Below are 250,615 nucleotides of genomic sequence, written 5' to 3' on the forward strand. Positions count from 1 at the left end.
TGTATGCCTGCATGCCAGAAGGGAGCACCAGATCTCATTATGGATGTGTTTGCTGGGAATTGAACTCAGGCCCTTTGGAAGAGCAGTCAAGTGCTCTTAACCGCTGAGCCATCTCTCCGGTCCTGGTTATGTCTTTCTTACTACTGTACTTGCAGGGTTATGTGCAATAGTTAATGTGTTGAGAGAATGAATGAATGAATTCATAGCTAAATTTAGAAGACCATACGACAGGGAGTCCAGGACTGCTTCCACCAGTGAGGGGTATACAGCCCCAAGCCCTGAGCTCCTCAAGGTTTCAGAACTCAGGTCACCGGTTCTTGCCCTCACCCCCAGCTCCAAAGACACACGGGTTTGGCAGAATTATTCTCACTTTATTTCTGGAGAAGTTTGATCAGATGTAATAACACTGATTCCAGGCGAGGACAGGGGGCATTACCCCTGAAGCAACCAGTATTCAGTGGCCCAAGGTGCCCCCCTCATTCCCAGACCTGGGCTCTCCCTCGGTTACAGTTAAATAGAGGAAGATCCCCAGGGAGCCCTGGGAGGAGGGGCTGCCTCCTGTACCCGCCTCCTCCATGTCGAGGTGTCTGAGCATAAGCTATTTACAGTATTCACATCCACTGGACCCCACCAAACCAAGGCAAACACTACTAGTGGTCCTTCCCCAGGGGGGAGGCCAGAGAGGCTATGAGTGTATGTGTGTATGGGGAAGATGGGTGTCTGAGTGTGTGAGCACACAAATGCACTGAGGGGCAGAGCCTGCTTCCCGCCAAAGACATATCAGTCTATAAGGTGCAGATTAAAAACAACAGAGAGGACCCACCCCCGGGGGGAGGGGGAGACCCAGGCCACTTCCGTCTTTGTTCTCTTTTCTCTTCCAGACACCCAAGAGCTGATACATAGGAACCTTCAAGCTGCACCCGGGTCCAAGGCCAGTGCTTAAAGGACTTCTGAAGGAAAGGAGATGGGAACAAGTCAGGGACGGGGACTTCCAGGTTGGGGGATGGGCTCTTGTGGGGGTCCAGCAGCAGGGTCCTTACAGTGCCTACCTGTGACCTGTGGGGGTTGCACCACTGCCTTCTTGAGGAAGGCTTCTGCCTCTGCAAACGGGAGGAGTCCCTCCGGTGTTCGACCCAGGGTCTTCTCTCCAGCGGTTCCCTTTGGGGAAAAGCCATTCTCCTGGTGTGCTGGGAGAGGCTGCAGGCCATTGACCAGGGACCCTGGCATCTCCTTGCTCGGCAGACTGTGGATGTAGGGGTTCAGGGTTAGCACCTCACCTCCCCGAGGAGCCTGGCTCCGAGTCCCTGGGGTTGGGAGCTGGTACCTCCATTGTGGCTCCTGAGGGACCAGCTCCTCTTTCTGCACAGAATCCTTCTGTAGTCCAGAGGGCCGAGTCTCTACAGCTTTCACAGGGTCTATCATGATGGTGAAGAAAAGGACATCAATTAGGGGCTGTTGAAGGGTGGGAGTGGAGCTCAGGGCAAAGGAAATGAGGAGAGCGAGCAGGGGCTTTACCTGGGCCGGAATTGTTGGCTGTGGTCTCCTTTCCATCCTGCTTCTGCTTCGAAAGGAAGAGCCGTCAGGCGCAGGGTTGTGTGAACCCATTCTACCACTCTACCGAACCCCTCCCCTCTCAGTCGGAAAAGCCTCCTCCGTCACTTTCTTCCTTGGCTCTGAAGCCTCTTTTGCAAGCTCCTTTCCCCAACTCCCACTCCGCAATCCGAGAATCCTGACCTTGGTTTCAGCAGCTTCTGACTTCCGAGTCCTCTTCATTATCTCCTCCAGCCGCTGTGGGGAGGTCCCAAGGTAGTTAGTTAGGCCCCACCCAGACTGAATCCTCAACTTCTCACCAGCTGGCCTATTCTAGAGCTGGTACCTCACAGCCCATACCAGAACTTCCTTGCTCTATCTTCTACAAATTCAAGCCCAGGCCCATTGGTTCGTTGCTAATATTTGCAGGAACTGGAGCCAGGCCCAAGCCCCGCCCCCAACAGGACCCAGCCCCCAGCCCTTACAGGGCCCACACACCTTTCTTCGCTCTTGTCTCTCTTGCTCCTCCTTCTGGAAGTGCTTTTCCCGTTCCAGACGTTGGCGCTCAGCTTCTTCCCGGGACCGAGCTTCAGCTTCCTCTTTCTGACAAAGACCTCCATAAGCTTTGGGCTCCCTACTGGCCAAATCCACTTAGAGACATCCAAGATCTGCCCACCCCCACCTCCCACCCGCCCAGGTACCTGCTTCTGCAGCCGCTCCTGCTCCTCCTGCTCAGCTTGTGCCTTCTCTCGAGCCTCCTGCTCCTCCCGCCTCCGAGCTTCAGCCTCGCGTTCAGCCCGGGCCTCAGCCTCCCGTGCCAGCTGCTCCTCCCGCATTCGCCTGGAGGACCCAGAAAACTCAAGCTTGGTGTGTGCCTCTTCTTCAGGGTCTACAGGGGACCCGCACAGTCCCTGCGATCACACTCACTTGTCCCTTTCAGCCTGCAGTTTCCGCTCCTGTTCTTCGCGTTCCCTCTGCTCCCGAGCCTGGCGCCGCTTCTCAGCCAGGAGCCTGGTGGCTTCTTCTCGGTCTGTGGTGCCGGCCATAGGTTTGCTAGGAGTTACGGGAGGAGCAGCGGTAGGAAGGGCAGTCGGGACAGCGGTGTCTGGAGTAAGATCCAAGACCAGGAATCAGCACAAGGCGGTACAGGCAACGCCATCACCCCTACACACCCATATGCTTTCTGGACCTCCTCAATGACCCACCCACTCATTCAGTCCAATTTCTCCCATCTCTGTGTCCGAGACTTGGCACTGTTATGAGCAGGAGATCCCTCTTCCTGTCCCTCAACACCAGTGTCTGTGGCGTCCCACTTCCCACAGAGAGGAAAAAATGGCACCTCTGCCCTGCCCACCCTCACTTCCTGTGCACCTGCAGGGATCTCTGTTGAGGGCTGCTCCTTCTGAAGCTGGGCTGGGGTGGGTGAGGGCGCTGGTGAGGATGCTGGTGAAGCCAGGACCACTGACTCCTTCTCCTCGATGGTTCTGCTCTTGCTGTGGTTCTTGTCCTCAGGCCCCGATGGGCTGGGGCTCTCTTTTGCCTCCTCCTTCCTCCGAACCCGCCCCTTAGGCGATGCAGTAGTGCCTCGCGGGGATGGTGGTTTTGGAGGAAGGGCATGGCTTGGTCCTGGGCTGGGGCAAGGGGAGGCAGGTCTGTGCCAGGTTGTAGAGGGAGAGGATGGCCGGGCCTTGGACTTAGGGCTAAGAGAGAAGAAAGGGGTTAAATCCAGAGGGCAGGGCGCCTGAAGAGGCACTCGCCTCCCCCCACATGTCACCTCTTTGGAGTATTCCCTTAAAAAGATTATTTCTTATTGTGTAGGTTGTGCACGTGTGAGCAGGTATGGGAAGCAGGAAGGCAGCTTAGTGAGGTGGTTCTTTCTTTCCAGCTTTCCATGGATTCCAGGGATTTAACTCGGCTCATAATGCTTACACAGCAAAGGCCTGTACTCATTGCGCCATCTTACCAGCCTCCAATATTACCTTCTGCAGGCTGGGTTGCATTCCCTCCCGTTCACTCACAAAGTGTTATCATTTCCTCTCAGTTTGCAATTATAAATTCATTTGGAGAGTTCTTGATTGACACCTGCCTCCCCAACAGCATGTACACTTAGTAGAGCAAAGCCAAGCCTGGTTTAGCCCAGTGTCCTCAGCACCCAGAACACCACAGGGTTACGCTGTTCACTGATTAAGTATATACTGAGTTGCTTATCAAGTGTTATAGGAGCTGGGGGTGGGGTGTCCATAATCAAAACATGAAAGAGAGAAAAGGGGGGATAGAGGACGAAGGACAGAAAGAAGGAAGGAGGAAAAGTGAAAACGCAGGGCAGGCAGACGGCCAGGGGTTCGCGGCCAGCCTAGGCCCAGCTTTAGTTCAAGAGCTTCCTGAACTGCCTAAGGAGACCCAGCCTCACAAAAACAACAAAGAACAAACAAGGGCTAGAGGTGCAATTTCAGTTGGCACAATACTTGCTGAGCATACACACAGCCCTGTAATGCCAGCACTTGCGAGGTAGAGACAGAAGGATCATAAATTCAAGGTCATCACTGGCTAAGAAGCTAATTAAAGGTCAGTCCAGGATACATGGCATTCTTGCTCAATGAACAACAAAAAGGGGCCAGTGAGATGGCTTGGCAGGTAAAGGTGCTTGCCACCAAGCCTGACCACCTGAGTTTAATCTCTGGACCCTGCATGGTTGAGAACGGATTTCTAAGAGCTGTCCTCTGACCTACACATGCACACACACACTGGGAAGGTATGGTGGCACAGGTCTGTTATAACCCCAGCTACTTTAGAAAAATCACAGGTTCAAGGCTGGGCAACTTAGTGAAATGCTATCTTAAATAAAAAGGGGCTGGGGATATAGCTCAGTGATGGAGTGCTTGCCTAGCATGTAGGAGGCGGGGGGGATTCTATTCCCAGTATTGAGCTCATATAGGTAAGAGTCTGGGAGCTCAAGAGTTGGAGCTTCTGTCTCAAAGAAAGGGGGGAGAGGAAGAAACGGGAACAAGAAAACAGAAAACCTGCGCTTTAGTAACTTCAAGTATTTGGAAATGATTGACAGAAGGAATGGCCAGGTGAGGCGCGGAGCCCCGCCCACCTGTGCTCAGCACCAGTAGAGAGCCTGGGTCTCACAGACGCTGGTAGCGACTGGCGCTTCTTGAGACTGCGCTCTCGGGCCAGGGCACTCTTTTCCTTCTCATTTTCCCGCTCCTTGTCCTTCTTCTCCTTTTTCTGCACCTGGAGGCGTGGGATAGGAACGCGGAGAAGGAGAGGTCAGAGTACCCGCACTCCAGCCCAGCTTAGCCTGTCCCCATCTAAGCTGAGATCATGCGGTTGGTCACTCACCGGCACGGCTTCCATCCGGCGGCGAGCCAATGAGGGGCTGCCGCCGGCACCAGGCTTGCGTCGCTCCGCGCGCTCCCCGGACGGGGTGCAGCGGTGCGCGCTCCGAGGGGCGCTACAAGGCGTTAGCGGGCTGGCAGAGGCTGAGCGTGGGCACACTGGCACGGCTGCAGAGGGATGAGTGCGGTCGGGGTGCGGCCCAGGCGCGAGGCTGGCCCCTGCCCGGCCCCTTGTGGGGCGTCTCCCAGGGCCGCTGCCCCTACCCTGGTCGCGGCCATTTCTGGGCAGCGTGACCGCGCTGCGACTCCGAGCCAGGAAGGAGAGGGTGGGCGTCATCAGACGATCCACAATGCTGCTCTCCCATGCGCTCAGCTGCAGGCTGCGATCTGGGGGGAAAATACCAGGTAGAGCAGGTCAAGGCGGGCGGAGGCAAAGGTGGAGACTAGGCACTGAACCCATAAGAGCCCAAGGATTCTCAAGAGGACTGTTACCCCCACCCCAAGTCACGCAGGGTCACACATTTCTTCCCTGGGATCTGGTTTTCCTTTTGCAGACACAGGCAACAACACACTGAGCAAGGGACTGGGAATATATCTCAGAGGTAGAGCGCTTGGCTGTCATGCAAGAGGCCCTAGGTTCAATTCCCCAAACCGGGGAGTGTGTGTGGGGGGATCCTAGGCCAACACCCTGCATCACTTTAGGAGTGCTGTAAGCAAAGGAAGGAGCCAAACAGGATCTAGGGAAGACCAATTGCCCTCTCCCAGGTCCCACAGTAGGGCCTGCCTCTCCTGTCCTCATCATGATGCTGGCCTGGGGGCGGGAGGGGCATGCTTCCTGGGTCTGGGGTAGTGAGAATCTGTGCTCCTCCAACCAGGCGTTAGGAGTATACCAAAGAGGCTGCTTGAGGGCCCGGCTGCCCTGGGCTACCCTGCTCTGTCCCTTCAGCTGCTGTGTTATTTTTAAGCTTCAGTCAGGTGGGGTTGGTGCAGCAGCTGATTTGGTTGCTAGGCAACAGAGCAACCAAATAAAAGCTAGAGAAACTTATAAATAACTTTAACCATGGTTCTTTCATATGTAAGCACCAGAGCATGGTGGGAACGCGGGAGCTGTGCCACCTTGGTTGGTCCCAACTTTGGACCCAGCCAAGGCCAAAGCAGGTGCTCTAGAGGCAGAGATGGCAGGGTTGCATGGCCCTCCAGGGTGGAGACAGAGTACCCCCACCCTAGTACCCAAGCTGGCCTGACACTTGGGGGCAAAGCCACCTGTCTAAGGCTGGCCCCAGCCAGCTGGCTGTGGTTAGAGATAAAGCTGATTGCCCATTACCACCCCAGCCCTTAGCCTAATTCTCTCTTGAGGCCCTGCCAGGCTTTCTACCCTCTAGGTCATTGTCCTTTGTCTCAGTTCTCCTCTCCTACAGGATACTACTATGTCCTGGGGTCCAGACCCAAATGCCAGCTCCCTGAAAGGGCCCAGAACCCTGGGTGGCATAGAGTAGGACGGGACCTGGAGTATGGGGGCTCCAGGGATGAGTATTCTTGCTGAGCTCTGGAGGGGGCTGGCTGGCTACAAGGGGCTCTGGAGGGGGAAGGCTGAGCCTCCTCTTACTTCTACTGGGGGAGTTCCAGAGCGTGGCAGAGGACTTTGAGAGCCGCTTGTTGATTATAGAGTCCACGTGTTTGGGCAGGTTTACTGCCGACACGGAGCACCTGCTCCCACCTGGAGGGGAAAAGACACGGCATTAGGGCCGGGCCGGACGGGAGCCAGGGGGGGCACTGAGGCCTTCCATGCAGGATGCTCTGAGGGCAGGGTGGGAGAGGAAGGAGTGGGCAGGCTAGGATGGGGGAGAGGAAGCTTGACTTGGCCCTGGGAGAGGGAGGGGACAAGGGAGGTGATCAGAAACAACCTTGATTGGAAATGGAGCAGAGGGAAGTAATGGTGGAAAACTAGAGCTATAGCCTTCCTGGCCAGACCAGAGGAAGCCATTGCCTAGGGCTGGGTGCTGCAACCCCTACCCACAACCACCCAACATTGGCACTTGCTGACACTGCCCAGCCAAGGCGCTATGGATACAACACCCACATACTGGGACAATGCAAAGACGTTCCTAAACAGAAGACCTACACAGTTCACAGTTGCACAGATCCACATATTTCTCTAGATTAAAAAAAGACAAAGGCATGCAAACATGGGCATACAGAGTGGTGGGTATTTTATGCATGCACAAAGGGATATTGACAAGCACAAACAGAGGAACACAAGTAAGATGCACACAGGCAAAAACATAATGAAGTAACCTAGCCATGACAGCTATGACAGCTTACCATGGGCCAGGCACTGTGCTGGGTACCACATACATGTTACCTCACTTGATCCTCCAAACATCTACCTACAACCTTGGAGGCAAGCAGTGCTGTTATCCCCATTTTACACATGAAGAAAGTGAGATTTAAGAAGTCAGGTCACACAAGTATCAGAGTTTGAACCCAAGTAGGAGCCCTCACTGAGGTACACAAAGCCTGAGACACAGCCTTACAGAGGGGGCTATACAACATATCTATGAGCACATACACCAGGCAAGATACATGCGATACGGAACCTTGTCACTGCATAAAGACATCCGAGCACAGTGGTACATACATGCCAGCAAGGAATCAGACCAAAATCCATAATGTGCCTATGTGAAGAAAACTCGGACAAAAAAAACTACCTTCCGAAACAGAGGGTGACAGCTTTCTTTAATCATCTAGGATTTGCAGAGCATTAAAATCCTCTTTCTACATATCATCAACTAACAATGATTGACAGGAGGAAAGCACATTAAGCAACTCCTAAGATGACAGAGGTTTGAGGAGCAAACCGAGTTGACAGAATTCATCTGATTGGATAGTGGAAGTCCTTAGGAAGGTATGATTGGGCTTACAGACCATTCCAGAAGATACATGAAGCAAAACACATCTGCTGCAGGGAATAGCGAGCATCTCGTGTGTAAAATGTTCCTTCCCTACCTCACCAGGCCTCAGCCCTGCCCAGCCGCCCACCAGACCTCCCAACCCTTCCAGCCCACTCACTGGTCTTACGTCCAGGGGAGCTATGCTGCAGGGCTCCTGCCCAGGACCAGCGCTGCTGTCGGATTTCAGCCCATGTCTTCTTCACTGACCGCTGGATGGCTGCTTCATAGCGCTCCTGGAATCCAGCAGGGGGAAAAGGAGCGGTCTGTGCTCAGAATCAGCCATTGTACCTGGGAGAAAGTCTTCCCCCATCCTAAGCTCTTCCTGACTCACTGCAGGAGACTAAAGTTACTGACTCTACTGTGATTCAAGCCCATGTGTGATAGACAGATCCTATCCACAGTTCTCAAGAGCTTTTCTTGGGCTTGACTCACTTCCTGGGATGGGTGGGACTCCCCTTGCCTGGAGTTCCTGGGCAGGGTCATGCTCTTTTTTTCAGCTGAGGCTACAAGATAGGACTAGGCTATCGTGTCCTTCATAGCCTCAACAATGCTCAAACCAGGCTCTATCCACATGATAGAAGTAGGGTTGTCCATAGACATCTGCATACATAGAACAGACCCCTGGGCCTGTCCCAAGCACATGTGGGAGCAAATGCATCTGCATGACCCATGGGACAGAGCCACAGAGGTGGGTGCAGATGGGACTGCCCAGGCATAGAGCACATGGGGACATGTATGGATGTGTGTATGCACTTCACTTCTACCCAGGCCTAAAGATCTGTGTGAACAGGGTTGGGATTGCCAAGAACATACCTTGTTTTTCTCAAGCTTCTGCCTCTGCCGCTCCTCCAGGGCAGCCCTGCGCTGCTCAGCTTTAAGCCGCTGCTCCTCCAGCCGTCGGCGGCGCTCCTGGAGCTGCTTCTCCCGAAGCGCCTTGGCCTTCTCCTCCTTCTCCAGCCACACTGCCTTCTTGGCCGCTGGGATAGAAAGGGGCATGGTTGAGCCTGAAGCAGCTCCCCGCAGTGGCTGGCTACCTCAGCCCTGAGCCACCCCTTTTCTGCCTGCCTCTGTGAGGCCTCTACTCTCAGGTGCCCCATTCATGTTTCAGGGCAGATCTAGGGAAACCCGTTTCCCGCACTGGCCTCACATCTCTCAGGCTGGAGGACCAGTGAGTTCACCAGCGTGGGGGCCTACTGGACAGATTTCAGCATATGATGGCATGTATAGAGCAGTGGTTCTCAACCTTCCTAACACCGCCACTCATTAATAATTAATAAAGTTCCTCATGTTGTGGTGACCCCAACCATCAAATTATCTTGTTAGCACTTCATTACTGTAGTTTTACTACCGTCATGAATCATACGGTTGAGAACTACTAGAGTAGCCCATGGATCTGAGGTTAGATACAGGGTCTGTCTGGGTCTGATCTCAGCTATTCAGCAGCTCTTAGGCAAGGGATGTCATCTCTTCTAACCTGATTCCTCCTCAAAATGTGCTCAGGATTAAGTGAGATCAGCACACGCACACACACAGTATTGTAGAAGAGTCTGTATTATTTATTCACAGGAGGCTGAGGAATGTCGATGAAGATAACACTACTCACTACTCACTCACCCAGGTACTTGGCCCGCTCTTCTCGTCGCTCTTTGGCAAGCTTGTGTCTCTCTCCTGCCTTCTTTACATCTGAGCAGAGGGAAGAACAGAGAGTCAAAATGTCTTCTGGGGCAACTGGCTTCAACTCCCCCTCTAGCCCCACCCCACCTTCCTGCCCTCATCCTCCACAGCAAGGAAGACTCCACGTGACCAACCCACGGCCCAACACTGAGGACATTATAAATACCTTGCTTGGTGGGAGGGCTATCTGAGGCTGGCCCTGCTGTTGGGGACGGCTGGCTACTCCTTCGAGAAGGCCTGGCATCCCGTGGGCCTGTGGCTGGCGGGGTAGGTCCCCTGCTCTTTGCTTCTGAGGATGGGAACTCTTCCTGTGGGGGAGCTGGCCGAGGCGAGATCTGCCCAGTGGGACTCTCTGGTTCCAGTGGCAGCTGCTTAGGACTAGTGGCATTCTTCATGGCAGGAGGGGTGTCTGGGGGAGTGTCAGGAACCAAGGCTGACATAGGCGTTGGTGGTGGTGGCGGGGAAGGGTCACCTTCTGGAGAAGGTCTTGGCTCTGCGGGGATCCTGGCTATCATAGCTGAAAGAGAGGAGAGAGGGTCAGACTGTTGATTTGCACAGACAGCAATCTGCCCAAGGGACGTATTCATTCATTCATGGGCATTCTATCCATGTGTCAGGCCTACTGTATTCCAGATATTAAGGACATAATGGTGAGACGATAGCCAGATTCCTGGCTCTAGGGAGCTCACCCTCCAGGAGGGCAGACAGACCAATGGCAGCAGAGAAGTACCACATACAGCATAGTGCGGCAGGCCCGGTTAACCTGCACACGAAGAAGTGCCAACTGAGCTGTGATCTGAAGGATGAGCAGGAGTCGGCAAAGCAAAGAAAGGGTCTGGCAGGGAAGAGCAGGTTACAAAGAGGCAGATGGAACATTAGGTATGTTGGAAGACTGAGGACAAATCTGTAGCATCAAACTGTGACCGTTGGTTTCTCTGTCTGCCTCCCTTGCCTCTCTTTCTGCCCTTTGAAAATAAACTGCATTAATTTTCTTGTGTGTATGCAGGTATGTGTATGTACGGGAGGTTACATGCTAGGAGACTGGTGATTTGCCCGCTGAGACACCTTGCTGCCCCTTCCATCATCTTTCTGCACTGCTTCTGGTCACACTGTCCAACTCAAAGACTGGTTAGTTCACAGAGTATGTCAGGGGTGGACACATGGGGCCAACCAAGAGAAAGGGCAAAAGCATGGTACTCATAGGACAGGTGCACTGCCGAAGTCATCAATGGGGTGAGCAGCCAGCTATAGATATGCCTGTTTGTAACCCTTAGATTTAATCTTTAAAGATATGAATATCAGAGGCTAGAGAGATGGCTCTGTAGCTAAGAGCTGGTTTCATTTCCCAGCACCCACATGGTGGCTCACAGCCAGCTGTAATGCTACTAGCCCCAGGGGATCTGACACCCTCTCTGACCTCTACCTCCATCAGGCGTGTATGTGGTGCACAAACAGACAAAATACCCATACATATAAAGATAAACAAATCTTTTTAAAAAGTATATATAAATAAGGTATGAATACCGCTAAACACAGTGGCACTGACAGCTAAGACAGGAGGACCACTGTGAGTTCAAGCCCAGTCTGACTGTGTAATGAGTTTGAGGTAAGCCTGTGCTAAACAGTGAGACTCAAATCTCCTCCTTCCCTCCCCGTCAGCATAAATATGCATCGGTGCATGTGGCACACACCTGTAAATCCAGCACTTGGAAGGCTGAGGGAGAAGGACTGCTGTGAGCTCAAGGTCAATCTAGCCACACAATGAATTCTAGGCCAGCTTGTCTCAAAAAAGAGAACTTGTTAAATACTCATGCGTATGCACTCGTGGTGTGCATGTCACAAAGGACGGGTTAAAACCAGATGGCAGGCTAACTGTCCTGTTCTAATTGTGTTATCTCAAGACAGAGAGGCATGCTACTCCAACTCCAAGCTTCTGTCCCCCTGCCCACCTCCTCTGTGTGAAATGGGTAAATGAACCTAGTTAAGTGCCTCTACTTCCCTTTCCCTGTAGGTCTTTGTCTTTCAGTTCTCCCAGAAAATGCTTTTCTTCACGTTGAGTGAGCCCTTATGCCATCTGCACGGGGCCCTCTGGCCACTTAGGGACTTAGGAGGACACAGCACTGACAGGTGGGAATAGACAGTATCATGGTGACATGGGGATGTCTGCCATGCCAAGTCCTCTCTCTGCTCTGGGAACTCTGGGACAAGGTGTGTGCAGGGAGGAGATACCCCAGGGAACTGTCTTTGGTTCTCTAAATACCCTCTTCTGGGAGGAAGGCCTCTAATGGTTTGGGCTCAAAGCCAGACAATGCAAGCATGGGTCCCAGTTTCCCTGCAGACTGAGTGACCTTGGATAGTTGCAGACTTGATCTGAGCCACAGCTGCTCTTCTAAAAGCATCGATACTACCTGCGTCACAGCCACTGACATTCACACACATAAGAATGAAGGCTGGGTCTCTATGTAGCCCTGGCTGTCCTGGAACTTGCTGTGTAGACCAGGCTGACCCCAAATTGACAAGACATCCACCCACCTCTACCGTCCAAGTACTAAAAGTAAAGGTGTGCACCACAACTGACATCTATCTTTTACTGAGTGTTCCCTATATATTATTTACATGCTCTAGTTCTAACCTCACTGTTTATGAAGGAGACGTTATAAAGACACTATATATAACTATATAACTATATATATATATATAAAGACATGTTCACAAAGACAAGAGAGTAAAGCACAGACAGACTAGGGTGAGTCCTTTTGTTTCCTTTGAGACAAGGTCTCATTAAGAGGTCTAGCCTGCCCTTGTGAGAGCTGGTGTCCTCTGCCTCCTCCTTTTGAGCGTTGGGATTCCAAGCATGTGCCACCACACCCAGTTGAGCTCATGTGGCTAGGAAATGATCCAACCTGGATTTGAACCCAGAGTCACCACCAGTCTAGGCTAATGGTTCTCAGCATGCCAATCATGATTCCCACAGGGGTCACATATCAGATATTTACACCACAATTCACGACAGTAGCAAAATTACAGTTATGAAGTAGCAAGGAAAATAATTTTATGCTCGCGAGTCACCACAACACGAGGAACTGTATTAAGGGGTCGCATCAGGAAGGCTGAGATCCCTTGCTCTAGGCCCTTCTCCACAGACCTCTGGCATCAGGTAAAATAGTATGGATGTTAGGTGATTGATTATACCACCCCAGGTTTCTACTCCGCCCTCATTCACTCCTGGCCAGCTTCCTAGGGTGCAGGTAAGAGCCCATGTTGCGGCCTTGTCTTCCTTGCCTCACAACCCTCAACCCTGACAGTCCCACACCAGGTGCTCTTCATAGCAACCAGAGCTGGGCCTAGTCACTTCCCAGCCAGGTGCAAATTCCTCAACTAACTTCACCAGCAATACTAGTGACAGTCCCCTTGCTATCAGTAGGGGACGGAGACTTCCCCCATTCCATAGATGAGGCAAGCAAAACTCCTTTCATGAGAGGATTTGTTCAGGGTCGTAAAAATAGTATTTGGTGGGACAGGATTTGAACCCAGGGATGCCTGAGGCCAAAATTTGGGTGTGTAAGTCTCAGCTTAAAGGCTGAGTGTGAGGTTTAAGTAAGTAGTCTGTCCTTCCTCAAGCGCCTGTGTGTGCTAACAGGTGTTGCAAGGGAATTTGCAAGGCGGGTGTTTGTCTACACCCAGGCAAATCACAGCCACCAGGTAAGATGGTGAGTGTCTAAGGAAGGCCTGACTATTGGGTCAAAGAGAAGCTGCCAGGAGTGAGGTGTACAGCAGTAGATGCAGTCAAGGTCTGGCTGTAGAGACGACAGGCTGACCCATGTGTGGGAACCCCAAACCTATTTGAACCTCTGAGTCCACACCATCTCTGGCCTCCTCAAGTAGCACCTGTCCGGAAGAAGCCACCCACTCCCCCTCTGCCAGACCTCCATCCTGGGACCTCCAGGATGTTAAGTTGGGGAGCTGGCTATCTGTCTCACTCTTACTTGACCTGCACACAGCCAGCCCTGTGGTGCTTTTCTAAGCCTTTGTCTCACTCAACTGGAGACGGCACACTCCGTTCGGGGCTGGCTTTCCTTCTGCTCTGCCGGCTGGGACTTGTGTCACTCTGCCAGCCCCTCCCTGACTTCCTAACCTTTCCATGCTGCTGTGTGCCCCAGGGCTGCCAGGAGTTCACCTCTTCTCCGGTCCCACACTCTGGTGATGTCATCCAGACTCACCATGTTAAAAACCGTCCCTGTGCTGACAGCACCAAATTTGTTTCTCCAGCCCAGACTTCTCCCTGCCTGAGGACCAGTTTCACTCCTGTAACTACCTACCTGACACCCCAGATGTCTCACGGATGTCACAGACTCAACCACTCCCACCTCAGGTTTTCCCAGCTTAGCTAGTAGCTTCTCAGACGATCTAATCTGAGCCAATCTTTGGGCTTTATTTTCATAATATACCCCAAATCCAATCACTCTTCACTACTTCAATTTCTTTTTGTTTGTTTTCAGGACAGGTTTCTCTGGGTAGCCCTGGCTGTCCTGGAACTAGCCCTGTAGACCAGGCTGGCCTCAAACTCACAGAGATCCACCTGCTTCTGCCTCCTGAGTGCTGGGTTCAAAGCTGTGCACCACCACGGCCCAGCAACTACCTCCATTTCCATCACCTTGGCCCAGCCCTGTTCCATCCCTTGCCCCTGTCCTTGCTCTTTCCTCAGCACAACAGCTGGAGCGATCAATTAGTAGTAGATCATGTCACATCACTCTTCCCCGAAATCCCCAGAACATCCCCCCATCTCATGAAGATGAGAACCCAACCAAAGTGGCCGCAACGGTGCACAGGCTCTCCAGGACCTCCCCTCCCTCTCCAGCCTGTTACTTCTGGGACTTCATCTCCCCTGTCCCCTTCTCCTGGAGTTCAGTCCCTCCAGCCACTGTCCCTTATGTCCCTCTGCCTTGGGCTGCAACTTTCCAAGTCCTCTGTAGGAATATCTTTGTCCCCAGCTTCAGCTAGCCTTTACTCCCTTACCCCTGCAGGTCTCATTTCTCAGCGAGGCCTGCCTTGATTTGAAAGGATGCCAGTGAGATGGCTCAGTGGGTAAACACACTTGCTGCACAAGCCTCATAGTCTGAGTTTCATCCCTGGATCCCACAGCATGCTGTGTCAGTGCACACCTGTGCACACTCCCTCTCCTCTCTATTTTCACCAGTCATTCTACATAAACATCAACCTCAGTTTTGGTTTTCAGGACTGGGGCTTGACCCCAGAGCCTCTGACAAGAACTCTATCACTGAGCTGTATCCTCAGCTTTTGCCACTTTTTATTTTGAGATAGAGCCTTGGTAACTTGCCCAACCTGACTTAGAACTCTCTAGATTCCAGACAGGCCTTGCAATCTTGATTGGCCTGCCCTGGCTGGCTGAGTATCTGGGGCTACAAACTGGTGACACCTTTTTTGAGATTTCTTTTTTGTTTACGTGTGTGTGTGTGTGTGTGTGTGTGTGTGTGTGTGTGTGTGTGTTACTGAGAACCAAACTCTAGTCCTCTAGAAGAGCAGAAAGGGCATTTTCCCCTGAGCCATCTCCCCTTTGTTTTCTCTATTTATATTTGTCTATTGTTTTGTGGCAAAAATCACTTTATGCTGAGGCTTGAAGTTGGAGAGGGGCAGAGACCAGTGGGATCTGATCTCCCTGGCAAAGCACAATCTTCTAGAACTGGTCACCACCAAAGCCTCTTTTTAGATATGGGGTCCAGATGTGTTGCCTAGGCTGTCGTCAACCTCTGGAGCTCCAGCCACCCTCCTGCCTTCACCTCCTGAAAACTGAGGTGACATGTACCCACCATCACATGTGATTTACAAACTCTACCTTACAATAACCCCACTACTACCCTATGCTGTCCAAGGGCCACAACTGTCTGTCTGTCTCTTTTTATCTTTAGCGCCAACAGAGATGGGGACATAAATGCCCCATAAATACTAGGGAAACGAGGAAGCCCCACCCTGGCAGAGAGCATCACCACTTCTTACCTGGAGGACTTCAGAGTCCTACTCTGCCACACCCATTCATTCCTACTCTGCTCTCCACTGAACACTGGAAACTTCGATGGTGTCCCACTGCTCCGAGGATAAAGGTGAGACTCTAGAGCTGAGTCTCCAGTTTGCCACAGTCTAAAGGCCCAATCGCTCTCCGCCACTCATCTTCAATCTCTACCTTCCCTGATCATTGCTTGTCCCTTGAACTCTAACTCTACCGACCTTCCTTTAAGTTGGGATAACTATCCAAGTTCCTTTTGCCACCAGGCCTTTGCATATGTTCTTTCCCTTCTTTTCTCTGTTAACGCTTCCTTCTCCTTTGGTTTACCCACCATCTCTTCAGAGAGGCATTCCCGGCATCTCTGATCAGCACAAAATCCTTTGTTACACACAGTTGTGGCTCTAGGAATTTCTCTTGGGAGCACTGTCACAGATTGTCAAGTTTCTTTGTGTGGCTCCTTCCTCTGAGACAGTGAGGAAGCCCTACAAGGGCTGGGTCACATCTGCTTTGCTCACCGCTGCATCAGCAGCAGCTACCAAATGCCACGTTCACGGAGACTGTCAGAAAGAGCTTTGAATGACAACAAAGTGCCACACCATGAAGCCACCCTAGCCTAAAGCAGGTACATATGAAGGAAAAAATTTTCCTCTCATAAAGAACAGATAGATCTGCTGGGTGTAGTGGCACATGCCTTTCATCTCAGCACAAGGGAGGAGCTCTGTGAGTTCAAGGCCAGCCTGGTCTACATAGTGAAGCCAGGATTACACAGCAAGTTCAGGACAGCCAAAACTATATAACAGAGAGATCCTGTCTAAAAAGAAAGAAAGGAAAGAAAGAAAGGGAGGAAGGGAAAGGAATAGAGAGAGAATGAAAAAGAAAGAACAGTGTGAAAATGTATTTTGAAGTGTTAAACACTTGAAAGGAAGAAAAGGATCTCCATCTCAACAGAGTCTGGTACTCAGGTAGACTTTAACAAAAATAATAATGAGTGTTTACTCCAGCGGCTGAACAAGAAAAACTTCTCAAGAGGCAAACAGGACACTTGCAACTACTTCCGTGACCTGGCAGGCTGCTGACCCCGAATACAAATATCCCCTCAGAATTGCGCCAACCCGGACAAAATGTCACCAGGATGGAATTATCTGGTACAACTTGTGTTAATTCAAATTAATTTCCTGGTTAATTATCTATTCAATATGATTGATTCTTCTCTGATTATTCACCTCAATCAAATATGATCCTTAGGTTCCTTTATTTTATCTTGCTTTTGGACTGTGCCAGACTGTGAGGTTTTAGCCACTGCCAATTTTCTTCTGCTATGTTGCTATCCACCAGAAGTATTTGCTAAGGACTGGATAAGCAGTTGATAATTTGTATTTATTTCTTGGCACAAAGAACGCTTGCAGGGCAGAGGTGCAGGAGCTAGTTAAGTGGTGGTGTCAGAAAGTCATGCCTTTCCAAGAGTCCTTAAAAGGCTGCATCTGGGGTCTGTGGAGACATGGGCTCAAGTCCCTCAGTGGACCTGCCACACGGGTGCTAGCTCCTGGCGGTCCTTTCATGTAGGTTTTCCTCTTCTGCCACCCTAACTCCTACTAGGTGTCTGCCATGTCCACCCTGTCAATGGGAAAATTCACTGAGAGAAGAAACTGAGTCTTAGTCCTTTCTGTAGCACATACAAGACATGCGCAGATCACACACATACAACACACACACACACACAGAACATGCCCAGATCTCTCTCACACACACACTCACACAGAACATGCCAGATCTCTCTCTCACACACACTCACACACACATACAACACACACACACACACACACAGAACATGCCCAGATCACTCACTCACACACCCCATACACACACACACACACACACACACAACATACCCAGATCTCTCTCTCTCACATGCACACACACACAACACACACCAACACACACACGCACACACACAAAACATGCCCGATCACACATACACTCACACACACACCCCATACACACACACATACACACACACACAGAACATGCCCAGATCTCTCTCTCTCTCTCTCACACACACACACACAGAACATGCCCAGATCTCTCTCTCTCTCTCTCTCTCTCTCTCTCTCTCTCACACACACACACATACAAACACACACACAGGACATGCCCAGATGACACACATACAAACATGCCCAGATCAGATACAATAGGAACCTGTGTCTGATCAGTGAACATCTTAACTGATGGATGGATAGATGGACAGATAGACATATGTGGAAAACTACCTACACAGTGTGTAGTCAAGCCAGGTATGAAGGCACACACCTGTAGTCCCAGTACTTGGCAGGTAAAGGCAGGAGGAGAATCAAGTGTGCAAGTCTAGCCTCAGCTACATGAAACCCTGTTTTAAAAAACAGAGTATACAATAAGACCTCCAAGGTGCTGCCAGACATAGATGTTTCTCTAAATTCTAAATGTCATAATCGTATCAAGATCCTGCTGTCCTCTGCCAACTCCTAAGCCATGTTCTCTTATGCCACTCAATTCTTATAACGATCCTACAGGGAAAGTACCATACATCCCCCTACCTCCTTCCTAGCTAAGACCACTGTTACTCATTAAATATTGTTCATGTCAGGGGCAGGGTTTGAACCCCAGTGGTACTTGATGACAAAATCTTATGTCATGCTGCTTCTGTCAGGTATCATGTCATCATTCCCTCAGGCTCCTGCCTGTTCCCTAAGAAGGAAGTGATTCGGTGGTTCCCCCCCCCAGGTTCCCCCACAAAAGTGAAGGGTGCAGGTGGGGCAGCCAGGTCCTGAGCTAAGAGCTCAGGAATGCAGGATAGGCAGGCTCCTGCCCAGGCTGGCCAACAGGAGGCAGGAAGTGAGGTCCCAGACCAATGAGTGGAAGGGAAGTCCATCTCCAAGGCAGAGCAAAGTTTGTCCAGGTGAGAGCTGAGGGGAGCAGCAGAGAAACCCAGGCATGATGCAGACTAAGGAGACAGGACAGATAAGTACCTCCTGTTCTTGCAATGCCTTATGAGGCGTCAACATTAGGACACACAGATAAAGGCAAGCGGACGGAGAGGCAGAGAGCAAAGACATGTGGAGGTAGACAGACATATACATCAGAAAGAGAGACAGACAGACAGAGAGAGAGTGAAAGAGAGGGAGCACAATGATGAGAGAAGACATTCTTGTGTCTCAGGAAAGACTTGAATACCTAATTCACATGCACAGAAACATACACTCTGAAACAGACACAGATGCACCCACATAGACATGCCCATAAGCAGCTGGGTACGCCCTCTGAACCACAGGCAAAGCCTCAGAAACACAGCAAATAGAGAGCCAATTCCCCCAGTGTATTTCTCTAGCCTTGTCCCTGTTGCTTCTGCCTTCCCCCTTCAGGGCATTGCTTTACCTGGGGCCAGAGGAAGTCTGATTAATAACAGTAGCAGTTAAAGCTTGTGGCTGGCCCAGCTAAGTATATAATAACCTCATTAGTTCATTCAATCTTTGTTATCGTCCTAAGAGGGGGATACTATTACCCCACTTTACAAATTGGGAAAACAGATTCTGAGACATCGAGACACTTGCTAAAGCCACACAGTTGGGGAAGGGTAAAGGTAGGGTTTGCACAGATTCTGCACAGATTCAAGTTAACTGTTTCCATCAACCCTCACTCTGCTATCATATGGGGCCGCCTCCTGGGTTTCTCCTCCTAGAGAGATCTGGAAGAATGGGGACATTCCTGAGGGACGCCTGGCTGAGTCTGGACAGGTGTTCCTTAATGTTTCCTGACAGCAGCATCAGGCCTGGCCTCGAGGAACATAGCAGTTATAAGCAGTGCACTGGGAACGGCCAGCCTCGCCTGAGGCAGAAGGCAGGGTCCTGAAGCTAGGCTGAAGCTTCCGTAGTCTCAGTAAGACAGAGGCTCTGAAGGAGCTCCCTGGCAGGACTGGTGGCCATTGTTTCCTGGCCTCCAATCAGGAGCACCCACTTCCTGTTATTTTAGGAAGGCAGGAAATGACCCCATCCCGCAGCTCAGGCTCTACCACGTCCCTCCCTCAGCCCCAGCCCAATGCCTGGAGAATGGGCCTTTAGCTAGACTATCATCACCACTTGAGCCTAATTTGCTCAGTTTCCAAGCTGATAGGATTCACAGGGAACCCAAGAGCTAGCTGGCTTTACCAGTGTCTGCAAGAAAAAATGACCAGGGGACCCCTAGACCATGATGTCTACTGAAGTAAAATTTGGAAAAGTGGTGGGCCAGACCTTGTCACTGGCTTGCTTGGTCAAAAATCTGTATAAAGATTTGGTGCCTAAACTTCACACCTGCCCTCTGCCAGTTCCTAGCTGTGTCACTTTAGGCAAGCAACCTCGCCTCTCTGGGTCTCATCTATATAAAATGGGCAACCAACTCATGGGCTTGTCATGAGGCGCAAACAAGAGAGTACACAGGATATACTGACTGACTGGCACAGAGAAGGTCATGGACAAATGGCAGGAGGAGGGGACAATAACAATACATGTGGAGAGGCAAGGAATCACTTCCTTCCCCAGGTCCACGAAATATCGAATTCCCCACCCTGAGCTCCTACTCCCTTTGGGGAATGGAGCAGCTGACGGGGTGGGAGAAACACTGGAGGCTGTGCCCCGGGGGTGCCAGGCAGAGCCACCACCAGCCAACAAAGCTGCATTATTTAAGCCTGCCTCTCGGACTCCCACTCTGGCCCAAAGGGGACCCAAGGACATGATTCCCAGCTGCTTATGGCCTCTGGTCAAGCTCGTTCACACTTGAGACCTGCCCCAGCTGCCCTCAAGTGCCACCACGCTTTCAGCTTCCAGCTCCTTACCTCACCTTTGTCCACTGATAGCCAGTGGCCATCCTTAGGGGAGAAGGGCTAAGCTGGCCCAGTGCCCTTACTCTTCATTTGCATATGCATGACTGCTCATTAGAGGCTCATTAAGGGCCTCATTACTGAACCCACCAGTCCAGGGAGGGGGACTGTTGGGAGGAGGTGTCAGCCATGCTGGCTGTTGCATGTGGTCCCTTGGGCCAGTCTCCCCAGTTTCTACTCGGCCCTTTCAGGTCCATCCACTCCAATGCTTCCTCCTGCTCTGTGGGGCCTTCCACAAACAAATCCCATGGTCTGCGACACTATGCCAGCAGGCAAACATCTGCTTCTCCCACTAAGTCAGTAGGTGCGGACTGGGATTGCTGTAGCCACCACCTCAGCACAAACCAGCACCCTGCTGTCACATGGTGGGGCCATAGGACAAGGTGTGAGGCCTGTCTCCTGTTTTCTCTCCTCCTGCTACTGCCCTACATCAGGTACAGCAGCCTTCTCTTCTCCAGATTCACTCCAGCTGCCTCACATCTGTCTACAAGTCCCTCCCCTGGTATTCTGCCCTATTCTCTCTCTCTGTCTCTGTCTCTGTCTCTCTCTCTCTCTTTCACACACACACACACACACACACCATTCTAATAGTGCTCCATCTCTGGGATTCTAATTCTGATAGAATTAGAAATGATAGTAATAAAAAGCAAACCTAATCCAGACATCGGTGGCCTTTAGTCCCAGCACTTAGGAGGCAGAGGCAGGGCGATCTCTGTGAGTTAAGAGGCCAGTCTGATCTACACAGCAAATTCTAGGGCAACCAAGGCTACACAGAGAATCCCTGTCTCAAAAAACCAACCAACCAACCTAGGCTGGTACCAGGGGCTGCAAGTGAATGCATTCATCTCATTTAAACAGCCTAATGTGTTCGAGGTATCGTTTCTAGCATTATTCTCATTTCATAGATGGGAACACTTGAGACTCTGGTTAAGAAATGCTCCCATCATTCAGTGTTGGTTAGGACACGGAGCTTCGACCGATTCTAGAGTCTACACTCTGAACTGCTTCCCAATTCCCGCCCTGCCCGCCCCCATAGCTCATGCCTCCCTGCTGGCACCAGTTCTAATGAGCCTAACCACAATAATGGTAATCACACTTTATTGAGGGTGTCTGGTGCCTGCGTGCCAGGTTCCTTTAGGTTCATCATCTCCAGCCCCTCACATGGACCACATGAGGCTCACAGCACAAACTCTGTTTCCCAGGGGTAGAATCTCTGTTGGAGCCAGGAAACAGCTGCCTGGGATTTCCATCCAGGGCTTTGGCTCTAAAGTGGGTGCCACCCTTGCCCCCTACCCCATGTTGTCTGCTGTTTGTTATTACTCAGCGTACAAGTACAGGAAAAGCGCCCGAAGACAGCAGGGTCACATCACCAATGCTCAGAAACTTAGACCATTGGCCCAAAGTCTCCGCAGCACACACTATGGGCACAGCAAGTCATTTACTAGGCCATTGCGCCAGTCACTGTCAGATTCTAAATGTATAGGGACAAGCCAGGACCCCGATCCAGCTTATGTGACTCCATCTAGACTCCTATGTATAGAAGAGTCTTCCCAACCCAGGCCTCTGCATGTGGCCCTCCCCTCTCACCTAGGCCCTCAGTATAGCCAAGCATCCCACTGCCTGCCCTCATACTCAGTCTAGGCCACCCATCCAAATGCCCTAATTATAAACGCACCACTGCTGAGGCGGTACCATGCCCTCATTCAGGCTTTTGTACACACCCCAGTGCCAAGGACTCTCAGGTGTGGAGTACCAGTAAGCAGATGGATAGACAGACTGGACCTCCCTAGGTGTCCCCTCTCAGGCTCCGTAGAGCCAGGACAAACCCATCCACCCTTGTTGCCAACACAGCCTTTAAACCTCCTGAAACCCACCACCCTTCTGTGTCCTCTCTTTCGTCGTCCCTTCCAAGCACCCACGCTGACAGGGGGAGGAGCCCACCCACAGCCAAGCAGCCCCACCTCATCTCAGGCGCTCTCCGCACCCACAGACACTCTTTCATCCTAGGCCCACACCCCAGGGGGACAGGGAGGTGGCAGGATTAGTCTGGGGACTCTCTGGAGGTGTGGGAGATGGGGCCACCTCCCCCCTCTGCGTCAGTGGGTCAGGACGAGATCCTCAGTAGTCATGCTTTGCCCTCCCCTTCCAGGAAGAAAGAGTCCTCCCCACAACACCAGGCCCAACCAGAATTCTGTCCCCACCCCCTCATCAGCTGCTCCCAGATCGAATGGGATTTGCAGAAGTCCAGGGCACTGGTGGTTGGTGGGGTGAGGGGTGGGAAGGAGAGCTTTGGTGGTCCAGCCCCTGTAAAGTGTCTGTGTGTGTGTGTGTGTGTGTGTGTGTGCGCGCACGCGCGCGCGTGCAGTGTGTAAATGTGTGTGTGTGGGGGGGGAGGCAGCATCCAAAAACCTCAGTCTGGGGAATGATGTGGCATGTCGGGAGTGCCATCCTTGAGCCTTCACCTCATTCTACAATGCGACTCCGGTCCCAAAGAAGTGAAGTGGTGCCGGCAGGGTCAGCAGATCTACCTCTGCCACTCCTGTCCCAAATCGGACTGGGTGGGCTCTGAAGCAGGCCTGGCGTCAGGGAAGGCGGCCCACTCCCCAGCTCCCGCCCGCGCCCCAAACAATACCGCCTCCCCCTCCCCCTCGCCTTTATCCGGCGGGTTACTTGGCAGCCACCGCTAAAGACCTCCCCCTCGTCTCCCTCCCCTCCTGGTCGGCCGGCAACAGCAACAGGCCCTTTGCGCGGCAGCTGGACGGATGGGGTGGGGGCGAGGTCTGTGCCAGGGCCCGGGCGTGGGGGTACAAGGGCCTAGCTTCGGTATGCAGGGTTCCAGGCCTGAGAGTCTGGGCCCCCCAACACACACATTCAGGCTAAGGTCACACGTGCCCACGGAGGATGGAGAGGGACAACAACTCCAGCTCAGTAAAAGAGGATCTTCAGAGTCTGGGGTGGAACTCGAAGGAGAGTGGGGGTGGGGAAGAGAGGATGGCACCGGGCTGCGGCAGAAGGGTCACCCCATCGATTCCCTGGCCGGGTCCCCGCGGATCCCGATGCCCCGTGCGTCCCGGCGCCGAGGTTGGGGGAGGAGGCAGCTGTCAGAAGATGCGTCCGTGGCCCCGAGCCGCGGCGGCCGCCGCAGCCTTTATTTTTAAACTTCTAAGTGGTCAGAGGGCGCGGCGGGGGAGGGGTCCCCGCCCAGCCGCCAACCTCATCCTTAGCCGCCCCGCGGCTGCTCGGCCTCCCTCGGGGCTCGCTCTTGAGTGGCTCCCGGCTTACCTGCGGGTGCGCCCGGCCCGGGCTCCGCACGCGGGCTGTTCTCCATGGCTGTGGCGTCACTGGAGGTTTTGGGGGGTCTCAGCGGCGGCGGCGGCGGCGGCCCGAGGCCAGGACGGGGGTCCCGCGGCGCATCCCGCCCGGCCCGCCCTGCGGGCAATGACTTAGGCGCGGCAGCGCTCGGTGTGGAAGAGGTAGAAGCCGGTGGCCAGCGAAGCTACGAGTTGCCGGCTACTCAGTGACGGTTCTCCGCAACCGCGATCCTGCTTCTTTGCCCCGCGCCGGCCCAGTCCTGGTCGCGGCCCAACCCTATTGTACAGCCCGGGCTGGGCCTGGCCTCTCGCACGTACCAAGTGCGCAGGGGACGGCCACCCCCGCCGTGATGGAGTAAGAAGCCACTGTGGGCACAACCCAAGGGTTTCTGACTCCTCCCTGCAAAGCAGCACGGGAAACCTCACTATGCTCCTTCTGTACCCGTAGCAGGGCAAACGCCGAGCTAGGGGATCGATGCCGGCTACGCGGTGTCCCCCTGCGGACGCGCTATGGTACGCGCCGCGCGCCTGAAGACTATGTAGGGAGCTCTCGGGTGACTCACCCGCTGCTGGGACTGGGGGAGTGGGGGACGGGTTTGGGATCCCCGGTTCCCACCCTGGATGCTGGAGGCTCCGGCATCAAGTCCAGATTCTCTCCCAAGCCTGCTTCAGACGTTGCAGGGTTGCAGAACAGTTTCAAGGAGACCCGTCAGAGGGCTATCCTTTATCTTTTTTTGGTGATGGCTGCGCGAAGGCCCCTTTCCTCTTGCACCCTAGGGTTGGTGTCTTCTCTGCTTCTCTGGGGGTAATTACAGCCCTGCAAGGATGCTTTACTCAGGTCTCTAATCTGCTGGGGCCCTCCCAGGTCCAAACTGGGTGGTCCTAGCCTTGAACCTCCTCTCCCGTCCCCTCATCAGAAGACCCCCTACTCCTCCTGCATCTCCCCAGAAGGCTCCCCCCATCCCATGGCATGTCGCCATAAAGGGTAGTAAACCTCTCTTCACCCTTCTCCCACAAAATATCCCTGCTCAACGCTCTGGAGTGGGCTCTCCTATCCCCTGGATCATGCCAGCTGAGGTGAGGGCCTAAAGCCAAGTCAGGCCTGGCCTGGGACAGAATGCAGAGAGCTTGCTGGGAAAGTGGATCGATAGTGGAGGTGCCTGCCTCTGCAGGGAGGACCAGTCTGGAGGGAGAAAGGAGGGGCAGCTGGACTCTGTCGACCCTGGCCCTGCTCTTTGTCCTGATCTGGAGGTCAGGTCTCTAGCTCTCTAGTTGTCCACAGATTAGGGCCACTCGACCCTCCTTCCTTATAGCAATTCCTCCATGAAGCAGTCATTCAGAGGGGACAGGGTGGCGGAATAAGATGGTAGAGGTTTTAGGCAACCTAAGAGCAGCCCCCTTTAGAACTGTGTAGTAGCTGGGTACTTGAACCTTGTGGGAGGTGGGCAGGACTGGAGACTGAGAGTTTGGTTAGAAAAGGATGGTGCTAAAAGGCTGGCAACTAGAGCTAATCTTGAATAAGTGACAACTTTCCTGAAACACTAAAGTGTCTGCCTAGCATGCACAAAGCCTTGGGTTTGACCTCCAGCATCACATAAAACAGGTATGATGGCACTGGCCTGTAATCTCAGCACTTGGAAGGTGGAGGCAGGAGGGTCAGATCTTCTTCTGGGAGATGGCTCAGTGGGTAAAGGCCCTTCTTCTTCTTTGGTATTTAAAGACAGGGTTTCTATATGTAGCTTTGGAGCCTGTCCTGGAACTAGCTCTTGTCAACCAGGCTGGTCTTGAACTCACAGAGATCCGCCTGCTCTCTGTGCTGGGATTAAAGGCAAGCACCACCATTGCCCAGCTTGGGTAAAGGCTCTTTCAGCCAAACCTGATTATCTGAGTTGGATCCCATGTGGTAGAAGAAGAGAACCCATTTCTGCAAGTTGTTCTCTGATTTCCACACTCATATGTGGAAATAAAAATATTATACACACACACACATATATGGAGAAAAAGAGAGACAGGATCTCATTCTGTAGCCCTGGCTACATACTGTAGACTAGACTGGCCTCAAACTCACATAAATCATCTACTTTCCTCTTTTTCCATTGTGCTGGAATTAAAGACACATACCACCGATTTTTTAAAGTGTGGAATATAATTTTTAAAAAGTCCCTCTAAAAAGTCTTATAATATCAAGCAGTAGTGATGCATGCCTTTAATCCCACCACTCCAGAAGCAGAGGTAGTTGGATCTCTGTGAGTTCCAGGACTGCCAGGGCTACAAAGAGAAACCCTGATTCAAAAAACAAAACAAAACAACAACAAAAGCCTTATAATAAGTAAAAATCCCTGGCTAGGGGGCAACTTGCGATGCATTAGACTTGCTTTACCAAAAATAAATAAATTTTAAAAACAGTGCCATGAGGTACTTTGGGAGTTATTGTAAAATTAAATAAAACAAAGCAAATGAAATATTTAACATAGAGCCTGGCATCTAGGAAGTGCTGAGTGAGTAAATATGATGGTAATAATGATGAGGGAATTCAAATGTAAAAGAGGATTAGGAAGGCCCTCCACATTTGCTGTTAGTCATCCCATCTGAGATATGAGATCACCATATGGATGATGGAATCCATGACTGTCCTTCGTGAGGTCAGAGGTCTAAAGGTCTGCATCATCCAGGACTGAACCCTGCAGAGTTTATACTGAATAATTAAGGAGCAGAACCCAGCAAGGGGCTGACCCCCTGGGATGGCTCTTCTACCTCTCAGCCTGGGTCCTGAGGTTATTACATGGATAAAGATGGGACCACGAGTAAGAGTCCTAGAGTGCAAGAGTTCCAAATAAAGGAGGGGGCACTAGACTTAGAAGGAAGGACCTAAATGCCACTGACTTGCAGTTATAGATCCTGGGGAGATGTTGAAGATCAAGAGGTTCTGAGCTGGAGAGATATGAGAACTGGGAATCTGCAGTTGTACCTAACTATCTAGGATTGACTTTGGGGAGTTCTCTGAACCGGGCAGCTCGGGGGTCTGGTGTTAGACTACATAGATGGTCCTCCACAAAAGGCAGCTTTCCACACACACACAGACACTCTAGAGGACATTTGTCAATATTTAATGACATTTTGGTTGTTACAGCTGAGGGTGCTACTGGCATCCGGTGAATGGAATATGGCTTAAAAATCCTGCAACACACGGTCTGTCCTCGAAACAAAAAATTAGCAGACATGGAATGTTCAGGGTACCAAAGCTGGAAGAACCCTTGCCTCTCAGATCATGACTCCTGTAACCCCTTCACAATATTTGGTACTTCAGACCAGCAGGGTATCTGGGAGCTAGACAATGGGAGGGACAGGTTTCCCAGCCAGCCATAGCTAGAGGGTTCTGGCACAGCTGATGGCCCATAAGGTGTTTCTCCTTTCTCCCTGTATCTGACCAGGATCCCAAGCCCAGCATTTGAGGATTAACAACGATTTGTTTAGTTATTTGTTAAGTAAAGACTTACTGGGCATAGTGGCAACTGCCTCTAATCCCAGCGTTCGTGAGGCAGAGGCAGGTGGATCTCTGTGAGTTCCAGGTCAGCCTGATCTACCAAGTGAGTTTGGGACAATCAATCAGGACTGTTAAATAGAGAAACCCTATCTCACAAACAACGACTGATATCTTTATATTTGGGGTAAGGTGTCTTGGGATTCCACATTTCTTCTCAAAGAAGGTATAAGCTGTAAGCGTGGGTTGTGTAACATCTGGGGCTTCAGCCCCAAGAGGATATCCTGCCCATTCAGCGAGGGGCAGGGACTTTGTCGTCTCTGCTGCCCAGGGCAGTCTCCTCCCTCTCCACGGAAATAGGCAAAAGTGAGTGAGTCATTAGTATCTTCACGAGGCTGGGCTGGGGCAAGTCTGATTGGAGATCAGGACAACGTCCCCTTGCAGATGGAGAGGCTGGAGCAAAAGCGCCCCCAACCTCCTAAATTTGACGGGGCAGAGCCCAGGATGAACCCACCAAGCACTGAAAAAAATAGCTGGGAGATTTGAGTCAGATAGAAATCTCAGGAGAGAGGCCTAGGACGTTGCCTCCACCCCCACAAAATAGGAAGTGGGAGGAGCCTTTTGGGGGGCCGCGGAAAGAACAGCAACCAGATTCTCATTCCCACTCCACCCCCCACCTCACAGTACAAAGAAGAGGAGGGGCTGTAACTGTATTTCCAAAAGAGCCTTAGCCTCCAGGGCCTACTGCTTGAGACTGGGACTAGGAAATGTCCTTCAGGGCAGTGGTGACCAGCCGCCTCTCTCCCTCCAGCTCTTGAGTAGGAGGAAGGGCAGAGGTTTGGAGGCTGGAGGAACTCATTCAGTACTACAGAGGTCAAGCTTTTGGGTGTCTTAGAGGAAGTCTTTGTTCAAAGTTTCTACTAGGAGCCTTCTCTTTTCTTTCCTATTTATTTATTTATTTATTTGTTTGTTTGTTTGTTTATTTATTTATTGAGACACGGTCTCTTGGAGCGCAGGCTGGGCTTGAACACATTGTGTAGCTGAGGATGACCTTGAGTTTCTTATGTTCTTGCTGCCTTTTCTAGGGAACAGGAGATGAGGGTGTGGAAGGGATATCTGGTTTCCTAAATGTCCTACTCCCTAGAGGCGATGGGAAGAGGTTGGAGTTCAAAAATAATGGAAACAGTCCTGAGAACTTGGGACCTGCTGTGGAAAGAGTTTGTTTTGTTTTGTTTGTTCTGGAGATGAAACCCAGGGCCTTGCCGGTACAAAGTATGCACTTGACTCCTGAGCCAGCCATACCCCCTCCCCAAGGAGTTTTTAGGTTTCACTCTGAGCAGGGATGAGACCCGATAGATCAATACACAGGCCCCACCCCCACCCTTAATTCAAAACTGATGACTCTGAGGAGATGAATCCCAAGAGTCTCAAAGAGAAAGCAGGGCCAAGTTCAGGAATCATAGGCAAAGTGATGAACAATCCGAAAGCAGAGACCGGCAGGGAGAGGCTCCGCCCCAGTCTGTCCAGAACCGCCCTGCCTGACAGCAGGCTGGGTGGGGTCAGGCGGTTGGCCCTGACTGTGACTCAGGTTTCTGTGGGCAGCCAAGGCAGCCTGCTGGGAGGAGCCCAGACCAACAGACAGGCTGGCCAACTGCAATCTTCACCTCAGCTGTCCTCTCTCCTGGGATTGTAGAAGGGTCTTGTCTAGTTGCGCTGGTCTCCCAAGGCTGCAGACCCCTGCTCTCCTCTGCCCCCTTCACAGACCCTCATGTCCCAGATCCTCACGTTTTAGCCCTGAGGTCATGACACATAATGGAGAGTCAGGGATCTCTGCCTCTAGGGAGGCCCCAGAATGTCTGTGCCACAGGGAGAAGGGTATAATAATGATGGGCCCTATACCCTCAGGGAGAGACTGGAAGAACCCTGGGCCCTCCAGCCTTCTCCCAGCCTGGCTAGCTCAGTATCTGGACAGGCCAGTGGTCATGGTGAAGGCTGGGTGGTGAAGAGCACCACAGTATACAGCTGCAGTGAAATCAGGCAAGCAGGCCTTAATTTCCAGCACAGTACCCTCAGGATTGACCATTGCGGAGAGATGCCTGGAGCCAAACCCAAAGGGCTGTGGTCAATGACTATAGCACTTTGCCTGATGGGGAGGAGGGTTTGGTCAGCTAGCACATTCCTCAGTGTTTGTTGGACTGTGTTTTGATTTGTTAGGCTGTGTTTTGATAGCATAGCTAGAAGGGAATCCCATTTACTCTGTGCCTAGTTTCTGTGCTCATATCTCATCAGATCTTTGTAGTAACTAGAATTACAAGCACCTAGCCTCAGATGGCAAGCCTGGGATTAGAACACGGCACTGACTGCCACCACAGCTGGCATCTTTGTTTTCTGGGTACCTGGCAGTGTTGTTGTTTTAGAGATGGGAGGGTGAGAAAGTGACGAGTGGCTTGGAATGTATTTTAAAGACTAGACCATTAGGCCACAGGTGGTAGGGTGCAGGGCTAGATGTTTGGGGTTTGGGAACAGGTGGCATTTTGAAGAGAAAGCTACTAACTAGCCTGACACAGAGTATGTTGTCATAAAAACTTGTTTTGTTTTTTGTTTGTTTGTTTTTTCTGGTTTTGTTTTTGTTTTTTTCCAGATAGGATTTCTCTGTGTAACAGCCTTGACTGTCCTGGAACTAACTCTGTAGACTAGGCTGGTCTCGAACTCACAGAGATAAATAATTATCCCAGAGCTTTTTGGTTATTGTTATTATAGAGGAGCAGGACTGGGGATCGAACCCCGAACCTCAAGCATGCTAGACAAGCACTCCCAACTTTTTGTAATGAACTTAGATCTCTGTGTGAGCCATTGCTAGTTTTCCAAGACGTTCTGGGAGCTTCTGAAGCTGAACTGCTCCAACAGAAGAAGCCAGTTCGAAACAGGGACTTTCTAAAACCAATCCGGGAGAGGAATTTGCAGAGCCTCTCAAAGCCAGTCGTGGGGGAGGGAAATAAGGACACTGTGGACAATACAGGACTATCCCAAAGTGCGGATGCCATCTAGCGGCCATAATGACGCAGCCAGGCCAGCGCTCAGGTACTGGAGAAGCTGCGTCGCTCGCCCAGCAATGGGCAGGACTTCCGGTAGGAATGTCGGGTACTGTAGTCTGATTGTGGTCGATCGAACCACAAGTCCCATGGTGCTTCGCGCCAGACTGCGCAGGCGTGGTGAGTCGGAGCCGGTCAGTCCCAGATACTGAGGGGCTGCGGCTGGGTTAAATTGGAGTCTGTAGGGGTCTGGGACCTGGGCTGCGACAAGAGGCAAGGCGGCGTTGCGCTGTGGGCACCATGTCGAGGCAGGCGAACCGTGGCACTGAGAGCAAGAAAATGGTAATTCTGAGCGCGTGACCCGGCAGCCCGGGCGGAATTGAAGCTTCCTGGGGAAGGGCCTGGTGCTGGCGCTCCAAGTGATTGTCAGAGGGTCCAGCTGTGAGCTGTGGGATGGGGATGTCCTATGATAGGGCAGGTTGGAGGACCCCTGAGTTTCCTCCCCCGCTTGCTACTCCGGGGTCTCGAGGTCAAGTGCAACTCTGTACTAGACCAACAACAGCGACGGTAATCAATAACAGTAACAACCACTTACTGATCTCTTACTGTGTGTTTGGCACTAGGGCATTATTTACATTACTTACAAGGAAACCCTACTAGGTGAGTAATGTCATGGCCTTTTACAGCCCGGGAAGGTTATGTGATACCCAATTTTACACCTAGGAAGAGTTAGGATTTGAACCCATGTCTCTCCACCTGCAAAGTGAATATTTGAGACTGAGTACACAGTCTCTCACTGTGCTCTGGGTGTTGTAAGACTAGCTTAGATGGTGGTCTTGTCAGAAGGGAACTTTCCATCTAACACAGTAAGGGGTGAGCCAGCCTGAGTGCTCAGTGGCCCCTCTAATTGTTGAGAGGATAAGGGAGGATTGCTGTGGTTCCTTCTGGGAGTAGGGGACATAATATAGTCCCCCAAGGCAGGCTGGGTCTGGAGAGTAAGGTAGAACTAGTTTTCTCCAAGATAGGAGGTTTCCCTGGCAGGTGTTTCCTTTCTTTATTGTCTTCTTTTTTTCCTCCTCCCCCCCTCCCCCTTCAAGACAGGCTTTCTCTGCGAAGCCTTGTCTGTCTTAGAACTAACTCTGTAGACCAGGCTGGCCTCAGATCTGCCTGTCTCTGCCTCCCGAGTGCAGGGATTAAAGGTGTGCACCACCGCCACTGGCTTCTTTAGTTTATTTTGCAGTGTTGCCCATGCCATGCCTTTGTTTTGGAATTTAAAACTGAGCACCTGGGGGTGGGTTTGTAGCTCAAGTTGATAGAGTGTCTGCCTCATATGTACAGGGCCCCAGGTTTCATTCCCAGCACCACATGAACCGGGCTCAGTCACAAATGTCAGTAATTCCAGCACTGGGATGGTAGAGGCAAAAGGCCAGGAATTCAGGGTCAGCATCTTCAGCCCATAATAAGACGGAGGCCATTCTGGGCTACTTGAAATCTTCTTTAACACAGACATACAGAGGGTCAGCGGAGGGAGGGTCACTGCGGTAGAGCATCAGGTTGTGGATGTAGCTCAGTGTCACCATGCATAGCAGGGTACTCTTAAGTTCAGTCTTCAAAAACCAGCCAGTCTAAGGTCGAGTGCTGCCACCAATCAGGGGACCTATGTTGGCATTCCACTGTAGATAGGATGATTAGGTTCCCCTCACACCTTCGCAGCTTGTACCAAGAACAGCCACCACAAATTGGATGGAAATTCTGCTATTACAGGCTAGTTCTTTAACCTTTTCTCTCTCAGACTGCTTTTGAGAAACCGATGATAGCAATGCATCATCTCTACACAAATATTAAACACACAAACACATACTCAGTGACTGAAGCTGGGTTTGATCCTAGCACTGCAAACACAAAATGCAAAAACTTACATCATACAAATACATTTGTTTACATTTCCCTGAGATTCATGGGTCTCTTAATATACTCTATGAATTACAAGTTAAGAATTGCTTTCAGGGGACTGAGGATGTAGCTATGCATCACACACACACACACACACACACACACACACACACCACACACACACACACACACACACACACACACACACAGAAACTCCTGGAAGAAGTAACAGTAGTTGAAGAGAATGTTGTGCTAGAAAACAATGTCATGTCGAAGAAAATGCATGTGTATTTTGGTATTTTCAGTGGGTCGTTAGTTTCCTTAGCTATGAAATGGGGACAGTGATACTCAAATTAGATGAGATAGTGTTAAATTTAAGGCATGGTGTTTCTTTGGTAGATAGGAGCAGAGGTTCCTTAGTCTTTGTATCTTGTTTCTAGTGTTTGTTTTCTCCTGGGATCAGTATTGATGTTGTTTCTGTTTTATTTGTTTGAACGAGGGCCTCTTTACATAGCCCTGGCTGACCATGAACTTGCTCTGTACACCAAGCTGGCCTAGAACCCACAGAAATCCCACCTGCCTCTCTCTAGGATTAAAGGTGTGCACCACCACTTGTGTGTGCACTTGAGACAAGGTTTTCCTATGTATCCCAGGCTTGCTTCCAGCTCCTATTTCTCCTGTCTCAATTTCCCCAGTGCTGAGGTCACAGGCATGTGCCTCCATACCTACTGTTCCTTTTTTTTTTTTTTTTTTTTTTTTTTCTTACATACTTACTTATTGGGGAATGTCTTAGTTAGGGGTTACTATTGCTGTGATGAAACACCATAACTAAAAGCACCTTGGGGAGGAAAGGGTTTATTTCATTCACTGTTCATTATCAAAAGCAGTGGGGGCAGAAACTCAAGCAGGGCAGGAACCTGGAGGCAGGAGCTGATGCAGAGGCCATGGAGGGGAGCTGCTTACCTGATTGCTCATCATGGCTTGCTCAGCCTGCTTGCTTGGAGAACCCAGGACCACCAGCCCAGGGATGGCTGGGCTCTCCCCTGTCAACCCTTAGTCAAGAAAATGTCCTACAGTCAGACCTTATGGAGACATTTTCTCAACTGAGTTTCATTCCTTTCTGATAACTCTAGATTATGCCAAGTTGATCTAGAATTAGCCAGTACAGGGCAGGGGTGTCACAGATTTGTGTGGAGGTCAGAAGACAGCTTGCAGCAGGTACCTCTGCCTACTGAGCCAAAGTACCTAGTACTGATGTGTTCCTCTTTTTACTGTTTGGGGACAGTACCCCTTCAGTAGCTGTCTTGAGCACATAATTACTATATTTCACTTAAACCTTCAGAGACCCAAGTAATCTGATGTCTACTTTTTTTAGTCGCTGCTAACAGAAACAGTCCATCTGGGCTGGATGGTGGTGGTGCACAACTTTAATCCCAACGCTCAGGAGGCATAGGTAGGTGGATCTTTGTGAGTTCGAGGCCTTCCTGGTCTACAGAGCAAGTTCCAGGGCAGCCAGAGCTGTCACACAGAGAAACCCTGTCTTGACAATACACAAGTGACATTGTCAGCTGGCTGTCTTAGTAGGGTTATTAGTCTTTATGTACAGTCAGATCTTCACACAAATGCCACCTTAGTGAGCCTTCTCTGATGTTTCTTTGTTTTAACCACATCATTTTATTTACCATGTATGTTTGCATACTATGTGTATGACTGGTGCCTGAGGAGGCATTGGATCCCCTAGGACTGGAGTTGTAGACAGTTGTGAACATCCAAGCCTCCATGTGGGAATTAAATCCAAGACCTCTGGAAGTTCTGGGTTTTTTTTGTGTGTGTGTGTGTGTTTTTTTTTTTTTTTTTTTTTTCTTTTTTTGGTGTTTCGAGACAGGGTTTCTCTCTGTAGCTTTGGCGCCTGTCCTGGAAGTAGCTCTTGTAGACCAGGCTGGCCTTGAACTCACAGAGATCCACCTGCCTCTGCCTTCCAAGTACTGGGATTAAAGGCATGCACCATCACTGCCCCGGCTTACTTTTTTTTTTTTAATTTAGTTTTTACATTCCAATCCCAGTTCCCCCTCCCTCCTCTTCTCCTGCTCCCCCCACTACCCCCCACCTCCCTTCTGCTCCTCTGAGAGAGTAAGACCTCCTTTAGGAAGTCTACTAAGTCTATCCCATCATTTAGTTGAGGCGGGACCAAAGCACCTCTCTACCTCCACACCCCTGTGTCTAGGCTGGGCAAGGTATCTCTCCACATAGAATGGCCTCCACTAAGTCAGTTTGTGTGTTAGAGTTAGACCTTGGACCCACTGCCAGTGGCCTCATATATTGTCCCAATCACACACCATTGTCACCTATATTAAGGGAGTCTAGTCCCATTTTATGCAGGTTCCCCGTTTGTCAGACCTGAGCTGATTTTGTGGATTTCCCATCATGGTCTTGACTCTTTTTCATATTATCGCTCTTCCCTCACTTTGATTGTGCTCCAGGAGCTCCAGCCAGTGCTCTTAACCGCTGATCCATCTCTCCAGCTCTGCACTATTTCTGTTTTAAATGTATGAAGACCTTTAAGTTATACATTCATATTCCTCCTTGTTCTAAATATGCTAGGTTCATAACTGAAGCTGGAGATAGACTTGCATACTAATAGATGTGGAGAGCCTGAGTCAGGAACCTCATTCCCAGATTCCAGGCACATCTGTGTTGTTTAGGACCCTGCCTTTTCTTGCTGGTGAACTGGGGAGCTGCATGTGTAAGGAGCGTCACAGCATTGTGATTTGCATATAATTTGGGTGGAGGCTCTTGGAGTTCATCCACGGGCTCATTAATAATGAAAGGAAAGCTCTCCTGATTGAATGCACTTGTGCCAACTCTCCGGACTGGTAACTGTTGGATTGCCTCCATCCATTCATACTCAGGCCATTCTAGTGCCAAACCCTTGACTTTACTAAAAAATCATTCCTCCTTAATAGCTTCCTTTCACTTGCCATATTTGGCAAATGGTCTCCTGGAGGTGCCCTCATCTGACTGTTTTAGTTGAGTTCAGAGAGCCTCCTGCTCCCAAAATTGATTTTCTTTGACTCTAGTGCATCTAAGATTTGTTTAATTGAGGGGGCTTATTAATATTGCAGTCATGGGATAGAGTGGATATGGTGAACACTGCTTGGGACACATCTGGGTTTTGTTGTCCCCCCCATTCCTTTTTCAGTACTTAGCTGTTTAACCTTGAGCTGATCATTCCTCATTCTGATCTCCATGTCTCTTCTGGATTGATGTCTCTTCTGCACTTTCTGCTTTACTGAGTTTTTATGAGATAATGAAAAGTAGCCTGTTCTGACCTGGTGGCTCATACTTGGGGTTCTTTCCTCGGAAGTCTTGAAGTCACAGAGTGACTTCCTCCATGCCTGACAAGCCTCTCTTCAGAAGGGAGTGGCAGGGTGGCAGTCTTGATCGACTGATTGATTTTGTTAGTGTTGTTGTTCAGCCTTATTTCCCAGGAATTCCACTGGACTAAATGTGCTGTTGCTCTTCTTCTCAGGGATGAGAAATGTACCTCAAGGGTGGAGTGCTTGCCTGGGGTGCCCAGTGCCCTCCCTGAGTTTGATCCTCAGCACCATGAATACAAACACATTTTTCATTTTAACTCCAATAGTGCCTTTTCTACTGTCAGCAGTCTTGGTGTTTTTATTCTGGGGTCTTACTATTTGCAGTTCTCTATGTGTGTGTGTATGAATGTGTGTGTGTGTGTGTGTGTGTGTGTGTGTGTTTGTATATGTGTGGTACTGGAAACCAAAACCCATGGGCACATACTGTATCACTGAGTCCAGTATGAACTGAAGGCCAAGCTAGGTAGAACTTAACATTGAAATCATATGTGACTTTGATTTTTCAAAATATTTTTTGCATTTATCTATTTATGTATGTACATGCACACACATGTGCCATGGTGCCTGTTGCAGGGGGTCAGAGGACAGTTTGTAGGGTTTGTCTCTCTTTGTAGCATGTGGAACTAAGATATCAAACTCAGGTCATCAGGCTCATTTGATGGGAGATGTCATTCTGTAAATATGTTTCTCATACTGGTTAATGAATAAAGCACTGTTGGCCAATAGCAAAACAAGATAGGCGGGACTAGGAGACTAGGAGGAGAGAGGAAGTAGTAAGGGGTCATCATGTAGAGATTGGAGAGAGCAGGACGCTGGCTCCATTCTCCAGTAAGATGAGACCACGTGGAAATACTTAGATTGATAGAAATGGGTTAATAATTAAGACAGAGCTAGCTGATAAGAAATTAGTACCTGGCCAACAGAATTATATCAAATACAGAGTCTCAGTGTATTAATTGGGGCTGGAGCCACAGTGGGGTCAGAATGGGGAAAAACCTTCTCGTAACACTTATTGGCAAAGGTGTTTACACTCTGGGCCATCTTGCTGATCCTATTTTCTGTTTTTCGTGTGTGTGTGTGTGTGTGTGTGTGTGTGTGTGTGTGTGTGTGTGTGTGTGTTGTTGTGGGTCAACTCAATGTTTACCAGACAAGTATTCTATGGACTGAACTAAGCTACCCAGTCCTAGCAGGATTCTTTCTTGCTTTCTTTTTAATTATGTGTATGTGTGTCTTACCTTGGTGGTTATGTGCACTTGAGTGTAGGTGCCCAAGAAGGCCAGAGGTGTTGGATTCCCTGGAGCTGGGAGTTATAGGTGGTTATGAACCTTCTGATGTGGATGCTTGGGACTAAACTCAAGTTCTCTGCAAAAGCAATTCATGCTCTTAACTACCAAATTATCTCTCCAGCAAGATTCTCTAAGAAACCTGCGATTTTTAACGTGGCAGGTCTGTCACAGTAGTGCCCCACTTCTGGAACCAGTTTGTGTCCTAGTCTGCTTTCTACTGATGGGATAAATATCATCCTGGGGAGGAAATGGTTTATTTAGCTTGTGTGATCCAATCGCAGTCCAGCGTTGAGGGAAGTCAGGGCAGATAGATAGAAACTGAAGCACAGACCAAGGAGGAATGCTGTTTACTGGCTTGCTCTTTTTATACAACCCACCACCACCTAGTTGGTGGTACCACTGACGGTAGGCGAATCCTACTGTCAATCATTAATCAAGGAGCCGGAGAAGTGGCTCAGTGGTTAAGAGGGTTCAATTCTTAGCTCCCATATGGTGGTTCATCCCTAACTTTAATTCCAGGAGTTAGTATTTGCCATCTTTTGACATCCATGGGCACCAGGCATGCACATGGAACCACTCACTTACATGCAGGCAGTCATCCATACCATAAATATTTTTTAAATGTTTAAAATAATTAATAATGAAACATCCCCACAGGCTTATCTACCGGCAATTGAATGCAGGCATTTTCTCAATTGAGGGTTCCTCTTCCCAGATAACAAAGGCGACAGAAGACTAACCAGCACAGTAATAGAAACCAGTGTGGGTCAGTATTGTGTCTCACATGTATAGAATGTGTATTCTTGGGCTGCTGAAATGGCTCAGGAAGTAAAGGTGCTTGCTGCCAAGTCTGACAGCTTGAGTTTGATCTCTGGAGCTCACATAATAGAAGGAAAGAACTTATTTTAAAGGTTGTCTTCTGACCTAGTACACATGAGCTAGTACATGTGTGCACATACGCACAATGTAATTAAAGTTTTAAATTTTTTGTTATTTCATTATTTATTTATTTATTTGAAGATAGGTATCTTTGCATGGCCCTGGCTACCCTAGAACTTGCTCTGTAGATCAGGCTGGCCTTAAAACTCACAGAGATCCACCTGTCTCTGCCTCCTGAGTGCTGGGATTAAAGGTATGCTCTACCACTGCCTGGCTTTATTATTTTATTGATTGATTGATTGGTTTAATTTTAAAGACAGGGTTTATCTGTGTGTGTGTGTGTGTGTCTGTGTGTCTGTGTGAGTATATTTGCATGTGCATGCAGATGCCTGTAGAGGCCAGAGGTTGTTGGAACCCCTGAAAATGGAGTTATAGGTAGTTGTGAGCTGCCAGATGTGGACTCCAGAAACCAATCCTGGGTGCTCTGGGAAAGCGATAAGACCCCTTAACTGATGACCTATCCCCCACTCCAGTATTGTATTCTTTTTAGATTTATGCAGTTTTTAGAAATATTTTAGCAATATGTCAAAAGGATCATTAATTTTTCCCTCATGTTGGTGACTTTGAGGAGAGGTTATCTTCAGGGTAATGGGCTCTCTAGGACTTCCTTCCCTGCCAGTCCAGTCTGTCCCTCAGTTGCCAGCTCTTCCCATGAGCAGCAGAGAACCCAAGCCTTGGGAGTACAGCTTAACCCCATTGTCAGAACCCTTTAAGGCAGTGGTTCTCAACCTTCCTAATGCTGTGACCCTTCAGTACATTAAAATTATTTTAATTGCTACTTCATTACTGTAATCTTGCTACTGTTATGAATGGAATGTAAATATCTGTTTTGTGGTTTTTTTTTGTTTGTTTTTTTATGGTTGAGAACAATTGCTCTAAGGTGTGAGGAAGCCATTGGCTACACCTGCCAATACATAGAGGCTGGTGTGAAAGTGTCTGCCTTGGCTCCATCTTTCATGGAACAGTGAGTGGCTGTTCCTCCCACTCCAGGTTCAGGTGACCCACACCATGGTAGACTGGGTTGGCAGAGATCACCTTCGATGTTAGAAGATGTGTCTTCTGTAGGTAATTTGTAGTGGGTGTGGTTATAGCCCTATCATGCTGGCCACTCCATACGGGTGATGTCCTCGGGACATAGGTATCCAGGTGGCCTATTCTTGGAATCCTGGTGGTTGTAGCCAGGCTGATCCTGGCCCTCATTAAACCTTGGTTTGTGCTGCTGGGTCCTGATGGCCTTCTGGATCTCTTTCAGAGTTCTGAGCTTTTCACCCTGACCTATGGAGCTCTCGTCACCCAGCTGTGCAAGGACTATGAGAATGATGAAGACGTGAATAAGCAGCTGGACAGAATGTGAGTGAGCGCCTTCCTTGCAAGAGGCAGCAGCAGGCTCCCAGCACACCAAGTGTGCGCTGTCCTGCCCTGGGAAGCCGGTGTTTGGGTACTGTTTCCACTGAGCTCACTCATGAGGGTGTTTGGGTGTTATTCCCATCCTCTCCCTTAGCTGACAACAGTCTCATGTTTAGATATAAGATATTTTGTCTCTATATAAAACATTTTGACCCCTTAATGGTCTGTTCTGTGATTTCCTTCCAAGGGGCTATAACATTGGAGTCCGACTAATTGAAGATTTTTTGGCACGCTCAAATGTTGGAAGATGTCATGATTTTCGGGAAACTGCGGATGTCATTGCTAAGGTCATTTACCTGAGCTACTTGGTCTCACTGAAGCTTGCCATTGGGAGGCACTATCTACCACTGTTGATGTCTCCCTTAATCTCCCAAAAGACTGATTAGACAGCTGTTTGGATTAAGGAAGCCTTCCTGGTGGTTTGGAAATAACAGATCATGAAAGAGGCGACAGTGGTTGGGTCTTTCTTGTGCATTCATCCCCGCTGTAGCTAAGTGTAGTGGTGTACGCCTGTGATCCCAGCACTTGGGAGGCAGACACAGCAGAGTCACAGCAAGTTTGTGGCCTATCTGGTCTGCATACTAAATTCTAAATCAGCCATGGCTACATTGCAAGATCCTACGTACAAATAAACAAAGCCAGCAGATCTGTCTGTCTCACTGAAATTAAAGCCCAAATTCCTCCATTTTGAAAGTATAGCACAGTCAGGTGTTGGTGGCGCACGCCTTTAATCCCCCAGCATTCAGGAGGCAGAGGCAGGTGGGATCTCTGAGTTCCAGGCCAGCCGGGTCTACAGATCGAGTTCCAGGACTGGCTCCATAACTACTGAGAAACCCTGTCTCAAAAAATGCAAACAAACAACAAGAAAATGAAAGTGTAGCAGAGTATTGAAGAAGTTTGAGAGTATACATTTTGGGCCAGATGTTACTCAGGCCTAACTCCTGATTTCAGTTGAAGGCCCTTCCAGTGAGACATGTGGGCAGATAGTGAGTTGGTGTGTCGTTGTGTGATGCCTGAAGGAGAGAGATGGAGTCCTGTGTGGGCACTTCCCTTTCCCCTAGTTCTGTCACTCTTCCCCAGAGTGTTGTTGTGTGTTTCCCTAACAGGTGGCATTCAAGATGTACTTAGGCATCACTCCAAGCATCACAAATTGGAGCCCAGCTGGTGACGAATTCTCCCTCATTTTGGAAAATAACCCGTTGGTGGACTTCGTGGAGCTTCCCGATAACCACTCATCCCTTATTTACTCCAACCTCCTGTGTGGGGTGTTGCGGGGGGCCTTGGAGATGGTGAGTGCAGCCCTCTCCCAGCTTGGTATTGTTTGGTTAATGCTGTCTGAATGGGAGAGAAAGGGCTTTGGCTTTCCCCAGCCCCTTGCTGTCCGAGGGGATGGTGCTGTTGATACGGGGGCCAAGGCAGACACCTTCTCCCTGATGCACCCAGATAGTGTTGCTCTCAGCTGTAGAGGGCAGCCCCTTCCCAGATGTGTTCCCTGGGCCACAGTGAAGTGGACTGAGGTCTTTTTCTTTTCCTTCTTCCTTCTTCTCTTCTTGCCTCAGTTGAGTCCTAATTAGCTTAGGACTCAATTTGCTCAATATGTAGATGAGGCTATCTTCAAATTTGCCTCCAGACCCTTCCTCTCAAGTGCTGGGATTTGCAGGTAAATGACACCACATCCAGTTTGAGGCCACTGTCTTCAGTGTTAGAATATTGGGGCTGGCAACCCTATCTCTGTGGAAATTAGTCCCTTTAAATAAATTGTTTGGAGCCAGCTGGTGGTGACACACACCTTTAATCTCAGCAATTGGAAGGCAGAGGCAGGAGGATTTCTATGAATTCAAGGACAGCCTGGTCAATAGAAGGAATTCCAGGACAGCCAAGGCTACACAGAACCTTGGAAGTTTTATACATTTATATGGTTTATATAGTGAATTTTAGTCCTTTACACACACACACACACACACACACACACACACACACACACACCAGTCCATGGGCATTTGTGATCTATCCTTACCGTCAGGGGTTTCCCAGATGCTGTGGTCAGACATGCACCCTTTCTGTTCCTCAGGTCCAAATGGCTGTGGAGGCCAAGTTTGTCCAGGACACTCTGAAGGGAGATGGTGTGACAGAGATCAGGATGAGGTTCCTCAGGAGGATTGAAGACAATCTCCCTGCTGGAGAAGAGTAAGCTGCTCTAGGACTTGGGGCAGCGGGAGCGGCACCTCGGGGGTGAGAAAGGTGGTCACTCCCTCTGCCCCTGGAACTCAGTGACTTTGAAACCGATTATATACTCTTCTAACCTTATCTCCATTCTTCATGCTAATAAAGAGCAGACGGGTACTCTGCTTGCCCTCCGAGTATGCACTTCAGAGGGGGATGCTCTGCTCCGTCTCCCCTCAGCGGGGCAGGAGGTACTTGCCCTGGTCGGACTAAAAGAGTTCAAACATTTTACATTCCTGTGAATTTTCCAAAGCAAAAGCCACTTTGACCCCATTAAGAGACAAGCCTGACACTCCTACTCCTGCACCTTCATGAAGCTATTGGCAAATGGCTGTGTGGTGTCTTGGGCTGTGGAGGGGAGGGAGAACGCTGGGGAGGGGTGGGTAAGAATTGTTGGCTGGAGTGACAGTCTTGCCAGGCCATGGAAGCCAGTCATGCCGGAAGCACTGGCTTCTGGGAAGCCACCCAGGTCTCATTCCTCCCTGCTGTTTGGAGGCAACATATCCTCTTTTTACAGAGGGTCCATCCTTTTTTCTTACAAATTCTTCAATAAAGACGCATTCTTGAGTGAAATCCCAGTCGTGTTGTGTTTTCCTTCTGCTCAGCATGTGAAGTTTGAGTAGAAATGAGCGTTTGAGCTCTGTGCCAGGTCCTGCTCGGAACACTCCACAGATGCTGGATCTGCTTTAGTGATATCTGGTTGGTGATTCGTTTTCGTGGAGGAGCCCAGGTCAGGCTGCCAGCGGTCACAAAGCAATCAAGGGGAGGGACACCAGGCTTTGAAGCAAGAACAACTAAAGCCCGTTCTTGACTTGTTTGAAGCCCAGTTAGCCCTTGGGGTTAGCACACATCAAATGGCTGTCAGGTGTGACTGTGGGTGTCCTTATCCCCTGAGCAATCTCGATGGCCCCAGACAGAATCTTTTCTTTTTGTTGTGTTTTTGTTTTTTGAGACAGAGCTTCTCTGTGTAACAGCCTTAGCTGTCCTGGAACTAGCTCTATAGACCAGGCTGGCCTCAAAACTCACGGGATCCTCCTGCTTCTCCTAAATGCTGGGGTTAAAGGTGTGTGCCACCACTCCCCAGCTAGTATTTTATTTTGCATTTATTTAATTAGTTTTTGTTTTGTTTTGTTTTTTTGAGGCAGGGTTTCTCTGTAGCTTTTGGAGCCTGTTCTGGAACTCACTCTGTAGACCAGACTGGCCTCAAACTCACAGAGATCCTCCTACCTCTGACTCCCGAATGATGGGATTAATGACATGTGCCACCACCTCCCAGCTGGATTTTATTTTAAGTTTTAAAATTGATTTATGTGGATTTCCTGGTAGCCAGTGGTCTATTGTGATTACTGTGATATGTATCTTACCCATGATTCTCCATCTGTGGGGAAGACACTGCAGAGGTCGGAAACACAGAGAATGTGAAAGACTACTACCAGAAATGGATGGAAGAGCAGGCCCAGAGCATGACTGACAGAACAATGGCTGCATTTCAACAAAGGAAGACACCTCCAGCTCCATTCTCTGCCCCTCCTCCTGCCAGGGTCATGAGCCCACCTCCCCCAGTCTCCCAGATCCTCCATGCCCTGGCATGATTGCCTGCACCCCACATGGAATACCCTCCCATGATACCACTGATGGGCCCCCTCCTCCTGGGATGATGCCCGTGGGACCTGCTCCTGGAATGAGGTCACCCATGGGTGGTCACATGCCCACGATGTCTGGGCCTCCAATGATGAGACCTGCTTGCCCTATGATGGTGCCCACTCAGCCTGGCTTGACTTGGCCAGACAGATAAGAGCAGAGAGGCTCTATATCAGTTTTGCATTTCTTGTTTTGTTTCATCAAGAGATCATGATGCTGAGGCTAAGTGTTTTCTAGCTACACAATAAGGAAGGCTTCCCCCTTTCTAACAGAATAATTTTGGAGGGGAGAGCTGGGATTTAAAAAAAAAAGTGCAGCTTTCACTTATATTGTGAAAAATGAAAATAAAATTGCCAGCTGTTTTAGTTTTTAAAAAGTTGATTTATGTGGACTCAGCTGTTAAAAGCACTGGCTGCTCTTCCATAGGACCCAGGTTCAATTCCCTGCACCCACATGGCAGCTCACAACTACCTGTAACTCAAGGAGATCTGACACCCTCACACCAATTCTCATAAATTATTTTTTAAAAATTGATTTGTGTGTATAGGTATTTTGTCTGCATGTGACCCCCACTGTGGGTTCTGGAGACTGAATTAGAGGCCTCTGGAAGAACCATTGAGTAATGGTCTTAACCACTAAGCCATCTCTCCAGACCCCAGGCAGCTTTTAAAGGGAGAAGGCAGAGGCTGTCTCAGGCCAGTTCTTTGGAACAGCTTAGGGCCTGAGCTTGGGGAAGGCCCTGGGAAACTGGACTTGAGGCTTTCCTCAGTCAACAGGCCTGAAGAGAGTCGGTTACAGGTGCATCATGCTGGAAACATGGCTGATTCCTGAGGACAGGATCAGGGTTCTGAGGCCTCAGCAAGAAGGTGGCTTGCACAAGACTTGCCTCACAGCTGGGTTGGGCCCCTGGGGAGTGATGTCATGTTTATTTCCCAGAGGGAGGGTCAGCCTCTAGGATCCCATCCTTGGGGCCTCTTTCAATCCTGCTCTTCCTGCAGATGCAGCCTGGGCACTTGGTTTGGTAACTGGAATGCTAGGATTCGGTGTACATAATGCTGGGTCCTGTCATACCAGACTTGAATGAATGAAAAGGATGAGGATCTGACTTGGGACTCACAGGAAAATCTCTGTGTGGTGTTCAAGGACCCTGTCAAAAGGTCAGCCACCCTGCCCTTTGACTTGAATGGGGGCTCTTTCTTCCTCTCCATGTGCCACATTCTGCTTCCCAGCAGTCATTTCGATAGGAGGTTTTAGGTATTTCCTTTCCCAGAAACAACTCAAACATCATGGGGGTTGCAAGCTGTTGGAAACAAGGCATCCTTAGTGGCTTTCCCACTTACAGCCCCACAGTTGAGTGGTGTGCACACTGGGGGTATGGAAAAGAGGGGCTGCCCCTTGCAGCTTAATGTCCTACCCCCCCCCATCCTCACCTTGCATTTACACCTGTAGTTAATGGAATGTAGTTTGCACACCCCTCTGCCATTTCTCACCCACCCTGGTGTACCATACACTTTCTTCCAGCAAGATGAGGCATGATAGAAGGACTCTTTCGGGAAATGCTGACTAGTCGGGAGGGGTTCTGGGGAGCCCAGCTTGAATCTGAATTCTGGGGCTAAAGGACAGCCTTTAGGTCAGGCTGGTTGGGCAGAGCTCTCGAGAATTACATTTTACAGCCTTTAGCCACCAGAGGTCTCCAGATCACTATCTTACTGTCTCAGGAAGCGACTGTTTGGACAGACTTTTTTTTTTTTTTTTTTTTTTTTTTTAATTTGTTAGAAGATGCACCTGGTGGAATAAATCTTAGAGGCTTCCCGGATCTTGGAGTATCCTCTCTAGTTAGCTCCAGGAGACCCAACAGCAAAGCTCACATGGCCACTAGGCTAATTGTCCGTCTGCTAAACTCAAGGCATTGGAAGATTCTATTGGCCAAGGCTGTCTGGTAGCACACACTCCAAAATCAGGCTGGCCTCCTGAATTGTACAAGCTAGCTCTGAGCCCTCCCTTAACCAGTTCCCCTTACTTCCCGAGGGGAGTCCATGGCCCCAGCCCCAGACCCCACCCCAGTGAAGTCTCCATTTTTAGGTTACCCCTCCTGGGAGGTTGGCTTCCCTTACATTTACGCCGGGCATCCAGGTCCAAGAAGTGACGGCAGCAGAGGCCTTAGGAGCTGAAATCGCATTAAGTGAAATTAAAAATAGTCTCCTAACAAGTAGTTCATTGTGGCTGGTGGGAGGCAGGGGTGTAGGGAAAGCGTTCTCAGCCCTCCCGAGCTTAAGTGCTACCATGTGCTGTTCCTTGGAAGCCGATGCTAGTGGGAGGGGCGGGTGGCGGCAGGCGGAGACACGCTGTAACTGCTGTTACTGCTCCTGAGCCTTTGATGTGGGGCCAGGCCTGACCCCAGGACAGCCGCTGGCCACTGCTAGGGGAGCGGTGGGGTGCAGCACATTCCTGGGGGCAATTTACACTCTGGCAGGAGTAGAGGAAAGTTTCTTCTGTGGGGAAAGGAGGGGGTACCGCAGTAAAGATTGGGGGGAAGTGTTGTAAAGAGCCTTGGAGGGAGCCAATGCACAGGGCACAGGGCAGCACCCTCTTGCTTGTACCTGGCTCCCTTACCTGGCTTGGGTGGGTGGAGACCTCCTCCTCCAGGAAGCTTCTGATGGTATTCACAGAGCCCTCCTACCACACAGGCTAGCCCAGGTTAGCTCAGGAGGTGCAGGGAACCAACTGTTTCTTTCTAATGGTTTTGGCCAGGACTGTCAGCTGAAGCAAGAGAGAACACTGTGTGAGCATGGACAAACGCGGTCTATAGCAATTGCTAATATTTGTGGCAGAGTGGTTGTATGGCAGTGCTGGGTAGGCAGGCTCCACCAAGCGAGCATTACAACAACTTAATCACTACTCCATGTTGCAAAATAAAAACGGAGGTATGCACGAATACATGGTAAACTCAGGATTTGAACACAAATTACCAGGACTTGGACATTTCACTGTCTACTACATGTCTCATACGTGTTTGTGTTTCCTTGTGCTTATCTGAGTGTGAGCCTTCAAAAGTTTTAATTTGCATTTTACTGTGGCAGAGTTTCATGTAGCTCAGAATGGCCTCAGGCCTCAAACTCACCCTGTTGCAGAGGGTGACCCTGTACTGCCATTCCTTCTGCCTCCATCTCCCAAGTGCTGGGATTACAGGCATGTGCCACCACACCCAGTTTGAATATTTTCATTTAATAAAAATCTAAGTTGGGCAGTGGTGGTGCATGCTGTTAATCCCCTCACTTGGGAGGCTGAAGCAGATGGATCTCTGAATTCAAGACCAGCCTGGTTTACAGAGTGAGTTCCAGGACAGCCAGGGCTACACAGAGAAACCCTGTCTCAAAAACAAAAATCAAACAAACAAGAATACTGGAAAGCAAATGTAGACTCTGGCCTGCAAAAACCTCAGTGTGTATAGACATGTGCCAGCAAGCCTGACAATCTGAGTTTGACCCCTGGAACTCACGTGCCAAAAGGAGAGAATCAATTCCTGAAAATTATTCCCTGACCTCCACACATGCATTGTGCACACAGGAGCGTGCACACACATGCACAGGTGTACACACAATAAAAAATGTACAAACCCAGAGGACTGGAGAGATGACTTAGTGATAAAGAGCACTGGCTATTCTTCCAGAGGACTTGGGTTCAATTCCCAGCACCCTCACAACTGTCTGTAACTCAATTTCTAAGGAGATAGGAGCCCTTGCCTGGCTTCCACAGGCACCAAATATGCACATAGTGCACAGATTTACATGTAAGCAAAACACACATACACATAAAAATTTTTTTTTAACAGAGTAGTAGTGGCACACACCTTTAATCCCAGAACTTGGGAGTCAGGGCTACACAGAGAAACCCTGTCTCAAAACAAACAAACAAAATCCAGGGGTTAGAAAGGTGGCTCGGTAGTTAAGAACACTTGTTGTTCTTCCAGAGGACCAGAGTTCACCCATCACCCATGTTGGGTGGCTTACAATAACCTCTAACTCCATCTCTAGTGGATCCAACTCCTTCTGGCCTCTGAGGGCACCTGCACACGTGTAGGATCTATTCACAGATAAACACACATACACATTAAAAAAATGAAAATAGGGGATGAAGAGATGGGTTAGTGGTTAAGAGCCCTGACTGTTTTTCCAGAGGACCTAAGTTCAGTTCCTAGCACCCACAGGGTGGCTCACAACCTTTTGTAACTCCAGTCCCAAAGGAGTCTGATGCCCTCTTTTGGTTTTCTTGGGTACTTCACTCCTCAACTGTACAGACATACGTGCAGACACACACCCATACACATAAAACTAAACAAACAAAAATTGAGCCATCTGGGAGTGGCACATGCCTTTAATCCCAGCACTCGGGAGGAAGAGGCAGGTGGACCTCTGTGAGTTCGAGGGCAGCCTGCTCTACAAAGTGAGTTCCAGGACAGCCAGGACTGTTACACCGAGAAACCCCAGCATGGAAAAAAAAAAAAAAAAAAACCCAACAAAACAAAAACAAACAAACAAAAAATCCCAAACACCTGGGCAGTTGGTGGTGAACACCTTTGATCCCAGCACTGGGGAGGCAAAGAGACAGGCGGGTCTCTGTAATTTTGAGGCCAGCCTGGTCTACAAAGTGAGTTCTAGGACAGCCAGGGGGGCTAGACAGATAAATCCTATCTCCATAACAAATACGAAAGACAAGCAGTGTAGGCTTGATGGCGATGGGAGTCTTAGCCTCTATGTGTAACCCTAGTATCTTGGATGGGGAGGCAGAGAATCAGGAATTCAAGGTCATCTTTGGCTACCTACTATGTTTGAGGCCAGCTTGGGTTACAGGAGACTTTGTCTCAAACAAACAAACAAACAAACAAACAATAATGCTGTGGAATAATCTTTTTGTACACTGTGAAGATGTGTCATTGCCAAGGTGTCTAATTTGTTTAATCAAGAACCAAATGGCCAATAACTAGGCAGGAGGTGTAGGTGGGACTTCCAGGCACAGAGAGGACTCTGGGAAGAAGAGAGGCCAGCCAGGGAGGGGAAACAGGAGATGCAAGATGAAAGAGAGGTAAAAGCCAGAGGGTAGAACATAGATTAATAAAAAAAAATATGGGTTAATTTAAGTTATAAGAGCAAGTGGGCCTGGACGTTGGTGGTGCATGCCTTTAACCCCAGCACTCGGGAGGCAGAGGTGGGCAGATCTGGTCTACAGAGTGAGTTCCAGGACAGCCAGGGCTACACAGAGAAGTCCTGTCTTGAAAAACAAACAAACAAAAATAAATCCAAAACAAACAAACAAACAAACAAACAAAAAAAGAGCCAGAGGGACAAGCCTAAGCCAGGGCTAAACTTTCATAATTAATAATAAGTCCTTGTATGATTATTTGGGAGCTGGATGGATGGATGGAGAAAGACTCTTATACAATAATAAGAATATAGACCTGTGGGGCTGGAGAGATGGCTTAGAGCTTAAGAGTACTTACTGCTGTTGCATAAGACCCAGGTTCAGGAGGGGGAGTCAGGGGGCATGGGAGGATGGGAGGGAGAGGGAACTGGGATCCATATATAAAACAAGGGAAAAAAAAAGACCCAGGTTCAGTATTCAGCATCCACGTGGTGGCTTACAACTTGCCTGTGACCCATTTCCAGGGGATGCAGTGCTTTTTTTTCTGACCTCCTTGGGTGCCTGCAGGAATGCGATTCATATACATGCACTCAGGCACACACAGAGAAAGAATACATAAATTAATATTTATTTTTAAAGAGTAGCACTATGGTAGGGGCTGGGGATATGTAGCTGGCCTAGACTCCATTCTATTTGCTAGAACTTCAGCCCACAAGAAGGCAGCTGAAAGCAAGGTAAGACAGGAGAGGCTGGAAGTGAGTGATAAGTGCCAGCATGATGGGGCAGCCCGGCACTCAGGAGGCAGAGGCAGGTGGATCTCTGTGAGTTCAAGGCCAGCCTGATCTACAGAGTGAGTTCCAGAGAAACCCTGTCCCAACAAACAAACAAAAAAAAAAAAAAAAAAAAAAAAAAAAAGGAAAGAAAGAAAGAAAAATGATAAGCAAGTTTCAGTTCTGCCACTTGTGGCCACTGGACAGCTGTTGTGAATGCTGAACCTCTGCGTGTTTAGGGAAAGTGGGAGTGAAAACACCTACCTTGCTGTTTGGAAGGTGAAACAAAAGAAAATACGGGGACTTTGGCATATACGGGGTATTCCCTAGTTGGCAGTTGCAAAGCACTATATGGATATATGAGTGTAGGAGGGTTGTGTGAGCATAGTCTTGTGAAGATGCCATATCTATGTTACTCATCACTGTATCCCCAAGCACCTAGCATAGCTCTTCAGTGCAGTGCATGCTTTGTAAGTTTTCCTTGACTGGGTGCTGTGTGTAAGGCTGTGGAAACTCGACTTTGCATGGAAAGTCCACATAAATCCAGATGCAATGGTGTAGGCAGGACAGTCTGGTGTAGATAGTAGCAAACAGCAGGAGGCCCTGTCTCAAACAAGGTGGACGGCAAGGACAGACACCAGAGGTTATCCTTGGTCTTGCATTTTCACACCATGGCATATGCACACCCAAGCCACACACACACACACACACACACACAGAGAGAGAGAGAGAGGAACACTGTTCAGAAATTGTTTGATTTAAGATGACTGGCAAGGCCCATGTGAGTATGGAGCCCTGGGGGAACCCCATAAAGTCATCTCTACCCTCCACCTGTCTGTAGACATCACCTGGCCCTTCCCCTAGGACAACTGCCAACTTATTGTGGGAGAGTAGAGGGCCTGCCCCAGAGAGCATGTTGAGAGGAAGGCTGACATGCACAGGTCAGAAGACAGCAGAAGAGAGACCCAGTGGCCAGTTCCCCGCCACACACACACCCAGGAAGACCCCTCCAGAGCCAGGCCCATGCTGAGAGCCTCTCTCTGCCTTCTGTCCCCTAGAACTCACCCCTCACCATCACCCATGCCACTGGGTGGTCTGAGCACATGTGGTCACATTTAGATGTTGATTGAAGCAAAATTGTTATAAGATTAGAATAGTTAAGGTAACTTTAATTTCCACTGCATTACTGGGATTTTTGAAGCTGGAGCTAAGAGATCCCCTGGGGTGGAAGCTGAGAGAATGGTAGAAGTTATAAGGGGGGTGTGTGTCGCCATTTTCCCCAGCTGTGAAGAAACAGGCCCCTGGCAACCAAAATGGCTGAAAGCAGCATGCTAGAGGGCAACTTCCTAGGAATCTCGGAACCAGGAGTCTGGTCCTGTAACAGATGTGGGAGTCTGGGGTGGACCCTGGTGGAACAGGAATTTACCAGCACCACACCCCCCTCCCTAGACTATTTGCATGCCCCGGGCCACACATCTGTGCAAACATCCCTCTCCTGAGTTTGCCAGACAGAAGGGTGGCAAAGGAGAAGGTCTCACCCAGGTCCTCCACAGGCTCCAACTGGAGTGTCTGGAGATTGGGGGTGGGTGTTACATTGGTAAAACAGAACACATTTAGAAGGACTGGGGAATCATGGTCATGGAAATGAGGATTCCTAACATGAATTGTTATTAAATGTTGGTGGCAATGATTCCAGACATGTATTGCAATTCAGTGCTTGCTTATTTTTGAGCATTAGTATGCACCAGACTTTTATTAAACCCTGTGTTATCCTCTCTCTCTCATTTGAACAGTACTCATTTCTCACAGTTCTGAAGGTTGGAAGTCTGAGATCTGCGTGCTAGAATGGTCAGGTTCTTGGTGGAGCCATCCATGCTTACACTTATAGACTGACTTCTTGTAGCCTCGGGTAATGGGCACAACTTACCTTCTCTTCTAAGATGCCCCTAGCACAGTGCTCAATGGGAGTCCCTTGGGGAGCCAGCTCACTCCCTTCTCATCTGCATGACCACAAAAGAGTCAGTTACCCTGTCTGAGCCTCAGTTTTCCCATCTGCCAAGTGAAGACGTTAGTACCACTGGCCTCATAGATTGTTGTTAAGGGTTAAACAAGTTAACACAGGCAAAGTGCTCACGGAGTGTCACATTCATGAGGGACTGTCCCCATAGGGTCCTCCTTTATGGAGGAGAAATTTGAGCTATGAGAAATGAGGTCAATCAGAGAGGAGGACTGGGCTACAAACTAAATCTGCTTGGCCCCTCATCCTGCTCCCTGAACCCGGAGACCCATGCAGCTCAGGTGCTGCCAGGGAGCAACATGGGAAGGTTATATGACTGGTCTGGTTTGGTTTAACCACCCATTCCATTTGATACCTCTGTTCAGGCCTAGAATAGTCTTTGACTCCTCCCTGGTCAGCCTACAGTTTTTTGTTGTTGTTTTGTTTTTGTGTTTTAGTTTTTTGAGACAGGGTTTCTCTGTAGCTTTGAAGGCTGTCCTTGAACTAGCTCTTGTAGATCAGGCTGGTCTTGAACTCACAGAGATCTGCCTGCCTCTGGGTCCCAAGGCTGGCTCAGCCTACAGTTTTTAAGGAAAAAAAAAAAACTTTAAAAATTATTTGTGTGGGGGCTGGAGGACACTGACTGCTCTCCCAGAGGACCTGAGTTCAATTCCCAGCAACCACAGGGTGGCTCACAACCATCTGTAACAAGATTTAGTACCCTCTTCTGACATGTAGGCTATACACAATAAATAAAAAAAATCTTAAAAAAAAAAAAAAGTATTTGTGTGGCTGGGCGGTGGTGGTGCATTCCTTTAATCCCAGTACTCAGGAGACAGAGGCAAGTGGATCTCAGAGAGTTCAAGGCCAACTTGATCTACAGGGTGAATTCTAGAACAGCCAAGACTGTTAAACAGAGAAACCCTGTCTCAAAAACAAACAAAAAAATTTATGTGTGTGTGTATATGTATATGTGTATATCTATGTATGTGTCTGTGTATATCTGTATGTCTATGTGTGTGTGTGTGTGTGTGTGTATGTGTGTATGTCTATGTGTATGTGTGTATGTCTGCATGTGCATGTATGCCTTTGTGTATGTATGCATGTATGTCTGCATGTGTGTGTATATTTCTCCCTGTGTGTATGTCTATATGTGTATGTGTGCTGTGACTGGATGTATATATCTTTGTGTGTATGTCTGAGTATGAGTGTCTATGTATATATTGTTAGGAACTAGTAGCAGCCAGCAGACCCCCCCCTATGATGGGCGGGACTCTTATGGCCGGGCCGTGTCATCCCTAAGTCAGCTTTACCTGGCGGCCAGAGGACTCAGTTACACATGCTTACCTGGCGTCCAGAGGACTCAGTTACACATGCACAAGTCCCCTTTAAAAGCAAGTGCCCCACACCCCTCTCTCTCTTCCTCTCTGCCTCTCTGCTTCTCTGTCTCTCTTTGCTTCTCTGTCTCTCTCTGCTTCTTTGCTCTCTCTTTGCTCTCTCTCTCTCCTGCTTTCGGTTGGCCACCAGCTACCCCTTCTTTCTCTCCCCTTCTCTCAATAAACTCCACGTGGGCGCTGAGTCTCGTGTTTGTGTTTCTTAGGCATTAGCTGCGCAGCAAAAGAACAACATATATGTCTGTGTGTATATGTGTGTGTGCATGTGTGTATGTATGTCTCTTTGTGTGTATATCTGTGTGTGTGTATGTGTGTGTGTCTATCTGCATGTGCGTCTCTCTCTCTGTGTATGTCTGTGTGTATATGTCTGTGACTATGTGTACATATCTCTGTGTATGTATGTCTGTGTGTGTCTGTCTGTGTGTGTGTGTCTGTCTCTGTGTAAGTCTGTGTGTATGTGTCTGTGACTATGTGTGTATATCTCTGTGTGTGCATGTCTGTGTGTGTGTGTTATGAGTATGTCTATGTATGTGTCTCTCTGTCTGTGTGTGTTATGAGTGTGTCTCTGTGTGTGGGGGGTCAGAGGTACTGGTTTTCTCCTTCCTTCCTTGTTTCTCCTTCCTCTCTTCTTTCTGTCATACACTGTACTCCACCTTTGCTGGCCCAGAAACTTCTAGGGGTCTCACCTGTCCTTACCTGCCCCCGCCTCACAGTGCTAGGATTACAGATGCATGCCACCACAATTGGCTTGTTTCCCCTTTAAACATCAAATAGTTAATTAGCAGATAAATACCCTGCACAAGGAAAGAAAATGCTTTCTGATCAGCGTTGGGAAGGAGCAGAGGCGGTGCCTGTGGCCTGGCTGTCTCCTGTGTGCGCTTCTAAATGGCAGCCGGGAGTGTGGCCCCCATTCTCACAGCTGCAGAACAAGGCATTGGGTCACAGGCGCCATGGCTCTTTCATTTTAAATGTGAAGCCCAAGAAATGCCACAGTTACCACTTTAATAAAACTCAACAAGCAGGTGGTACTCTCTCAGAGCTGTCTAAAAGTTCCCTCTTCCCACAGCAGCAGTGACTAAGGCACCTTTTGTCCCCACCCTCCATTGGTGGTGGGGAAGGGCAGGCTTGAGGCACAAATAGCCCACTAAAGACTTAATTTGGGATAACGCCAGCAGTCAGTTGACCTTGAGGACGTCTGTGAATTTGCTGGTTTTCTTCTCTGTGTTCTTTGCTGCCTGTGTCTGTAGTCTCAAGAGCTGTAGCTTCTTCTGATACTGGATCATGGCCTTTTTCTTCCCTTTCTCCACCAGAGTAGCTGTAACTGCCTGGTACTTCCACCCAACCCCCTGAGCCAGATGCCCCAGGTATGCAAACTTTCTGGTAGGTGTCAGCTGCACAACCTTGAGGACAACAGAGCCCACAAACCACTTTTTCTTGACATAAGGCAGAGGGATCCCATCCAACACCTTGAGGCGTACCAGGGCAGCCTGGCCTCGCTTGGTCTTGTGCAGCAGCGTGCCTCACACAGAAATGCGACTCAGGGCTCAGAAGTGGTAAGGGCCTCCAGAGGGATTGGTGCTCATCAGCTTTCAGAGAAAGGCCAGCTACTCTGACTTCTTTCTGTAGAAATTTCCAGGCATGTCCATGCCCTCCCACCACCTTCCGGCCCAGCTGTACCTGCTTGACCACAGTGGCATCCAGGTGGCTCTGTACCCCTGCCGTCTTGTGCAGCTTTGTGGGAAAGTTCTTTGGTTTTTCCCCCCCCGCCTTGAACATGGGTTCCAGGAATCAAACTTGGGCTGTCACACTTGCATGGGAAGACTTTTACTTACTGACAGCCCCAGCTTCTAATTTTTGTAGCTAAGGAGCAGGTTGCCAGAGGCAGAGCTGACCCACAGATGTCCAGACACCACCAGAGGGAGACAAAGGTGAGCCCTCTAGCTGTGAGCTGGGCAGTCTGGTAAGGAGTTTGGCCTAGCCCAGCCCAGGGTTGAGCTTGGGACAGTTCACAGGCTCTGGCTCACCCAGGACATTTATTTTTGGTCTTTTGGTTCTAATAAACAAAAGGCAAATAAATGGCTAGCAGGCAAGGAGACCATAGCCATGAGATCAGGGCAAGGCTGTCTCAGCCTCTGGGCAGCAGGCTGGGTCCTGGGCAGCAGGAGCCCAAAAGGGATAAGAGGCTCTTTAAGCTTAGTGAGCTCTAAGGATACAGGGCCTGGTCAAGGACAAGGCCCAAATGTGGCCTCTTCTGGGCTGGTTGCAGAGCGCTGGGCAAGGCAGGAGAAAGGGCCTACTAGGTGTGTGGCTCTATAAGTCAGGTCTGTGGGGCTTGGGAGAGGTGGAGGGAGTTAGTTTATCGGGAGACTCAGAGTTGACATCCAAGTCGCGTGAGTGTGTGTGTGTGTGTGTGATCTGGGTTTGTAGTTGAGTGAGGGTGTGTGCCTCTTGAAGCCCCATGGGGGCCTTCTCTCCAGCATTTTGTCCTTATCTGTCCATATTATTTATTTTCACAACTGCATGATCTACATGGATTAGTAAATGTGAATCTCACAGCAGTCCACTAGAGCTTTTGAACGAGGAAACTAAGGCAGGAGAAGTTCAGTGGTTGGTGGCACTTGGATTTGAGCCCAGACAAGCTAATGCCAGAGTGTGTGGTATTGTCAGGCCTTGCTGTTAGCTCCCATTCCCTATCTGAGAGCTCAGCCGCCACCTAAACCTCAGCTAGGGCTTGGTTTTCCACCAGTTTTCCATTCCTGCCAGTGTCTTCTTGCTGCTCCGTCACCAGGCCTCCTCCCCTTCCTCAAGCAAGGCTCCAGCTTGACTTCCCCTGGGCCGACTCAGGCCAGGAAGCGAGACCCAAAGACCTCCCTGGTAGCTCCCCAATTTGAAGGGTGGGATAGAGCGGGCCCAGGCTTGGGAGTGGGTGGGGGTGAGGGGCCCTGCTGAATAGTGGTGGGGCTGCTGTGTACCTTGGCAGGGGGACAGCGAAGTGGGAGGCCCTTGGAGGGCAGGCAGGAGGGGGGAGGGGCTCTCTGTTCCTTTTGTTGTCCTGTGGGTCCCTCAGCTCCTTCCAGCTTAGAAGAGACACGTGGACCCCCCACCCAAACCTCTCCCTGCCTCGCTTAAGTTCATCTAAAACCCTCCACTGTATTCTTGGCCTCTGTCTCTTCTCCTGGGGTGCCTCCTCAGGCTCTGCAGCCTGGCTACCACCCCTGTCCGGGACTCCAACCACCTGCCCATAGCTGAAAGGGAGAGGGCCTCTTCGGCCTTCTTTTAAACACTGGCTTTATAACGCTGTCCTCTGGCTCTTGGTTTCCAGAGTGGCCATATCTCTCGGGGCGTTGCTGACTCCCCTCTTCTGTCTGTCCTTAGACAGTGGGTGGATGCAGTTGGCCTGTGCTGTGTCCTGGTGGGGTTGCTTCCCTGATGCCCCCTGCTTCTCCACACCCCATGGCAACATGTGCCTAAAGTTGACTAGTGCAGAAGTTTCTGTTCCCTTTTGGATCCTCAAAATCCCACCCTCCTTTTCCTGGGCTCTAACCACCATTCCCAAGTCACTAAATGGAGACTCAGACTTTTTTTTTTTTTTTTTTTTTTTTTTTGAGACAGGGTTTCTGTTGCTGTGATGAAACACTATGACCAAGGCAACTTTGGGAGGAAAGAGTTTATGTCAACTTACACTTCCAAGTGACAGGTCATTGCTGAGGGAAAGCAAGGCAGGAACCTGGAGGCAGGAGCTGATGCAGAGGCCAAGGAGGGCGCTGCTTACTGGCTTGCTGCCCATGGCTTTCTCAGCCTGCTTTCTTATAGAACCCAGGACCTCCAGCCCAGGGATGGCCCCACCCACAATAGGCTGAGCCCTCCCCCATCAATCACTAACTAAGAAAACATCTTATAGTTGGATCTCATGGAGGCATTTTTCAATTGAGGTTCCCTCCTTTCAAATAACTCCAGCTCGTGTCAAGTTGACATAGACTTGCCAGCACACAGGGTCTCTCTATGTAGTCCTGGCTTTCCTAGAACTCACTGTATAGACCAGGCTGGCCTCGAACTCACAGCTGAGTGCTGGGATTAAAGGCATGTGACATGTGACTCCCCCCCCTTTTTGACACCTCCTCCAACATCTAAATCCTGTCTATCTCATTACCTCAGCTCCTCTCAGAGTTGACCCTCCCTCCAATTCCCCACTTAGCTCTTTGGGCCCTCCTAGGACTGCCCGAGGCCCTCTCTGTTATCTGCGCAGCAGCAAGCAGGCTTTTTCAAAGACCAAACCTGAATCTGATCCCTCCAGAGTTGTCCATGGTCCCCCATTTCCCTGAAGGTGACATCAAACCAATTTCAGCAAGGCCCCTGCATGCCTTCGAGACTACACCCGCTCAGCTCCCCAAGGCCAACTGGCTCATCACGACCTCCTCTAGTTTCCCCTAGTCTTCCTGGCTCAGCCTAGGTCACGGTGTTGGGAGAGTCTAGTGCGGATTCCTTAGGAATGATGCCCCACAGACCACGCCGCGCACGCCAGCCCTTTGCAGCGCGGGTGTTCCTCCCTTGACAGGCCGCCGTCTAGGGCAGGGGTCTGCGGAGCTCCGAGGCCGGCCGCGGGCCGGCTGCGCTGCGGGCGGGGCGTGCGCCCTTGGCTGTGGCTGTGGAAAGAGCAGGGCGGAGGCCCCGCCCCACCGCGCCCTCCCGCCGCCCGCCCACTCTGCCGGGGCGCGGGGCAGCCGGCAGAGCGACGCGAAGCTCCCGCGGCCAGGACCCCGACGACGCCCCAGCCCCCGAGTCTGCGCCATCCGGCCGGGTCGTCCTCGAGCGCCGGAGCCGAGCGTCTCCCGAGGCCGCCCTGCAGGTAAAGGCGGGCAGTGTTGTTGGGGATCGGGTTGGGGGGCTCCGAGGGCCAGATGCCCTCAGGTGTCCCGCCCGTCGGGGCGCGGTGCCGCAGGCCCCAGTGCCGGGGACAGGACCTGGAGGTGATTCGTGCTGGGGGTTAGGGGAAGCCCACCCGTTCTCCGGATGTAATGAAGATAGAGCCCCCTGTTTCTTCCTTCTCCAAAACTGGACAGTGACTCGGGGTGTGTCATTTCTCTTCACCTGTAAAATGGGAACAAAAAAAAAAAAAAAAAAAAAAAAAAAAACTGCCTTCGCGGTGAGGTAGAGGAGATGAGGAGGGGGACTCAGATTCCACCTTACCCTCTCTCCCCATCTTTCTGATTCTCCAGAGACCTCCAAGTTACTTGGGTTTTCTGTCTCTACCCCAAGTTCTTTCTATTTTGGGTAATCTGGCAGCCTCTACCCGACACCGGAGACTGAGGTTCTGAGGAATGTCCCTGCCAGAGGCTCTGCACCCCCACTCCCATTGAGACTTGTAGGGATTGAGGGGGCTGTGCCTGGCCAAGAGTGGCTGGGGTCCCAGGTCCTTGGAACAGCTTTCTGGTGTCAACACCACATGGGTCCCAGGAGGCTCCCAGATAGCGAACAGCTAGCTATTTAGACAGAAGGCTTCTGGAGTTGTACCCGGACAGACAGACCCCTCTGAACTTGCTTGGCGTGTGTGTGCACTTGTGTGTGTTAGTGTATTTCCTAGAGACACCTTGTACTGAAGAACAGGCTAGATTCCTCGCACAGAAATGCCTCTGAACTTGCAGGGTGCTGTGCCAGCTGTGGAACCTGCCTGACATAGCAAAGCAACTTCCCAGAAGTTGTGGGGGAATGTGGGGCAGGGGTGATGGAGGGTCCAGATGGGGGTCTCTCAGAAGAGACAGTGAAGAGAGCAGGTCCTCACTGTCCTGAGTGAAGGGACCCACAGCTCTTGTGGGGGCCACAGAGAGAGCTAGCAGTCTTGGTGGGAACAAAGATTCAGGGCTAGCCTCTCCTTGGACTGATGAACCCAGACAGAGACTTGGACACAAATCCCCTTACGAAGATAAGAAGCACATACCACTGTCACAATCAGCCACGCTCCCTCCCACTGAGACTCACATGCAGTCACACACTGGATAAAAGACACATTAGACACACACACACACACACACACACACACACACACACACACGACCACACTCTTACCACAAATGCTAAAACAATGACACGCATGTGCACGCACGGTCTCCAACAGACACACAACAAGCCCCATCTGGTCCAGCCAGACATACTTCCACAGGACAGGGCACACATAAGGGTTCACACTCTACATGCTCACTAGGGTCTCTCTGGTTTCATTTTGTCTACCCCAGTGAACATGAGTGTTTCCACTCTGGCCCAGAGGAAGGCAAAGAATGGGAAGGGAATGTGTTTCTTAGCAGGAGGGAGGGGGAAGATATCACACAGGACTGTCAGCCCAAGCCCCCAAACCCTACTGCTTCCCTGCTCTGGGCCCCAGCCAGACCAAAGGATGTGAGCCCAACCTCCCTGCCTTGCTGGCCCTCAGCTTACTCCAGAACCCCAGTGACAGGCATGGGGCTCTTCATAGGGAAGTAGGGCCTCAGATGAGCCATTTACAAAGTTGGGGGATTAACCTAGAAGCACAGTCATCTCAAATGTGGGGTGCAGCTATGGTTCCTGAGTGTCCATTGTGGCACACATTGAGGTACTATGCAAGCCAAAATGCGGGCTGTGAATATGGGGAGAGGGGTAGGAGTGCCAGGCTTTCAAAGAGAGTTTTGTCAGTTGGGCCACACATCAGGGAGTAGGGACCATACTATTTTTATTTTAACTTTTGTTTGGTTTTCGAGACAGGGTTTCTCTGTGTGGCCCTGGCCGTCCTGGAACTCTCTCTGTAGACTGGGCTGGCCTTGAATTCACAAAGATCCGCCCGTCTCTGCCTCCTGAGTGCTGGGGTCAAAGGCCTGCGGGACCATACTATTTTGCCATCAGGTTTCTAAGGTTATTATTCGGAGACCGGGTGTGAGCTGCTTAGTGGTGCAAGCTGGGAGTGACTGGATGTTCTGTGCCAAAGATGAAGGGGACATGTCCATCTTCCAGGCAGGGAGATCTTGGAGGAGGGCAGCCAGTGTGAGAAGAAAGGTGATGGTAGTGGAAGTAGGTGATGGCCGTGATGATGAGAGGAAGGGGTTCATGAAGATGTACTCATCTGATTATGGACTGGGAGCATTGTGACCTGTCCCCACAGCAGACAGGTGCGAAGAAGATATGAGTTTGGCTTCCATCTTATACACTATAAATGAGTGGAGACTGGAGCTGGGTCTGGCCATGAGTTGGGGGTCACTGAGTTTGTACAGAAGCCTGGGTATGTCTACAAGGCCAGAAAGTGCTCACATGTACACAGACATGAGCAGGGAAGCCATGGTCTCTGAAAGAGGAACCTTGACCTCTCTGTTCTCTGCTCATTTCCAGAATAGGAGGGTATAGACAGCACAGATGCAGTTTGAAGAGTTGACCCTGGGACTGTCTGTGTGCCTTAGTTTCTCTATTGACAAAACCCCTTCATGGGACCATTTTTTTTAACCGGTGGAAAGGTGAGGGAAGGGTGGTCCCAGGGTACTTTTGTCATAGAAGTAACTCCCAGAACTTTCTGACCAGTGTGCACCCCACCTCTCTAGTTGGATCTTGGAGCACATTATCATCCAGACACAAAACTTAGGAAATTTTGAATGGGACACCAACTATTCCCATGCAGATGGATGACCGTGCCTGTTCCTGGGGAGTAGAAAGGCCCATGAGGAGGATGGGGAGCTGATGAACACCTCATGGGGAGAGCCAGGCCAGCATTACTGGCCATCTCCAGGATGGGAAGGATGGATCATCTAAGATCACACAGCAGGCAGAAGTGAGAACAAAGGCCAGGACCTTGGGTTTAGGGTCTTCTCCACAAAGTCTGCCTTCTCTTAGAGGCCTGCAGGGCCTAGGGTGGAGGGAACCTCCTCATACTATCTGCTACTCTTTTCTTTCTTTCTTCCTTCCTTCCTTCCTTCCTTTTCTTTTTTTCCCTTCCTTTCTTTCTTTCTTTCTTTCTTTCTTTCTTTCTTTCTTTCTTTCTTTTTCTTTTTTTTTTTAAAGACTGGAGCCTGTCCTGGAACTAGCTCTATAGATCAGGCTGACCTTGAACTCACAGAGATTCGCCTGCCTCTGCCTCCGGAGTGCTGGGATTAAAGGTATGCACCACCACTACCACCCGGCTCTTTTTTTAAAAAATGTATTTATTGGCATTGGAGGATTGGCTCAGTGGTTAAGAGCACTGACTATTCTTCCAGAGGACCTAGGTTCAATTCCCAACACCTACATGGCAGCTCACAACTGTCTGTAATTCCAGTTCCTGACACCCATGGCAAAATACTAATGCACATAAAATAAAAATAATTTTAAAAGTATTTATTGTATGGGTGTTTTGTCCAAATATATGTCTGTGGACCATATGCATACAGTACCCTTGGAAGCCAGAGTGGATGTTGGATCACAGGAAACTTAAGCCACAGACAGTTGTGAACTACCATGTGTGTGCTGGGAACTGAACCCAGGTCCTCTGGAAGAGCGGCTAGTGCTTTTAACCCTTGAGCCATCTCTCCACCCTGTCATCTCAATTCCTCTTTCTGTTTCTTTGAGAGAGTTTAACAGTTAAGAGTCTGCTGGGAATTTATTGTTTGTTGGCTCTGCTGTTATATATTTCTAATCCTGTAGCAATACGGGGACAAGACGAGGACAGAAGGGAGTTCATCTAAAGAGTAGGGTAAGGGGTGGCTCTGCAAGGTCAGTCACCCGCTGGAATCCTACCCAGGTCTGTGATGTCATCTTCTCTAGTCCTTCACATTGACCCAAGGTTTTTCAATTTGGGAAGGAGTGGAGAAGTGACCCTCAGGCTCAGCATCTTTAGTGTGCTAGGCATCTCTCTAACACGTGATCCCCCCCACCCCCAGGAAGCAACAGGTGCCAGAAAGTCAAGCCCATAGGGAGGGTTTGGAAAGGAAGGGTATCTGAGAGTGCTTAGTGGCCCCTGGCAGGGACATCTGGCAGTGAGGGACACCAGTTCCTTCAAGCAAGGGCTCTGAGCTGGGGGTCCTGGCCTCTCCTGTCAGTCCTGACTGACTGCTGTGAGACCTCAGTGGCCATTCTTCTGAGATGGGCTAGTGATGCTGGCCTGGCTCTCCCTCAGAAACTGGGGTAGAAGCAATCTCTCCTCTGCCAGCTCTCAGGAACCCACCCACACTCTTCTCTCCTTTTTTGGGGGGGTCCCCCTATGTAGCTCGGGCTGGCAGGATCTTTCTGTGTAGCCTGGGCTGACCATAAACTCACCATCTTCTTACCCCAGCCTCTTGAGAGATAGAATTACAGGCGTGAGCCACCACGCCTGGCTGAGGCCAACTTTTTGGCACCCACTCCTTCCAGCATCCCAGTCCTTAAGACCAGGAAATTCTCCCTTCTGTCTAGCCTCCTTCTCTCCCACTGTGCTGGCTGCTACAGAGCTTCTCGTGGGCCCTGCAGGCCACACTCCTGACAGGCGACCACGGGCTTATTAGTTCGTGGCAAGCATTCTTCTCATAGTTCCTGGGGCACAGTAAATCTGCTGCTTAGCCAGGAATGCAGAGGTCCCTCCTGCAGTGGCAGCGCCGGCTGGGGAGGGGGTGGCTGTGCTGGGGGTTAGCCAAGCTGGAGAGGTGCTTCCAGGAGCACTATGCCTCAGCTGGAGGACGGAGATGGAAGCATCTTTGGACTTATCCAGCTTGGCGCCAAGCTCTGGGACCGTCTTGCACTGGCTTGCTGATGAACTTGGCAAGTGACCCTCTATGCCTCAGTTTCTCACCCGTAAAGTGGGGTTTAGAGTACTGCCCATGTCTGCTGGGAGACGTCATGGTGGTGATATTTTAAAAAGTTATAATGGACATATATTGAGTTCCTGTGTGATAATTTACTAAGCCCAGTATACAAAAGTAGGTTTTGTGGGAGTGTTTATTTGTTTGCTTTGGGTTTTCAAGACAGGGTTTCCCTGTGTAGCCCTGGCTGTTCTAGAACTCACTCTGTAGGCCAGGCTGACCTTGAACTCATAGAGATCTGCCTGCCTCTGCCTCCTGAGTGCTGAGATTAAAGGCATGCACTCAAAAATAGTATGCTTAATCCTCACACAAATTCTCGGAAGCAGAGACTGTTCACATATCACTGGTGAAGGAGTCAAGACACTGGCTAGTGAGTGAGGTTCTAAGGATACACTCAGGTGACTGTTGAGATGGCTCAGCAAGTAAATGTGCTGTGCTTGATGACCTGCATTGGATACACGAGACCCATATGGTTCAAGGAAAAAACTGACTCCTGAAAGTTGTCCTCTGACCTCCACACTGGCTCCATGGCACACACAGTCCATTCCCTTTACTAAATAAATAAATGAATATTAAAAAAATAAGGTGTACAGTATAGTCGGTGTGCTGACACAGGAGGATTATTGTGAGCTTGCAGCCAGCTTCTGTTTCAAAACAAACTAACAAATAATCAAAAAAAGCCAGCTTCCCAGTATTTGGTATGTGGAACAGGAAGATCAGGGGTTCAAGGTCATCCTTGGCTACAACTGAGTTGGAAGTCAGCTGGGGTAAGGAGACCCTGCCTCTAACAAAACACAAAACAAAACCACAGTTGTGCAGCTCCTGAGAGGTTCTTGAACCCATGAGTTTTACAAATTAGACCTTTGGGTCTGGGTCTGAGTGGTTAGGAACACTTGTTTCTCTTGCATGGGACCAGGGTTGGTAGCTCACAATCACCCATAACTCCAGTTCCTGGACCAAACTGCCTTTTCTGGCCTCTGTGGGCACATACACACACCTGCAGGCAGAACACACATGTAGAAATAAATAAGTCTAAACCAAGAACTTTTAAATTGAGATGGTAGTGAAGACCTGCCCACAGAGGAGCATAGAATGGACCCTCCTCTAATGAGAAATGAGCACCGCCTCTGTCAGGAGCTGAGTTTTCTTCCCTCAGGGCCTTTATCTGGAGAGCTGTAGTGAGAACCCAGCCCAACACCAAGCTAGCCTACTTGGGGACTCTGCAGCTCTCAGAAACCGCTAGGTGGGGATTCAGACTATCCCTCCCATATCTGGTGTGGGGTTTAGCTGTGCAAAGGGGAGATGTCACCAGGGGAGGGGTGGAAGAAGAGGATTAGGGCATTGAGAACAGAGCCCCATTGAAGGGGGCTCAGACAGGGCCCTGGTTCACCCGTCTACCCAGCTTCCTACTTTGTAGCATCTTGGGAGGAGGCTCCTGAGGCCCTCAGTAGAGGCTGCCCACTCTGTGCCCAGCATCATCTGTCTAGAGTAGTAGTACCTGGGTTGAGGTGACAGCAGGACTCCAATCTGTAGGAAGCCCAAGTGTAGGGGCTGTGGCCACCGAAGGACTGGCCAGATCTGCCTTCCCTGAGGTGGATCTTGGAGAATGGATGTGGCCCCTCTGGGCCTCCATGTTCCTCCCCAGTGAAACTTGACAGCAGTCCCAACCTTGCAGGGCTGAGGGAGGTGTTGGTAAAGTTATGTAGAGGGGAGGGGGCTAAGGGGGGGTTGGGATGGCTCAGTGGCTAAAGGTGCTTTCCCCCAAGCCAGGCAACCTGAGTTTGCTCTCAGGATCCATATGATGAGAGGAGAGATTCAACTCTTGAAAATCAGGTCTGATCATCAGGTGTGGTGGCACACACCTTTGATTCTAGTCCTCGGAGGTAGAGGATCTCAGAGTTTAAGGACAGCCTGGTCTACCGAGTAAGTTCTAGGACAGACAGGGCTATATGGAGAAACCTTGTCTTGAAAAACCGAGAGAGAGAGAGAGAGAGAGAGAGAGAGAGAGAGAGAGAGAGAGAGAGAGAGAGAATTATCTCTGACCTGCACATTCATGAGTTATGGCATGCATGACCCTCCCTCCATAATAAAAAATGTAATCAAAGTGTGTGTGTGTGTGTGTGTGTGTGTGTGTTTAAGTTATGCCTGGGACATGCCATTACTGTTCTCTGTAAAGTATAGTTAAGGTCTATTATTTATTTGTGGTGCTGGGGACTGAGCCCAGGACTGGATCATTCTAAGTGTTCTTGAGATTTAGAGCCTGTTATTGGGCAGGCATGGGTAGAGGAAAGGGAGCCAGCTTTGGGCTGGATGGACCAAAGTCTCTGATCCTGATACTCAGGGCCTTCCTCACTGAACCCAGGTAGCCCTCTCAGGTGAAGTCATCTATACAGACCGTGGCTTGGAGCCTGGGCCAGCAAGATGGCTTAGCAGGTACTAATGGTTGCTGTAGAAGCCTGGTGACTTGAGTTTGATCTCTAGAAGCCATGGTGGAAAGAGAGAACCAATTCCTCAGAGTTGTCCTTTGACCTCAAGCACATGAGAGCACATGTAAGCCTAGCACAGATTTAAAGGGAGTGGTGCTGGCTCAGTAGTAAAGAGCTTTGGCCTTGAACTCCATGTGTGGGCTGGTTATGTAGCTGAAGAGGACCCTGGATTTCTTACCTTCTATCTCCTGTGATTACAGGCATGCTCTACCACACTGAGTTTATTGGGTATTGGGGCTGAATGCAGGGCTTTGAGCATGCTAGGCAAACACTCTACCTACCAAACTGCATCCCTAGCGCTAGTTTGTATATGTGTACATACGCATGTACACATGTACATGTGTGTGCCATGCTGGGGAGTGAACCCAAGCCTTATGCTTGGCCAGTGAGCACTATCTTGCCTCTCTGGTTTTTTTGTTTGTTTGTTTGTTTGTTTTTTGTTTTAATCCCCTTTGTCCCTTGTGTATGTTGAGGGCTTTGCCACACACCACACCTTCAGTTCTGTTCTGACCTGGATGGCCTGTCCTCACCCCCAGCCAGTTTAGTTCATGTTAGTAGCCAAAACTCTGATCCAGCTTAGATCAACCCCAGTGGGGAGGGTGGATGGGTAGTTTATACTGAGTGATAGAGACTGCCCGCCCAGGGCTCAGCAGCCAGGCCAGGAGCTCAGAAAGTGGCCTCTGCTGGGGTTCTGATGTTTACTGAAGCCAGGGTGTTCAGGGCTCAGCAAGGTGGAGAGACGGCCAGGAGCCACAGGCTTTGGCATCAGGCTGTTTGTGCAGCCACAGAGAAGGCCAGGCTGTCAGAGTTTCCATGGGATCGGGCAGAGGCAAGCAAGCAGCTGGAGGAGAGAGTGACGGAACCTCAGCTCTTCCTGCCAGGTGGGCTGGCTGGGTGTCCCCTCTTTACCCGCCCAGGAGTCATGTCTGGGTCTGGACAGTAGCCCCAACTCCGTTATGTACCTAGACTAGGGATTTTGACAAATATTTCTAGACAAGGTCTCAGGTAGCCCAAGCTGGCCTTGAACTCATGATGTGGATGAGCATGACCTGAGTTCCTGATTCTACTGCTCCAGCTTGCAAGTGCTGGGCTGACAGGCATGCACCATGATATCAGATATGCACACTCATGGGGATTGGACCAAGTGCTTTGTGCATGCTAAGCAAGCATGCTACCAACTACATTACATCCTGAGCCTTGAACTAGGGCTTTTGACAGAACCTGGTACCATGTTTAGTTGAGGCACAGCTGGGAAGCTCTTTCATCCAGCGCTCTGGCCACACCCACCTCCCCACTCTACCACCTTCAGTGACTCCCTATTGATTTCTAGTGAGTCCAAGTGTGACTTTCAAATCTCATCTCCCGGTACCCCACTCCCACCCAGTTCTTTCTGGTCTCTGACTCAAAGACTTCTAGACCATCCCCGCATCTCCTAAACAACTTCCCACAGCCTGAAATTCTTTCACTCACCCCATCTGCTGCTCAGATTTCTATTTGTCCTTCAGAATCTAGCTTGAATGTCCTTTCCTCGGTGAAGCCTTAGGGGAGAGCGCTCTGAGATGGAGGGATGGTATTCTCTGCTTTGTGCTGTTCAGGGATCTTAGCCAACTGTATGTGTGTTGTGGGGGGGGGATTGTTCGTTTTTTTTTTTTTTTTTTTTTGATACAGTCTTCTATGTAGATCAGGCTGGCCTTGAACTCACAGAGATCCACATGAGTACTGAGATTAAGGACCACCAATCATGTGATGGCCTTTTGATTGGTGCTCTCAGCTCCCCCAGGGTAGGGGTGGAGACATCAGTATGAACTTCTATAGCTAGACCATTCCCCAACTTAGGGGTCAATCCCAGCCGATCCTAATGTAGAGATGGGACCTGGCCAGAACAACAGGGTACACAGAAAGGGCTTCCTTCGAGCCTCATAGCAGAGCTGTCACTAAGTGTGAATAGAGTGAAAGAGGAGAAGATGGGTGTGGCACTGCCTGAGAGCCCGGGCTTGAGGCACCAGGCTGAGGAGGGGCCCACTCCAGCAGGGCTCCTGGTTAGGTGCCATGGCTAGCTGGGGGAGGGTAAGGACTCTCGCTTTCCCCAGGCATTCTCTCACCGCTGGGTCATTCATCTTCCAGGCCCTGCTTCTGTTACAACCTTCGTGGCCCCTCCCACCTAACAAAAAAAAAAAAAAAAAAAAAAGGTAAGCTACATCTGGGCGGGGTTTCTGACACCCACGGTTGGAAAAGAAGGTGTGTGTCGCCCTGTAAACTCACTGGTTCCTGAGGCTGCAACAGCCCCTCCCAGGCCCAGGATGCCCTTGCCCACTGCTTCTCTGGCAGGTGACCTCAGCTCTTAGTGCTGTAAAACCTCGGCCCAAGTCGGAAGCAGCTTTTTCTCATTTGTGAACTATCTCGCCCTGCTCCCTGGCGCGGCTGTGTTTGCTTGGCCCTGCCAGAGTGCAGTGGCCTGGCCGCACTCCCGCCGGCTCCCTCCCTGCCCAACCCGGCCTCTCCTGTTGCCGCTGCCGCCACCACGCAGGGAAGCCGCGAGGCCCAGGAATCTTGGCCGGCTGGAGCGACAGCGGCCTAGGGTGGCGCTCCGGAAAAGTTGCAAATGGGAACCAGAAGGCGAAGAGCTGGAGGCTGAGGAGGTCCGGCCTGCCGGGACTGAGGCATCTGGAGACCCTCCAGTCCGTTTTGGTCAGAGGCTCAAGACCTCTGCTGGAAGCCAGCACAGTGTGCCACCCGCTGAGCCCATAGCCCCTGATGGAAGGAGCCAGCTTTCTTGGCTAGCTGCCTGAGGGTGCGGTGGCCGTGGGGTCATCTGTCTCAGCCTGGACATTCTTACCTCCCTGGCTGGAGGCTTGATGGCAAGGAGATGGTCCTCCAGGGGATAGCAGGTGTCTAGACTCAAATGGGCAGAGGCCAGGGGACTGGCACTAAATGTAGTCACCTGTAAGGAGGTTGGACATTTTTTTTGACTAGACTTCTGTGGCCCAGGCCTGTCAGGAAGGACAACAGAGACAAGTCCCTGGTCAGACTCCTAGGGCTGGGCCCCAGGCGAGAGGTGGCCAGGTCAGAGCCTGCGCTGGACCAGCCCCTCCCGGCAGCCCCTCCCCACTGCCCTGCCCCTGCAGGCTCTCTTGAGTACTTGTTGAATAAAGCTGAAGTGAGGGTTGAGAGAAAGAAGCCCAAGGGCAGGAGGCTGGGTAGGCTGCTTGGAGGAAGAGGCACTCAGGAGGAACTTAATGAGAAGTTTGCTGGAAGAAAGGGGGTTCTAGGCAGCTATGGGGGGGTCAGGGCACCCAGGGCTGTGGTGGGCTTGTCTTATCCCCAGCTGGAAGCATGGCTGCCAACTCTACCCCCAAGTCCAGGTTTCTCCTATTGCCACCAGATGGCTCGTGCTTTAGCCTTCCCTGATGTCCCATCCTTGTGCCAGTGTCTGTCCACACTTGCTAGTGACCCTGCAGCCTCCCTCCAGTGCTGTTCCCTAAACTGTTGTCCTCTGTGAACCAGGTGTGGGACACTGGGACCCTTGAGTGGAACTTCAGCCTGGTAGGACAGATGCTATGAGCAGAGGGGTATTCATGAGCTGACACCCACCTGGGTGATGAGGTTGCAGGCAGCTCTCAAGCCTTAGGGGCAGCCCTTAACACACACATTTAAACTAGGGGGCTGAGTCAGTGAGGTGTAGACACTTAGACATACACCACACTTGTAGCCACACCTCTTCCATGGAGGCAGACACAGAGCTGGGGTCAAGCATAAAGAGATATGGCCTGTCCACACTGGCCTTGCAAAAGGCCTTGTCAACTGACCAGCACCTCACGGTTTGCAGAGCTGGGACTCAGTCTGAGGACAACTCAGTTTGTCACAAGGGCATTGGGAGAGGATGAAGGAGTCACAGGTGGAGACGCATGGGCAGTAGGGATGGTGACAGAGGCACACAGGTCCTTAGAGCCTCCACCCTAGGCCTTAGACCTGGAGTATGTTCCTGGAGTGGGCCTCAGGGTTGTTCAGTCCATCGATGGCCCTCCATGCACTCCGTGCATCCTCCTCCAGAAGCCACACTGATGGCAGCACAACATGGATTTATCCTGTCAATGCTAGGGAGCCAGGAGACAATCCATGAGAGCCACGGGCAGAGCTGTGGCAACAGGTGGTCCACAGACAGGAACCATTGGCATAGCCTAGGAGCCTGGCAAGATGCAGGCTTTGGGTCTACGCCAGCCACATCCATCCTGATGACCTGGCGCAGACTATGGTTTGAGAAGTGTTGCTGAAATCCATAAGGGAGATGTGAGTTAAGAGTGGAGGCAGAATGAGAGAGCCCTGTGGCTGTTCCAGTGGGCTCTGGCAAAGTTACACACACACACACACACACACACACACACACACACACACAGAGAGAGAGAGAGAGAGAGAGAGGGAGAGAGAGGGAGAGAGAGAGGGAGAGAGAGGAGAGAGAGAGAGGAAGAGAGAGAGAGGAGAGAGAGAGAGGAGAGAGAGGAGAGAGGAGAGAGAGAGGGAGAGAGAGAGGAGAGAGAGAGAGAGAGAGAGGAGAGAGGAGAGAGGGAGAGAGAGAGGAGAGAGAGGGAGCCTCGTTAGCTTAGCCTTGTCTCCTGAGTTCACTATGTAGTCAAGGATGATCCTGAGCATCTGAGTCTCCTGTCTCCACCTCCCAAGCGCTGGAATTAAAGGCTGGTGTCTACTCTGGATTATAAGGTCTCTCTCCAGGCAGAGGCTGTTCGGGGAAGGAGTAGAAGTGACAGGGACAGAGGGGACAAAGTCCACAGGCCTGGATCTGTGGCTCGAAGGGAAAGGAACAGGGGTGTACATACAGTAGCGCAGGGGGAGTGCCTCACAAGAACCTCTAGGAAAGGGCCGAGTGGGCTGGAAGGGAGGGCAGATTCTCCTAACCCTGCCAAGGCAACGTAGGGGTGTAGAGTCTGCATTACCGTATAAGGAAGGGAGGGCCCGCAATGATGTTCAGATTTTTATCCTGGGCACCAGGGCTTGTAGGCCGAAAGAAGCAGTGGGAGGAAATAACAGTAGAGGGCGGGGCTAAAGAACAGTGGGAGGAGCAAGCTGGAGACAGGTGTGCCAGACTCGGTGGTGGAGCCGGTGGAGCCGTGGAACTACAAGGGAAGCCTGGCTCTGCGGGCAGGCAGAGGGAGAGGGGCGAAGCTTGTCAGGGAAGGGGCGAAGAGACCCTGCATCCGCACGGGCAGAAATATGCCTGGGGCAAGAGGCTGGAAGCCACAGGGTTGATGTCCACCCTGAGCCCCTGAAGAAGGAGACCACCTTTCTTTTGGGACTCAGGGAACGGGGAGGGCTTAGAATTTGCAGTGCAAGCTGAGGGCCTGAGGTTGGGGTCATCTTCTCTGCTCACCCCAGGATCCTTATTCAGTTGTCCCACGGTTCCTACAGACAAACCTGGTCAGTGTTCTCTCTTGACTAACCAGGGAAAGCTCTAGAAGGGCAGGAAATGGACATTCAGACTTCATTCCTCAAGACCTTAGGCTTTGGGTGGAGGCAGGATGTCACTTTGCAGCAGGAGGGTGTGTGGCCGGACTGAAGGAAGGACTTCCTGGCCATGAAGGACAAGCCAAGGCAGCACACCCGGAGGGTCTGGTGGCTCTTGTGATCTCAGCTGATCTTTTTGCTGAGGACACTGAGGTTGAGAGAGGTTCAGTCATTTGCCCAGTGTCACCCAGCTCCAAGTAGCTGCTCTGGGGGGGGGGGAGGGGGCAAGGGCTGCCTGGCTCTAGGAGGGGCTGGGAAATGCTCTCACCTGATAGGCGAGAGAAGGTGGGCAAGAGACCTGGGAGACAGGAAGAGGGGCGAGTGGGGACCAGGCACCGGGCAGGGGCTGTGCAGAACGTCTCCACCACAGGAAGCGGCGCACAGCATACCTGTGGTTTGGCGGACGGGCCGCCGCGCCTCCCCGCCGCTGCTCGCGGAGCCGCCGTCTGCGGTGCTGGGGCCTGGATTCTGCTCGGGTCGGGTTCCACCCGCCTCCACCCCGGGGCGGGGTCACACCAGCCTCACTCAGCGCCTTCCCTCGGGTCCCTCTGCATCTCGGATGAGACCGCTCGGCCGGGGATGGGGCGGGGGTGGTGAGGATGGAGCCGGAACACACCTGGGGCCCGGGCCCTGGGACTGGGGGGGGGGGTCGGCCAGCGCCTCCTCCCTCGTGGGTCTGGAAGCCCCGGGGCGCCCGCTCCCAGCCCGTCTCCTCCGCCTCCCTGGGAGGAGGCCAGGCTGCCCCGAAACGCTGACTTGGACGAAATGGTGTTTTACGGCGATTTGTTGAAAAGGGGGGAAATCCCCGTTAAGGACTTGCAGCTGTCCAAACACCGCGTCTGTCCCGCCGCCGCCAGGGCTCAATCCCCTGAATCAGCGTCTCCTGAACGCGTTCCACCTCCGAGGCTCTGCACCCCTGCCAGCCCTGGCCTCGGTCTGTCCAGAGAGGTCACCAGAGAGGGGGTGATGGCTTGCCCAGGGTCACACAGCCAGTCGTGGGCGGAGATGGCTGGAGCCTCAGGACTCCATCTTATCTTTGACCCCCTAACTTGGCCAGCAATCCCTTCTGAGAGAGCAAGTAACAGATGGATTGTCCCCTTTGCCCCACCCACTCTTCTGGAGGAAGGCGTGTCTGTGCACACACTCCTCAGCCTGTCACTGGGGAAAGGCTGGGGTGAGTTGTTGCTATGTCCTTGTTTTTTTGTTTTTTTTTTTTTTTTTTTTTTTTGGGAGGGGGCGTTCGAGACAGAGTTTCTCTGTGTAGCTTTGGAGGCTGCCCTGGCACTGGCTCTGCGAGATCCGCCTGCCTCTGCCTTCCAGGCGCTGGAATTAATGGCAGGCACCACCACGGCCCAGCTATGTTCTTGATGGTTGACTGAGCTATCTTTGTCTCAAACGTGCCAAGCAGTCAGGATGACCTAGACATTCTGTGCCCCTCCTGCCTCTGTTTCCCGTTTTCTGAGACTACAGGTGTGTGCCACCATATCTTTAAGTCTGATGGTGAATTGAGTTGGTCACACAAGGTGGGGCCTCACTGTGCCAGCTTGGCCATGTGGTGCCGGGTAGAGCAGGAGAGCTAAACAAGGACGTAGGAGCAGAGCCTGGCTCCACAGACAGAGGCAGAGGCTGGGTGAGGCAGCCAATGGGCCTGGCATCTCCACTATGTCAGGACAAGTGAGTTACCCAGGTGGAGAAGGGCCAAGGCGGCAGAGTAAGCAGAGCCCACAGTGTCCCACAGTGCCACCTCCAGGCGATTGCCTCTTTCTTCAGCCCCTGAGCAGGTTCATCCTTCAGTGCGCTGCCTCCACTCCCCAGCCCTGTGCCCAGCCTACCTGGAAGAAAGACTCCTCTTGCCTCTGGCTCCCTGAATGCTCCTGACTCCCATGGCAGGAGATCCCAGTGGTTAAAGCTTTGCTTTGTCACAGGTCGCTGTCTCCCAACCTGTGCAAGCATCGCTGTGCTTCTCTGGGCTTCTGTTTCCCTACCTGCAGACAGGCCCCACAGTGTCTTACTCGTGGAGAAGGCCACAAACAGTAACTCTTTGGGGGGGGGGACTGGGGACGACGACTTCCAGGCCATGCCTCCTCCATCACTTTCCTCACTCTGCAAATATATGCCTGGATCAGACCTGTCCTGATACCCTAGAGGGAGTCTCTGTCTGTCTCTCTCTGTGTCTGTCTCTCACTCTCACTCTCTCTCATATACACCAGTGTTGGATAGAAGTTACTGGAGTGGAAGTGCTAGGAGCTATGGGAGGAGGGAAAGGCACTTTCATAGGACCCACAGTAAGCAGAAGTTGAAGCTGATGGCTAGACTGGGATGTTTGGTGCCATGCCTGCCTGGAGCCTTCCTGACTCCACCCTCCATTACCACTTCCTGTGTGTGGGAAACTGGTCTGACCTTTCCAGAGCCAGGTCTGTTCCAGGTCTCTTGTGATGGTGTCATGACCTTGGCCCTGGCCTAAAGTCAGCCAGAAGCCACCTTGGCTCCCTCTGTTACCTCCTTTTCACTCAGTCCCCTTCCCCCTCGCTTTCCCTCTGCTCCCCCATCCCTGTCCATCCACCAGACAGAACACTCTGGCTCTAGACAGGTGCTCACAGACAGGGCTCTTAGAGTGCCCTGGTTCAGACAACCAGTGCAAGAGGGCCCAGCCCTGCCTGCCCAGGAGAGGTGAGGCAGGCAGAGGGTCGGGGCTTCCCTGCCCAGGTTTAGGGTCTGACTGTAGTCTTGTTAATGAAGACCTTCAACCCCTTTCCTCTCTGGACTACAGTGGCATCCTCACAGGCTGTAGGGAGTGTCATATATGAGCAGTTGGGGCAGTTTCTGGTCTGATTCACCATCAGCATCTAAGAAGAGCCAGACCTGTACATCACTGAGTCTCGGCATCAGTCACAGCCAGTGAGGCAGGTGGCCTGTGCTCAGGGAAGGTTCCTGATGGGGCCTCAGCCCCCGAGCAAGCTGTTTGTAGTTTAAGTAGCTTCCCTTCTCTTTCCCTCCCGCCTTTCTCCACTTTTCCCTCTGCTAAGCATGGAACCCAGGCCCTCACACATGCTAGGGAAGGCCCTAAACCCAAGCTGTGCTGTAGCCCTAGGTTCTCTTTCCACATCCGTAGCACAAGAGTTACCTTTGCATGAACTCACTGGGCTCGGTGAGAAGGTCAGCTTGAGTTTGGCACACAGGGACCCACAGTGACGGGTCCTACTGTCAGGCTGAGGCACAGGGAGAGTAAAGGGTCCTTTGAGGTCACAGACCCTGTGAGTGGTGGAGCTGGGATTTGAACCCCGGAGCTGGGCACTGGCTCAATGTACTTTCCCTACAGCCCTCTATCCATTCCTGCCAGGCTCTGTGTGATTTTAGGCAGAGAGGGATGATGAATGCATGCACACAGAGGCCAGAGTTAGCCCTGGCTAACCAGGAACTTGCTCTGTAGACCAGGCTGGTTTCAGTCTTGGTGATCTGTCTGTCTCTGCTTCCTAAGTGCTGGGATTAAAGAAATGTGCCATTTCCCTGCTTTTTTTTAAAGTTTAAACATTTTTAAGAATATTTTTTGTTTCTTCATGTGTATGGGTATTTTGCCTGTATGTATAGCTGTGCACCATGTGTATGCAGTACCTACAAAGGCCAGAAGAGGGCATTGGATCCCCTGGAACTGAAGTTACAGCTGGTTATGAGCCACAGTGTAGATCCTGTGGAAGAATAGCGGAGTCACAGGTCCCTGCAGTTACCTTATTTTCCTTCTGTTCCAAGGAAGTGTCTTTGGGAAGACTGTCCTTATATATTCTCTCCTATTAATGTTTCTGCTGGTAGCTGTTTTGTGACAGTGCCTTTTCTTAAGGACATACTCTTCAAAAAGAGCACTTCTATAGGCTGGGAGTGTGGCTCAGTTGGTAAAGGTCTTGCTTACATGCCCCCTAGCCCCCTAAAAAACAGTGTGGTGTGTTATGAGTAGTTTTTAAACCACAATAGTGGTGGGTTACACCCGTAATCCCAACGCTCAGGAGATAGAGATAGGAGGATCGGGAGTTCTAAGACATCTTTGGCTAGCTATCAATTTGACACCAGTTTGGATCACATGAGGACCTGTTAGAAGGAGGAGGAGGAGGAGGAAGAGGCAGATGCCAGGCAGTGGTGGCATACAGCTTTAATCCCAGCACTCAGGAGGCAGAGGCAGGCGGGTCTCTGTGAATTCGAGGCTGGTGCCCTAACTGACAATAAAGGTTGGCGGGAGAGGAAGGGAGAGCGAGGCTGAAGATGAGACCTTGGCAGGGTGGAATCCAGAATGGTGTCAGCATGATGGGGATGGGGATCGTGAGGACCCAGTCCCACACCTGCCTCCCCTGTTCTGTCTGGAATCTGGGGCAGACAGTGGCTGGTATTGAATATGCTGGTATTGAAATGACTGGATGTACATCTCTGAAGAGCCCCGGTGGTACCTGGCAGAAGCTGGTCTGCACATGGCAGGGGTTTGCTTTAGCAAGGAATGTGCTGAGGTCAAGCTGGCTTTCCAGAAGTTTCTGTCTGGTTGCCGAGTCGAGCCTGGGGGGAGATGCTAGGAAAAGGTTTAGCGGACAGTATTTTCAGATCCCTGCTTTTTGAGATTTGCTTTCAGGTAACAACTGAATTTCTAGCTGAACCCCTGGTCCTGGGGGCTAGTTTGACATCACCTTCTTCTTCCCGCAGCACAGACGCAGACGCCATGAAAGGGGCTCTGCCTTCGCTGCTGTTGTTGCTGCTGGGGTGTAGGCCAAGAGTGTCCTCTGGTGGCGGAGCGGGGGGCGCAGCAGGCTATGCCCCGGTAAAGTACGTGCAGCCCATGCAGAAAGGACCAGTGGGACCGCCTTTCCGAGAGGGCAAGGGCCAGTACTTGGGTGAGAGCCTCCCTACCCTACACTACCTAAGACAAGCCTCAGCTCCCTAAGCACCTCTAGCCCCTCTAGGCCACACACAGCTTCTCAGTGTCCAGCAGAAATCCCGACTCTACTTTTCTTCCTACAGCTAGGCCAGAGCCTGCCAGCCTTAGGGGCCAGAAGCTGGCTCTGATTGTCTGGTGCAGGTGGTCTTCATATGGGGGTGCAGGAAGGTAGACAGGTAATGAAGCCGATTGATTGGTCTGTAAAGCGGCCCACTGATGCCACCTAGTGGTCATCTCACCATCATGGCTCGCAAAAATAGTCCAAGTTCATTGGGCAAGGCCTGGCTGGCTAGTTAGTTGGGTACCAGGAGCCCTGGAGGAGGACACCTGCAGCAGTCCCCAGCAACAGAACCACTCTGGACTCCTTCCATTATGGAGAGGCAGTTCTGGGAGTGAGCGAATCCAAAGCCCTGCTTTCTTTCCAGTGCTCCACACACTGCCATTGGGATGGGTGGATGAGGGTCCCAGCTTCCATTGCCCAAGCCCCTGACTGTTTGTCCCCTTCTCTCTCTTTCAGAAATGCCTCTACCGCTGCTGCCAATGGACTTGAAAGGAGAGCCAGGTCCCCCTGGGAAGCCGGGACCTCGGGGTCCTCCTGGGCCTCCTGGCTTCCCGGGAAAGCCCGGCACTGGGAAACCTGGGCTTCATGGGCAGCCAGGCCCTGCTGGCCCGCCTGGCTTCTCCCGCATGGGCAAGGCTGGTCCCCCAGGGCTCCCAGGCAAGGTTGGACCACCAGGACAGCCAGGGCTGCGGGGAGAGCCAGGGATACGAGGGGACCAGGGCCTTCGGGGACCTCCAGGGCCCCCTGGCCTTCCTGGCCCCTCAGGCATTACTGTTCCTGGAAAACCAGGTGCTCAGGGGGTGCCAGGCCCTCCAGGATTTAGGGGGGAGCCAGGACCCCAGGGAGAGCCTGGACCCCGAGGAGATAGGGGCCTCAAGGGGGATAATGGAGTGGGCCAGCCAGGGCTTCCTGGGGCACCAGGGCAGGCAGGTGCCCCTGGACCCCCTGGGTTGCCTGGTCCTGCTGGTTTGGGCAAACCAGGTTTGGATGGGTTACCAGGAGCCCCAGGAGACAAAGGTGACTCTGGGCCCCCTGGGGTTCCAGGCTCTAGGGGAGAGCCAGGAGTTGTAGGTCCTAAAGGCCCTCCTGGGGTAGATGGTGTGGGGGTACCAGGGGCAGCAGGGGTACCAGGGCCACAGGGCCCAGTAGGGGCTAAAGGGGAGCCAGGGCTCCGGGGCCCCCCTGGCCTGATAGGCCCTATTGGCTATGGGATGCCAGGAAAACCAGGACCTAAGGGAGACAGGGGCCCAGCTGGGGCTCCGGGGCTTTTGGGGGACAGAGGTGAGCCAGGAGAGGATGGAGAGCCAGGGGAGCAGGGTCCACAGGGCCTTGGGGGTCCACCTGGCCTTCCTGGGTCTGCAGGGCTTCCTGGTAGGCGTGGGCCCCCTGGGCCCAAGGGAGAGGTAGGACCTGGAGGTCCCCCAGGAGTGCCTGGCATTCGGGGTGACCAAGGACCTAATGGCCTGGCGGGGAAGCCTGGTCTTCCTGGTGAGAGGGGACTTCCTGGGGCCCACGGGCCCCCTGGACCAACTGGGCCCAAGGGTGAGCCAGGTTTTACAGGTCGTCCTGGAGGACCAGGGGTGGCAGGAGCCCTAGGACAGAAAGGTGACTTGGGGCTTCCCGGACAGCCTGGCTTGAGGGGCCCATCTGGAATTCCAGGACTCCAAGGCCCAGCTGGCCCTATTGGGCCCCAGGGTCTGCCAGGCCTGAAGGGTGAACCAGGCCTTCCAGGGCCTCCCGGAGAGGGAAAAGTGGGGGAACCTGGCTCTGCTGGGCCCACAGGACCCCCTGGAGTCCCTGGCTCCCCAGGACTCACAGGTCCTCCTGGGCCCCCTGGGCCCCCTGGGCCTCCCGGCGCACCAGGGGCCTTTGATGAAACGGGTATTGCAGGCTTGCATCTGCCCAATGGCGGGGTGGAGGGGGCTGTGCTGGGCAAGGGAGGGAAGCCACAGTTTGGGCTGGGGGAGCTGTCAGGGCAGGCCACGCCAGCCTTCACCGCTGTGCTCACCTCCCCCTTCCCTGCCTCAGGCATGCCAGTTAGGTTTGACCGGACTCTCTACAACGGTCACAGCGGCTACAACCCAGCTACTGGTATCTTCACCTGCCCCGTGGGAGGCGTCTACTACTTTGCTTACCATGTGCACGTCAAGGGCACCAATGTGTGGGTGGCCTTGTACAAGAACAATGTGCCAGCCACCTACACCTACGATGAGTACAAGAAGGGGTATTTGGACCAGGCGTCTGGAGGGGCTGTGCTTCAACTGCGGCCCAATGACCAGGTGTGGGTGCAGATGCCCTCAGACCAAGCCAATGGCCTCTACTCCACTGAGTACATCCACTCCTCCTTCTCAGGATTCTTGCTCTGTCCCACATAACCCGTGGGGGGCCCTGCTGCCCTGGCCTCCTCCTCTTTAGTGATAGAGAGACCTTTCCGGTTACAGAGATCTCCATTTGAAGGAAACAACCAAAAGCTGAACAGAGGCGGCGCGGCCTTGGCCCGAGGAGACTGACCTGTTTTCCCCTTGTGTAGGCTGAAGTCGTTTCTGGAAGAGGTTGCCCTAATTTCCTTTCCTCCGGTGCACTGTGGGGGTTGTACCTTCTTCTGGACCTGCCTGGTCTGGAGGCAGCACCCCGGAGCACTCAGCCGGGCCCCCTTGTGAGTCCTGGAAGCTGCTGGGAGAGATGGTTTTCCTGTTGGCCTCAGAGGACATGGAAGGGACCAGGAGTGCTTCCTGTGTTTGCGGGGCCTCTTCCAGCTTTCCAGGGGTCTCCAGCATATGACATGAGGCTCGAAGGTTTTTATTTCCTTTTGGGGGAAAGGAAGAAGGGAATGGGGACCATGGAGGCGGTCAGTGTGGCTAGACCCCTGGAATCATGCTGTGGACTCAGGCCAGTCCTGGTGGGGACAGTTGTGTGGCCCTTGCTACTGACCCCTGAAAGATTCCAGAAGCAGCTGTCTGTGGGGATCCGGGAGGGATCAGAGGCGTGGATTCTGAGGCAGGCTGGTAGCTCTTCTGTTTCTCTGGCTATCCCCATTGGCTCTGGCTCTTCAGTGTAAGGGTGGACAGCCCTGGGCTGAGATGGAACTCTGTGTAGTCTCTACAGATTGCAGAGCCAGCCAGGACCAATGATCTGTAAGCATGAGTGCCCCTCCCTCTTTCCTCTCACCTGCAGGGGGTGGGCTCATATTCTCACTATCAGACTGTTAGGGACCCTGGCCAAGTCCAAACTAAGTGTTTTCAAGCAGAGAGCTTCTGTCTTGGCCCTCTGCACAGAGGCACACAAGGTTGTGGGTGCAGACTTTTGTTTCTTCTTAGTAAGAACCATGCTGTGGCTATTTAGTGTCTACTGGAGGGGCTCATCTGTGGGTACTTCCTCTCCCTCTGCTTCCAATTTCCTGCTCTAAGCAGGGTAGGGCCCAGGAGCCTAAGGCTCTGAAGGAAAGGATGCCAGCAGGCCCCACTGGAATGAGCCTCTGGAGGCTTCTAGCAGGCCCCCTAATCAGAATTTTCCTGCAAGGAAACAGGCTTGCTTCCCAGCCCCTTGGCCCCAGTTCAGGCTGGGATCAGTGCTGGGGGCAGGGATGGTAGATACTCTTGCCTATGTCAGGATGGCTGCTTTCTCTGTGGTCCATGACCTTCCTCAATCCTCACTTAGTCAGCCCACATCAGTGTGCCAACTGTGAAACTGGCATATTCAATAGGCAACCCATCTTGTGCTCCAGTTTGGGCCCATTCAACTGCCAGGCCAATGGGCTGAGGAAGGCCCAGCCTCCGCCCCTGCTTAGCAGCCTAGATGACACTTCCTTCAGTTCCCAAGGGGGATCCTGCCTGTGGCATCGAGAAAGAGTTCAGCCTGGGCTCAGTGTGCTTTTCTGCTACACCCAAGAGAACCAGCTAGTGTCTGAGTGTCCTGCTGGGCCTTTTGTTCAGCCTCCTCCTTTCCTGGGTCAAAGCCACTAATCTGATGTGTTAAGGATGGGTTCTAATCAGCTCTCAGAGGAAGCCTGGGGGTTGAGTAAGGCACCAGGGAGCCCAAAAAGTCCTATCAGGGCAGAGCTGCCAGATTTCACCCTGAAGCCCTTAGGGAAGGATTGGCGATTTGGAAATGTTTGTGGATTGGAGCTGTAGGTGTCACTGGCCAATTTTGACAAACACTATCAGGCTTTAACTGTGACAACTACACCTACCTTGTGCAGTTTTGTATTCTGGGGTTTTTAATTTTTTGTTTTTTAATATTAAGGTTTTCCCACTTGTGATTTCACTTCTAACCTGGTGTAGGTAGTTTCTCTCTACTTATCATGTGCCCCCTGTCAAGTTCTGGGAAAATGCCCTGGGGAATCAGGAAAATGAAATTTCTTTTTTAAAGAAAACTACAGTATTGGTTGTATTGACCACCTCCAATAAAACCTGTTGTACAAACACTGCCATGACACTAGCCTCAATACAGAGAAGTTTCATGGCCGCCCAGGCACTTTGACCTCTTGAGGAGTGCAGCTCCCCACCCAGGCTCCTGAGGCCGTTAGAGTCACTCCCTGCTTGCCACTGTCTCAGCACCACCGGGCAAACTTGGAGGCTTCTGTGAAAGCAAAGCAGGGCAGGGGCTGGAGCCGGATTGAGCTTTGCCGGAACATTCCTACAAGCTCTCAGGAGCAGTGGAGCATGACAATTGGCTCAAGATCCCAAGGGCCAAGTTACAACATCTGATACAAATTATGAATGAAAAGGACTCTATGGTCCTGATGATGGGGCCCAGTGCTGAGGACAGGCTGGGGGAGCTGTCCCGCCCAGAAAGCACCTGTCCATAGCTTGCCATGCCCAGTAGCAGCATGCTCACATCCTGGGCTCAGGGGATCTGGGGCAGTGATGTGCTAAAAGCCATTCCCTGTCATCTGCCCACCCTGGTAGAACCTCATTTTGGCTGGAAGCCAACTTCCTGATGTTCCTGAAGCCTCAGGCCAACCACTAAGCTAGCTGTTCGTGCTTGTCCCTTCAGTGAACCTGGAAGGATGCTCAGAGATCATACTCAAGGTTTGTGGGAAGGTTTTTTTTTTTTTTTTTTTTTTTTTTTTTGAGACAGGGTCTCACTATGTAGCCCTGGCTGTCCTAGAACTCACTACATAGACCAGGCTAATCTTGAACTCAGAGATGCACCTGCCTCTGCCTCCCAAGTGCTGGGATTACAGGCGTGCACCACCATTTCCACCTGTACAAAACTTCCTTGCAAAGGCCTTCAGCCTGGGCCCCAAGATACAGGAGGCATAACACAGTCTACTGGGATTCCTGGGTGATACCCCACTCCCATCCAAGGTGGGTGCTCTGCACCATTCTACAGGGACCCCTTCCTGGCCCAGCCAGGTCAGAACAATCAGCCTGTTTCTATCCACTGTCTCAAGCAAAGCATTTGTTCGGATGCTTTGACCGTACTACTGTGTGACCCCTAGTAAAAGTCACTGATCTAGCCTACTGTGCCCCTCCCAGTTGGGAGCACAAGACTGGCCACAACACAGCGGCTACGGCCCTGGAGTCCCAGGACTAGGAAAGTACGGTCCAGGCAGGGAGTCACTACTTAAGACAATTCACCAGCGGAAACAAAGAGCATATGCTGGGATTTACAAAAAAACATTTATTGCTGTGACTTCCACTAGCAGCTGTCAAAGAGCCCCGTTGCAGAGGGGAGCCAGGCCAGTTGGCAATGGATGGGCTGGATGTAGCTGCCCAGTCTCAAGAGCCACACAACCTGTTGGCTCTGCCAGTCTGACAAGGGCTTCCAGTCACATTGGTTAAAACCCAACAGGGAGATATGATGTGCCCACAGGTCATTTCCACCTCCTGAAGTCCCATGTCCTACATGGAAAGAAGCCACAATACCTTCCAAAGTAAAGCTGCCCTGACCCCTCCTATTTCTGAGGACCCTGGGGTGTCACACAGCCCTGCAGCTCCAAGAAGGCACCAGTTCCTCACTGCTCCACAGACTGTCCTAAGACTCCAGCCCCAAGGGTGCCCTTGGCCTGCCCTTAGGAATGCTGAAGCAGGAAAGCCAGCGTCAGGGGGCTCTGGTTGCAATCTGAGTTGTCCTTGGTCCTGATAGGCCTGACAGGGCCACTGAAGCTGTGGCCCTCACAGACTCTCTTGGAAGACTCGATGCAGGCTCTGGGCCAGGACATCTGTCTCCTCATAGCCCTCACAGCTTTGCTGCCAGCTCTCTGGCACCTGCTCCATTCCATAGTGAGCTCCAGCGATGGCCCCAGCCATGGTGGCTATGGTATCTGTGTCTCCACCAAGTGAGATGGAGTAGATGAGGGTCCGCTGGAGGCTGTTGAAAGTGGAGGGGATCTCGGGGTCAGGCTCCATGCAGCGTAGGAAGCAGTAGATGGCGGTGGGCACAGACTCGAAGGCGGCAATGCCATTCCCTGTGGGAAAGCCGGAGCTGAGGAACATGACCTCCCCTCCCTGCCACAGGCCATTTGCTAGAGCCAGCACTCCCAGCTTTGTGCAGGGTCATGCCTGAGATGTCAAGCCCTACACTCAGATTATGGGGCCCCACCCAGCCTGCTGGCGGCCAGCCATGGTCCCACTTAGCCTTGTTCTTGGCTTTGATTCCTGCTCCCTCCCAGGGCTGTTGGGAGGTGGGTCACTTGTGAAGTATTCCACAAGTGCCCAGGGCACAGGCACCAGGGAGACCAACATCCACAATCACACTGGCCGTTTCTGAGGACTTGATCCTTAAAGCTGCAGGCACCACGTTCACAGCCCTGCCAGGGTCCTACAAAGAGGAGCTCTAGCTATTCCGAAGCCCTCTCTGAGGTCAACTGGGTCCACCCACCTAGTTCAGACACCACTTCCTGTCGGCTCACCACGTCCTGGTCCAGCAACTCTCCAACCTTCCTCAGCCTGCTGGAGTATGGACGTTCCTCCATACCCAACCTGGGGTTTGGGCAGCGATTTTAAAGGTCAGTGTGGGCATGCAGAGACACACAGGGGAACTGGGGACATCAGGTCCCACACAGGTGCACATGCCTTAACAGTGTTGGGAGAGGGCCAGAGACGGCTTGCTCTCTGGGACACCGGGGGCCATAAATCCACTGAGGCAAAGGGGCCTCTTCCCACCACTGCAAACAGTTCCCAGGGAAGACAGGAATGTCAGACACCCCCCACCCTGCATACACTAGCCTTAGCCCTGGCTCCAGCGCATACTCACTCCTTGGCATCCAGGACAGACTGGGCATCACCTTCCAGCTCCTCCATGTGGCTCACAAGCTGTTCCAGGAAGTGCTCACTGGACGACACACCCTGCAGAGCTAGGTGCACAGCCAGCGCCTGCAGGACGGCACCGTTGTAACCCAAGGAGGAGGCATGGGTCAGCTGGGCTGAGAGCCGGGCAAACTACGGAGAGGAGGGGCCACTGTCACATGTCTCTACAGATCAGCCGGGGAAGGGTGTCTGTGACCAGGCTGCCCAGTACCTTCTGCACATCTGCGACATTGCTATAGGCCAGTGGGATGCCTGCCACCCGCATGGCACCCCCATTGCCATAGGAGCCCTTTCCATTGAATTGGGCCCGGGCAGGCTCATAGACGTCACGGCACTTGGGGCTCAGGAGCTTCCTGAAGACAGTGATGACTCCAGCCCCATACCCTCTGTCAGGGTCCTTCTTGTATTCTTGGGCAAACCTGGTGAAGAGAAAGAAGCAGATAAGTCTCAAAGGTGTCTCTCACCGCTAGAAGAAAAGTGTGGGCTGGGCTGAAAGGGGAGGCTGGGTCCTGGGGCGCCTGTACCAACAGTGTCGTCAGTTTTAGCTGGGGAGCTGTTGTCAGCCTTAACGGCGGGCCCAGATGAGAAAGCGGGCACTGAGCAAGCACAGGTGATGTCTCTCTCCGGTTACATCCCTTACCTGTGAGCCATGTCCACCTCGTCAAAGGCCTCTTTGGCCAGCAGGGACTGCACCAGGGCCCTGGCCATGGCAGTGTCATCTGTGTAGTACAACGTTTCTGCAGGAAAGAGGGTGCTGGGGTGAGAACAACCCACAGGGCTCGGGTAGGATGCCCACTCACGCCTCTTGGTGGCCCAACAGCTGACCTTCACCGTGACCCTGCTGTGACCTCTTACCCCTTCTTCCTGCAACTAGAAATTGTTCAGATCCTTGGGCTCTTCAGCAACTGTCTAGTACACAGCAGTCAAGACACCCTGCTGACTTCTGAAGGAAACCTTCTGCTCCCTTCCTCCTTCACTACCAACGATCTCAGTATGGCCTGGTCAGGCTGAACTGCTTCCCACCTCCAGAGCTGGCTTTAAGTGCTGCAGTAAGATGTTGCCATCTTCCTCTCACTCTCTTGATCAAAACAGCGCTCTGTTGGCTTCAGGGAGAGGCCTTAACTCATGGGCTCGGTATCCAAATCCTTCCCGCCTCAGTCCCTTCCTTCCTGCCCATCTTCCATCTCACAGACTCCCTTGACCAATCCTTGCCCTTGGGTCAAGTCCTTCCAGCTAGAGCTGCCCCTCACCCCCCCCCATCTCCTTTCCCCCTAGTTGCAGGTATTCTGGGATCCCCCCTCCTTTAAATTTTTTTTTATTTGTGTGGGTATATTTGTCATGTATATCTGTACACCACATGTACGCCTGGTGCCCAGGGAAGCAGAAGAGGGTGTCGGATTCCCTTGAGCCTGGAGTTACAGATGACTGTAGACCACCATGTGGGTGCTGGGAATTGAACCTGGGTCCTCTGGAAGAGCAGTCAGCGCTCGTAACTGTTGATCCACCTCTTTTGTTTTGTCTTTGAGACAGGGTCTCACTGTGTACTTCTGTCTGGCCTAGACCAGGCTGGCCGGCCTCAAGCTTGCTGTAAGTGCTGGAACTAGAGGTGTGTGACACCATACACAGTTATGTTCTGATACTCAAGAAGCTACTAACCTGCCGGGGACAGTGACTTGGCCTCACTGGAGAAAAGACAAGTTACAGAGAATGGAGTCGTCTGACGAGTGCCTCCCTGATCCCTCAAACTGTCAGCCCACTCCTTCCATGCAGCCCAAACTCCATCTTCCCTCTTCTCTGGTGACCTCTGTATCCCAGCTTCATAGCAGTAAGCACATTCCCAGACTCCCCCAGCCTGGGCGAAGAGCAAAGCCATCCCAGTACACTGGGTAAGGGGTTGCTCTTTGTCGCAGTCTCCTATCCTCAATCACATCCCTGCGGGTGAGAGGAACAATGTCTGTTCTCCCTCCATTTGCTCACTGTGCCCTGATCTCCCGAGGGAAGCAGCTTTCTTCCGTCCCAGCCCAGGTGACGGACCTCCTGCCTTATCAGACGGTAACTCTCAGCCACCCATCTCCTGCTGCCACTCCCCTACTTAGGGCCAGTACCCAGGCTCAAGCTGCAACTTTTGTAGGGACCCTCCGACTCGTCCCTCGCCCAGGTGTGCGGACCCGGCGGGTGGCGCCCCGCCCACCTGTCCGCGCGCTGCCCGGCGTGCCGGGGTCGGGCTCCAGGCTCTGGACGTGACGCAGGACTGACGTCAGGCTGACGGTATCGTGTGCCTCGTAGACGGCGCCCACGCAGTCTCCCAGCAGCGCGCCCGCTAGGCAGCCTCGGAAACGCGAGAGAGAGCGGGCCGTACCAGCCCCGCCGCCGCCCGCCGCCGTCATCGCTGCCGCCGCCGCCGCCGCCGCCGCCATCCGCGCGCGGGCTTGTCGTCACTTCCGGCGCCGATGCTGCGGCCCCCGCGGTCCTCCCTCCTCGCATGCTCACCCTTGTGGCCTGGAGTCTCAGCATGCGTCCCAGCCTACAGCGCCACCAAGCGTCTCGGAGCCGCAGCGCTCCGCAGTCCCCACTTGCTTCGCTTTGGCTCCCCCTACCCACAAATGGCCCCACAAATGGGTGACAACTCCCTAAAGCGTCAAAAGGAGGACCTTTGAAAAGAATCTGAACAAGAATGTTGCCTACTCCACACCACAGTTGCCCGTAGGTGAACCTCCCCATCTTTGCACCCACACTTCTTCTGGAGTCTCTTTGGACCTTTGACCCCTAAGAAGACTAGGCCACTCCATCCCACAAGTGGAGCGTCTCATGACACCCTCATGGGTAGCAGAGAAGAGCCTGGCCTGAGAACTCCATCTTTATTAGGTTTACTGCCCCCTCCTCACTTCCCAATCGCCCTCCCCTCCTCCCTCAGCCACCAAGGCTAGACTAGCTCCAGCTGGCAGGTTTTGAGTGGACTCAGTGTACGGTTTGTCGTGCGCGTGAAGGTGTCCACCTGGGGCACAAATTTCTCAGCCGGCACCATCAGCTTGCGTCGGGTGTCCATACACTTGGTGTCCAACAGCATAGAGTTGGCCTTGCACGCAATGTCAGCCTGCAGCCGGGCCAGGTGCTTGAACAGGGCATCGAGAGCATCCCTGTAGAGGATGCATCGAGAGCTCACAATCCTGCACCAGGCTTCAAGGGCCATACCATTTCACCAGCGTAAAAGCCCGCAGGGACCAGCAGGCAGTAAGGTCTCAGGGTTGGACAATGTCTCCCACCCTTCCTGCCCGCTCTCTAAACCTACTGTGTTTGGGCCAGCTTCTGCTTCAAGGCATTGATGGTTGCCTCCAGCTGGTGGACTTCATCAGTGAGGCCATACTGTGTCTGGAGGCAGAGGGGCAGGGTGGGATTTGTAGTCCAGCCACTCTGCCCTTCAGCAGGCTTCAGGGCTGTCCTGGGTCAGAATGCTTGCTCCACCAGGGACCCGTGCAGGGACAATACTGAGGACTCCTTAGCCGAGGAGGGAGGTTTCCACTCCGGATGCTCGTACCTGGTCCCGGCAGAGTTCCACATTGGGCCGGTAAGTCCTGGATTCCAGCCGGGTATGTGCGAGCTTCAAGTTCATCATCTTTCTGCGCAGGTCCTCCTCCAGGCGCCGAATGTCTTCCTGCAGCTGGGCTATCTCCTCTAAGGTCTGTGGCAGACATACTGTTCTCCACCAGCAAGACTCACACTCGGGCCCCCAACTGTGAGCTTCAAGGACACCTTAGGCCTTGCCTCACAGCAGGGAGGGAGGGCCAGGGCTTGACTTACATTTTTCTCTTGCCACTTGAGCTCGCTGTACAGGCTCTCCATCTCCCGAAGCCTCTTCCTGAAGGCAAATTCTGTTGCGACCCTCTGAGCTTCAAGTTCGTTGTTGGTCTGTGTGATAAGGGCGGGCCAGGCAAGAGGGAGGTCATGGCCTTGTGAAGAAGAGCTAACACGGCCAGTGTGGAAGGAAAGATAAAGGTGATGGGCTCAGGCACCTGAGCAATAGTTAGGGCGATGGCTTCTCTCAGCTCTATGGTTGCCTTCATTTCATCCTCCGCGTGGTTCTTGTTGAACATACTGAAGTCATCCCACTGCTGCAGGGTGGTGGAGCTGCGGAAGCAAGGAGACAACGGGGCTGCAGGGTGTGGCCTCCAAGGGACAGAGGAGGGACTGACTGAAATAATCTTCTTACTCTTTGGGGACTCTTGTGGGGTTAACCTTCAGAGAGATGTTTGGAGAAGTGAGGTTGAGAGAGAGGCAGCCCCTGTCGATATCCAGGGTCTCCATTTTGTCCCGGTGGTCAGAGCAGAGCTGCTGCCGGACTTCCTGCAGGAGGCTGGGGGAGGACACAAAGCACGTCTGGGGACCTGGCATCACGCGCATGCACGCACACTTATAGTAAGGTGCTGAGAGCAGAGGCAGGGGCCTTCAGCCACGGAGTAGTGGCTGCCTAGGGCAGGGTCCTAACTAGGAGCAGGTGGTGGAAAGCTTGCTGCAAACAACCAGTGGTCTCTGCCACAAGGCTGGAGGGACAGAAAATAGCATCCAGCCAGTTGCTCTTTGCCCACAAAACCCGTGATGCCTCGAATGCCTGTGAGTGTGCTCAGGCTTTCCTCTTCCTCACCAGAGCTGCTGGAAGGCCTGGCTGATCTTCTGCTGCAAGGCCTTCTTGGTGGCTTCAATGACTTCCACCTCTTTAAGAAGCTCTTCCTCCACAGAGTCCTTCACCACATCAATGTCTCGCCGGCTCTCCCGCAGGGTCAGGCACTCGATGGCCACATCCAGAGGCAGGTTCTTGGCCTGCAGGTTTTGCTCTGCGGATTCTTTCATCTAGAAAGGAAGGGCAGAGGGACTGGTGGCACGCTGCACTGCCAGGAACTTCCGATCCTCCCTTCCCCAGAGCCTGGCTTCTCAGACCTGGAAGTAGGGTGGGAGGGGCAGGCCTTTGCATCAGAGCCTACTGCTACCCAGCCCGGGTGTCAGCACCTGTGTCAAGGAGTCTATCTCAGCATCTAAATCTGTTAGACACTTGTCCAGCATCTCCTTCCAACGGTTGACAGTATCGATCCTCTCTGCCAGGCGAACCCTATTGTCATGTTCATCCCATACAGTCTGGAAGAGACAGAACCAAATAAAATGGGTGTCTGTGGTTAAGGGTTCTCCCATAGTCCACCGGGTTGAGCGGCACACCCAACCTGGTTATTGGTCTCATTGCGGAGGATCCGGGCCTCCTGGCGTATCTGGTGGGAAGCATCCCGCTGCCTCTCAGCGTTGGTGGACAACAGGTAGCTGTTGGTGCGCCAGTCCGAGAGCTGGTAGCGCTGGCTCGGCTTGACGCTGAGTGTAGCCATGGCTAAGGAGCCAAGAGTCTGAAACTCTTAGGTCTGTTCCAGGTCACCACCTGCAGAAAAAAAGCAAAGTGCCACTCTGGACCTGGATCCTGTTCACCTGGCACTAAGCCCTTTCCCGCAGAGTCTGTTGGGAAGCGTCCCAATTTAGTCCCCAGCTCGACTTCCTATGAGGAATTAACAATCAGCTATAATTCCTCAGTGGCCCATCTTCAGGCACAAAGCCCCGGAGCGTGTAAAGGAAAGAAGAGAGCCCGTGTGTGTGTGTGTGTGTGTGTGTGTGTGTGTGTGTGTGTGTGTGTGTGTGTGTTTAGGAGGCGTCAAATGCCTAGTGAAGGGATGGCAGGGAACATACCCCTAATCCTGTTTCCACCCTTACTTCCAACAATAACTCTTTCCCAGGCTGCGGGCCAGGCCCAAGGGGGATTTAGGAGAAGAAGCATTGTTTCCTTTCCAGGATGGTATAAGTGGGCTGGTGCACGCAGGCTGGAACCAGCTACCTGGGTAGGGAAGGCGCCAGGTCCCTTGCCCCGCCCTGGTACAGAGGAGGAGCAGGCTGGCCGGGTAGGAGGAGCTGGGGTCAGAGTCCGGTGCCCAGCAGGACCCTTCCCCTGCTCAGGCTCCGCCTCTGGGGTTTCAATCAATACACAGGCCAGAGTTCTGGGCTAGGAGGGCTGTCACAGGACTCTCCCACCGCCCAAATCCCCTCACCTAGACTACCTGCTTGCCCTCGTCGTCTCAGTCTGAGAACGCCTGTTGTTTGCGTCTCTGGTTGCCTAGCAACTGCCCCCCTCCTCGTGCAGTCATCTGCGTCTATCACCTGAGCTCCAGCTGCCGACCTAGGAACTCGACATTTTAGTTTTGATCAATGGTTTACACTGACAAGATTTTAAGTGTGGATAGTGCGTAGGTACAGTAAAGGCCTCGCGTTCAGGCTCGCTTTCCTTCCAGGCCTCCTTCCAGAAATGGATGGTGTAACAAAAAATACACCTTGGACAAATATCTAACACATATTCCTTTGACCTATTTTGCTCAACAATTTTAGCAGTGTTTGAAGTCATAAAAAAAAAGAAAAGAAAAGAAAAGAAAAAAAAAGAAGAAAAAGAAAAAAGAAAAAAAGGTATTCCCTTTTTGAAGAGATCACAACTTTGTGAAAGAGAACCCGTTGGTATTTTAGTGGGTTGGGACGGATGCGAGGCTCAGTGGGTAGAGTGCTGGCATTGCTTGATAGACCAGCACAGCAAAAACTGGGCGTGGTGAAGCACAGTGGAGTCAGGGACCCTCAGGCAGAACGTGTTATTCCTACAAGTGTAAAGGTAGGTAGAGGTGTCTGGACTTGGTGGGCAAATGGAGGGTGGGGCTGCCAGGGAAGAAGTGGGGGATGCTTGCTTGTAGGAGATCCTTCCTGCAAATTTGATCTGAAGTCCAAGAACGACTGGGGTTAGAGCACGGTCCCCCACCCTCGCCACACACTACCAGGCTGGCCTTAACTCAGTCCGTTCTCAGCCTCCTGAGTGCTGAACCGTGTGTTGCCACCACAGGCTGTTTTGCAGATTCTAATATATGGCTCATAAATGGGGCATGAACTGGAGTTTGTGATGGAGCTCTTTCCCAAGGATTAGAAAAGACAGACAAGTCGGGCAGTGGTGTCGCAGGCCCTTAGCAGGCTGATCTCTGTGAGTTCAAGACTAGCCTGGTCTACAAAGTAAGTTCCAGGACAGTCAGGGCTACACAGTGAAACACTGTCTTGAAAAAACAAAACCAAGCTCAGGTCCGATTCCCAGCAACCACATGGCAGCTCACAACTATCTGTAACTCCAGTTCCAGGGGATCTGACACCTTTATAACAATGTACACAAAGTAAAGTTAAGTAAATTGAGAAACATTGCATTTTTATGGTGGATGTTTGTGTATCTTGATGCAGGTGGGGTCTCAGGTTGTCAACTACATGGTTAGAAGAGGGACATGTGTAAAGCTATGGCCCTTGCTTGCCTGCTTTATGCATGTCAGGGATTACCCAAGTCTTTGTGCATGCTAGGCAAGATCTCTATCAAGTAAGCCACATCCCCAGCCTGAGAATGCATAACTTTCTTTCTTTCTTTCTTTCTTTCTTTCTTTCTTTCTTTCTTTGTTTTCTTTTCTTTTCTTTTCTTTTTCTTTTTCTTTTTCTTTTTTTTTTTTTGTTTTCAGAACAGGGTTTCTCTATGTAGCCCTGCTTGTCCTGGAACTCACTATGTAGACCATGTTGGCCTCAAACTCACAAAGATCCGCCTGCCTCTGCCTCCCAAATGCTTGGATTAAAGGTGTGTGCCACCACTTCCTATTGAAAATGCAAACTTTTAAAGTGATTGACATTTAATCAAAAGAGATGGAGTTTGAGGTTTGGCCCTCAGCTCTCTAAAGCACTTCAGTGATTTTTGTTCAGATGATGTATTCTGATAGAGAAGTAATGTCTCTGAGCATTGTCCACATCCAGCTTCCGAACACAGCTGTGGTAAACATCTGTAGAGGACTCTGTTGCTTACGCAGCCTGTTGGGTGTGAGGCAAGGCCAGTTGTACTATTGTTCCCTAAAATTTCTTCCATTAAGCCAGGCAGTGGTAGCACTCGCCTTTAATCCCAGCACTTGGGAGGCAGAGGCAGGTGGATCTCTGTGAGTTCGAGGCCAGCCTGGTCAACAGAGCAAATTACAGGACAGGCTCCAAAGCTAAGGAAAACCCCTGTCTCAAAAAACAAACAAACAAACAAACAAACAAACAAACAAAAAAAACCCAAAAAGTTCTTTCTTTAGAGGTGCATTTACAATGCCTAGAGGCAAAGATAGTGTTACTTAGCATTACATCTGTCTTTCCTGCCCAACACTCTTCTGTGAACCTTAATGGTGATGGGTAGTATTGTATAGAGCTTTATCTTTAAATTAAAATATTTATTATTTTTATTCACGTGTGTGTCTTCACTTGAATGCAGGTGCTTCAGGAGTCCAGAGGAGGATGTTGGATCCCCTGGAGCTGGAATTACAGGCAGTTGTGAGCCACCTGACATGGGTGCTGGGACCCAAACTTGGTTTCTCTGAAAGAGCAGCAATTGATCTTAACTGCTGACTCATCCCCTCACCCACCCTCATAAAATGTTATTTAAACAATGAAGTCCAACTCTACTCTCACTTACATTCTTCATTTAAAAAAGAGGTGTAAAAAAGCAATAATTAGTTTGGTAGACTCACACTGTTTACAGGTGGTTTGGGGTGGTCCTCCACATCAGGTGCAGCAGACAGGGTCAGCTGGCCCTGTGCAGACAGCACTGGACACACTTCACAAAGCCCTGGGGCAGCAGAGGGTTCATGGGATCCAAGGCGGCTGCTGCAGCACTGGGGTCCACGGTGAGTGAAAGGGACAGATGCTCACAAATGTGCAAAGAGGCATGGCCAGACATTAAACATTAACTGGACCCAAGGTTGTAATTTCTTGAGTGTTAACTGCCCTCTATCTGGAAAAAGACCCCTGACAATAGCAAGCTATAAATACAGACTCCGTCCTCCATTCTTGTGTTTGCCCTTTGTAGATGTGCCCAGTCTCTTTTTAGTCTAAACAACTTGCTTCACAAATCACAGCCAAGGTTTCAGCTGAGGTTTACTGGTAAGTTCAGCTCTGCCTGTTGGAAGTGCTATTTTTGGAGTCGTGATAGCTGTGATTGTGAAAATGCTTTTCAAGCCTCATTCCATGTATTTGACACTGACTGGCCAACAATCCAGTGAGTTAACACTCTTTTAGGCACTGGGAGATTTGTAGGTTTTGTTTAAGAGTGTCAATGATGTAGGGGACAGAGGCCGGAGGTATGCTTCACTGTCACCTACAGAAGCCAGAATTCTCTAATCTTTTAGGGACCTTGACTCAGGCCAAACGGAGATTGTAGCTTCAACTTAGAAAAGAGAGTTTGGATTCTGCAGTATGAAGGAGAGCTGGGGCTTAATCAAAGATTTTCATATAGATTTTAAACATGAGGGTTGAGAGAGGGGCAGCACTCAGTAAATATGACACACTCCTGGGCGCGCACGTGGACGTCTCTGCGAGGCAGTGATGTTGGCAGTGATACATAGACTTTGGGTGGGTTATGATCCGCAGTGGTTCCTGAGGGGACCTGATAGGATTAGAACTGGTAAAGTGAAAACTCTAGATCACGATGCAGGAAGGTGAATTGTCTTTATTGTAAATGAAGCTGTGTTCTTTAAAAACTTGTTACTGTCATTGCTGTCCTGTGTGTGTATTGTATTGGCGCGCTTGTGCCACTGTGCCCGCGTAGAGATTGGAGGACCCCTTCAGGAGTTGGTTCTCTCTCTCCATCCTGGCTTCCAAAGGCTGGACTTAAGTAGTTCAGACTGTTTGGCAGGTGCTTTTACAGACTGAGCCACCTGGCAGGACACTATAAACAAGTCTTGTTGGAGATTTTGAGAAATGGGGAAAGAGTGAGGCGCTCCCTACCCAAAGTCATGTACGTTCAGGCCTTGAGCCTGGGTCGTTGCTATTTTTACATAAAGGGCTGTTATTTTCGTGTTTGCAACACAGTCACAGCAAATCGGGTTACACTGTATGGAGATTTTTTTTTTAAAAAACATTTACTTTTTAAAGATTTATTTATTTTATCTATGAGTGCTCTATCTGCATGAACAACTTTACGCTAGAAGAGAGTATCAGATCCCACTATTGATGGTTGTGAGCCACCACAAGGTTACTGGGAATTGAACTCACGTCTTCTGGAAAAGCAGTCAGTGCACTTAACTGCTGAGTCATCTATCCCCCATGACAGTATTTTTAAAATTGTGTGGGTGGGAAGAGCTGTATTCTCCCATTTTGGACACATTGGTGTGTGTATGTCTCATTACTCCAGAAGAAACTGCATGATCTTTTTTTTTTTTTCCCCAATTCATGCTGACATCTTTAAGGCTGAGATTTTGTTGAGATGAATTAGTTTTGTGGAGAACGCTAGCCAGAGAAATAACTGCAGCTTCCTGTAGATATTAGCTCCAGATGTGGGAATGACCATCCCCCAGGACTGTGTGTAAAAAAGAGAAGCCTTGGCTAAAATGAATGGGAGGGGCTGGGGGGTGAAACTCAGTGGTAGGGCACCCGTCTAGCATAACGGAGACTCTGGACTTGATCCCAGGACACCTCTGCCTATACCGCATATACACACACACGTCACAAAATACAAAGGAGGTCAAACAGTCTTTGAGCCTGGGTTTCATGCAGCCAGGCTGCTTTCCAAGTAGTGATAGCCAAGGATGCAGTTCCTGGGTGGCTGCTTCCACCTCCCAGTGCTGGTATTTGTAACCCGAGTTCTCTTTAGTCTTAATAATAAAAACTGAGAGTCAGCTATCAGGGTGTGTGTGTTTGTGTGTGTGAAAGCTGAAAGATCTGAGAATCAGAGTGGCCACTTAGAGCTCTTATGTCTACCAATGCTCAGACCAAAGGGGCGTCCTGTCCTCAGACTCCTGCTCCTCAGACTGCATCCTTCTCTAAGAATCTTCAGGCTGCATCTCTCTCGTCTCCTCCCACCTTATATTCCTCTCTCTGCCCAGCCATATCACTCCTGTCTCCACCTCCTTAGTGCTGAGATTAAAGGCGTGGGATCCTAAGTGCTGGGACAACCTTTGTGTGAGCTGTTTCTCTCTTAGATGGATTCAATCTCATGTAGCCCAGGTTGGTCTTGAACTCACAGAGATCCATCTGCCTTTGTCTCCTGGGTCCTGGGATTAAAGGTGTGTGCCACCACTATGGCTGTGGCTAGCTTTGTATTCTGATCTCCAGGCAAGCTTTATTAGATCATAAACAATATATTACCACATTCAGGAACTTTGCTCAGTGTGAAGATTTGAACCAGGACTTCATGACTGTAAAACCTAATTCCTTCTACTGTAGAGTTATTATAACTCGTGGAGAGTCATAATAATAATAATGATGCAACAGAAGGTTAAAATGGCTTTTTAAAGTTATGGTTTTATTGCAGGTATCAGTGGACGTTACACTTTAAACTGAGGATAAGCAACAAGACCATTAATTTTTTAAAATGATGGAGTAAAAACAACAGACACTTCTTGTTTGCAGGATGGCATAGATATGCATGGTTCAGTCACAGGACATTTTGGTGGAAGAATCATGAGCACTTTAACATAAATGTTCCATGTGAACGGTTTAAAACTAGCTGCTTCAAGCTCAACTTCACACGGGAGGTGAAATAATTTTTTATGATTAGATGGTTCAGTCCAAAGTAGAAATTTTAATACCAAAATAGAAATAGTGAAGACAAACACTTATGATTAAAAACTTTATTTGCTTTCTGCTTATCATAATCACATATCTTTAGCAGTTAATGTGACAAGTCAGAGCCTGGCCCCCAGTACACAGTGATAGAGTACAGCATTTGGTGAATCGAATGACACAGTGATCCCACACATCACTCCTAACAGAGTTACGATTCCTTTCATAAATACGGCAGCCAAGTTCATCATTTTGTATCTTTTCTGGTCCCATAGTAACTTACAGATCAGACCCACACCGTCTTAACTGATGTTAGCATGTAGCCAAATATGTAAAAAGGCAGCAGGTAGACAAACTATGAAATGTTGTGGTCTTTATATACTACAGTAAACTGTTCTTTCTCATGAAAAGCCAACTAAGAATATGAGGTGAGCTCAGCATATGACAGGGCTCCTTTGGGCATGGACGATGAAAAAGGAAGTCAGAGCCCCATCCGTGGTTGTGCCACGGTGTCAGTAGAAATATTTGGCAAGAGCGGGGAGTATGAGATGAGGGCGGAGGAAGATTACTCTGAATTAACATTCTGTTATTAACCCCAAAACAGAAGTTCACATCTGCAATACAGATAGGCACACATGGTCTAGGTGATTAAAAGGTAAAATTTAAAAGGCTATCCACATGAAGGACATTTTTGTGGGTGGTTCCAGCCTCCCTGCATGTCTTATAATTTACGTTTCACTCCTTGGAAAGGTCCCTTTAAGAAAAAGGTTAGTGCTTCCTCCATTACTCTTGGTTAAAAAGCAGCAGCAATTGTCTAACGCATTAGGGAATCTAGAGAGAGGGGCTGGGTCCTGACGGAATGGTCATACTGCCATTTTACTTTACCCAACATGAAAGAAACACATTATTTTGTCTACTTAAACTCAAGCCGTGTAGTGTTACAATGTATTTATACATACACACATACACATGCCACTGCTTTCCACAGCCTACAAATGCACCCACATATCAGTTCACACAAATGATATTTACTCACAGGATACAGTAATACTCTTATGGGTTCATAACTGAGAGAAACATTAAAGTTATACATTACAGTAAAAACTGTTTAACAGTGTTCTGATGTGTCAGTGTTAGGTATCGCACAGCACACTGTAAACATTTTTATTTACTTTTGAGACAAGGTCTTGCAACATAACCAAGGCTGGCCTGGAATTTGGGATGATCCTCCTGCCCCTGCCTTCCAAGGGCTAGGATTGCAGATGTGAGTCACCACACCCAGCTTTTTTATTTGTAAGTATAAATGTCACACCTTGTAGTTCTAATTGTTCTATTAAACTAACCACAGATACCAGCTTTGTTATTGAGAGGCTGGGAAGGCCCAAATGCTTGCAAGACTAGGAGGTCAGTAATAGAAGAGATAACAAAAAACACTGAATTCATCCATACCTTGTATATTTAACATATATTCATTTTTCTTTACAAAAACAGAAGCAACAAACTTATCTATTGCAAAAAGGAATTGTTTATAGCTGTGGCGATATGCCCTTTGTAATTTCCTATAAAGAGGAGCCCCCATTTTACAAGGAGATTAATGGGTTTCCTGTTGAAATCTAAGGTCCTGCTTGCATTCCATAGGGTACCGGGTTGTATACTACTGCAGCCAGTCTCTCTCTGACTTCTGGGAAAGGGTCTCACTAAGTAAGCTTGGCTTATCTCAAACTTGTGACCTGTCTGCCGCAGCCTCCTGCATGCTGGGACTAGGGGTGCCCCACCTTGTCTGGCTTATGTTTTAATTTTTGTAGATAAACGACAACCAGAATTTTGAAAGTAAAGTGAAGTTCAGTTCTGTAAAGTGAATAGAGAAATCGGCACACTTTCCTTCTTAGAGCCTACCCACTTCTCCGAGGGAAAGGTACCCAACATCTGCCAAGAAACACAGGGCAAGCCTCACAGAGCAGCAGCACAGAGGCAGGCAGACAGCACAGGCGCCTGGAGACAGGCCAGGTTAAAGCCTGAGTGCCGGGCGCTTCATCATTAACTCAAAATGCAACTGCAAATGCTTTAGCACCACTGAAAGGAGTTCGGGTTTTGAAAACTATGTTTTTGCTAGGGGTTATTACAAAGAAAAAAATGTGCCCATGTGCCGGACATTGGCAGGAACAACCTGCCACAGTGAAGACACTTTTGACAGAGGCCGACTGGAAAGGAACCTTCAGAACCTTCTCCACACTCTGAATTCTGAGTAGCTTTTCCTTACTCACAAACAGACTGATTCTCAACAGAGCTTGGTGAGGTAGGTGAGGGCAGCAGGTACCATCACTACAGGGAGATGCGGAGCCAGGGAAGAAATGCCTGAGGCAGAGCTAGTGAGGCTGACCCCCAAGTCTCGGGTTCTACAGCCCTTTCAACTCTCAAAGGCACACATAACCTCGCCCCTCTTTCAGTTGTGACCTTTTAGAAGGCACACTTGAATACACTTTAGTCTCCCTTCTAACTCAGGCCTGACTAGAGATGGGTTGATTTTTTTTTTTTTTTTTTTCGAGACAGGGTCTTACATTGCCCTGGCTGACCAGAAACTCAAATGTATGCCTGGCATGTGTACATGTATAATTTATGTTATTTTATATATGTGTATATGTGCCCACTGAGGCCAGGAGAGGCCATCAGATCCCTCGGAGCTGGAGTTTCAGGCATTGGTGAGCTGAGGGTTCTGGGCACTGATCTGTGGTTCTCTGACAGAACAGTAAGTGCTCTTAACAGCTGAGCATCTCTCTTGTCCCTAAAATAATTTTTTTAAATGGAACTTTTTACATACCAAGAGGTCAAATGTAGTAAATATATCTATATAATAACTTTAGTCAAATAAATAAATATGTATGTTAAGAGGAATGAGTTGTCAAAGTATTAATCCATTCAACCTATTAAACATATATTTAAGAAGCCACATATCAAAATAAGTCAGAACTTTTCTTTCTTGGCCTGGAGCTTGTGATATAGACCAGGCTGATCTCAAACTCAGAGATGGCCCTGCCTCCCAGTGTGCAGGGATTAAAGGTGTGTGCCACCATGTCTGGCTAAAATAGTCTTTTGGTCAAGCAGGACTTCTGGCAAATGGTCCTGCTCCCCAGTCATTCTAAAGACTATTATTTACTCACAGCAGAGTTCTAAGTAAACTGCCTGTGATTCTGTTCTCTGTTTAAAGAGGAGGAGGTGGAGTCATTACCTGGGCTAAGAAGGCACTGGAAACTTTCAGTGTCTTGCTATTCTTGGTGGTGGTTTTGTGGAGAGGGCAAGGCAGGGGCAAGGTGGCTTGCAATTCATGTGCTTTAACCACCCAAGCTTTAACCAGCCCTCTTATGTTACTAGTTTCAGGATACGAGAAGACACATGTAAGCTTGCAAGGAACTCATCAACAATGAGATACTTCCTGACTGAAAAGGGTGGCATTTACAATTAGCCACCATCAGAGATCAAGTCTATTGCTACAAAGACCAAAGTTTCCTGTTACTTCCCAGGACCAAACAGGGTGCATTAACAAGGTAAAACCATCTATGCTAAGATTCCTCCTTTATTCCAAGCCACCAGTGTCCCCCAAATCCTTATAGAAAACTCTGGAAAGGCCCAGTTAGGTGTTTTCTAAGGAGAGAGCCACCAAAGCTACAGCAATGCCAGTCTTCATGTAATCCTCACTATAATGCAGAGGTGACCGCTAAGACAAACTTGCTGAGAACAGGCACAGCTCTGGGTTTGGGACAAGCCGCTAACACAGGTCTCCATTATGGACCCTTGACATCTGTGTCAAACAAACAACTGCTGCATTACCTGTAGCTCTGAGAAATTGGGAAATACTAATTACACAGTTTCTAGGATCTCAGCAAAGAAAAAGTATCCATGTTTCCGCCCACTGCGCACACTCACAGTCTCCCTGCTTAGATTCTAAGAATGCCCTGTTTTCACAGATCCTTTTCATAAAGGCGGAGCCCCCACACAACACATTTGTGCCATTCCTTCTTTGACCTGAAGGTTATCAAGTGGCTAACTCCAGGGAGTTTGTTTATTTCTCCAAGCAAAAGTCAGGAAAATGAAAGCTTTAAGCGTGAAATACCAGAGTAAATTCCATCTCTAGTCTCTGAATCAAGCCAGTTATGACTATCCTAGGATGGCCTCCAACTTAATGTGCAATCAAAGATAACTTTGAACTATTAATCCTGAGTGCGGGGACTACAGGAGTGTACCGCCAAGGCTACAAGCCGTTTGTGAGGTACTGGGGATTGAACTCAGGGCTTCATGCATGTGAGCCATGAGCTGCATCCCCATATCCCCAGTCACAGGTGAAGCCTTGTGTAAACAAAATTACACACTTGCACACAGCCCCATGATTGGGAAAAATAAACACACTCAGAAATAGCTACTGACCAACTCGTTCATCTTTTACTTTTTACTTTTTTTTTTTTTTTTTTGACTGTCCCTGAAGATTCATTTATGAGATGCCCTACACCTCACGGCACAGACACTTGGGTCTGAAGAGGTGGCCTGTAAAAACAAGCTACCCTGTATTTCATAGTTAATGTAGCACTGATGGCCAGGTATCTGGGTATGTGGAGCCTACCACGGAAGTTCAGGTACCCAAAAGCTTTCAGAACAGACAGCCCTAAAAACATTAGACTAAAAGAAGTATATGCCCTTCTACCTAGAGGGACACTGAAGCACAGTAAAACTAAAGTTACAAGTAGTGAGCATCCTCAAAAGGGATCTATCTATACTTGCAGAAACAAAACAAAACAAAACAAACCTCACCCACTCGAAACAGTCTCCACTAAGAGTGGACAACCCCCGTGTGATCAGGGTACTGGTAGTCACCTGGGGATTAAGGAAGGAATTCAGAGGTATGTTATAAAGCAAAGTATGTAATTAGAAAAATTCAGATGATTTAGCTAATATCCACATGAAGTCACATGCTGATTCATTTTATAGTATAAGTTTTTACATATAAAAATATTCTATTTCCAAGTACTTAAAGCTGCCCCATTTTTCTCCCTCTCAGTGGAAGAACAGAATATAGAGAGAAGTAAAATGCATCCAGCCTTAATAATTTGACATTTAAGAACTCAAGACGGGATAAAAATTGTCTTTCCATTTCTCCAGGAAAGAAAATCCCTTACCAAGCAAATTCAGAGTGGAAAAATAAAATGGAAATATTTTACCTTAAGTGAATAATACAGCTTTCTCATATTCTTAAAGGAATTTAATGTGCCAATATAATATTGGTCCACTAAAAATCTGCAGTGATTATATACACTTGAAATTAATATTTTATAATTATATTTTCACTGCTTTTTATAATTATATTTTACAATTATATTTTTCACTGTTACTATTTCGTTAAAATTCTGTTGTTGAGTTTTGTATTTTTGGAGACAAGGTCTCACTGTGTAGGCCTGGCTGGCCGGGAACTCACTAAGTAACCAAGGCTGGCCTGGAATTTACAGACATCTGCCTGCCTCTGTCTCTCGAGTTCTGCAATTAAAGCCATGCACCACCACTCCTGGTCTATGTAGGTAAAATTTAATGAGCTGAAATACTCTATTGTTCTATGCCTGCTCTTTCCAAACACCTACACTCCTTTTCTTCACTGACACTCAGTGGTGAATTAACTTTAAACTATTCCAGGAAAGATCAGAGTAGCAAATCTCCCAAATAATTATGGGAAGGAAAATCTCATTTCAAAGTCAACTATCAATGACTTATATATCTTTATTTGTCTTCCTGACTATACAAATGAATCCAAATCTCAGATAATGTGCTTCAAGTTGAAAAAGAAAGCAAACAATCTTTTATTTGACAACTCCCCCCAAACTACAATCAGGTGAAATGAGTTCCGTTTGTTAGTGTTAGTTTGCTTCAAATGAAGAAAAACAAACCTAATTTACAGAGAATCGCCTCCTATCTACATGCAGAAAGCCACCTAAAAACTGTCCTTAATGCCCGTTGTATAAAACATTAAATATTCTAAATTAGAAATAGCGTTAATGGGTTATTGGTAAAAATCCAAACTCTATGTAATTAGTAGTTTGGTTTATATATATTATCACACCATCTTAATTTCTGCTAATATTACACAGAAAGAAAAAAGCTAGAAATAGCTATAAAAATAAAATCCTTAAATCCAACATCTAGGGCAAAATATAAAAGTTGCCAATAAATATAAATATCCCAATAGAAAAATTAATCTTAGAAAATAAAGTAATAATTGCTATTAAGACATTACAAAAATGACTAAGTTTAATGTGCAAATAGGCACACTACGTGCCAGACAATCAGTATAATTTTACTGTCGTCATTACACAATGCAGCAATACAAGGTTACTGAGGTGTGGTGTTTTCTGCTTTAGTCTAGTTATCTTCCGGAGAAATGCTCACCAAATTCACAAGCAGGAATTGGTTAAGCTGACCACTGACGCTCTTCACTGCTTCTTGATATAAGGACAAACTGCTTTCTCACAGCAATGGCCTCACTTTGCTTATCTCCCACCACAGCCCAAATTTCTTCCCCTTGTGCTAGGGATGAAATCGGAGCTTTGTATATGCTAACTACCAATTAGTTATGTACCCTCAGACTGCATTCTGTTGTGAAATAGGAGTCCTTAACCTCTCTTCCTGTCATTTTCCAGTCCTCCCATCCTGGAAAAACAGGAATCATTTAAAATAGTCTCCAGTGTCTCAAAAACAAAATTTCCCTAAAGACCAAGCTGTAATCATTTTGCTTTCTCTCTTAAACTGATGTCAGTGACATAGCTCTTCCTCTGTAAGTACTCTCTTAATGACCAGTCATCAGAAAAGGTTATGTCAGGAGATAACTGTGCTGAAAAAAGGAAAAGCAGCTCATAATACACAGCTCCTGGCATGGTACCTTTGCCTCAGGCACTGATACTATCTATATCTGTTACCTTATATGCATTATAGATTACTTCAAACATAGCCGACAATTAAAAACTGTGTTTTCAAATTTACAAAAACAATTTGGTGAGCGTTAACTTAGACACTACTACATAAAAGCCCCTTGGTTCTCTAGACCAAATTCAGGACAACAAATTATTTATTTGAAACTCTTGGTATTCTAAATTATCTTAAAATCTGTTTTAGCTTATGCCATTTAAAAAATAAAAATCTACAGCACCATCTTCAGAAAAGGCACTTTCTAAGAACCTCCTTGATTTAAAAACTGATTTGAAAACCAAGTTCAGTGTCTACCCTGAAAAACTTCTTCACTGAGACCCTACTGTACAATAATAGCAGATTCTGGTGACCTTAGACATTGATAGAGAGCTCACTGGCCAGCTGGATAATTTGAGAAGCTCCTAACTTCATCGGACTGTTTGTTACCTGTAACTTTAACAGGGCCTTCTACTGGTAATCCAACCTTCCATAGACGTTTACCATCCTTTTATTCAAGTTAAAGTCATTAACTTCCCTGCTTTAAGAATAAAAGATTTAATTGGTAATAGAAAACTCTAGGGCACTCCTTTTGATGGGTGAGACAAATTTCAACTGGCTATGGATAATCAACAGAAGGCTTGTCCGTTTATGTCACTGACTTATGTGGAAAATTCTAAACTTACATGTAACATTTTTAGAAGTAAAAATATATGTTTTCCTTTTGTGATATATTTTATTTCTATATAGAGCACTTTCTTCCCATCCTGGGACTTAGCTTGTGTTTAATTAATCACATTTCTATCATTGCCAAGATTTTTCAGAGAAAATTCTCTTTCTGATTTCTTTTTTTTTTTTTTTTTTTTTTTTCCTGTTCTTTTGGGTTTGGCAGAGTTGAGGAACAGAGTATTGCTAGGTAACCTAGCTTGGCCTCAAGTTCTTGAACTCAAGATCTTCTGGCCTTAGTTAGCCTCTGGAGTGTGAGGATCACAGCCGTGTGCTAAGCCCAGCTGTCTTAATGATTTCTATAATGACTTAAAAATTAAAAAATTTAAAATTACGTGTGTGTGTGTGTGTGTGTGTGTGTGTGTGTGTGTATGCACGAATGTATGGGGCCAGAGGACAATTTATGGGAGTTGGTTCTCCCATAAACTGAACTCAGGTTGTCAGACTTGATGACTTGGTGGTGAGTGTGCCTACCCTGCTGAGCCATCTCCCACCCTCTGCACTGATTTTTACATACTTATTTGTGGCTTAGTTTTCTACTCTCTTTAAAAAACTAATTTATTTTTATTTCATGTGCATTGGTGTTTTGTCTGCATGTCTGTGTGAGGGTGTCACATCCCAGGAACTGGACTTATAGACAGGTGTGAGCTGCCATGTGGGTGTTGGGAATTGAACCCTGGTCCTCTGGAAGAGCAGCCAGGACTTTTAATTGCTGAGCCATCTCTCCAGCTCCCTAGTTTTTTGTTTTTTGGGCTCTTATAGAACCACAGAAATGCTTATGTGTTAGGTGGAAAGGAAATAGGAAAACAAAAACCCTCTAAGTTAGGGGTATAGCATCACTCAGGAAGACCTCACTTGATGTGAAGTTCTTCAATTATTTTTATTAAAGCTTCAAAAATATCTACAAAGTCCCAAGAAAAATGAGAAGGCCTAACACTTCATATGAATAGAGCAGCTGAATCAAGAACACTGGACAAGTGAACTGTCTTTGACAACCTTAATTCATAAGAGTTAAGTAAACTACAGGAACTATTAAGAGTAGCCTTTCTGCAACAGGAGAGTACCTACAGGGATAAGGTAAATGGAACTTTTGCTCTTGTTTTGAGACATGGTCTCGTGTAGCTGAGGCTTGAATTCCTGATGCTCCCAAGGGCTGGGATAATAGGTGTACCTTATGCCTGGCTCAATTGAACATATAACTCAGTTTAATGACATCCAGTGAAAATTACACAGAGATATCAGTTAAACAACTTGGCAAAACACTATTATACAGGTTTGAAACAGAAAGGGATAAAACTATTCTACTAGTGTACAAGTGGCCAGGTCCTTGAATTTCATAAAATATTAAGCATAGGAAAAAGCCCCACGGTGTGCTTAGGATAGATGTTTCTGGGTTTCATGTCTATTGCCAGCCTCCAAGTGCTTACACTGCCCATGAATGAGATATTGGAGCCATTTCTATTCAACAGCAGCTGGTTTCTTATTTCCCAAGACACACTTCAAGTCTGCCACCCAAAGATCCACAGGACAACATGCCAGTCAATATCAGGCTATAGGGACCACAGAGAACTTGGCTTGGGAAACTAGTATGGGTCTTCAGAAGGCAAGGAGTCTCTGCTAGAAGGCAGAAATGCATCTTTATCAAGTGCCTTTCCAAAACGCACAGAACATTCCTACTGGAACTGGATTCTCTTCAGGAAGAAAAGTAAATAGTTCATAATTAGAGAAGACATATTTCTAGACTTTTTTCTGGAAAACTTGTTCACAGACAATTATTAATAAAGCAAAAGGTATCCATGTTTCTGTAAAAAGTCAAGTACCCCTTGCAAACTGTCAATTTAAAAAACAAACAACCTACTACATTGCTAAAGCAAAGGTATTCGGTTATTAAACTGAAACCAGAACTGTTTCAAATACCTGCTGTTACTTTCGTAATTTATGTCCCTAAACTTACCTAAAAAACCCAAAGAGTTTGACATTTGCCTGGCATCTTGCCCACATCCTTATTGTTTAGTGCAGTAAATGTCAGACTCTACCTAAATGAATAACAGCTACACAATTATCAGCGTATGGTCTCAATGCCAGTACTGTGATACTGTAATACAGAAACACTCTTGAGACACATTTGCCACCAAGAACATACATTAAACTCCCAACTCTTCTTCACACGGAAACCAATTACACAAGTTGTTTAGATTGACATTGCAGTCCATCTTATGAGACATACTGTAAAGACCCGCAGGCTAGCACTCATCAACTAGAGCAAGAGCAGGGGTGGAAAAGAAAAGTTACTACGGTTTCAAGATGTTTAAAAAAGGAACTTAAGAAAAAGATTAGGAATTTTATCTAGAAGCGCAAAAATAATTACTATAAATTTCAAGAAGTATTTTCCATAAGCCTTTTTACCTTAAAATTCTAAACACAAAGTTTGTTGGCATTAAGTTTGGTATCCCAAGTTATTAGTAGGCAAAATAGAAATATACTATACATATTCTTCTAAGTTAATTATCTTAAACTAGCAAGACAATAATGTAAGAAGCATTCTAAAACTGAAACCATTCAAAAGATAAAACCTTATATTTTAGGAAAATTATTCTTCCCATTAAAAAATTCCTTCCAACTTTGCAAACATATCCCCCATGGAGGGATAACTGCCTTATTCTAGAGATAGGAGAGAAGCCCTAGTCCCTACTTCACAGGACCTGTCAGATCTACATGACCCCAACTGGATGGCATTCCCCTACATATTGTATTGTGGTGGGGGGTTGGGAGGGGAGGGTGTTTAGAGTGCATGGGAGAGGGTAGAGAGGGCAAAAGGGAGGGAAGGAGGGAGGGAGGGCTTGGGGGGAGGGAGGGAGGGAGGGAGAGGGAACTGGGATCGACATGTAAAATAATAAAAAAAAAAAAAAAACGCTTTGACTCCAAAATTTAAGTTGAAAAACAAGTTACTGGGGAAAAGTATTTCTATTTTTGTTTCCACAGAAAATGAAAAGATGTGGATTCCTTCCAGGCTAATGTGGTTTGATCACACCAGACCGCCTGAAACAGAGTACAAGCTGATCCTACATTCCAAACAGCTGGACAAAACAGCCCTACAGACTACAGCTAGGATATCTGAATCTTCTTCGAATCCCCCAAGACAGCGCCCCTTACCAGCAGGAAGTAGTTTGGAAAGAACGACGCCCAAATTCCCAAATATTGTGTATAAATGTTTGTTTTCATTTAATTGGACTTTGTTATATAAAATTAAATAAAAAATACTCTATATGCATAAAAAAAAATTCCTTCCAAATAAGAGTTAAAAGTAAGGGCTTCACGCTGGAAAGTGTGAGATCAAATTTCAGGAAAAAGACAGGGTGTCTATGTTGCTCCCTAACGTTCCTCGGATGAAGGAAGATGTTTTACTTACACTGGACAAACACAGGCTATACTATTCTCTTCTCTTGCCCATCTCCCCAAACAGCCAGACATGGTGGAAGGAGTCCTGTGGTCCCAGCTACTAGGGAGGCTGAGGTGAGCAGACTGGGGCCCAGGTGCTGGAGGCCAGCACGGGCAGCACAGGGAGACTTTGTCTCCAAAACAAGGGAGCAAACCAACCAACCCCAAATATGTTTTAAGGAATTTTTCTTTCCCCAGGAAGGAGATGGAAAATTTTGGAAGGAAAAAAACCAAGTACAAGCTACACAAATATCCTTTGTAAAGTGCTTTGAAACAGTTTTGAGAATTGCAGTTTCAATACTTCAAAGCAAAAAGCATAAAAAAATACAGTGCTTTCTTAGTTTTCGGTCAGAGGGACAAAAGATTGCATGCCTATGGGAAGACACAGGCTCAGGTTTTAGGCTCAAAGTACAGTAAATTGGCAATAACAGTGGATTAAAAGTAAGAGAGCAAATAAGGCTGTAAAGCCATTGCTGGTCAGGTGCAGATGGGGTTCTGAAGGCTGATGGCACCACTGCAAACATCTGTAGTGTCTGTCCTCAGAACCAGGGTGGAAACAAGAACAGAGGAAACTCAATGCAGCTTTCATGACTTACGAAGCACAAAGTCCCCCAACCCCGACGTTACTGAGAAACTTAGCTTTGACAGCCTTAAAGTTATCAACTACAGTTATTGACTAAAGAAGTGGAGAAAAGTAAATTGCTTTTTTAAGATTTACCCCCATATTTCAGAAATTTAACTCACTTTAAATGATCAAAGTCCTAAATCCTTTTGTCATTGTCATCTTAATTTTAAAGAGAAAGTTACATAAAAGATAAGAGAAAAAAATTATCCAGTATTTTCTTCATTCCTTTTGGTCAAAGAAGCACAATTCTTCAACAAGTGAGATCTATTTTCAAATAATTAAAAATCTTCAAATCTTAAGCTGTTCACTGTCTTTTTTTTTTTTTTTTTTTTTTTTTTTTTTTGAGACAGGGTTTCTCTCTGTGTAGCTCTGGCTGTCCTGGAGCTTGTTCTGTAGCCCAGGCTGGCCAGAACTCAGAACTCAGACATCTGCCTGCCTCTGCCTCCCAAGTGCTGGAATTAAAGGTGAGCCACCATCACCCAGCTATCACCATCATTTTAAAAACTGAAGTGTGGCTGCGTTTGGCTCATCCTGTCGGCTTTGCTTCCTTGACTGTGTTGGCGAAGGACAAGCTCTAAAACTGAACATTATGAAGCTCTCCTCAGGTTAAGGCTGTATTACTTTGCCCCCCTTTAAATGACAGGTGTCTGTTCTTCCTGTTGTCTGTGGGGAAAGGTGACAGACACAACTTTCCTTTAAAACTGCTTATTGCACTAAAAGAGCAAAAACTAGTCTGTTCTTAAACATGATTACATTTCCATAAAAGATGTGGCCAGTGCAGTTTATAACTGTTAAAGCACTATTCTAATGCATATAAAGGCAAAAGGAGCTATACTTCAACATACATATATGTTTATATATATACATTCACATATATAAAATATATATATGAAAGTCACATTAAGGTATGAGGGTAGTAACTAGCAAAAAACAAGAACCCCCCAATTCCTTCTCTTTCCATACTATAGAGTTTCAGATTTTTAAAATATTTACCCTTTATAAAAGCTTTAAGGGATTTCCAGGTATAACTCACACAAACAGGGGCTTCAGAACATTTGTCACTGGTCAGAAAGACTTCTGACAAGGTTTGTACTTATAGCAGCTTCAACACACGCACTACAGAAAGGAGTACTAGGGTCGCCACTGCTTCTATACACAGAGCACACATGGCAAAGGGAAGTCCAGAGCAAGAAGGAGCAGACACTCAGAAGCTGAGAACCCAGAACTGGGTATGAGACAGGAGCTAGCAGTAGGGTACATAAAATAAAAACAAATCCAGTTTGCCTTGCTTTGCTTCAGATGAATCATATATGAGCATATGAGTGTCATTTGTTGCAATAGGGACAGAAGTATAGATGCTGAAGGCAAGTAGGAAGGGAAATGTCAGTGGCTTGAGGAGGGACACAGGGAAAAGAAAGTTCCCCAGTGGAATGAACTGTAAAATATATGCAGAGACACACATATATCATTAATCTAGATCTAGATATATGTGCACAGGAAGTATACATGTGTGTATTTAAAGTACAGACTCTTTAGAAGAACAGATGAATGCACATTAGTTTCCTGCACATATAACTGAACAATCATTATTCCTGTAGGTGTGTGTTTTTAAACCATCATTCGCTTTTTCTTTTTTGCAAAGATATTTGTGCTGCCAAGCAACTTGAGGTAAAGAAAGGCATTAAAAGGGTTAGACTGTAACAGTGAAAACAAACAACCTCGATGCTTCCTACAGGAGACTGCAAAAAAGCAGCTGGCTGGTTTCCTAGTGCATAATGGTACTGCGTTCCTTGACAAAGTAAACAATTTTCCATGGATCAACAAGGACTAGACCCTTACAGTGTTGGCTTCTGGATGGCTGCAGCATCCCCAGTGAGCTGACTCCACTGGAAACATACACTGTATGCTGACCCCTCTTTCAGCTCATCCTCTCAGAGAATGCACTTGGACTTGTTAAGCGAAGTACATTGTACGTAAGGTATCTTGGTGAATTTGTACAGCCTTGGCAAGAGCCTGTGGATCTCGCCCATTGCTCTGTCCTGAAACGTGGCTTCCTTCAGCACTGTAAGAGAAAGGTTAATGAACACAAGCATAAGCCTCTGTTCTCATGTAAAAATTCTGAAGAATATTACATTTAGAAAATTCCAAAAATACTAGAAAAGAGGAACTGATGTAGTAACCTTTGTGTCTATTGTTTAGCTTCCATAGGGCCAATTTTACTTTGGCTCTTTCATTTTCTCAGGATTAATTAGAAATAAATTCCAGACAGCATTTCATTGTTGTCATATGTATGTGTATATATATATATACACACACACATACATATATATGTATACATACACATATACATATATACACATATATACATACACACATATATAATTTATTTATTTTTACTAACAATATCTTCTAAGTTACTAGATCATTCTATTCTTTTTTTAAAGGTTTATTTAATTTTCAATGTGCATGAGCATTTTGCCGGCATTCTCTCTCTCTCTCTCTCTCTCTCTCTCACACACACACATACACCATGTACATGTCTGGTGCCACAGATCACCTGGAACTGGTTTAACAGACAGGTGCGAGCCACCGTGTGGGTGCTGGGAATTGAACTCCGGGTCCAGGGTCTAGGGGAGCAGTCAGTGCTTCCAGCCACTGAACCATTCATTTCTCTAGCCTCAGATCACAGTATACTTACTAGAAAATCTTATTTTGGGCCATCAGTTGTTATCACTTTCCACATAGTACTCTGGCTGTCTGGCAGTCTGTGGGACTTTAATTCTGAATGGCCAGATTTTAGGCAGACAGAGGTGTACACACACACAGAGGTACTTACAGAAATGGCCTAAGAAATCAGAGTGTATTGGATTTTGTTTGAGCATACCCACTCTTTATGCTTCTATATTACCTATCATGTTCCTTGTCCACAAGGTGATATCTGGCTCTGAATGCCACCAGGTGGGCATAGTATGCAGGGGCAGGAATGGAGACGGAGCGTGTGCACCTCACATAGGTGTGACAGAGCTGGTAAGTCAGCAGCTGAAGTTCATCTGCTGTGAAGCAGTTGTCATCCCACAAGACGTGATAGTGTGAAGGACGGCTGGTTCCCTGCGGAGAAGAAATGGTATATTCTGTTCATTTCTAAACTTCTCTTTCTTTTTAAAAACTTTCCATTGGTGCGGTGGCAAGGTGGCAAAGGGGCAATCCCTAGTATCAACAAAACGAAAACCCGAGAAAACTGGGAAGATATGGGAAGGACAACATTCAGTCAGTGTGAAGTACACGTTCCAACTGAAGTCCCAAAGGGCTCTGGATAAGGTAGTTCTGGGTTGAAGACTCATGATGACTATTTGCATAACAATGGTCTCCCAAAGTTCTAAAATAACAAACCTGTTAAACCAGTATTCCTAAAAACTTATCAACAGAGAATCTTTGTTTTCCTCTGTGATATTTATTAAAAAGCTACAATGGGGGCTTCTAGATGGCTTAGTGGGTAAAGGCTCTTGTGTGCAAGCCTGATGACCTGAGTTCAACACTTGGAACTCTAGTGAAGGGAGGAGAGAACCAACTTCCAAAAGTTGTTCTTTGACCTTCATTTTGCCCCTCCCTACACACATACACACACACAGAGTAAATTTTAAATTTTAAAGTTGTTTTTGTAAAGCTACAATGGTAGCTAATATAGGTTAAAATGTATATTAGGTTAAAATGCATTATTCACTGAAATTAGTTGCCCAGCTTAAAATTTTTTTGTATTATTATTTTGAGTTATGAATTTCTTAACAAAATAAGGGCTGACAAGATTGCTCAGTGGGTAAAGGTGCTTGACAACAAGCATGACTACCTTTGTTTGATCCCTGGGACCAACGTAGTAGAAGGGGAGAATAGACTCTCACAGTTGTCTGATCACCACCTGCACACACACTTAGAGTTATTTAACTGACACTTATGAGGTACTTCTAAAATTGCATTCTTTTATATGCCCACTATCTACTAGGAAATGTCAAAATTTTTAATAAAGTATGACCATCAAAAAGATGTGTATGCCAAAAGATCATCTATTTTGAACCTTCAAGAGTAAGTTGCTCAATAAGATTCCAAGGAAGGCAGGAGAGATTCCACACATAGGCATAAACTGTAATGTAGAAATACAAGAATACAGTAAGTAAGACAAAAGATCATGATTCCTCAACTACTGAACTCAAAGGCAACGAAATAGGCAACTAACTGCCAGATAAAGATTTCAAAAGTGTCTGAAAAACAGATGCTCAGTCTAGGACCTCAAGAAGGGCACAACACAGAGGGAAAAGGAAGCAAAGTGAATGTAAAAAAATCAGCAACATGGATGAAAAGGTTGAGCAACACATTAAAAAATTTCAAGGAAACTAAGATTGGGGATGGGGTAGGACCTGAATATCAGAAATAAGAAACTCACTGGGTCAAGTAAAAAGCACAGTGAAAGTACTGTCAACAGATTTGACCTCCAGGAGAAAGACTATCAGGGCAGGCTGATGAAACACTGCATTTAATAAGTGTAACACAAATAATAAAGACCCAGAGATAGATTTTGGGGTTCAAACTTCAAGCTGACAATCAGAAAAGCAGAACAGCTGGCCACTAGCTCTCACCTCTACCTCAGGCTAAAATGGGGATCCTGCCTCCACAATCCTCAGACTGTAATCCTAGACTGCTGCCTCTCCTCAGTGTGGCTGGAGAATAAATCTTTAAGACTTTGCTTTTCCTTATATGCTCTCCTCCCAGCCATGTCACTCCTGCCTCCACCTCCCTAGTGCTGGGATTAAAGGCGTGCGATCCCAAGTGCTGGGATCACCTTTGTGTGAGCTGTCTCTTTTAGGACTGGATCAATTTTGTGTAGTTCAGTGTAGCCTTGAACTAACAGAGATCCATCTGCTTTTGTCTTGAGTCCTGGGGTTAAAAGTGCGTGCCACCACCACCTAGCTCTATGGATAGCTAATATGGCTGCTGGGATTAAAAAAAAAAAAATTAAAAGCTGTAAAGAGGAAAATGCCAACTTATCTATATAGGATGGAATATTAGAATAATACTAAATCTCCTCGCAGGTACCCTAAAAGCCAAGAAAGCACAGAATATGTTTCAAGCTGTAGTAAATATAATAGCCAACCAAGATTCAGAAACTGTCATTTAAAATTGATTTTTAGGCTGAAGGATCTTTGAAGGCAAGTGCAAAAGCAGTTCAAGGGCACAGAGCCCACACCACAGAAGACTCATAAAGGAATCCTATGTGTGCACAGAGGACCAGTGTCAATCATCACAGCACAAGAAAAACACATTTCATTAGAACAACAAAAGAGAGCCAGGAAGGAATCTAACACATCCAATACAATAAACCAGAAAACCCCTAAAGTAATAAGGGAGAAAGAAAATAACAAACAATAAATAAATTAACCAGTCAGAAGACAAGCAACAAAATCATATGAATCAGTAAATGTATCCCAGTAATAACCTTGAGTAAAAATAAAGAGACCTGAAGAGATGGCTCAGTAGTTGACAGTCCACATTGGCCTACAAGAGAACGTAAGTTTGATTCCCAGCACACGTTAGGCAGCTCACAACTGTGTTTAGTCTAGCTCTATGGGACCTGACACCCTCTGATCTCTTTGGACACACACACACACACACACACACATACACACACAGATAAATGATAATTAAAAAAAGAGAGAGAGACATAGACCAGATGGCTAGATTAAAAAACTAGATCTAGGGCTAGCAAAATGGCTTAGCAGATAAAGATGTTTGCCAAGTTTCATGATGACCTCAGTTCAATCCCCAGAACCCACATGGTGGAAGGAGAGATTGGTTCCTCTACTCAATACTACATACATACGATGGCATGTGAGCCATGGCACATGTAATAAATAAATAAAAATGTGAAAAAAAAAATCAACCTGAAACTAGATCTTTCTGTTGTCTCCAAAAGACATACTTCACGGGTAAAGACACTAATAGAGTTCAAAGTCAAAAGATGGAAAATAAATCAACGCAAGCCAAGGACACTGACATAGTGATTTTGATGTCTAATAAATTAGACTTCAAGCAAATTGTTGTTTTTATTTATTTATTATTTACTTATTTGCGATAGGATGTCACTATGAGCTCTGGCTTGCCTGGAACTAACTCTCAGAGATCCATCTGCCTCTGCCTCCTGAGTGCTGGGATTAAAGGTGTGTGTCATACCAAGCTAAATAAACTTTAAAGAGTTAAAAAGGGTATAACATAATTCATCAAGAAGATATAAAAATTGCTAATATATATGTACCAAACATTAGCATTTCCAAGTCCATAAAACAAACACAAATAAATGAACATAAGATGTCAGAAGGTCTGATAAAATAGCAGCGAGTGATTCAGTGCTTATTTCTCCTCCAGACAGGTCATCTAAAACACACACATGAAGACCTCTGAGTTGAAGTGTACTATAGATCAGAAGACTTACTAGGTATATACAGAATATTTCATCCAAATATACAGAACACGTTCTTCCTGGTAGCCATAGAACATTCTCTAAAACAGACTGCATTCTAGGTCACCAACCCAGTCTTACCTAACATAAAAACTTGAAATAATTTCCTCTGTCTTTTCAGATCACAGAACAACAAAAGCAGAAATCCATAGCAAGAAAACCACAAACACTACATCAATGCACGGGACTGAACAATCCACACCTGAATCATCAGTGGGTCACTGAGGAAATCAGGGCAGATATCTTAGCTTACTTATTTTATCTTATATGCACGAGTGTTTTGCCTTAAGCATGTAAGTGTACTGTGTGCATACCTGGTGTCCTCAGAGGTCAGGACTGGAATCATGGATGGTTATGAATTACCATGTGGGTGCTGGGAACTGAACCTGGGTCCTCTGCAAGAACAGCAAGTGCTCTTAGTTATTGAGCCATCTTTCCAGCCCCCAGGGCAGAAAATTTAAAAAATAGTTTAATTTTTAAATTTTATGTGCATTGGTGTGACAGTGCCAGATCCCCTGGAACTGGAGTCATAGACAGCTGTGTTGGGAACTGAACCTGAATCCTCTGGAAGAACAGCCAGTATTCTTAACTGCTGAGCCATTTGTCCAGTCCCAGAAAATTTTAAACTCCTAGAATCAAATGTAAATGAAAGCATACATTACCAGAACCTTTGGGATCCACTAAGGCACTACTAGAAGAAATGTTTATAGTTATGTGCTTACATTAAAACCAGTGCAAGTGTTATGACACAGAAAAAAAATTGTATACACTAGATGATACATGGCTTACAGTGTGCAGAATCCAATTGTAAAAATGACTATCTTACTGAAAGTAATGTATACATTTAATGAAATTCCCATAAAAATTTTAATGGTATTCTTCATAGAATGAGAAGAAACAAGCCTGACGTTCACTGAAGCACAAAAGGTCCCTAATAGCCAAAGCAACCCTCAGCAGAAACAGCAGTGCTGGAGATAACCACATTTGAGTTCAAATTATATCACAGAGCCACAGTGAAAAAACCAGCATGATACTAGCACAAAATTGGACATGTAGATCAGTGGAACAGAATGGACAAACCAGAAAGAAACTAAAAATAGCTACAGCCTTAATTTTTGACAAGGGTGTCAAAACACACTTTGGGAAAATGCCTTTTAAAGAAACGATGCTGGGAAAACTGGATGTTCACATGCCAGGTAAGGGACCCTGGCCTGCTCGAGCATGGCTACCATGGAGAGCATGGCTCTGGCAAGCCTTGCCTTTCTCCCCCATTCTCTTTGCCTTGCTAAAAACAGATTACATTCCTAAAGCTAGACACCAAGGTCTATTTCCTTATTTGATCGCTTCCTCCTCCTGAGGCTGACTACCAAGGGACCTACCAAAGTACTGAAATCAAAAGCCCCCTTTGGCTCACCTAATTAAAATGTCCAATAAAAATTAAACACTTCATCCTAGCATGGGATTTCCCTTTTTACCTTTATAAACCACCATTTCCTGTGGGCCATGTCTGTCTCCTCTCTATCCAGAGGTAGTCCTTTGTCCCTCCCGGACAAATATCCCTGACCCTCTCTCTTGTTCCCATCCCCTTCTCCTTCATCTATCTCCTCCTGTCATGGTCCGTCTGGGGCAAATCTCCTTTGTGCTGAGAACTTGGTTTTGGGTGAATGAGCGCACCTAGGAAATAGTACTAGCCTAGATGTCCATGGACAGATGAATAGATGAGGAAAATGTGGCATATGTACTTTTTTTTGGACAGGATTTCACGAAGCTCGAGCTGTCTTCAAGTCTACCGTGTAGTCAAGACTGGCTCTGAACTCCTGATCCTCCTGCCTTCACCTCCTAAGTGCTGAGATCACAAGCTTGCACCACCACACCCAAGCATGCAGTGGAATGTATGCAGTCATAAAGCATAGTGAGATCATGACATTGGACGTCATTACATTAGGTAAAATAAGCCAGATTCAAAAAAGATAACACCAGATATTTTCTTTTACATGTGAAGTGGACATTTAAAATTATGTATGTGTATACATATAAATGTGTCTATTTACACATGTGCACATGGGTAGGTCATAAAACTGGAAAGCAGATAATGAGGAAGGAGGAAGAGAGCTCCGAGGATGGGGAGAAAGCGTAACAGAAAGCCTGCGGCATGAAGTGGGAGCGGGGTGGGAGGCACAGCAGAAGCAAAGGAAGGAAGCAGCAGGATGGACAGGAGGGGAATGAATGACAGCATGGCAGAATAGCATATACGTATGAAAGTGCCATAATAAAGCCTACCAATTTGTATAGTATTAAAATTGATACAAATAAACAAGATCTCATTAAGTTTTGCATTAAAGTAAGGGTCAAATGTAGGGACACTCATTCTATTAAGCTAATCCTGCTATTTTCATAAAAATATTTCCCTTTCAGCTGGGTGGTGGTGATGAATACCTTTAATCCCAGCAGTCAGGAGGCAGAGGAAGGATCTCTGTGAGTTCAAGGGCAGTGTGGTCTACAGAGTGAGTTCCAGGACAGGCTCTAAAGCTACACAGAGGAATCCTATATCAAAAAAAAAAAAAAATTCCCTTTCAAAGTAAGGAAAATGAAAAAATTCACTCACTAAAAGTTTCATGTGGAAATCTAGGAATGCAGAGAAAGTATTATTGAAGTTCTAAATGACAGCACTTGACCTAGGAGCAGGCTTACCTGTATCCCAGCATGGCTACAGAGATAGAAGTCAAACTCATACGGGTGAGTAATGTCGGTGTCAACTGTGGTTCCAGCTGGAATGTTGCCACTTCTCCCAACCTAGATTTTGGATCAAATTTGAAATCAACAAGACAAAAGTTTAAAAATGTATCAGAATGCACATTAAAAATGTTCAAATACACAAACTGACCCCACATTTCACTACTTCCAGCCTGAAAAATTACTGTGGTGATATATTGTGTATGATCTAATGAAGCTTGCCTGAAGCCACACCTTTAATCCCAGCAGCCACACTAGTTAGCCATAGAGGCTGGGCAGTGGTGGTGTATGCCATTAATCCCAGCGCTAGAGAGGCATATAAGACAGGAGCTCAGGATCTCATGCAACATTCAGTCTCCAGACACACTGAGGACAGGATTGTCCCAGCCTTAGTAAAGGTAAGAACTCTCTAGTGGCTTGGTTGCTTTATTTTTCTGATCTTCACCTTGAACTCCAATGTCTCTGGGATTTTATTATTCACACTGCTTATTACTTAAGCAAGTATTAGGTACAGCACTCACATACTCTTACTTCCTAATCTTCAAAAAAAAAAAGGTATTATTTTGTGTGCATGGGTGTTTTGCCTGTGTGCACATGTGTATGGAATACCCATGAAGGTCTGAGAGGGTGTTGGATTCTCTGGGACTGGAGTTACAAATGGTTGTGAGTTACCACATGGATGCTGGGAATTGAACCTAGGCATCTTTAAAAGCAGCCAATGCTCTTGAGCCCTGACTTCTTTTTTATTATTGTTTTTAGAGAAAGTTTCACATAGCCCAAGCTGGCCTCAAACTCTCTATGTAGCTAAGGATGAACAGGTTTATGTGCTGCTGAGGATTGAACCCTGAACTTCCTGCATGCTAGGAAAGTGCTCTACCAACTGAGCTACCCTAGTTTCCCTCATTCCTATTTTTGTAGGTTTCTTTCTTTCTTTCTTTCTTTATTTACTTTGTGTGTATGAGTGTTTTGCCTACATGTATGTCTGTATGTGTGTCTGGTGCCTACAGAGGTCAGAAGAGGACATTGGATCCCCTGAAACTGATAGTGGATGGTTGTGGGCTGGGAGTCAAACTCAGGTCTTCTGCAAGGATAGCCCAAGCTCTTAACCATTAAGCCATTTCTCCAGCCCCAAATCTTCCCTTTCCCTTCCCTTCTTTTCCCTTCCCTTCCCTTCCCTCCCCTACCCTCCCCTCTTTTCCCTCCCCCCTCTTTCTCTCTTTCTTTTGACAGGATTTCTCTGTGTAACAGCTGTCCTAGAACTCACTTTGTAGACCAGGCTGGCCTTGAACTCAGAGATCCACCTGCCTCTGCCTCCTGAGTGCTGGGATTAAAGGCATGTACCATTATCCTCTGACTCCAAATATTTCTTAACATGAGTGCTGATAAATGAGAAAGAGCTATATAGCTTGAATTCCTTGGTGGATGACAGGGTGAAAACACTTAAATTCAGCTGACATTTATGGTACATGTGTATTGTGAGTGTTCTTGAAATACTGCTGTGTGAAATTACCATTTTTTTTCTTGGAGAATACTATATATTAATGAGAAGAAATCTTGGTAACATCACCAAAAGTCAGCATTTATTAGCCATGTCAAGTTTTTTTTTTTTACAGATTTGTTTTACTTATGTGTATCTGTATGAAAGGATGCCATATGCGGGCAGCTGCTCACAGAAGCCAGAGAGGGTGTTGGATCCCCTGGAGCTGAAGTTTCAGGCAACTATGAGCAGTCCATGTGGGTGATGGGAATTGAACCTGGGTCCTCTGGAAGAGCAGCTGGTGTTCATAACTGCTGAGCCATCTCTCTAGCCCTATGTCAGGTTCTTTAAATACAACAGTTTTATATTTTGATGACAATCCATGAGGGCAGAGCTGGGATTAAAACATGAAATAATTATAAAGGCTCAATTCTTTTTATTTCCTACTATCAGTTTCAATATTTTATAGGAGATTTTCTCTGATGGAGTAAGATGTTTAATAATAAAAAGCTTTTTTTTTTTGAAATAGGGTCTCATTATGTAGTTCATGTTGGCCCAGAACTTGCTATGCAGACTAGGTTGTCCTCAAACTCCCAGTGCATTTGTGGCCGGGCGGTGGTGGTGCACGTCTTTGATCCCACCACTTGGGAGGCAGAGGAAGGAAGATCCTTTGAGTTCTAGGTCAGCCTGGGATACATAGTGAGTTCCAGCACAGAGAAAGCCTGTCTTGAAAAACAAACGTGCTGTAGTTACATAGCTTGGATTGAGTACCACCGATACCTTGCTAATTCTGTAATCATCTTGAGAAGTTATTTTAGGTTATATATTCTTCATTTGCAAGATGGGGATAATAATACTAATAACAGACATTATATAGAATATATATAATAATAATTGACTAGTGTTTGGGAAGATTAAATTAGTTAAACAAAAGCATACAGCACAGTGTATACAGCCTAGCATATACAAGGCCCTGTGTATGATTACCAGAACCACAAAAAGAAAGGGAGGAGAGGATGAAAGAAGGAAGAAGGGATAGAGATAGGAAAGGAGAGAGGGAAGGAGGGTCAGGGGAAAAAGTGAGGAAGGGGAAGGGAGAGATAAACATGGGAAACCTGATGGTGGGTCAGGAGCTTGGCTTATAACAATGGTATGACAGATATAAAATTACCCTCTCTGTCCTGTCAGCACAAAACAATCGTGTATGATGTCTCTTCTGAACTACAATGTAGGTTATTCCAGGTTGATAGTCTTTCTCCAAACTGATACAGGCTTCTCGAATTGCCAGTAGCTCATAGTATAATACCTAGAGAAGACACCAACAGAAAGATTGAATACAGACAGTTGTTTCTTTTACATATTCCAAAGTAATATTATAACTTCATGACTTTATTTATTTATTTATTTATTTATTTTTTTTTTTGAGACAGGGTTTCTCTGTGTAACAGCTCTGGCTTCCTTGAACTGGCTTTGTAGACCAGGCTCACTTGAACTCATTAAGATCTGCCAGGCTTTGCCTCCTGAGGGCTGGGATTAAAAGGCATGTGCCATCATAGCCTAGTTAGATCTATTTTCTTTTAGGTCATGCATTGGTGTGAGTTTGTTCACATGACTACAGGTGTCCTGGAAGACAGAAGAGGACATCAGATCCCCTCGAGCTACAGGTTGTAGTATGCCATCTGATGTGGGTGCTAGGACCAGAACTCAGGTCCTCTACAGGAGCAGCAAGCTCTCTTAACTGCTGAGCCACCTCTCCAGTCCCGCCTCAAGACTTCTTAACGTGATTTATTTTCCAGCTCAATATGCTTCTCCATTTCATTTTAACTATCAGCAGAGCAACGAAGGCTCACATATCCATAGGAACATTTTAAAAGGGAAAATTTACTGAAGCATCAGCTTGGATGTTTGTGAACTTTTAATTTTAGGTGTTCACCTTCAGAACTAGATACAACACCATAAACATAGCATTTAGTTTACTTATGGTCTAAATATATTCCCAGCAACTAACCTGTCTAAATTGTCCTTCTGAAACACCATCCCGATAAAAGATAATTCGAGTAGGTTTGAATCGGGTTGACTTATAAAATTGGATGAGCAGTTCCCGGACCATGGAGGCCAAGTCCTGGATGATTTCCTGCCGGGGTCTCTGAACTCTTACCGTGGCACAGTATCTGCTTGGATGGGCATCCATACTACCTACAACCTAGGTTGGAAAAAGTCATAAAAGAGTTAAAATAGTAAAAAATAAACTGTCTTCATTTACATATGTATTTTAATGTAGTCTTACTGTTTATCATAATTTACTTCAAAAGTAATATCAGACAATCCTCAGTAAAGAACAGAATGAAAGACTACAATAGTGTCAAAAGCAATTAGCATTTTTTCTTTTTCCATTTCATGTGTGCATATTCATATTTTGCATATGTTTGGGTACATGTATATGCTTCCCCTACATGTGAGTGTGTGTACATGCAGGAGAGGCAGAGGTTACACAGTTACAGAAAGAACAAGCAGGCAACTTACAATAGTTACAGGAGATTTAAGGGAGTTAGCAGATTTAATAGGTATACTATAAAGAACTTGTATCCCTAAAACCAGAATAATTGATCTTGGCAAAAACTCTCAAACCCAAAGAGCAATAATGAAAGTTGGCTACAAGAAAAATCATTAAAGAACCACAAAGATTAAACACTAACCCCTCACCACCCAAAGCAAAATACAAATCAGTGGCTGGAGAGATGGCTCAGTAGTTAAGAGCATTGACTGTTCTTGTAGAAGACCTGGTTCAGTAACAAACACCCACATGGTGTCTCACAACTGTTAACTCCAATTTTAGGGGACCCAATGCCCCCAGCCTCCATGGGGACTGCCCACATGTAGTACCCAGACACACATGCAGGCAAAACACTCACATACATAAAATAAAAATTAAATCTTAAAAGAGAAAAACCAAATCATCCCAGCAATAAATGGGTCTATAAAATGAACACACAGTTCTGAAGAGAAGAACCCAGGGTCAGAGATAGCTCAGCAGGAAAAGGTACCTGCAGCCAAACCCAGCAGCTGAATTTGATCTTTGGGATCCATATGGTAGGAGAATTATTTCCACATGAATGTGTACTTCTCTCCATAAATAAATGTAATAAAAATATACAAATAGCCAATAAACAAACTTGGAGAAGGGTTCAGCATCCTTAACCTTAAGGGCAATGAAAAATGGTGTGATTCCATTTCACCCTGTCAGAACGGCTAACACCAACAAACAAATGACAATACATGCTGGCTAGAATGTGTTGAAGGAGGAACTGTAGTCATCGTTGATGGTCATGGACACTTGAGTAGCCACAGGTGAAATGAGTTGACAGGTTTTTCAAAACACTGGAAACAGAACTACCATATGACTTAGTTATATCACTTTGGGTACACACCTAGGAACTAACTTAAAGTCAACACAGACCACAAAGATACTTGTATTTCTGTGTTTATGGCTGACTATTCACAATAGCTAGGAAACCACACCGGCTTAGATGTCTTAATCAGATGAATGGATACAGAAAATGGGTTGCAGGAGCCAGTAATCCAAGTTAGGGTGAGTTCCAGGTATGGAACTCAGATTGTCAGGCTTGGTGTAGGAGATAGCAAATACCTGCAGGTTATCTTCTGACCTCTGACTTCCACATTCATGTCCCCCAAATAAATAAATAAATAAATAAATAAATAAATAGAAAATGTGGTACATGTATATACAATGTAATTTTATGCAGATAATAAAGAAAAATGAAATCATGATGTTCAGAAAAATGGATACAATGGAAATCACTATGTTAAGTAAAGTAAGCCAATCTTAGAAAGGCAGATGCCACATGTTCTCTCTCATATAAGGAACCTACATTTTAAATTTTATTTCATATATATGTCATATACTTTAGGGGACTAACTGGGAGAATACAGGGCCCCTAGAGAAGGGAGGGGCTGGAGAGAGCAATGGAGGGGAAGTAGCTGAGAAAAAGAATATAGCACATACGTATGAAGGAGCCATGTTGAAAATATCAAATACCAAATTTTCAAATGTGGAAACTCAAGTGTTTCTTTCAGTGTGGACTTTCGATGAGGCAGACTTGTCTAACAATACTCACAGCAGCAATGGAGGGCTTCTTCCCATCCCCAGCGGGCGGGTGAGTGACATCTGCGCCCAGGAAGATCACTGGTTGCTGGAACACAGAAGGTCTTAAACACATTTTTTTAAAGGGTTAGACAGTTCATTTGCTTCATATGTTTCACATGATTGCAATATAACGGCAAGCCACTGACAGTCCAGAGGACGTCCCCTATAGACAACAGATGGCTTCACAGACCTGAACTGACTAACTCTTGATTTATTTTGTTTTTCAAGACAGGCTTTCTCTGTTTAGCTCCGGATGTCCTGGAATTCACTGTGTAGACCAGGCTGGCCCTAAACTCAGATCTGCCTGTCTATGCCTCTCCCAAGGTCTGGCCTGCGTCACCACACCTGGCCTGACAAATTGTTAATTCATGAATCTACACCTCTCTGACATCTGGTAAGAATGCTTGAAACAGTGGTACTGTGGTTGCAAGAGACAACTGATGCTGATTATTTTTGTAATGGGGACAAAAATGATGTTTCTTCATAGTAGATCATTACATTTTATTCATTTAAAAAATCTGCTTACATTTTAAGTCTATGAGACTTTTAAGGACAAATAGAATCTGCAAGCTTTTGACTTTTAGTTTTAGTCTATTTTACACTTTTCAGAAGGGATTATAGGCATCTACTATTCTCTGGACCAAAGAATAAAATTTGAGTATATATGTAATAATCATAAAGTCCTAGCAATAACTTATATCTTAAAACTTCACCCTTTAAAATCGAAAGGACTGGGCTGAGAGATGGCTCAGCAGTTGTTTACCCAGAGAGAACTGGGTAAATGCTCAGCATCCCACATGGTGGCTCACAACTCTCTGTAATTTCAGTCCTAGGGGAATCCAACCCCTCTTTCTGGCCTCCACAGAGATACATATAAAATAAAACATTTTTAAAAACTATTTCTTAGTTCTTGAATGTGTTGACTAGATTTTCTACCTTATTTATGAAGCTCATTTCCTGTTTAACAAGACCAAGTCTCACTATAGCTGTCCTGGAACTCTGTAGACCAGGCTAATCTCAAACTCACAGAGACTCTGCCTCTGCACTCTGAGATTAAAGAAGTGTGTTTAGCCATTGAGCTATGTCTCTGGCTGCAACAATCTGTTAGCCTTGTGAAATCGTCTATCCAGTTCACAGAAAGAATCACTGAGGTTGCCTCTAATATCTGATAGTAGATAGTTAGGCCTATGTAGAAAAACTAATAGTGAAATAGAACATCTTACCTTTGATGAGGTACAAGAATATTATTGATTCCTCCAAGTTTCACATTGATCTTTAGGCACAAATTTGATAGAGTTTGAGGAGATGTTTTTATGACATTCTTGACTTGCACACACTGTGTGGCCATACCCAAAAGTGTATCTCCTACACGCTTCACTTCCGCTATGGAACAAATGCAAATGACCCAGTCAGAAAAGAAGACACCCAAAACGTGAATTTACTCTCTGACAATAAAGCGATGAAGGATACCCCGAAATATATCAAGGCATATTATAGGGTACCTGAAATTATACCAATACTAAAATAGTGCATTAACTTATAATTTTCTATTGGCTTATTTTTGCATATGAAAAGAATATCTAAGCATATACCTACACAGATACACAAACATAGACAGGATTTAAAATAAAATAGATTTTTTTTAATTAAGAAAAATTATGTGTATGGTGTTTTACCTGCATGTCTGTGTACCACATGTATGTCTGGTGCTTGAAGAGGCCAGAAAGGGCACTATATTCCGTGGAACTGGAGTTACAGATGGTTGAGAGTCATGTGTGGGTGCTGGAAGTTGAACCCAAGTCCTCTGGCAGAGAAGCCAGCACTCTTAATTTCTGAGACATCTCTCTAACCCAAAACATCTTTTTTTAAAAGCAGGCAGAATTGAAAAGTGATCTGTTTATCCTCCACCACTTCTACCTGGATAGGGTGCACAGTTTGGATCAGCTTAGAGGTGGCTAGGGAGGACTATCTTCTGGCAGTGCTCTCCATGGCCTAACTTCTAGTGTTCCAATTTTTGTGGCTGTTGTTGTTTGTCAAAATCTACTGTCCTTTGATTAACTATAAGCCAGATTCCCTAAATCATTGCTTTGAGTCACCTTTCTGTGTATGACGTGTACTGCGTATACTAATAAATGGACTGTTGTTCCCCTGTTAACCTGTCTTTTGTTTGAGTAATTGTTTGTCACAGCTATGACTATTTTTGTGATAAAGGAAATGAAAAATTATAACCCACAAACAGAAAAAAGCTATAGAAAACATACCTAACCCCTTACCATCATTTTATTACATTCCTTTCCTATAATTTTCTTACTTAGTTTAATGCATGTTTAGTCACAGCATTCTTGTGGCTTCCAATCCTATTTTCCAAACTTTAGTTTGAAGGTGAAGCATTATAGCATAAGAGGGTCTCCCTTTCCTTTCTCTACCATAAAGGTAATCTAAGTCTAAATTGTACCATTGTACCACAGATTGCAGTGTGTGTGTGTGTGTGTGTGTGTGTGTGTGTGTGTGTGTGTGTGTGTGAATATGTGTAGAATTGAAAGGACAACCTCAAGTGTCATTCTTCAGGTGCCTTCCACCTTTTGTTTAAAATAGGGTCTCTCATTGGCCTGGAACTTTGACAAGGAGCTTAGGCCAGATGATAAGTAAGCTTCAGGGCTCTGCCTGTCTCTGTCTTCTAACTCACTATTGCTGGATTACAAGTGTGCATGCACCATCATGCTTGGTTTTTTACATAGGTTCTGGGAATCCAAACTCAGGTCATCATGCTTTATTGACTGAACCATCTCTCCAGGTCCAACATTACTTTTTATATACAAAAATACATGGAAAATATTTTAAAATTAAAACTGAGAATGTACTATACATCTGTTTTGCAAATTGTCATTTTCACTTAGAACAGTATGGTTCTGAGCCTCAACTTACAGGGTGTTCCTATTATAATGACATCAGTTAATATTCTTAAGTGGCATAATATATATGCAGATACATTTGTAGGTGGTGTCTTGGTTAGTCTTCTCTTGCTGTGAAGAGACACAGCAACTCTTATAAAGGAAAGCATTTAATTGGGGCTTGTTTATATTTCTATATATGGATCCACAGGCAGCAGGAAGAGAAAGACACTGGGCCTGGCTTGAGCTTTTGAAACCTCAAAGCCCATCCCCAGTGACACACTTCCTCCAAGGCCACACCTCCTAATCTTTCTTAAGTAGTGCCACTCCCTGATAACTAAGCATTTAAATATATGAGCCTACGGGGGTCATTCTTATTCAAACCCATTTCCTGGCTCCCAAAGGCTTGTAGACATTTGTAGACATATCATAATATAAAAAAAATGTATTTAGTCCAACTTCAAAAATCCCCACAGTCTACGACAGTATCAACAATGTTTAAAAGTTCAAAGTCTTTTCTGAGACTCATGGCAGTTTCTTATCTGTAATCCCCTATAGAAATAAAAAATCAAAAGCAGATCACATATTTCCAACATACAGTGGCACAGAATACACATTACCATTCCAAAAGTGAGGAGAGGGAGCATAGTGAGGAAATACTGGGCCCAAAGCAAGACTGAAACCAGTTGGGCAAACTCCAAACTCTGCATCTCTATTGTTATGCCCAAAGTCAGGATTCCCAAATTACCACCACAAGACCAAATCTGATGCAAAAGCAAAGAGTCTATTACGACGAGTTAACTGGGGTTGTAATACACTTATCATTCTTGGGCAGGTTCCACTTGCTGTTAGCAGCTCTCCTTTGCAGGTGTCCCATGACTCTGGAATCTCCAATATCTTGGGGTCTCCAGTACAATCCATGTTTCCCCTTCACAGCTTCACACTCTGACACACACCTGGCCTCAGCAGCTTTCCTTAGCAGCAGAGAGGGAGATTCTATAACTCCTTTCTGATAACCTCGACTCTAAAGCCAGAACCACATGGCAAAAGCTGCCAAGTTCTGCTTCTTGTCGTGGCTGAAGTTGGCCCCCTCCTTCAAATACATTTCTACCAGTTTTCTTTTTTGATGGCTTTCTCTCCTGTGTAAGTTTTTCTTTAATTCCTTTTCACAATTTGGAAGCTTAGCTGGGTGGGGTCTTGCCCTGAGTCACCCTACCCTTTATTCCATTTAGCTTCAGACTTTTCTTACAACTTTTTATCACCTTGAACACTGAACTCAGCTCCAGCAATACATTTTCTGGTGCTCCTGTCCTCCTCAAACTGCACATTTTGTGTTTTTATTTTCCTAGCTTGATCAATCTGCATAAGAATGACCACTAATAACCAAGCGACACAGTCAATATCAGGCTGTCTTGAAATCTCTGCTGTCTTGAAATCTCTGCTAATGCCATTCATTAAAAACTCTTCAGTTTAGACTCAGGCAGATTTTTTTTGGACAAGGACAAAAATGCAGCCACATTCTTTACCAAAATATCAGAGTGGTCTCTAGGCCACTTACTAATAATATTCATCTCCTCTGAAATTTCTTGAGCTTGGCCCCTACAATTCAAATCACCCTCAGCACTGTCTTCCATGCACCTGCTCGCATAGCCCATTAAGCGCCACTTAAAGCATTCCATTGCTTTCCTAATCCAACAAGCAACATGATCAGGCTGTCACTTGGGAAGTAAAAGCAAGAAGATCAGAAGTTCCAGGTTCATCTTCAGCTACGTAGGGAGTTCAAGGCCAGGCTGGGCTAGAAACTCTGCCTTTAAAAAATGCTCATAATTAATTAAAAAAAAAAAAGACTAGAAAAAAATTGCCTTCATTGAACCAATGTTAACTTTTTTTCTAATGATAAGCTAGTATTTATTGTTTCCATTTACTGTGTTCTATTTATTTTAATTTTAGTATATTAGTGATACTCAAAAACAATTTTTATGTGGCCAAATTTTTTTTTTTCTGTTTTCTTTTATCTTTTTTTTGCTTTTTGTGATGGTTGGAACAAACTCATAACCAAGCACTTGCCCACAGAGCTTCAGGCCCTTCTGATATTTTTTCCTTTTTTAAAAAAATTATTTTTATTTTATATTTGTGAGTGTTTTGGCAACATGGATGTCTTTGCACCACATGTATACCTGATGCCCATGGAGACCAGAAGAGGGCGGAGATCCCCTGGAAATGGAGTTACAGAGTTAGCTGCCTTGTAGGTGCGGGGAATTGAAACTGGGTTCTCGGGAAGTGCTCTTAACCACAAACCACTGTACTCCTTCCCTGCTCTTTCTTTTTTTGGGGCAGGAGGAATGTGTAGGTGTTCATGCATGTATGCACGTGTGTACGCACATGTCTGTGCATGTGTCCATTGGAACATGGAGGCCAGAAGTTGATAAAAGGTGTCTTCTTCAGTCACTTTTCCCTTTGTTTTACTAGATGGGGTCTCTCGTTGAATGGGGAGCTCACACTGGCTAGATGGCTGGCCAGCAAGCCCAGACATTCCTGTTTCTGCCTCTCCTGAGCAGGGATTACAGGTGAACGCTGCTGTGCCTGACTTTTTTATTTGGGTTCTTGGGGATCAAAATCATACTTGCACAGCAAGCACTTCACACTGATCGAACTGTCTCCCTACCCTCACTTCTATCATTTCTAAGGTGAAATTCTTCTATTACATTCGATGGTTTACAAGTTATGTTTTCCTCAATTTTTCCAAGAATCAAGGAATTACATTTATTTTACTAATTTCACAAAACTTTGCTTTGTACATAGTCATATAAGGTTATTATAGGTTCTCTCAGTTCCATAGGTGAAGAAAGTAAAGCTTACTACAGTTAGGTAATTATAGCATGAATTCTAATCAATATTAATAATAAAAAACCCAGAGTCAGATATTAATTGGGGGAAGATGAAAGATCAGAGAAGCTATACAGCCAGCCACTAGTTCTCACCTCTACTGAACCCTCAGCCCAAAGGGTAGATCCTGTCTCTAGGAATCCTCTGACTGAATGCATCCACAGACTGAATGCCTAGACGGCATCTGTCTCCTGTCTCCTCCTGCCTTATATTCCCCTCTCCATCCAGCCATATCCTTTCCTGTCTCCACCTCTCTAGTGCTGGGATTAAATGCATGTCACTCACCCCAAGTGCTGGGATAACCGTTGTGTGAGTTCTGTTTCTCTTTTAGACTGGATCAATTTTATGTAGCCCAGGGTGGCCTTGAACTCACAGAAATTTGTTTGCCTCTGTCTCCTGAGTACTAGGATTCTGCACTCTGAACTTTAGGTAAGCTTTATTGTTACAGCATAAACAAAATATCACATCACAGAGGTAGTACAAGCTGCACTCTATGAACAATGAGCAATACAGTCATATCTCAAGAATCTGTGTTTTTAACCTACTACCTTATCCTGCTACTCAAGTTACTCAAAGGCCATTTTATTACACAATTCTTCACATAACCATTGCTTGTGATGTCTCTTTTAGGTACTAAAGTTCATTTCCCAGAGTCTCCTTTTCTACTACTTAGCTTACAGACTTTGCCTTAAAGTAATAATATATGGTTTTAAATACCGTGGTATAAATATATTTTATTATTTGAAAATTTTAGGCTATCTAATTCTAAATACAATGTTAAGTCACTGAGGACCAAAATGCAAAGCCAGCCACACTAGTTAGCTATAGGCTAGTGTGTGTGGACTCATGGTATACACCTTTAATCCTAGGACTCAGGAGAAAGAGGCAGACATATTTGTTAGTTCAAGGACACACTGAGCTATGTGAAACTGATCCAGTCCTAAAGAGAAACAGCTCACACAAAGGAGATCTCAGTACTTGGTATCACATGCCTTTAATCCCAGCTCTAGAGGGGTATATAAAAGACAGGGGCTCAGTGTCTCAGGCTGCATTCTGAGATTTAGTCTCCAGGCACACTGAGGAGAGGTAGCAGTCTGAGGCTTCCAGGAGAGCTTGTGGAGACAGGATCACCTCTTTCAGCTTGAGGTAGAGGGAAGAGCTAGTGGCCAGCTGCTTTGCTTCTCTGATCTTCAGCTTGAAGCTTGAACCCCAATATCAGTCTCTGGGTTTTTATTTTTCATGTTACAGAGCTACACTCTCACTCCTGAAAAATGCAGTTGTAAAATGTCCTCACCATACACAGGCGTCTTCCCTGGCAGGATGACGATAATGAGCTGCAGTCCTGAGTAGGTGTTCTTTAGATGCCGGAACATGGGCTCCACGCTGTCTGCTCCCTGTGCGTATTTGCAGAAGCATGGCTGGCCTTGGATAGGCATCCCTGCATCTTTGGAAATCTTTCGAAGCTGGTCCGTGAAACCTCTAAACAAGGTGAAACCACTAAATAAGAAACCTTTGTCTAGACTTCAAAATGTATCTTTTGTATGTCTAGTATTAAGGAATGAATGCATGGTCTTGTGTGTTTACTCTGCACTGACCGGTATCTCCAGCTCCAAACCTACAACACAGTAACGAAAAGTTTAAGAAAGAAATAGAGGATGGGTATGGTGGCATAGACCTTTAATAATTTTAGCACTTGGGAGGCAGAGGCAGTGAGTTTGAGGCCAGCCTGCTCTGCAAAGCAAATCCAGCACAGCCAGGACTACATGGAGAAACCCTGTCTGGAAAAACCAGGAAACAAGGGGGGGGGGGGGAGGAAAGAAGGATGAAAGGAAGAAAGGAAGGGAGAAAGAGGAAGGTAGGGAGGATGAAGCATAGATTGTTTTGTGTGCTTGCTCTATATATAAAAGGTTACCAGATTACTAATGTTTAAAGGCAACAAAGGGGCCAGTCACCTATAGTAATCTCCCTTGATCCATTGGGGCTATGCAAAAAGAGTCCCTAATGGGGTTGGGGAGACAGTTTGGTTGGTAAAAGGTTTGCTGTACATGCCTGTACTATAGGCACTGAGGAGGCAAAGACTGGAGGCTCCCTGTGGTTTGCTGACCAGCCAGTCTAATTGAATTAATGAATTCCATATTCAGGAAGGCGAGATGGAAGGCAATTGAGGAAGACTCCTGAAATCAACTTCTGGCCTCAACAAGAATGCACATATATGTACACAAACACATATATATATACATGTGTACACACATATATATTCACATATAAGACCCCCACTGGATGTTTGAAACTGAGAATGTTACTAGACCCTATACTTTAATGCCTTTTTGATCTTAACCAGTGACTATAATTTTTGAAGTCTCAGGAATAACAAATAAATTTACACACTTATTCCTTTATAATTTCTTTCCTTCCCCCCCTTCCCTTCCCTTCCCCCCCCCCTTTTTTTGAGACAAGATTTCTGTGTATTGCTTTGGAGCCTGTCCTGGAACTAGCTCTTGTAGACCAGGCTGGACTCAAACTCACAGATATCTGCCTGCCTCTGCCTCCCGAGTGCCGTGAGCCACCAACGCCCGACTAAAATACTCATTCTTAACATATATATTTGAAAATGTAGCGTGAAATTTTTTTTTCCCTATCAAGTTGACAACTTTTGCCTTTTTTGCTTAAATAATTCAATGAGTTCTAGGCCAATGAGAGGCCCTGTTAAAAAGGAAGTGGATAATGCCTGACGAATGATATCTCAGGCTAACCTCTGGCCTGTACATGCACAAACAATGCATACCCACATATACTTGCACATGCGTGGGTTCACACAAAATATTTTTGAGACTGGGTCTTGCTAACTTATGGTTCTCCTGCCTCAGCATCACATGTAACTGGAATGACAGGTGGTTTCAGCTGGATGGAAGAAATAGTTTTAAAGGTTCATTGGTTAAATATACTCCATATAGAGGGACATTTGTTAGACTATGAGACAAATAATTTAAAATTGGAATTCAGGGCTAGGGGTGTAGTTCAGTAATATGGCTTATTGGATATACAAGGTTCTGGGTTCACCCCTAGTTCCAACAAAAAATATACATATATAAATTTTTTTTTTTTTTTTTGGTAAATTCCAAATACAAAAGGTCCCCAAACCAAACCAATGCAATAGCTTACTTCAGTATTTCTTCTCTGCACTGCCTCTGTGTGGCAAAGCAAGCTATTGCCCACATTTTGATTTCAACTCCTGTGTGGAATTGTTTTCCTCGCATGTCCCACACACCATGGCTCGGTGTTGCCACTGTCCGGTTCTGTAAGAGAAATAACAGGACAGAAAAACAAAAACTTTACCAGACAATGCACTTCGGTGAGCTCAAGTAAGCATTTCAATTGCTGAGCTGATACATTCTTAATACTCTATGTGGAGCAGACTGCTCTAAATTAATATTTATACTGTGAAAGCCCAAGAGGCCAGCAAGATGGTTCAGCAAATAAAGGCAGCTGATGTCCTGAAGCCTGATGATCTCAGTTTGACACACCCACCACACACAGTAATTCATATGGCAGAAGAAGACCCAACTCCCTCAAGTTATCCTCTGACTTCCACACGTGACCCCTCCACAATAAATAAGTCAATGTAAAAAAAAAATTATGCTGAAACTCAAGTAAAGAAATCCACCTTGAAACAAATAAAACACCTGATGCACTGTTGGAATAATAAAACAGTTAAGTTCAAGCTTCCAGTACCGTTCTCTCCATGCTTAGCAAATTACACATGTATGTCTGATTAAAACATAGCTGGCAGGCTTTACCCGTCCTCCATACTGGAGCATAGGCGCTGGAAGTACACGTCCGGTTACATGAGCCATTTCATCCCGCACTTTAAATTGAAACTCCTGGACGAATGGATCTGTTTCATAGTTTGCACTTCTTACCTAGCAACAGAAAAGATTTGTCATTATTCTCAGACTCTCCCTGAACTGCTTGCTTCACTTGCTAGAACCTCCTCTTTACCTTTCACTACGCTAACCATGTAGTTTGTAATAAGAAGAACCACCACTGCTCTGACTATAGAGCAGAGAATATTATCCTGAAAATTGTGGGAAGTCTATCAACAACTAGGTAATTTATTCAAAATGTGAATGTAGATATTAGGTTGAATAATACACTTTAATTATTTGTGACCGATGGAAATGATAATTTTAAATAATTAAATAATTTCAGAGAGAGAAATACTTCTCTAAAATGGGATAAGAATGATTGATTGGGCTTTGGTGGCACACACCTTTAATCCCAGCACTTGAGAGGCAGAGGCAGGCGGATCTCTGTGAGTTTGAGGTGTCACTGTCTCTTACAGGTTTTAGGAGACTTTTAAAACTGTATTATAATATAATTAGACAAAAGTCTAGAGTGGGAATCAACCTTTATTTTTCCTAACTGGACAAAATGTAATAACTACGATTCACTTTTTATAGAATTATAAGGCAAAGGGGTAATTGTTATTAGCTTACAAAATGGATACTTTTGTGCCTGTGTGAATGTCTGTATGTATGTATATATGAGCATTCTGTGCCTGCTTGGTGTCTGTAGAGGCCAGAAGGGTGTTGGATTCCTGGAACTGGAGTTACAAGCAATTATGAGCCGCCATGTGGGTGCCAGGAACCAAACCTGTGTCCTCTGTAGTATCAGCAAGTGCTTAACTGGCTGGGCCATCCCTCCAGCCCAGGGAGAATTTCTCATCTATTTTTTGTTTGGTTTTTGAGAATGAACAAATTTATTTGGGACATTTGCTACAGGATCTGCAGCCAATTTTCCCCTCTTATGTAATGATTACAGCTAAGACCACATGCAGTTGGGAAGATGGGAGTGCTGAATGGGATCTTGGAGGGCCTTCCATACCCCTATACTGACATAACTACTAGTGAGTTCTGTAGATAATCACAGCCTTGCTACACTAGTTTTGGAAAAAAGTACAGTTCACAATGTAAGACTTGGGCTTCTAGAATTAGAAGTGTGCAACAACCCAGAACCAGAATCCTTGTGTAGGTGGCTCAGCAGGCTATTGTTAGGTAACAGTGGGCATACCTGTGAGGCCGGTGACCTAGAGCTGTCTGCCTCTGTCCAGGCAGCCTTGGGACACGGAACTGGGCTATGCTTTCTCCTGGCATATCTGGGCATTCTTCCCAAGGCCACATGACAATCAGCTTTAGTCACTCATCTTCCTGCAATCTCCTCTCTGCATAAATCTCTCTTTTACCTCACAGTGAGCATGTGCAAGGCCATCCATCAGAGGCTTGGGCCAGCAACAGCTAGGACAGAGGTGGTCTCACAGCTAATTTTCAAGGAGTTGACAGGCACTGCAGAAATGTTCATAGTTCAGAACACTAAGCACAGACATAGCCTCTACTGAAGTACATGGAACAGATATCTTTAAGGTCTCTCAGGACAGTGTATGCTGGATAGGTTTCTGCCAACTTGACACAAGCTAGAGTTATCTGAAAGGAGGGAACCACAATTCTGTTAGATTGGGCTGGAGGACATTTTCTTAATTAGTAATCGATGAAGGAGGGCCTAGCCCATAGTGCTCCTGAGTTCTATAAGAAAGCAGGCTGAGCAAGCCATAGGGAGCAAGTCAGTAAGCAGCACCCTCTCCAGGTCCTCTGTATCAGCTCTTGCCTCCAGGTTCCTGCCCTGCTGGAGTCCTTGTCCTGACTTCCTTTGATGACAAATAGTGAGGAGGAAGTATAAGCCAAATGAATCCTCCCCCACCTCCGCCCCTCCCCAAGGTGCTTTGGTCATGGTGTTTTATCACAGAAATAGCAACTCTAAAATACAGTGTTTGGTTTTTACTCTTAGGTAGCTACAGCTGATCTCAAACTCAAATTTGTAATATGGCTGAAGCTGATCTTGAACTAATCTTCCAGTTTCTGCTTCCCGAGTGCTGGGATTGCACACATGTGCTACCACATTGGTTTTATATGATGCTGAGGACTGAAACCAGGGCCTTTTCCACGCTAGGCAACATTTAGTCCTTCAACTGTGCATTTGACAGATTATCAAACTATTTTAAATTTCTGTTTACCAGGGCAACAGAAACTGTTTCAAAAACAAAACATGTAAAGTAGTATTAAAACCTGAGCAAATGCTGGGTGTGGTGGCACATGATTTTAATCCCAGCACTTGGGAGGCAGAGGCACTTTGAGTTCAAGGTCAGCCTTGTCTACAAAGCAAGTTCCAGGACAGCCAGGACTGTTACATAGGGAAACCCTGTCTTGAAAAACCAAACCAAACCAACCAAACAAACAAAAAAAACCCAAAACCCAAAACAAAACAAAAACAACAACAGCAACAAAAAAAAACTTCTGAAAGTGCTAGTAAATTGTTTTGGGGAATATATTTATATTTATTGACTCCACATCCCTTTGTTTGCCTAGCTAGTTTAAATGATGTTCAGGGGAGAGTGACACCAGATTCAGGAATTCCTCAAAAAACAAAACAAAACAAAACAATTCACCCCATTTTGAGTATTCAATCAATAATAAGAATAAATACAATTTTATTTAAAATTTATGTGCATTTGCGTGTGTGTGTGTGTGTGTGTGTGTGTGTGTGTGCGCGCCCGTGTCCAGTGTGTATCCAGGTGGGCACGGGGTCCAGGAAATACTGTCAGATTCCCTATGCTAGAATCATGGGCACTTGTGAGCCTCCTGATGTATGTCCTCTCCCAAAGCAGCAAATGTTCTTAACCATCTGCCATCTCTCCAGTCTTAATCTATTTACTTATATTCAGGTTTTAGAAATTAACAAATAATACTGTATTTTTTAACTTTAAAATATTTTATCATGAACGTAATGAATGATCTTCATAGGGAAATGGGAAAGAAGAGTTGATGAGATGGCTTGGTGAGTACAGCTCCTGCCTCCAAGCTCGATGACCTGAGTTTAGCCCCTGACCACTGGGATCACATGGATGAAGAAGAGAAATGACTCTAGCAAGGACCTTTTCAGGCACCGAATACCGAATACAAAAATGATAAATCAAAATTAAAAAATAAAGAAGGAAAATAAGCCAAGTGGTGATGGCATACTCCTCTAATCCCAGCATGCAGGAAGCAGAGGCAGGTGGATCTCTGAGTTCCAGGCCAGCCTGGCCTACAGAGTGAGTTCCAGGACAGCCAGGGGTATACAGAGAAGCCCTGTCTCAAAAAAATAAATAAATAAATAAATAAAATAAACAATAGGAAGAAAGAAAATAAATGTCACTTATAATTCTATTATCCCAAAACATCATTTTTAATATGTTGATACAAATCTACCATATCACTTCTGATTATTAATATAATTAAAACAATATAATTGTTTTCATGTAATGTGTAACATAAACATTTCCTATGTTGCTGCAATCTCTCAATGGCAGTAATTTTATTAATTTATCTGCAGAGTGACTGTATAACAGAAGTGTCTGGAGTTGGGAAGTGGTAAGTCCCAGAAAGAATCGGTATACTTAGTCAACTGGAACTGTGCTGTCTGCTGGCTTCAGGACTCATAGCTAACTTTGGAAGTCCTCCTTAGGCTCTACAGCATCCCTGTGGCCACCTCAAGGGTAACATGCCCAGGAGACACTATATCTTTGCCCTTCTGACTATCCTCAATCCCACAGTAAGACAAGTGAAATTAATATGGTTCTGGTGATGGGTTCTGTCTCTTTCCCCAGAGCTCCTAGGCTTGGAAAATGAAGACATGACTGTACCCCCAGCCTTGACGTTGGCAGTTTCCTCAGCATCAACGGGATTGGACAAGCTGCTGTTTGCTGACTGCAGTCCACAGGAAGGCATGAAGTGTCACTGAGCTCCCAGAGGATATGCTATACTCAGTTCCTCAGGGTATCTCTCACATTTCCCTGCGCTCAGGGTTTCCTGGGAGAACTTAGCAATGCTCAGGCTGGTGAGTAGGACATCTTCTCTGTATTTCTTCTTCCATCTTTTCTTATTTTTGGAGTGTAGCGGTTTGAAAGAAAATGGCACTCATAGGGAGTGGCACTATTAGGAGGTAGAGTCTTGTTGGAAGAAGTGTGCACTGTAGAGGCAGGCTTTGAAGTCTTATATATGCTCAAGCCACGCCAGTGAGACAGACCATTTCCTGTTGCCTGCCTACCAAGATGCAGGTATTTCAGCTCCAGCACCGTGTCTGCCTGATGCCACCATGCTGCACCATGATGACAATGGACTGTATCTCTGAAAATGTAAGTCACTCCAGTTAAATGTTTTTCCTTTGTATGAGATGCTAGGTCAGCTAGGCAGTGGTGGTGTATGCTTTTAGTACCAGCACCTGGGAGGCAGAGACAGGCAGATCTTTGTGAGTTTGAGACCAGCTCTGGTCTACAAAGTGAGATCCAGGACAGGCTCCAAAGCTACAGAGAAACACTGTCTCGAAAAACAAAAACAAAATCCCAAACAAACAAAGAGTTGCTGTGATCATGGTGTTTCTTTACAGCAATAGAAAAGCTAACTAAGACATAGAGACAGGGTCTCTCTACATAGTCCTAGCTATCCTGGAGCTTGAAGCTATGTAGAGCAGGCTGGCCTTTAACTCAAGAGAGATCCTCTTGCTTCTGCCTCTTGAGGGCTGGGATTAAAGGATGCTCTACCACTCACCGCCTTCTTTGTATTTCTTTTGCAATAGTAATCTCCATGGTTTGCTTTTGGGATGGAGAAGTTGCCAATGTATGGAAAAACTTGCATTTTCCATTCTGGTAGGATGTAACATTTCTAGCCATGGTATATCAATCAGCAAGATGGTTTTCCCTTCCTGGAACACCAGTTGAGGGGTCTGGACCAATTGACAGGTTTTTTTGTTTTTTGTTTTTGGTTTTTTTTTTGTTGTTGTTGTTTTGTTTTTTTGCCAAGAGCCTTGTAAAATCCACTATGTATTTTTATTGGGCACATGACGTTTTGAAGTATATATAAACTGTGGAGTAATAATGTAAATTTTATCAAGTGATACTAGCTTCCTGTTCCTCACTGCTACAAGACATGGGGACCCCTGCATTATTGAAACTAGTTTGTTGTTGAGACGGGTTCTTATTCTGTAGCCTAGGCTGGGTTGGCAATTCTCCTGTCTCAGCCTCCCAAGTTCTGGGATTACAAGTTTGTTTGTTTGTAGATAAGACTGTTTATGTAGCCCAGAAAGACTCAGAATAGACTGACTGTTATTGTTATAATTTTAGTATTTCTCATTATAATACTTTGATGTTTCCCCTTTGCCCTTCTTTTAGGTGAAGGTTTGGTTAACTTTTGATGAGTCTGTTCCATAGATTTAAATGGTCGAGGGTTATATTAGGAACCAAACCCTTCTCATATAACTTACTAATGTTACCCTTCTCCCACACCATAGATTACTCCATGGTACCTGTCCTCCTTCTTCTTGAGACAAGGTCTCACTGTGTAGTTCTGGCTGACCTGGAACTCTCTCTGTAGACCAAGCTGGCAATGAACTCACAGAGATCCACCTGCCTCTGCCTCCCAAGTGCTGGGATTAAAGCCACTACCCCTGGTTCCATGATCTCTTAATTCTGACAGTTCATGAAATGGTAATATGGCATCAGCTGGTAAGGACATGGTTTTTAAGTAGCTCACTCTAATACACTTTTAATATTTCTAGAGTGTACTAACCAATCTGCTAATTTCCTCTTGTCTATCTGGTGCAGATCTTGCTGTTGCCTTAATCATAGTGGAAGTCTGATTGTCAGTTAGTTTCTTGATACACCGTTGTCCCGCCACAATATTGCAGACCTAGAAATAACACAGTTTATACAATATATATATTTTTGTTAGAATTCACTCACTTGATGCCAATCGCATGTTAAACATAAATTTAAAATCTAATTTATTTAACCACTTCTTTTTACTATCATGTCAAGTAAAAAAAATAGAGAACAAACCACACATGGTCACGTGATTATAATTAGGTAAACAGGATGAAAAGACTGAAAGGAGCATAGTACGATGCTAACAATGGTGGAACTATGGGTGAACTTTTTTCATTCTGTTTGGCTAGTTTTATGTCCACTTTATGTAAGCTAGAGTCATCAAGGGAGGGGACCTCAGTTAAGGAAGTGCCTCCATAAGATCAGGCTGTGGGGCATTAATTAGTGATTGATGGGGGAGGGCCCAGCCCATTGTGGGTGGTGCCAACCCTGGGCTGGTGGGCCTGGGTTCTATAAAAAAGTAGGCTGAGCAAGCCATGGGGAGCAAGCCAGTAAGCAGCAGCGCCCTCCATTGCTTCTGCAGCAGCTCCTGCCTCTAGGTTCCTGCCCTGCTTGAGTTCCTGTCCTGACTCCTTTGATGATGAGCACTGAGGTGGAAATGCACACCTCTCCTCCCCTTTCCTCCCCAAGCTGATGCCAGTCATGATGCTCTATCACAGCGACAGGCACTTCGACTGACACACATACTATTTTATTTAATGAAATTTTAGAAACATTAGAATTTAAAAATTGTTCAAATTCCAAAATAAATGTGAGACTCAGATAAAAAGATCCCAAAAGAATGATGAACAGGGACAGGGAAGTGACTCCGCAGGTCGAATACTTGCTGCATAGGGACCGGAGTTCAGATCCCTAGCACTAATATAAAAAGTGAGGCATAGTAGTGTATGCCTGTAATCTCAGTGCTGGCAGGGAGAGAAAGGGGAGCAGGAGGCAGAGAAACAGATCCTGGAGGCTCGATGGCCAGCTAGTCCAGCTTGAACAGTAAGTTCCAGATTCAATGATACAGATAGATAGCAATAGAGGAAGACTCTTGTCCTCCTGTGGCCTACGCACATGCATGCACGCACGCACGCACGCGCACGCACACAGAGAAAGATGAACAGAAGCTAGTCATAAGCAGTGGAAAGACATTACTTCCAACGGCAGGTACGTATGCTTCTGCTCCTGCCCCACTTGCAGACAGGGAAGGTGAGGGTACTTCAGCTGAAGAGCATACTTTTCTCTGAAATACTGAGCTACAGTTCTCTCCACAGTCTGGCCATTTTCTAACTGTAAAGGAAAGCTGCAAGAAAGAAGAGCTGCATGAACAGATCTGATCCTGTTATGAGGTAGCAAACTACCAACCCCTAACTCAGAGTAAGCTGCTTCATAGCACTGCTGTGGGAAACACCAGCTTTTCTTACGTTTGATGGCTGGCAGGCCTCCTTGTAACATTACAAACACGGTATTTCCGTCTCATTGCTCCACAATGAGTCACTTCAACCTTCAGACCTGTTCCCAACAAGAAAAGTGAAGGTTATAGAAATTCCATGAAAAATACTTACCCTGTCTGTTCACTACTATAAAACCTCAGTTCTGAGCAGGCACAAAATCTTGACACGAGCAATGTGGTATCAGAAAGTTTTATATATAACATTGCTAAAAACTGTTATAATAATGCCAGACTTTTTATTACCAAATATTTTTCTTACTCTATCAAGCTCTTTATGTGAAAAAAGAAAATGCTATAATTTACTAAGCCCAAAGATGAAGGGACAAAATTTCTCCACTGGAAAAAAAGCATTTGTAATAAAAAAGAGTTTATAATAAACTCACGAATGAGAGCACAAGTATTTAAATAGCCTCTCATCGCACAGTGACTGAAGATCAGAGTTTCATGAAGTTCAAGAAGGAAGTCCTTCATAGGTCAATGAAGTAGGTGGAAAGAATCTGGTCTTTTATCAGAACTAGACTGACAGTTTTATTAACTATTTTTCTTAATTTATTAATTTTCCCTTAAGTGTGGCTTCTAGAATGGAAGCTAAAAAATTGATAATTCTTAAAATATTTGTGTGTGTGTGTGTGTGTGCGCATGCGCGCGCACACTAATGCACAAATGGATGTACAGGTCAGAGGACCACTTGCAGGAACTGGTTCTTTTCTTTCACCATATGGGTTCTAGGGATAAAACTCAGGTTGCCAAGCTTGTCAGCAAGTGAATTTGCCAAATGAGCCATCTTGTCAATCCTCCAAATAATTCTTCTGTATTTTTTTGAAATAGGGTCTGTCTATGTAACCCTGGATATGCTAGAACTTGTTATGTAGACCAGGCTGGCCTAGAACTCACAAAGACCCGACCCCTTTGAGAATCTAATGAAAGAAATAAACTCTCAGGAAAATAGACACATAATTTAGCAAGTAATTTTTTAAAAAAGATTTATTTATTTTATGTGCACTGATGTTTTGCCTGAGTGTATGTCTGTGTGAGGGTGTTGGATCCTCTGAAACTGGAGTTACAAACAGTTGTTAGCTGCCAATTGAACCTAGGTCCCCTGGAAGAGCAACCACTGCTTTTAATCACTGAGGCACCTCTCTAGTCAAGAATTTTAAATATTTTTAGGTGTCTGAAGTCCATCTATGGATTTTAGTGATTCAAGAATTCTAGGCCAATTCTAGAAAGTAAAGAAATGGGCTTTAACTCTCAGCTGAAGAAGAGAAAATCTGTTTGTTTATTTATTTATTTTTTAAGGTACCCAGGGCCTTGTGTATACCAGGCAAGTGCCCTACCACTGATATATATATATATATATATATATCCTTTACCCTTTTCATTTTAAGACAGGGTCTTGCTGAGTTGCTCACACTAGCCTTGAGTTTATCTTCCTTCCTCAGCCTCCCAAATCATAGGATTACAGAGGTATCTCTCTATGCATGGAATATCAGCTGACAATCTTCAGGAAGTTTCTTGTTTCTATTTTTATTTGGGGGTGGGGGAGGGTGGAAACAGCAGTCTCTACGTAGTCCTGACTGTCCTGAAACTCTCTATGTAGACCAGGCTGCACTTGAACTCACGGCCTTCCTAGTGTGGGGATTAAAGGCATGTGCCATCATTCCCAGCAGGGATTTTCTGAAGTAGTGCTGAGAAACAGAATGTCCCGAGATGATGTTAAATTTGTGCTAATGTGGCAATCATTGGGAATATGTTAACTGGTTATAGAAAATGCAGCTTATGTGCCTGATAAAGTGAAAGTTTAATTTTAATTAAGTTAATTATACAAACTCTCAGCTGCCATATTGGCCAATGTAGTAACCCAGAAGTTAACAATATAATATAAAAAAAGTTAACATATAATAGCTACTCTTCACAGAAAAACTGGTTCATTTTTAAAGTCTGGCCTAGCTCTGAAGAGTGAGTCTAGAAGGGTACAAATGGAGGAGTTTTAGTTTCTGAACAGAAATTAGTTATTACTTTAAGTAATTTCACTTTTATATTTGTAATCCCTATAGCGCAGTAATTCTCATCTGAATATGATTTTGCTCATCTCTGACCCTGGGACATGGGATAGTGCCTGGAGAAACTGTGTGTGTGTGTGTGTGTGTGTGTGTGTGTGTGTGTGTGTGTGTGTTGCAGTGAGCAAATCCAGGGCTGTGGCACACATTAGGCAAGTGCTTCACCACGAGGTACACTCCCAGCCTCAGGAAGACTTCTGTGACTCTTAAAACTAGGTGATATCATTGGCAGGTGGTGAGTAGAGGCTGGACACTTCCAAATATTCTAGGAAGTGCAGAATTGTACCTCCAAATTCAGCAAATTATCCAGTATAAAATGTCAAGAGAACCCTACCACAGTGTAATTTGTTTTCTTACCTTAACATAAAGTACACTCAGAGCAAATGATATTTTGATAGAACAGCACAAATTAGAATTGCAAATAGTTTTCCTTTAAAAGTATTCTTAATAAAAATTAAATCACTGAGAAGTAATTTTTCATTATAATTATATTTCTAAAATTAAAATTTCAAATGTTTATTATGTTATTATAAAGGAGGCCAGAAAACACAAAGGCCTTATGGAATCAGCAATAATATGAAATAAGCAACATAAAAATATTATGTTTAGGGGAAAAACAAAATAAGTTTCTGTTATTTGAGCCAGTTAACTATTTATTTTCAAGTTTTCTCCATATTTAAAAAACATAGTTATTCTTTTCTTCTAGTCAGGGTTTCTCTGTGTAGCTTTGGAGCCTGTCCTGGAACTTGCACTGTAGAGCAGGCTGGCCTTGAATTTACAGAGATCTGCCTGCTTCTGCCTCCCAAGTGCTGGGATTAAAGACATGTGCCACCACTGCCCAGCTTAAATAAATAAGGTTGTACTTGCTTATAAAACATGTTTTTACTAAAAGTAAATTAGTGCTTTTTATATACATAAATTATCATACATTTCCCCAATATTCCTGCTGTGTAAGTTCCAAGAATTATTGTTTAAAAAAAAACCCACTCAAAGTTATTACTAACTGGTTGGAAGTAAGTTTAACTAGAATATAATCAATATGCTAAAATTTATATTAATTATGACATAATTTATGGCACTGCTTAGCAATATCATCAAACTCCTTATGTAAGTTAAATCTTAAACCTAAACATCACTCAACACAAAACTCTTTTTTTTTTTTTTTTTTTTTTTTTTTTGAGTTCATGTACTTTAAAGACTCCCCTTTTTCAAAAAAGTCTTCTTGACTTTGAATGGAGGAAAAAATATACTAGTTTATTAATTAGATACAACCCAGATTTTCTACCCCAAATTTAAGATCATAGGTACCTAACAAAAAGTCAAAATTATAAAGAATGGAATAGATAATTCTCTGCCCAGGTCCCTCCCCAAACCCTCCATCCAACCAAAACGTTGACTTTAATAAATATTTAACCTATAAACTTGGCTTTACCTTCACTATAACATCAACTTTATAATGCTTTCTAGTCAATTTTTCAGTCATTTCTTTGGGCCCCTGAGCAGTTGAAGTTAAGATCGAGTCCATGCTCTTCGGGCAGCAGTTGGATCCTTGTTCTGTACATCTTGTATTTTCTGTGATAGAGTGGTGATATGAGTTGATTGCATAGTTACCGAAAAATAATGTAAGTGATTGCATGATACCAGAGGTGGTAACTAAGCAGCAACTCCACTAGAAACCATGGCATTTTGATGATCACATATATAATGGCAGGTAATGCGCTAACCTCCTGACAATGCTAACTGCAATTAAAACAGATTATGAACGGACAATGATATGGTTGCAAAATAGTCATCTTGAACAGCTTCTTATTTTGACAGTTACATAACTTGAGATAGATGGATGCTTATTAACAAAGCAGAAAGGGCTTTACTTTGAATGCTTTATTACAATGACTGTCTCTTCTTTGTTGTTACTGAATGGCAAAGAATGAATGGTAACTGGAACAAGCAGGATGTATGCACCTACTCTAATTGATTTGGGGTACTGAAAGATGTTCAGTGAACAAACTTGAACGCTTCCTTCAAACCACAAGCTGAAAATTATCTGCAACAAATAGGTAAAATCTTAAAACAAAAACAACATAATTATTTCTATCTATTTAAGATGTAGCATTTAATATAAACAAAGTTTGTTATTCCTTACTAGATATTTTCTGGTTTCTTCATGAGTACATACTACACTGCATACAGTGGAGTTACATCTTACAGGAGGATTAGATACTAAAGTCATAAATAAGGAAACAATTGTACACAATTAAACTGGTTTTTAAAAAAATCTCTGAAATTGCTGATAAAGCAGTGTGAGTTTAAACACAAGCTGTAAATGTACTTAAAATATATAGAAGGTGCAAGTATGCACAGAATATTATATCAGAACACTATTAAAGTAATTTTAATTTGAGGGACCATAGATATTAACTTTTTTAGTTAAATGAACATATGATGCAACACCACTGCAAAAATTTTAAGTAAGATAGGCACTTCTAATAATGTGCATTATATAGCTAAGGTACAGATTTAGAATAACACATAAAATGGTGAATTCTATAGTCTAAAATTCCAAAGAAGTAAGATTTTTAAAAACTGTAATTTTAGAAAATAATAAGATCATTAATCAGAATATGTTCTAAGAGTGAGTCAAATTCTAAAGTAACAATATTTATAAGGGAAGATTCTTCTTTTGCTATTTTTTAATTTCATTTTACATTCCAACCACAGTTCTCAAGGTAAGATTCTTACTTTAAAAAGATAGTATTAGAGAAACATTTTCCCATGAGACACACTCATCTCTCCAGCTAGTATGGGACAGTATTCACAAAAACAAAAATGTAGCTGGATTACTTAGCACATTCTTCATTCAACCACTACCTAAGAAGCTACAGGAAAAGATCTGATGTAGCATTTTATAGTTAATCTATGTTCTATTGCGCATATCACACAGATTAATCCTAATTATAAAAACACTTTCATATAAAGTTATCTTATCCATGCATTTTATAGTGAAGCTGTTTTAAATGCTAATTAGTAACAAACTCTAGAAATGATGTCTGAAAGTATAGTTTTCAAAATGCTAATGAACTCACCTTTTATCTCCTTAGTGAATTTTACCCGATGAGAATCAGTCAGAGGTCTGGGTTGCTCATCAATGTTATGAATGTCAAGAACTTCACACATGAACTGAATTACAGGTTGTGCTTTGTAGAAGGCAGTGGCAGAAACTAAGAAAAAATACAAATAGTATAAATTAATATTTAAAAGCCTAGAACCTCCATTGTAAGTTTCCATAATTAACTATGCACAGTTAAAATGATCTCTTATAGGAGTGTATAATTTATACATATTATACTCCCCAACACACACACACACACACACACACACACACACACACACACACACACACACTTTCCAAAATGAAGAAGTTTGATTTCTGAAGCATAAGAAGAGAAAGGTCAAATACTATAGTTTTTATAATCTATCTCTTTCACCATGAGTAACTATTTTCACAGAAGTGTCCCATGAGAAGAACTTGTGAAGCCAAAGAATGCCTGAGAAGATTGTTTCTTAAAGAAGCTTCCTATGCTAGCATGTTAGTTTCTCCTAGAGAGCTTCATTATTTTGTAAGGACTTAAGAGACAGTATTAAACCTGAGTCACAGGTCATACAAGTGGTAACAGGTGGGGGTTTAACTGCCTGTGTGCTAACCAGAATGATTATTTTTAAATGGTTTCTTATCTCTGGGTTTTGGAACTACAAGTCAGTTAGTAGACCACACATCTCCTTTTCTTCTTCCCTCCTTCCTCTTCTTTCTTTTTTCCTCCCCCTCTTCTTCTATTCTAAGACAGGACATCACTATGTAGCAGTTGCCAGTCTGGAACTCAACATGTAGCCTAAGTTGGCCTCAAGTTTACAAAGACACATTTCTCTCTGCCTCCTAAGTTTTGGGATCAAAGGTGTATACCACTACATTTAACTTTATTTTAAGATTAAAAAAATTATGAGTGTGTATTTATCTACGGGAGGGTGTGTGCATGTGAGTGTGTGGGACCTCAGAGGACAGAAGAAAGCCTGAACTCCTTGTAGTGGAGTCACAGGTAGCTATGCGCTGCCCAGTGTGGGTCCTGAAGACAGAATGGAGGCAGCAAGAATGTGCTCTTAACCGTTGATCCATCTCGCCAGCCCTACATTACATTCTTTTACTGAAAAACGGTGGGAGCATTTTTGTGCATCAGCAAATGCCAGCAAAGATGGAGGTGGTCACTCACGCCTTTAATCCCAGAAATCATGAGGCAAAGGCAGGCAGATCTCTATGAGTTCTACATGGCCAGCCAGGGATACATAGTGAGACCCATCTCAAAACAAAACAAACAACAACATCAAAACAAGAAAAAACAAAATCAAAAACATGCCAGTAAGATATATACGTGTGTGTGTGTGTGTGTGTGTGTGTGTGTTTATTGCACTTATTTTTCATTATGTTTCATTACTTCAGCACATGCTGGCCTGGCCCACTTTTTAAGAAGGGAATGGATAAAAGAAATGTATTGTGAATAACATGCTTTTACCTTTCTTTTAATCCTAAAGGTAGATTTTCTTCACTGGATACTACCAGTCACAGCTGAAGCTACCATACTAACATACTACAATGATTTCTTCTACTTTATTTTCCTGTTATACTTCTAACCATTTCACTGTTTACCATCTTCTAAACTACATGGGCATTTGAGTTGAAAATTAAACTTTGTGATACAAAGCTTTAAAAAGGATTTGTTGAAAGGGCAGGTCTCTCATGGAGTAGAGGAGTGAGGAGAAAGTGTGGCCTGCCACCAAACCTGAGGATCTGAGTTCCACTCCAAGACCCCTAAGGTGGAAGGAGAGAGCCTACTTCTTCAAATTGTTCTCTGGAGTTACAGATGATTGTGACCCACAATATGAGTGCTGGAAATGAAACACTGGTCCTCTGATTAGCTGGATGGTGGTGGCTCATGCCTTTAATCCCAGCACTCAGGAGGCAGAGGCAGGTGGATCTTTGTGAGTTGCAGGCCAGCCTGGCCTACAGAACGAGTTCCAGGACAGGCCCCAAAGCAATACCCTATCTCAAAACAAACAAACAAACACCAATCAATCAAACAAAATCAACACTAACAGAATAAAAAAAAAAGGGGGGGTGGGAAACCAACTGGATTTACTGGAGTTTGATTCTAGCCCAATACTCACTAGTTTCCTGATTGTTATTTACATATTTATTTATTATGGTACTTGGAATTGAACCTTTGGCCTCATGCATGCTGAGTGCTATATCACTGACCCTCATTCCCAGTCCTTTGCGCTTCTAATTATTCATCTGTTAAAAAAGAAACAAAAAACAAAAACTATTCCTGAAGCTGGAGAGAGGTCTCAGTAGTTAAGAGTGCTTACAACTATTCCAGAGAATTTGAGTTTGATACCGAGAACTCACATCCAGGCATAACTCCAGGTTCAAGAGATTGATGACCTTTTCTGGTTTCTGTGAACACTCACAACACATCATGGTGTACATACATTCTGTGTATATACATAAACATAAACACATACTTATAAATAAAATACTTCTCAGAGCACTGAAAATTACCAATGCAAGGAATCCATTTGTACCTGAAATACGTAGCAACTCAGAGCATCTTTTTTCACTTCTGAATGATTTTTTACTCATTTGCTCATTGATCTACTGCTTGCAGGCAGTTAAACTATCAAGGTACAGTAATTATTTGCACAATAATTCTTTGAAGAGACTGTATGAAGTCTCATGAAAATGAGATTAGTATTTCACTGTGCCCAAACTAAAACTGTATTAGGATACAGGAGGGTTGGGGGTATAGCTCAATGATCAGAGGACTTGCCTAGTATGTACAAGTCCCTAGATTTGATCCCTAGCACTGCAAAGTAAAAAATAAATAAATAAAATCAGACACAACAGAAAATGATAGATGCAAATAAAAAAAATTAAGTAGTTGCGATATTTAGTACCAAGAAAGTCTGGATCAAAATTAATAGCTGAAAATATGGCAATATATGATGGACCCTAGTCCCCCAAAATATCATAACCCTAACTTAATGCAAGGCAGATATTGCTGGGAGGTATCTTGAATGGTCACATGTTACAACTATTTCTTGCCCCAACTGTGTCATTTAAAAATTAACCATTAGGAGTTGGAGAATGGCTCAGCAATTAAGAGCACTGACTGCTTTTCCAGAGGACCAGTGGTTTTTGTTTTTGTTTTGCTTTTTTGAAACAGGGACTCTCTGTAGTTTTTGAGGCTGTTCTGGAACTAGCTCAGTAGACCAGGCTGGCCTCGAACTCATAGAGATCCACCTGCCTCTGCCTCCCAAGTGCTGGGATTAAAGGCGTGAGCCCCCACCATCCAGCTAACCAGAGGACCAGTGTTTCATTTCCAGCACTCATATTGTGGGTCACAATCATCTATAACTCCAGTTCTAGGGGTCCCAACATCTTCTGGCCTCCAGAAGTACCAGGCATACACATGGTACAGATATATAAATACAGACAAAACAATCATACACATAAAAACAACCTAAAAAATAAAATAAAAAAAAATCATCTTGCTGATACCCCAGAAGCCTCTTTTCTATTATCTTTCCCAAACTAACAGTGCTCTAAAGGATACAAAATTCTTTTTTTTTTTTTTTTTTTTTTTTTTTTTTTTTTTCTTTTCCCCTCTCAAGACAGGGTTCTGTGTAACCCTGGCTGTCCTGGAACTTTCTTTGTAGACCAAGGTGTCCTTGACTAAGATCCTCCTCCCTCTGCCTCCCAAGTGCTTGGATTAAACACATGCTCCACCACCGCCTGGCCAAAATTCTTACTTCTATATTAGTGTCTTCTTTCTTTATGGATTTATAATATGAATACATATGACTAGATCTAGTTTAGATTTCCCAGTTCTTGAATTTTATGTAACTGGAAACATAAACTATGATAGTTAAAGCTTGTTTCTAATGATAATTTAATATAATTAATTTATTTTCATCAATGTATGATTTTTTTTGAGATGTACACAACTATTCTAATTGTGGCTAATAGTTGTCTTGATACTTTTCCTAAGATATTAAAAATGCCATCAATGGTTTGTTCCTCCCTCCCTTCCTTTCCTTTTCTTTTTCTGGAGAGGTTTCTCTGTGTAGCCCTGGCTGTCCTGTAACTAGCTCTGTCATTTAGATTGGCCTCAAACTCACAGAGATTGACCTGCTTCAGCCTCCCAAGCACTGGAATTGAAGGTGTGCACTATTCTTTCTTCCTCCCTCCCTCCATCCATTCTTCCTTCCCTCCCTCCCTTCCTCCCTCCCTCCCTTTCCTTGTTTTTTTAAAGACATGGTCTTGCTATGTAATCCAAGCTGGCCTGGAACTCACCCGTAGTCAAGACTGTCCTTGTAATTCTCCTGCGTTTCCCTTTCCTTGCTAGGATTATAGGGGTTACCATGCCTGGCTTGGTTTTTTTTTTTTTTGTTTTTTGTTTTTAAATCCCTTTCACTCTTTTGAAATAGGGTGTCATAGGACAGACTGGTCTCAAAATTACAGTTCTCCTACTTCAGCCTTCCAAGTGTTAAGATTATAGATGTGGGCCATTGTGCATGTTGGGCACATTGTCTTTTACACACACACACACACACACACACACACACACACACACACACCACCTGTGAGTGAAAGTGTTGGGTCATGAGGGATGTACATTTTTCTCTTAGATAATTCTTTTAGAGTAACTTAGATTCACAATGCTTCCAACCTCTGACCTCTTATAAGCAGTATATGAGCTACTATGGTGGGACCAGTGAGATTCCCATCCCTGCAGGGAAAATCACTTCGCTGCCAAGCCTGACCATACATGTTCCAGCCCAGGGCCCCACGTGGTGGAAGGAGAACTGACTTCTGACTTTCACACATGAACAGCTGCCCTGTATCCTTGCAGAAGTTTGGAGGCTCATTCTCTGAAAAAGGTAATTCAAAACAAAAGCTCCCTGGAATGAGGATGCCAGGCATAGCAGAAGGCACAGAACTGTAGCACAAACAAGGGCTTAAATGACTGGAAACATAAACTGCTGATACAGAAATTCCTCTGGCTCCAATCTCCAACGTGGCTTTCAGAGTGTAGGTGGCCAGACCTAGTCTTTAGACAGGTGCATTTGGCTAACCTGACCCGCCCACTCAGAAGAGACCCAGGGATTACAGCAACCCAGCCTCCACCACTGATTACCCTGTGATGACAGCTCAGGTTAACAAGCTTCGTTTGTGCATGCAGGGTTTCCATTCAGGGTTTTAGACTCCCACTGAGCCGCCAGTAAATAAAAAAGGGCATGTTCAGATAACAAAGTAAACAAATGAAAAATAAATAAAAACTCAAACAGGAATTTAAGGGAAATGTAAGTATATATAGGAAAAAATCCAAAGTAAATCATTATGCTCAGAGAGCTAAGAGAGTCTACTGCACTTGTAAAACAAGAATAGAATGCTATTTAAAAAAAAAAAGTCAGTATCCAGGAAACAGCAAAAGACTGCTAAAAAATAGAAATTAAAAAGTGAACAAAGGGCTAGAAGACTGAGGAAAATTTCAGAGTAACTCAAAACTGAGATTGAAAAGACAAGTGGGTGGACTTTATAGTGCATAAACTAAAAATAGAACGGGCTTAGCACTCATGATACCCAAGTTCAAGCCAGAGCAGACAAAAAGAATACAATTACAGAGAGATGTGCTTCCAAGTTCCTGAAGGACAAACTCTGATACAGAAGTTTGCTATGTTGCCCAGTCTTACTTCACTGGGCTCAAGAGATCCTGTTTCTTCATTCTCTGCATAACCATTTGGTTAGCTTCCTTAAAAAACCTAAAAAAGACACTTTTCACTATGTAAGGTGTTTAAAGTCTGCCTCTCATATACCTTTTTCTCTTAAGTGCCTTTAAAAAAAAATAAAAAAAAAAAGATGAATTAGGCTGCAATCATAATAAAGTTTGGTGTTCCCTGACCTCCTATCTTCGGAATCCTGGAGACCATGTGTGTAGCTGGGAGCAGCAGAGGCAACATTGAGAAATGGACACCTGCCCTGGCTGGGAGGTTCCCAACCCGTCAGCCACTGGACTCAACCTGAAGGAGCAAGCTGAGACTTCCTTCTTAGGTGTAAGAATGGGAGGGGAGCAACACTCACCCACACCCTTGAGGCTCAGCCTCTTGTACAACCAGTGCAATGCATGCTACTGTTACCATCTGAGACAAAGACTCTCCATGGACCCCTTCAGATACTGATTCTGAATCTATGGGGACATGTCCTGCCTCCCTAGTATGTAGGTGCATGGTTGAAAATTTCGCTTTTCCTGGAGAGGGTTCATGTACAACCAGACTGGCTTCAACTCAGTGTAGTGGAGGATGGCCTCCAGCTTTTAATCCCTTTGCCTCAACCATGCCCATTTCGGTATTTTTTTTTTTATTTTATAATTTTTGTTTGTTTGTTTCTGGCCTTGGATTTGTTGTTGTTGTTTTTGTCCTGTAGGAGCTTTTTTTCATTTAACATTTACTTTATTTCATAGTGTCTTTAGTTATTTGTGCTTTGGAATAATATCCCCACCACCACTTCACCTTTGAGGCAGTTTCATTCCATACTTTGTCTTGAAGATATCTTGTAGCTGATGCTGTCTATTAATGCTTCTGAACTGCTTGATAAGGGAATGCCCAAGACAACAATTAAGTGTGACCTCAAAAGGACCATAGTAAGCCAGATAGGAAGGGAACATTCAAGCCAGCAGTGTGCTACACACCACTAATGCCAGCACTTGTGAGCTCTAGGTTAGCCTGGTCCAGGACAGCCAAAGCTATACAAAGTAACCCTGTCTCAAAAAATAAACAACAACACAAAAAGGAAGGGCACACTCAACCAGAGTCTAACAGAAACACATCTGAAGGCTGCATTGATAGTCTTAGCACCATCACACAGTTCTAATCTGAGGACAGACAGCCTGGTGATCCTGACCTTGTTCATAGTATCTGAAGGCTGCATTGATAGTCTTAGCACCATCACACAGTTCTAATCTGAGGACAGACAGCCTGGTGATCCTGACCTTGTTCATAGTATCTGAAGGCTGCATTGATAGTCTTAGCACCATCACACAGTTCTAATCTGAGGACAGACAGCCTGGTGATCCTGACCTTGTTCATAGTAAATTGTGAGTCATGACTCAATGTTGGGACTGTGAAAATTTTGGCAACAATAAAAGGCTTCTGGTTCAATGGCTGAAAACTGAGTATCAGGCATGTAATGAATCTGAGTTGTTTCCTCAAGTGCTTGCCCATGCTATAGCCTTGGTTCTGAACATACAACATGAGAACCCTGAACTGCACATACCACAGCACCATGTAATTCAAATACCTTGGTTCAAATCAGGGACTGATATATACTATAAAGAACTGCAGTAATTTTACTGTACACTCCACATTTTCTGCTTTTATTTAGAATATTTAATAGTTATGACAGGGAAAAATTATTTCTATCATTCCTTAGCATAAGTCAAATTAGTGTACCTTTAAGTTCCATTATATTAGAATGTTTGATTTTTAAAAATGGCAGTTGAGTGGCACATGGTGTCCTATGCCTTTAATCCCAGCACTTGGTAGGCGGAGGCAGGCAGATCTTTGTGAGTTCAGGGACTACATAGTGAGTTTCAAGATAGCCAAGGGCTAATAGAGAGATATTGTCTCAACAAATAAACAAACAATGCTAAATTGCTGACTTGAGTCCAATAAAAATATCATTAAAAGAATTTTAGTTTGTTTAAAAACAAACAAAAAAAAAGGGGGGGCTGGAGAAATGGCTCAGCAATTAAGAGCTCAAGCTGCTCTTCTAGGGGTCCTGAGTTCAATTCCCAGCAACCACATGATAGCTCACAACCATCTGTAGTGAGATCTGGTACCTTCTGTCCTGCAGGCATACATGCAGGCAGAACACTATATAAAACAAATAAATGAACCTTTAAAAAAGAATTTTGGTTTGGGACAGAATTTTCAATAATTTGTGAAATGCTCCTAAAAATACTTGTTATTTTATACTGTATATTTATACCAAGCTACATTCTCAGCTTTGGTGATTATAAAATTAAAATTCTGATCAACTCTCAAAAACACTATTTTCTATATCCTGCAGCATCAAACACTCAGTTAAGACAATATATTTTTTTTTTTCACTAACGCAGGGTCTCACCCAGCCCAGGCTGGTCTGGAACTTATTATATAAATGAAGATGACATCCTGATCCTCTTTCCAAGTGCAAGGATTATAGGCATGAATCCCACGCCCAGATAAGATTTAAATCCTTATTAAAATTCAACACATCTACTAGTGTGCAATTTCTTTTCATGTTTAACAAATGGGGAAATAATAGTATATCAAAGAATTATTTTAAAATGTAAGATTATAAATGATATTTATTTTGTATTAAAATATTAATATATTTCATATTTTCTGAAATGATTAGGCAATAAGCAAGTGCTACTATGCCTGGCTTGGTAAGGAATATTTTATAGAAAGCTGCTTTTTATTGAAAAATAAAGTTTTTGTTTTGACGAAAGCCAGGAATTTACACTTAAGCAAGTACCCTACCACTGAGTTACTCTGTCTGCAAAACTGTTTTTACGCTAAGATATCTAAAGACTTGCCTTTCAAGAATCTGACTTCTTAAGAGATGCAGTATAAGTTGCATCACACTCATAAACTGTGGAATCAGAACTGTGAACTTCCACCATTTAAGTAAAGATCATGTGACTTGAGACAAATGGCTTTTTGTCTCTATACTAATCAGTCTGAGGTATAACTATGGAGGGGAGGGGTGGGTTTATTTTGAGATGGAGTCAGTCACTCTTGTTACCCAGGCTTGTTTTGAGCTAGTATGCTCAAGTGAGTCTTCCAACTCAGCCTCCCACACAGACATAATTATGTGTGCACCATTGCACTCAGTTCTATGGTAGGAATTTATGTGAGAAAATAACAACATAAAATGCTTAGAGCGCTGGGTGGTGGTGGCACATGCTTTAGTCCCAGCACTTGGGAGGCAGAGGCAGGTGGATCTGTGAGTTTGAGACCAGCTTGGTTTACAAGAGCTAGTTCCAGGACAGGCTCCAAAACTACACAGAGAAACCCTGTCTCGAAAAACTAAAAACAAAGCAAAACCAAAAAAACGAAAAACAAAAACACAAAAACCTGACAAACTCTACCTTAAGGGACAGGACGCTTCTTATACGTATGAATTATAACATTAAAGTCCAAGTAACTAATAGGGTGGTCTCAAAATGGGCTAATTACTCTGCATTTTTATTGAATTCTAAGGCACTATTGATGTCAATATGTCAAATGCCAATAAAAAGAAATCAAGGTATGACAAATCATGAATTCTAGTACAACTCCTAGCTGTAATATGGGGAAAGTGTAAGTTGAAATATGGGGAAAAATTGAGTCTTAGATTAGAAAAATATAGTAAATTTAATTGCTTAATTGAGAGTTAGAGTACTAAATGTCATTAAACAATTTCAAGATATCTTTGGTTGTAGGTTTAAAAATTGTTTAGAGTACTAAAACTAGAGTTCTTTTCCCATGCTCATCTCCAATGCCAGTTTCTTTCTTTCTGCCACCTGTCATTTCCGTTGGAAGTGTTCCACAAACACCAAGACCCCAGTGTTCCCCTGTGTTCCACTGCATTCAACATTCTCCTTTGTAGGACTTTTGCTGAGCCTGTGTGTCACCAAGCTTGGCAGTAGACACATTTACTCACTGATCCAGTTCTGTAGTATTTCCTTAAAAAACAAACCGTGTGTGTGTGTGTGTGTGTGTGTGTGTGTGTGTGTGTGCGCGCGCGCGCGCAAGCACGCATACATGCATGTGAAGGGCAGCAGTCAATGTCAGTGTCCTTCCTCAATCACCCTTCACTTTAGTTTTTAGACAGGGTCTCTCCAGGATTTTGGTGCCTACTGATGCAGTAGAATGTCTGGCAAGAAAGCCCCAGGGATCCTCCTCTCTCTGGCACCTGGCACCCTAACAATGGGATTACAATTGCTGGACAGTGGAGAAAATGTCATCCTGGAACTCACTCTGTAGACCAGGCTGGCCTCAAACTCAGAGATCTGCCTGCCTCTGGCTCCCAAGTGCTGGGATTAAAGGTGTGCACCATCACCATTCAGCTGGATCCAATTATTTTTTCAAAATGTTTATAACTGTTTAAATACAACTTATTATTTTACTTCTTCCCCATTAACTTGAAATGGTACCTCAGGCATTTACAAAATTTCCATAAATACATAGCTCCTTTGTTTCTAGCTCTCTCTGAGTCATTAACCTCTGCCTGTCCCGACACTTAACAGCACTGTGTATAACTGTTTCATTATAAGAAGGGCATTCCTTTTTCTTTAAAATTATATTGGTTTCTCATGATCATTTATCCTTCCATGCAAACGCAGACTTATCAAGCTTGGTATGATGGTGAAATCTTTAATCCCAGTATTTGGGAGACAGAGGCCACTCTATCTATGAAAAGAGTCTAGGATAGCCTGGCCTACATAGTGAAACACTGTTTCAAAAACAAAAGACAAAACCAAACAGACTTATGAAGTACCTTAACATCCCATTTGGACTTTAACTAGTGTTGTACCTGCAAGTTGATTTTAGAATAACTGACATTTTAGGATTTCTAAATAAATATAACATTTTTCTTTATTTGTTTTGAAGCTTTGTTTCATATCTTTCAGTAGAATTTTGGATTTTACAGACTTCAGAAAACTTATTCCTGGGTATCTGCTTTTCAACCCAAACTACTAGTCTTTTTCCTATATTATATTGTTTATTCACCTTGGATATCACTTAGTCCTGTAAATACTTATGGCTTAATGTGAGTTATGCTAGGCCAGGAGAGTACACTGGTAAATAACAACACTCTCTATGTCCACAACATAGAGACACAGAACAACAGACATCTACATCTCAGGGTGGTACATGCCATTATAGGGGAGTACACTGTGCTGTGTGGATATATAAGACAATACCTAACTCAGACTTGGGGGATGGCTGGACTGGGGGAGAAGGGTGTCAAACACTGCTTCTTAAGGAAGTAACGTGTAGACTGAAACCTGTAAGAAGAACAGAAGTTAGAAAACACAACAGTGACTAAAAACCATACTGATATTCTTTCTTGCTCTTGATTTTACTGCAAACGGTCTTGTTTAATTGAAATTATCTCGTGTTTGGAAATACTTCTGTTGGCTTCAACTTGGAACTGGTTTTCACTTATTTTTTCTCTTACTGCTGTAGCAATCTCTCTTGGCTCTCTTGTTTTTCTTGCTTCCTTAAACGCTATAGGTCCTCATGAATTTATCCCTCTCTTTCTGTTTGTATCTGCATTATTACTCCTAAAGGCTTATATCCTAGGTTGGTCTGGAATTCATTAAGTAGCCCAGATGGCCTTGAGGTCTCCCTTCCTGCTTGGGTCTTGCAAGTGCTAGAATTACAGGCAAGCAACACCATATGAGGCTTTGTTTGCTTTCAAAGACAAGGTCTCATTATTTAGCCCAGGCTGACCTCAAACTCTCCACGTAGCTTGGGGTGACCTTAAACTCCACACCCTGTTCACTCTTGAGTCCTGGGAGTACAGCTGAGTCACCATGTCTGATTTAGCATCTTAACTTTTAGCACCTTCTACTACAGACTTTTAGACACTGCCCACTCCAAATGCAAAACAAAACTAAACTTGTTTCAATGATTTAAAAATCACAGAACAAAAAAATAAGCCAACTATTGATCAGCGCTTAAAAACAAATAAATAATAAAAAGACAGAATCTTACTCTGTAGCCCAAGCTGCCCTCAGACTCACTGTGTAGCCCGGGTTGGCCTTAAACTTACAAGAATATATAAATTTTGCCCCAGCCTCTTGAGTACTAGGGTTACAGGTTTAAGTCCACCACACTCAGCTTATGTTTTTCACTTAGTATAGGCCATTCCTTTTTATTTATTCAATCAAACACTAATACAGGTGTTGCTGAGAATTTATTTCATAAGTGTAATAAAGTTCATAATTAGGTGACTGAACATGTAGGACATTATCTAGGATAATGTGATAAGCCTCATTCAATTAGTTGAAAGGCCTAAAAATCAAGGCTGAGGCTTCCCCAAGAGAGAAGGTAAGAAGACATTCCATCTACATATAGCAGTTTAGATTATGTCTGAGGTTTCTATCCTTGTCACCTTCTCTGAGGGTTTCAGTTGTACAAACCAGCTCTCTGTGCGTCTCCTGCCGGTTCTGCTCCTTTGGTTGAGCTCTTGACATATGTGATATACCAGGCTTATAGTTTATTTGCAAGTATAATTTCTTTAAAAACCTAGTAGTTTCTGATCTGTTTATTTCTAATCAGTTCCATGTGCCAGTAAAACTATACCCAAAGTTCTACTTTTCTGGGTATGGTTCTTAAGCCTTTTATTTATTTATTTATTTATTTATTTGTTTGTTTGTTTGTTTGTTTGTTTTCAGCTGAATCCTTGGAATATGTCCCTTCCTCTCCATCCCACATTAAACATCACCATCTCTTACCTGAACTAGTGATTGAAAAGCCCCCTACTGGCTTCTCAGATTAGCTTTTTCTCCTCTATCTATTTTCCAAACTGCTGCCAGAGGTCTCTTTCTGGAAAACAAATATGATCATGTCACTACCTTTCTTAAAAACCCAGCAAGACTCCCTACCAAATGGTTTAAATTTCTTTTTTATTTCATTAACTCCTATTTTTATTCCTTATTTCCTTCTAGTCTCTTTGTGTTTAATTTTCTAACATTTTAAGATAAATGCTCTGGTTACTGATGCTTTTCTGCTGTTCAACAGGTCAGTAAAGTTTTAAATTCTCTCTAAGCATTGCTTAAATCAATTGGACCAGTTTTAATAAATATTATTACTTAGCATTTTGTTCAAAATTCAAATTTCCTTTGTGATTTCTTTAACTAATAGGTTATTGAAAAACCCTTTCTTAATAATTTTGAAAGCTAAACTTTCAAGTTCTGGTAGAAATATGATAGCAATTGAGCCCCAATTTCCTCATCCTTCTCCTAGATACTGCACAGACCAACAAAGAGGATATTAATAAAAGTAAAAGTATGGGGCTGGAGAGATTGTTCAGTGGTTAAGAACACTGGCTGCTCTTCCAGAGGTCCTGAGTTTAATTCCCAGCAACCACACAATGGCTCATAACCATCTGTAATGAGATCTGGTGCCCTTCTCTGGCCTGCAGGCATACATGCAGGCCGAATGCTGTATACATAATAAATATATCTAAAAAAAAAAAAATACAAGTAAAAGTACATTTAGGTTAAACCAGGCAATTAAAAATCCCACAAAATGCCACATTGTAAGCAAATATAGCCCCAAGTATTCAGGACCATCAAAATCTATAAAAGAAGTCATATCTGAACATTGCAGAATGAAAAGAAGTTTAAGGAAATCTATGGAGAAACAGTATATTTTCATTCCCAGAGTGAAAGAGTCATATCTTAAAGGTCATGTTTGGAATTGAGATGGAATGGGGGACTCTTCTATGGAAAAAGAGAAAGGAGGTATAAAAACGAGTCATCACAGTATGAGGAGAGTAGTTTAAAATTGATAGTCTCAGCCTAGCAAAGTAGCAGAGAATACCTTTAATCTCATCACTGGGAGATTGAGGTAGGCAAATCTCCATGAGTTCCAGGCTAGCCTGGTCTACAGAGTGAGTTCTAGGACAACATAGAGAAACCCAATCTCAAAATAACCAAAATAAGCAAAACAAATAAATAAAATTAAAAAACAAACAAACAAAAAACCTCATAGTCTCAGAAGGACTACCTTTCTAAAAATGAAGCATTTACAATATTTTTGTAATTTCTTTTTTTGAAACAATTTTAATTGTACAGGAAAGCTATAAATGAATAGCAACCCAGGGAACTCGTAGCTGGTAGTTTGCAACACTTATGTCACTGAAGTTACTGGAAAGCATGGGAGATGAAGATGTATTTTAAAGAATGAATCTATCCTCCCTTTTGGATGGAGCCTTCAGGCTGAGAAACCTGGAAATTTATTTTTATCCTAAAGTGCAACTACCGTTCTTCCTATCATTTTCTACCAGTGATTTGAGTGAATACATCTCATTCAAATATGAGCTACAAAAAGAAAGTAGGCATCCATACAAAGATAGTATCTAAAAATTGCAAAGCTAGATATAGTGGTATACCTTATAATCCCAGTATTTCAAAGGCTGAGGCAGGAGGATACAGAGTTTCAGAACAACCTGGGCTACACCATAGTGAGACTCTGCTCTCAAACAAAAAAATACCAAGAAGCAGTACATTATATCTAACAAATAAAGTGAGTGGGCAATACGATACATTTCTTTTTCCTTTCTTTCTTAGGTTGTTCTTTGTTTTTGTTTTGTTTTTTGTTTTTTGTTTTTTTTTTTTTTTTGAGACAGAGCTCACCATGTAGTCTTGGCTGACTCGGAACTCACTATGTAGACCAGGGTGGCCTTGAACTCATAGAGATCTACCTGCCCCTGCCTCCCTAGTGCTAGGACTAAAGGTGTGTGCTACCACAAACAGCTAAGAAGATCTTAATGAAATCATGGAAAGATATAAGAGCAAACCCTTTAGAATTCAAGGGAGAGGACTGGTGAGGGCTCAGCAGGTAAAGGTGTCTGTTGCCAAGCCTGATGGCCTGAGTTCTAACTCCAGGACCAAATGTTGGAAGGAGAACCAACTCCCACACATTCTCCTCTGACCATCACATATGCCATGGGGTGAACTCATTCAGACAGACCCATATACACACAAAATAAGTAAACGTAAAGAAACCCCCAGAAAAACAAACAAACAGATCTAACTATTCAGTATAGTAAACACATCTTACAAAAGGTACAGTAAGAAACACACTGGATGCAAATTAAAATTCTTTTTTATTACATTTTTTAAGACAAGGGCTCACCAGGTAGTAGCAGATGGTTAGAACTCACTCTGTAACTCTAGAATCTTCAGCAATTCTCCTGCCCAGCCTCATTTAGGAATAAACACAATAATGCACAAGCTAACTCTCACTTAGATGAACACTTCTGGAAGAAACAGCTTGAGGATGAACTAAAATCAATGAGTAACAGGCCAAACTTCAGTGAACAGGCTGGTAGTAAGCACTAACATTTAATGACAGACATAAGATGAAAACAAATGCACACTCAGGTGACAGAATGGAACACACTATTATATACTCTAAGGCTGTAAGACTATACTATACAAATAGTAAGAGAAAATAAAAGAAGCAGAATAAATTCAACAATTGACCACATGTCCAATAGGGAAGATTCAATGTTAAAAGTCAAGTTAAAAATTTTAGGCAAAATTGAGACTAGTAAAAGGGCTCAGTAGATGAAGGCACTTGCTGTCAAACCACAGCACACCATTGATCCTAGCCCCCGGGAGGCAGAGGAAGGTAGATCTTTGTGAGTTCAAGGCCAACCTGGTCTACATAGCAAGTTCCAGGCCAGCCAAAGGTAAATATTGATACCCTAATAAAAAACAAACAAACAACAAGAAGGACTAAAATAGAAGAAAGGAGGAGGAAAAGGTCTTTGTAGTATTGCAAACACCATAAAACACAGCTGGGCATTTGGCCATAATTCTAGCACCTGAGAATTGGATACAGGAGAATCAAGAGATCACAGCCAACCTGAATTACACAAAACCCTGTCTCAAAAAGAAGCACACCACAGAATATATACTCTTTAAAGGTTGAAAAGGCAGTGGGGGAGGGGATGGCATAATTTGACAAATCAAGAACTTCCTATCAATCTGGAAATGATCTACTAAACAAAAACAACAACAACAATAAAAAAATAACCAACAAAACAAAATAAGCACTACTGACCTACAAAGTAAAACTATTCTATATCAGGATGTATCCATGGGGCTGGAGAAATGGCTCATCAGTCAGAAGCACTGGCTGCTTGCTCTTGCAGAGCATCCTGGTTTGGTTTCCAGCACCCACATGGCAGCTCACACCTGTAACTCCAGTTCCATGGAGACTGATGCCCTCTTCTGGGCATCAGAACCAGGTGTGCAGATTATGCATAAACATCCACAGAGGCAAATACTCTTTTTTTGTTGTTGTTGGTTTTTCGAGACAGGGTTTCTCTGTATTGCTTTGGAGCCTGACCCCTGGAACTCACTCTGTAGATTAGGCTGGCCTGGAACTCACAGGATCCACCTACCTCTATCTCCTGAGTGCTGGGATTAAAGGTGTGTGCCCCCAGTGCCCAGCACAGACACATTAAAATAAAAATAAAATATATATATATATATATATATATATATATATATATATATATATATATGTAATTGCTTTCCTGGATTGCAATCCTTTAAAAATTGTGAAACTTTCCCAAAAGATATAAGAAAGCCACATTAATCAACACAGTTACAGCATTCAGAAAGCAAAAATTATTAGACATAAAAAGATAAATATGACAGGTGGTAGTGGTCCACACCTTTAATTCCAGTACTTGGGGAGCAAAGCCAGGCAGAACTCTTTGAGTTCAAGGCCAGCCTGGTCTACAGAGTGAGTTCAGGACAGCCAAAGCTGTTACATAGTGAAACCCTGTCTTGAAAAACAAAACAAAAATTCAATACATAAAAATATAACAGAAAAGTAAAAATTTTATTTCTCCCAGTCATAGAGAACAAAGGTAAGTAGCAAGTAAATAAATGACAGCATAATAAAAAATGGTAGCTCTGATGGAAATTTAATTTTATCTTAACAAATATACTTTATTTTTGAAGAAAATATTAAAGTATCAGAAGTACTGGCCACTTATTGGGCTATACAAACTACTTAAATTCTAAACAGAGAACTCCAAGGCAGATGCAGAGGCATGCACCTGTATCCCAGCTGTGGTAGGACAGAGGGGGAGCCTCACTTAGGCCCAGGAGATCAATACAAGCCTGGCAACATAGCAATACCCTGTCTTAGTTCTCAAAGCCAGGGGTGGTTCCCTGAGCCGGTAATCAGTAATCCAAGCTGTTCTGAAGGCCAAAGGAGTTCAAGTCACCCTGGACAAATTATCAAGACTGTCTCAAAATAATTTTTTTCTTTTTCTTTTTTTTTCGAGACAAGGTTTCTCTGTGTAGCCTTGGCTGTCCTGGAACTCACTCTGTAGACCAGGCTCGCCTTGAACTCACAGAGATCCACCTGCCTCTGCCTCCTGAGTGCTGGGATTAAAGGCAGCATGCTCCTCCACTCATACAATCGAACATATACACACATACAAAATATAAAAGGATATTTAAGATTTTTTTTAAATAACTGAGAACAACAAAAAAAGACATCATATTCTCTGATTAACATCATGTGGAAACTAGAAATTTATAGAAAGCAGATCTAAAATTTAAAAAGTCTCAGAGGAATAAATAAAAACACTAATAAAAATTCAAAAAATCTCTCAAACAATATGGATTAGAGGGGTAATACAAATGAAGGTTGCACACCAGGTATTGGCGGTGCACACTTTTAGTCCCAGCATTTAGGAGGCAGAGGCCAGACTGGTCTACAGGTGAGTTCCAGGGTAATCAGAGTCACAGAGGTTTCCCTGTCTTGAAACACCCAAGATAGATAGATAGATAGATAGATAGATAGATAGATAGATAGGTAGGTAGGTAGATAGATAGATAGATTAGATAGATAACAAAAATGAAGGCTGCAGTCCTAGAAATGATTTAGTGAAAACATTACAATACAGAGATTGTGCAGAAAAGCTCAGTAACCAGAAGAAAATTCATTGTTTTTTAATATTTTTACTGATGAGGAAAAAAGTTCAAAAAGGTAGGAAAATAACTTTAATTTAGCTAACCAAAGAAGTAATCTTATAAGATGAAAGAGAAATTATAGAAAACAAAGCTAGAAGAACTAAAATAATTAAACAAAAATTAGGATTTCTGCCCGGAGCGGGGTGGGGCGGGGTGGGGCGGGGCGGAGCCAGTGGTGGGGTTTGGAGAGATGGCTCAGTGACTCCTGCAGAGGTCCTGGCTTTGATTCCCAGCACCCACATGGTGTCTTACAGCTGTCTGTAACTGTGGTCCCAGGGGATCCAACACACTCTTCTGACCTCCAAGGACATTAAACACGCAAGTAGAGCATAGGCATCCGTTCAGGCACAAAAACCACCCATACATTTAAAATAATAAAATAAATCTAAATAAGTTTTAAAAATCAGTTGACTAAACTGCTAGCCACTAATCAAAAAAAAAAAAAAAAAAAAAAAAAAAGGAGAAAGCACAAATATACAAAAGTAAAAAATAGGGGAAATGACAGAAATAGAAAAAGTTTGAAATGAGAAAAACTTTTATAAAATTCCATACATTAAATAAAATATGGGTAAAATAAAAATTTTATAGTAAATAAATGTGACTTATGAAAAGTACTCAGGGAGAGCCTGGATACTGATATTTTAAAATAAGAGTGCCAGATCTCATTGAACTCAAGTTTAGAAACAGGTGTGAGCTGCCATGTGGGTGCTAGGAAATGACCCTGGGTCCTCTGGAAGAAGAGGCAGTGCTCTTAACCGTTAAGCCATCTCTCCAGCTCTTTAACATATATTCTTGATTGAAGTACTTATGAAAATAGGACAGCAGTGCTCTTTAACAACAATAGAACAGATGTTCCTAACATAATAATAATAACATGCTTATGTGCGGAACACTTAATTGAGAAACATTTCTCCTAAAATGAGGAATAAAAAGAGGACAATCATTGATGTTTGCTACTATCCTATCTAAATTAGTGAACATAATCTGACAAGAAAAAAAAGAGGCAGATCATATGACTGTAACCTAGAAACATCAAGAAAATCACTTGAAAAAATACTGTAAGTATGAAATTCAATAAGGCAGAAAGTTACATATAGAACTTAAAAGCCTTCGTATTTAAATAAGAACCAGTTACATTACGTAAAAGTACCATTAATGTTAAACCCACTCAATAGCAACAATATGCAAAAAATACCCAGGAATAGCAAGATTAAGTAGGCTGGACGTGAGGAAAATCTTATAACTTTTCTGAAGCAACAAAATTTTAATTTAATTGATGATATAATGAGATCTTAGTAAAAATAACCTATCTTCTTACACAATGGGTGAGGAAACAGTATTTCTAAGGCTATATCATAAAACAAGTAAGAATGGTCTTGAAAATGTGAGAATAACCTTATCACACAAGTCACGAATAAGTGAGGTGTGTGTGTGTGTGTTTGTGTGTGTGTGTTTGTGTGTGTGTGTGTGTGTGAGCCACCAAACAAGAACCAGTTTCCAAAAATACAAAACAAGACAAAATACACTTAAAACAGCAAGTCTGATTGGCAAAAAATCTAAGAGTTTGAAGACACACATAAAAAGGAAACAAGTATTCTAATTAGTAGATGAAAAACACAAGCTTTACAGAGGGGAATCTAGAAATATCAGTCTCTAGAAATTTATCTTACATATATGGAAAATAGTATTTAGAGATAGCAATAAAATAGTAATAAAAATAAAAAAATAAAAAAATTTCTAAGACACATATAAAGGGACCAGGCTAAATAGTGTCTCTCATTATTTTCACAAAGGAAAAACTGCTAAAAAAAAAAATAATAATGAGGAAACTGTATTAGTCTGTAAAGATCCAGGGATCCATGGAGGGATGGCTAATACCAGATACTAAGCAAGAAAGATGATGAACCTGGAATACATTGCTGTGCCAGGAAGCAAAGGAGGTGAATTATCAACTGGACACTGTACCTTAGAATTCCACTGAATGAAAAAAGAATAGAATGAGAAAAGTCACCAGTTTGTAATTTCTAGTACAATAAATGACTTGGGAGCAATGATAAATGACTGCAACATCAGTAACTACCAAGTTTGATTGGGGTTTATAAAGGTGAGACCTCTGAACCCACTTACTGTTTGTTCTAAGGAGTCAACTTTGCACCACAATTAGGACCCCCTAGTACTTGACTCCAAGTAGAACACCTCTCTCTCTCTCTCTCTCTCTCTCTCTCTCTCTCTCTCTCTCTCTCTCTCTCTCTCTCTCTCTCTGTGTATGTGTGTGTGTGTGTATATAACTCACTTTCTACCCAAAGTGGATTAAACTTCTAGGGATAACTTATTTTCAGAAAATACAGGAAATAGAGAAAGAAGTCATAAGAAAATAAAAGACAAACACAGACTTGGGGATATTCTACAACACAGTTTCAGTAAGAAGTCAATAAGATTTTAAAAAGAAGAGGAGGATGGGGGAAGGAATGTGATATGTAAATCTTCTTTATGTTTTGAGTCAAATCTATTAAGTAGAAAAAGACATATTTGGAGCCATCAAGGAAATATGATCTTGGGTTGGGAATTGGGGAATACAAATTTTCTTTTCTTTTGAATTTTATTACATTTAAAAAAATGACATTGCTAATGAGTAAGAAAATATCCCAATTTTAGTGGTGTATGTTGTAGGGACAAAATAACATGCTGTCCTAGGATGTGACTTAAAATATTTGCAGAGGAAGAAATATAGATATATTAACAAAAAAAAGAAAGACCCCTGACAAAATGAATAATGGCTGTATACATATGGCAGTTCAACATGTTATATTTTTACTTATATATTAGTTTAAAAATATTTGTAGAAAGCACCTAAAAATGACTACAATTAGTAGCAAATTAAGAACAGGAAAACCTGGGTATGGTCACTATGACCAATATATTTCTCTTAACATATGAATTTTATAATTAAATGCTAACTTAAGAGTGAAGATAATACAAGTAAATTATTGGTAAGATAAAATTCTCAAATGATATATCACGGCTCTTACAATTTTCATGTGCCTGCCTCAAGTTTAGTAGCATTATTAGACAGGTTCTGCATAAAGGATGTACAAATGAAATATAACAAAAAATATTAAGGTTTTATTAGGCTGTTATAATATATAATACAAGTATTACTTTAAGATACCAATTCATATAACTATATAAATAAAGCCACATATGCATGGATTATAGAAATAGACTACCCAATTTAGAATGTGGGTTTAGTTCCCTTACCATCAATATTTAGCATCATTTTCCACATGGCAGGCCGAACAGACTGATGGAATCCAAACCATACTTCCCTGCCCCCTCCCAGAGGGTGGTCATATCCTTCTGGAGCTGAGAAAAAGGAACGCCCCACAGGTGTATATCTACAAAAGAAAATGGCACGTTCAATCCTTTTCTACTAACACTAACACTAATACTAATACTTAAGTCTGCAGGACAGGTGACATGAAAGCAAAGACAATTAACTTATTACAATGATACTTATGATTATAAATACACATAAAAGCAAAGAGTTATTCTAAATGAAGAAATTCATCAATCCTTTCTGAAACTGTCTATTTTCAGAATCTGTTAGTTTACAAGTTAATATGTTTTCAGAATCTGTTAGTTTACAAAGTAGTATGTTTTACCTTTTTTTTTTTTTTTTTTTTTTTTTTTTAAACTGAGTCTCACTGTGTAGGTCTGGGCAGCCTAGAACCCACTATGTAGACTAGGCTAATCTCAAACTCACAGAAATCTGCTTGCCTCTGCCTTTCACATGGCTGGAATGGAATTAAGGATGTGTGCTACCTCACTTGTCCCTTAAAATACTTTCTTAAAAATAAGAGCATTGCAACTTTAAAACATCAAAGTTATTTCTACAAACATGTCTCAAGGTAGCTATACTAATTGTTTCAAAGATATTTATTTACCATATATAAGTCCAGAAGTATGAAGTGGTAGTGTGATTTTAAACAATAGTACCTCTCATTCCTTTTTTCCCATGCAGGACTTCATGTGTGCTGGGCAAATATTCCAACCTGAACTCTATCTCCAGCCCAAAAGCAGCAATTTCAACACAAACTGACACTATTATTTAAGACTCATAGGTCCTAAGAAAAAAGGGTTAGAAATTTCTCTGTGAAGTAATAAACTAGATTAGTTAAACTAATGATGTATATTTTACATGCTATTATAGTACAAATGAAATAATGAAAAGCATAGAACATATAACATATAAAGGTTAACTGAGGGAGGCCTATACTACTGACTCATAAGAAGAGACCCTTCATATTTAAAAATCTAAGATGGAGAAAAGCTAGAGCCACCTACTTCATGGAGGGCAGATGTCGTAGCACCACATCAACGGCATGGACTGGGTTAGTGCTGATGGGCTTGTCTAATTCCAGCGGCTCAGGCAAAGTCCGTCCCGTCAGTACTTCATGTAGTAGGTGCCAACTCACCCGAGACACAAATTTGACTGACACCTTGAAAGGCCGATCTTTTCCACCTTCCCCAGGTAACGTAACATCTAAATCTACCTGTTGATGGGAAAAGATCCAAGTGTAACATGTTGAAAAAAAGATAAATGTAAGTATTTTTAAATTTAACTTATAAAAAGACAACAAGCAAAAATAAAAAAATCTCAATGTCAAATTAATATACTAAAATTCAAATACACAGTTTATTCATGACAGTATTATTCATCACTCTAAAACGCTGAAAACTACTTAAATACAGTAACATTTAGGCAGCTATAAAAAAAAGATCTTTTGGAACTGTTATATGATCATTTTCCAGCCATATTATTAACAACCCACATACAAAAGACTACAGAAGACAATGTCTTTTGCATGAGAAGGGAAAATGAGAAAATACTCATGTATTTGCTTCCTATTGCAAAAAAGAAACACAAGGAAAAATGAACCAGGAACAAAGAAACTGGTTCATTTCAAGGCATAAGAGGGAAGGGATAGAAAGACGGGAGCCAGGCAGTGGTGGCACATGACTTTACTCCCCAGCCCTTGGGAGGCAGAGGCAGGAGGATCTCTGTGAGTTTGAGGCCAGCCTGGCCTACAGAGCTAGTTCCAAGACAGCCTCCAAAAGCTACAGAGGAACTCAAAAACAAAAGAAGGAAGAGAGAAAGACAGAAAGAGAGGGAGAGAGGGAGGGGGGAAGGAGGAAGGAAGGAAGCAGCAATATTTAGAGTATATTTTGGGAGATGGAGTCATAATCTTGACATTAGGAAGCAGTCTAAAATTCTAAATAGTCATGGGTGTCATTTCAGCTACTCGAGAGGCTAAGGCTGGAGAATCATTTGACTCACAAGTTCATATTAATTATCCCAGTACTCAGAAAGCAGAGGCAGGAATAAACGCGAGTTCAAGCCCAGTCTGGTTTATATAGCAAGTTCTAGGCCAAAACAAACAAACAAACAAACAAACAAAAAACAAAACAAGAAACCTCAAATTAGAAAGTCTCCAACAGAGATGTAGTGAATGTAATTGGCCCCATAAGCTTTTAGGGAGTGGCACTACTAGGGTGTGGCTTTGTAGGAGTAGGTGTGGCCTTGTGGATCAAAGATGTAGAGCTCTCAGCTCTTTCTGCCTGCATGAAGCCATGTCCCCAACATGATAATAATGGAGTAAACCTCTGAAACTGTAAGCCACCTAATTAAATGTTCTCCTTCATAAGAGTTGTCATGGTGTCTCTTCACAGCAACAGAAACCCTAACTAAGACAAGTGGAGAAAAAAAAATTGAAACTGAGCACCACAAACAGAATCAAATGAATATAAATGTATTTCAAATGAATAAAAAAAAAAAAAAAAAAAAACAAGAACAAGTTTGGGGTAATCCTGGTTCCAGGACAGCCCAGGTTAGAGTGAGACCTGATCTCAAATTAAGAAAATTTAAAAAGAAATAAGGTGTGTCATATCAAAAGAATACAAGAATCAGCCTAAAGGTGTGCCTATTGACTATATCTGGCACAAACTGTGTCAGATAAATAAACAAGATAAAAATATTCTTTTATCATGGAGGCAATAATCTCAAGTAAGAATCACCAATTGCTAGGGGGAAAAATGTACAAAGAAGATTCTTAAAAGTTATTTCCTGCATCAAAACTAAAAACTGTGCACCAAAGGGCACAACTGATGGAGGAAAGACAGTCTGTGGAATGTCAGAAAATATCTTTATAATTATATACATGAAGAGATGGGGTGATATATTGTTTGTGACCTAACAAATAAAGCTTGACTGAAGATCAGAGTGCACAGCTAGTCACACTAGTTAGCCACAGAGGCCAGACAGTGGTGGCACACACCTTTAATCCTAGCACTAGGGAGACAGAGAATCTTTGTTAGTTCAAGTGCACCCTGAGCTACACAAAATTGACCCAGTCTAAAACAAACAGGGCCCACACAAAGGAAATCCTAGCACTGAAGAGTCACACGCCTTTAATTCCAACACTAAGGAGGTAGAGACAGGAAGGGATATGACTGGGCAGAGAGAGGAATATAAGGCAGGAGGAGACAGGAGTTCATTGCCGTCTAGGCAGTCAGTCTGAGCATTCAGTCTGAGGATTAGTGGAGACAGGATTACCCTTTCAGTCTGAGGTAAAGGTAAGAGCTAGTGGCTGGCTGTTTTGCTTTAATTGTTAGATCATAAACAAAATATCACCACAAAAGAGGTTAGCATCTAGAACATTAAAAAAAAGTCAAACAAAACAAAAAAAACTCTTGCAACCCATTAACTGCAAAAACAAAGCCCAATTTAAAAAGTGGCTAAAATGCTTGAATGGACTTTTTCTTTTTTTTTAAGTTTTTAAAACTTAAAAACAGGGTTTCTCTGTGTAGCGTTGGCCACCCTGAAACTCACTCTGTAGACCAGGCTGGCCTCAAACTCACAAAGATCTGCCTATCTCTGCCTCCCGAGTGCACCGGTTTGAATGGACGTCTTGATGAACATAAAAATGACCAAATGAATACATGAAAATAAGTTTAATATCACTAACTTGGAGGAAATCCAAGCCACAATGAACCTGGGCCTGGTTGTATAGCCCCGTAATCCCATCTCCTCAGAAAGCAAAGGCAGGGAGTTTTGAATTAAAGATGCCATCCTTGTACTACACAAAGAGTCAAAGGTTAGGCCTGGGTTATACAATGAGATCTAAATGGTGTCTATCAACAGAAAAATAGATAAACAAAATGTGTTGTATTCATGTAATAGATTTATTACTCAGCCTTGAAAAAGAAAGAAATTCTAACATATGCTACACTATGGATGTAATTTAAGGACATGCTGCTGAGTGAAATTGGCAAGCCACAAAATAATAAATGCTTCATGATTCCACTTACTTGAGGTACCTATCAGTGTCAAATTCAAAGACACAAAAAGGAGAGTAGTGGTTACCAAGGTTCAATGGGTGAGGGCAATAAAGAGTGCTTAATGCAGAGGAGTGGATGGGGGGAGCAGGGGAGGGAATGGGAGGAAAAGGGGAAGGAAACTGCAGTCGGATGTATAAATAAAGAAAGAAATAAATTTAATTAAAAAAATAAAGAGTATTTAGTGGGTACAGAGTTTCAACTTAACAGGATAAAGATAGTTCTGGATGCTGCTGCTGACTATATAACACTGTACAGGTGCTTGACAGTACTGAATTGTACTTTTAAAATGATTAAAATATTATTTGTACTTAAGAAAAAAAACAATACTTCCCCTTAAGATACTAACTACAAGGAGAAAAAAGAATATCTTGGTAGGAAAAACAGACAAAAATCAACTTAACCAAGTGGTTGAAGTTACCATCACCATTAATAGAACAAACATATATTATGTACCTCTGGGTACAACTGCACTAATAACAGAGGAACACTTCTGCAATATTCTGGCCAAATTATATATAGACAAAATATAACCGGGGGAAGGAAATGACAAACACAACTCAGAAGCAGTCTAAAAATAACTTGCCTATGGTCTCCAATCATGTTTACATCATAGAAGAAAAGAAAAAGACTAGACAACTGTTCCATAATAAAGACTAAAGACATGTGCTGCCTACTAGCATGATCCTGGACTGGATTCTTTATCAGAGGACGAGAAGATGCTAAAGAACATAATTCAAACAATGGGCAAAACTAGAATATGGATTGTTGATTAGACAAAAGTATTGTACCAATATTAAATTCAATTAAGATGGTAAATATACTATAGTTTTTAATCTTTATTCTTAGAAAATAATGTATATTAAAGTATTATTAAGGGGGCATAATGTATGCAAACCAACTGTAAATGCGTTAATAAAAAGAAAGTATATATGTGTGTTTCATGAAAGAAAGAGCAAAAGAGAGTAAGAAAAATTCTAAAATCAGTGCAGCAAATGTTAAGGGACATTGGTGAATCTGAGTAAAGTGTATATGACTTTTCTGCATTGTTCTTGAGGATTTTCTGTAAGCCTGAAATTATTTCAACAGAAGTTGAAAAATGATCACATTAATATGGATTACAATTTAAAATGGTATCAGATCCTATAAAGGATAAAATGGATCTAGGGAGATAACTCAGCAGTTAAGAGCACTTGTTCTGGCAGAGGACCCAGGTTTAGTTCCCAGCACCCACATGGTTGCACACGACTAGCTATAACTCCTATTACAGGGGATATGACTCCCTTTTCTTGCACTGCATAACATGATTCACAGATGACATGCAGGCAAAACACTCATCACATAAGAATAAATAAATCTAAGAACAATAAATAAGAGGAGATATAGCACAAGTATAGCTTTACCATAAAGAAACAAAACTTACCCCAGTTGTTGCCACAGGAAGTGGATTGGCTGTGTAAAGGCTTCTTTTCCCATCATAAACTGGTCTACGGTCTCCAAATATAGTCACTTTAAAATGCTGAACCATTGAGTCAACAACTTCTCTAAGGAAGGGAAAAAACACACAGTCACATAATCCTCTGCCAGATGAAATGCAAAACTTTTACTGAAATAATTCCTGGCACTGTTCAATGACCTCAAAATAAGATTTTGCTTTCAGAACCATAGCTTAAGATAGCAGAAGATAGCAGAAGACTGACTGCTGGCAAAGGATGACACATATTTTCCAAAGACAAAAAGAAGAATGAGTCCAGTAAATTAATCATTTTGGGATACTGTTGACCAGAAACATATGATTAGAATTTAATTCAAAATCCTTTCATCTTCTCTAAGTACTCCCTGTTTATTTTTCTTTCTTAAACAGTAGTATGTTTTTTGCACTGTGCTAAAATACATCTTGTCTGTATCCCTATTTAGAAAAATCAGTATATTGTATCATTATTATATTCTTCATTCCTGCAGTGAGTTTCCTGAGAGCAACAAACACATCCATATTCCTTATCCTACCCACTTTTAACATCACCTAATCAGTGAGGAGCTTTGAAATGTCCAGCTGGGGATATAGCTCAGTGCCTCACATGCACAAAGCCCTATGATCACAAGACTTCCCCACCCTCCCCAGTACCACAAAAAACGAACTAAACTCTATTTTTCACTCAGCAAACATTGTGATCCCAATATATAGTAAGATTAAAAGGCATTAAGGGCTTACATTAAAAAATTATAGACTACAGAGAATTATACCAAATACCTACAAATCAATACATTATTTTACTCACAAATTCTTTTTCCTTTCATCCTTCCCTTTTGTTTTTTGAAAAAGTTTCTCTGTGTAGCCTTGATTGTTCTGGAACTCATTCTGTAGACCAGACTGTCCTCAAACTCACAGGGATCTGCCTGCTTCTGCCTCCTGAATGCTAAAATTAAAAGCATGTGCCACCACAGTCTAGCTTTACTCACGAATTCTTAAAGACAGTGAAAAGGTCTTAAAGACATTAAAAGGATACATGCCAATTTATGTATAGAGAGGAACTGTTTACACACTCTCAATACATCACAATGAGAGTACATGTGTACAGTACTGGTATGAATTAAATTAAAATCAAAAGATTAAAATCTAGCCCAGGGAAGTGGGAAGGAAAGGGAGAGATGGAAATTAGCATTTTCCAGAACAAAAAAAAAAAAAAAAGAAAAAGAAAAAAGAAAAAAAAGAAACCAAACTGACTTGATTCCAGAAAACCTTATACAGCAGAAAAAAAAAAATCTCTATTTTCCACCCTGCTTTTCAAAGTTTGTGTTTTACTGAAACTCTTTTAAATCAGTATCATTTCTTTAAGTAATATGATACCAAAGATTTGATTCACCTATCTGATTTGGGGTTCCTCAAATTTCAAAAATTTCTATTTAAAGTTTCTTTTTGTGAGCCAGGCAGTGGTGGCACTCACCTTCAGTCCTAGCAATCTTTAATCCCAGCAGTTAGGAGGCAGAAGCAGACTTCTTGGAGTTCAAGGCCAGCTTGGTTACAGAGTGAGTTCCAGGACAGCCAGGGCTACACAGTAAAAGTTTCCTTTTGTAGCCATTCTTATAAAGTCCATTTTTTATATACCATAAAATAAGTGACATAAGATCTTATTTGTTAGATATGTTTACTTAAAAAAAAAAAAAAACTCAACTGCTTTTAAGCTTACCAACTCCTAGAAGCCCAAACCACTTGAAACCTCAAAATGTGGAGGGGACTGATATGGAAGGGCCAAAATACTTCAGAGATAAAAGTATCCTGATTTGATTTGATATGTAGCACACAGTATTATTTCCTTAATAAATTTTCTAGCAGTGGACAGTTGATCTGCTTCAGTGACCTTCTAAAACAGAGTGGAAAACATCTAAAGCTGAATTCAACAGCTTTACTCGAGTTAAATCTGGTTTTATTTTCTTATCACTTCTATTTAATTAATGGTGCCTCTGGGCTTCCTCAATACCCAAATTTGAGTGAAACCTGGCCGATCTCTTTCCCTCACGACTTGCTGATTCTACCTCTGTAGCATTAGTAACTAGTCTTTACTTTCCACTCTGAATTACCACCACCTTAGAGTAAGACCTTAGTCCTACAACTTGAATTACTTAAGTTTTTTGTTTTTAATGCCTTTAGTTTTTTTTTCTTCTCCAATCCAACGTACTGCTAAATAGACTCCTACACAATACTTCCATTCCTAAAGTACAACAGTCTATGTTAGTATGTTAGGGTTGGGCATGGTGGCTCATACCCTTAATCCTAGCACCTGGGAGATAGAGGCAGGTGGTTCTAGGCCAGCCTGGTGTATAGGGAAGGAAATAAATAAATAAATAAATAAATATAAATAATAAAAAAAGAATTAATCTTTCTTGTCAGTTCTTGCCACATAACCCCCCCCCACAACTGACTTCCTGCCATCTCCATAGTCTGTCCCCATTCTCCCAAGTTTATTCCTTCTGATGTGCTTGATAAACCATGTATTCTTATGTGTTCTTAACTTTACCTTCTAAACTTGATTTTTAAAAACCCATTCACATTGCTGTGGCAAGATCAGTTTCTTTTAAATAGTTATTTTTCAAAATTATTTTCAAAGGCTTCATCTATGTGGTGGTTTGGAAGCAAATGGCCCCCAAAGGGACTGGCATTATTAGGAGGTGTGGCATTGTTGGAGGAAGTGTGCCAGTTAACTTCCTGTTGCCTGCAAAATGTAGCCCTCTCAACTCCAGCACCACTGCTGTGGAATAATCCTTTGTGCACTGTGAATATGAATTACTCTCATTGGTTAATAAAGGACAATAGCTAAACAGGCTAAAGCCAAACTGAAAATGCTGGAGAAGGGTGGAGTCAGAGGGTCACCAGTAAGCATAGAGGGAACCATGATGGGGGATGGACTGTATGCTATGAATATGTATTTCTCTTATTGGTTGATGAATAAAGTTGTTTCGGCCAATGGACAGGCAGGATGTAGCCAGGCAAGAAGTATAGGCGGGGCTACCAGACAAGGAGAATTCTGGGAACTGGAACACAGAGAGTGAGTCAGAGGGGAGACTGATGCCTTGTAGCTAAGGGAAGGTAGGACCCCTAGGCATTCTCTGGTAAACCAAGACCACTTGGAAATGGGCTAATAATTAAGAGAGAGCTAGCCAACAAGAAGACTTAGCAATCAGCCAGTTTATAATTAATATAAGCCTCTGTGTGTTTATTTGTGACTAAAGAGCCACATCACCAGGCTGGACAGAAACTTCCATCTACAGAGCCACCACATGGCAGAGTGTAAATAAGAAATATGGGTTAATTTAAAATGTAAAACTACTAATGTCCCTGTTATTAGGTAACATTTTATCTGTCTGAGGTCTTTGATGGTGTTAAAGACTAAATAGTTAAAGTTTTCCTTAGTTATAATAAAAAGCAAATTAGATATAAAACTTTAGATTCACCAAGATTAGATAATAGAATATTTTCTCTAATTTTGCCAAATACAAATAGACTGGATATTGTAACTATAATTCTTACTTGATAACTGTTTTTGTTGTATATAATTTTACTACGTTAAAGTTAAAACCTTCCTTTATAATTAGACAAAAAGGAAGAAATGTTGTGGAATAATCCTTCTGTATACTGTATGAATATACGTCACTATGATTGGTTTAATAAACAAGCTGAACAGGATAAAGTTAGGTGGGAAAGCCAAATTGAGAACAATGGGATGAGGAAGGGTGGAGTTAGGACTCCTTCTCAGCAGATGGAGATTGATTCAGACACACAAAAGTGGTTAGAGGTAAAAGGCATAGATTAGTAGAAATGGGTTAAGTTGTAAGAGCTAGTCAGTAACAAGCCTGAGCTATTGGCCGAGCATTTATAATTAATATAATCCTTGGAGTGTTTGAGAGTGGCTGTGGGACAAGACAATTCCACCTACACACCACATCTGTCTGTATATCTCCATGATCATCATGATGATAATGGACTGAACCTCTGATAAGCAAACCCCTCAATTAAATGCTTTTCTTATGAGAGTTGCTATGGTCATGTGTATTTTCACAGCAATAAAAACCCTGACTAAGTCTGTGAAAAGCAGTTGTAAATAATTTAATAGTCACTTAGTTCATTTCTGACTGATACAACATACTCTACATTATTTAGCCATTCTCCCATCAATTAGACTTTATTTCTCAAATTGCCAGCTATAAAAGAAATACAGCTGCAATGATGCACCATTTCCATACATGTATCCTCATGAGCCAATGAGAATTAACCTCTGGTTATGCACCCAGAAAAAGAACTGTCGGCACAGAGAATTTTATCAACAAAACAATGAACTGCTAAATTGCTCTCCCAGATGGTTATAATATTCCACACCCTTTGACGTTCCATTCCATTACGTCTCAGTCAGATTGTGCTTTCTAATATATCTTCTCCTTTCTTTTCTTTTTTCTTTTTCTTTTACTTTTTTTTTTTTTTTTTTTTTTTTTTTTTTTTGGTTTTGTTTTTTTTGAGACAGGGTTTCTCTGTGTAACCCTGGCTGTCCTAGAACTCCCTTTTGTAGACCAGACTCCCCTCAAACTCACAGAGCTCTGCCTGCCTCTGCTTTCTGAGTGCTGGGATCAAAGGCGTGCACCACTGGCCCTTCCTAATATTTATTAGCCTAATGGGCATAACATAAAACCTTTTAAATTTAGGTCTCTATTACTAGGGAATTTGAATATCTGTTTGTGTGTGTTCACTCTTCTACAAATACTTTCATTTTCTTTGCAAACATTGGTGTTCCACAGTCTCCTTGTTGAACTGAAGATGTTCCATTTATATTTTAGACAGTAATTCACAATCAGGCTTAGCCACTATAACAGTCTTTGCCCACAACTGTTTCAACATTGTCTGTGTACCTGTTTAACTGAAACCCATACTTTTACGTTACCACATTAATCATTTTTTTCACCTATGGTTTCATACTTTTGAGATGCTTTTTAAGAAACACTACTTCAATACAGTTGTATATCCTTTATCTGAAATGCTTAGAATTAGAAGCATTTGAGATTTTTAAAATCTTTGTATATATATATATCCCAGCCACCAAGGAAAACAAAATCCTGTCAGCTGGAGGAAACTTGATGGAACTAGTCACATGATAAATGAGCCAGACACAGATGTCCAAATGTTACATGTTTTACTTTCATATTTGGAAGTTATAATTAAAGAAAAAAGTATATGTCCTCATAGCTCAGTGATTAAGAAGTGATTGCTGTTCTTACAGGGTTCAGTTTCTAGCACACACATGTGTGCTACCACTGGCTATGGGGAACCCAGAGCAAAGTTAGCATCTTAACAGCCATCTTTCCTACTACTATCTTAGATACTAACATACTGGTGATTTTCCATTCTCCTATTTGTTCTCCTGTTAAGCATATGACACCGCCTGACCCTAAAAGAGTTCCAGCTGCAGACTTATTGTATAGCAACTTATAGCAGAACAGCTGCATTCTGCTTGGAAGGACATTCTGCCTCCCTCACACCCTCCCTTTGGCCCATTCCCTCATTTCTCCACTACTTAAACCCTGTGGTTATATTCAATAAAGGAGACTTGATCAGAATACTGTCTTGTCTCTGTCCCTCGCATCTCTTGTCGTTCTCCCTCCCTCCCTCAGGGTCCCCATCGGCTGACCCCGAGGGCCGGGGCATCTGGCCTTTATGGCTAACTAGTGTGGCTACCTTTGCACTCTGATCTTCAGGCAAGCTTTATTTGTTAGATCATACATAAAATATTACTACAGACTCTCCTACCTTCCAAACATTCTTAATACCAAGAATGAATTCTAGCAATTATAACTGAGAACTAATAACTGCGTTTCAACATATTATAGTCATTAGTTATAAAATATCTATCTTCTATTATAACATAAAGCAGGGAAGGTGGCAAAATAGTTTCTTGACTTTTTTTGTTCAAATGTAGAATTTTTATCAAAACATTTGTGTATATTGTTAAAACAATTTCTTAGCTTTATAAGAAGTGAAACTTCATAAATAAAATACATATTATTATAAATTACATTATTTATTTCATATATGTATGTATATATGTATGTATGTAGATGCACATACCATGGCATGCATGTGGAGGCCAGAGCATAACTTGGAGGACTCAGTTCCTTTTTGTGGCCATGTGGGTCTCAGGGATTAAACTGAGAACACAGGTCACCAGGTTTGGCAATGGGTGCTTTTATTCATTAAGCCTTTTTTCATCTTGCCTTTTTTTGTTTGTTTTGTTTTGTTTTTTTAAGATGGGGTCCTACTGTGTAGCTCTGGCTGTACTGAACTCTTTATATAGACCAGACTATCTGCAACTCACAGAGATGGGACTTCCTCTACCTCTGTGCAAGGATTAAAGGTGTGTGCCACTACATCCAGGCCAATAAGCCCAACATTTTAACTTAAAAAAATTGTTTAAGAAAATAATTTTCTAAAGAAAATTTAAGTAAATGGAGCTAGGCTTTAACTAAAAGTTAATGGCTTTCACTAATAAACTTAGTCTGGGGAAGGGACAATTCTTGCATAAACTAATATTTTTTTTTCTCTTTCTATAACTTCAAACTATAGTTTAAAAATGAAGGATTTATCTGTAAATTACTCTCAAAATTGGAACTTATGAGTATGTTGAGTCTTATAAAGGACCACAGCCTACTTTCCAACTCCTACCTCAACTATCTCTTCCTACATCTTAGTACCAAGACTTCTGATGCCATTAAGCTGTGGTGCACAGACTGTAAATTATAATTTAATAAACAAGTATTTCATTTCAACATTTAAATAACTTGAAGACATTTGTAACAGCCTACTCAAGTTATCTGTACATGTAGCTAAACAAACCTGAGGTCATATTTCTAAGACACATGGATTTTAGTTATTGTGACCACTCTTTTTAAAAGTATATACAAATTTGAATATACTTATTAAACCAGATTTCTTACCAAATGCCCATTATCTTTCCTTTTTTATATTTACAAAGTTTTATTTCTGTGTGTAAGTGTTTACCTGCCTGTATGTCTATGCACTATGTATGTGCCTGGTACCCACAGAAGCCAGAAGAGAATGTTAGCTCCCCTGGGACTGGAGTCACAGATGGTTGTGAGCCACCAAAAGTAGCCAGTGCTCTTAACTGCTGAGCCACAAAGTAGTCATTTTTAATCAAAGCAACAACAAGAAGAACGGAGACAAGACCAACAACACATACACGCAAAAGCAGAAAATTAGTCTAGAGTAAGTCTGCAGAGAAGCTGACTCACAGAATGACTCAGCATTTCCTGGGTATTTCTCCAAGAAAACTCCTCCGACTACAGGGGAAACTCGTTTGGATACGATACCTATTCCAGTATTATGATTAATGCCTTAGTGCTAAATAATCTGTTTATGTAGCACAATACTCATAAAGTATTGGAAAACTCCAGTCACTTAAAGGAGGATCACTTTGACATTACAGAAGGTAGCAACACAATCTTTACATTAATAGGAAATAATTTGATGTAGCTTTATCCGTTCTGAAAAAGTTAGGCAGAACTGCTGCGCTTAGACCCCTAACTATTTTTGGTAATGTTCAGAAGGAACTGAAAAACGAGGTATGGTGTCCACACCTGCACTCCCTGCACTTGGAAGAGTGAGGCAGGAGGATCACTGAAAGATGGAGAAAAGCCTAGACTACTGAGAAAGACACTGTCTCAAAAGGGGTGGGAGGTTTTAAAAGGTATTTTTAGTTCCTATTATCCCTACCCTTGAAGCAAGATCTCCTTATACAGTCCAGAATGGCCTGGAACTTGTTATATGTAGATCAGGTTAACTTCAAACTCATTATTTAGCTAAGGCTGGCCTCTGAACTCATGGTTATCTTCCCACTTCAGTCTCCTAAGTGCTGGGATCACAGGCACATACCAGTCAACTGGCAACAAAGACTAACCACCTCAGGTCCACCCATTGTCAACATGATTGTGAAACATTATTCATGATTCTAAAATATTATTATTATTTTGGTTTTTTTGAGACAGAGTTTCTCTGTGTAATCTTAGCTGTCCTAAAACTTGCTCTGTAGAACAAGCTGGCCTCTATCTCACTGAGGTCCGCCTGCCTCTGCCTCCTGAGTGCTGGGATTAAAGGTGTGCACCACCACCACCACCAGGTGAAACCTATTATTTTTACCCATAATATTCTACCCCTAGTCCTCAAAGCTCATGGCATCTTATGGTGCAAAATGCATTTAGTTAATCTAGAGGAGGACTTCCCCTGAAATCTGGACAGTTCTAACACTTTCAAAACATCCCAGTCTGAGTGTCTTCTAAGACTCAAGGCGATCTCTTATTGGTGAGCTATTGCAAAATAAAAACCCAAGTCCTGTATCCCCAACAAATAATATTACAAAGTAAACAATAAAAGACAGGAATTGGAGGATAGTAAGTAAAGACCAGGTCAAAAACTGCAACCCAGCAGGAAAAGCCAAACCCTATGGTTCCATGCCTATCATCTGTACCTCACAGTAACTTAAATTGAGCTCCAATGGTCATGGATAGCCCCGCCTGTCCCATTCCACAGCCTGTAGCTCATGGAGCCCCCCTTGGGCTGACTCTATCCTATGCCTGCAGTGTTTCTAGATGTACTTCTCAAGGTCCTGGCATTCTTAACATCAGGGGTCTCCATTAAAACTTAGACTTTACTTTCACAGCTTCATTCAGTGGCCTCTCAGGGCCTCAGGCACTGTCCCTATACTGGGAAACCTCAGTTGCTTTCTGGAAACTTAGTACAAACTTTCAGACCCATGCACTCCTTGAATTTTTCCACCAAGTTGTACTAACAGATCAAGATGTAGTTTGGTATTCTTCTATCACAGATGCAGTGGCTTCTGTGCACCCTGGCAGCTGAACCCAAGGAAACACTTTCATGGGCAGTTGTTGACTTTTTTTAAAAAACAAAACAAAAAAAAACTTTCTGCGTGTCTTTCACATCATGCATCTAATCCCATTCATTTCCCTGTCCTTTGGCGTCTACTCTCTGGCCCTGCAACCTCCCACTCCAAATAAAACAAAATTTAAAAGGTAAAAATTAAAACTATTGTCATGGAACCTGCAGTATGACACAGTGAGTCATGCAGTAAACCCCTTTGTCCACATATCTTTACTTGTAAGAGTCGCTGGTTTGGTTCTAGGTCTTTGGTTTCTACTACACTATCGATGCTGAGCCCTCACCGGGACTCTTCTTGGATATTTGGCTCTGCAGGTCAGGCATCTTCATGTGCTCTGGCAGATAAATGGATGGGATGGACATTGAGGTCCAAGTCATAACTCTGGTTCTAGCCCTGGGTAGTTCCAGCTCTCCCCTGTCCTCACCACCTGGGTGAGCTCTCCAGCTCTGCCCTGGCTAATTCATCCCTTGTAGCAATGAGCAAGGGACAGAGTCAGTTCTCCCTCAGGGCGGCTCTCCCACACATACACCAGGGCCAGCTCCACTATGTTATCCAGGCAAGGTACAGGGGCCATTCACTGTCCCCAGCGCTGCAGTTGGAGAGGAGCAGAGACGACCTATCTGCTCCCATGACCCCAGGGGTCAGCTCCTCCATCTGTCCCAAGCATCCATGTGTTGGGGTGAGGTGGGGGGGGGTAGAAAGGACATCTCTCCTCCACCCATGCTGAATGTCAGATGAGTAATGGGAACAGCACCCTTCCACACAACAATCAGGGCTGGGTCACCCACACTTCTGACAACAGAGCCTGTTCTGCTATGTTGCCTAGGTGAGGAGCAGGGCCCACTTTCCTGGGTGCTATAGCTGGTAAGAGGGAGGGTCAGCTCTTGTGTGTTGCAGGCAGTAAGAGGCAAGGGATAAAAGGGATGTTGTGTGATATTCTGTTTGTGTTCTGGCAAATAAAACTTGCTTGGGATCAGAGGGCAGATCTAGCCACTAGTTAACCACAGAGATCTGGAGGTCTCTATAGAGAGGAGACAGGAAGTGATAAGGTGGGGCAGAGGAAAGGTCGTGGACTCTCAAACAGAGGAAGGAGAGAGGTAGGACTGATGGCTGCTTCCTGTTCTCTGATCTTCCAGGTTTTTACCCCACATCTGACTCCTGTTTTTTATTGACAAGATGAATTAGATTTAAGCCTGGGGGCATCTCTCCCCTATCCACACTGCCACATGACAGACAAGCCAACAGGGCTGGCTTTATTGTATTGTTCAGCTGAGGTGCACAGCCTGCTCTCCCGAGTGGGAGTGGGGATGGGGGGAGGGGAGGGGAAGGGAGAGGGAGGGAGGAAGAGCTCTCCTGCTCTCAGTGACCTCAGGGCCACTTTGCCCAACTTGCCCTAGGTGTTGATGGGCAGGGGTGGGGTGGGCATTCTCAGTGTACCCTCAGTTAAAGCTCTCTCCTTTCAAACGAACTGTTTTTAGATGCTGGACTCTTCGATGGACTAGTTTCTCAACTCCTGGCAACTTCCTCTTGTCCCAGGACAGAGAGAGATATTTATTTAGAGACAAGGCCTCATTATATGGCCCTGGCTGCCTTAGAACTTGCTCTGTAGACCAGAGTGGCCTTTAGACTTGAGGAGATCCTCTTGCCTCTACCTCCGAAGCTGTTAAAGACATGCAGTGCAATGCCAGTCTGAGATCTCTCTCTCTATCTCATTGTTTTTGTTGTTGTTGTTTTGGTGGTGGTGGTTTTTTTTTTGTTTGTTTGTTTGTTTTGTTTTTTTCTTCAGACAGGGTTCTCTGAGTAGCCTTGGCTGTCCTGGAACTCACTTTGTAGACCAGGCTGGTCTCAAACTCTGATATCTGCCTCTGCCACCACTGCCAGGCCCTGAGATTTCTCTTTAATGCCATTACTTCCTTTAATAATGTCAGCTGATCTTCATACATCCTCCTTGCATGTATATCTAAACTTGCTCATATTCCTTTCTTCACCAAGCTACACATTTTAAGTATCTTTCTGTTCTCTCTCTGTAGAACTGCCTATGAGCAGTGAGTGGTAATTATGTCACAGCCTGGATGTTACTTGCCTTGAAATTCCCTCTATCAAACAATATAGTTCATTAGTCCATTCCTTTTTAATTTATTATCACTCAAAATTTCAGAACATAGGCAGAATGCTGATTTTCTTTTTCTTTTTTCTTTTCTTTTCTTTTCTTTTCTTTTTTCTTTTTTGGCCAGAATATGACACAAATGAGCTAGATAGCCCATTTTTGAATGGGGGGGTGGCTTCTAGGAACCTTATAACTAGGTCTCTGCTATCTGCATTTCGGTCCCCCAAAGTCCCTTCAGCATGGCTCTTAAGTTCTGCTAACGGTATTCTAGAGCTTGTCTGGCCAAAACCTTCCAATATACAGTGTACACTATGAATTCCCATTCTCAGTCCAAAAGAGAAGAATGGGATGACTACAGCAAGACCAAAACCCAGTAGGCCAAACAACAAACCCTGCACTGCATGCCCAGCGTCTGAGACTTAGGGGCTTCATTCTTCCTATAAACCAATTCCAAAGGCCCAAAAGCACATGCTTGGGTTTGTTTGTTTTTTTAACTTTTAAATTACATTATTTTTTTTATTACTTTTGCATGCCACAGTGCACAATGGAGGTCAGAGGAAAGCATGTGAGTTCCAGGGCTCAAACTTGAGTCATCAGCAATCAAGCCTGGTGGCAGGCACCTTTACCTACTGCACCATCTCCCTCCTCTCCCCGCAATTATGTTTATCACAGCAACAAACCTACTCTTATTACTAGTTTTCTGAATTATTTTTCTTGCAGTTGTGACAAATATCTGACAAAAGTAATTTAAGAAGGGTTTGTCTCAGTTCACAGATTAAAAGTTGCAGTCCATCAGAGCACACAAGTCTTGGTGGCAGGAACATGAAGCAGCTGATCACACTATGTCCATAGTCAGGAAAACCACGAAAATAAATAACATTACTGCTCAGCTGGCTTCCTCACATTTTCTTTTTCATTCAGTTTGGAACCAGAGTTGTTGGGGGTACCACCCACATTCAGGGTGGGTCTTTCACCTTCAGTTAAACCTATATAAGTAAATTTGTATTATGCATAAAGTGTCTCCAAATCTAGTCAAGATGATTGGGAAGGTTAACCAATATTCCCCACAACATGTGTTTATTTTCTTACTATTGCATTCATTTCTTACTACTATTGCATTTTCTTTTATAACAGGTTTTGTTTTTTGTTTTGTTTCAGACAGGGTCTCTCTACATAGCTCTGAATGTTCTAGAACTCTCTTTGTTGACCAGCTGGCCTATCTGACTGCCTCTTCCTCCTAAATGCTGGGATTAAAGGTGTGTGCCACTATGCCCAGCTATGGCATAAGCACATACACAGTTTGAATGGCTGGACAGAAAGGGTCTAATAATTATTATTATTATTATTATTATTATTATTATTTTGCTTTTTCAAGAGATGGTTTCTCTGTGTAGCTTTGTAGACCAGGCTAGCCTTGAACTCACAGAAATCCACCTACCTCTGCCTCCCAAAGTGCTGGGATTGGGATTAAAGTCGTGTACTGCCGCTACTACCATCACCACCCGGCATGGGTCTAATTATTTTATATCAACTAAATTCTTTTTCTTCCAAGTGAATCTTCTGAAGTTCTAATTTCACCTTTTCTGTTAAAGTATGTTTTTAAGTCATTCTACCTTCCTGGATTTCATCTATACTGGGTTAACTGAACTGTTAAATAACCTTAAGAGGTTATTTCCAACAGTATATTCCAAAACTTTTCCTGCCCTCAGAAGAGCTCTGCAGTATACCTTAATCACAACATTCACTTGGTTATTGTCTCAACATAAAATGCTCACTGCTCATTTACTTTTAGTTATAACAGAAATATTAGTAACTAGAATGGTAAGTCCAAGAAAAAATTGTTCCAACATTCATATTTCTTACATGTCTTGTTACCACTATTAAATTACAAACTTCTTTTACTTTTCATTTATCTATTAATTTTTAGTTAAAAATGTGGGAGTGTACCATCATTTTAAAGCGAGCATTAGGAAAATGGTAAGATTAAGTGGGGAAGGGGAAAGAACACAAACATAAATTACAGCAACACAAAAGACATGCTCAGCATACTTGGGCAGATTTCAAACATGTGACCATGACTTGGACCTTTTCTATTACAACATGAATAACATGTAAGTAAGCTCACATATAATGGCATAATCTGAAGGAAGTTTGAAGACTTCTGTTATTATCCATGGCTAAAGTACATATTTCAAAAACAAATTACCATATATTCCTGGTCAAAGTGTTACATATTATCATTGTTATTCAAATATATGAGAGACATATATAATTTACTAAGGCAAATACAAACAGCAAATGGCAGCTAGGCTTCATGATTTTTACCTGTTCACTCTCCTAGGACACTTGTCTGGTTTAATATCGACCTCATAGAGGTAGACATCAATCTTTGGGATTTCAACTTGAAAACAGTTAGCCAGCAGTTTAATGGGTTTGCCCATAGTGCCATATCCAGGTCTTCTGGGCACTATGAGTAGGGGCTGGGCCCCAATGGGTCCTGTAAAGAGGAGAAAAAAAGTGTCATACAGTTAAAAGCCATCTCTTGTCAAATAGAATAGATTAGAACTCTAGGTACAGCTGATAAATGTTAAAACTTAGTTCTGAAAGGTGACATTGTTCTTAGCATTTCTTTCATCTATTTTATTCTTATTAAAACAAATCACTGTGCTCTGGAAGAGATAGACAGAAGAACAGTCATCCAAACAGAAGGATCAGGAGTTCAAGGTCAGCTTGGAGTATACAGTTACGCTAACTAGCTTGATTTACACAAGAATTTTTTCAAAAAAAAAAAATGACAGAAAAAGGAAATAGATCTATAATAATAATGATTAGATAATAAAATGATTAAAAAATTAATCACTTGAAAAATCAACTGACAGTTTAAATTTATTATATGTATTTATTTAGCACATGCTAATTTATATAGTGTGTGAGGACAAGCATGTGGAAGTCAGTGAACTGTAAAAAAATCTAAACTACTACCTATAAGACTGATTGACTGATTAACATAATGAAAAAAATTAAGATATATACCCGTAAAAGTTATCATTACTGACACAAAGATGTAAATAATGATGTGGTGGGAATATTAGTGATACATGTTTTAGTAGGAAAGGCAGTTTAAAAAATAATATGCTAGACAGACAGGCAGACTCTTTTTAAAGGTAAGTCTCTATACTCGCTTTGAATTGGAGATCCCCCCGGCCTTCGCCACTTATGTGTTAATTACAAGCATTCACCACCACTTGGACTAATAGTTTTATGTGGAGGTTAGGATAATATTATTATACAATATTATTTTCACATTCATTCATACTTTTAAAAACAATCAGTATGTAATTACTAATCTATAGTCAAAAAAACATGTCTTTGTTTCGGAAAAGTAAATGAATTAAGTTCACCAAATTTAACATCCTGCAGTGCCTGTGATTTTACACCTTTGAGCTCATATGACTAACTAGTAAACATTAGTATGGAACTTCTAGTATGCTCTATTTGCTAATTCCAAATTTATTTATTCATAAACTTGTCAAAACAGCAGTTATAGACATATTCCTTACACCCTATAATCCTTATATGATATTAAACCTTTTAAGGGTTAACTGCTTTACATGTTAATGTAGGGAAGAATCTTTTAAGGAGTTTCCTCCCTTGAAAAAAATTAAGAACAAACATTAAGTAGCTCATTTCTCAATCTATTCATTAACTTTTTAAAATTCAAATAAATATTATGTATAAATTAAGCTGTTAGAAGGTTTAGAAATCAACTAGAATAGAGTATCAAAAATAGTATTAAATAAAACAAAAATAGCATATACATTTATTGTGAAGTATTCTTGCATTTTTTCTTCTAAAAATTAGAAAAATATAAAAATATCTCATTCATGTTTATATTCTATAAATGCCTTCTGATTTCCCAAAAATTTGATGATTATGAAATGAGTAAAATAAATGCCTGGTATAAAATCAATACTTCCAGATTATTTCATTAAACTGATATCCCAGACAAAAGTGTGAACCAAATCACAAAATCAACATAAATATAAACAAATATATTATATGTAAAAATAAACTATTACATATCAATACCAACTTTTTAGCAAACCATGCCCCAAAATAAAAGGAAGCAGCACCTATTTATCTTTTCATTCATTTTAACAGTTGCTTAATTAATCACACTACAAAACTCCACATTTACAATATAAGAGAAAGCATTAATTGTGTGTGAACTGTATGACTCAATAGTCCTTTTTTTTTTTTTTTAGCATTGGGTAGCCAAAGAAAGTCATTAATATTAACATAGATAATGCAGAAAACCACAGAAACTCCAAATACAAAAAGACTGTTCATGTGTCCTAACAGCATAATCATTATGGTTGGAAAACACACAATATTCTTTCTCACATCTGTTCTGTTAATGAGCCAATAATGAGGGTCTATGAATATCCCAGACAACTGGTAAGTGCTGTTCATCCTGACACTCTTACACTAAACAGGTCTAGGAAAGGAGTCAGCTGCAAATAAATTGTCTTTTTAGTTTTACTTTCCTGAAAACAGAACTATCACTTTGGCCTTTTTTCCTCTTATATATTAACTATTTAAAACAAACTACCTTTTAAGGCTTAAGTGCTGTAAAAGTATGTGTCGTTAGATTAGCAAAAACACTGATTTTCAGTATGTCTTTCAGGTTGAGTATTTCAAGAATTTAGAAACCAAATGAAACTAGAGATCTATAAAGTAAAATCATTTTTAACGAGAATCCAACAACTAAAGACAACGTGGAAAGAATTTCCTGTGAGTTAGGCTTTTTCTATATACAGGAGCAAACTCTTACAGGCACTATTTATTCCCTTTACAGGGCCCCAGGTCTCTCTGCATACAGTTGGGCCTGGCCTACAGAACCAAACAAATGCAGTGCTCCCAGTGAAAAACATAGCTAGTGTATATTAATACCAACTATTGAAGAAAATTTGCCCAAAATAAAAGAAAATAGCGTATACTTATCTTTTTATTCATTTTAGCTGCTTTTCACAGCAGCTTTGTTATAGTTGACTAGTTTCTAATTTGATTTTTAAATAAAGGTTGGTTGTATCATAATGACAGACTTGTGGTTGCTTTTAAATATCTTCATTATGTTTATAAAACCACATTTTAAGGTTAAATTTGTTTTGCGTTATTTTCACCTGTTCTTTGAAGTCGTTAAAGTTTTGAGACAGGGTCTCATTACATAGTCCTGGCTGACCTAAAACTTACTGTGCAGACTAGGCTGTAATAATCTCAGAGAGCCTGCCTCCATCCTCCCAGGGCTGGGGTTAAAGTGGTTTGTCACCATAAGGGGCCTAAATTCTTTATGAGGAAAAAGGGGGTGCCTATAATCAAAGTACATTATATGAATATATGAAAATGTTAAAATACAACCAACCATTTTCCATAATATAAACCTATAATTTCTCTTAAAGAAAAGAAGAAAAATAATGTTTCTTGTCTCCTTTTTAATATTATCTCAAGGTACCTTACCATTGATAGAAAATTTAAATTCTAAAACAATAATCAAAATAACCTTGCATTTTTTTGTAATTCAAGTTTCCAGTCTTAAATAGTAAATACTAAAATGTTATAATAGCCATTTCAGAACAGCACAAACAAAATTGTAAGTAATAATACAGTAGGAAAAAAACCTTTAGTGTTTTCAAATTCACAACCAACACACAATGATGCAATATGACATTTTTTCCCTCAAAACAAATCATAAAAATAAAATTTTATATAACAATAAACATTTCTCAAAGTGGTAGATTGTTTTAAATACTAAACATAGAACTTGATGGCGCTGCGTATATTAGTTATTTTGAATCCATAACTCTCCACCTCCTCTTCAAATTCTCCCTTTAATTTTGAGACAAGGTCTCACTACATAGCCCAGGCTGGCTTGATAGCCACAAATCTCCTCTCTCATCTCTCCAGGGTGCTGAGATGCAGGAGTACCCATTATGACAGTCTGAGTCTCATTTTTGACTTAGTTCCAGCTCCCTTTACATCAGCTTTTGTTCTTTTTAAATTTAGCCTCAAATGAGCTTCATTTTTCCTGCACTTTATTTATTTACTTAGTATTGGGTGCATGTGCACCCCTATGTCTGTATCCTTTTATGTCTGCACTGATGGGACAACTTTTAGATGTCCAGCCCCAATTAAATGTTTTCCTTTGTAAGAGTTGCCCTGGTCAGCCAACTCTTTCCTTTTTAAGAGTTGCCAAAGTCTTTGGGATGAAGAAATGATTCAGCTTTTAAGAGTATTCATTATAAATCAGGAAGTGGTAGCACACACTTTTAATCCCAACACTCAGGAGGCAGAGGCAGGTGGATCTCTGTGAGTTTGAGGTCAGCCTGGTATACAGAGTGAGTTCCAAGGCAGCCAGGGTTACACCCTGTCTCAAACAAACAAACAAACAGGTCATGGTGTCTCTTTATATCAATACAAACCCTAAGACAGATGGTACTATATTAGTGGGCTGTATAAGAAAAAAATTGAAAATCCCCTACAAAGCTAGGCACAGTGACACACATCTTTAATCTACACAATGAAATCTAGTCTCAAAAATATAATAAAACCCTTGTAATACTTCAGGTGAATAGAAAAGGAAGGATAAATATTTTTAGTGAGGAATACTCCATCATAAAGTCATTATATTTGTATTTAATGTCCCCTATTGCACCAAATAAGTTTAAGAATTCTGTGTATCCACATAACAAACAATCCATCAGTAAATGATTCCTGAGAATCTCTATACAAAAGAAAAACAGAATCTAAGAGCCAAAAATTTCAGCACTAACCTAACAGACTATTAAGGAATATCTAATTTTTGTTGTTTTGTTTTAAGACAAGGTTTTTCTCTGTGTAGTTTTGGAGCCTGTCCTGGAACTCACTCTGTAGACCAGGCTAATCTTGAACTCACAGAGATCCGCCTCTCTCTGCCTCCTGAGTGCTGGGATTAAAGGTGTAGCCACCACTTCTTGCCCTAAGCCCAGCTTAAGTTTTTTAAATTTAAGACTTATTTTATTGTTTTATGTGTATGAGTATTTTACCTGCATGTATATATGTATACAATATGCATGCCTGATGCCCTCAGATGTCAAGAGAGCATATCAGATCCTCAGGTACTGGAGTTACAAATTTTAAGCCACCACATGGTGCTAGGAATCAAACCTGGGTCCTGGGTCCTCTGGAAGAGCAATAAATGCTCTTAATTGCTGAGCCAACTCTCCATCCCATATATCTAAACATTTTTAAATCAAAATATGCAAATTCTGAATTTAAAACTTAGTTGTCCATTTTCCTAAGTATGTTTTCAATCTCACATTCACTGTAACAATTACATAAAAGATGCAAGAAGAAGCAAAACCAAAACCCAAAAAACATCTCCCCCCTCTCTCTTTTTTAACAGGGTCTCGCTCTGTAACCAGACTGGCCCTGAACTCACAGAGATCCACCTGCCTCTGCCTCCCAAGTAGTGGGGTTAAAGGCCTGTGCTAAAATGCCTAGCTCAAAGAACCATTTTTGATGGTAACAGTCTTGATCCTGATGTTAGACAACAATCAATCACACATAAACTTTACTGAAGACTTTTATGTTTCAAGATGGCCAAGCATGGTTGATAAACTGTTTTGTTTTTAGTTTGTTTGTTTGTTTGTTTTTGAGACAGGGTCTCGCTATGTAGCCCTGGCTGGCCTGGAACTTTCTATGTAGACCAGGCTGGCCTCCAACTCACAGAAATTGAACCATCTCTTCCTCCTTAGTGCTGGGACCAAAGGTATGAGCCACCATATCAAGCCAGTTGATAAATCTTAACTATACCTACTATTATGTGAAGACACAGTGTTCTATATTCTATCAGAAGAACACCCAAAAAGAAAAGGTAAACTTTATTTTCTGAATCTGGCTTTGCTAATTGTATCAATTGACTAGGTGGTCTGATACCACAAGTACTTTCTAGGCTGTTGTCAATATTTTCACATGAAAAAACCAAAGGGGGCAGGGTGGTGGTGGCACATGCCTTTAGTCCCAGCACTTGGGAGGCAGAGGCAGGAAGATCTCCGTGAGTTCAAGGCCAGCCTGGTTTATAAGAGCTATTTCCAGGACAGCCTCCAAAGCCACAAAGAAACCCTGTCTTGAAAGACAAAAACAAACAAAAAAAAAACCAAAGGGGGAAATATCTTCAAAAGTTTTAGGGTAGTTATGTAAAAATAAGACCTCTGGAAATAATCAGGTATCCTATAAAATAAGAAAAGTACAAATAAAGTGTAAAATTTAAGAACAAGGAAAGGACTGGAAATACACAAATTGATAATAAGCCTAAAACTTTTTTCCTTTCCCGAAAAATATGGAGAAAAAACAAATTTTCCTTTCCCGAAAAATATGGAGAAAAAATAGAACATAGAAGGAAACAAACGGTAGAACAGAGTAGAAAGAGATTCCATGTAATCAAGAAAATGGCTTTTTGTATCCCTTTGACAATTATGTCCCTAGGGTTTTTTTTTTAAACATTAGTTTTCCTTATATTTGGGAACCTTTCAAATTGGCAAGGGGAGATATGACATTCAGGGATTTGTTATGCCATAATAACAAGACAATCCCCCAAATATAGAAACTATACATTACTGATCTTGTGAATGAAGAGAACTTTCAAATTTAGGGAACAAGGGTGACTACTTGGTAAGCAAACCGTTATATAACACCTATTTCATGTTGCTCTATCAGTTACTTTAGACCGCTGACTTTTTTTTTTTTTTTTTTTTTTTCCTCCTTTCTTTTTAAAGAAAGTGCTGGCTTCCTTTCTCAAGGCTGCCATTTTTCTCTCCAGAGACAAAACTGCTTTCCTACATTCCAGATTTCCGGGTATGTGACCACTGCTGCTGTAGGGGACGGAAAATCGGGGGAAATAGTTGTGGCATTCTGAAGATCTACCTTCTCACATAAATGGTGATCCAGACCGAAAGGACCGCTCCAAGCTCCTTGCCACAAACACTGTGAGTCTGGGGATACAAGCAATGCCACCCAGCATCTGACGTTGCCGGGACACCAATTTCGAACTTAATCCCATCGGTTATCTCAGAATACCTTCAAACTACTTTACGAGATAGAAAAGGGGTCTGTCCAGCCTACATGGGGCACACGACCCGGTTAAAGGATAAGCGCGGCCGTTATGTTTCCAAATGGAATTACAAAAGCAAGGGCAAACGCGTCTATGTCGTCAGGGGAGAAGCACTCTAGGGGGATGACATCGCCTAGATAAACCCAAGCTTAAACCCTCCTGGTAGTTTTGCCAACTCAGTGGCCCCAGGGGAGTAGCTGCGGGCTGTGGAGCAGCCGCTCGCGTAGGGCCCGGAAACCAACGGCTCCCTTACGACGCACACTGACAGCACCTGGAATGCAAGGAACAAGGATGCTCAGGGGACAACCGTTGGGCAACGACCCCAACCGGCCCCGTCCGGCAGCCCCGACTTACCTGCGGAGCCGATTTCCATTCATGGAGCTGGGGGCAGTGCTTCACGAGAGAACGGTGCGGCCACTGAGGCGAGGAAGGGACGCCCTCCGCAAGCTCGGGGCAGAAGAGCCACAGCCGGCAGACAACCCGCAGCTAGGCGAGAACACGGAGAGGCGTGGGGCGAGGACGCTCAAGCCCGGTCCGGAACTTGCGTCGCACACAGTTGCTGACGCGTGCACGGCTGCCCGAACCGCCGGCCACCGCCGCCACCGCCGCCGGCGCTCGCTCTCTCTGGTCGCCCCCGGAAGCCCGCCCGCGTCAGTTCCGCTCCCCCGATCGTGCCCGGCTAGCAGGATCTGCAACGCGCCTCGAACTGGATCTGTGAGGTGACAGCGTCCAAGCCCGCTTGGCCAGCGCTTGGAGGACTCTGGGGAGGTGTGGGCGGGCGAGCGGGTGACCCGCCGGGGCGGAGTCGTGAGCGCGCGGCCGCCCTGCACCCGCTGTGCCTGACGGTGACAATCCCGAGAGAGAGGCCAGCCTCCCCCGTGACAGCCTTCCAGGCGGGGACCGGTCGGGGCCACTGCCAGAGGCGACATCGCTGCCAGTCCCGAGGAGCTTACCTGAGGGACAGTCTGAGAGTGACAGATGACCATCCAAGAACACGCTCCCTCCTAGTTCCACCTGCCAAGCCTGCTCCTAGCACAACTACTAGGCGGTAATAGGAGATTTCGCTAAGTGCCCAAGGTTGCTTTGACAACTGGGCTTTTTTGTTTGTTCGTTCGTTTTTTGAGATGGTTAAAAAAAAATTTCAATGTAGTTTTACAACAGAAGACTAAGAAACGGGACCTTACATGAGTACTAGATGGAATTATTTCTATGTTTAAACACTCTCCTAATCCCCTTGAGGAACCAAAACTCCTTTCTGGAGTTAAAACACCTGGCTAAGGAGCCACGACCTTTTCCCTCTGGGCTCAAGATTGGTTTACAACTAAATCTGGTCTGCTTCCAGTTTCCCCGAAATGGTCAGGTGCTTTTCTGCTAAATTGGAGCCTTCGGGGTCCCTTGGGCAGAAATTCTCCTCTTCCCATCCCATGCCAAACCCTCACTGGACGCTGGTCTATCCGATCTTAGGATGTGAACTACTTTAGGACCTGGCTCCAACCCATCAGAATGTACTCCATACCCGAGACTAGATCCAGCTCATCACCACAAAAGCAAAACATCCTTTAAAAATTTCTTGGCTTATTTGACACAGGCTTAGCAATGATTCGTTATTTTCCCTGTGTCCCAATTAACCAGTGATATTTTAAATATATATATATATATATATATATATATATATATATGTAATTTTTTAAAGAAACTTTTTTCACTATCCTTTCCCTCCCCGTTATATGGACTTTTGGATTATCCATGTCATCTCTTTGGGCTTCAGTTTCCTCATCGGAAGAACTAAAAGACCAACATGTACAATGCAGAGAAAGCTCAGAAGAAACCCTCCCAAACGTTAATAACAAAAATATTTACCATGATTACAATTTTGACACATGTAATGGATGTGCTTACTGTACAATAAATGGAGGGGACTCCAAGCCCCATCTGATACCCCAATTCTGACTCACTATCTTCTTCCTATTGACTGAAAACGCCCTTCCAAATGTTTAAAATATCAAATCACCAGATGCATCAGCTCATCTTAAAAGTCAATCCAGAGCTTGATGGCATGATAGAAGCCAGAAGAGTAAATCCCAAACTTGTACAAGGGCCTGTACCCTCATCTCTTGATTCCATGACTACTTCCTTAAATGAATGCAAGCTTACCTAGCTTCTATAAAACACGGTATGGTCACAAACTGAGTGGCTTTGTTTTATTTTGGATGTGTACAGGTATTTGGTCTGCATATAACTCTATCCATGTGAGTGTGTGGTGCTCACAGAAGCCAGAAGAAGGGTATCAGATCTTTGAGACTTGAATTAGACAGTTGTGAGCAGCCATGTGGGTGCTGGTAATACAACCTGGGTCTTCCAGAAGAGCAGCCAGTGATCTTGACCACTGATCCACCTCAAGCCCCAAGGTACTGTCTTTTTGAACACTGAAATAAGGTCTGGGCCTTAAGATTCAATAAAATCCAACAAATGTCTCTGATGTATTCCTGTCTGCTTCTACTACTATGCAGAACCACACCTCTTTAGAGTGAGCCCATATGAAAGGCTCATGAATTAAAATTTAAAGCATGGATTCAAAAAGGTCTCAGAGATTCTTGCCAAGACAAGGTATATGAGGTTTTCCCCTGACCAAATATCATTTTGAGGTAACATACTTCCAAATGGCACAAAATTTTGTGTATCTTGTTAATTGCCACAGCTTCAGTGCCTAAAACAGTGCTTACTGCTATCCTATAATCGCACAATAAGTTTTTTTTTTTTAAAGAGTGCTCTAAATAACTGGATGGATGGATGGATGGATGGAAGGATGGATGGATGGATGGATGGATGGATGGGCAGGCTGCAAGGACAGGGCTCAAGAAGCAGACTAAAACCCTGGCTTTATTCCTGATGGCACTGATTGTTCTCAGAAGAACTATAAAACACAAAATCTTAGATGCAGAGACGTCAGTGCCCCTGGAACACCTCAGTAGCCACCAGACAATAAAAATTTTCTTTAAATACTATACAAAAAGCATTAACTAGAGAAGTAAAAAGAAGGCAATAAATTTAACCTTAAATCATTAAACTGGACATGAAAAAACTTTTCCTATCCAAAATGAAAAGGCAAGCCATGGATTAGGAAAAATTAATTGATATATATATGTGTATATATACATATATATATACACATATATATGATTATATATGCACATACATATCTCCAACAAAGAACTTGAATTTTATAAGCTTTTATAGCTCACTGAGACAAACAATCCAAATTTAAAATGAGTAAAATATATGAACAACTTAAAGATATCAGGATAGCAATAGGTACATGGATACACAACAGATGCCGGAGCAAAGCACAATGAAATACCAAATACTCAGTGCACTTAAAGGATAGAGTGCCTAACTACCTGCTTTAATATGTAGGAAGACCTCAGGGCTTACCAGTGAGACCCAGGGACTAAGAATGCTCCCTTTCTTCCCAACTGCCACTATTGTTCTACTACCCTTAGTGTATCTATACTCTACTTCCTGTGTTGGATAAGACACAGACTAGAAAACTATAGCCTCTATCAGAAGTTTCTGCAATAATGACTTGGCACTTGCAGCAAACACAATATAAAACGGGCTTTAGGAACACACAGAGACTAGACAGAAGGTTCTTTGCTACTCACCATAAGCCAGGGTATCCACCCAATCGTCCTTACCTGATTCTTTCTTGTTAGACATAACTAACCTTCCTAATCCTTTGATTCAAAAGCTAACTCCCATTTAATTCCTGCAAGGGATCATTTGTGTTTTGCCAGTGGCATGAGAAAATGAGCCAATGAGATGTGAATCCTGAATTGCTAGGGCATCCAGGGGAAGATTTCCTTGTTTTAGAATGGAACACTGGATGGGGTTGGGGGTGGGGAAATAAGTTCTCTTAACTTCTGTTAGAAATTGTTTTGTCATCATCATTTCCTTCCTGGAATTACAGTAGCTATCCTGAGACCATTATATGAACCAAGACCACACAGGATAGCAGAGCAAAAAGTAAATAAATAAAAAGCAACCATGTTCTTTGGTGTCATGTAGCCACTTAACCAACCTAAATCAGAACTCCCTGTCATGTGAAGATATTTTCCTTATCTAAGTAATTCAGTCATAGTTTTGTTATATGCAACTGGTGAGCATGATTGCTGTGAAGATGCAGATATAGAATGCTGTATAAAACATTTGTCAAGTACTTCAAAGTGGCCAAGGCCCTCCATTTGCAGTCCAAAGACCTTTGTCCAGACCTCACTGGTTCTATTTTCTCCTCTTAAGAAAAAAGCTGCCTGCCTCTGGAGATAAAAGTTCCAGAGGGCTCTCAAGAACCCCTAAAGATACTGCCAGATCACAGAGAGGCTGCTGTAGTTCAGAACAAGGCGACAGCATGTTCCTAATAGGTAAGCCATAAAGGCTTGAAAAGCTGTGTTGTTTCCTAGGAAAGTCGTTGCTGGTCATAAATGAAGGCCTTCCAGATGCACCCCCACTTTTCCGGCTGCTCCCTTCTGACATTGCTGCTTTGAAGGGTTGCTTCTTTCATGCCCTCTCTGTATCTTCCCAATCTTAGGAGCCTGGGAAACAAGGAACAATATTCTAATTCAACATTATTAAAATAAGTCAGGAGGTGGTGGAACACGCCTTTAATCCCAGCACCTGGAAGGCAAAGGTAGTGGTTCTGAGTTCAAGGCCAGCCTGGTCTACAGAGTGAATTCCGCAACAGCCAGGGCTACACAGAGAAACCTTGTCTCAAAACATAAACGAAAACTCAAATATTGAAGTAATAAAGACATCAGCTTGGGGAAGTATGGTTGAGGCTTAGAACTCCTAACTACTGTTTTTCACTGTTAACTTTAACCTCTACACCCTAACGGTCATAGGATTCTAGGGTCTAAGACAAGAGATATCCACAATGTTCATCCTTACAGGGTATACTACATAATTTTTGCTAAAAAACAGAGGGAAAGCTGCTGAACCAGTGCTTTACAAAGTGTATGTACAGATACCCAAAAAAGCCTCCAGTCAAAACTTGGGACTCCGGGACCAACCAGCCCACGAAAGTTTGAGAAGCAACCAACTGCCAAACTGTTACGTCTTTCAAAATAGAAAAGCAAACAAATAATCCCCCCAAAACAAACAACCAAAAAACAAAACAAAACAAAACAAAAAACCCAAACACCCTTGTGTTTTCCTCATGGTCAAATTTGTCTTATTTCAACCAGGAATATGTTGTTCAGGTTCAACTAACATTTAAGCTTTGCTGTAGAAAGGGCCAGTGTGTAGGTGGCCATATCCCACAGGAACCTGCCAGGTGGTAACCAGAGGCTTAGTGTTATAATCTGCAAAGTCATAACACTTGGCCTCCAGAGGACTGTTAGACTTATTATATGTACACTGTCTGCCAGTGATGATTCCTCACCGGGCTCTCTGCCAGAACCATCTTCCCCAGTGTTCAGAAATTACCATGCTCTAGTAGTACCAGGGAAGATGCCAGACCTTACAAGCTTGACAACTATGCCATCAGCCTGAGGTACAAAGCCCAGGGACATCTGCAGTTGGGCGTGAAAGTGTTTGAAAATATAACACCCTGGCACTAAAAAGTCTTTTCCTACTCTGCCTACCTGAAGAAGATGCAGGAACATTACATATCAGTTTACCTAAAGGTTCAGGATTGCTGAGACTAAATCCTGTGCAGTCAGTCAGTTTGTTTGTTTGTTTTACTTTTTTGAGACAGGGTTTTACTATGTACCTCTGACCTGGAGTTCACCATGTAGACCAGGCCAACCTTGACCCAGAGATCACCTGTCTCTGCCTCCTGAATGCTGGGGTTAAAGGTGTGCACCACACCTATCACGGTCCATACTATCACCTTTCCCCGTCCATACTCATGATCTCTGGCTCACGTCACTCATTCTCAAATATAACTTTCCTGGTATCTGCTGTTGTGCAGAGATGACAGAATGGAATGTAGTTTCTGTTCCTCAGGAGTCACAGTCCCTGGAGAAGACAAGTTCTCTGTCTGGTTCTGTCTGGTGTACCAGCATACAATCTATGAAACTGGTTAGGGGCAAAATTAGGATTTTTTTTTTTTCCTTTTTCTCCGAAGTACAAGAATTTGAATGTGATGGTGGTGCCTAATCTCAGCTTTATTATTAATTTCCCCTAATACTCATTTTTGAGTACTAGAGAATGAATTATATGAGATTCAAGACAAGTTGAGGAATAGGATAACATGAGCAAGGGTGGAAGCTGGGACTCCCTTTCTGGTCTTTTTTCTCCTGCTTTGTTAAACTAGCCCAAAATAAATTAACAATTTATCTAGTGGTGTCTTGGCTGTCACCTCATTCCTGCCTCCTCCCCTCCACAAGGGCTTTCTCCTTTTCTAGGCTGTCTCCCTCGCACCTGTGGCTTTTTTATCCAGTGTGACTCCAGTATTTTTTTTCCCTCCAGTGGGAAATTTTCTTACTTATTTACATTCCAATCCCAGTTCCCCCTTCCTCCACTCCCACCCTCCTCCCATCTTCTCCATGAGGAGGGTAAGGCCTCCCTAGGAAGTCTAAGTCTGTCCCATCATCTTCTTGAGGCAGGACCAAGGCACCTCTCCATCCCCACATCCCTGTGTCTAGGCTGAGCAAGGGATCTCTCCATATAAAATGGGCTCCACTAAGTCAGTTTGTGCATTAGTGTTGTTAGATCTTGGGCCCAATGCCAGCGGCCTCAGATATTGTCCCAATCATACCATTGTCACCTATATTTATGGGAGACTAGTTTGGTCTTATGCAGGTTTCCCCATTTGTCAGACCCGAATCAGTGATCTCTCACTAGCTCGGGTCAGCTGATTCTTTGGGTTTCCCCGTCATGGTCTGGACACTTTTGTTCCAATTTTCGATCCTCCCTCCCTTTGACTGTACTCCAGGAGCTTGGCCCATTGGTTAGTGGTGCATTTCTGCATCTGCTTCCTTTTCTTCCTGGAGGAGGATTCTAGCTTCTCTGGGGCTATGGATTGTAAGCTGGGTAACTTTTATGTCTGGTAACCACTTATGAGTGAGTACATACTATATTTGTCTTTCTGGGTTTGTTACCTCACTTAGGACAGTACTTTTAACAATAGTTTCCTATTGTGACTAAGCAATCTCAGGGTGTGTTTATTAGAAACTTTATTCTTAACTGGAATCTCAAAACCTCTAAGGCTGGCATGGTGCTGTGGGCTTCAAATTCCAGGACACAGGAGGTAAAGCGGGAAGACTGAGTTTGAGGGTGATCAGCAATATGTAACAAGACCTTAAAAAGACAAAACAAAACTCTTCTTTGTGTACCAGGCTAATTATCATTCATCAGGAGATGTACTATATTCGTTCTATAGTCTCATCCACCCCATCTTGATAAGAATATCTCAGTATAGTCATGTTCAAGTAGAAACATAAGCTCTGTCTAGATTCTACCACTAGATTCTCCCATCAGTCATGGTGTCCTATTAATTTTACAATCCGCCCTTTCCTTTCCATCTCACCGATATAGCTTTGGGCCAGTCACTTGTAATCTTTTGTACTGGAAGACTTTATGATCAATGGTCTCCCCAGGAAACTGTAAAGACTCCTGTTTTTATCAGTTCTGAACTGTGCCTACCTTCTCCCACAACACTTCTACCACAGAGTTTTGTGTTTGTGAAATGAAAAATATCCATGAAGTACGATTGCATGACATTCTATTAATCTCCCTCAAACCTATCGGAGATGTAATTAATCCCAACAGTTTATTTTGATGGTAGGAAAAAAAACCCAGAGACTGCACTTTAGAAATAAAAGCCACTGTTGTCTTTATAAAACACAGAATTGTGCTGCTGCTGTTGCTTGCTTGAGAAGGAACTGTACATTACAGCTGCTGGGATAATTTCACAATGGACGGGACAAGGTACAGCTCAAAGCAGGACACAAACACAAGTCTCAATGGGAAACAAATGCAAACAAGTACACAGCTGCGGGGCTCGAGGGATATTTCCCCATCCATGCTGGACTTGAGAGGAATAAAAAGTTTAGAAAATAAAGTGGAACCCAGAGTAGTCACACATGCCCACCACATGGCTGCTAAGTGCAACTTCATACACCAATCAGGTTGGACTATGTGCACAGGAAGTCATTTCATTTTTCCTTATTGCTATGACACTAGAGGACTCAGTGCATTGAGACACATTGTCTTTACTTACACGATTCTTGGAGACTTTCTGATTTCCCTTTTAAAGGAAGGAAATCTACCTTCCTTACATTATTTTGTTTTGAGCCCATTCTTTCCATTCCCTTTCCTGGGCTATCGTACAGCAGCCAGAGGTTCTAAGTCAGTAGGAGCAGAGTAAGGGGAGAGCACCAACCCAGCCTCTCTCCTGGCTCAGGGAGAAGGCAAGTCCTAGTAAGTGGGGAGAAAAGAGAAAACCAGAGAGTCCCCCTTTCCCAGTCTGCTTAGAAGGCCAAGTAGCAAAGACTGCCTTGCATATCCCTGCCATGATCCCTGCCCAAGGAAGGCATCCTAACTACCATCCTGGGTTATCCAAAGCCCAGTAAATTAAAAAACAGAACAAAATCTTTCCTGTCATAAATTTCCAAAACTGCCTTTTGACTAGGTGAAAGGTAACTCTTCTACCCTGAAAGGGGAGAAACTTCATCCTTCTTTGTGATGCCTGATGCCAGGTCTACAACTCTGAGCAGCCTTGTAGACATTCCATGGGCTAGCAAAGAAAACTGTGTCCCTGGCATCATTCACATAATTCTGGCTGAAAAAGAACTGTTCAAAAACATTGCTGCTCAGCCGAAGAGGAGGCCATTGAGAAACCCTGCTGCAGTTGAAAACTAGATTTTTTAGGGTAGTTTCAGTCTTTTAGGCTAGTTATGTTTAACTTTTGTCATATCAAAGCATTAAGTTCCCAGTAACAGTATCTCCAGGCCTATCCTAAGTGGCTGGCAATAGCACCTCAACCAAGGGTCACACTGGACTGAATAAAAGCAGTGCTCTCCTTTACCACCTCTCATCCAAACTCTCTCTGTTCTCTTTTTACTCTTCTTCTATATCCATCCTCTAGCTGACTATTCTTTAATACCCAAGTACTTCAACTGTAGGACATTCTCAGCAAAGAGAGGCCGTAGGTATCGAGAAAAAGAAGCAGAGCTAGAAACAAGAGCACTCAGTTCCACAGAATGGAGAGGTATTAAAACTGCCAGAAACCATACTGATTTTGTCAGTTAGACAGGCCTGCTGATCTGACCTCGTGTAAGCTTGAGGACAGTGCAACCCAGGGTTAACACCATTGGGCATGAGAAACGGGTTTTTGGTCTTCTGTAGTCAATGAGCTAAGCCTAACCTTGCCAACTAACAGTGGGATCATTGCAGCCATGCAGAGAATTCATTATCACACAGGCAGACAGGCAGGAGGGCCAGCCAGCAAGCAAGCTGAGTGAAGAGGGAAAAGGAAAAGAAAGCCAGGGAAATCGAGAAGAGGAAAGGGAAAGCCAAACAGTGGGGCCGAGGGGAAAGGAGAAAAAGATCTAAGATGAAGCTGGACTCTTTCCAGTGCTTCCTTGGAGCTTGGCACACTGCGCCACTTAAACCAAATCCAAATAAGCTGATTTTTGCTGCAACACCGATTTTAATGGTGTGTACTGACTTCAATGAGAACTCACATGGTCAGTAGTAGTTACATTTCAAGGAATTTTTTTCTTTTTAAGTCACAGCAAGAAGTTGGATCACGCATGTTACTTTTCTTGCTCTTCCTTTTTATTTTTTTCTGAGGCATGGTCTTGCTATGTAGTGCACCATGGCATGGAATTCACTCAGCAGCCCAGGCTGACCCTGAATTTGTGAATCTCCTGCTTCAGCCTTAGTACTGGGATGGGCCGCCATGCCCAACATTCCCTTGCTTTTATTTCTTGAATGGCACATAAACACCAAAAGACTAAAACTGATCTCCAATCCCTAGCTTGAAACCCAACTGGAGAGAGTGAGGCAAAGAAAAAAAGGAAAAAGCAGAAACCTGTTGCTGTAGTTGTGACAGCCACCTGTTCCCTATGGGCATCTGCAAATGCTGGTGAATGACTGGACCCTCCAGGAATAGTGCCCTTATCCAAACCTTCAAACGTACCCAAGTGGACAGCACACGTCTGTGGAGAGCTCCCTCCCCAAAGGGTGACGGAACAAGAAGTAGACTGTATATGAAGGCGATGGATAGGGCAGATGGAGTGTTGGCATCACTCTCTTTAGGCACTTGTGTAAGGAATGTAGGCTCTCCTGTGAGCTGCCTCTTCCCAGAGTCCTCTGTTCTGTTCTTCAGCTGGGGTTGTGCCCATGGGGCATCCACACTGTAGCCAGCAGAAAAAAGTACAGGAGGAACTACTAAACAGTCCTGGGCTTTTCCATAAGGAATGTTTGTGCTACCTTTTGGGAAGTTACTAAACAATGTAGTCAGCCACAACTGAACCTGGACTGTTTGCATAGCAAATCCAGGTCTGTACACGGGCTACTAGGGAGAGGTTTTGACTCCACAGGCCAGGATTCAGACCTTCCTTTCTCCAGCTGGCCTCTAAGCCTGGGCTAGATCTAAAATATCATGGCTTCAAAACCAGAGTAGGGCAAACCCTAAGCTCAGGTTCCCTTAAAGGGGACTCTGTACACCAAGGTTCAAATCCCCCACCCCAAGCAGTAGTGCAGGAAAAATGAACAGACAAGGAAAGAGGGTGCCTTGCTTCAAGGTCAGCAAGGACAAAACTAGAACCCTACTTCTTCCAGTCCTGCAAGACTGCTGAACCCCAGTATCTCGAGAGAGGGGGAGAAAAGAAAAGTCCATGCCACCCACTCACATGCCCTAGTGGGAAACAGGGAAATTCATTTGTGTAAACAGAAGCAATAGGGAGCAGCAAAATTCTCTAGCCTGTCCAGGGGACATGCTAGAATCTCCGTTAGTCAAGGATCAAAGGACAGTCCGGTCCGGAAAAAGGGAAGGTTCACTTACAAGAAAGAGTGCAGGATAGACAGGGTGGAGGACGGCTGTAGCAAGAAAAAGGTACTATCTGCAGAGAGAGAGGGCAGAGGCTAAGCCCCACCTTAGGGAGACAACCACCCCCTACTTAGCCAGGCCAGAATACACAGCAGGGCCACAGTTCCTTCTATGGCTCCCTGGTTCTGGGATGCAAACTCATCCAGTATGAGAGGGATTTCCAGATTTTGGCAATAGACTCAAGTTATGGTATAAAAATAACATTTAGTTTTCTGTTTTCTTATTTTAGTCCTAAAGATCTTCTGTTATTAGACACCCCAGTTAAAAAATATTGAAACAAAAGAGACTTCACCATCAGGGGAAAAAGAAGCCAAGAATGAGAAATGCTACCACAGTAACTCTAGACCTGGCAGGGTAGGGGGTGTGGGGCCAGGGAAAGGAGGAGGAGGCTAAAGGGGAAAGGCCAAGGGGCCAGTCATCTCAGCAGCTCGGAGACTTGTCACGTCTGAAAGTGCAAATGTCAATGGATTTTAACCATCTTGAGGTTGTGATCTTTTTTTAAAAGCTCAATGAATATGGAAGTCAATTCCTTCGAATGAAATAGCTGGCATTCTGGCTGGCGTTGGGCTATTTCTCCCCCTCCCTCCCTCCCTCTTCTCCCACCCACACCCCATCCCACAAAGAAAGGTACAAAGGTCGCGGCTCTGCAGCATAACCGTTACAGGGAAGGCACTGTACCCACCAGCAGGCGGAAGGAAGACAGGGTCGTGTCACTTCAGAGCTAAGTGCCATAGTGCCTTAAGTGTTACTAGGGACTGGATGTCTGTCAGGGAAGAGGCATGTGGGGTAGAAAAGACAGAGAGGAATAATTGGGGTGGGGGGGGGTAGCAGCTGGGGAGGAGCAACCCAAACCATTAGCATTAAAAATCTTCCTACAAACTGGATTCTGAACCCATGAAAACATCTAGTATCCTAAAATATTGATCTGAGTCTGTTTTCATTTTTCTTAAACAAATCTAGACCTTTTCTGATTAAGGCTCCTAAAAATTCCTTCCCCCCCCTCCCACCCACTTTCTCAAGCCCCCTCACTTTCTCAAAATTGTCAAACCCAAACATACCAGCGTTTGACCACAGGACTGCAGAGCCGACCCTAGCAAGCTGTCTAGCATGAGTCCTTAGCACTGTGAGTCACAAGAGACAACTGTGTGTTTGGTGGGCACTAGTGCTGCCTCTTCTGGGGTCGGATGTGACAAGATGGGGAGAGGGTATGAGGTTTCCATCAGAGATTTCTGGCTGGTAGTCTGTCTTGCTGGTCCTCTTCCCCCTTCTATCCCCTCTATAGATAGAAACAAGGCCTCCTATACTCCTCCCGACCCCAGCTCCCTCTTCCTTGCGTCCTCTGGATTTGGGTGGTACAGCTCCCAGGGCTTGGAAAGCTTTCTTCTACCCAGTGAGGTAACAGCGTTCTGCCTTCAAGCGAAGTACATGGTGCGTAGAGTATCCTGGTGAACCTGCACTGCTTTGGCCAGGGCTTGGGGGTCTCGCCCATTGCTCTGCCCCGATATGTGGCTCCCCTCTCCGCTGAAAAAGAAAAGTATGAAAATTCCTTCATGGTAAACTGAATTGCTGCTATTCCCTCACCCATCTCTACAGCGCCAATTCACATACCAACCCAGGTTTTGGTAGGATAACATCCACTTCCTTTTACCAACAAAAGTTGAAAGAGTCGGTATGAGTGGCTGAAGCAAAAAGAAAACAGCCAGCCTTTACCTGTCATGCTCCTTGTCCACCAGGTGGTATCGTGCCCGGAAAGCCACCAGCCGGGCATAGTAGGCAGGTGCTGGGATAGAGACAGAACGTGTGCATCGTACGTAAGTGTGGCACAGCTGGTATGTCAAGATCTGGAGTTCATCTGCTGTGAAACGGTTGTCATCCCAAAGAACATAATAATGGGATGGTCGGCTGGTACCCTAGGGAAAAAAGATGGTAAGTGGGCCCTGATTGGGCAGAGGGCATGGCTGCTGACAAAAGAGCAATACTAATTAACAATACGGCTAGGCTGGATGACCATACCCCACCGGTCCCCATAAGACACAGACATAACCTGCAAGTGTACTTGGGGCTTACTGGCAATAAACAGTTCTGCTTTTAATATACTCAGCAATAAGAGACATATTCTAGATGTGGTAGGAACAACCAACTAAGCCTTGACCCAATAAAAACCCCAGGACATGGCCCAGCTACCTGGATGCCTGCATGGCTGCACAGATAGAAGTCAAACTCAAATGGGTGAGTGATGTTCGTGTCCACTGTGGTCCCAGCAGGGATGTTACCACTCTTCCCAATCTGTAGAGACAAACATAACCAAGATCCCAAGACCTGCCTGGCCCTGACTAGGGCCTCAGCTGGATTCTACTCGTACTCTCCCAGAATGCCAAGCACAAACAAGTTTCTATTCTCACAGGGAACTAGATTCTGAAATAACGGGCTTCTAAAATCAAGGGTTTGCTATTTACTAGCTGTGTGATCTTAGCAAGTCATTTAACCTTTCTGAGGTTAAACGGGGATATTAATAGTACCTACCTCACAGAGTTGCTGTGAGGGAGACTCCTTGAACAGTGTCTGGCACATAGGAGAAGTTCAATAAATGGTAGTTCCCTTTCCCTTCTCTGGGAGCTGGTCTATATATAGGGTCTAGGCCAGGGAGCTAGGAGGAGGAGAGGAAGTATAAGGGAGGGAGGGGAGGAGGAGGCACTAAGGGAAGGAGAGTGGAAGAGGATGGGTCACAAAGCCATGGGGAAAACAGAGCCAGGGAGGACACACAGGAAAACCAACTAAATCCCCAGACATTGTCTCAAGACTTCTCTCTCAAGGTAAAGGGACAGGATGCGGGCACTAGCGGCCTCAACACTTGTTCACTCACTCGCTCATTCTTGTCAGCACAGAAGAGGCGGGTATGATGGCGTTTCTGCACCACAATGTAAGTGATCCCAGGCTGGTAGTCTTTTTCCAGTTTGATGCAGGCATCTCGAATGGCAAGCAGCTCATAGTGAAGGATCTAGGCACAAGGTAAGGAGGGAGAAAAAGACACATGGCCCTTTTTTGACTCAAAGGCATCACTGAAGTAAAAAATAAAAGCATTATATACAACTTGTATATGGCTTTTTGCACATAAGCTTCATAAGCTGAAGCTCAACAATTAGAAATGAGAGGTTCTGATACTCATATTCATTTCATGTGTTCCCAGAAAATCAGAAGACAGTACCTACTCGGTCTCCGCGCAAAAAGAGATCTTATAGAACTACATTAAGGCACGAAACTAGAAAATTGTGGTGGTGACACCTTTAATCCCAGGAGGCAGAGGCAGGCAGATCTCTGTGAATTTGAGGCCAGCCTGGTCTGGCCTCAGGATAGCCACGGCTATTACACAGAGAAACCATGTCTCAAAAAACCAAAACCAAAACCAAGCAAACAAATAAATGAATAATCCAAACTTAAGATCAAGATTTCTAAGAGCAGACAGGGTTGAAATACCAGAGAGGAGTAGATGTACAATAGGGAATAGATACAGAAAGTCAAAACAGGTAGGGACTAGAATGTGACTTAAGGAAAATCATGTGCCTTGTATGCACACAGCCTTGGGGTCAGTCTCAAGGACATAACAGAAAAAAATTATGAACTGGGCATAATGGTGCATGCCTAGAACTCCAGCACTGAGGAGGCAGGAGAATGAGAATCACAAGTGTGTGGCCATCCTGGGCTACAAGGAAAAAGAATTATTGGTATGGCAAAAAATGAACTTTGAAATTAGCTAAAACTAGACTTCAACATTTTTTAACACCCCCAGTCTCATTTTTACCAAATCTATTGATTTTACTAATAAGAATTTTTTCTGATGGCCACTATGATAACTGACAATTAAGTAAAAAAAGGAAGGGATACAAGTCTTAGTGGAGCTTAAGAGCTGCTCATTGCTTAGTGAAAATGGGTGAATTTTATTTAATACAAGCTATGTAAAACTAGGTTCCAGGTAATGTTCAGTAGTCCTCTGGCCTCAACAAGAAAATGCAGCAGCCACTAGGAACCATACCTGGGGTAGCTGGCCCTCAGGGACCCCATCCCGGTAGAAGATGATTCGGGTAGGCTTGAAGCGGGTGGACTTGTAGAACTGGATGAGCAGCTCACGCACCATGTAAGACAAATCTTCAATGATCTCCTGCCGAGGGCGCTGCACACGCACAGTAGCGCAGTATCGGCTGGGGTGTGCGTCCATACTGCCTACCACCTGACAACAAAGAAAGCACCAGCCTCTGGAATTAACACCTCCCATCGCTGTGAAACAGTGGAGCTGTGGAAGGACTTCTGAGTAAGAATGCTGTATTGACTGGATATATTCACTTGATATGTTCCTAGACCAGGAGACTGGGCATCAGAGGACAGTCTCTATCTGGTCTCCATGCAAAAAGATTGAGTAGGGGATTAGGACCTAATAAACACTGGTTTTAACCTGTTCTCTCACAAAAAAGCAGAATTTACTTAATATGTGACAAGTTTGCTTTCAGTGCCCCTACAGTATACAGAACATACCCGTACAAGGTCTATGCCCAAGAGAATGGCGTGAGCCCTAAGTTTGACGTTCATGCACTGCATTTGATATTGTTTTCCTTACTTAGCTGTCCCTGTCAAATTAAGAGCCCTAGGGTCAAGACTCTCTAGTTCAGAGGTGAAATGTTTTCGTAGCAGACCAAGGTTCTGGGTCTGATATCTACCATAAAAGGGGAAGGGAAAAAAATTAAGTGCTCCAGATACCACAGGAAGTAGAGAGGCAGCTAATCTATAGATCAACGATTAAAATGAAGTAAAAGTAAAAGGAAGGCCAATTCCACAATCAAGTAATCCCTTAAAAGAGATTTCAGAGACCAGATACATAGTCCCTTCCTTAGCCTCCCCAAAACTAGAGTAAAAAACATACATGTATAGAAAGAGTGATTGGGAGACAAAGTTTCTGGCCACAGGCTATACTTGCACTACTCCAACTCACCCCACCCCCACCTCCAAAAGGTGCCATTCAGAGTTAGGTTAACAGGTAACAGGGATGGTGCACTGAGAGCAAGGCTTGGGGATGGAACTCTCTTAAGGACCAGTTAAGAAGAATCACTGACCGCTGTGATAGACGGCTTCTTCCCATCCCCGGCTGGGGGATGTGTAACATCTGCGCCCAGGAAAATCACTGGCTGTTGAAAAACAGCAGAGCTGAGCAAGGAGAAAAAACAAAATGGTGAGGAATTGAGTCTTCTCTGGTTGGCACCATCCGGTCCCCATTCTAGTCTTCTCCCTCTGTTTCAGTCACTCTGTCTGGAGAGGGTTCTTATCTATTCTTCAATCCCCAACAGGCTACCTTGACAAAAGCAAGTGAGTAAGAGTTCATACCGCTGGTGTGGGACTAGGATGTTGTTAATGCCACCAAGTTTGACATTGATCTTGAGGCAGAGGTTGGACAGAGTTTGAGGTGAGGTCTTGACCACATTCTTCACCTGCACACACTGTGTTGCCATTCCCAAGAGTGTATCTCCAACACGTTTCACTTCAGCTATGGGCAGAGACAAAACTGATTAGCACATTTGGCAAATTTACTCAACATCTAGTATATCACACAGTAAATGAAGTTCTAGGGAACACAATGACCAGAAATATAGGGTTCCTGGTACTTATTCTCATAGTGCTTAATATTTAACACTAACCTGAAGGACCACAAAGAACGTAGCAGTGTTAAACTGAGCAGTAAGAAATGTATAAGAGGTTAATAACCTAATCAGGAGCAAAGATTGACAACAGAAATCTAGAAATCAGGGTTTTCAAAGCCCAAGCAGAGGAGAAACATTCAAAAATGTACCCTGAGCCAGATATGAAGGTTGACGCCTATAACCCAGCAATTAGAGACTGAAGCAGGAAGAGCATGGCATTAATGGTAGCCTGAGTCATACTGTAAGTCTCTAAACAAAACAAAATAGAGACCAAGCAACAGTCTACTGAAAACAGTATTTTTTGAGTAATTCATAGCACTTTATATAACAAAAGACAGTGACCATGATGCTGAGCTGTGAGATCGATTACTCAGACAGGTAGTTGAGGGCTGGGGTCATAGGAAGTGGTACAGTGTGTGTTTTAATAAGGACGAATGCATCTGAGTTATATAAGAACTTGCTTATAGACTCTATGCATAAGGAAATGAAATTTTATAGATTATTTTATCAATAATTTTTCAGTTTAGCTGGGTAGTGGTGCCACATGCCTTTAATCCTAGCACTTGAAGGCAGAGGCAGGCAGATCCCTGTGTGGTCAGGACCAGCCTGGTCTATTGAGTGAGTTGCAAGACAGGCTTCCAAAGCTACAAAGAAACCCTGTCTCAGAAACAAAAGAAACGTTGGTCTAGTAGAGAGCAGTGGGTTTCATTATGGTATTTTCACACATATACCTTGTTTATGCATTACTTTTAAGTCTTTAGTTTTCCTAACAGAAATAGATCATACATTCCATGAGTTTGAAGTGTAGTAAGGATATGTACACAACTAGGCAAACAAGCATAATAGTTGAAAGCTTTTTTTTTTCCCAACTGTGAATTTGTGCAATATTAAAGTACAAGTAGTAATTGAAGGCACGCTCTTGACAGGTCACTAACAAAGACAGAGTTGAAGAGAAGATTGTTTTAGAAGTTCTCAGGGGTGGGGAGCCAAAAATGAAAAAAAGAAAACCTTGAAGGAAATCTAGCATTGCAGAACAAGCCAAAGAAGATGAGTCTGCAAAGGAGGAAAGTTCCCCATAGCCAGGAGGAAGACCAAGGCAGTGCAGTATCATGGCTACCAAAGGAAACGAAGAAACAAGAAATTAACAAAGTCAAATGCAGCTGAGAGATTAGGTAAAATAAGAACCATTGATGTTCTTTGTATTTAGCCATACTGAGACAACAAAAACGTCAGTGTGAAGAAACAAGAACTGTTTTAGTGATATTCAATAAGAATATAACATGAAGGAAGAGTTTGGAATGTTTTTCTTTTCTTTCTTTTGTTTTGTTTTTTGAGACAGGGTTTCTCTTCATAGCCTTGGAGGCTGTCCTGGCACTCACTCTGTAGACCGGGCTGACCTCAAACTCATAGGATTCACCTGCCTCTGCCTCCTGAGTGCTGGGATTAAAGGCGTGTGCCACCATTGCCCAACTTAGTTTGGTATGTTTTCAATGGGAGCATTTTTAAAAGCTAAAGAAATCCTTTTTACTACTCTAAAAAAGTGAGACGTTAGCTATAAATCTTTAGAAATCAACATTCAGAAGCCAGACAAAATACCTTTTTGATGACAGAGAAATGCTAACCACAACTCATGAGTCTGGAACTTCAGGGAGGGAGGAAATCTCACAGCCATGAACAACCTTCACTCTGTGGATAATGCTCCCTGTGTCCACTTGCAGACTCCAGGAGTGAGCAGAAGGCTGAGACTCCAGCCTCTGACACAGTGGTGGGCAATGCCAGGGGACAGCAAATCTGCAGACCGTTGCTCTCTTTACAGATAGATTATTTCCAAATATGCAATGTGGGAAAAAAAAATTAAAAAAAAAAAAAAAAAAAAAAAAAAAACAAGACTCAGAAAGCCAAGGCAGGGGAATTGCAAGTTGGAGGTTTCAACAACAACAAGAGAAAAAAAAAAAAAAAAAAAAAAAAAAAAAGAACAAGCCACAGTGCAAAGATAATGTGTGTGATACAAGTGTATATTCACTACAAAAATTATGAAGAATACATTACATACAAACCAATAAGTAAAAGGCAGATAAGTAAATAAATAAAAAAAAGTCAGGAATAAGCACTTTACAAAACAGGCTAGCCAAGATTAAAGATAGAACATCTAGAACTAGTAACCCCTGATGGAGGAAGTAAAGCCTGATGCGCTTAAAAACCTAGTCTTAGTCCTTGTCTATACAGATAGGCACAAGTGCTCAAAGGACGCACATTGTTTATTAGAGCTAGAAACCAGAACAATCCAAATGTGTGCGCCAGCAGCAGAATAAAACTAAACATAAACCATGCCATAACCACACAATGGAAACACCTAAGAAATTACAACTATATACATTACGGGTGAATCTCATAAACGGAATGTTAAGAACCCAGACACATTTCTAGAATACATACAGTATAGTTCCATCTGCATAAAGCCCCAACATAGGCAAAGTTACCTTGTAGTGTTTAAGGTGAGAGCAGTAGTCACCCCTTGAGGGAGGAGGTACAGTGAGGGACCCCAGGGGTAGCAATGTTCTACCAGGCACACTTGTTACACTGTTGTGACACTTGGTGAAAAAAACATCATTAGGCTGCACACTCAAGATCTATTTATAGGGCTGGAGAGATGTTCAGTAGTTAAGAGCACTGGGTATTCTTCCAGAGGACCTGAGTCTGATTCCCAGCACCTACATGGCAGCTCACAACCATTCTGGCTTCCCTGGGCACCAGGCAGGCACAAGGTGTACAGACATACATGCAGGCAAAAAACATCCATGCACATTATATTTTTAAAAAATTTAAAGACTCATTTTTTAAAACATTGATTTATACATTAACATGAGTAAGTTAACAATTTAAAAAAGATATATATATGTATACATATATACATACATACATACACACATACATACATCCACCCTCTAGGTAAAATGATAATTTAAACTAGGTTTTGAAAGGTGGAGAAAATATTTTAAGGGTAAGATAGGCAAAGAAGATATTCAGACACTCCAAGCAAAAGAAAAGATGTGAGCAAAACACAAGCAGAGTGGAAAGCACAAACACAGAATGAGCATTCAAAGCGCTTGCTCTTGCCAAGGACTCTGCTAGATGCTGCTTTTTACATAACCAACTCAGAAAGCTCAGAGGAGTTTGGCAATTTGCCTAAATTGGTTGACTGGTAAAGGAAAGAGTGATTGGGTTCCCATTTCTGAACAAGTGACCTTGTAGTAAGTTTGTTATGTGAATAATACAGGAAAAAGCTGAAAGGTTAAACAGCATCAGGCCCTGAAAGCCCTTTATGCAGCACTGAATGAGGACCAGTGAAGTTTTGGGTTTTGTTGTTTTTAAAAAGTCTGATCCAATTTCTGGAATTAATTTCATAGAAGATGAGAACCAACTCTTCAAGTTATCTTCCAACATCCATTCACATACTGTGGGAGAGGTAGGTTTTTACACACACACACACACACACACACACACACACACACACACACACACACACAGTGCATGCGTTATGCCACTAAATAAAAGTTTAAAAAAATTCCTTGAGAAGATTAGAAGAGATAATCTACAGAAGAAGAAGACAAAGAGAATTCAAGGACTTCTTTAAAGATTATAATAGGGACTGGAGAGATGGCTCAGTGGTTAAGAACAGTGACTGCTATTTCAGAGGTCCTGAGTTCAATTCCCAGCTACCATATGGTGGGGCACAACCAACTGTAACAAGATCTGGTGTCCTCTTTTGGCCTGCAGGCATGCATGCTGACAGAACACTGTGTACATAATAAACAAACCTTTAAAAAAAATTATAACAGTAGCAAGGGCGGTGATAATAGCACACTTTAATCCCAATGTTTGGGAGGCAGAGGCAGGAAGGAAGGTCTCTGAGTTGGAGGCCAGACTGGTCTACAGAATTAGTTCCAGAACAGCCAAGGCTACATAGAGAAATCTTATTTAAACAAACAAACAAACAAAAAAGTACTGTATTAAGGTAAAATAGGTAATGGCCAAAGCAGCCAAAATGGATGTGAATAAGACAGATGGAAAGAAGAGGAAAGAAAATCTTAGAATACCATGCATTCCTGGTAATGACAAAATAGACAGGAAATGTATCTGGAAGTCAAAGGAAGAGAAAAAAGCCAAGGTCCCTAATCCCAGAGCTGATTGAGGAGAATGAGACAGAGGGAAACAGGCTAAGGAGTAAGTGGTGGTAGAGGAAGAGTGCATATAGAATAGAAGAACAACTCTTTAGAAAAGAAAAACAATAGGAAAAAAAGATGCTTAAAGACATTGCAAAATTGTTGCAATGTGCTTTGGGCAGTTAATCTGAACATGTTTAAAGGTTGAGAGGTAGGATGTCCCAGGGATGCCCAAAGTGGACAGGAACAAAAGCAGAAGTCACGTGAAAGGGACAGCACAACTTCTGAAGCAGGCCGAGATAAGGGGGAATATGGAGTAAGAGAATAACAGGCATCTGTAAAACAGGGAAGAGGAAACGAGGAGGAATGTTGCAAAACGTCCAAACTACTACTAGGCAGAACAGTAGCAGAAGTACCACATATTCAGCTTGAGCTCATAATGTCCTAATATATACCACACTCCCAAGTGACAGCTATCCGGCCTGACCCAACTCTGTATCCCACTACCTCAGACTGGCACAAAATCCTGTCACAGAGGAACCTAGGAAATGTGACGATGAAGTGTGACAGGTAAGTAAAACCAAAGGACTCAATATTTCTCTGATTTAAAAAAACAATAAGCAAACAAAAAACTGACATTAAGAAACATCTCTGGCTAAAGCCAAAATTCTCCACTGACTCTTTCCTAGAAGCCCCTAGAGGGCTATAGTGAAGCAAATCCTATCATTATCACTGTCCCAGGAGAACTGTACCATACACAGGCGTCTTCCCTGGCAGGATGACGATAATGAGCTGCAGTCCTGAGTAGGTGTTCTTTAGATGCCGGAACATGGGCTCCACGCTGTCTGCTCCCTGTGCATATTTGCAGAAACAAGGCTGACCCTGGATGGGCATCCCCGCATCCTTGGAAATTTTCCGCAGCTGGTCTGTGAAGTTCCTGTAGCACAAACATGGTCATGGCAGGATGTAATAAATCCCACTGCATCTAATGGGCCAAATGCCTCCATCTTGGGTGTTCAGTACTATCAGATTCTAACATGAAAGGCCCAACCACAGCATATGTGAAATTACATTTATAGTAGAGAAAAACTAAAGAGAACGCTAAAGGAGCTGAAGAGGGCAGATAAGGGACTTGTGGGAATTCTCGGGGCTCTCATCTTTCTGTCTGAGTGAGACCTGTGGATGTCTGTACTCCATTACATGTCCACAGGGGAAAACAAACAACAAACAGATGCTTAAGTGTAAGGCTTTTGTGCCAGAGTAAATGAGAGTCCACCCACCAGGGATGGGAGCACAGAAGGTAAATGCTCAGGGAAAAACTGAGCTCCCCCTCCACTCGCTCACTAAGGCAAAGAGCCAATTACTAAGCAAGTTTCTTTCCTCTAGCTTTAGGTTTTATCCTGAGAAAGGCAACAGAGTTGGTAAAGAGGGTGGCTGTCGTACTGTAAATACATAAACACACAAAAGTGAGTGGCAAGCAATTTAATCCGTAAGTCTTATCATTTAAAAGAAAAGCAATTGGCAGTGAAGTGCCTGTCTGGCTTGTACAAGGCCTTGGATTCACACTTAGCACTGAACAACTTAACTAATAAAAGCAGTAATCAACAAAGAGAACAGAAATGAATGTTTCAGAAATACATACCGCATACGTATCAGGATGTATTTTTTCACATATTTAATAAAAATAAGGTACACAAGCATATTTTATGCAAATTTAAAGCCACATAACATCCATTAAAAAACTAGGTAGAGAAGATTGTAATTCACACCAGCAACCCCATCAGAAGAGAAGAATGCAGGACAAAGAATGTCAAATTTGTATTTTTTAAAAAGACTGAAGTAAACATGATAAAACTATGTTGACTATGTATATGATTTCTACATTATTACTACTGTTATTATTGTGCTGGCTAACTTTTCATAAACAACAAAAAGCTAGAGCCATCTTCAAAAGAGAGACCCTCAATCGAGAAAATGCCTCCTTTAAGATTCCCCTGCAGAAAAGCCTTTCAGGCCTTTTCTCAATTAGTGCTTGATGTGGAAGGGTCCATCCCACGTGGGTGGGGCTAGTCCTGGACTGGTGGTCTCCTGTACATAAGAAAGCAGGTTGAGCAAGCCAGTAAGCAGCACTCCTCAATGGCCTCTACTTCAGTTCCTGCCAAGTTCCCTCAGTGATGGACTGTGATGTGGAACCACAAGCAAAATAAACTCTTCCCTCATCAAATTATCACGGTGTTTTATCACAGCAACAGAAACCCTAGACAATTGTTTTGGTTTTTTTGAGATAGGGTTTCACTATGTAGTCTTGACTAGCCTGGAATTCACTATAAGTAGCCCCAGATGGCCTCAAACATAAGGCAATTTCCTGACCGTAAACTCTGAGTACTGGCACTATAGGCATAAAAGAGGTATAATGTCTGATTGCTACATTATTTTAAGAAATATTTTTAAACAAATGAAAACTAATAAATAATAACATTAAAAAACCCTATAATCTGCAGGTCTCAAGGCAAACATACACTCATAATCCTGACATTTGAGAGACTGAGCCAGAACTACCATGAGTTTGAGGCCAGCCTGAAAGATACATTGTCTCAAGAATACTGTCTTAACATTCTTCCTTCACTCTGCTTCATATACAAATGTCATACAGCTACTAAAACCTTTATCAAAACTTTTTTTTTTTTTTTTTTTACTAGCCAGGTGGTGCTGGCACATGCCTTTAATCCTAGCACTCTGGAGGCAAAGGCAGGCGGACCTCTGTGAGTTCGAGACCAGCCTGGTTTACGGAGTGAGTGAGTCACTTCCAGGACAGGTTCAAAAGCAACACAGAGAAACCTTGTCTCAAAAACAACAAACAAACAAGCAAAAAAAAAAAAAAAAAAAAAAAAAAAAAAAACCAAAAAAAAATTTTAAACCATATTTCATTAATAATGGTCTTTCCTTTCCTTTCTTCCCTGTAATGACAGACTATGATTAAGATACTATACCTAAGGTTAGGAACCAGGAAGTACTGAGATTATCTAGAATGTGGAAGCTACATCCTAACAAAGACACAACCACAGTGATAAACAGATAAAATAATTAATAGAATTGAATATGTTCATCCATCACTGACAAACTTCTCCAACTCCACAGCAACCTCTGTCTCCCCCACTGACTTTGTGAAAAGGATGTTTTTCTCTATGCTGAGTCCTTCTGTCCGTAGGAGCCTTTGCCTCATTTACTTTGCAGTTTTTCTAAATTCTATTTCCAATTTCTATGCATATTTTTTGTTTGTATGTTTGTTTCCCGAAATAAACTGTAGCTTTGGAGGCTGTCTTAGATCTCACTCTGTAGACCAGACTGGCCTCGAACTCACAGAGATCCACCTGCCTCTGTCTCCCGAGTGCTGGGATTAAAAGCATGTGTGGCCACCACTGCCGTCTTTCTGTACATATTCTAAGGAAGTTTCCTCTACATACCATAGTTTTCATTGCTGAAAACTCAGGAATCTTTCTTTATTTTTGGCCCAGAATCATGCATTAAATTAGGTACCACTGATCCAGATAAACAAGTCACTTTTTTATGCCCTACATGTAGGGATTCCTGAGAAAAAAAGGGTGCCTGATGCACTGAACTCCTCCAAACCTGAGATCCTAAGTTTATCAGTTCCTGGTGAACCCCAAAGGTCAAAGCAATAGATTAAAAATACAAAAAACAAACAAACACTTAGACAAGGGCAAGACAAAGAAGTAGGAAAAAGAGCTACCAATTGTAGCAATAATGGAAAGGCTCTCAGCTTTTTGCCTTCAGCCTAGGTATTCTGAAATATTACCACATATGGTGGTTTGAATGAAAACAGCCCCCCCCCAGGCTATTTATTATATTTGAATGCCTGGTCTCCAGTTGGTAAAATTGTTAGAGGAGATGTATCACTGGAAGGCGGGCTTTGAGGTTTCAAAAGCATACGCCACTCCAGTTTGCTCTCTCTCTTCCTCTTGTTTGATCAGATGTAAGCTCTAAGCTATTGTTCCAGAAAGAACCATGCCTGACTGCTGTCGTATCTCTGAAACAATGGTAACAGACTCATCCTCTGGTACTGTAAGGCCCAATAAACTATTTTATAAGTTGCCATCATCATGGTGTTTATTATAGCAATAGAAAAGCAATTAAGACACCACCTACTCACTATCAAGATGAAAGAACATAAATTAGTCACTTAAGTGTAATGTTAGCATAAACATTATGGTTATTACCACTACTACTTATTACCAATTATGATAATTAGAACAATAAAATGACTCAGGCCTCCCTTAGAGTCATAGCCAAAAATTTATGTCTGATACAGATATGGCTCCTGAAGTCTTCTGATCACATATGAACAGAAAAGAATAGGCAGAAATGTGAGTCAGAAAAAAACAAAGCAGAGTTAAAAGACAAAAGGCAGATCCCAGATCAATCTTGATCCCTAGAGACTATGGGATCAACAGCTCTGGGATCCTTCCCACCCACCCAACCCCAAACCCAACTCTCTTCCATCCTTACTTGAGCACCTCTTCTCGACATTGTTTTTGGGGTGCGAAGCAGGCGATGGCCCAGACTTTGATCTCAATCCCATTGTAGAATTGTTTCCCACGCATGTCCCAGACACCTTGGTTGGGTGTAGCAATGGCCCGGTTCTAGGGACAGGCAGAGGGGGCGCCCAGGTGAGCCTCAGTAGAGCCATGTGAGGAGGGAGCAAAAGCCCCTAAGCCATGTAGCCCAACTACCCCCATATGCCCCGGAGAGGTTGTCTGGCCCTGACCCTGCTCACCCGGCCGCCATACTGCAAGATGGGCGCCGGCAGCACTCGCCCCGTCACCTCCGTCATGTCATCCTTCACTTTGATTCCAAATTCCTGGATGTAGGGATCTAAGTTGTAGCTGGCATTCTTCATCTGCAGGGCAAAAGAGGGGGAATCTCAGGGGAGCAGTAGCTTGGCACTACGGCTCATGTTCTGGGTCCCAAGGAGAGAGCCCTGAAGAGAAAGAAGCTGAGGCTGCCAAGCAATAGCCCTGAAAAAAGAAACTGGAAATGAAGGGAGTGGGAGTGCAAAGGGGAGTTGTGTTAGGAAGGAGGGAAAAGGAGAAAGAGCAGTTAAAGGCTCAAAAAGCAAGAGCAGCCTGCAAAGCCCCAGATAATAAATCCAGACAGGTTTTCCTGAAAGAAGGCCTTGCTGGACCAACTATCAAAGCATCTACGCTACTAAAGGCCCCAAAGTGAACAAGCATGCACTGCTCAGCAGTCCCACTGACCAGGCGACTGATCTCCTCCTGTCTGTCTGGAGCCGACCTAGCTGTAGCCTTTATCATGGTTGAGGTCTGGTTGTCAGTCAACTTCTTAATGCACCGCTGCCCGGCCACAATGTTACAGACCTGAGGAAATGAGGGGAGAAGTAGTTACAGCCAGAGCACAGACTATCCTTATACAGTACCTTAGCAATTAAAAATGGGGAAAGGGACTACAGAGTCGTTTATACAAAAATACATTGTGACCAGGTCTCATGTATTAATTGAGAATAATTACAAGCCCATCGGGTGTCTAGAGATTAAATAAAACACTAAAGAGCTGAGCACAATTCTGGAACCCTGCACTCAGTAAATTATAGCATACATTATTATTTACCCAAGGACTAAGTACACAGCTCTTTTGAATATTAAAAACCCAATATAATATAATATAATAAGCAAATCAGATGCCTAGGACACCTCTCCAATGGTGGCAGGAAGTACACTGCTCCGTCTGTAACTAACCAGGAGGAACAGAGACAGCTCAAAATTTTTGAGTTCCTGAGACCCAGAAAGTACAGGAAACATTATTTCTTTCTTTTGTGTGTGTTGGGGAGAACAGTGTGTTTTGAGACTGAGCCCAGGGCTGTATACATCCTAAGCAAGCACTCTACTGAGTGAGTGGTATCTCCAGCCACAGAAATCACTATTTCCATTGGCTGGCAGTATTCTTTGTTAGTATAAGGAACATCCTGCTACTTGGTTCTTCTGTTTTACACACAAGATGGAGATCAAAAACAATGCCAAGGGGCTGGAGAGAAGAGATGGCTCAGCAGTTAAGAGCACTGGCTGCTCTTCCAGAGGACTGGGGTTCAATTCCCAGCACCCACAGGGAAGCTCACAACTGTAACTTCAGTTCCAGGTGATCCAGCATCCTCTCATACAGAGTATATACAGAAGAAACAGTGCACTTTGTAATAGTGTACGTTGAGGACCATCTGTTTATGACCCACATTGGGCACCATCTGTAGTTTCCTTAGACCAAACATCCTTCAGTAGCCATTCCTTAGACCCTCTAGGTATGTATTCAAAAGAAAACAGAGTTGACAGGTGTTTTGTACACCTTTGTTCACAGCAGTATTATTTACATAGTTGCTACTCAAGTGTCCATCACCACTAGGAAATATAAACCAAATAAGGTCTATACATATAGAAGTATATTACATCTTAAGGAAGAGAATCCTAACACACCACAACATGGGTAACCCTGACATCATGCTAAGTGAAATAAGCCAGTCAAAAAAGATAAATATATGCCTATACTTGTATAAAGAACCTAGAGAAGTCAATTCCTAAAAAGAGGCTGCCAAAGCTGGAGGTGGGGGGTTGGTCTTTAATGGGTTCAGTTCTGGAGACAATGATGAGAGTCAAATAACAATGTGAATGTACTTAATGCCACAGAACTCTGCACACATGATTAAAATGGTAACTTTTATGTTATACACAGCTGACTACAATTTGAAACAGAAAAGATTTAATGCAGGAATGAACTGACCTGAAGATGAACAAATGATTTTGCTGGGTCTCAGTGGCTGGAATAATTACTTAAGGAACACAAAAGACTTAGGTTGGTAGCACTGATTATTTTTACTTCTTAGTGTGGAGCTTCAAATTATCCATTTTCTTATTTAAATCTTGCACGGATACCCACTACAATTAAAATAAAACCCCTCCAGACTAGAAATGGGAACCCTCATTCAGTGCTGACAGGACTTAGGATGTAAAACAGTTATGTACAAGTTCACTCTTATGTATGTATTCAAGAGAAATGGAAATTAATTCAGAAGAAAAAGTAAATGAATGCTCCCAGCAGTGTTTTTCCTATCAGGCGAAAAGCGTAACACAAATGCCTGTCAGTGACGAAGAAACAAAACGATGTATCTACATAATGGAACAACACCCTTATAGCAATGAGGATGAATCCTGGAACAATTATGCTAAGAGAGAGAAACAATAGTCAATCTTAGTGGCGCATGCCTTTCATCCCAGCCCTGGGGAGGCAGAGGAAGGGTTATCTCTGTAAGTTCAAGGATAGCCTGGTCTACAGAGCGAGTTCCAGGACAGGCTTCAAAGCTACAGAGAAACCTTGTCTCAGGAAGAAAATAAAAGCCATTAAAAAAAAGAACACAGACTGTATGATTATATATATTGCCAAAACAGGCAAATCCACAGAGAAAACAGCTTAATAGTTACTAGGGACCATTAGGGAAAGTATGGGCTTTCTTCTGGGGGTGATAAAACATTCTAAAATTAAATAGTCATGATGTATACATAATTCTATGAATATGCTAAGTACCACTGAATTATACATTATCACATTTTTATGTCTATTATGTCTTCATATAGCTATTAAAATGTTTTTAAATCCTCCACAACATTCAATGTAATCTAACCCTCCACCTTTTCCACCATTAAATCCTATGACTTACGTTCCCCCTCATACACTACAGCCCTCTGTCCCTCAGAAAGATTCAGATTGTCTTTAGTAGCTGTTCCTCCTGCCAGGAAAGCTTGTCCCTATTATTACAAGGATGGTAGCCAAAATTTGGACTTAGATCAAATGTCTCCTAAAAGAGACCACCCTTGACAATAATAACTACAATAGTCCCTTGACCCTTCACCCTTACTTCTATCCCTGTACCTGTTTTATTACTTTTATAGCACTGACTACTGTTTGAAACTACATATGTGTTTACCAATTTGTTGTCTGTCTTTCTAGAAGAACAGAAGTTCCAGGAGAGGAGGGACCCTTTCTATTTACTTAATTTCTGTATTATTTCTGTGCTAAAACTATACATAACATATAAGTTTGATAAACATATGTTAAATAAGCAACAATACAAATCAAGGTATATAATTATATAAATGATTCACCTTGAAAACTACTGTTTCACATAAATAACATTGTTCAAAAATTTCAGCTTGTAATACATATCAATTTAGCTGGCACTCTCCCTTAAAGACCTCAGTTTATACCTCCGAGATCATATTGCCTTCATCCCATTTTCTGTGTATCGGCTGCTACTAAACAAGCCAGAGTCTTGTTTTGCTTTCCTCTCCCTTTAGTCTCACTTTCTTGGAATAGGTTCTGGAACCCTAGAAGTTCAAAAGAAGCTTGAGGTATAAGTTCACAGAAGCCACCCAACCCCCACTGCTGGAATAAGTGGGGAGTCTGTGTGAGTGTACCTCCAGCTCTAATGTATATGCTCTCCTTTTAGATTTTACTAAAAGACAGGCTCTGACTCAATAGGTAGAGACACAAGCTCAGGTGATGCCCATCCTGGTGGCACACTGATGGTGTTTCATGATCACACACTGGGCCAGAGAGTAAGGCAGTAAGAAATTCTTCACAAGGCTTTGCCTGGAGATTCGACACTGGTATTCTGTGACTTAAACAGTATTACTGTCCTCTTATTGAATGTTGTATTTCAAAGGTCTGTGAAGGACAAAGGCGTGAAAAGTCTGGAGATTTAAAACTTTCCCAGAAGAGAGCTCATTAACCACTAGGGAAACGGAATTTACATTACAGGAAACATTTGCCTCTATTTTCTTCAGAATGAGATATAATTGTATCTCTAGGTCACTCATTATCCCTAACTGCAGACAGCAAGAAAGAGAAATGAAGACATATGTGTGAGTATCTGAAATCTCTGTCCTGACCAATTATAGAATAATAAACATAAGGGTAGTGCATGCACAGTTGGCACATGCATGCCTAGCATGCATAAAACGTTGGGTTCAAACCCAACACCCCATAAACTGAGGGTGGAAGTGTTATGTCTAGAACCCCAGCCCCGGGAGGTAGAGATGGGAAGATCAGAAGTTCAAGGTCATCCCTGTCTAAACTTCAAGGCCAGCCTGGGCTAGAGACTTGTCTCAAATGAATGAATGAATGAACGAACGAACGAATGAACGAACTTGCCCTTCTGTCTGGTAGTCCTGAAAGAATATGAAAGCAAAACCAGGGATAAGAAAAGGATTAGGCAAGTGGGAAGTCTATAATTCTCATGAAGACAATCTTAAACCTTCCTAGAACATCGTCTTTCTAAACTTCAAATCGAGAGCAGACTATGAATGGCTGCACAGATCCGATGATCAGTGTCAGGGAGCCCTTCTGTGGCAGCCTTACCTCGAGGGGCAAATAGGTATGCTTCTGTTCTTGCCCAACTTGTAGGCAGGGCAGGTGGGGATACTTGAGCTGAAGGTTATATTTCTGCTTGAAATACTGTGCCACGGTACATTCCACAGTCTGTCCACTTTCCAGCTGCAAGGGAAACCTGTATGGAGGAAGGTAAGGAAGTATCATAACTTATCATCCAGCCCCATCTCTCTACAGTCCCAACCAAAGAAAGTTTCACTGGAAAAGCCGAAGATCTGATGGACAGGTCCCGAAGCATCAACCATATCTGACTCATTTATGTTTCTAACACCTGAATAGAATTGATACTAAAGATAAGTCCCATACAGCCTGGCATCAAGAAAGGGATGGAATCTGATGATTTTCCTACAGCTAACTCAGGGACCCTGAATTTAGCATTTTTTTCAGGAGGAAGAATAAATTGAAATGTTCTATATTTACAGACCCAACAGTAAGTAATTGGTGGTCCACACATGTTTATAGTAAAAGTCCAAGGAGGAAACCAAGAGATCAATGGGGATAATCAGTCTGGGAAGGTCTGGGAAAGGATGCCAAATTTGCATCTCTTATCTCTAAGCACAGGCCAATGCCAAGTTATATTCTGAAGGACCACATGAGAAGGAGTGGGTACAGAGCTTAGTCCTGTGCTACCAGTTGACTGTGCTTAGCAATGCTGCCAACTTACGTCTGATGACTAGCAGGGCGCCGGGTAACATTACACACGCGGTATTTCCTCTTCATCTGTCCACAGTGGGTCACTTCCACCTTCAGGCCTGAGATACACACACACTACTTGTCAAGGTTGAGACAGGATGCTCATGCTCCCTTTCTTGGCCTCTCCCAGGGAGATTTCCTCTTACGGGTAGAGAACGCAGAGCTTCCCCTTCCCCATTTGGGTGGGTCCTCACCTTTTATCTCCTTGGTAAAGCGAACACGCTGGGAATCCGTGAGGGGCTTGGGCTGTTCATCTATGTTCCTGATGTCCAGGACCTCACACATGAACTCAATCACTGGCTGTGCTTTGTAGAAGGCAGTGGCTGAGACTGTGGGGGCGGGAGAGACAGCTGGGCTCAGATTCTTTCAGAGAAAAAAACTGAAGACATTACAGTTTATACTCTCTTCTTTACAGGGTACCAGGAGAGGGACAGGGTGTGCCAAGGCTTCAGGACTAGGCATGTGGCTGCAGAGCTGGGAGGGATGAGGCTGGGAGTGTGGTCACTGGATTTAGGGTGCCCCTGGCTCCATAGCTTTCCCAACTCACCATCAATGTTGAGCATCATCTTCCACATGGCAGGGCGCACAGACTGGTGAAAGCCGAACCAGACCTCGCGCCCACCCCCCAGCGGGTGGTAGTAGCCCTCAGGCGGTGAGAAGAAGGAGCGGCCCACAGGGGTGTACCTGGCAGGGACAGGCAGAGAACTGGTCCCTCGGGCACAGGCCCCCACCCTGTGAGGCATCCTGGGCACGGAGGAGCCCTGGCCTGGAAGGCAGGACACCAGGGCTTTAATGCCAGCTCTGTTCTTGGGCCAATAGTAAGACTGACCTTGTACAAGTTTCTACCTTTTCTCTGCCCTGCAGGGGCAAATGGGGTGAGGCCAAAATGGTACCTAAGGACAGGGCCAAGGATCTAACCATCTAAATGTAAATATACTTACTTGCCTGACACGTGGTTGGGCTTCAGTTTCTTTTTCCCAATGATACACTGTGGGACCTGAATACTTCCTCCCTCCCTCCTCCCCCAACAGCAGTTTTGCAAGCACCTATAGCCTAGGTAATAACTACACTCAGTACCTCATAGATGCCAGGTGCCTCATGGCCACATCCAGGGCTTGCACAGACTCCAAGGGCACAGGGATCTGGCCACTGACCAGGGCTTCATGCAGCATACGCCAGCTCACAATAGCTAGCCACTTGATGGAGACCTTAAAAATTCTATCTTTTCCTTCCCCAGGGATTGTCACCTCAAAGTCAACCTTTGGGACAAAAAGAAGGAAAGGATTTACTGTCACGTTCCCACAGACTCCACCTCCTGCCCCACTCACTGTCCCCCCCTCCACAGACCTGCCATAACATCTTTAAAGTTACCAGGGGCTCACAATAAAAACTGCAGAGTCAAAAACCCACACTGCTTTCCGAGGATGATGCTTCAGTGCTTCCGGCCCTCTCAACCCCGAAGGAAATCCTTTGGGTCTATAAGTCTAATCTTGGTCTGTTTGGGAACAGGCACACAGTCCACTAAGTGCCAAACCTGAACTACCATACACTTTTCATCACAAAAGCAAAAGAAGGATCTCTGGACTAGAGCACTGTAGGTGGGCTTCCATGTTCCACGGCAGACATGGCACAAGCCCGACCTCGTCCCTAGCCTTACCCTCTCGTTGCCGATGGGCAGTGCTGTGACAGTGTAAATGTTCTTCTTTCCATCATACACAGGCTTGCGATCCCCGAAGATCTGAGGCTTGAAATGCTGGACCATGTACTCGACCACTTCCCTGGGGAAGACAGACGTGGCATGGGAAAGCTTGAGTATAGCACTTCAGGCTTCTGGAAACAGCTCAGGGTTCAGGCAAAGTTCCGTTTACTATGCTCACTCCTAACGTCTACTCTACGGCAACATTTCTCAAACTTCAACATTCCTATGAATTGCCAGGTTTCATTAAAATCAGTTTCTGATTGGCAGGTCTACAGTGTAGCTTGAGAAGCCACATTCTGACAACATAGTTGACACTGCTGGTCCTCAGATCACCAAGATCCTCACAGACCTTGAAGAGGAGAAGGGCTTGTTCTCAGGTCTATCCTGAACCTTCCACAACCTTTGATTCCCAGTCTGTCAAGCAAAATCAAAAAGGGAAAGATCTGAACTAGACTAGAAGTAAAATAAACTACAGAATGAATTAATTTCTCCAGCTCTCTGAGATCTACCATGGTTTTCTCTCCATTATCATCCCTCCCCCATCTCATTTCTTGCATTCTCCTATTTAGTTCCCACATAACCATCATATTTTCAAACTCCCAGCCACCCAATTATCTGACCATTCCACTTTCTAAACCCAAACTCTTATGTACTGCTACAACATAAAACATACTCAAAAGGTACACTAGAAACAATGGTAAAGCACATGGTCTCAATCCCAATTAGGCCAGTGCTACCAAGAAATTCACCTTGACTACTTATATTCCTCATAGACTGACTGTATGAAACCTTTCCCACCAACTTCTAACTGCCTTTTATCAAAAAGCAGCTCTAATAGCAATGAAAGGAACAATAACTAGCAGCTAAGGCCACTTTAGAGTTCTTAGACATAATCACAAACATGCTTACTTACACAGGGACTAGTCCTGCTTAGCACGTGAAACACCCTTTCACAGATTATTACATACATGTCTCAACTATCTACTTATCCAAACACAAAACATAAAAGAATTGGATATATTAGGTTGGTATAAGTATGTGCAATAGAACCTCTGAATTCTTGCATGTTGAGGAGAATGAAAATTGGTTTTAGTAAAACCAGCTTCTACAAGAGCTAGTACCAGGACAGCATCCAAAGCCACAGAGAGAAACTCTGTCTCAAAAAAAAAAAAAAAAAAAAAAAAAAAAAAAAAAAAAAGAAAAAGAAAAAAAGAAAAAACCAACTTCTAATTTGCAGGTCTATAATGTAGACTGAAAACCTACACTCGGACATCCTAGGTGATGCTATCTCTAAAAATTGACAATGTCTCAATTTAAACAGTCTTGTACCAGCAATCCACTCCTAGGATTTTATCTTACAGATACACACTCAGTGTATCTTTATATAATATCTAATAGTTTCAATCTTATAGCAATCTTATAGTTGAGACCCAATCTATATATCCCTCAATAGATCAAGCAAGTTATATGGCCATTCTGTGGAATATCTACAGTGTTACTACACAAGAGAATGAGGCAGATCTACACAAATTAATATGGGCAATGCAGAGCAAAGTATATAGTATTGTGCATTAATATTACATATGCATATATTTATGTATGCACAGAAAAAGTATCTGAAAATACATTCAAGACTGTTTTAAAAAGTGTTCTGGGGACAATAACTTCACTGCCAATTCCTAAGGGTTTTATTGTTGTTGTTGTTTGTTTTTCAAGACAGGGTTTCCCTGTAGCGTTGGAGTCTGTCCTGGCACTTGACTGTGATTTCAAGGCCAGTCTGATCTACAAATCTACCCAGAGCAACCCCATCTCAAGAAACAACAAAAAAGTTCTCTACACACCCATTTCAACAAACGGTGGAACGTGATACTTTACTCTTAGCCAACATGTTCCCTCTTTCCCTGTTTAATAAACTGAAGTTGGTGTCATCCATATGCATCACTTACCGGTTGACTCTTCGAGGACACTTATCTGGCTTGATGTCCACCTCATAATGGTAAACGTCAATCTTAGGAATGTCCACTTCAAAGTAATTGGCCAGAAGCTTGATCGGTTTGCCCACAGTGCCAATGCCAGGCCGGCGGGGTGCCTGGAACACCTGCTGCAGGGGAGGCAGGTAGGCACCTGCAGCTGTTAAGACAAAGGACAGTGAGGACAGACTCTGGCAACCTTCTAATGTCTGTGACCAGAGAAAGCACAAGGCCTTTCAGACCCAGATCAACCAGGGAGCATGGGTGGATCTCTTTCCAGCCTCCTAACCCAGCAGGGGACTTCCTTCCACTAACTCAGACATTCCCAGGCTCATTGGTTTTTCCAATGGTTTGCTCCATTTGTTTTTGTCTTTAAAACTTTTCTTCAGTTAGGAAAATGTATCTTAAACTTCAACAAATAAATGTGTAATGAGTTCCGATAACATAAGGGAAGGGACCAAGTCTGGTTCCTAGTTTACAAAGCCCTTTCCTTCTTTCATACTAGAAGGAGACACCTCTCTACCAGATATCTGGCAGATTAGAATGTTCTATGCTCTGCTATGAGAAGCTCACTTCACTCATCACCATCCTAGTACTGGGATTAAAGGTGTGCACCACTGCCACCTGACTGCCATCAGGACTTCGAAATGACATCCTCTGTTAATGCGGACAGGAGAAAGACCCCCACCCCAAAGAGAGCCAGACTGGGAATGGCAAGGCCAGTGCCTGAGATAGGACTAAGATGGAGTGTTTGGAGCTGGAGGGAGATAAAGGAAGACAAGGCTAGAGGGAGAGATAGCATCTGGAGACTAAGATGATAAAGAGAGGCTGGCAGGGGTGGGAGAAAAGGTCAGATATGGAGGTCACAAGAGAAAATGACTTGAACTGGTCAGTAAAAGGAGTGAGGGCTGTGGCAGGTAGGGCTGGAGAGCTGGGTGATAAGGAAGAAACCATCAAGACGAAGTATGAAAGAAGAAGAAGAACAACAAAAAGCTCACAGGAAGAAAGAGCTAGAGGCTCTGGGAAGCAGGAAGAACAGTAAGGAAGACACTGAGTCGGGAAAGTATAAGGCACTTTCCAGGCTTCACAAATCTTCCCCTAGAGGGTCCAGACAGCAGAAGGGATCAATTGCAAGACAGAGGGGACCCTTGGGAAAGGGCTAGGATAGACAGGCCAGCCATGACTGCTACTGCCAGTCTTATTTTCTACCTCTCTCTCTCCCCCCCCCCTCTCTCTCTCTCTGTGTGTGTGTGTGTGTGTGTGTGGTATGTGTGTAAAGCCTTTGTCCCCAGCTACTATTGTTCTTGGCAGCAGAGGACCAGCCCAGGTGGAGAGAGGGAAAAACTAACCCAGAACCTCCTCCCTTAACCACAGCTCTGCTTTCATAGACAGAAAAAACTCAGATGGAAAGGGGGTAGGAGGGCATGGAGTGCATCTTCAGCAAGGGTGTCAGGAAGAGACCAGAACCAAGTGTAGGAGGCGCACACTTCCCAAAGCTGAGGTGCTTGTCTCTGTCTAACCACCTGTCAAGGCAGCCCCAGCCCCTTTCTGAAGAGGGAAATGCAAATCCACCCCAAAGGCAGAGGGCCTTCAGAAGCCAGCTGCAAGGAAACTGAACTACTCACACCTATCCCAGAAAGAGCTGAACAGGTATTGTACACAAGCCCACTGGCAGACAAACATTCCTATCACATACAACCTAGCCTTTCAAAGTCTACTGTTCTAAGCACAATGTTTCAAAAGACAGGACCATACCGGACTTGGCCACCACTCAAGCTAATGCCAGGCATAAATACAGGTACTCCGTATACTCATATACAATAAATGAACAGGCACACCCATAGGCATACCAGAGCACACAACCACACAAACATGCTTGCCACTGTCCCAAACAATCACAAACCCTATACAGAAGAAGCATTTGGTCCCTTGGGGGGGGGGGTATCTTTCCCTTCCAAATTGTAGGACTCCATTCACCTTTGCCTCCTAGACTGGGAGGCAAATCCTGGGAGAAAGACCCCCCCCCAGAACTAGGGGTTGGGCAGAAATGATAGTGGGTGGGACAGACACTCCCCTCGGAGCTTTCTCTTCCCCAGAAATGGACAGCACACCAGTGTCTTAGGGCACTTTCCCCAGGAGTCAGGGAAAATGGGGAACATGTCTCCATATCATTCCCCAAACTAGGGAAGCAGGCAGGAGGAAAGAACTACTTCTCTGCCATTCTAGCCCCTGGAAAGCTCCATCCACAGCTGTACAGTCTCCACTCCCTAACCTCGCCCTGCCCCCAGCTTTTAGTCTGAGAAAGGAAGACACTTCCCCTCAGACCCAGACAGGGACAGACGGCCACTTTGTGATGCAGATGAGGGCCCCAAGCACAGAGGACAAAGCTCCGGCCTAGGGGGAAAGGGGCGGGGTCCTTCCCTGCAGACAAAAGCAAGAAGGGAGGGGCCCTGAAAATGACACTCCCCCTCCCCCATCCCCAACCAGCCCTGAGAAGGAAAAGTAACAGAGCTCAAGGCCCAGGCTCAGGATTCCTCTCCAGCAACTCCAAGGCTCACAAGAACCTGACTGCCTACTCAAAGGGCCTGTAGCCTTGAATAAGAAAAGACTAAGAGACCAATCTCTCCAGAAATATTTGTCCACAAACATTAAACACCCACGCACATAGACACAAATTACGGAATACGCACATGAGTTTAACCATATGTTCACACTTGAATGTGATGAGTCAATTAATAAACATGCACTCTGTGTCAGGGCCTCCATGCACCAGGCAGCTGCCGCCACCACAGATAAGTGGGGCAGTACCTCCACCCTCAATGTGCTTCCAGGCCAGTCCACATGCCTGAACACATCTGCACACTGAAGGCATCTACCCATACATGGGCAACACTGCTTTGGTTTTGAGACTTCTCAGAACAATTAATTCTTCAACATCTTCCAAGAGAACAAATGGTATTATTGCCCAGTCCCAGAAGGAAGCAATTATGGGGTCTCCATCAGAGTTCCCAGCCTGAATTGCTGTTACATCTTTTGATGAAGCAAACTCCATGCCACTAATATTTTCCCAGTGACAGAGCGGACTCCCATGCTCCAGCCCTTTACCTAGAAGCTTCTTGTAACAAACAAACCCATTTCTTCATCACTCCAGACCCCACTAGACAGCCATCAAGATAAAATTGTTAGTAATATAGGACAACAAGCCTTCAGTGTGTCTAGATGTGGGTGGTCCACAGGTTGTTGGTAACAGTCTCCAACCTAGAAAACTAGAATTTGCACTCTACTTTACAAGGCGATTTATGTTTGGAGGAATACATCACAGATCATTGAATCAGAGACTTGGGAGAGTTTTAAAATCAACACTATTATTGGCTTGAAAAACAAAGATGTTCCCCCAAAATCTTTAAGAGTAATCTAAACAGAAATCCTATTGCATCATCCCTACACCAAATGGAAGGAGGTGGTGAGAGCTAACCCAAAGGATTCTGAGTCCAGATTATCCTTTCTATACTATCGGGTAAGAGACATACAACACAAAAGGTATCATAAGTCTAAAAGCCCATCCTAAGGACTCCAGTCTTCTCTGGGCAGCCCTGCCTCAGTTTCTCCTCTATTCTTACCTACTTTTCTCCTGACTATAAATAGGAAAAAATAAGTTAGGGCTACAATCGGGATCAATTATCATGCCAACACCTCCAACAACTTGTTTCTATCAGACAGACTAGCTAGGCAACCTTGGTTCTAATGACAAGACTCTGACATGACAAAAGATCCACTGGGAAACAGGACTCACCAATATAGGGAGATTACACTGTCACATAAAGAGCCAGTTCAAGAAAAAGGAAGCTATCCTTGGATTTAAAGCTCCCATCTCTCCTCAGTAGTGGTCTAGAATCTCGAAAAGCAAGTGGGCCTGGTCTCTTAATAACCAACACTTTTCTAAGGCCTATCTTCAGGGAGAACCAGCTCCCAAAGCATGGCTTCGGTCCCAGTCTTTCCTCATGTGGCAGAAAAAGGCACTCTGGCAGTTTACCTCAACCCATTCTTTGGCAAACTGCTACTGTGGGGCTTTAAGGACCAAGTGTCAGAGACCCCCAAGACAGAGACGAAGGCAATTTCCATTTGTATTCTGCCAACAGAATCTAAGAGAGAATGCACACATCAGTGCACTCCTTTTCCCAAGCCAAACAGGACAGAGGAGGGGTAGGGGTATTCAAACAGCCACGCCCCCACTACACAGGGCAGCCCTTTAGGCTGGTACCTCCGCGCATGCTCCAGGGCCACCACTCAAGTCCCCAGCCTAAGGGGGAAATCCCAGGGCTAGATCCCCACCCACCGCCCCCTGACCCTCACCCCCGCTTCAGGCCCAGTTAGGGCGGAGCACAGAGCCCAGCTCTGGCGCCTTCTCCCAAGAGACATTAGCTTAGCCCAGCCCAGCACGGCCGAGCCCCCGCCCCTGGCAGGCGGTAGTTCCAGGCCCATCTGTGTCGCCCCCCCCTCTCCTGGACACCTGGAGCCCGCCCCCTGCCACCTGCCAGGCCTCCCCAACCTCACGGAAGGACTCCGGTGCATTCAGGCCCTTCTCGCAGATCACTTCCCACCCTCAGGACTGCATTCTGCTTCCTAGGACAAACAGCCCGGGTCTCAGATCTTCACATGGCTCTCTGCCGGAACTGCACACAGCCCCCTTCAAATTGGGCCCCCCATCTCCTGAGAGCCTCTCTCCTCACTCTGGAACCATGCTCTTCCCGCGGGAGACCCAGGGCTTTGGAACACACACCGCTCCCGGCTCCCGAGGGCCCTTACCTGCTCCCGAGGGTCCCGCTTCCATCCCATATACCCGTGCGGAGGACAGGCGGCCGGGAGACTGAGGAGTCCAGCGTGAGCGGCCTAGGTGCCTCGCACTTGCACTGCTCGGGCTCCCGGGCCGGGCTCGGCTCCCCCCCGAAGCCCGGCCGCTCGCGCCGTCGCCCCCGCAGCCTCCGTTGCCGCCGCCGCGGAGCCTGCAGCAGCTCCCCCTGCGAGCGCTGCCAGTGCGCAGGCGCGACCGATGGGCCCAGGGGGCGGACGGGAACGAGTCAAGCGGGGCGCTCGACGGCAACAAAGGCCAATGGAGAGGGGCGGGGGCGCGAGGCCCATGCAGCGGCCCCTGGCGGCCACCCGTGGCCGTGCAGCCTGGCGGGAGGGCTCCGGTGGCGGAACCGCGCAGTGGCGTAAGTGGGGCGGGGCTGGGCAACACCCCTTCCCCGGCTGCAGCCTGGGGCCCTGTCTTTTCCCTAAAAAGGTCCCTGGGAACCTACCGCTGCCCCTGCCCTCGGCACAGAGCCTGGCTCCTAACTCATTCTCCGGCCCTCTTGCCCTCCAACATCCCTTCACCCCGGGGCCCTGCCTCCCACCCTCTCCTAGTCACCCTCATCCTTTAAGTCTTGGCTGCCTCTGCGAAGTCAGTATTTCTGCGTCCCTAGTCGCTGATCTCACTGACGCCACCCTCTCTTCCAGACCGCGAGCCGGGCGGGTGCTGAGACCACAGATGTGCTAAGAGACCCTGCCTACTTTGGAAGATGTCACAGTTTCAACTCAACTGTAGAAACAGAGCTCTCTATCTACAGGACCCTGGAAGCACCTGCCTCCACTTTCTCACCTGCAAAATTTTGCTCTTACCAAATCACTTAAATGACGTTTTGTGTCGAAACCCATTATTTCTCTGCAACATCTGACCCTAAGCATCTTCTTTTTTAAATAATTTACCTCGCTTCTTTATTTTCTTAGGTCTCCTAGTGCCTGTTCTGTTCAGCTTTCTTTAATGGTTCCTGTTTGTTTTGTTCACGGTAGTTCCAATCTGAGTTTTATGTTCTACTCTCCACGGCTTCATCCACTCTTAAAGCCCAAGTATCTATCTATATAAAACCACATAGCGGCTTCATATTTCCTACTGTCTGCTGGACAGCTCCACCTGGATCTAACTTTTCAAATTTAAGTCAAAACCTAACTCCTTTTATGCCAAAAATGTCAGTTCTTGTCTCCCTTGTCCATTTGCCCTAATTAACTACGTCTTGATGCTTGTCTCCTGAAGCACTCTCAAAAATCATTTCGTCATTCCCATAGTTCCTTGTGTGGGTACTCTTCATACCAGAAACAACACCACACCTACTTCCTTGATAATCTCACACATCATTGGGCATATTCTTCTCATTTGGTCTGCTGCACAGACAGGATAATTATAGTGAGACACAATCTCTGTCCCTCTCTCTTTCTCTCTCTCTCTCTCTCTCTCTCTCTCTCTCTCTCTCTCACACACACACACACACACACACACACACATTCGTGTAATTTTTGAGACAGGGTCTCACTATGTACCCTTGGCTGGCCTGAGGCATGTTATATAGCCCAGGCTGGCCTCCAAATCACAGTATCCAGTTTCCTCTGCCTCTCAAGTGCTTGGATGAAAGCTGTGTGCCACCAGAACCAGGTCCTAAACAGTTTCAAAGTCTGCTATATAGCAGATGCTATATGCAAAGGCCTAGGACTTAGGAGATGGATCATGCTCAGACCTTACCAGTAAGGTGAACTTATGACACTCATTTTTAGCATGCCTAGCTTCTCTTCAGCAGTTTCTCAGACAACAACCCTAATAATTACCTGGAGGGCTTGTTAAAACACTGACTGTTGTGCCCTGCCTGCAGAGTGTGAGCCATAGGTCTTATGCTACATAACAGAATGTATGTTTCAACCAGGCGGGGTGGTGGTGCACTCCTTTAATCCCAGCACTGGGGAGGCAGAGGCAGGTGGATCTCTGGGAGTTAGAGGCCATCCTGGTCTACTTAGAGAGTTCTGGGACAGCCAGAACTGCATAATGAGACCCCCATCTCAAAAAACGTGTGTGTGTGTGTGTGTGTGTGTGTGTGTGTGTGTGTGTGTTTAATAACTTTCCAGGTGAGGCTACTGTAGCTGATCTGAGGACTACCACTCTCCAGTGGTTAAGAAGAAAGCTCTAGAGCTGTCTTGGTTTCGATCCTTGCCCTGTCTTTCACTAGCTGTGGAACATTAAACAAGCCATTTCACTTCTTGGCATCTCAGTTTTCTCTTGTGTAAAATGGTGGTGATATAGTACTTACAACATTGGGCTGTTGTGAAGATGAAAAGAATTAATAAGAAAGGCCTTAGAACAGTGATTGAAAGGATGCAAGCAAGCATAGTAACAGCTGCTATCACTGTCATTTATCTGCCTCCCACACAGTAAGCTCCTTGAAGATGGATCATATCAGATGCATTTCTGCCTCATTCAGTGTCTAGGAAATATGTGCCTATAATCATTAGTAAATCTGGGTTTAGCCGAACCAAATAGAACATTAAAAAAAAAAAAAAGATAATTTTCAGACAATAGGAAGACCTTTGCCTGGGAAGCATTCCCTAAGAGTAGGAAGCATTCCCTAAAAGCCTGAGTTTCCTTTTGTTAAGATCCAGCCTTGTGCTTAATTTTAAAGAAAAGGACTGGTTATCACTCTGACTGATCTCAGAGTGGAGTCAAGCTTTGCCCAGCTTCCAGGGTTTTTCCTAAGACTTCATCGTCCATCATTAGAAATCTCAGTCTCAGCTAAGAAAAGTGCTATAAGGAAATTCAGAGAGCATCCCCCCTCCCCCAGGGTGATAAACTAACTTCAGGGCCTCTTTTTCTAATCACTAAATTATAGTGTTTTTTGTTTGATTGTTTGTTTGGGGTGTGTGTGTGTGTGTGTGTGTGTGTGTGTGTGTGTGTGTGTGTGCATATTGCCACACTGAGCCATCTTGCTGGCCATTCAGTAACTCAAAATACATTCCTGGAAATCTATTTGCTCACTCTCTCCAATTGAATCCTTGCATTGTAGTCCATTGCTAACGTACAGAAGAGACTCTACCATCTGTGTTGATGAGTCTGATCACCCTTCCTCTCAGAACTCTTTTTTTCAAGACAGGTTTCCCTGTAGCATTGGAGCCTGCCCTGGAACTTGCTCTGTAGACCAGGCTGGGAATTAGAGGCCATCCTGGTCTACTTAGAGAGTTCTGGGACAGCCAGAACTGCATAATGAGACCCCCATCTCAAAAAACATGTGTGTGTGTGTGTGTGTGTGTGTGTGTGTCACAGAAATCTGACTGCCTCTGCCTCCCAAGTGCTGGGATTAAATGTGTTTGCCAACATTGACCACTTGGATGATGGGGGATGTCATTCTGTATATGTTTTTCATACTGGGTAATAATAAAGCACTGTTGGCCAATAGGAAAGAACTTTTTAGAACAGTAACAATGATTGGGGAAAAAAACAAAACAAACCCTGTATCTCCATCTGTTCTTTCCTCTCCTGAACATTGAAATGTTGTAGAATACAGGCACAGTGGTATATGCCCATACTTCCAGCATTCACGAGGCTGAAGATGGGAGAATTTATTGAGCTCAAGAGATTGCTACCAGCTACAACACAGTGAGACCCCTCAAAGGAGAAAGAGAGGAAAGGGAAAACAGAAACAGAATGAGAACAAAGAACACTGTAAGTAAATGGAAAAAATCAAGGAAATTGAAGTAACATATAGGATTTATTGACTAGTAGTAAGTAATTAGGAACAATGATAATAAAATATTCAGTTTGATCTAGAAATAAACAGGGGGATGTTGGTGATTTGTATTAGAAAGTGTGTCTCATCTGATAAGAAGCCATAACAAAAACAAAAGCCTGAGGAAAGGAGACCAAATTCCTCCATGCAAACGCAAAATAAAGTGATATGGACTACTGGGCTTGGTATTCTAGTCAAGGCTAAGCATCAGCCCTTCCCAACAAAGACACAAGGATAGATTTGAACGAATCCTACAATAAAAGAAAACAAAAACCGCAAAACACAGATGGTAACTTCAGTGAAGCTTTTAATATAATGAATGACAAAAACACATGAGTGTGTCATAAGAACTACAAGGAGCTGAGTCCAATCTAGCCTAGGATAATCAGGATAAATTTCCTAGAGTGTAAATTTCTAGAAATTAAACCCAAAAAGGAAGATAAAAGAAAGGTGGAGGAAGCCGTGTTAGCAGAGGGTGCAAAGGTCAGAACTGGCACTTAAGATTGGAACTATCAGGATTATTTGTATTCTAACATAAAGATGGAAACAAAAAGAGGCTAGAGAAACCCCTCATCCAAATCTTCCCACTCTCTCCCTAGCCCAAGCCAGGGGAGGGGCTGCTGAGGCATCAGGAGCTGTCCCTGGTTCTGACACCCAGGCTGGAGATAAAAAGACTCAGAACAAAAACCATGGCTTCTGCAGAGAACCTGCCTGCAAACCCTGCACTGAGTCTGGCTGAAGAATCTAAAAGCATTGGACAGGCCACTTTTGAACAGAATGGTTAAATTCAGGAACATCACATTTTTCTGAGAATAACTCTGAACTTTTGGGTCATTCCTCACATTTCTGACTTCTCAGCAAAAGCTGACTGCCTCTGCCTCCTGAGTGCTAAGATTAAAGGCATGTGCTATGACTACCCAGCAAAATGGTCTGCTTGCTTATCCAAGTCAAAACCACCTGCCCAGGGATGGCACAGCCTCACCCATAAAATGGGCTTCCCCACAACAATCTTTAGTGAAGACAATGTTTTATCAATTTGCTTACAAGCCAATCTTCACAGAGGCATTTTCTCAGTTAAAATCCCCTCTTCTTAGATATGTCTAGGTTTGTTGACAAAAACCAACCAGCACAAGGCAGATAAAAAGGAACATGGGGGCGAAAATACATGATATGCATGTATGGCAATGTCATTATGGGACCTGGAGAGATAAGTGAGTGGTTAAGAGCACTTATTGTTCTTGCAGAGGACCTAGGTTCCATTCACAACAAACACCCACACGGCAGCTCACAACCACCCTTAGCTCCAGTTCCAGGGGATCCAACACCCTCTTCTGACCTCTGAGGATACTAAGCACACATAGTACACAGACACACATGCAGACAAAACACACACATAAAATAAATACATGAAAATTTCATTATGAAATGCAGCATTCTATCCAATTAATATGTGCTAATAAAATGTCTTTAAACGGCAGGAGGGATAAATTTGACAAAAGGTCTGCAACAACTCTATAAGAAATAATTACAAAAATTTTATTGAGAAACATTAAGGTCCTAAATAAATGTTGAAAAAGATTCTTCTCCTAGGTAGGACATCTCATTACTGTATTTTGGAATTTGTTTAGAGAGTGAGTGAATCATTAAAGCCCCCATTGGGTTTATGTATACATAATGTGACAAGCTTTTTATTTTTTATTTCTTTTGAGATGGAGTATTTGTGAGTACAGGCATCTGCCACTGCACCTGGCTGACAGCCTTATTTTAAAAGATACATAAATAAGGCTGAAGAGATGGCTTAGTAGCTAAGAATGCTTGCTGCTCTTCTGGGGCAACCAAGTTTAGTTCCCAATGCTATGTCAGGCTGTTCACAGCTGCCTACAACTCCATCTCCAGGGGACCCATCACACTCTTTTAACTTCCACGGGCACACACAAATAAAAGTAAAATTAAATCTTTTTAGAAATATATAGAAGCCGGGCATTGGTGATGCATGCTTTTAGTCCCAGCATTCGGGAGGCAGAGGCAGCCAGATCTCTGTGAGTTCAAAGCCAGCCTGGTCTAAAGAGTTAGTTCCAGGACAGGCCCCAAAGCAATACAGAGAAACCCTGTCTTGAAAAAAAAAAAGTATAGAAATGAACCAGCTGTGGTGGTCATGGCTGTGATCCCAGCAACTCAGAAGACTTAAAAAGCACAGTTATGAGTTCAAGGACAGCATGAACCACTTCAGTGAGTTCCAGACCAGTCTGGGCTACAGATAGTGAGACTCTTGTCAGAAAACTAAACAAACTAGCCCCAAAATAATACATATAGATAAACTGAAAATGGTAGCTACATAAAAAGAATAAGGCAGAAAAATTAGTCTACTAGGCATCAAATTTTGTTATACAGCTGTGTTATTAAGACAGTAGGTAGTAGCCTAAAGTTATATAAGATGGCTGCTACAATAAAACACATCAATTATCTCTTGTTCACTGTGAGATACATTCTATTCATGGATGCCTGAAACTTCTCATAGAATTGAACTCTGTACATATATATTTTCCCCAGTACATATATACCTTGATAAAATGTATAAATTAGTCACAGTAAGGGGTAAACAACAATAACTAATAACAAAATGATTTTAACAACCTGATGTAGCAAGTTATGTAAACGTGTTCTCTCTTATCAGTCCATCATTATCCTATTATACATTATATTTTCAAATAGAGGAGCACTTTATGTCTCCCCTGTGGCAGATATGAATTGCCAGCATCACTACTCTGTACTCTAGTCATCGCTAAGTAAAATAAATACAAGCATTCCAACACCACAATAGTCAGTCTAATAACAGAAGGCCGCCACGTGATTAACTAGAAGGTAACATATACAGCACACATACCTGGGTAGACAGGGTGAGACAGAGCAATCTCCATGTTAATGGTGTGAGATCTTTCTTCCTTTCTCTCCTTCTTTTTTGGTTTTCTTTTGTTTTCTGAGAAAGGGTTTCTCTGTGTAGCCTTGGCTGTCCTGGAACTCACTCTGTAAACCAGGCGCTTGCCTCTTCCTCCCAAATGCTGGAATTAAAGGTGCTAGCTGGCTAGTGGTGGTGCACGCCTTTAATCCCAGGAGGCAGAGGCAGGCAGATCTCTGTGAGTTCAAGGCCAGCCTGGTTTACAGAGCTACACAGAGAAACCCTATCTCAAAAAAAAAAAAAAAAAGAAAAAAGAAAAGAAAAGAAAAAAGTGTACAACAACACCATCTGGCCAAATAGTGTGTAATTTAAAACCTATGAATTGTGTTTCTTGCTTGTTTGCTTGGCTGGCTGATTCTTGAAGCACTGGGTAAAGAAAACAGGGACTCAGGCATACTGGTAAGTAATCTACCACTGAGCTATATCGGCAACTCTGTTCTTTTTTTTTTTCTTTCTTTGTGATATAGAGTTCCAATAAACTTCCCAGGTTAGCCCAGCACTTAATCTGAAAGTTGTAATTTTTCTGCTTCAGCCTCCCCAGTACCTGGGATCATAGGTCTTTGATACCAAACCCAGCTTGAGAGCTTACATTTAATATTTTCATGCTAAAGATGATAGCGTAACCATGGAAGATAAGACAGAGTATAAGAGAGACTACAGTTCAAAGTTCAAAAACAGACCTCGTATTGAAGAGACGAGATCCTCACCCAGCCCAAGACAAAGGCCCCTGACTCATCACCTGTGCTTGGTTTCCGGCCTTCTGACCTTGCAGGACCTGCCCTAGGTCAGATACCCTCTATGTGGCAAGGAACCAATCAGAAGTTAGCTGACTCTGGACAAGCTTTTATGGTAAAGTGGTATAACAGTGATATGCAAAGCATAGCAACCGCCAGTAGACCATAACAACCAGTTGACCAATCAACACAGTACAGGTTGCCCAAGCCCAGAAGTGCACCAATCCTGAGACTGTTACATACCCCTAGACACTCCCCTTTCACACCCCAATAACAGTCCCCCTCCCCACCTTGCTGTTTCTCGAGGCCCTTCTCACTCCACCCACCATGACAAACAGAGGAGGGGCCAAGTTAAAACAGTTAACTCATTAAACAATAAGTCTCATTGCTTTTGCATAGGAATGGGTCTCTTGGTGATTTTGGGGTTCAGAGTTTGGGCACAAGGTTATTAGAAACACAAAATTATTCAGTTACCATTCAAGAATAAGAGCAGATGATAGGCACCCCCAAGGCTATGCAGAAGTTAACTGGAATCCTGTACAAATGTTAAATTTGGGGCGGGAGAGATGGCTCAGAGGTTAAGAGCACTGGCTGTTCTTCCTGAGGTCTTGAGTTCAATTCCCAGCAACCACATGGTGTCTCCCAACCATCTATAATGAGATCTGGTACCCTCTTCTGGCCTGCAGGCATATGTACAGGCAGAACACTGTGCACTAAATAAATAAACCTTAAAAAACAGTTAAAAAATAAAAAAGAAAGAAAGAAATGTTAGATTTGAAGAAATTTAAGGAAGCAGTCATTTTTTTTTTAATGGAATGCTTCATCAATTTGTGTCATGCTTGTATGCTTGCACAGGGGCCATGCTTACCTTCTCCATATCATCCCAAGTTCTTTCTTTCTTTCTTCCTTTCTTTTTTTTTTTTATATGTGCTGCCAAAAATGAGCACAGAAGCAGTCATTTCACATGGTATGCCTCCACCCATTTCAAATCAGATGTTAATTCATAGACAACTCAGAACAGACTGCAACACAAGACTGGAAAGATTTAACTACAGCAATATTGGAAGCTGGAAATTTTACAATAGAAACTTTATCTCAGATAAAACAAAGTACAAGGTGGGTCAAATTTATAGGGCCAGAAGGACAGGTAGGGAAATTAAAGCCATATGTGGTTAACATAGCAATGAATTTATGGGGATATGATTTTTTTTACAATGGAAAAACCAGATTAATATTCTTCCAATCTCAGAAACAAACCATAACATTTTAAAATGCTAATGAGAAAGGAATGATAGCTGTGGAGAGATATTGGATAGTATAAAAAAACTACCAAATTAAATCAGCCAGTATACTTTATGGGTGTGTTGACCTCAGAATGAAAACCAGGATATGTGTTATGTTGGGGAAGAAGCTAGAAAGATTCCCAAGCCTTTCTGAACAGAGGATGGAGACAGAGAAGAGGTCACTGGTCTCTTCTTCACTGCTTCACTGATCAATCTGATTGTTACCCCAATATCTGACTCTGTGTTTTATTTACTAATAGAGCAATATAAGTAATCACTTCAGGGCTGGCTTACAGTTTCTGAGGTTTAGTCCATTAACATCATGGTGCGACATGGGCCATGTAGGAAGACACTGTGCTAGAGCTGAAATGCCTACCTCTTGATTGACAGGCAACAGGAGGTAGTCTGTCTCACTGGCATGGTTTGAGCATATATAAGACTTCAAAGCCCACCTCCACAGTGATATATTTCCTCAAACAAGGCTATACCTACTCCAACAGAGCCACACCTCCTAATAGTGCCACTCTCTTTGGGGAGTTATTTTCTTTCAGGTCACCACAGATAGCAAAAATAAAGTGATGACAAGGTAAAAATGGAACATCTGCAATATGTTAAAAGAGCAAATGATACATATCTGATAAATATTAAGAATTATAAGTCAGTAGAAGGAAATTAGATTTCTTAAGGAAGTAAGCTGTTAGGAATAGCTATTTCATGGGAAAAGAACTATGAAGAGTAAACATGGGAAGTTCAAGGGTCTGGAGAGAGGGCTCTGTGGGCAAAGCACTGGGCACAGAAGCATGAGGACTAGAATTTGGATACCCAGAACCCATACAATTGCTGGTAGGCATGGCTGCCATCTGTAATTTCAGCACTTAGAAGGCAGCAACAGAGACTCCCCAGAGCAAACTGGCTGCTAGACTAGACACATCAGTGAGTTCTAGGTCCAACAGAAATACCTTCCCTCTGTGAACAATGTGGAGGGAGACTGAGAATAATTCCCAGAATCAGCTTCTGACCACCCCCCCGACACATGCATGTGAACCTGCACACACATGTCCACACACATGCACACCACAGACATATAAAAACATTTGACCTCGTTAGGGAGATAGAAAGGACTACAACGAGCCATCAACTTCACTCAGAACTGGGAACAAATTAAAGACATGGAGTAATAAATGTTGTTAGTGAGAGTAAAATGATTTCACACATTCATTTGGCTTTGTTTTAAAAAACTGAAGATATGAATACCCAGCACTTGCACTACAAAGAAACAAGTTCTTTTATTAGGAGAGATGTACAAGAATATTCTAAATAATGTGGTTTGCAAAATATTGAGAACATTAAATCCATCCATAAGAAAACATGTTATACACAAAACTCAGAAATATGGTATTGACTGTCCAAACCCAAGTTAAAAATGTATTATTTAAGGGGCTGTAGAGGAAGCTCTGTGGTTAAGAGCACTGGCTGCTTTTTCAGAGGATCTGAGTTCAATTCCCAGCTCCCACATGGGGACTTACAGGCCTGTGACTACAGGTTCAGGAGAGCAACCCTCTTCTGTCCTCGGCAGGCAGTGAATGCACAGGGTACACAGACATACATATAGGCAAACATCAGTCCACATAAAGTTTTTTAAAAACTTAAAAATATTATTCAAAATATAAAAGACTGTGTCTGGGGATGTAGCCCACTGGGGAGAGTGCCTGCCTAGCATTCATGAAGCCCTAGGCCAGTTTCTCAGCACCACATAAGCCAGGCAGTGTTGGCACTCATCTGTAATTTCAACCCACGAAAGGAAGAAGCAGTAAGAGCAGATGTGAGTGGTTATCATCAGCTACACAGAGAGCTGGAAGCTAGCTTGGGCTACACCAGTCCCTGTTACTACAACAACAAAAGCTTATGGCCCAGTGAGGAAACACACTGTTGCCACGATGGACAACCTAGACCCCATGAAATGAAAGCACAGAAGTGTGCCTTTAATCCCAGCATTCAGAGGCACAGGCAGGTGGATCTGAGTTTGAGGCCACAGTGAGTTCCAGGACAGCTAGGACTATACAGAGAAAACTTGTCTTGAAAAACCAGAAAAAAGAGAAAAAAATTAAAACAAAAAACAGAATACTGATAAAATGTTTCTCTGTACTAGATGCTTTAAAAAATTCAAAATACAGGTAGATCAATGGACTCAAATCAAAGACCCTGATATCAATCCACATACCTATGAACACCCAAGTTTTGACAAAGAATTTAAAATTATACAATAGAAAAAAAGAAAGCATCTTCAACAAATGGTGCTGGCATAATTGTATGTCAACATGTAGAAGAATCCAAATAGATCCATATCTATCACCATGCATAAAACTCAAGTCCAAATGGATCAAAGACATGAACATAAAACTAACCACACTGAACCTCAAAGAAGAGAAAGTGGGAAGTAGCCTTGACCGGAATGGCACTTCCTAAACATAACACCAATAGCACAGACATTGAGAACAATAATTAATGAATAGGACCTCCTGAAAATGAGAAGTTTCTGTAAAGCAAAGGTTACAGTGAACAAGACAAAATGGCAACCTACAGAATAGGAAAGGATCTTCTCCAAAATATACAAAGAACTCAAGACACTAGACATCAAAAGAGCAAATAACTCAAGAAAAAAATGTGGTACAGAGCTAAATAGAGAACTTTCAAAAGAAGACTCTTAAATGGCCCAAAAGCACTTAAGGAATTGTTCAACATCCATAGTCATCAGAGAAATGCAAATGAAAACAACTCTGAGATTCGGAATGGCCAAGATAAAACACATTGATGACAGTTTATGATGGAGTAAGGGGAACACTCCTCCATTACTGGTGGGAGTTCACACTTGGACAGCCACTTTCGAAATCAGTATGACAGTCTCTCAGAAAACTGGGAATCAATCTACCTCAAGATCCAGCAATACCAATCTTGGGCATACACCCAAAGGATGCACATTCACACTACAAAGGCATTTTTTCAACTCTGTTCGTAGCAGCATTATTTATAATAGCCAGAGCTGGAAACAACCTAGAAGCCCGTCAACCAAAGAATGGATAAGGGAAATGTGGTACATTTACATAATGGAGTATTACTCAGCAGTAAAAAAAAAAAAAAAAAAAATGACATCTTGAAATTTGCAGGCAAATGAATGGAAATAGAGAAAGCCATCCTGAGTGAGGTAACTCAGACCCAGAAAAATAAATATAATAGGTACACACTCATAAATGGATATTAGATATAAAGCATAGGACAACCAGCCTTCAGGCCCAAACCCCAGAGAACTTAGGTAACAAAGAGGACCCTAAGAGAGACCTACGTGGATCTGTCTAGGAAAGGGAATAAGAAAAGCTCTCCTGAGTAAATTGGGAGCATGGGAGGCAGGAGGGAGAATGGAATGGGAAAGGGGAGGAGGGGTGTGGAGAAAGAGGTACAGCAAAAAATAAATAAATAAATAAAATAAAAAAATAAAAATAAAAAGCTTATCACTAATTACACAAATATCAAAAATATCCAAAAGCCAACTACATATGAATTTTGTTTTTGTATTTTGAGACAAGGTCTCTCTACACAGGAACTTAATATGTAGAGCAGGTTGTCCTCAAATTCACAGACAGAGATCTGCTTGTCTGCCTCCCAAGGATTAAAAGTGTGCAACACCACACCTGGCTAATTTTTTTAATATTTATTTTTATTTTTATGTATTAAATGTTTTGCCTACATGCAGAGCTTGAAGACAGTATTAGATCCCCTGGGAGGGGAGTTAAAGGGCAGTTCTGAGACCAAATGTGGCTACTGGGAATCAAACCCAGGTCCTCTGCAGGAGTCACTACTCTTAACTCCTGAGCCATTTCTCCAGCCCAATAAATTCCTTACGGTTTAAGGATACAAATTATACATTCACTATGACAGGAGAGCAAAGGGGGAAGCTGGAGAGTTGGCTCAGCTGTTTATTTTGTTTGTTTGTTTGTTTGTTTTGCCCTGCCTGTCCTAGAACTCACTTTGAAGACCAGGCTGGCAAACCTTGAACTCATAGAGATCTGCCTGCCTCTGCCTCCCAAGTGCTGGGATTAAAGGCGTTCACTACCACTGCCTGGCTAAGTCACCTCAGCTGTTAAGAGCACTTTTTGACCTTGTAGATGACCCAGGTTTAGTTCCTAGTATCCACATAGTGAGTCACAATTCTCTGTAACTCCAGTTGTAGGGGTCTGATGCCTTCTTTTGACCTCTGTAGGCATCTCTCTCTCTCTCTCTCTCTCTCTCTCTCTCTCTCTCTCTCTCTCTCACACACACACACACACACACACACACACACACACACACACACACTGAGGCAGGGCTCAGCAGCTAAGAGTGCTCACTGCCTCTGCAGAAGATCCCAGCACCCACAGCATCTGGCAGCTCACAGCTGCCTGCAATTCCAGCTCCAGGGCAACCAGACACAAACACATAAATAAAAAAACAAATCAAAAGTATTAAGGAAAATGGAAAACCCAAATCCAAGATTATAGTTACAATGGGAAAAGAATGGTATCAGACTACGTATGAACACACACAATACTTTGAAAGGTAAAGGGATAAAACATAATGACAAAGAAAGTAATGCTTTTTTTTTTCTTTTTTGTCTACCAAGTAAGTGGAATCATGGCTATGCTGGCTATTATGTTATTTTGCTTTATAATATACATGAGATAGATATTCTTTTGTTTGACTCCAGGCAACTAATTTGGTCTCCCTAAATCTTAATTTCGTCATCTTTGAATAAGAGGAAAAAATAGTTCCTATCTTTAAATAGTTGATGAAAAATACTGCATTTATTGAACCAAAGATTCTAACAATGAAACAAAAATTCATAGAAATAAGTTAACAAAAGATTTATAGAGAGGCATCCACTAGACTCTATTTGATCAATAGAAAATCCACTTCAGGAGAGAAAATGGGGAGGGGGAAGGAGAAGAAATGATCAACAAATAAATTACTCTTTCTCAGATGTTTCTAATGAAGAAACATTCTGTACTTCGTACACTGAGAAGAAAACAGCCAACAGTAATGCCAAAGCATGGCATGACTAAGCACACTTACTGTTTTATTTTGTATAGACACTGTATATATACTGTTTATTTTGTATATACACATATACAGACAAAATGACAAAAATTATGATATGAACATATACATATAAATGTATGTCCTAATGGCTGGCCAGACCACTCAGTTCGAAGACTTGTGGCCAAGCAGGATGCACTGAGTTCAGTCCCGGGTCCCTCATGGTTAAAGGCAAACACTGATTTCCACAAGTACAGTTTTACACAAGCACCTTCACAGACACAAGAAATAAATGTAAAATTAAAAACTACAACAACAACAACAACAAAAAAAAAAAACACTTAAATTGCTGGGTTTTACATGCTGTGTGACTTGAGATATCACAAAAAAAATTTCCAAAAAAAGAAGACAATGGAGGTATGTGGGGATGTTTGGCGACAAGAATAAAAGCATCGTTTCACTCGAGGTTAGAATGGAGTTCAGGGGTGAAGAACTAGCATAGACTGGCCGCCTGCCTGCCCACGGGTTCTTTCCCATCCTCAAGAGTCCATTTTCCAACAGCTTCAGCACTTAAAACTGAAGAGATAAGTCACTTGCCTGGCTGTGTCCTTGAGTGAAGATCCACCGAGTTCTATGGGTCCACGGAGAACCTGCTAGCTTCGTTTTTTCACACCACGTGGCTCTGCCTGGCTTACACGCCCCACCAGGCATGTGATTGGTGAGCTGGGGGAACTGAGCATGCGCCATCTAGCCCCATGCTCCCAACCTCAGTTCTTTGATGCTGTGCGAAAGCAAGTGTTCCTAACAGCGAATTCTCTTGGGTTTAATTACCATTCAGCAGTCTTATATTCTTATATTTAAAATATACAATCCGTTTTAATTAGTTTAAATTTAATAATAATAAAAGAAGACAGAAACAGGGGTTAGGAAAATGGCTCAGTGTTTGCCGAATAAGTATGAGGGCCCGAATGTTCAGGACCCACAAAGATGTTGTGCTCTCTCCCTATTTTTTTTAATTTTTTTTTTAGTGTACAGTGTTCTGTCCACATGTAGGCCAGAAAAGGGCACCAGATCTCATTGCAGATGGTTTTGAGCCACCATGTGGTTGCTGGGACTTGAACTCAGGATCTCTGGAAGAACAGCCAGTGCTCTTAACCACTGAGCCATCTTTCCAGACCCATGTTGGCCTCTTCTTCCTCACATCTAATTCTCAGTCTTTGCTAAACATCAACTGCCTGGATAAAACAAAAGTGTCATGTCAGTGGAGCTGAGCCCTTGTTAATCACAGCCGATTTTTCAGCCCCAGCTGATTGGAAACCAGGGATTTTTCAATATAAAATACCATAGAAGCAACCTTAGGAAGTATTTGCTTCCCTCTGAAACTTCGCAAAGCAGACCTCTGTCACTTGCATTTCTTTCTGCATTCTTATCTTCCAAGCTGAGCACTCAATAACATTTCCAGCCTAAAGTTTCAAAGTCCTTCCAAAAGCCTCAAAAATACATACATACATACATACATACATACATACATACATACATAAAAATTAAAAAATAGCAATTTGCAAGGGACCAGATCACAATCTACCATGAGAGAGGGTAAGGCCAAAAAACTGCAGGGCAGGAACCTGGAAACAAGAGCTAAAGCAGAGACCATGAGGGACACTGCTTAATAACTTGCTTTTACAGCTTGCTCAGTTTGCTTTCTTACACGACCCAGGACCATCTGCCTGGAGGTGGCACTGCCTGCTGTGGGCTGGGCCCTTCACCATCAATCATTAATCAAGATACTGTCTACAAGCATGGTGACAGGTCAATCCGGTGGAGGCAATTTCTCTCTTCCCAGATGACTCCAGATCGCTTCTAACCAGCACAGCATCATTATTCACAGTAACTATAAAGGAGAAAAATAAGTTACTAACATCTTGTCAGCACAGTTTCCTATATGGTATAGCATACTGTAATAAAAATGAGCACATTTCATTTATGTGCAACAACATAGGAAAGCCTCATAAATACAGCACCGAGGGAACGGACCAAAACCAATAGGCCCCATTTATATATATTTCAAAAAAAGTAAAAATCCTGTATGTGTTACCAAGTCCAGGTAGCTTGACTGTTGGGGGCTGGAGAGATGGCTCAGCAGTTAAGAGTGAGCGCTTACTGCTCTTACAGAGAACCTGGGTTGTTCCAAGCACCCACATGGTGGATCACAACCACCCCTACTCTAGTCCCAAGGAGGATCTGCTGCTCTCTTTTGACCTCCACAGCCACCTGCTTGCATATGATGCAAATAAACCCATGCAGGCACACACACATCCAAATTGATTCTTTTGTTATTTGTTTAAAGATAGTGGCAATTTTGTTAACAGCTTAGGCTGGTCTCAGACTCTGCATGTGCACCATGTAGAGTTTATATGTATGTGTACTCACATATAAATTAATATATGTAATAGTTTTTTTTTTTTTGTTTTTTGTTTTCTTTTTCTTTTTTCTTTTCTTTTTTCTTTTTTTTTTAAGATCTAGGAAGATTCAGTCGTAGAGCAGCTGCCTATCATGAGTAAAGCCAGCCATGGGTTCAAACTCTGGCACCATGAAAAATAAACACAAAATCTGAAAAACTGGCAATTTGCAGCAAGGGAGTTAGGAGTAATTGTGATGAAAGCAATACCTGTGGCTGGAGGGAGTGGATCATGACTTAAGAGATCTGAGGAATCTCTAGGAGAGATCTAGCTAGAGAATCAGATATAAAGGGAGATATAACACATTCTGGTATTGGATGAAGTTGGAAGTAGTTCGTGCCTGCAGGATGGCAGAGATTTGAGCACATGTGTGCACTGGAGACAGGTTGAAGAAAGAAGGAATAATTGAAAATACGGGACAGATAAAGTGTGTGATAGAGGGAGACCGTGAAGGAAGTGGAGGGAAAGATCCAACATATTAGCAGAAAAACTGAGAAAGAAACGGAAGAGACTCCACTTGCAGCATTTTCTAACTTAAACATTTTTGGAGCTAACCAGAGCCAGCCAGCAGGCATCCAGGAGGCGCCGGCTCAGGGAGGGGCCGGAGAGCGCATGTGACCCTAGCAGACAGCACCCAGCAAGGGATGTGGCATTAGGATCGCATGGCACCACATCTGCTTCCAGAGTTCCATTGGGGCCACAGGTGAAGACCGGCGGGGGTGGTGCTGGTGGTGGTGTTGATGATGATGGCCTGGTGAGACTGCAAGGAGCTACAGACGCGCCTCAACTTGGAGGAGTGGATCTTAGAACAGCTCACTCTTCTCTACCATTGCCAGGAAGAGGAGATCCCAGAGCCAGAGATAGATGTGGATGAAGTGATGAGACTCGGGCTGCTAGAGTCAAGGAGCTGTTACAAACCCACTGAGGCCTTCATCTCTGGCCTGCTGGACAAGATCCAGGGCATGCAGAAGCTGAGCACACCCCAGAAGTAGGGTCCTGACCCAGATGACCATGGCTCCCACAGGACAACTCGTAGCCAAGCCTGGTGCCATGAACAGGGATCCTCGTTCCCCTACCTAGGGGCCACTTCCCTTGCCCTCTGTTTTCCAGTTTTGTTTTGTTTTTTAATTATTATTATTGATATTAAACTGATGGAACTTTTTGTGTTTTTATATTGATTCTGCAGCGCAGGCCCTTTAAAAATAAAGCTAGGATACACCTTTAGAGCTTTAGAGCAAAAAAAAATTTCTCTCCCTCCCTCCCTCCCTCTCTCTGTCTCTCTCTGTCTCTCTCTCTCTCTCTCTCTCTCTCTCTCTCTCTCTCTCTCTCTGTGTGTGTGTGTGTGTGTGTGTGTGTGTGGTTGAGTTCAGAGGACAATTTGCAAGTTGCAAGAACTGGTTCTCTCCTTCCATTCTTTGGGTTCCTGGGCTAGAACTCATTACCTAGACCAGGCTGGACTTACACTTGTGGTGAGCTTCCTGCTGCTTCCTGGGTCCTGGAGTTTTAGATGTGCAGGACCAGGGCTGACAAGAAGCCCTTTTTCCTTTCAGTTTCTAGAACAAATGGTTCTATCTTTTGGTCTCTTCCGTACCCTCCCTTTGTCTGCCTTTACACATCTGTGTTCCTTGGGCCTCCACACTTTTCCCTCTGGGTGACACTCCTGTTACCACATTTGAATGGCTTGAATGGTTTGAATGACCACTGACATACTGATGTGTCCAGGCTCTTTCTTCGGTCCAAACACAATGGCCTTCCAGTCCAACTCGCCTGAAACTGAATTTACCATCTTCATCCTTCCCATAAACCTGCTGTTTCCCTATGTTCTTCCTCTTAGTGGCACCAAAGTTTATCCATCTACCCGGACCAGAGGCTAGGATGCCTAATGAGTCTACCTCCCTCCCCCTACTTTCAGTATCGACTCAGTCACCAATGTCCTTTCTGTTTTCTTTCTCATCTCTATTCCTCTGACTGCACCTCACTGTTCAAGTTCAAGCCTCGTCCAGTTTTGCTTGCAAAAATGGCAAAAACTTTGAGCTTCTCTTAGCAGAATTTCAGCTTCCAGCTGCCACAACATTCTTGCCAGCAAAACTAGCACAAGGAAGAATCTGTGCCTGTAAGACAATTTCTAAACTTCTTAAAATGCCATTCAAGTCCTGTCCTGTAAAGGATTGGTGCCTGACCCTTAGCCAACCATTTTCACCTCCACTTCCTCCCCTCCAGCCCTTAAAACCTAAGAACACAGGGCTGAGGGTCAGAACGAGGTGGGCTGGTGCTTGCCTAGCATGAGGGAGGCCATGAGTACAATCATTTGCATTGCTCTAAAAAAGGGGTGGTGGGAGAAGTAAGGGTGGAGGGGGTGGTTGGGCTGTTAAGAGTCTATTCAGCTCTTGCATAGGATCTGACTTGATTCCCTGCACCCACATCAAGCATACCACAACCCAATCCCTGTAACTCTAGCTCCAAGGGATTTTGGAGCCCCCTTGGGGCTTCCGGCATTTTTGTGGTAAGAAAGCTAAAAGGTTGGCTTTCTTAGTGATTTTTAAGAAGAAATACACCATTACTCACCATACCGTTCAATAGAGCACTTGTGCTAGTTCTACCCACCTGAAACTCTGTCCTATGATGGTCACCTACCTTGCTCCTAGTAACCACCATTCCACTCTACCTCTTTTTTTTTTTAAGATTTATTTATTCAAGTATTTTATGTATATGAGTGCTCTGTCTTCATGCACACCAGAAGAAATTTGATCCCATTACAGTGGCTGTGAGCCACTGCTGAGCCATCTCTTCAGACCTCCAACTCTACTTCTAAGAGACCAACTATTTTACATTCTGTTCACAAGTGAAATTATGCAGCATTTGTCATTCTCTGTCTGACTTGTTCAACGTATCAATCATCATTTTCATCTATGGTATAATTTTTAAAATACTAGACATTTAAAAACATCTAAAAATTTTTATGTGTATGGATTTTTTTCTGCATGCATGTCTGTGCACCAAGTATATGTCTGGTGCCCACAGAGGACAGAAGAGAGCAGAGGAGTTACAAATAACTGTGAACCACCTTCTGTGTTCTGGGAATGGGATCTGGATTTTTCTTAATCACTGAGCCATTTTTTTTTTCCCCATAGCTAAGTAGTTCTTGCTGTGGCAGCTCAAGCTGACCTGGAACTTGTTATATAGACCAGGTTGGGCTTAAAACTCACAGCAATCCTTCTGCCTCATAAAAGCTATTTGTTATAAGATGGCTAACTTATTTACTTCTAAGAAGCATTTCTTGGGCCAGTGAGATGACACAGTGGGTGAAGGTGCTTGCTGCCAAGGTTGACAACTTTAGTTTGATTCCTGGAAATCATATTGGAGGAAGGAGAAAACCAACTTCTGCAAGTTGTCTTTTGCCTGACAGGCACTCCCAATAAGTAAAAAGGGCCTTTCTGAAGGTTCTCTTTCAGAAGTCTCATTAAAGCTACCTGTTTACCTGTATGCCTCACTCCAAGCTTTCTAAACAAACTCAATGGCCAGGGCTTATACTGTTAGTCTTTGAAATGCTCAGCTTATGACAGAAGCCCTGGAGATGTTTGTTAAACAGTTCTAGTCATTTCTTCTTTTGCTTAGTTAATTTATAATTGCTTTCTTTTTCCTTTTTAAAAATACCTCTAATTTTATTCTCCTTCTCTGTAAGAACTTGCCACTGGGTTCTGGAGAACTAGCACAGGGGGAATCAGAACCAAAAGAGGGATACGGTCTCCCAAAAGAGGAGTAAAACACCATATCAGACAATCACAGCTAATCTGCAATGAGGGAGTAGTGTGCCTAGTGTCCTTTGTCAGCTTGCTTGTGATTTATGATCTACCCCACAGTTGCTGATACTGTAAACCCTTTCCTGCCTCTCATGGCAAACTCTTTCTGTTCTGGGCATCTGTCATTTTATGCTCAGCAGTGGGTGAAATGAAGTTAAACAAAGCATAGATTCAAATTACAGCTTTGACACTCAGTAATCGTATATTTAACCTTTCGGAAGCTGATTGGCTGGTTTTATTATTTTTGCCATGCTAGGGATTGAACCCATGGCCATATGTACACATTGCACAAATGAACTGTGCCCCAAACCCAGTAGCTCTTTTTTCCTGAAAATGAGGATTGCTCTATCAACCTCAAAGATGTGTTGCTAAGATTAAAGATGTTCCTGTTGAGTGCCTGCCAAGTGGGCATTCACGTTAACTGCATGCCTCTTCCTCCACTGTATGCCTTGTTAGAATGAACTCTCTTAATCAATGAGTCAACTGTGTATATGTCTGTGATATGTGTATGTTCACACATGTATGGGGTTCACATATGCATGGGCATGCACCCTCATATATACATGTGGAGGCCTGAAGCCAATATTGTGAGTATCCATTACTCTCCACTTTACTCATTGAGGCAGGGTCTCAAAATGGCCACCAATGTGGTTCGTCTAGATAACCAGCTTGATCCTGGGATTCTTTGTCTCCACCTTCTAATTGCTGATTTACAAGCCAGCTTGTGTCACCTGGCTTTGGTGTGGGGTCTAGGATCTGAACTCCGGTCCTCATGCTTGTTTGGCAGGCACTTTACTCATTGAGCCTACTCTTTAGGTTCTAGAAGGAACTGTTTGAGGAAGCTGTTAACTTTTCCATGCTTTAAGTATCTAGGTGAAAATTGCACACACCTTATTCATGACATATGTCTGATAACTGGCACATGAGGAACTCTGCTGATGGCAAACCAAACAACTCTCAGGAGTTGGTTGTATGTAGAACTTTCTCTCCTGATGAACTAGATTCCCTGAGAATAAAGTTCAGATTGGACAAATCTCTGCATTATTGTAACTCAGCCAAAGGGTTTTATTGTGAAGTTTTATAAGTCATTGGCTGGGCATGGTAGGTAGCTCATGTCAGTAATCATGGAGTTATGATGACTGAAGCAGGAGTAAGAGTTCACAACCAGCCTGGCCTACACAGGGAGGTCTTGTCCCAAACCAAAGAAGACAAAAGACTGGAAACTCCCACTTTGTGTGAATTGGGGGAGCTTCTCTAGAGAACCTAGTCATAAAGACAAGCATCTGGCAACACTGTCTTCTTGGGACTTTTGTTTTTTTTTATTTACTTGTCTGACTAAGATGTGTCCTCCACAGTGTCAGGCATTTGGATGCTTGGCTCCCAACTGGTGGCGCTGTTTAGGGAGGCTATGCAAAGGCTTTCAGAGTTTACAGCCATGCCTCATTTCCAGATCACTGTTTGTTTCATGCTTGTGGCTGCAGATAAAATTCTCAGCTTCTTA

At 44.4% G+C, this 250,615-nt stretch overlaps 7 protein-coding genes and 1 pseudogene across 24 annotated transcripts; 3 read left to right on the top strand and 5 right to left on the bottom strand.

Annotated features, from left to right (window-relative positions):
- Positions 1-350: 350 nt before the first annotated feature.
- Map7d1 (MAP7 domain containing 1) lies at positions 351-24,027 on the bottom strand. Of its 15 annotated transcripts, none has more exons than XM_051188781.1 (18): positions 23,692-24,026; positions 9,663-10,013; positions 9,437-9,505; positions 8,636-8,799; positions 7,941-8,055; positions 6,478-6,588; positions 5,136-5,258; positions 4,876-5,039; positions 4,628-4,767; positions 2,902-3,230; positions 2,458-2,635; positions 2,232-2,370; positions 2,029-2,133; positions 1,735-1,788; positions 1,516-1,561; positions 1,325-1,415; positions 1,050-1,243; positions 351-950 (listed from the first exon to the last, which is right to left on the bottom strand). In XM_051188781.1, the coding sequence occupies exons 1-18, from the start codon at positions 23,735-23,737 to the stop codon at positions 940-942; spliced, it is 2,430 nt and encodes an 809-aa protein (XP_051044738.1). In that variant the 5' UTR covers positions 23,738-24,026; the 3' UTR covers positions 351-939. The 15 variants fall into 15 exon arrangements, with proteins under 15 accessions (XP_051044738.1, XP_051044740.1, XP_051044739.1 ...); XM_051188783.1 differs by having other exon boundaries at positions 1,516-1,558; positions 7,950-8,055; positions 23,692-24,024; XM_051188782.1 differs by having other exon boundaries at positions 1,516-1,558; positions 23,692-24,024.
- A 6,385-nt stretch (positions 24,028-30,412) lies between these two features.
- Trappc3 (trafficking protein particle complex subunit 3) lies at positions 30,413-41,705 on the top strand. The gene is made up of 5 exons (XM_051188792.1): positions 30,413-30,575; positions 38,981-39,078; positions 39,323-39,422; positions 40,242-40,424; positions 41,207-41,705. Exons 1-5 carry the CDS (start codon positions 30,534-30,536, stop codon positions 41,324-41,326), a joined length of 543 nt encoding a protein of 180 aa, XP_051044749.1. The 5' UTR covers positions 30,413-30,533; the 3' UTR covers positions 41,327-41,705.
- LOC127225086 (U1 small nuclear ribonucleoprotein C-like) lies at positions 41,670-43,153 on the top strand (annotated as a pseudogene).
- A 31,602-nt stretch (positions 43,154-74,755) lies between these two features.
- Col8a2 (collagen type VIII alpha 2 chain) lies at positions 74,756-77,674 on the top strand. Its single transcript, XM_051188793.1, has 2 exons — positions 74,756-74,927; positions 75,489-77,674. Exons 1-2 carry the CDS (start codon positions 74,756-74,758, stop codon positions 77,405-77,407), a joined length of 2,091 nt encoding a protein of 696 aa, XP_051044750.1. The 3' UTR covers positions 77,408-77,674.
- A 2,969-nt stretch (positions 77,675-80,643) lies between these two features.
- Adprs (ADP-ribosylserine hydrolase) lies at positions 80,644-84,725 on the bottom strand. The gene is made up of 6 exons (XM_051188795.1): positions 84,477-84,725; positions 82,926-83,022; positions 82,497-82,704; positions 82,233-82,417; positions 81,858-81,958; positions 80,644-81,444 (listed from the first exon to the last, which is right to left on the bottom strand). The coding sequence occupies exons 1-6, from the start codon at positions 84,700-84,702 to the stop codon at positions 81,152-81,154; spliced, it is 1,110 nt and encodes a 369-aa protein (XP_051044752.1). The 5' UTR covers positions 84,703-84,725; the 3' UTR covers positions 80,644-81,151.
- Positions 84,726-85,129: 404 nt separating this feature from the next.
- Tekt2 (tektin 2) lies at positions 85,130-87,719 on the bottom strand. The gene is made up of 9 exons (XM_051188796.1): positions 87,496-87,719; positions 87,287-87,412; positions 86,925-87,130; positions 86,493-86,636; positions 86,296-86,410; positions 86,084-86,191; positions 85,821-85,964; positions 85,575-85,654; positions 85,130-85,422 (listed from the first exon to the last, which is right to left on the bottom strand). The coding sequence occupies exons 1-9, from the start codon at positions 87,649-87,651 to the stop codon at positions 85,209-85,211; spliced, it is 1,293 nt and encodes a 430-aa protein (XP_051044753.1). The 5' UTR covers positions 87,652-87,719; the 3' UTR covers positions 85,130-85,208.
- A 19,785-nt stretch (positions 87,720-107,504) lies between these two features.
- On the bottom strand, positions 107,505-190,125 carry Ago3 (argonaute RISC catalytic component 3). Its single transcript, XM_051188802.1, has 19 exons — positions 189,855-190,125; positions 182,678-182,849; positions 169,218-169,338; positions 164,744-164,952; positions 163,658-163,794; positions 142,610-142,744; positions 137,441-137,528; positions 137,172-137,319; positions 135,940-136,059; positions 130,081-130,203; positions 129,446-129,579; positions 127,578-127,762; positions 121,730-121,889; positions 120,478-120,568; positions 118,350-118,544; positions 117,513-117,647; positions 114,823-114,924; positions 108,535-108,734; positions 107,505-107,688 (listed from the first exon to the last, which is right to left on the bottom strand). The coding sequence occupies exons 1-19, from the start codon at positions 189,871-189,873 to the stop codon at positions 107,580-107,582; spliced, it is 2,583 nt and encodes an 860-aa protein (XP_051044759.1). The 5' UTR covers positions 189,874-190,125; the 3' UTR covers positions 107,505-107,579.
- An 11,037-nt stretch (positions 190,126-201,162) lies between these two features.
- LOC127225359 (protein argonaute-1) lies at positions 201,163-229,232 on the bottom strand. Of its 4 annotated transcripts, none has more exons than XM_051188798.1 (19): positions 229,037-229,232; positions 224,207-224,390; positions 222,219-222,339; positions 221,639-221,820; positions 221,109-221,245; positions 220,756-220,890; positions 220,533-220,620; positions 219,839-219,986; positions 215,677-215,796; positions 215,187-215,318; positions 214,928-215,061; positions 211,153-211,337; positions 205,924-206,083; positions 205,656-205,746; positions 204,584-204,778; positions 203,417-203,551; positions 202,738-202,839; positions 202,264-202,463; positions 201,163-202,074 (listed from the first exon to the last, which is right to left on the bottom strand). In XM_051188798.1, the coding sequence occupies exons 1-19, from the start codon at positions 229,059-229,061 to the stop codon at positions 201,966-201,968; spliced, it is 2,583 nt and encodes an 860-aa protein (XP_051044755.1). In that variant the 5' UTR covers positions 229,062-229,232; the 3' UTR covers positions 201,163-201,965. The 4 variants fall into 4 exon arrangements, with proteins under 4 accessions (XP_051044755.1, XP_051044756.1, XP_051044758.1 ...); XM_051188799.1 differs by having other exon boundaries at positions 215,196-215,318; positions 229,037-229,230; XM_051188801.1 differs by lacking the exons at positions 222,219-222,339; positions 224,207-224,390; positions 229,037-229,232 and having other exon boundaries at positions 215,196-215,318; positions 221,109-221,327; positions 221,639-221,788.
- Positions 229,233-250,615: the final 21,383 nt, after the last annotated feature.

The sequence above is a fragment of the Phodopus roborovskii genome, unplaced genomic scaffold (genome assembly GCF_943737965.1).
Source record: "Phodopus roborovskii unplaced genomic scaffold, PHOROB, whole genome shotgun sequence".
Classification (NCBI taxonomy): domain Eukaryota; kingdom Metazoa; phylum Chordata; class Mammalia; order Rodentia; family Cricetidae; genus Phodopus; species Phodopus roborovskii.

Bases quoted from the DNA above. Each gene is read 5' to 3' on its own strand.
- Map7d1 (XM_051188776.1), bottom strand. From the start codon at position 23,737: ATGGAGAACAGCCCGCGTGCGGAGCCCGGGCCGGGCGCACCCGCAG. The intron at 8,056-8,635 runs GTATGTTCTTGG...GCTGGATTCCAG, and splicing joins AGAAGCTTGAGAAAAACAAG to GAGCGCTATGAAGCAGCCAT. The intron at 2,371-2,457 runs GTGAGTGTGATC...TGGGTCCTCCAG, and splicing joins CTGCAGGCTGAAAGGGACAA to GCGAATGCGGGAGGAGCAGC.
- Trappc3 (XM_051188792.1), top strand. From the start codon at position 30,534: ATGTCGAGGCAGGCGAACCGTGGCACTGAGAGCAAGAAAATG. The intron at 39,079-39,322 runs GTGAGTGAGCGC...TTTCCTTCCAAG, and splicing joins AATAAGCAGCTGGACAGAAT to GGGCTATAACATTGGAGTCC. The intron at 39,423-40,241 runs GTCATTTACCTG...TTTCCCTAACAG, and splicing joins CTGCGGATGTCATTGCTAAG to GTGGCATTCAAGATGTACTT.
- Col8a2 (XM_051188793.1), top strand. From the start codon at position 74,756: ATGAAAGGGGCTCTGCCTTCGCTGCTGTTGTTGCTGCTGGGGTGTAGG. The intron at 74,928-75,488 runs GTGAGAGCCTCC...TCTCTCTTTCAG, and splicing joins GGGCAAGGGCCAGTACTTGG to AAATGCCTCTACCGCTGCTG.
- Adprs (XM_051188795.1), bottom strand. From the start codon at position 84,702: ATGGCGGCGGCGGCGGCGGCGGCGGCAGCGATGACGGCGGCGGGCGGC. The intron at 83,023-84,476 runs GTGGGCGGGGCG...TCTTTCCTGCAG, and splicing joins GCCGGGCAGCGCGCGGACAG to AAACGTTGTACTACACAGAT. The intron at 82,418-82,496 runs GTACTGGGCAGC...TCCTCTCCGTAG, and splicing joins ATGTCGCAGATGTGCAGAAG to TTTGCCCGGCTCTCAGCCCA.
- Tekt2 (XM_051188796.1), bottom strand. From the start codon at position 87,651: ATGGCTACACTCAGCGTCAAGCCGAGCCAGCGCTACCAGCTCTCGGAC. The intron at 86,411-86,492 runs GTAAGAAGATTA...TTGCTTCCGCAG, and splicing joins CCCACAAGAGTCCCCAAAGA to CTCCACCACCCTGCAGCAGT. The intron at 86,192-86,295 runs GTGCCTGAGCCC...CTTATCACACAG, and splicing joins TCGCCCTAACTATTGCTCAG to ACCAACAACGAACTTGAAGC.
- Ago3 (XM_051188802.1), bottom strand. The intron at 120,569-121,729 runs GTAAGATGTTCT...AATGTGTTTAAG, and splicing joins ATTCTTGTACCTCATCAAAG to ACCTTCTGTGTTCCAGCAAC. The intron at 117,648-118,349 runs GTTAGTTGCTGG...TGTCTTCTCTAG, and splicing joins CAGAAGGACAATTTAGACAG to GTATTATACTATGAGCTACT.
- LOC127225359 (XM_051188798.1), bottom strand. From the start codon at position 229,061: ATGGAAGCGGGACCCTCGGGAGCAG. The intron at 222,340-224,206 runs GTAAGTGATGCA...TGTCTTCCCCAG, and splicing joins TGTCCTCGAAGAGTCAACCG to GGAAGTGGTCGAGTACATGG. The intron at 221,821-222,218 runs GTAAGGCTAGGG...TTTGTCCCAAAG, and splicing joins TGCCCATCGGCAACGAGAGG to GTTGACTTTGAGGTGACAAT.